Consider the following 288,358-nt stretch of genomic DNA (forward strand, 5'->3'; position numbering starts at 1 on the left):
AAAAATGTAGATAAGATCTTATTAGTAGGCAGACTAAATGCCTGGTCATTTCTAAAATGCATAAAATTGGAAACATAAAAACAGTGGCAGAAGTGCCTGTGAATGTGGCTCTGGGGTTACCACCTGGACACAGGCAGAGAGAGAGAGAGGACTGAGATGAAGTAGAATGAGGGCAGGGGGAAGGGACCTTTACCAGGGGATGGAAACATCACTAAACACACAGCAAGGTAAGGGAGGAAAAAGTGTAAAGGAGGGTGGTGAAGGAGGTGGAATGGGCCAGAAGTGCCCCACTCCCTTCCCATTCTAGGAGTCAGGTAAGGGATGCATTACAAACTCATATGGCCAGGCCTTAACATCAGTTGGGATAAGTCCTCTTGTATGAATGTGTCAAAGAGCAGATCCATCCAAAATTTTCCATTCTCAGCTAAGGAACTGTAAGGTAATAAGCTGTTTAGGCATACAGGTAAGCTGTAATTTTTACAATATGGTGCAAAAAATATTGATTAAAATCTTAACTAATATTAAAAAGATATGGAAAGATGGAAAACAGTTTTCTATATCATTAATAGGAAGAATAGAAATAATTAAAAGGAACATGTGTCCCACCATTAACTATATACTCAGTTAATTGCCCTTGAAAGTACCTGCATCTGTTTTTAAGCAGAGAAATTAAATGATATTTACCTTCATATTGCAATCTTAAAGACCAAGAAGGGCATGGTGCTATGGTGGAGTGGATGTCCCAGATTTCTATTTATATTATCTGGCTTTTCATATGAGGGTGTTTAAATATTGGATGTATGAAACTATTTTAAGGGACAAACCTACGTGGTTGAGAAGGGAAGAAAAGTTAGCTTCCAAGTTTGGGTCATTATACTCATTTCCATGTCTTAAGAGTTTACCTAAACCTCTGAAATTAAACATTGTATTGATCTCTTCATGGAGTGCATTGCAGAAAATTAAAGCCATAACATCTTTTGATTTAACAAGATCTCCCTTTATTGCTTTGTGGGGACAACCTCAATTGAAGTTTAAAGATAATAAAGGAATCTCAGATATCTGGGTGGGGGGGGTGAAGGATATAGCTATAATAAATTCCTTCATTAAGGATGGTAGTCTTGAAGCTATTACTTACTATGTGATGTTTCAGTTATGTAATGAACAGGGGATATTCTACAAAAAAAACTTTGTGCTTGGCTCAGTAAGAGATATGGGACTATATGGAATAATTTATCACATACAAATTTGGAAAGAAGTGTATTCAGGGATAAATTTCACTTTGTTGGTAATACATACAAATGGTTTAATAAAATATTATATCCAGCAGACTCATAGATTGTTAGGGACTAGAAGGGACCTCCCAAGATCATTGGGTCCAGCCCCCCTGCACTAGCCAGGAAAGAGAACTGGGGTCAAGTGACCCCAGCAAGGTGACTGTCCAGTCTCCTCTTGAAGATTTCCAGGGTAGGTGGTTGCACCACCTCTAGAGGGAATTTGTTCCACAATCTAGACACCCTGACTGTGAAGGAGTTTTTCTTAGAATTGATGTTAAAGATAAATGGGAAAAGGATTTACAGTAGGGGTCTGCGAAATGGGCCATATTTAATTCGGATTCAGCCTGAATCGGGGACAGTGATTTGATTCGTTGATTTGGATCACTGTCCCTAATTTGATTCAGCTGAATCCAAATCTGAAGATTGGATGTTGATTCAGAGAATCAGTGATTTGGCCATAGACACAGCTTTAAATGTTTTTTCTACATACCTTAAAGTACCAAGAATGGCTCACGAATGCTGCGATGCTGGGGTGGATGGAGCATCCCACAGGAGTGCAGGCCACCCCACCCCCCCACATGCTCAGCGGCACACCTGGAAGTGGACCAGGAGTAATTCTGATCCACTTCTTGGTCTACCGGGAAGCGTGTTGGGGGGCTCCCCCATGCCCCTCCGGCTCAGCGATCAGTCGCAGGTGCCCCCCCAGACTCAGAAGGCACCAGTCACTGAGCCAGGGGGTGTGGACCCCCACACACCCCCTGGTAGACCCGGAAGTGGACCAGAACTGCTTCTGGTCCACTTCTGGGTCTACTGCTGGGCACTCTGGGGGATTCCCCTTATCCCCCTGAACTCCTGTGGGACACTGCATCTGCCCCAGTATCACAGCATTCACAAGCTGCCTGGTAACTTGAGGTATGTAGAAAAAGATTTTAAGCTGCATCTATGTCCGAATCACCAAATCTTTCTGAATCTCTCTGAATCAATTCAGAGGGTTCCAATTCAATTCGGAGATATTAAAGGGTCTCCTGATTTGATTCAGATTTGGAGATTCAGCCACTGAATCAGGCCAAATCTCCGCCAGATCGAATCAGGGACCAAAGCTTCACACAGCCATAATTTACAGAAATTGTTAACAGTGGAGAAATGGGGTAGTTTCTAGAAATCACTTTGTAAAGCATCTAATTCATGCTTTTAGGATTTTTTTCAGAGCAAGATCTTAAATAGCCTTTCTGGGATCCAGAAAAACGTATTTAAAACAGGGCTAGCCTCAGATGGCTATTGCTGGAGATGTGGAAACCAGGTTGGGTCTCTTAGTCATGTTTTACTCTTTTGTTCTAAAATTACTAGCTTTTGGTTTTGCATGCATAAAGCACATTCTAAAATACTTAAAATTAACATGGTGCCATCACCAGATTTATGCATATTGAGGATTAGGGATTCATTACTATTGTATGTACCCATGAAAAGATGGCTAGCTATAATATATTTGGTTACTAAATAGTTAATTTGAAGGACATGGAAAACTCCCAGTGTACCTTCACTTACAGAATCATAGAAAATCAGGTTTGGAAGGGACCTCAGAAGGTCATCTAGTCCAACCCCCTGCTCAAACCAGGACAATTCCCAAATAGATCATTCCAGCCAGGGCTTTGTTGAGCCGGGCCTTAAAAACCTTGAAGGATGGGGATTCCACCACCTCTCTAGGTAAACCATTCCAGTGCTTCACTACCCTTCTAGTGGGAGTTTCTTCCTAATATCCAACCTAAATTTCCCTTTCTGCAACTTGAGACCATTGCTTCTAGTTCTGTCTTTGCCACCACTGGCTCCATCCTCTTTCATTCTCGGAATGGTTAAAAGAATTTGTGCATGTTGTATTATGGAACAGCTTGCATATGCAGATAGGCATAACTAGGCTCAGTATCAAGAAATATGGTGCAATATGAATCTTCTGTTAAGTTTATAAGTTGATTTGCTTGTGGTTTGATGTCCTTTAAGTGTATATGTATATTTGTTAGTTGGTTGCATATAATGTCAAGCTCTCCCCTTCCCATAGTCTCTATTAAATTTATAGAAGGTATGCTTAATTACCTATTTTGTAATGCTTTGGATTTGCTTTCTTATTTTATTTTACTTATTAGTTTATAGTTTATTGGTTTTGTTGGTTTTAAGTTATTGTTATAATATGAAAATTAATAAATATAATTACCAAAAAAATAGATGGATAGCTAGCTGACTCAATAATCACAAGTAAAGGGTAATTATTAATTGATTGACATCAGAATAGCAGGAAGTTTTGAGCTGAGCTCCAAAGTGTTCTGTGCCTGGTACTATTTAGCATGTGTATTAATGATTCTGGATGCCAGAATGGAGTTTCCTGATCAGCTTTACAGATTACATGTAAATGGGACGAATTACAAACTCCTTTGAGAGCAGAAGTAGAATAAAAAAAGTTAGATTGGAGAGTGGGACTAAAGACAAAAGAATAAAGTTTACTACAGAGAAATGTTGGGTGCTACACCTTCTAGACTCTACATTTTAAGGATGTGGAGAAGGGTCCAGAAGTAGGAAAAACAAAATGATAAAGGTGTTGGAAGGCAAACTATATGGGCAAAGATTGAGAGATAGGTCTATTTAGCTTGGAGAAAAGGAGATTTGACAGATGCCTTAAAGTGGGAGAACAATTGTTCTTCCTTGCTGCTGAAGGCAGGGCAGATGGCAATGGTTTTGATTTGCAGCAAAGTCAAATCTAGATTAGATCCAAGGATCAATTTACTTAGTGTTAGAATAATAAGTCAGTGAAACAGAAAGCACAGGAAAACTGCAGAACCCTGGATAAGTATTTGATACAGAGTTTGAGATTAGCTTTGTTTTACCAGATGACCCTTAAGGTCTCTCTCAACCATATGATTCCATGCTTGTATGAAAAGCCTTAAAACCCAAAGCATGCATGTTGTTTTGAACAAAACATTTTGTTTGACTTGAAATAATGTTTTAATTACGTGTTTCTCCCAAAAATCAAAACTATTTGTTTTGGGTTGACCTGAAACTTTTTTTTAAGTTTTGGTTTGTCCAGTGAACAAAAAACCACATTCGCAAAGCTAGTTATGATATATATGGGATCAAAAGAAAATTCTCTTCGCCATTAAATGATTACCATAATAGAAATATGCAGATAAAGCCATAAGAATGATCTGGTAAATCTGCCATGTGCCCAATGAGGTCCTCTTCCCTTCTAGAATAAAGCTAGCTCCTCATGATGAGTGGATTCACCAGTACCAACAGCCCTCTTTTTCTTTTAAGCATCATGTAGACTGAAATGAAGCTTTTTTTGCTTCTTACCACCAGGTCTGTAGGAGTGCTAATGCTCTGCTTATATATACCTCCTGTAATTAAGAAATATTTTGGAAAAGGGGCCAGAGAGAGTTGAAAGTTACTTCATAGTAAAAACAGAAAGATGTATCTTCTAAAGATGTAGATATTATGTTGTCCTTTAACAGAAAAAGTGCCATCTAAATCTCACTTTCTTCAAAAACTTCCTCGGTCGTCTCTCCAGTAGTGACTTCTCCTTCACTGCTGTCGGACATGCTAAATCTGGGGTTTCGGTGGACTGCAGGGCCTGGCTCTGGGTTAATATCTGCTCTTCTCTTTACCATCATCTGCTGTAGCTGCATACTGCAGGGCTCACTTATTTCTAGGTAAAACTGGTTGCTGGCCTGGTGCTGCTTCTTTGGCTTCTTTGAATATTTCCCTAGGTATTTGATGTTTTCCCCAAGGAAGTACTGCCAACAGCCAAAAGGATCAGCTAGCAGGAAGCGAGACCATTGCTTCTGGAGTTCTGCCTTCACCTGTTAGAAGAAGAAAACAACTTGATGCAAAGTATCTGTGCAGTGTCTTTCACACAGGTGATATGCTGCATTACATGGCCTCAGAGGTTTATACACAGAGGTGTTGTAGATAAAACAAGCTTTTCACCCTTTGGGCTAGGGACAGGCAATACAAAAAAGTGATCAGAAACTGGTTTAAGCCATTAACAGAACAGATGTTCATTGCACATAAACCAATTTGAAAGTGGCTGAAACTGGTTTGAGATAAACCTGGCTGAATGTAGACTTAACTGATTTGGGTCACACCAGTTTATGCAATCTCTGTCCCAGACACCTTGATGGTTTAAGATAAAACCAGATGCTCCCAGCATCCTGGCATGCTCTCTACGCTGGGCAGGGCGCTCTGCTCCACAGCAGGGCTGGCCCCTCCTCTGCTCCCTGGCTGCAGCTCTGGCACAGACTGTGTGCTGCTTTCTCCCCTCCCCTGCACCACGCCCTGCTACACAGGAATTCCCCCCTCCCCTCTGCCTTGCTGAGGGGGTGTCTGTGTATTAGATAGCAGATCACATGCCAGCTATAGTCCCTGCTGAATCAACAGGTAGAATCAACAGGTAGCTGGTAATGTCCTTCTGTTTTCTTAATGGGGTGATAAACACTGAGTTAGGGGTGATAAACACTGTTATCAATTCCCTACTGGGCTAAACAGAGTTTCCTGCGGTCTGGGCATGCCCCACCCCCCTCCCCTCAGCTCAGAGTTATGGGAGGGATGCTCTAGTGCCCCCCAGCTTCTAGCTTGAGCCACTGCAGGCATGTGCCTGCATTTCTGGGATGCCTGTACAGTTATAAACCAGTTCAGCCTAGCCAAGTTAGACTAACCTGCAAGGATTGAATCAGTTCAGGCTCAGGCTTTTGGAATATCTGTCCCTTAGCTCTAATCTTGCATGATCTCTTCTAGGGAGAGTGGAGGTCAGTCTCCAAGGCTAACTCTATCTTGCACTTTTTTGACTGGGCTGCAAACAAGTAAATATCAGTGACATAGATTTTGGGATGTAGCTGCCTATATGAAAGGAACTATGCAGAAATCTGTGCAGAAATCAAATAGGAAACTGAGCAGCTGTTAGACAAGAATAGCTACAGGGTCTGGGAGGCACAATCCTCAGCCCTCCAATTTCAATCCTGAGCTGACAGGCCCCAGGCCCACTGAGTTTATTACAATTTCTGTCATGAAAATGACTTTTTTTCAGTGATTTTCCTTGACAAAGAACCAGGAGGCCATGAGTTCCAGATAACTCCCAATATTAATAGTTCTCTGCATTTTGGAACTATGTTCCTGAGTGAGGCCTCTCCTGCAGGAAAGCATCAGCTGTCTGCCATATAGGATTAAAGGAAAGATTGTTCTAACCAATTCTGAGAATACCGGCAATCAAATTGTAACATACAATACAGCAGCCCCAAGTCTCATCCTCTTACTACATGATGTGAAGTTTCAAAATGTGGATAAATGTCAGTAGAATAAGGCTATGCTGTATATGTGCCCCACTCTGTTGACAAGGTAACTCTGTTGGCTCTCAAGTGGCTAGGCTGCCTGCTGATAAAAGCCCCTTTCCTATTTAAAAAAGCAGAGAAATGTGCTATGGGTGCAAAGGGCTGGGGCCAAGACATGCTGAGGATGATCCAGGAAGTGACTGTTACATTACATTACGTAATCTCCATTTTTCATGTTGTTCTTACAAAAATGTAGGGAATGACACAGAACACATGCTTAAAGGAAAGTTGTTATGGGTCTAAACTCAAGCTGTCTGAAGTAAGAAGCGCAAAGTTAAGTGTACCCAGGCATCCATCCCTTGCCTTAACTGGAAAAAGAGCATGTGATAATGTAACTAAAGACTGCATCATACTGCATATACATGAAGATATGGTCTTTGTTTGTAATGCTCACAGATAAGCATTCAAGCTGAATTTCTACACGTTTGGCTTCTGTTTCAGATTGCTTTAGAGAGCTTAAGCAAAAGTGGTGCACTTGTTTCAAAAAAATTAATGAAAGTTCAGTGAAAGTTACTTACAGGGCACATCTACACAAGTAGACTAATTAGCTCTACAGTAAATGTCTTGTATCTACACATGCGGCACTGTTAGGTTGCAGGAAACTAATAAACTTGGCAGCAGGGTAGTATTTGTAAATACAAGTACTATATCCTACTGTGGAGTTACTATACAACAATGCATATGTAGATGCTGACCTGGGCATCAGCAGGGGGCCACACTCCTACCTGCTACCTAGCCACATGGCTGCAGGAGCCTCATGGCCCAGCCAGCTCCTCTGCTGTGCAATGCAGCCACCCATTGCGTGGGTCTGAACCCCATACCCCTGCCAAAAGACTGCCTCCTAGACTCAAAGCCACACTACCAACAGTCAGAGCCCAGAGCTGGCCCTCATGCCCCCTGCCAGTGGGACTAGCACCTGGGCAGCTGCAGCCGGAGCCTGGAGCTCCCCCTGGCTGCTGCTGGCCCGGCCTAAACTGTTCCTCTCTGGCTCTATTTGTTGCTGTCCCAGGTGCATTTATAGACACTGAACCCAGGAGTTCACTGTGAAGCAAATTTCCCACAATTTATAAAGTCACAATAATGGCACATGCAGATGGGCCCACACTGGCATTCTTTTCCACTCCCGGTTATATAACTATCTTAATTCAGACATCACAGGGCATTTCTGGTACTTATATGTCCAGGGGTGTTCCATTGCTGGACAGGTAGCCCTGAGTGCCTGGATGGCTACATAGTTGCTTACATGCATATGCATGCAAAGATATATACTGCAAACTTAGACATCTGAAAATGGAGTGTCCCCTTCTTTTGCCCCATAGTAAGTGGCTAAGCACCTCATCATGGATGTTTGGAGTCTATGGGTGTTGGCCTCCTCACCCAAAGTTTGAAACAGGGTGTCTTTCACTTCCCAGCACAGGGCTCTGACTACTATACCACAGGTCAGCCATTTCCATCACTCCTTCTGAAGCTGAGTCAGCAATTGATTCACTGAAAAAATGGATGGAGGGCAGTGCACTGAGAGCAAGGGTCACAGCTAGAATCCAGGGTCCCTCCCTTCTAAATAAACAAGCACCTCACCAGCTCATATATTCCATGGCTTGTTCCTGTCTTGTTAGCCCCACTCTACTCTCTTGGCTGCCCAAAGGACCAGCTTGAAAAGGAGTGCCAGAGAAGGGGCTTAATAATGGATGACCTGTGTTGTTACAGTTTAAGTGCTGTACTGGAACATCAGGCACACCCAGGCTTAAATCCCTATGAGTGGGGGTCTAAAACCCAGGATCGCTGACATCCCAAGTGAATACCCTAGCTACCTGGGGGGATTGGTTTTTCTCTTTTCTGCATGAATATGTAGCTCTCGACATGTGCAAAGTGAGTCAGCCCTGGGCTCTGACTGATGGTGGCAGTGTGACCTGTGGAGCCTTTGCAGAAAGGCTCGCTAACCTAGTGAGGAGAGCTTTCAGCTAGATTCATGGGGATGGAGAACAAAGCCCTGAGGGAAGTGGGGAACCAGGAGAAAGCAGAAGCAGGAGGCAGCAACAAAGGAGGGTTCTTTCATCCTGAGAAAGTAGGTCAATTGGCTAGTCACTCAGGTGTCTGTATACAAATGCACAGAGCCTGGGAAACAAGCAGGAAGAATTGGAAGTCTTCGCATAGTCAAGGAACTATGACATAATTGGAATAACAGACTTTGTGGGATAGCTCGTATGACTGGAGCACTGTCATGGATAGGTACAAATTGTTTAGGAAGGATGAGAAAGGGTGAAGAGGAGGAGTTACGCTATGGGTATAAGAGCTGTATGATTGCTCAGAGCTCCAGTATGAAACTGGAGATAGTCCTGTTGGAAGTCTCTGGGTTAACATTAGAACGGAGAGCAACAAGGGCGATGTTGTGGTGGGTGCCTGCTACAGAACACCAGACAAGGAGGATGAGGTAGGTGAGGCTTACTTCAGACAAATAGTGGAAATTTCCAGATCACAGGCTCTGGTTCTCAAGGGGGACTTCAATCACCCTGACATCTTCTGGGAGGACAATACAGCATGCACAGGCAATCCAGAAAGTTTTTGGAGAGTATTGGAGACAACTTCCTGGTGCAAGTGCTGGAGAGACCAAGTAGGGGCCATGGTCTTCTTAATCTACTGATCACAAACAGGGAAGAATTCTTGGGGGATGTAGAAGTGGATGGCAGGTTGGGCAGTGTGACTATGAGATGATCAAGTTTAGGATCCTGACAAAAGACAGCAGCAGAGTATTGGACCCTGCACTTCAGAATAGCAGACTTTGGCTCCCTCAGAAAACTGTTGAGCAGGATGCCCTGAGAGGCCAGTCTGAGGGGCAAAGGTCTCCAGGAGAGCTGTTCATATTTTAAAGAAACCTTACTTAAGGCATGGGAACAAATCATCCCAATGTGCAGGAAGAATAGCAAATGTGGCAAGCAACCAGCTCTGCTTATCAGGGAGCTCTCCAGTGAGCTTAAACACAAAAAAGGAAGCTTATAAGAAGTGGACACTTGAACAAATACGTAGGACAGAGTATAAAAATATTGCTTGGGTATTCAGGGATGAAGTCAGGAAGGCCAATGTATAATTGGAGTTGCAGCTAGCAAGGGACATGAAGGGTTTCAACAAGTATGTTAGCAACAAGAGGAAGGTCAGGGAAAGTGTGGGTCCCTTACTGAATGGGGGATGCAACCTACTGATAAATGAAGAAAAGACTGAAGTACTCGATGCCTTTTTTACCTCAGTCTTCACAGGCGGGATCAGCTCCCAGACTACTGGCCCAGAAAGCACAGTTTGGGGAGAAGATGAGCAGCACTCAGAGGTGAAAGAACAGGTTAGGGGCTTTTTAGAAAAGCTGGATGTGTTCAAGTCCTTGGGCCCAGATGCAACGCATCCAAGGTTGCTGAGGGAGCTGGCTTATGTAATTGCAGAGCTATTGGCTATTCTCTATGAAATCTCTTGGTGACTGGGTGAGGTCCCAGATGGTTGGAAAAGGGCAAATATAGTGCCCATCTTTAAGAAAGGGAAGAAGGAGGAGCCAGGGAACTATGGACTGGTCAACCTTACCTCAGTCCCTGGAAAAATCATGGAGTAGGTCCTCAAGGAATCCATTTCTAAGCACTTGGAGAAGATACTGATTAGGAACAGGCAGCATGAATTCACCAAGGCCAACTCATGCCTGACCAACGTGACTGCCTTTTATGATGACGTAACTGGCTCTGTGGATGTGGGGAAAGCAGTGGATGTGATATACCTTGACTTGAGCAGGGCTTTTGATACAGTCTCCCACAGCATTCTTGCAAGCAATCTGAGGAAGTATGGGTTGGATGAATAGACTGTAAGGTGGATTGAAAGCTGGCTGGATTGTTGGGCTTAACGGGTAGTAACCAATGGCTCAATGTCTAGTTGGCAGCCCGTATCAAGTGGAGTGCCCCAGGGATCAGTCCTGGTGCCAGTTTTGTCAATATCTTTATTAATGATCTGGACATAGGATGGAGTGGACCCTCAGGAAGTTCACAGATGACAACAAGCTCAGGAGTGTAGTAGATGCACTGGAAGGTAGGGCTAGGATTTGGAGTGACCTAGACAGATTGGAGGATTTGGGCAAAAGAAATCTCATGAGGTTCAATAAGGACAAGTGAAAAGTCTTGCGCTTAGGGTGGAAGAATCCCATGCACTGCTACAGCCTGGGGACAGACTGGCTAAGCAACAGCTCTGCAGAGAAGGACCTGGGAGTTACAGTGGACCATAAGATGAATGTGAATCAGCAGTGTTGCCAAGAAGGCTAATAGCGTACTGGACTACAGTAGTATGAGCGTTGCCAGCAGATCGAGGAAAATGATTATTTTACTCTATTCTGCACTAGTGAGGCCATATTTGAAATACTGTGTCCAGTTAGAATCATAGAATCGTAGAACTGGACAGGACCTGTAAGATCATTAAGTCCGGTCCCCTGCCACAGGCAGGAAGTTATTGCGCTCAGATGAGCCCAACAAGGTGCATATCCAGCCTCCTCTTGAACACCTCCCAGGATGTTGACTATACCACTTCTTCTGGGAGTATGTTGCAGATTCTGGCGACCCTTACACAGAAGTTCTTCCTTGTATTTAGCCTTAATTTACCCTTTATAAGCTTATGTCCATTAGTCCTCATCCTTCCTTGAGGTGCCTTCTTGAAGAGTTGCTCGTCTGGATCTTGGTGTTCACTGAAATGTACTTGTAGGTGGCTATCAAGTCTCCCCTCAGCCTTCTCTTACTCCGACTGAACAGGCCCAGTTCCCGGAGTCTCTCCTCGTAGGGTCTACCTGCATGCCCTTGACTATGCAGGTGGCCCTTCTTTGTATCCTCTAGAGCTTATCCAAGTACGGTGCCCAGAACTGGACACAGTGCTCCAGCTGAGGCCTCACCAGTGCCAAATGGAAAGGCAGGAGCACTTCCCTGGATCTATCGGACCCACATCAACTGATGCACGCCAAAGTTCTATTTGCTTTCCTGGCAACCTCATCACACTGCTGGTTCATATTCATCTTCTGGTTGATCATAACCCCCCAGGTCTCATTCAGATACTGTGCCAGCCAGTGGACTACCCCATCATGTAGTTGTGATGAGGGTTCTTCCTACCCAGATGAGGGACTTGGCACTTATCCCTGTTAAAACTCATCTGCTTCCATTTCACCCATGAGTCCAGTCTGTCTAGGTCATCCTGGATCCTGACTCAATCCTCCAGTGTGCCCGTGTTTCCCCACAGCTTGGTATCATCTACAAACTTAATAATTGAGCTTTCCACCCCCTCATCCAAGTCATTCATGAATAGTTTAAAGAGCAAAGGTCCAAGCACCAATCCCTGGGGGACACCGCTGGCGACAGCCCTCCAGGATGAGTCCATCCCAACAATTACCATCTTCTGGGAGTGACCTCTAAGCCAATTGTCCACCACTTTACTGTAGACAAGTCAAGTCCAGCACCCTCAAGTTTGTTTGAGAGAATCTTGTGGGAAAACAGAATCAAAGGCTTTACTGAACTCTAAGTAAATTATGTCCACCTCGTGTCCCTTGTCCACATGGCTAGTTACCTGGTCATAGAAGGACACAAGGTTTGTTAGGCATGACCTACCCTTGACAAAGCTGTGCTGATTGCTTCTTAACATCGTCCATTTCCAGCTTGCAAATAATGGCCTCCTTAATACATTTTTCAAAGATGTTACCCAGGACCAACGTCAGACTGATCAGCCTATAGTTTGCAGGGTCATCCCTCTTCCCTTTCTTGAAGATGAGCACCACTTTGGCCTTCTTCCAGTCATCCAGGACCACTCCTGAGTTCCCTGACTCTTCAAATAGCTTGGCCAGTGGAGCTTCTATTAGCTCAACCAGTTCTTTCAGGACTCTTGGGTGCAGGTCATCAGGCCTAGCAGAGCTGAAGATATCCAAGTGCCGTAACAGATCCCTCACCTATTCAGGACTGATTTTGTGTAGTTTGCTGTCTTTCCCATGTTACCCAGGCCTCTGGTCAGGTGAACAGCTCCCATTTGATTTCAAGAATACTGATGTGAAGTATTCATTTAGGAGCTCAGCTTTTTCATGGGCATTGACCATGGGCTGCCCCTGAGCATTCAGTAGAGGTCCCACAGTGGTCCCTGACTTATTTTTCTTGCCTCCTGTGTATCTGTAAAAGGACTACTTATTGTCTTTTATTCTGGTTGCCAGCTTGATCTTCATGCCTGCTTTGATTTTTCTTGTCTTGTATCTGCAGACCCTGGTGATACAGGTATATTCCTCTCTGGTTGCCAAGTCATTCTTTCATTGTTTATATGCTTCTTTTTTCTTTTTCAAAAGCTCTCTAATATGCCTGTTGAGCCAAGCCAATTGGCTCCTTTCCTGTTTTTTGCCCACATGGGGATGGCCTTTTTTTGGGCTGTGAGAATTGCCTCCTTAAGGAAGCTCCACCATTCCTGAACTCCCAAGTCATCTGGTTGCTGGTTGCACAGGGCCTTTCCAACTAGCGTCTTCAGTTTGCCAAAATTTGCCTTTTTGAAGTCTAGGACTTCAGTTCTGCTGTCTGAGTTCCCAGTCTGAAGGTGGATGGTGAACCTAACCAGGTCATGATCTCTGTCTCTCAGAGTACCACCAATCTTTAGGTCACCTATGATGTCATCACCTTTGGCCAGCACTATATCCAGGGTAGCCTTACCCCTGGTAAGCCCTTGCACAACCTGTGTCAGAAACAGGTCATCTACTGTTGCCAAGAAGTTGGCTCACCTGCCGAAGGTAGCCGAATGATCCTCCCAACAGATGTCAGGGTCATTAAAGTCACCCATGACAATCATGTCTCTGGAGAATGCCTGATCACTCTCCTTTTCTTGCGAGGCAGGCCCGTAGTAGACTCTTACCATATCCCACCTTCTGTGGGGAGAGGGAGACCCTGGCGCACATGACATTCAAGTGTGCCAGACTGCAGCCCCTCTACCTCCACCTCTGGAACCTACTTCTGGGGTTCTGGATGAACTTTAACCCCTACTTTTTATTTTTATACACCCTATCGACAGCCCCACCAAGTCCTGGGACCTCCTGGTCAACCTCCTCCTGGCCCTGGCAAAGTGGGACCTGTACATGACCAGAAAGGAAGCTCTGGCTGGGAAGGTGCCCAGGGACTGTGGGGCGGCTTTCTTCTCACTGGTCCACACACGCCTCCAAGTGAAACACCAATGGGCAGAGTCCACCAGCTACTTGGATGCCTTTGAGGACTGGTGGAATTGACCAGAGGGGGGCCTCTACTCAGTGTCCCCCTCAGGAGCACTCATTTTTCATGTTTTGACCCTCACATCACTCCTATCCTGTTTTTGCCTTTGTTGTCCCAAGAATTTATTTGTCCCATTCATCCATTAGCCTCTATGAAAAGGAGCTATTAGTTAACTGGGTGGGCCTTAGAGCCCATGGTAATTGAATGGACAAATAGACAGGTCTCCCTCTCCTGATCCCCCTTGTATCCTGACCCATAGGGTCTCAAGAGACCCTTCTCTGCTGTCAAATTTCCCTGCAGGGAGAGGTACTGCTCTTTCACATAGAGGATCACACCACCTCCCTTCTTCGCAACCCAAGCCTTTCTGCAAAGCCTATAGCCCCCAATATTGCCTGCCCAATGATGTGTGTCATCTTACCAGGTCCATTGACCCAACCAGACTGAAATCCTCATCAACAAGGATGCCAGTTCCTCCTGTTTATTGGAATGCCAGAAGCATAGGAAACAGACACTTGAGCTCTCCCTTAGTTGCCTAGGGTTTTCTGATGTGCCACCTGTGTTGCAAGATATCAGTACCAATCTTGTTTCATAGTTTCATAGTTAGTAGGGTCGGAAGGGACCTGAGCAGATCATCAAGTCTGACCCCCTGCCATGGCAGGAAAGAGTACTGGGGTCAAAAGACCCCAGGAAGGTGATTGTCAAGCCTTGTCTTAAAGACCCCCAGGGTAGAAGCCAGCACCACTTCTCTTGGAAGTTGGTTTCAGATCCTAGCCACCCTGACAGTGAAGTAGTGCTTCCTGATGTCTAATCTGAATTTACCTTCTGCCTGCTTGTGACTGTTATTTCTAGTCACTCCTGGTAGTGCTCAGGGAGACAGGGACTCCCCCAGTGCCTGCTGGTCCCCTCTGACTAGTTTGTAATAGGCCGCTAGATCCTCCCTCAGCCTTCTCTTGTGGAGGCTGAACAGGTTCAGGTCCTGTAGCCTCTCCTGATAAGGCCTGCCCTGCTGCCCCCTGATCGTGTAAGTGGCCCTCCTCTGGACCCTCTCCATGTTGTCCACATCCCTCTTGAAGTGCGATGCCCAGAACTGGATGCAGTACTCCAGCTGCGGCCTGACCAGTGCCGCATAGAGGGGGAGTATTACCTCTATACTCCATTTCTTTAATGCCCTCCCATGTGTTGTTATGGCTAGTGGCTTTGTGAACCTTCTCCCTGGCCCCCAGATTTGCCTAGTTTAAAGTTCTCCTCAACAAGTCAGCAACTCTCATGGTGAGAGTTTTGGACCCCTACTTCAGAAAGGTTGTGGACAAATTGGAGAGAGTTCAGTGAAGGGCAACAAATATGGTTTGATGGCTGGGGCACATGGCTTCTGTGGAGTGGCTGAGGGAACTGGATTTTAATCTGCAGAAGAGAAGCCTGAGGGAGGATTTGATAGGAGCCTCCAGCTACCTGAAGGGGGATTCCAAAGAGGATGGAGCTAGACTGTTGTCAGTTGTGGCAGATGACAGAACAAGGAGCAATGGTCTCAAGTTGCAGCCAGGGAGTTTTAGGTTGGATTTTAGGAAAAACTCTCACTATGAGGGTGGTGAAGTACTGAAACAGGTTACCTAGAGATGTGGTAGAATCTCCATCCTTTGAGGTTTTTAAGGCCTGGCTAGACAAAGCCTTAACTGAGATGATCTAGTTGGGAATGGTACGGCTTTGAATAGGGGGTTGAACCAGATGACCTCCAGAGGTGCCTTCCAACCTTGATTTGCTATGATTCTATGAATGCACTCTGCAACAGAAGGCTCCTGGATGTATAAGTACCAGAAATTTCCTACATGTGGCTGTAGCAGATTTCTGTCTCAGGGCCTTTTCTGCAAAGCTTTTGCCGCTTCCCTGAGCATCCTCAGTTACCCTCAGTAGTAGCCAGTCTTTAAACCTTCTGGCTTTTGCTGTCTAGAGCACCTCTCAGCCTGCCCTAGTCATATACAGTCTTTCATCACACAAAGTAAGCGACCAAAAACCTTACTGCATTTGACCCGGTGTGACAGGAGGATGTCACAAGGCCAGTTGCAACATCAGTCTGCCCACCTGTGTAGGGCAGTCTGCCCTGTCTCACCTGCCACACCCTGATGTTTTAAAGAGGAAGTAATAATGTGGGAGGCTGTGCATTTTATGCCTCAATGCCTAAGGTGTTATACACAGCTCCGAACCTCCCTGTATACCATGTCCCATGCCTTGCAGATGGCATCCAAAGTACAAGTTCAGCCTCAGGCATCCTCCAATGTGCCTGGGCCTCCTGCCCTCTCACTAGGGCCTCCACTCATGCCCTTTCACTAGGGCTCCCACTTATGTTTTCTTATCATTGGGACCAACCCATGCACAGTCCTTCAGGCCACACACACCCTACTCTAAGTGCCCCTGTGAAGTCCTTCAAGCCCACCTATGTGGACCCTACTCTGTGCCATTATGTACAGCCCTTCAGACCACCCCTTCAAACCCTACTCTGTGTGGCCTACTATACCCTCTACATCCCCTCACTGGGGCCACTATTCCATCCCCTCACTGGGATCACTACTTGGTCCCCAAATACTGGGGCCATGGGTCTTACACTCCATGGAACTCAGGTTTCCATAGAAGTTCCTGGACCCTTCCTGTCCCTACTACTGGGTTACCCATCAGGTTGTGGGGTCTGAAGCTATAAGGCACCCCATACTCACCTTTCACTATGGGGGCAGCTGGTGTGGCATTTCCTGGGGATCACCCCACCACAAGCATCCCCACCACACCATCCTACCCCAGCAGGGTGTAGTTTTAGGTCATGCCCCAGGACCAGGAACCTCCTCCATCCCCATAGTTCCTGCCCTGCACCTCCAAGGTGTTATGTGAACAGCAGCTCCAGCTGGGCAATGTTCCCCCTTTGGCTGATGGCAACAACTGCTACCTCCACTGCTCAGGGTCTGCTCTTATCACTAGCAGCTGTGCCCTCTTCCCAATTAGGTGGCCTCCTACTGGCCATGTGACTCCTGATTGGCAGTGTAGTCACCTGCAGGCTGCTCTGCTGTCTGTTCTAGCCCTTAAAGTAGTAGGCATCAAAAGTACTCTGCCAGACCCTGGAATAGGTCTGATATGGCCTCCACTTTCCTTTTCCTTTTCATTCAAACATCCTCAGCTTCTCCTCCTCAAACCCCAGAGGTCTTCTGCCTCTGATGCATCACCTCCACATAAGCAGCTGGTTCTGCCTGCTGGGTTTTTTGCTTCCCAGTGAGCCATGCCCTCATTAACCTTCCCACAGCTGCAGCCCTTCAGTCTAATTAGCTGCCTTCCCTTATGGAGACAGGCCTCCCTGATACAATGGTCAAATCTAGGTGCTCAAATCAGCAGGAATGGAACAGAATGCCACCCTTAATCTTCTCTATAATAGAAGCAATTATTTTTAATATCATTATCATCATCATCGGCAACCATTGGCCTTGGGAGACCATGGACCATTGTGCCTTTGGTGGGTTACTGGGTACTACCACAGCTTCTTGAGTGGCTAAGTCTTATGCACAACAAGCAGACCCTCTGGCAAGCTGGAAATACAGACTTGATTGAGCTTACACTGGCATGCTGAGTACCTTTTTGTCTTGCTGCCTATGACACCTCTTCTCTAGTTCATCATTAACCCTCTCTATCTCAAAGCAATGTAAGCCTTGCTTCACAGCAGCTTTCCACTTCCAACAAAGCAATCGATATATTCATATATTTTTACATATAGGAGAATGCATTCAGGAATTCCTAAATAATTAATACTGGTATTACTTTTGTTATTTTCATTCTGCTTATTCCCACAAATATTTTGTACAAATCAACATGCAAAATGTCCTGGTGTATAATGCCTGTCTTACCTCTCCATTAGCAAAGCAATATAAAACTGCTACAAGGAACCCCTACAAGAGAAAGAAAATTAGAAAGAAAATTAGATAATGCAGAACATGTTTGTCATTGCAATGTTAACTTAGTTGTGATTATTATTAAAATTGCCAGTATACTACTCCAGGAAGACATACTCTGTTTCCTTAAAAAAAAAACCAACCCCCCCCCCAAAAAAAACCCTCATATACAATTAAGTCTGTTTTAACAGAATGCAAAAAGACCTAAGCATTAAATTTATTAAATATAATCTAATTAATAAAGGAATAGATTTTACTTAACAATATTGAAAATATTTTGGCAGAGAATGACGAGTAGCTAATCAGTTGGCTTTCTGTGTCTATGCAGTGGGGAAGTTTGTGCCTAAAGGAGGAAGGCATACAGTTAGAATCCAGATTCACCTCTTCTTGAGGGTAGCACCCACCTCAGTGAATCACAGCCCATCTAGCTTGCTTGCTTTCTCCTGTCCTCAAAACTCTTCACTCTTACTTGGATAATACTGGAATACTGAATAATACCTGACCTGTGCTGTTGCGATTAGAGCACCACAGTAGAACGTTTGAGAGAGGCAGGTTTAAACACCCTTTGGACATTGTGGGCCCAAACCTCAGGTACTGGCTTCCTAGAAAAGTATCCTAACCAGTCAGCTATTGAAACCAGAACTTGGGAGGGTCCTCTTCCTCTGTCCAACACTTACTAATTGTAGGTTTTGGTTTGCTGACATTTTCATATTATGAACTCCAGTGTGTGGCACATGCACAAGTGAGGCTGTGGTGGGCCAGTAGGGGGCGCTCCTGTGTTGAGCCGCCCACCTCCTGCACCCGACCACCTTTCAGACTCCAAATGCCTCCCTAGGGGCACCTTATGCTTGGCCGACCCCTCTCCCGGAGCACACTCGCTAGTCTGGGGGTAACATCGTCGCCACCACCCCGAGAAGGGACTGTCTTGGCCCTGTGTCCTCGGGGAAACACAGGCCTAATAGTCCGACAGGTACTTGGCCCAGTACAGGCACTTGGGGCACTTCCCCAAGTCAAGGGGGCAAAAAGTAAAGTCTCCCTTAGTCCACAGACCTAAGGGGTCTCTTAGGCATAATTTAGACCCACCCCTCAATAAGTCTCCCACACCAGTCAAAAAGGAGAACTTTATTGATTACAAGGGGTAGGGGAAACTAGGGTACAGGATTGAGCAATATCCTAAAAATCCTAAAGAGCAAACAGTGTGGCTGAGGTAGCCTTTTGATTACGCATCTGTGTTACTGCCAGCTAGATATCTAATCCGATTGACCAGCTTACTCACAAGCATCTTCCAGAGTTCTCCAGTTTCCCTTCTGGAGTCTTGGGGTGAGAGAGAGAGCTAGGTTCAGATGGTAAGGCTCCTCTGTCTCCCCTGCTTTGCTGCTGCTTCACCTCATGGCCGAAGAGAGCGAGACTCCTCCCCCCGCAACCTATATTGCCCCTGTGACCTCACTCACCTGGGCCAGTGGAGGTCAGCCCCAGTTGGCTATCAGCCAACCAATTTGAAATACATCACCTGTTACCAGGCAGATTCCAGCTCCCCAGGTAGATGCCCCTCACCCAGGTAACAGATGCCAGTCACGTAGGCAGAGGGAGCAGGTTTCCCCCCTCCCTCAGGAATGCAGCCAGTTCAGGTTACCTAAAGAGACAGGCTGAGGTGTGAATCCTCTGTGCTGGCCCATCTAATCACATAGTCACAGGGCAGAGATTTTGGGGAGAAACCAAGGTGGCTTTCTGCCACAGAGGCATCAGGGGGTATTGGGGGCCACGCCACCCAGATTTCTTTGCCAACACCAGGGGCAGGGCACAGGACTGCAACCTGGATCCAGGGCCCAGGAGCAGTGGGGGTGTTGGTGGCAACAGGATTTCTGATCCAAAAGCAGGGTGTGGGGCTGCAACACAGCTAGACCCAGCTGAAGCAGGGGCAGTTGTGACAGCAAGGAGTTGTGCCTCTCAGCACTTGCATGTGCCCATAGGCAACACACATGTTACTGCATCTCTGTACAACCAGTGAATAACCTACTATACATGCTCAGTTTCTATGCACTGTGTGCATGCATGCTTGCATGTCCAAACTTCCAACAAATAGAAGGGCTAGTAGGGCTGTGCTGAACAGTACTGTTCCATTTCGACTTCCATTTCAACATTTCAATGGGGCAGTGTTTTGTTTTGTGTTTTATTTAGTTTTGAAACCCCTGTTCCGTTTCATTTTGTTGAAACTGTTTTGCTGTTTTGACGCGGTTTCGATGTTTCATCCATAGTCTATAATGGGGAATCACACAGCTGCCTATAACTTTCTCATTTCTTGCCTGATTCAGATGAAAATTGCAAGGATGATATCCCCTTATGAGGTTATGAAGCCTGCCAAGTTTCAAGAAGGTAGGTGCAGGGGTTTCTGGGAAACTGCACCTCATGCAGTTGACAAGCAAAACTGGTGACAAGGCTAACACTGTGTGTGTGTATTAAGGTGCAATGGGGTGAAAAATGCAGGCATGCTAGGCCCTGCTGAGGCCATGGAGCCTGCCAGCTTTCAAGGAGATAGGTGCAAGGGTTTCTGGGAAACTGCACCTCAGGTTGCTGGCAAGCAAAACTCATGACATGGGTGACACTGTGTGTGTGTTAAGGCAGGCCCTCACTGGCACTGGGGCCTCAACATGACATGGTAGTGTGTCCCCATGAATTCTCCTCCACCCCTACAGCCTCAGTTCAGTCCACCAATTTAAATAACATCAGGTAAGCAGCTTAGTAAGCAGCACAGTAGCACTAGCAGCATCTCAGACAGCCAAACTGTCACAGCCTAAAGCCTTTCTTTCCTTTTCCTACAGGAGCTACTTCTCCAGCAGCTGCCAAAGAACTCTCCCTGCCCAGTGGACTGGTGATCCCTGCTGCCCTCCACTGCCCCACACTGCATGGGGGGCTCTTCCATGAGCCCCCAGAAGCCCTGAGGCTGCTGCAGCAGCAGGTGCATCTGGGGTTTTTGTTTGGCTTTTTTTAAAGGGCTGGGAGCTGGGGCAGGCGGGGTAGCCATGGGGGCAGGGCTGGGACAGCAGGTGCGGGTTGGGGGGCTCATGGCAGCATGGGGCAGTGGGGGGCATCAGGGATCTCTCCGCCTGGCAGCATCTGGTGAACAGGGGTTTTTTTAATAAACAAACAGGAGCTGGGGCAGGTGGAGCAGCCATGGGTGGGGGCTGGGAGAGCAGGCAGAGGTCAGGGGGCACTTGGAAGCGGCTTGAGGAGCAGGCAGGGGATGGGACCTGGCAGGGGTCCCCCCATGGTCCCCTCCCCACTCCTAAAGTTCCCCCTCCCCCCACCCCCTACTTACCAGCACAGAGTCTGGGTCCAGCTCCCTGCTGCAGCCAGTGGCGCTTCCTGAATTGCCAAAGCTCTCTGAACTGTTTCTGAATTAAATCAGAGAGCTTTGAATTGATTCAGACCTTTGAAATTGGTCCCCTAATTTGATCCAAATTTGATGATTCAGTCACTGAATCAGACCAAATCTCCTCCAAATCAAATCAGCGCTCAAGGCTTCTCACAGCCCTACTGAATAGTTACAGAAATATATCTTAGCAAGCTTTCAGGTTGAAAAACCCTTTGTCAGGCCGAGGAAGCACCTGCAGTTGGTGTGTGTGCTGTTCCTGGATAGAAGGAATAATAAAGAAGCCAGAGGCTGGCCTGGCATGCAATGCAGGCAAGAAAGCCAGTCAGTGAAAATGGAAATGGAGGTGTCAGGAGGTGAGGGACAGGCTGGGGTGCGGGGGGAGGGGAATGTAGCAGCACAAGTAAAAATGGAGAGGAACCTGGGGAGTCAGATGTCCTAGTGTGTCATAAATCCAATGTCTATATTGAGTCCATGAGTTTCTGTACCTAGGAGGCTGATGAAGTGAAGTTCATAGGCCCGCCTGTGAAAAGTGGTTTGTAAATTCAAACAAGCACCAAACCTTGCTAACAAAACCTCATCACCAGAAGCCAACTTCCTACAGCTCAAAACACAAAACCTGCCAACAATCTCCAGTACCCCCCCAAACTGCATACCAGAATCTATCAAAGACAACAATACCCAACTAACTGTGGGGGCACATTTCTCACAAAAAAACCCCACTCTGTCTCCAGTCTCTCGGGCTGGAACCTGAAAGGGAATTTACAAACCACTTTTCACAGCCAGGCCTATGGACTTCACTTCATCAGCCTCCTAGGTAGTAGGTACAGAAACTCATGGACTCAATATAGACAGTGGAATTCTGACACACTACAACCTGCTGGACATCTGACTCCCCGGCAATGCTCCATCCCTCTCCTCTCCCACCCCTGCCTGTCCCTTACCCCCTAATGCCTCCATTTCCATTTTCACTGACTGGATTTCTTTCATGTGGACCATACTCGACTGCAAGGAATCAAGCCATTTCCTGATGCCCTCCTTCAGCCATCTCACCAGTGCCTGCATATCTGGTGACAGTGGCTTGCCCCACCCAGGAATATTGATCCCCTGGAAGCTCTCCATTTGGCTCTGAAGTTCCCATACTATGGGGATCACCTGGCTAAGGAGGGCATCACCAGCGCTGAGCATCTCGGACAAGCTCAGCAAATGGGCGGATGAGAACCTGATGATATTTAACACCGAAAAATGCAATGTTCTCCACCTTGGGAGGAAAAACCTGTAGCATCCTTATAGGCTCGGCGGTGCTACGTTGGATAGCACTACAGAAGAAAGAGACTTGGGGGGTCATCATTGACCACAAGATGAACATGAGCCTGCAATGCGATGCTGCGGCTAGTAAAGCGACCAAAACGCTGGCTTGTATCCACAGATGCTTCTCGAGCAAATCCCGGGACGTCATTCTCCCCTTGTACTCAGCCTTGGTGAGGCTGCAGCTGGAGTACTGCATCCAGTTTTGGGCTCCACAATTCAAAAAGGTTATGGAGAAGCTTGAGAGAGTCCAGAGGAGAGCCACGTGCATGATCAGAGGTCAGGAAAACAGATCTTACAATGACAGGCTGAGAGCCATGGGACTCTTTAGCCTGGAAAAGCGTAGGCTCAGGGGTGATCTGATGGCCACCTATAAGTTTATCAGGGGTGACCACCAGGATCTGGGGGAACATTTGTTCACCAGAGCGCCCCAAGGGATGACGAGGTCGAACGGTCACAAACTCCTGCAAGACCGTTTCAGGCTGGAGATAAGGAAGAATTTCTTTACTGTCCGAGCCCCCAAGGTCTGGAACAGTCTGCCAGCGGAGGTGGTTCAAGCACCTACATTGAACACCTTCAAGAGTAAATTGGATGCTTATCTTGCTGGGATCCTATGACCCCAGCTGACTTCCTGCCCTTTGGGCAGGGGGCTGGACTCGATGATCTCCCGAGGTCCCTTCCAGCCCTAATGTCTATGAAATCTATGAAATCTATGAAACTTGTGTGCCACACAACGGATGCCAACAAAATTTTGCCAACAAAATTGGCATCATGGACCACCTTGACCATATTGGCCCCATTGTTGGTGACTGTGAACACATGGGTGAGCTTCGTCTGCCCAATGAGCCACCCCTGCACCAATCAGTGCATGGCTCCCAAGATCTCAGTTGTTGTGTGGGACCCATCCATCCCCTCAGCTTGAAGAAGAGCTCACCAACAGCCTGACTGGTTGTACCAGTGCCCTGTGAGGGAGAGGTAGGTGTTTTCTCCACCCCAGCTGCTCCAGATGTCCGAGGTGACGTGTAAGGCCACCTGTGGGCCCTGCCTTGCACAGCTCCTCCCTCAAGTACTCCCTACATGCCTCGTACAGGGAGGGCACCACTGTCCTGCTGAAGGTGGTGCATGTGGGCTCTTGTTAGGATGGGGCCACAAGTGCCATGAGCCTTCTTAAGCCTGGCCACTCAACTAAGGAGAAGGGCTGGCCATTGACAGCAAGCATCTCCCTAATCTTTGGGTGATCTCACTCACCCTTGCAATGCGCCCCCCTTTCTGTCCACCTTTCCCCCACTGTTCCAGGGTGGCCTGCCTCTGCTTTGGGGGGATGGGAGCTTTGGAGTGAGAGGGGGACTTCCCTTCGGGCACACTCCCACTGGTACCAGGCTGAGAAGGAGCAGGGGCTAAGGGGTGGTGCCTGCAGAGATGTATCAGCATCCACATGGTACTCACATTTTGTTCCCTTGTCCCAGCTGGTTTTGGCTCAGCAGTGCAGGCAGATAGTGTATGTGAGATCATCTGCCAGCTCAAAATGATCCCAGACCACACTACCCATTTGATTCTGGGGTGCAGGTGCATCTGTGGATGCTGCCTTTCCCCCTCCTCAGCAGGCAGAGGCACAGCAACAGGAAGAGCAGACTCAGTTGAGCCACTTGCCTCCACAACCTCTACCTCAGCCTCCTCTGACGTGCCTTCTGGGGAAGATCTGGCCCTAGGGGAAACTTGAAGGGTGTGTAGAGAACCTACTCAGCTGATTTCACCTCCTTCCCCAAAATTTCTCTTACTAGGACACTAGGATCCAGCTCCAGCTCTTCCTCTGGTACTGGAAGGCTTAGCATGGGAAGTGAAATGGGGGTGGAGGAGACTGTCATGCTGGTGCTGCTGCTTGTTGTCATGGTGGGGGTGTGGTTATGGCTGGTGCTCTTGAAGTGGATGCAGTCTCAAGCACAGGCAGTTGCACTGGCACTGCTCCTCTCTCCTTGCTGCTTGTAGAAGCCTCATCCCTGCTACTTGTAGACAAGAGGCTGTGTCCCATTGGGGGGGGGGGCACAGAACTTACAGCTCTCCCTCTACTCCCTCTTCCACCCCCCCCGAAGGCTTGCCAGCTGTCTTTCCACCATGCTTCATAGTATGTTTCATAGTGTCTTGCTTTTATACAAATATATAAATGTATCTGTGTTTCTATATAAATTCTGTAAGGTTTGTAGTCTATGCCACAAGGTGTAAGTGTACAGAAATAAAATATAAATGTATCTCCCTTCCTATAAAAATTAAATTCTATAGTGTAATATGCAATATAATTATAAAATTGAAAAGAATAAATCAATGAATATAATAATAAAATAAAAGCATCTAGAAGAAAGAAAAAAGTATTCTGGAATCCCTCTTGCTAGGCTAGTCTAGCAAGTAGGAAATCATTCAAATCAATGCTAGTAGTAGCCTTCATTGTCTAACGGTCCTGAGCTGCTGGAAGATAGCTCAGTAACTGTCAGATCCTAAGGTAGACAGCAGGCCAGTTCAAACAATGCTGCCTTTTATGCTCTTTATCCATCCCTCCCCCAGAGCGCTGGGATTGGAAGGGACCTCAGGGAAGGATCACAGTCACTAGCCAGCTACACAGTCAATGTCAGAGCAGTCCTTCCCCCCTCTTCCCCCTCCCTCTCCTTACTTTCTGTTTCCCTGCAGGCAAGCTCAGCTTGAGCTTCGAAATATAAAACGTTTTGAAACTTTCAAAATGTTTTGGCTACAATTGTTTCATTTCGAGGCTGTTTTGAAGCCCTTCATTTTGTTTTGATTTCGCTGTGTTGAGCTCAAAGCGAGTTGAAACTGCATTAAAACAAAACAGCCAGTGACATTTTACACGGCCCTAATGGCTACTCATGCGTAAGAGTCCCTTGTACCTTACTAGCTGAAAAGCTACTGGATAGTGCCGTTCTCTTTGAAAACATAATGAGGGAAAATCTTCCTCAGCAACTGACTACAGAAGGAAGCTCTACTTTGCTTTACCATTCACTTACAGTCTTTAAGCTTCATTTTCATTCAAAAGAGTTCATCTGCTTTAAAATTTTAGTAGTGATGGGGCTTCTCATGATGATAGCAACACTGGAATCTCATTATCTAGTGCCATGATTCTCAGCCAGGATGCCATAGCACCCAGGGGTGCCATGAGATCCTTTTAATGGTGCCATCAGTTACTGCACAATTATTAGCACTGTTAGATGTGCAAACATTTGCACATAATTCACAAGATAAACCCTACAATTCCAAATAGGGAGCTTCATTGTCCAAAACATTCTGACCTGTTGCAGTTTAAGTTCTTTTCAATAAAGGAATTGATCTATTATTTTCCTGTAGTAAAATAACAATTAAAGACTAAGAGCTGACATTTTCCAAGCAGTGCGTGAGTCAAAAAAATTCAAGAACCACTGGGCTAATGGATATACACTAGCTTGCTGTATTTAGATCTATGTACTGGTGCAACAGACTATGGTGCAGTTTATAATACATTGGGGTTAAAGTGTTTATGTTGCAGTAATGTTGCATACCTCAGTTTCTCTGACAGGATTTCACATGGGGAAAGAAGGGGTTAACTGAGTTTTGAGGCAGACCTGTGAGAACCTTCCTGAGTGCTTTATTAGTTGGGAAATGGCCATGAAGAGAACAATAGATTGATTTGCATATAAGTATAGATAATAGCAGGATTGAACTCCAGTCCCTAAAGAGACTCTTTGCTATTTCTGATGCCAAGGAGGGACTTCGAATCCTCAGTGCAAAGAGAGAGTCTTAAAAAAAACACTCCTAGGAAAAAAGAGAAAGCCTGAAAGAGAGGAGCCTAGAATCCTAAAGGTCTTGTTAGACCTTACACAGTAAACCAAACAAATGTTAATTGGCTTAGTATTGTTCTGCTTGTAATGTAAAGGCAAAAAACCTGGTCTGACTGTTCTTCACCTGCACACCTGTGACTTGCCACTAGAGTAGGGGTGGGCAATTATTCAAGCTGATGGGCCACTTAATGAGTTCTGGTGACCTGTCAAGGGCCACAACACTCTCTCTCTCTCTCTTGCTCGCTTTCTCTCTTTCTCCCACCATCCTTCCCTCCAAGGGCTGTGACCAGTGTGGAAGCCTAAACCCACCCACAGAGTTAGCACACCCCTAGAGACTGTGTAGGGCTCAGGGTTCTAAGCAACTACTCCTCTGGGGAATCTGTGACAGATTAGTGTGTTTGGAGCAAGCAGAACCAAATTATCTTTGACTCAGAATCTCCAACCGTACTTTTGGGCCCTTGATGCACTATCTAGAGTCCCTTCTGAAAGACTGGTACCAGTACTGCCCAGCCACCTCAGTAGCTCTTGCACATTCTTAGATTTCAATCAAAGCTGTGGACCCTCTGGATTTCTGTTTCCCTTTTGAGGTCTACCTGACAATGAAAATATAGTAGACATAAGACTTTGAAAAGGAATCTCTAAACCAATCACATTTTGTTCAGACAACCCCCGCCCCCCCCAAAAAAAAAATGCAGATCTATGGAAAACAAGAAACAACTGCCCATCCTCAAACTCTTGGTTGTGTCCTCACCACTCTGAGAACCACGTCTGGTTTTCTCTGATGTCCTTTCAGGACTCTAATTTCTTCTCTCTCTCCCAGCCTAGGCTTGTCTGCTGCTACTTCTTGTCTCTTCTTTCTCTAAAAATGACTAGCAAAATATAGCTTATTTTTATAAGTTTTCATATCCTCCTGCAAGTGACTTCATATGCCTTGTTAGGTGATCTATTACTTGCTTATACACCCCTGATTCCTCTCAATAATAGCTATCTTATTGTCTTAGGTCAAAGATACTTCAATTTTAATGGGAGACTCTCCATATAAAAAACTCTTGGTTACTTTAATTTGTTTTCCCAGGACAGGTTTACTCAGCTGTTCATTGTTCTTAAGGAGTTTTATATTCAGGAAGAGCTCAGTGTGACGAAGTCATCAGAAAAGCTAACTGCACTTTATCATGCATCAGCAGATGCATGACAAACAGAACCAAGGAGGTGATACTTCCCCTCTATTGGGCGCTGGTCAGACCGCAGTTGGAATACTGCATGCAATTTTGGGCGCCACACTTCAAGAGGGATGTGGATAACCTGGAGAGGGTCCAGAGAAGGGCCACTTGTATGGTTAAGGGCTTGCAGGCCAAGCCCTGTGAGGAGAGACTAAGGCACCTGGACCTCTTCAACCTCCGCAAGAGAAGGTTGAGAGGTGACCTTGTGGCTGCCTATAAATTCACTGTGCGGGCACAGAAGGGAATTGGTGAGGCTCTACTCACTAAGGCGCCCCTGGGGGTCACAAGAAATAATGGCCATAAGCTAGCAGAGAGCAGATTTAGACTGGACATTAGGAGGAACTTCTTCACAGTTAGAGTGGCCAAAATCTGGAATGGGCTCCCAAGGGAGGTAGTTCTCTCCCCTACCCTGGGGGTCTTCAAGAGAAGGTTGGATGGGCATCTGGCTAGGGTCATCTGAACCCAGCAGCTTCCTGTCTATGCAGGGTGTCAGACTTGATGATCTATTGAGGTCCCTTCCAACCCTAACATCTATGAATCTATGAATCTGGTGACAGGCCCAAAATATATGATGCAAGGGCACAGGGAGAGACATTGATCAGATTATAAGCAAGACTTTAAAACATGAAGTTGGAATTAAATGTTCCCAGGTTGCTTCAATGATAATACTTAGTTAAAATAAAAATCCAGAATTTAATATTCTTATTTGGGAGAATAGACAATCAATTGTTCCCTCTCTCTTGTAGATAATATTTGATGATAAAAGAGAGATTGAGATTCTTCATTTTAGCTTCATGGATAGTTTCTTACCCACTTCAGTTTCCCCTGCTGCTTTCACCCAACTACTATAAATAAACAACTATACCCCTCAACTCATTCCTCTCTTCTCTCTCTCTTCACACCCTCATAGAATTTCTCTCCTTTCTCAGCCAATGCCACAGAGGCAAGATGGGCAGAATAGGTGCTATTAGCCTTCACATACATAAACCGAAGTTTGAACTGAAGTGCCCAGAGGAGGACTGAGACACCTAATCCCTTTGTGGGTCTAGCCAACTGCTGCCAGGAGAGTGGGACATACAATGATAAATAGCAGTAGTATCACATGTGATGATAAGGAAAATGGGTGATCCTCAAAGTTTGTCAGTAGAGTTTCACTAAAATCAAGAGGGCTACGTTAATACATGCCAGCTAAAGAACAAGTCTGATATTTCTATACAAATACTGTTCATGTTCACTTTTAAATGCTTTTTTACCCTTCACTGCCTTAGCAGTTACTTTTAGAAGGAATACCACTCTAGTACGCCCTGCACTTCCTGCCAAAATGGCATAGGGAAGAGTAACAGCAAGAATCTCAGCTGAACATCACCAACACAGGGTTTACCCATCAAATAAATGCAAGGCTTCCTGGATGCACCATTTCTCTGAAGATTTTCATTTGATTGACTGTGTATTGGTTTGGCAGAGAGATGTCACGGACCTTAAGCACTAAATCCTATTTCATTTTTTACATGAATCAGTGGCATTTATGTAGTTACATAACTGTCACTTTTGGCACTTGGTCACACTTTGGATTCTATTTGTACCTGCATAGCTATGCTTGCTCCATACTTCCCTTCTGAACTGCTCAGTAGTCTGCACTATCCAAACACCTGGGTGAAGAGAAGTGTCCAGGTATGCATATTACACTGAATAAGCCCTGAAACTATAGGCACAAAAAAGCCTAACTAGCAACAGATGCCATATGAGGATTGCCCTCCCATCTTCTAGCCCAACATCCTAGTGATTTTGCACTTGCCTAGGGCGTCACACACCCAGATTTTACATCCCCCAACCCTGCATGAGTTAAGCCACTATTGCCACAAGTTTCAAAGGATAAATTTCTTTCAAACAAATGTATTAGGCAGAGGAAAAAATATTCAGAAAAATATTGCTTCTTGGGTCCTTTCTGAGCCTATATGAAACTAAGATATGGTGTGGGGTTTCAGTAGTACTGTTTATCTCAGATGTACACAATGTAAACAGCACTAAATTATTCTTACATGATTATTTTTAATCCATCATCAGACAATATATTTTCTGTGGGTAAAAATGCATGTTATGCAACACTAGGTCAAAATGACTGGATCTTTCCACTCTGAAGTGGAGATGTAAGTTGTGTTGTTAGAACTAAAGAAGAGCTGCATGTTAGAATTAAATTCACATTGTTTGAGTTAAACCTTCCAGCTGACATTCAAGAGGTAATTAGTGTTCTTTAACAAAAGTTTAACTTAATTTAAAATTAGTCCAGTGGTTAGAGCCTGAACAAAATTAACTGAGTCTAGTGTGGATGCTTTTCTCTAATTCTTTTACAAAATAATGTTTTAGTTAAAATGAGATTCTGTAGTAAATGTAGGTGAATCCTTCTAACTATTTTAGAGTTTTTTAAATGAAAAAGGTTTGTTAAATTGCAAAAGTCCTGAAAATTCTCTTAGATCTAACGAAACTGCCTTACTATATACCAGTAGGTAGCATAAAGTTGTCATAGAACCATAGAATCAATGAGTCAGAAGGGACCTAGACAGATCATCGAGTCCAACCCCCTGCCATGGGCAGGAATGACACTGGGGGTGGGAGGGGTCATAAGACCCCAGCCAGGTGCCTATCCTGTCTCCTCTTGAAGGTCTCCAGGGAAGGTGAGAGCACCACCTCTCTGGGAAGCCTAGTCCAGGCTCTGGCCACCCTTACAGTGAAGTAGTTCTTCCTAATATCTAACCCAAACCTATCCTCCCTCAGCTTGTGGCCATTGTTCCTGGTGACTCCAAGGGGGGCCCTGGTGAACAGACTTTCCCCGAGTCCCTGCTAAGGTTGTAGGCAGCCACAAGATCCCCCCTCAGTCTCCTCTTGCGGAGACTGAAGAGATTCCCTCAGCCTTTTCTCATAGGGCTGGCCACAGAGGCCCCCAACCATACGAGTAGCCTTCTCTGGACCCTCTCCAGGTTCTCCACATCCTTCTTGAAGAGCGGCACCCAGAACAGGACACAGTACTCCAGCTGCAGCCTGATCAGTGCCACATAGAGGGGGAGCAAGACCTCTTTGGACCTGTTAGTGATGCCCCTGTTGATGCATGACAGGGTGCGGTTGGCTCTGTCGATTGCTTCATCACATTGGCAACTCATATTCATCCTGGAGTCAATCCTGACTCCAAGATCCCTCTCTGCCTCTGTGCTGGTGAGAGGGTCAGCCCCTAACCTATAACCATAATGCTGGTTCCCTCTCCCCAGGTGCAGCACTCTGCACTTGTCCTTGTTGAACCAGATTCTGTCTGGTCTTGGAGTCTAGTTACATGTTACACTTAGATAATAAGAACACCTAAAATGTGCACACATCCATACATTAAAACTCATTAACTCACGTTAAATGCCCTCTGAGCATCTCAAAGTTATGCCAGTTCAGACAAGGGTGAACTAAACTCTGGGCTGTCCTACCTCACTCATGTTACAGTAACTTCAATCAGCTCCATGGAGATAAAACAAGCAATTTCTAGTCCTCCAGCATCCTAGGGTTCACTGCTCCCCATCTCTGTTCTCCCCTCTCCCTCCCTCCCAAAGCAGGGATAGCACCTAGGTGTCCTGGATCCTAGCCATGCCACAGCTAGCCAATCCTTTGATGGTATTAACCCTTAACATGTGACTGCTCACTGCATGTTCTGACTTTAAGCGTAAAGTTACACATTACACTTCTATTTACCAATCCAGTAAACAGATTGTTCATTTAAAGCCATTTAACATTGCTTAAAAATGTGACATCTATTCAATGCAAACATTAAGAATAAGGAAAGGCCAAATTAAGGAACACACATCTCTTATCGATGCCATTATGTCCACAAGGTCCAAGAAGCATTATAACTAAGTAATTTTACAAGGAATTCCCTTCTGCCTCTCACCAGACTTAAGTAGAAAAACCTTAATTACAATCATTACTGTAATGAATTAGTTAACTTATGTTACATTATGTTACATTTCACTATACCCATGACTTTTGGGGTGAAAATGAAGGCAAGAAAATGACGGCTGTGGATCTGTCCTACAGAAATAAACATTTGATCAATATGGAAAGTCAAGAAAGTAATACTGTGTATAGGGAGGCATGTAGATCTGCATGGCGGCTTTGTAGACCTCCTAGACTAAAACAGTTTGTAAACTCACTACTTCAAAGCTTCCTTAATACAGAGGTAAAGGAATTGGCAATGCCTGATACTGAATGCCAAGGGTACCTACACTTAAAACTTTGAAAACTAGGAAATAAAAACTTAAGGTGAAGCAAATATCTACAGAAAAACAATATCTGTACAGTACCTATCATTTTTCAAGATATATTGTTTGTATACATAGAAATAAAGGACTGGAAGAAGTCTCCTAGACTGTCAAATCCAGTCCCTGAGTTTACAGGCAACCAAAAGCAAGCTTCACAATTGCAACTTCATGTTAAACTACAAAGTACAATATCTGAACACCATGATCACCCTATAGCATGCCCCAAGTACAAGTGAGAGATACGAGGGCACAGCCAATGCCCTGCCCCTGCAGTGACAAGGAAGCAGTTGGTTAGTATATGCCCAGAAGACCCCCAAAAAAGGAGCTTCATAGTGGCTGCATCTACACAAGACATTTACTGTGGAGTTGCCTTAATTAGCTCCACAGTAAATCTCTCAACATCTACATGTGCAGTGCTATTAGGGCAGAGTAAACTAATTAACTCTGCTGCAGGTTAGTACCTAGGGATACTTCAGGCTAAAAGAAGCATGCAGAAATATTACTGTGGACAAAGCACCCCCAAGGTTCACAGGGTCTGTGTGCCCCAGGCTGCACAGAGCCCTGCCAGAGACCCAGTGCCTGGGTGGTGGCAGCCTTACCCCAGGTTTGCAAGTGTCCTCCAGGAAGCAGGACAGCTGGCTGCAGGCTCCCCAAGAGAGATTCCTGAAGCAAGGTTTTGGGCCTGGCACAGCAAGGCATAGTAGTGCCTTCTACTGTGCCTCCACAATACGCACTGGAGTTCATTGTTGTTCATTAATTGCACATGTAGTTGGATTCAGCCAGTGCTAATCTTATATAGGAGAAAAATCCATCCTCACCCCAAATCTGGTGATGGGTATGGTCCTGAGTAGAAGACGCACTAACTGGGAACCTTGAGTTTTCTATCCAGTATGAGCACCAGCACAACATGATCAAATATTGACCAATACACAATACTTCAGACAGCAAAACAAAAACAAACAAGCAGACACAAAATGATTCCCCACTCCTCCCTCTCCAAAAAAAAAACACTGGGTGCCAGTGGCATTGATGAAGGGGAAAAAAATCCTTCTTGGCCCTGCTACTGACCAGCAACATCTAAAATAAAGTTGTTTAATGATCTTTATTTCATAAAGAAAAGATTGCCATTCCCTTAACAATCTCTTTGGCATTTTCTTGAACTTGTTCCAGCTAAAGTTAATCTTTTCTGAACATTGCATGCAGTATTCTAAATGAGATCCTATCTATGCCCAGAAAACTGTTACCAATGCATTATTTTCTCTTCTATGTGTGCCCTGCTTAACTAAGACTCAGTTGTGACTCCTAGTCATCCTGCAATCAAGCAATATAGTCAGGTCCCTCTCTTCCTCATGTCTCCAGTCTATGCACATCTATCTTCTAGCTAAAGTCCTTGAATCCTTGTTATTGGCCTTTAAGTGCATGATTTTCCACTTCATATTGATAAACTACATTCCATTTCTAATGCTTCATTCCACAAGATTAACTAAAAAAATTTTCCTGTATAATAATATGGCTTCACTTCTGTACTCGCAATATCCCCAAGTTACTGCTGCCACCCACAATGTTCATGAGGACACTTCTATTTCTAGTACTAAGATTTCTGATAAAAAGGTTAAGCAGAATCAGTCCCAAGACAAATCCCTGAGGATAAAACTGGGAACTGCTTTCTGGATAGGCAACTCAACTTTCAGCATATTTCAGTGAAGTCTGTCTTTTAGTTAATTGCCCGTATCCACCTCACAGTTATAAAATCAAGCTCCATCTCCTCCGGTTTGGCCAATATCATATTCTTCTTTTGTATGACATTTTAGGATTACAGCATTCATAAATTAGTATCTAAATTTGATAACCATTTGACTGCTTCAGGGGTAGCTGCATGGATTGATTTTTGATCACCATTAAATGATCTAATTGGGCAATTGTACACAATGTGTTGCATCATCTGAAAAATCGCACTACAATCACAACCCAGACTCTCTTTGATTCTCCATTTATGGAGTAGGTGTCCACATTTTCTGGGAAGAGTCTGGATGCGATTTAGGGAGGACCTAATCTTTCTTGGTAGGTCAGATCCCAGCTGGTGGATTGTAGGGTTGCTGATGATGTATTTCTGTGGCCGGTTGGTATTTGCCCAGGCTTTCCTCCATTGTCCTTCAGTACTCTTGTTATCATTATAGAGCTTCTTGACATATTTCCAGAAAGGTTTTCTAGATTTGAGCCTATCCGGTGGTGGTGTGGTGATATCCTTGTTAATTGGGAGGTCTGGGTTACTGATGGCCTCATGGTATTCCCTCGTGCATGTGGCATCACAGTGGAATTGTGGGGAAGCAACATTCACTAGGACTGGAAGCTATGGCAATGGAGTATTTTTTAGCATTCCTGATATAATCCATATAGCTGCTTTAACTGTGTATCAACAATCTTTGTGTGCATGCTTTTGTTCCAGACTGGGAAGCAATATTCTGCTGCAGAGAAAACAAGTGCTAGAGTGGCCATTTGACGCATGGTTGCATTTGCTCCCTATGTTCTGGCCAGTTTATGTACAAAATTAGTTTGTGCTTTCACTTTTTTAGCAACATGCCATAGATGTTCATGAAAGGTGAGGCTCTGGTCAAGAGTTATGCCGAGATATTTTGGGAACTTCTCATGCTTAATGCCTTCTCCCAGAAAGTAATGGTGAATTTCTGGTCAGTATGGGTACTGTTTAGATGAAATGATGTGACGACAGTTTCTCAGATTTGGATGGAGTTTCCAACACATGAAATATTCTTCAAGTAACTCGAAGACTTTGCAAAGATCTGTCTGGACTTCACCCTGGGTCCTTCTTTGACTAGCAAGTACCAGGTCATTGTCATAGCCAAATTTCTGGCTGGTGGTGACAGGAAGATCGCTTATGTACACATTAAAAAGTGCTGGTGCAAGCACTGATCCTTGTGGGAAACTGTTATTTAGTAGATGAGTTCTGCTGACATTGACCCTGAGATGGACACGATATCACCAGTTAGACAGGAGTACTGATAAAAGGTAGAGATTCTACTAGTACCTGATGACCCTTGACACATTCAGCAGGAAATCATCTTGACACACAGTATCATAAGCTGCTGATAAATAGATGAAGGCTGCTCCTTTGATCTCTTTGCATTGGTACCTGGCTTCAATATACATAGTGAACACCAGCACTTGCTCACAAGTGCTGCATCCTGAGTGAAAGCCAGCATGTTCAACTGGTATAACCTTCTTGAAGATGGAAGGCATGTGAGCCAGTAGCATTTTTTCAAGCTTATACATTGTACAAAGCAGAGATATAGGACAGAAGTTGTGTGGCAGACATACCATATTTTTGGGCCTCTCCCATGACCTTCACTGGGGTAGTGGCCAGCCAATTACCAAAGCAGGGCCAAGCTTGCCCTGTCCCTTCCCAGGGCAGCTTTATACACACTCACACACATATACTGAGCTCCTAGCCCTCTGGTTTCCCCCTCAGTGGGGCTCCACACCCTCCCCCCCACTGGGACTGCCCCCTCCCTGGGGCTCTTCATGTCTCCCCCTTCACTGGGGCCACAGGGCTTCCCTTCCTGGTGGGGGCTCAGGTGGCCGTAGCCATGCCTGGCCCCCTTGTACCTACAGTGTTGGGAGGGCTAGGGATTAAGGTACCCCAAACTGCCTTTCACTGGGGTGGTAACTGGCCTGGTATTTTCTGGGGGCTCCCATGCCATTGCATGCCCCATCAGGCCACCCACTCCTGGCAGGGTGCAGGTTTAGGTCACGCCCAGGACTAGGAGCCTCCAAACCATCCCTTACAACTCCTGTCATTACCTCCAAGATGTTTCTGTAACAGCCTCTCAACCAGGTGATATTCCTGCCTGGCCTGCCAGCAGCAAACTGCTCTGTTTATATAGGTGGACAGAATTCTAAAATGGCCGCCATAATCAAGCACTTGCTGACTGTTTGGCTCAGCCCTTAAAATGGCAGGCACCAACAGTGTCCTGCTACAGAAATGTTTTCGGTGGACATTCTATCATTTACTGCCAAAGTTGAGCCCTTACTTGCTGTCTAGTCTGGTGATCAGTAGGGGTCTTTCCATCCAGCAGCGTTTTTCAGGTGATGGCATTTACAGATATATTTATGGTCTTATTTGTTGGTAGTGGTACTGCTCCTAGGTGTCTCAAGAGGCGCCAAGCTTTATGACTTGAGTCTGTGAAGTCTAATGACTCCATTGCTTTGGTCCATATTTGTCTTCTGGATTCACTTAGAGAGTTCAAGAGAGCTTTGCCACATTCCAGGTTTCCTGAGGCCAAGAATTCCTGGAACAGAGATTTGCTTTCTTCACTCCAACATACAGTATATTCCACCTGGCAGCTCCTGGGGATGTGTAATGGGGCTGGTTTGAGTACAACCTTGGTGAAGTACTCAAAATTTTCTGGTTTTGGTGGAATCTAAAAAACAGTGTGCTTGATATCCTCAGTAAAAATGTTCCCAATTAGCCTTTCTGAAGTTATATCATGGCATGGGAATGGATGTTATTGTTGGAATTTCAACTCCTATGTGTATCAGGACTGGCCTGTGCTGGCTGTTTGGGAAATTGTTTAATGCCATTCTTGAAGCACACAAAGGTTCACCTAAGCTATAACATGTGACAAAACATAAATCAAGGTTTGAATCCTTTCTCCACCATGTGAAGTGGAAAGTGTTTCAATCTTTAGCACCAAACAAAAGGAACAGGTTTTCTGTAATTGCCTGGTCAATGACCTGTTCTCTACAGTTTTTGTCAGTTGTGTAGCCCCAAGTTGTGTGATGGCTGTTAAAATCGCTGGCAAAAAACACTGGAAGTTAATGGTAGACAGCATGCTTGGAATCCATGTGGCATTTGGAGGTTTATATATATTTATCATGGACAGCTATAGGCGTATTGTTTTCCAGATTTGTTGTGGTGACTTCTTTAAGGGTGAATATTACATAAGTTGCTCTAGTCCATGTTTGGAATGTTGGTGCCTTGTGACTAGCAGAAATCCTGGGATCTTCATTTTTGAGGTTCTTGCATTGTTAATTATGTGGGCATCTTCAAACAGCAGCACATCAATCTTACCAAGTTTGAGGAGTCACACTGGGGCCTTGATAGGCCCTCCTTATTTACATGACACAAACATAGTGATGGTTCCATGTTGCAATAAGTTGGGCCCTGAAAAAGGTCTTTGGCATTGAAATCCTGATTGGGAAGTCCTTTACAGGCATTCAGTCATCGAGTTGATGACATTTGTTGTGCTTTAGCACCTAACAGGGAAGACCACGAAAAGGTTGTCATCTTCTTCCGCAATTTCTCATGAGGCATAGAATTATTACTTCTTTGCCTCTATCTCAGAAGTCTGCTATTATGTCAGAAAAAGGCTATTATATTCATCCTACCTGATCGTACCCTAATACATCAATATTTCATTTTGTCCCATTTTCCATTTTCTTTCACACCCATAACTACTGTATTTGCTCAAATCCAAGATGAGGTTTGTTCCCCATTTAACATGGAGAAAAAGGTCCCTTGTGTTAGATTCCAGAACAAGGCAGGGGGCAGGTGGTTGCTGCACCTCTGGCTCCAGTTCTGGCCCTAACCTGAATGCAGGATTGAAGGCAAAGCCACAGCCACCTACCCACTCGCTGCTTTTTCTCCCCATCCACACTGCCAGCCTCCTTGCAGCTGTCGCTTACTTTCAGTCACAGCTCTGGTTCCAGCCCCAGCCCTAGCCCCAGCTCTAGTTCTGATGTATTCCTGGTCCTCATTTTGATCCTGGGGCTGGGGCCTGGACAGGGGCCAGGGCCTAAGTTGGGGCAAGAGCTGCTGCTGCTGCTGCAACTACTGGTACCTGGCCGGAGTGGGGCCAGAGCCATGACTGAAGCTTAGCAACAGTGGAGGGGGCATCCAGCAGGGAATGAAAAGTGTGGGGGAGTGTAGTAAAAGGCTTGGTGCTCCTGCTACTTAAAGAGAAGGCAGAGTGCATGAGGAGCAGCCCACAGGTGTGGCAAGGAACAATTAGAGAGCCACCCAACCAGAAGGGGGATAGTATTGAAGCGTCTAACCCCAAGGCCTAAGATGGCCAGGTAGTCTAGCCCAGAGAGCCATGGAGAGAGGAGCTCATGAGCAGTAGGGTTCCTGGGTAACCTCTGAGCTGGGATAACCAACCCTGGAGGTTTGAGGAAGGGACTAAGAAGAAGAGAATGCCCCAACAGGCCTGAAAGTAAAGAGGCTGGGAATATGGAATACAGAGCGTAGGGCCCATACGGAGAGAGCTTCAGCCCAAAAGGGCCTGAGTAGACAGGGTCAGGGGCTATCGCACAGCAGGAGCAGAGTTGGAATGGTTGACACAGTGAAAGGGCTGGAGTCTCAAATGAGACTGAGAATGCAGGTCTGAACTGGGGGGCCCAGTCCCAGGAACTGAGGCTAGAGGTCAGGAAGGATGAGTGTAAGCAAGGCTGGAGAGCCCAGAGGTTAATAGCCCAGAAACGGCAAGTGTAAGCAAGGCCAGGGAGCCCAAATACGTCACTGGCTCAGGAGTGGGCCCAGCACCCAGAGATAGGCACCAAAGGCTGAGGAGGGCCACAGCTGGAGGCTGGCAGGGCTAGGGGAGCCCATAAGTCTCAACTAGCCTCAGAGTGGGGCCAAGGACTAGACCAGGGATGGGCAATTATTTGGGACTGTGGGCCACATAGGCAGTTCTGGGGAGCTGCTGCGGACCAGTCAGGACCCACCCCCCCCCCCAGCTCTTCCCCACCACTGCCAACAGTACACAGCCCCAACTTGCCCCCAACCCATCCCAGACTCACCTTGGCCAGAGCGGACCAGCCAGAACCCACACATATAGCCAGGAACCTGGCCCACCCTGCACCTGCTTCAGACTGCCTGCCTATGCTGAGCTGTGGCAGCAGCCAGGCAGAAGCTGGTACTTGACTGGGGAGGAAAGTGGCAACTCCTCCTCACCACTGCTGGGTCCTTCTTGCTCCCCAGATCCTGTGCCGGGACTGCCCTGTGGCTCCTTTCCACTGCCATCACTGCTACCACCACCAATGGGGCAGCGGTGGTAGTGCAGAGATGCTACAGGGCAGCCAAGGCATGGGCTCCAGGTGGCTGCAGCAAGAAGGGCTTGGTAATGGTGAGGGAGAAGGGCTGCTTTTCCCCCAAGCCCAATGGTAGCTTCTGTCCAGGCGCCACTGCTGCTGCCGCTGCTCAATGTGACTGGGCAAGTCTGGCACTGGCAGGGGGTGAGCCAGCTTATGGGGTGAGCTCATGGCATGGGCTAAGCCAGCAGTGCTCATAGGTTCTGGCTGGTCCAAAGCAGCAGCAGTGGCAACCAGAAGGAGCCACTGTTGCCTACTCTTTTATCCTTTGGTAAAAGGATTCTTCAAGAGGAAACAAAACAGAAATTTCTAAACTTTCTTCTAAGGAAGTAAGTCCTAAAGAAAGAGGCCATTCTACATTTCTCCATTTAAAATTTTCTGGCATTTAAATTTTTTTTCCCTCCTGAGAGTCAGTGCTAATTAGTCTGCTCATAGCACGTATGAATGCCGCTACACTGCTTCCAGTACAGAAGCTGGCTGGCACAGAGAAATACAACATATTTGTGGGTGTTGTCTGGCATGGTATGTTTGTTGATTAGCCATGCCTGCTCTGTGTGAGAAGGGACATGGGCAGATAAGGAATCAATTTTCCCACGTTAGTGCCTATGAAACTGCAGAACTTGAATAGGTTTTAATGAACTCATGAAGTATAGTTTCATAGTTTCATAGTAAGTAGGGTCAGAAAGGACCTGAGCAGATCATAAAGTCTGACCCCCTGCCATGGGCAGGAAAGAATGGTGGCTAGGTGGCTGTCTAGTTTCTTTTGAAGACCCCCAGGGTAGGAGTGAGCACCATTTCCCTTGGAAGTTGGTTCCAGATCCTAGCTGCCCTGACTGTGAAGTAGCGCCTCCTGATGTCTAGCCTAAATCTACTGTCGGTCAACTTATGGCCATTATTCCTCGTTACTCCTGGTAGCACTCGGGGGAACAGGGACTCTCTCCCTGGTAAGTTTGTAGACCGCCACCAGATCCCCTCTCAGCCTTCTCTTGTGGAGGCTGAACAGGTTCAGGTCCCGTAGCCTCTCCTCATAGGGTCTGCCTTGCTGCCCCCTGATCATGTGAGTGGCCCTCCTCTGGACCCTCTCCATGCTGGCCACATCCCTCCTGAAGTGTGGCACCCAGAACTGGATGCCCAGTCTGACCAGTGTTGCATAGCGGGGGAGGATCACCTCCTTGGACCTGCTTGTGATGCATCTGTGGATGCATGAGAAGATGCAGTTAGCCTTTCTGAGCATGTTCCCACATTGGTGGCCCATGTTCATTTTAGAATCAATAATGACACCAAGATCCTTTTCTGCCTCTGTGCTGACAAGAGGGGAGTTCCCCAGCCTGTAGGTATGCTGCTGGTTCTTCCTCCCCAGGTGCAGTACCTTGCACTTGTCAATAATAGTATTGTAAGCCAATAAAGACTAGAGTCCAATAATAAATTAAAACACTATATCTGATCTATTAAGGACCATCCTATTCCTATAGAAAAGATACTGCAATTGAGTACTTACATGAAAGGAGCTAATTGTTAATTGAATGAAGAGTCTTATGTGTCTTGAAAATCCTTCTACTTGTTCATCTGTGATAAAGCTAAAGACAATGTCATGGATCCCCAGCAATGGTATCAACACAAGAGTAGACCTTGCCAATCTGAAAAATAAAATGTTTGAATACTGGATTTTTCAAGAAGCTTGATGAGATGTTATTTCTTCAGCTTTGGAAAAATAACTAGAAAAGCAGCTTGCTCACAGGACAGAGCAAAATGCTAGGTACCAAAATTGAAGGGACTGCACATTCAATAAAAAGAAAATAAGTAAACAGTGACCCAAGGCAAACATGAAAGAAGTAAGACTGTATTCAGAGAAACAGCAAAAAAACTGCTGTAGCAGCAGGGATCAGGGCCTCTGTAGCAGCGGGGCAGTTGGGGGACAGCGGGGATCTCGACCCCCCACCTATCACCTGTGTGGCAGCTATCTCATGGCACAGGTGCAGTGCTGCTCTGCAGGGCACCGTGTGCCGTCTGGGAGCTAGAGCTACCGGGGCTGAGCAGTGCTGCGATCTGAATGACTGCTGGAGCCACCCCAGCTCCCGGACAGCATGCAGCACCCTGCCGAGCTGTGCTGCACCCACGTGATGCAACAGCTGCCGCACGGGTGCCAAGCAGGGAGGGGAAATCCCTGTTGCCCCCCCACTGCCCCATGCTGCATGGGGGGACTCTGCAATGTGCCCTCAGAGGCCCTGATCACCACGCTGCAGCTGGTGACTGTGGACATTTTTTTTTTTAAGTACCAGGAGGCTGTGCTGGGTGAGGGATGGGGCTGGCCAGGGCAGGCTTGGGGGATTCTCCCATGGCTCCCCCTGCTGGGGCAGAGACAGGCACAGTTGGGGGCAGTGGGGATCATTCCCCCTGCTTGGAACCCACACGGCAGCTGTCACATCACGCGGGTAAAGTGCAGCTCGGCAGGGCACCGCATGCTGTCTGGGATCTGAGGTTGCTCCACCTGTCACCTGGAGCCCAGTACCACTCAGCCCCATTGACCCCAGCTCCTAGACAGCATGCAGTGCCCTACTGAGCAGCGCTGCTCCCACACCATAGGGCAGCTGCCATGTGGGTGCCAGGTGGCGGGAGATGTTCCCTGCTGCCTCCCACTGCCCCATGTTGTGCTGGGGGCTCTGCCACAAGCCCTCAGAGGCCCTGATTGCCACTGCTGGAGCAGGTGGGTGTGGGCCTTTTTTTTTTTTAAGTGCCGAAAGGCTGGAGATGGTCAGGGGATGGCTCCAGGCAGGGCAGCCATGAGGGCTTCTCCCACAGCTCCCCCCATCCCAGGAGGGCAGGCACAGCCAGAGGAGCCGTGGGAGAAGCTGCAGCCACCCAGCTGTGCCTGCCTCTCCCTGGACAATCCAAATCTCTGAATCTCTCCGAATCTTTTCCAAATAAATTCAGAGGCTTCAGATTCGATTCAGACCTTTTAATGGGTCTCCCAATTCGATTCAGATTTGGAGATTTGGCTGCTGAATTGGGCCAAATCTCCTCCAAATTGAATTGGCGACCGAAGCTTTGCACAGCCCTAGTGCTCATGGCTCCTATTATTCATTTTCCTAGCACTTCCAAAAGTCAGAAGATCTTAACAAAAGTGTATTAAAAGATAGTCAGGTATATATACAAAGATATATACCTGTATATGTACAAATATATATATAACAAAGATATATACCTGTTACGTATATATGTTTGAAAATGTGACTGAAATCATTTTGGACATAGGGGAGGGCCCTCCACCTAACTACATGAACTTCACCTGCAGTCGCCCAATATCAACTTCACCTTCAGTCACCCAATACCACTTAGCATAACTACTTTTTCCCAGAATGCCCTTCACTTACTAAAGCACTCCTGCACCACAGCTGCTTGCTACCAAGACTGGAACTGGAAAAGTGGAGAAGGAGGTAGAGTGGGGGGCATGAGGGTGCTGCCTTCTCATTAGGCTGCAGCCAGGACTTATGCTTTCCTTGTCCAGCTATCCTTATGCTTACTGCTCTGAACATCTGTAGACAGGTGTCAGACAAAGGAGGCCTTTTAGACAGTATTTACAAGAGAAAACTTACAGTCATCTCTCTACACATTTTTACAGCAGTCAGTTCAATGGAGCCCTGAGAATGCTTGGGCTATCAGTACTAAAGCAATATAAATATTAAGGTATATAGACAACTATTAAAACAACATTGCTTGAGTTCATAAAATGATAGAATTATAGCTAATTGGGGTTGGAAGGCACTTCATGAGGTCATCTAGTCCTGCTCAGAGTAGGACGATCCCCAACTATCCCCAAGCAATAGCTAGGAAATACCATAAGTAACAGTGTCCTGATAACCTAACTTCATAGTTTCATAGTTGGTAGGGTCAGAAAGGACCTGAGCAGATCGTCAAATCCAACCCACTGCCATGGCAGGAAAGAGTACTGGGGTCAAACGACCCCAACAAGGTGATTATCTAGCCTCCTTTTGAAGACCCCCAGGGTAGGAACTAGCACCACTTCCCTTGGAAATTGGTTCCAAATCATAGACACCCTGACAGTGAAGTAGCGCCTCCTGATATCTAGCCTGAATCTACTCTCAGTCAGCTTATGGCCATTATTCCTTGTTACTCCCAGTAGTGCTCGGGGGAACGGGACTTTCCCATTGCTTGCTGGTCCCCCTTGGCAAGTTTATAGACAGCCACCAGATCCCCCCTTAGCCTTCTCTTGTGGAGGCTGAACAAGTTCAGGTCCCTTAGCCTCTCCTCGTAGGGCCTGCCCTGCTGTCCTCTGATCATGCGAATGGCCCTCCTTTGGACCCTCTCTATGCTTTTCACATCCCTCCTGCAGTGTGGCACCCAGAACTAGATGCAGTACTCCAGCAGTGGCCTGACCAGTGCCTCATAGAGGGGGAGGATCACCTCCTTGGACCTGCTCGAGATGCATCTGTGGATGCATGACAAGGTGCGGTTGGCCTTCCTGACTGCATCCCCACATTGGCGGCCCATGTTCATCTTGAAGTCTATAATGACACCAAGATCCTTTTCTGCCTCTGTGCTGACTAGAAGGGAGTTCCCCAGCCTGTAGGTATGCTGCTGGTACTTCCTCCCACTTGTCAGTATTGAATCCCACCCCTGTAACCTGTCTAGATCTAATTGCAGCCTGTCCCTCTCCTCCAGCCTGCCCACTTCTCCCCACATTTTAGAGTCATCCGCGAATTTGAACTAGGTGCTTTTCACCCCCTCGTCCAAGTCGCTGATGAAGACCGAGCCCTGGGGGACCCCACTACCCACATCACTGCACACATCCCTCCACAACGAAAACTTCATCTACCTTGTTTATATACACAAGGTGGTCATCAGCAAAACTGGTACTTTTAGAACTGTCCTTACAGAGTAACTGTTGATATATAGTTGTTATATAGACCAACCACTGATTAGAGGATGAAACTCAGATTTTGTCAGTAGGTTTCATAACCATGTTCTGAGGACAAAAAAGTGCTGGGTTTATGTTACAGTCACATGTTTTGTACATAAGTGCACTATAGTGGTTACAGATGGTCCTAAAAAAATCTGTCACTTATGCAGACAGCACTGGGAACACAGTAGTCTATCTTATTCCTGGTACCTGCCCCCACAGTGGTTCATGGCACCTGGAAGAAGCCCTGGGTCATGCTCTTTCACTTTCTGTAGATGGCATGTGTCTACTTTGTCTGCATGTTAGACTTGTGAGAGGCTGAAGTACATCAGCTGCACATGGAGCCTTCAGAGAATATTGCCAGTTTCTGGCAGACTTACACTGTGAAAACAGATTTATAACTTTAATCAAGCTAGATATTTTTTATGTGCATGGCAAACAGCAGATTTCTTACTCCAAGGTAGACTACCAGATCTCAATTCCCTGAATCAAAACATGCTGCAAAAATTAAGGGTTAAATCCAGATTGGTAAACTAGGCACATAGGCAGGATTTAGGCAGAAAACCTGACTAACACAAAGCATTCCAGAAAACTCCTGTTTCAGCAGCCACAAAATTACATAGATGACTTGATTGATTTGATGCCTTCATTCTGGATTGTAAATTTAATCATAAGTTTTGAGGTACGTGCAGAAATGCTTCAGTCTGGGCAGGTCGATGCTTAGTTTTTGTATACATTTTGTTGCTATCCAGAATGGAAGTGAAGTGGTAACCCCATAGCACCACAGTCATAGAAAATTGGGGTTGACAGGGACCTAAGAAGGTCATCTAGTCCACCCCTGCTAAACAGAGGACCAGACCCAACTAGATTATCCCAGCCAGTGCTTTGTCTAGCCGGGTCTTAAGAACCTGTAAGGATGGCAATTCCATAACCTCTCTGGCTAAACCTGTTCCAGTGTTTTACTACCCTCCTCATGAGAGAGGTTTTCCTAATATCTAACCTAAACTTCCCTTGCTGCTGCTTGAGACCATTGCTCCCTGTTCTGTCACCTGCCACCACTGAGAACAGTCTAGCTCCATCCTCTTTCAACCCCTCCTTCAGGTAGTTGAAGGCTGCTATTAAGTCCCCTCTCAGTCTCCTCTTCTCCAGACTAAATAAGTTGAGTTCCCTCAGCCTCTTCTCAGAAGTCATGTGCCCCAGACCCTAAACCATTTTCGTTGCCCTCCACTGAACTCTTTCTAATTTGCCCACATTGTTTCTGTAGTGGGGGGTGCCCAGTACTCCAGATGTGGCCTCACCAGTGGCAAATAGAGAGGAAGAATCACTTCCCTCACTCTGCTGGCAACACTCCTACGAATGCAACCCAGTATGCCATTAGCCTTCTTGGCAACAAGTTCACACTGTTGGCTTATATTCAGCTTATTGTCCACTGTAACCCCCAGGTCCTTTTCTGCAGAGCTGCTGCTTAGCCAGTCGGTCCCCAGCCTGTACTAGTGCATGGGACTGTTCTGTCCTAAGTGCAGGACTTTGCACTTGTCCTTACTGAAGTTCATGAGATTTATTGTAGTCCAATCCTCCCCCAATTTCTTAAAGTCTCTTTAATCCTAGTCCTACTCTTCACCATATCAACAACACTTCCAAGATTGGTGTAATTTGCAAATTTGCTGAGGGTGCACTTCATCCAATCTTCCAGGTCACTGATAAAGATATTAAACAAAATCAGCCCCAGGAACAACCCCTGGGACATTCCACTTGAGACTGGCTACCAACTAGACATCAATCTATTGATTACTACCCTCTGAGCCCAATAATGCAGCTCATTTTTATCCACCTTACAGTCCATTCATCCAACCTATACTTCCTTAACTTACTGGTGAGAATGTTGTGGGAAACCAGTGGCAAAAGCCTTGCTAAAGTTAAGGTATACCATGTACACTGCTACCAGAATCCACTGAGGCAGTCATCTCATCATAGAAGGCAATCAGATTGGTCAGGCATGACTTGCCCTTGGTGAATTCATGTTGACTGTTCCTGATCACCTTTTCCTCCAAATGCTTAAACAGATTCTGTGAGGATATGCTCTATGTTTTTTTCAAAGACTGAGTTGAGGCTGATTAGGCCTTAGTTCTCTGGATCCTCCTTCTTCCCTTGCTTAACAATAGGTACTATATTTCCCCTTTTCCAATCATCCAGGACCTCTCCCAATCACCACGAATTTTCAAAGATGATGCTCAGTGGATCCACAATCACATCAGCCAACTCCCTTAACACCCTTGGGTGCATTGTGCCCAGCCCCATGGACTTGTACATGTCCAGCTTTTCTAAATGGTCCTCTAACCTGTTCTTTTGTCACTGTTGTCTGCTGACCTCCTCAAACTGCTGCCAAGGGGTGTAGTTTGGGAGCTGACCTTCCTTTGAAAACTTAAGTAAAAAAAGGCATTGAGTATTTCAGTTTTTTCTGCATCAGCAGTCATTAGAATGCCTCCCCCATTCAGTAGGGGACCCACACTTCCCCTGCTCTTCCTCTTGTTGCTGAAATCCTTGTAGAAACCCTGCTTGTTACCCTTCATATCCCTTGCTAGCTATAATTCCAATTGTGCTTTGGCCTTCCTCATTTCATTTCTGCATGCCTGAGCATTGCTCTTATACTCCTCCCTAGTTGTTTGTCCAAGTTTCCTCTTCTTGTAAGCTTACTTTTTGTGTTTTAGCTCATTGAAGAATATATTGCTAAACCAAGCTGGTTTTCTGCCATACTCGCTAGTCTTCCTGCACATTGAGATGATTCATTCCTGCACCCTCAATAAGGTTTCTTTAAAGCACAACCAGCTCTCCTGAACTGCTTTCTCCCTTAGACTGGCCTTTCAGGGGATCCTTCCCATCAATTCCCTGAGGGAGTCCGAGTTTCTGATGTCCAGGGTCCTTACTCTGCTGCTCTCCTTCCTTCCTTTCCTCACAATCCTGAACTCAATCATTGCATGGTTTCTGCTGCCCAAGCTGCCATCCACTTCTACATCCCCTACCAATTCTTCTCTGTGAGCAGCAGATCAAGAAAGCATAGCTCCTAACTGGCTCCTCCAACACTTGCACCAGGAAGTTATTGCCAACACGCTTCAAAAACTTCATGGATTTCCTGTGCACTGCTGTATTGCCCTTCCAGCAGATATCAAGATGACTGAAATCCCCCATGAGAACCAGGGCCTCTGATCTTCAATTAGCAGCATAAATGTGCACCTACAGTACTGATTTCAATACAAAATGCAGCAACCATATATTATCACTCAAGGCCACAGCTGGAGGAGAAGAATGTGCCAGACATCTTTTACATAATATCCTAGTGGTTAAACACTCAGATAGTGGGAACACTGAATTATACCCCACCCCCAGCCTAAAGAGATTTAAACCCAGGTATTTCATATTCAAGCAGAATGCCCTCACTATCAGGTTATAGGGCTCCCTCCACTCTTCCTGGGACAGCTGGGTAAGAAGGCAGCAAAGATTCATAGGACAAGAAGGAGAGCAAGTGAGAGTGAGGCTAACTCTGTAGCCTTATATTGAAGGGACACAGGTGGAAGAGGTTTCAGTCCTTATATTCAGGATTATTTCCCATTTCTCTCCAGTGTCTGTATAATAGAAAATGCAAAAGTAATTGAGGAAGCAATGGCCAGAATGCAGGACTCGTATCTCCCAGCTGAGAGCACTAGAGCCAGCACTTAGCCTCCAGAGTCATGTGTGCATAATGGGTTTACTGCTGCTATTAACAAGGCAATGTTACACAGTGGAACTGTGTAACATACTCATAAACACTGAGTTTTCAGATGCTGCTGCTGATCTGCAAGGAATTCCCATCTGATAGACTATATTGCCCATCCTCCTTCTTTCCTCCTGTATTTGGGTATCTTGTCGGTGCTGTGCTGTATATGGAAGAATAGTTGGAATTACTTTTCCTGCCCTCTGCAAACGTAGGCTGAAGTATTCCCCAAATGCTCCTGTCTGGTATTCTGAGAGATAAATGGGAAGCAGCATCTCCCTGTCATTCTGCAATTCTTGGTGGAACTCCTTTCCACCAAGCTCAAGCAGAGAAGCTAGACCTCCACCTGGACCAAGAGGGGATGAAGAGGCTTCCAGCCATGTACCAGGACGATGGTAGCAGAATCAGCTGTGAGCCTCTACAGAATAGCAAAGGAAAGAATGAGCTGTGTGGATGAATTGTTGGGGAGTGAAACTACCTTGTATGGTGTGTGAAATTAGCTGGTTCATAAAAGGTAGGGGTGATCTGAATTTTGTGTGAATGGAAAGGGACAAAAATTCATTGGAGAGACTTGTAATTAAATGACATCCTGTTTTATGAAGTTTTGTTTCTGTTTTTTGCTCCTGTGTTGTATCTCATAAGTGAAGTAGTATATTACTTATCTTCTTAGATTGGAAATCATAAAAAATGCAGTGGGGGAATTCAGTAGGTGGTGCTCATCTCTTTGCATCTTTAAGGATTCCAAATGTCCGTATGTTATACTAACAGAAGTGAGTGGCTGATGAGAGACCCTTTCTTTTGAGTTAATAATAGACAAATCCTGAAATGTGGGATATAAATCCTGTAAGGGGTGATGCTTTTTTGAATGAGGTATAAAACTGACGTTCCACCCACTTATTATTAAAGAGTTAATGACAAGTAGAACAAAACAAAGAACATTGTAGTGGTATTCCAGGATAAGAAAGCACATTCGAACTCTACATTTTCCTTCAGTTGACAGGCTATTATTCTTTCCTTTTCCTGAGACACTTACAGTACATGCTTAGAAAAACTGTCCTATTTTACCTGTTTGTTAATTATGCATAATTATATATCCTGCAAAGCACAATGGGACATGTTTGAATGAAAAGTTCTAAGGAAGCAAAAAAGATTAGTAGGTCTTTCAAATTTATTACATACCTGTACTTGTAATCATGGAAGCTCATTTGCTGGGCTTTGAGTTTGGAAATTAACAACTTCAGAATTTTTAGAAAGATGCAGAAATTAACCTTAAAAGAAAATATATATTGATTAGTAACAAAAAAGTCACAATACCATTTATATAGAAATATATTTATGTATATATATTTATATAGAAATATATTTGAATATTTTATATGCATGCACACACCCATAAATGTATGTAAAACATGAAAAAACTAAACTAAAACAAATGAAGATTGCAAAGTTAAGTATTCTAAAGTTAGAAAATGAAATTTTCTATATGGCATCATCTTACTTTTGCTTGTCTATGTGTGTATTTTCATAGGAAAGTAGGAAAGTTGGGTTGAAAGAGATCTCACAAGATCATCTAGTCCAGCCTCCAAGATTGTGTTATGATACAAACTTCAATTACAAGATCAGATTTTGGTTTTAATGTAAAACACCTGCCTCATTCAGTGAGTGGGCAATTATTCTACAGTTCTTCTAGTCTTCTTTATTCAATATGTGATTCCCAGCCTAATTTAACTCATACAACACTAAGAGTGCACTGACTACAGCTTTATTCATATCCTCATCTATATTTCTATGCTACTTTCACATGGATATCTGGAGGATTCACAAACAATGACTGTATTTTCACAACAGCCTGGGAACATGAAGGAATTGTATTATCCCTGTTTTACGGATGGAAAATGGAGGTACAGGGAAATAAAGGCTAAAATGTCAAGTATTCACCAATTTTGAGCATTCAACCTGAGTCACTCATGCATCTACATTGTAAACTATACATAAGTGCCTAAAATAGCAACTACACAGCTAGAAAACTGCCATTTGGATGCATAAAATGAAATGTGATTCTGCCCTACATGCCTACCCAGGTGAAGTAGAAAACTGCCCTGTTCCCAGTCTCAATAGCTTGAAGAAAGCAGAAACTAGCCATATCTACATGAGATGCTGGCTGCACAGTAGCCTGAGGCTACTACGCAGTAGCGTTGCATGGCAACAACAGCAATGTGACACTACTGCACAGTAGTCTTAAGCTACTGTGCAGTAGCATCACAAAAAAGCCATTTGTTGGCACTACTGCACAGTAACTTGGGTTAAGTACTTGTATAAACTTGTTTATACAAATACTAAATGACTGCACAGTAACAACTGTACAGTGAGTGCCTCATGTAGATTTGGCCTCTAAGTCATACATCTTGGCAGCGAAGCAGAATTTACACAGAGTTACAGATGATGACGCCGGAACAGATTCAATACTACCTGAAGGATTTCCCAATTTTGAGGGGGAGAGAATACCAAAAAGCAAACTGCCTGTGTTTTAGGTACCTGTCAAAATAATACCTAAGCTACCTGTCAAGATCATAAGTCAGAATTATCCAAGAAAGTCAGTCGTATAGAAGGAACAGAAGAGGTCTCAGCACACTGACAAACATTTTAACTGCTTTAAAAGGGGAAGAGCAGCTGGTAGTGGGAGTTATATATTGATTGTTACAATGTAACTGTTATCCCAAAGCTCCTCTAATGTGATACAGATTTTAACACTGAGGGTACATACAGACATTCACGGAGGTTATGGGGAGGTTATATCATGTTAAAAATGGTCACCTGATTTAACTTAGTTCACTCAGGTGGGGACCTTACACTTAGGTCCCTAGTTAGGTGGTTCTAAGTGTGAACTCTACAAAAGTTCAGGACTGTTAGATCAGTTTAAAAATGGCCAACCAAATCTAAGTTAACTGTACATCAGAGGTAGTCTAACTTAGACTAGATCCAGTGAGATTGAGCTAACTGAACTTTTGTACAGTTCCCAGTGCAGTCCCAGGGCTGGTAAAACCCAGGTGCTGCCCCAGCCCCAGGGCTGCGCTTTTCCTACCTCCTGCCCCCTCCCCTGCAGGCACTGAGCGATTTTTAGGGCCTGGACATGCCCCTCCCCCCATAGACCAATGAGCCACCCCACCTCCAGAACCTGCCAAATGCCCTATCCCATGAGCCACTCCCAGTACCAGTTTTACTAGCATTTACCAGTACTTGGATCCAAGGAATTAAGTTGGAGTGGAGGGAGGGGCAGAGGGTATTGGATTAGGTCTGGTTCAATGAAGGAGGGGGGGTTGTTTGTCTGGGGGTGAGTTGTTGGGGGGGCTAAAAGTAGCCCCTGGTCATAGGTGGGGAGAAAGCCCCTGTCCCACCAAGCACCACAAGATCCCCTCCAACCCCCCTGATCCTGCCAAACTCTCTTGGACCCCACCAACCTCCTCCTGTGGGCCCTGTTTGCACCTCCCAGCAAATGTCTGGGTAGTTTAGGTCACCCATGACAATGACATCCCTCTACCTAACCACCTCCATAAGCTGAATGGAGAAATCCCGGTCCAGATCTTCCCCCTGGTTGGGTGGTCTCTAGTAGACACTCACAGTAAGGTCCCTTTCGCCATGGCCCCCTTGTAGTTTGACACAGTGTTTCTGCCTGACCCTCCTCTAACCCGAAGCTAATCCTTGATGATGTGAGTTGCTCTTTGACATAAGGCATGACCCCACACCGCCTCTCCTCTCTGTCCTGTCCCTTCTGTATAGGGTGTATCTCTGAATGCCCACCGCCCAGTCATGGGTAGGGTCCCACCAGGTTCCTGTGAGCCCTACTAAATCTGGATTCTTACTCACAGTCGGGAGGCACAGTTCTTCTTTCTTGCTCCCCATACTATGACCATTGGTGTAGAGGCACTTGAGGCCTCCTGAGGGCACACGCACCTCCCCCCTACTCCCAGGACTGTTGTGGCCCCCTAATCCCAGGATGTTGTTGCTTACTTGGGCATCCCTTTCTCTTGTCACCCTGCATCCTCAGCCTGATGGAAGGGTATTTGTCCAACTGTTTGAGTTTGTCTAATAAAAGATATCAGATTTACCCAAAGAACCTTATCTGCCTATGTCTTTAGACCAACTGGCTACAACCTATACAGCTTTAAAGATTTAGATTCTTTAGAAGCAAAAGATTAGAGACTTTCATTTTAAAGTTTTTACTAGAAAGAAAACAGCTCAACTATTGTTTCTGATCATATTTCATAAACTTTCATAGATTTCATAGACTTTAGGGGCTGGAAGGGAACCTCATGAGATGATCGAGTCCAGCCCCTCCACCATAGGCAGGACATCAGCAGGGATCAAGTGATCCCAGCAAGAAAGATATCCAGATGTTTTTTGAAGGAGTCCAGAGTAGGTGTTTGCACCACCTCTGGGGGAAATCTTTCAGGCCCTGGACACTCACACCATAAAGAACTTTTTTCTTATGTCTAGTCTAAATCAGCCTTCCTGGAGTTTATGGCCATTAGATCTTGTTATCCCTTGGGGAGCTATGGTGAACAGCTGTTCTCCCAGGTCCTGACATACCCCTCTTATATAATTGTAGGCTGCTACCAAGTACCCCCTGGGCCTTCTCTTTTCAAGACCCAAGAGTCCCAAATCCCTCAGCCTCTCATTGTATGGCCTGCCCTCCAGGCCTTGGATCATATGAGTGGCTCTCCACTGGACTCTCTCAAGCTTTTCCACCTCCCTCCTGCAGTGGGGGGCCCACAACTGGATGCAGTACTCCAGCTGCAGCCTCACCAAGGCCAAATAAAGTGGAAGGATGACATCCCTGGTTTTGCTTAAGATGCATCAGCAGAGTTTGGTTTGGTTTGCCAGCTACACTGTCACATTGGTGACTCATATTCATCTTGTGGTCAATCAGGACCCCCAAGTGTCTTTTGATCATGGTGCTAGTGAGCATAGCACTGCTGAGCTTGTAACTGTGTTGAGAGTTCTTCCTACCGAGGTGCAGCACCTTACACTTCTCAACATTGAAAGCCATCAGGTTTTGGTCAGCCCACCTTGAGAGCATGTCCAAGTTGGCCTATATCCCCAGCCTGTCCTGTGGTGTCACTGCCTTCCACCATAATTTGGTGTCATCTGTGAACTTTGCCAGTTCTCATCTGACTCCTGACTCCAGATCATTAATGAAGATGTTAAAGAGAACTGGCTCAAGTACCGAGCCCTGAGGGACTCCCTGATCCCCGAAGCTAGCCTGAGTTCAGTTTGTGCTTCAGCTTTTCTGGACCACTCCCTACAGGTGTGGACAAGTGCTGAGTAGTCCTCTTTGGTGATGCTTCCCATTTTCCAACTGGAATAGGCTTTTCTTTTAAGTTTAACGAGGTCCAACTGTTCCTTGTTCAGCCAAGGGAACTTCCTTGCTTGTTGATTACATTTCTTGTGAGATGGAATAGTTTTCCCCTGTGCCTCAAGGATTATGTATTTGAGAGATGACCATTCCTCATGTACCCCCTTATCTAGGGGGATATGGCCTCTAATTGCCTGATTTACCAAATCTTTGAGTTTGAAAAATTAGCCTTCCCTATGTTAAAGATTTTTGTTTTACTGAGGGATTTACCTGTTCTTCGGTGAACTGAGAAGGTGACCAAATCAAGGTCGCTGTCACCAAGGTTCCCCTCAATCCTCAGGTCACTCACCAGGTCCTCCCCTTTGGCCAGGTCAAGCAGTGCCTCTCCCCTAGTCGGCCCATAGACTTCCTGTGTTAGGTAGAGGTCACCAATGCAAGCAAGAAAGCTGCGCGACCTGTCAGATTTGGTCATGCGCTCACCCCAAGAGATGTCAGGGAAGTTGAGGTCCCCCATGACGATCACGCATCAAGAGCACAGGGCATCAACCACTTCCCTATTGAATTCCCAATCAAGTTCCTCCTCATGGTGGGGAGGTCTATAGCAGATTCCTACAACTATGTCACCCTCCCCATCCTCTCCCTGTATTTTGACCCAGAGGGTCTCAAGACACCCTTCCTGGTTAGAAAACACAATTTTTAGGGAAGTGAACTGATCCTTGACAGAGAATAACACCATCCCTCTTCCCAATATGGTCTCTCCTATACAAGGTATAACCCTTCAAAGGAACAGACCTATCATAGGCAGAGTCCCACAAGGTCTCCATTATCCCTACAAGGGCATAGTCATTTTCACATAAGAGAAGGGGCAGTTCCTCTTGTTCATTTCCCAAGCTCCTGGCGTTCATGTATAGGCAGATGAGTCTGGCATGAGAAGCTCTATGCTTCCCTATGGGGTGAGGCAGGATCTTTCCTCAGGCTGTCATCAGAATAGGTTCCCTTGGGCTGCCCAAGTTATTAGCATTGGCTGATATGACCTGGGCTAGAACTGTTAATAGACTGCCCATCTCCCAGAAGTCTTAGTTTAAAGCCCTGTCAAGAAGGTCAGCCATTCTGGCCGAAAAGAGATTCTTCCCCTTCCAGGTGAGGTGGAGGTCATCCCTTCCCAACAGTTCACTCTCTCCATATTAACCACCTCCTATTCTGTTCTATATCCATATTGTTCCACTTTGCTTTGATCAGTTCTTTATCTGTTCAGGGAAAGAATGGATCGCATGGTAAGGTACTCAGGTCTCAAACTGAGCTTGGCCACACTGGGTTAGTGGCACGCTTCTCTTAAGATTTCCAACTAACTCGCCAAAATCTCAGCTCTTATTCCTTACACACTACACTCCAGTCTTCATGTTTCTGGAGAAAAATTTTAAAGGTAAAATGAGCATATTTGGTGCAGTGAAACCTGTCTTCATCTGCAGAGAGTCTGAAACAAAAGTTCTGAGAATTGGGAAATGCCTATTTTATCTCAATAAGACATTAACTTAGAAGCCTAATAATAACCTGTTAAATGTGAACAATAAATTATTTATTAAATATTTCACTGGTATCAGAATACATAAAAAAGGAGACAGGGCCCCCCTCATGCTCCTGTGGGACGCTCCATCTGCCCCACCATTGCAGCATTCATGAGCTGTGCCTGGTACCTTGAAGAATTCATTGCTGAGCTAGCATTGCCAGCTGTATCTTACAGATAGGGAAAATGAGGCACATAGGAGGTCACAGAGCATTCCTTTCTAAAGCACATGCTGCTGAGGTTTCAGAAAACCATCTATTTTGAAAAGAAGGCAAATCCAGTGAAAAATATGAAGAGCACACACCAACTGCTGAAACTTCCTTAGCCTGACGAAGGGTTTTTGAACCTGAAAGTTTGCTTAATAATTGTTTTCCAACTATTTAAGTTGGTCTAATAAAATATATCAGATCCACACAAAAAACCTTGTCTGCCTGTATACTTAGGACAGCAATTGGAAACAATATATACAGGTTTCCCTCGCTTTATGCTGTACATGCATTCCTGGAAAATGGCGCATAACTCAAAATTCACATAAAGGGAACTCAATTACAATGTAACAAATATGGATACATTCCAAGACCTTGACTGTGGTGACCCCCAGACCCATTTCTACCACTTTTACAAGACAATTCTGGTACTCACAAACAGCAGACCCTACACACAAGCACAGAGCCCTATCATAATGGGGATGGCAACTACAGAAACATGTTTTGCAGACAATGAGCTAGGAGCCCAGATCCACACAGGAAACTCTATTTTGTTGTGCATCACTCCCACAATACACTGCACAAAGCAGCTGACTGCAGGCTTCCACCACACGGATCGCATAAGAGTGGATTTACCTCACATATAACTAATTATTGGCATAAAGAGGATCACCGTCAGCTGGGCCACCTACCTCTCCAGGTCAAATTAGGCCCACCGGGCTTATTGCTGCAGCCACTGGAGCCCCTGCAGTGGCAGTGCTATTGAAAATACATATATAAAAATATGTGATTTTTAACTCAACTTGTATGTGTATTAATATAAGATACACATGAAAATATGTAAGCAATACTTTAAAAGAATACATTGTTTTCAGGTTACTTCTTGGCCTCCCAACTATTTTTAACTAGTTCTATTTTTTAGCAAGTTCCACTAGAAGTTTTAGCTACTTTTTAGCAAGTTCTACTAGAAACATTTTTTTAAACTCTCATTTTACACCCAAGGCAGCAGCATTTCTCTCAGTGTCTGTCTGTAAGACAATACCATATCTGATCAACCCTAGCATTTCAAGGAATGTTCTAGATCTTAGCAAGCATTCAGATACCCCCTTTTGCAGACACATACCCCAAGTTGGGACACGGAAGCCCAATATGTACACCACAGGAAACCCCTACAAAGGAATTCCTGTGGTGTAAAATATACAAACAGGGCCACTTGTACGCATGATGAAATTGCCCTTTTTAGTGGTTTAATTGCCCATTTATAGTCATTTAAACATGTAACACATTACACATGCTGCGGCATATTGCAATTTAATTTTGTCACACTGTACACGTGCATCAGCGTATTGCAGTGTAAACGACTTTATTACATAGAAAACTAAAACACATCCCCATGTATTTTATTTTGCTACCTAACAAATTGCATCTTGGGCTTGGCGGATTTCCAGCATCCCATGCACCATCCCCACCATCTTCTCCAGCTGCCAGCACACCCAGACTCCCTCCTGCCACCTTCCTACAATGCACAGGGATAAGCCAGCCAAATCCTGGGCAGTCTCAGGAGACAGGAAGGCAGTAGGTTCAGTGCCTGGGGAGATGGAAGCCCCAGTGGTGTCAGGGAAGGGTTGGATCAGGCCAGGCGCTGCCTCCAAGCTTAGGCAACACTGGGCCCACTAGCAGCCCACCCTGGCAGCCCTGGGGGGAGCCACCACCATGGAGAGAAGGACTGGGCCCCCCCACAGCAGCTCAGGGGCCACCTGGCCTGCCAGCAGCTCACCTCCCCAGCCACAGGCAGGCTCTGCTGGGGGGGAACACACAGCGAGGGTCCCAATCTTTTTTTGTTCCCCTCACAGCCAGGGAGGATGATCTGCTGGCAGTGTCTGAGCTACAGAGGGCCTGGGTTCTTCCTTCTGTGGCAGTGGCATCCCCCAGGGCAACCCAGGTGGGTTGCTAGTAGACCATGTGCTGGCCCAGCTCAGAGCCAGCACCCAGCCCACTAGCAGCCCACCTGGGCAGCCCCAGGAGGCGCCACTGCAGTAGAGGGAAGGACTAGGCCCCCCCTAAAGCTTAGGGCCCTATGGCAGCTCATCCCCCGGCTGAGGAAAGGCTCGGTCAGAAAAAAAGATTGGGCCCCTCATCATTACCAACAGAGATGGAAACCCCTAAATTGAAAGAGTGGGTTTTTAATTGTCACAATTAAAAAACTACCAATTAAAAACCCACTGTTTCAGTTTAGGGGAACTAAACCCCTGTCACGTACACAAGTGGTCCAGGTATCCTCCAATTTATGGCATCACAAAATGTGAATGTCTTTTGTCACAACTTCTTTGAGTACCTGGAGCATGACATGAGGCTAATACATCTCTTTACTGGAAAATTGTGCCACCATAAACATTTTTAAGGTGACACAAGGGTAAAATCTTTTTGCACCCTTACATTAATGGAGTTATTCTTGATATAGAGAGTCAGGTTCATCATATTGATAATCTAACAGAAATGCTACTGTTTGATTCTTGCAGTCAGGTGTGCTACCTCCCTATTTCTCATCCAAGGGGGCAAGTTGTGGATTGCTCAAAATTGGTCAGCTGCATATCCCACCTTATCTCAGAATACTGCATATCCATGAAGCAGTTCAGGTTTTATCATAGCATTTTTTCCTTTAACTTTCTCAAGCTTTCCACTGACTTTCAGATTCCTGAGTACTTCCTCTTAGCAGTAACTAACCTCTGTGGCATTCTCCTCTCCTCTCTCCAAGTCTATTGATTCTCTCACCTCTTCTTGTTCCATATATTGTTGCTGGGTAATATGACTTGCTGATATGGGTTTAACTATCTCTTCTATGATGATTGTTGCTAATTGTTTTTCTTCATTCAGTTCCACATCTCCCCAGTTGTTTTAATGGGTTAACTGTCTCCTCAAACTCAACAGGGACGTCTATAACCGAAAATTACTGCACAGTATGAGCACATGTCTATTCGTGTACCCGTACTGCACAGTAATGATGGCAACATACGCTGACTTGGGTGTAAATTTGCTACCTGCATGATTCAGGTAGCAAATTTATGCCTAAGTAGTTACTATGCACTAAGGTACTTGTAGACAGCTTACTGCGCAGTAACCCTGTTTGTGTGGACTGATTTGGGATTAACTTTAGTCCCAAGTCAGTCCACACACAGAGTTACTTCACTGTAACACCTGCATGTATACACACCGATGTAAAAGCTGCTTACTACACAGTAAGTTACTATGCAATAAATGCATGTGTAGACACACCCAGCATGGCCAAAACTAAGCTCATAGCTTTTCTTTCCAAACCAATTCCACTATTTATGTCCTTCACTTGGGCTGAAACCAACATTTTCTTTGTCACCTTAATCTGTGCTTTAGTATTGAGCTTTGTTTGCTCCCTCTCTTTTTCTTCTTATCTGTCTTGACAGATAAGTCACTTGTTCATGATCCATTATTTTCCTTCATTGACTCCTGCAATTTCATCTTCTGATACCTTCTGTATATTTACCATACTCCACCCCAGTCTTCCCAAAACACTGCTAGCACAATCATCTCCTCACCTGCTGTTCTGACCAGGTCAGCTCTACCTTGGAGGTCAGAGTACCTAGGGGAGCAGTCAGAGTACCTTCAGGTTGATGCTTGTCATTGCTTTCAAGGCCCTTCCAGACTCAGCTGTAACAAAACTCTGTCTTTCTTTCTTATGGTTCCAGTTTAGAAGTATCCTTCATTTCTCCGTCCCATTCCAGGATCTATTCCTTTTTCCAGGGTTCCTTTCTAACTGTGGTCTATAGCACTTGTATGAACATACTAGTGGTGTGCACTGTGTTCTAGGATTTACTATATGGTACCTAGCTAGGTTTCACATGTTGCATGTATTTAGTAAACCTAGGTATTTTGATCCCAGTATACCCCTTCATCAGTCCTTCATGGTATATTTCTTGAATAAAGAGTAAGGGTAACAACTGGCAAGAAAGATAATATCTTAATGCAGTGGTATAGCAAAAAAAGGAAGTGACTGCAAAGTCTTAAGAAAAGCAGAAAGGAAACTACACTCTGCAACACAGGGAGCATGAGTAGCCTGATAATTTAGAGAAAATAGGTTACATGTGTCTAGCGTAAAAGACACAACAATCACATACATAGTACAGTGAAGCCCCTCTTCAAAAAAAAATCCATAGCTTTGCTGTGTGGCCATGTCTTCGGAGCCCTCATTGCTTTACAGATGGGAAAAAATTAGCTTCTTTTCCCCTCAGAACCCTGGTTGGCTATGGAGCAGTTAGGAGGCCCTACTCTAACTTCCAGTTGCTAGATGTCATCCAACTGGATGAAGAGATTTTGCTTGGAGAATGGATCAAAGCAGAAAGACAGTTAGACCTATGTAATACATAAATGACAAATTCTTCTTACTGAAACAGAAAACAGCATTGGTCCTCGGATGATCCACCAGATTCTCATGTGTTCATTTGTTGCCCAGCACCTCAAAAGTAATTTGAAATATAATGATATTAGAGTGATATAGACAAGTCTGAAAAATTAAGTTTCAACATCACAATGAAACATCAAATGGAATATGACAAAGTTTAACCTATTTAACTGTTAGTTATAAAAACTAATAAAATGAAGTTAAGACAAAATATTTACCAGTAATTTGTGGCAGTGTAGCTGCCCTATGCTGCAAGTTTCAATGAAAGCCATTTGCTTCAGGAGATACACAAGCACCCCTCACAACACCAAACATGAAGGGCATATATAAAAGACCGTTAGTCATATCACTCACATTATTTGGACCATATAGCAAAAGTCCCCCTCCTACACACACAGAAAGGATTTTGTCATCCCCATAACAAGAAAAATGAGTTTAAAATAACATCCTCTGGCTGCATGACAATCCCAGAAAGAAGTGCAGAACAAGACTTGATGTTGCAGGCAAAAAGCTGGTCTCTTGCACCACTAAAACCCAGCTGTGATATCCTTACTCTGTGGCATTCCTTTGGTGAGAATGCTGGTACATATGGGTGGGGATGGTTAGGTGGTAGGGATGAATGGTGATTATACAACAAACTGCACAAACCTGGGAATTGACTCCCCTCCCCTGCCTTCTTCCCACCCATCCTAAGAGAGTACAGGAGCTGGGAGAGAAGGGGCAGAGGTTGGGGAGGAGGCTGCAGAGATGGAGCGTCTCTCCTGGATGGATTCCAAATTGGAGCTTGATTTCCCACCCTCTGGACTCAACAGCTATTTTATTTCTGTGTGATGAAACACTCAGTCAATCAGAATTTACAGCATGGAATAATGAATCTATTGTGAAACATCAAAATTTTAAAAATATGTCAAAAAATTAAAAACAATTTGAAAAGCTGACATTCTGGAATTCCTGTCCTAAACTGAATTATAATGAAAGTGAATTTTAAAAGAAATCAATTCTTCTTCACAAAATATTTTGTTTACTTTGAAACAGCAATTGTGACAGAAAATGTTTTCATCTCAAAAAATATTGAGCACCTCTAGTGTAGAGAGAGGTAGTTAGCCCAGTTAGTCTGAAGTCAGTCAAAAGACAGGATAGCTATGCACATTTATAGACTAATTTAAACTGAAGGAAATCATAAGACAAAAAACCCTTTCAAACTCTGGAGTACAGGCAAGTAGAAGGAAAGCCCAGGAGGACCTGACAGAGCATAAACTAAAATGGATCCAAATTAAACAGAATGAGAAAATGATTAAAAGTATTAGTAGAAGGGAAAAAACAAGTTTAGAAGCAATTACACAGAAAAACAAGATAATCAGAATGGAGACACACATTTAAAACAGTTCTTTTAGAAAATCTTTGAAAATATTTATATTAAAGAAAAGAGCAAAGAATTTGTGTTTAAATATTATGATAATGCCAAATAGTATGAAAGGGTTATTGGCTGGGATTCTCAAAACAGCCTGATGGAGACATATATGAGCACCTGAATGCCTACACTGTAATCCACACTAACAGTTTCCTAAATCATTTAGACATGTAATTTAAACATACTTCACAAATTCATACACAGAAAAAGAGTATACTGAAAGCTGGCTACCCCAATAAATAACCAGTGACAAATGTGACAAATCTTGATTCTTAGGATTGTTTAGGGCAGTGTAAAACAGGCCCTGTTCAATTCGGATTCAGCCCAAATCAGGGACAGTGACTTGATCTGTTGATTTGGATCACTGTCCCCAATTCAATTCAGCCAAATCCAAATCTGACAATTCAATGCCGGTTCAGCGACTCAGCGATTCGGACACAGGCACAGCTTTAAAAGTTTTCTCTACATACCCTGAGGTAGCAGTGTGGCTGTGATCACTGCAGTGCTGGGGCAGATGGAGCATCCCACAGCAACACGGGGGCGCTCTCCAGCATGCTCGGCAGTGAACCCAGAAGTGGACCGGAAGTACTTCTGGGTCTGCCAGGGACTGCGCTGGGGCTCCCCCATGCCCCTCTGGCTTGGTGTTCAGCCACAGGAGGAACCTGGGTGCCCTCCTCAGACCCAGGAGGCCCCAGTCACTGAACTGGGGGGGCACAGGGGCTCCCCAGCACACTCCCTGGTGGACCAGGAAGTGGACTAGAAGTGGTTCTGGTCCACTTCCGGGTCTGCTGCTGAGCATGTGGGCCCCTCCCCCCCATGCTGCTGTGGGACACTGCATCTCCCCCAGCGCCACACTGTTCAGAACCTCTACTACCTAGAGGTATGTAGAAAAATAATTTAAAGCTGTATCTATGCCCAAATCGCCAAATCTTTCCAAATCTCTTTGAATCGATTCATAGGGTTCTGAATCGATTTGAAGAGATTAAAGGGTCCTCTGATTCAATTCGGGTTCAGAGATTTGGCCACCAATTCCACCCAAATCTCTGCCAAATTGAATCAGGAACCACAGCTCCGCACAGCCCTAACTGTTATCGACAAATGTGGCTTGAACATCTTTCTAGTGAAAAGTAGGGGTGTACCAAAATATCTGTTAGCTATTGGATCAGTACCAATAAAAGAAGAAATGACGTTATCCGCTATCGACTTTTTTTGGTCATGGTAGCCAATAATTACGGCCGTGTGCCCAGAGCACCCTGGTGAGTGTAGTCCAATCCCCACATCCCTCTGCCATCCCAAAGCTGTGGCAGACTACAGGTCCCAGCAAGCAGTGGGAGGTGGTGCCAGAAAGCAATCACAGGGCACTGTGCTCAGCAACAAAGGGACCATTACCAGCTTCCACTGCTGCTGCCATGGCAACACCACATGTGCAGCTGGATGTGGGGGAGAGGGGCTGAGTGCCAGGGTTGCTGTGGAGACATTGGACTGTGCATGGGTGGAGTAAGGTGCCACATGAGGGATATTCTGCTCTGCCAGGCACCAGGTGCCTTTGCAAAAGTGGCTACTCCATGGAGGCTGTGGGAGCTGAGACAGTGGTGTGCTCTGGAGCTCTAAACGTGTCTGGGACCACTGTCCACATGAAAATCTGTCCTGCCCACCCAGGGCAGCAGGACAGGCTGCACAGGGAGTGGGGCTGCGGGTAAGAGCCATGGGTGAGGGGGCAACATGCATGGGAATAATGTGGTCACCACCTATCTCATTGAGGGCCAGAGTAGGCAGGAGGCATGTGTACTATAAACTGAAAACAAACCAAAAAGTGTATTTATGTCAGTAGTTTAAAATGCCTTGAATTATTACTAATTCAATTATTAATTACTATTGTTTATCACATCAGCATTGGCTAATATTGCTGGTTAATCATCGGTTATCAGTATCAACCAAGAAAATCTTTATCAGTGCACCCCTATTCAAGAGTCTCTGTTCTGTCTGACCAAACAGACCCTCCTGACTCCTTCCAACCTGACCAAAACCTTAGCCTGTTTTTCTGATATGTTTTGAGCAATGTCCACTTCCAAACTGAAACTCAGCCTGCAAAACAACTTCTCTTTCCTCCAGCCCTGCTTTCCCTACTTTCTGTATCACAATCATCTTTCCTATCCCTCAGTTCAATCATTTTGAACATATCCCTGATATAAGCCCCCACTTTTGCCACACATCTAACCATGTCTAGAACTTATATTTTTCATACAACAAATCCAAGACTCAGCATTTGCTTCTGTCCACACAGACAAAACTGTTGTTTTAGCTCTGACTATGCCACACTCTGGCCTTGATGTCAACAATTCATCTCCCTCAAATCCAGGAGAGGCTCTATAGTAAGTAGATGGGGAAAAGACACCTGATAGTGGACAATTCTTTAAGCTGGTGGACAAAAGCCACCTGAGATCCAGTGGCTGGAAGCTGAAGCTAGACAAATATAGAGTAGGGAAAAGGTGAGAATTTCTAATCTGAGGACAATTAAACATCACACCAGTTTACAAAAGGATATGATGGATTCTCCCTCATTTTAAATCTTTACCTAAAGACTAGATACTTTTCTAAGATAAATTACAGCTGAAACTGAAGTTATTGAAGCATCGGAGTGTGAAATTCTCTGGTTTAAATTACACTAGAATAAATGACCTAATAATGTCTTCTAGCCTAAATCTATAAATCTTTGAAAAAATATTTCAAAATGTTGCTGCTAAAATCCTCTTCCTGCCCAATCATTTAAATAATATCACTTACATATCTTTAAATTCCATCACTGGCTTTCTGTCCTCCACTAAATGAAACATAGACCCTTCACAGTTTAGCCTTACCCTGTCAGACATCTAATCTCAAAGCCGATGCCAATCTCTGTTCCACCAATGATTGAAAACACCATAGCCTTATACTTCAAAAATCTTATTTAATAACTTCTTCAAGCTTTCCCCAACATGTGAGAAACATACTTCTGAGGACAGTATGATTTAAGGTCTAAAAAAAGGAAAGATTGGAGTTTGGTAGTTGTTCACACTACACGTGTATATTGGTCTAAAAAAACAGAGATGATGTTAGTCACAACCTGTGGACTTCTTATTTCCCTCAGAAATGCCAGATTTTTCTAAAGCACAGAATGGATAAAAACAACCCTAAACTGTTTGAATAACACTAGCTTAAAGCTGGCTTCACAAAAATAAAAAAGGCTCAGAGATGAAGTTTTCAAGCTCACCTAAGTTAAGGTAAAACTATTTTCTTGGAACACTTACTTGTAAGAGGGATAGATGGCGCACATGTGGCAAAATGGACGAGGTGCAGACTATGCTTTCTATAAATTATTGAATTATTGTGGTGTAGTATATCTGGCATAACTGTGGAATCACTCATTTTTTAAGGCTGACACAGTGCTTGCTGTATATTAACAATTTTATTTGTTATAACATGTGATGGTTTTGTAGTTCTTTCTTTAAGGATGAATTGAGTTTGTCCTTAAGGTATAAATTCACCTAGTTTGAAATGCATTAGAGAGGCAAGGATTTCTTAGGGTGATATCTTTCATTGGACCAACTATGTAGTAGAATAAGACACGGTTTTGAATGCAAGACATTCTTTGCCAGGTCACAAAAATATATGAGGGTATCCAGTATCATTCCCAAAGTTATTTACTTTTGGAGGCCAGAATACATTTTCCTGAAAGTTAACAAGTTAGACTTCAGTTTCTAAGTTAAAATTAATTTTAAAAATGAAAATTAACACATCCTGTCAAACCATTTTTGCTCCAAATTATTTTAGTAATTGAAAACACATATCCCTCAAGATTTTGAACTATAATAACATCTCATAGGGCCTTGTTACACTGTGAGCTCTACAAATGTTAATCAAAGGTTGGAGCAGTTACACTTCAGGCCAGCAGGGGTCTGGAGGACTGAAAGGTAAGAATCACCCCCTCTCCTTCCCATTCTGGGTTTCCCCCCCATTTCTCCCCTGCCCCCACCCCCAGGGTTCCCCCCTTGCTCCTCAGGGTTCCCTTGTGCACCCCCATGGACATTATTTACTTATGGCTGCCTGCATTGTTTGTCCCAGAGGAGCAGGCAGTGGAGGGCTACCTGCTTTCGTGGCCACCATTGCTGCTAGGCTGCTGCTCTTCTAGCCCAAGACCAGAAGCAGCAACTTTGGCCAGGTAAGTAGTTTAACGGTTCCCTGTCTGCTCCCCATGAACAGATAGCGCAAGCAGCCACAGGTGAGGGTGGCATGAGGCAATGAATGGGGATCTCAGGTGCTGGGAAGGGGGAGGCAGTGGGCCTGATCTCGACCAGCAGGGAAGGGGAACTGGTGGGATGTTTACACCAAGGTGTAGCATAGGATGACCACACCTTCAGCGTAACACAAGCTGGGTACTACAGATCAGAAATAATCCTGCCCTGGAGTGGTGTAACTTTGAGCTGTATCACACACGCTTAAAAGCAGTTTCAAGTGTTAATGTGTGGACAATCTGGGGTAAAGAGCTCCAGGAACCACCCAAAATTACCATGTAACGAGGCCTATATATTGGCCATATTGGAAGATTTTTTTTGACCAGTGATAATTTTTTGGTCATTATTTTTCATAAATGACCTTTTCCAAAATGGTTGCCATTTCCTATTGCTCCTAAAGGTACTAAAATGATGGATGGTCCTTTAAACAGCCTTTCTTAAAGAATGTTGTTGATTCTCATTGTACCCAGTGGGAGCAGAGTCAAAGTGCTCACAGGGCAGATGTTGATATCCTATGCTGTCAAAGATGTCCAGAAAAAAGTAATGAGTTTGCTCTATGTACTATAAAACAAGCACAAACCACATTAAAATAGGCAAAGTAGACAATACCATCTTAGTTTGGTAACCTACCCTGTATTCTCTAACTTTGCTTTGCATATTCCCCAGGGGGCCACAAAGAGAACTGGAACAACTAAAAGACAAGAAAAAGGTTAAATTAGTACCAGACTGCAAAATGCATCATACATAATACAGACATGCTACAGCTCTACACAATAATAAGAAATACAGCAATTCTCATCTTTTAAGGATCTTATGAAAAAATGACATACTGGGTGCATCTATACATGAAATTAAGGTGAAGCAATAAACTTTGGAGATGTTTGTGTCAGACTACGCCTAGGCATAGCATCTACACACGTGCCCAAGACAGGCCTGGGCTGCCAGGGGGCATGGGGAGGGTCAGCCCTAGGTGGCAATATTGGGCAGGAGAGGGGCTGACTGAGGCGCAAGAATACTGAATCAGCAGAGCTGTTTGGCTAGGTGGCAGCCAGCAATCTTGCTTCCACCTGGTCACCATTTACACATGCATTTCAGTGAAGTTAAATACTGTACCATAAGATAGTACTGTCCCCAATGCTTTACTGTAGTGATGCTTTACTGCAGAGCTAACTAGTACTCCACAGTAAAGTGCATGTGTAGATGCACCTACTGAGATTCAGCTTGCTTCTTCTTGTTCACACAAAGATAAATATAAGGAAACCTTACAAGCAGAGATGAGTCCCTAAATATACATGAAGATGTTTGCATATTGCTTGTTTTGATAGGAATCTAGAAGCTTCTAGCATCTAGAATGCAGTTTGGTTATCTACAAAGAGGCAGTGGCATCTTTCAGCTGGGCCATTGCCCAGCATACCCTTTTACCTGTTCTCACAATCTCACTCCAAACCTGAAAACACATTGTTAAGGCCCCTCCAGAATATTCCTCTCAGGTCACTCTCCTGACCCTGGTCTCAAGCATGCTTGAGCATTGCTGGTAGGCCTCCAGACAAGTCTCACTAGACCACTTCCAAGCATTGAGGATGGATGCGTGAGCCCTGCTTAGGAGTGATTCAGCTGGGATACATTGCTACTGCAGTGTAAATATTATCAGTAAGTGCTAGTAAAGGCCTCACAAACTATGTAATGGATTGGTATACATGCAAGCTTCAAAGGACAAGCTTAAGTCTTGGAAGTTGTTGGACAGCTGCGAATAAAACTCTTCACTGGGAATTAACAAACTTGGGTTTGAGTCCCAGTACTATCCACAACCTTCTGTGTCACTTGGTATAATCTAAGTCAGGGGTTGTCAAGCGGGGGTATGCATACCCCTGGCAGTACTTGGAAGGTGCTATGGTGTAAGCATGGGTGGGTGGGGATGGAGCACCACCTCTGGAGGCACAGTTTTATTTATGTTATAATCGGATTCAAGAATACTACATATGGACTATGACCCCACTGTGCTAGATGCTTTCTAAACACTGAGCAAAATATAGTCACTGCCATAGATTGTTTTGAGTTTAGGACAAGAGGCAACAGATGGATACAGACAGCAGGGATGAATACCTAAGAAGCAGTGACACAATACAGGTTAGTATGACAGGCAGTGATCTCAGTGCTCCAGTTGTTTAACCATTTTCAAAGTTTTTTACCCTTCAGATCCTGACACACATTCATGGCTTTAAGTCCACTCTAACAAAATTTGTCTTTGGGAATATTTATTGAGCTCCAATCACCATCACATCAAGGTGTGCTACTTTTCTGATGCCTGCATTCATCAGTCCTAGTGGTTCTAAATGCACAGGTTAATACAATCAGCAATTTTAAAAAGGAGGTATCATTGTACTCATTTAATCTGAAAATCCTATGCAACCTGATCCTGCATAGATCAAAATAACTAACAGCTGAACTATACCATTTCATTTAGAAATACATTAATTCTTATTTTAAAACTCCAGTGACAGTCTACCACAGGCCTCTGTAATACTGCAGTGGTAATTTCCCTCCCAGTTAGAAAGTATCATCTTCCTCCCAAATTGATGAAGAGGTGATTAAATTCATTCTCATGTAGCAGTTGATTACCATGCTGTTACAACCTTGCACTGTATTTTCAACATGAGCTCTACCTTCTTCAATTTAGAGTCACTCTATTTTTCTGTGTTCTAGACTAGATTTAAAAACCTTCTCGTATGAGATGTCTGCTCTGCATGAGTACCTAGAGATTGTGATCAGGTGTCCTGTTGAAATTCCCTTTTATAAATGGAAGGTACTGAATTCCTTCTAGTCTTTAATTTCAAGTTGTGTTTTCCAGAATTTATGCCATATTAGTACAAATTCTCTCCACTACGTGCATCTACATGTTCATTAATGCACCAGAGTTACTGCACATTCAGTTTAGTACTTGGTTAACCAAGTACTAAATCAATGTGCAGTAACTTGAGCTACTGTGCAGTAGTGCCAGTGAATGGGTTTTTAGTGATGCTTACTGTGCAGTAGCCTAATACTACTGTGCAGTAGCATATTAACACAGCACACATATTTTGCTCAGCACGCTACTGCACAAGGTTGTTAGGCTACTGTGCAATTATCATCTCCTGTAGATGCACCCATTGATTATAACAAATTATAAATCCTAGGGGCAAAAAAAGAGGCATACAGGCTGTGGAAGGAGGGGGTAACTACCAAGCCTGAGTATACCTACTTGGCCCTACTTGGCCTGCACTTGCAGGGAGGCATTCCGAAAGGCCAAAGCAGAAATGGAACTTAGACCGGCAATAAAAATTACAGATAACAAAACATCCTTCTTCAGGTATATAGGGAGTAAAAAGAAGGTGCAGGGTAACATAGGGCCCCTACAGGCAAAACTAGGGCAATTAGTGACAGATGCGGGGGGCAAGGCTGAGATCTTCAATGAATTTTTGGGCTCTGTATTCCTGAAGTCAGATCAGGATAAATTTCCCAACTGGACCATAGACAGGCTACCAACTGTAAGGGAAACCATCCCACCAACTGACTTAGTGAAGGGACACTTGGAGGAGCTAGATGTGTTTAAGTCAGCAGGCCCAGATGATCTTCATCTAAGGGTGCTGAAGGAATTGGCCAGTGTCATAGCAGAGCCACTAGCATGGCTGTGTGAGCACTCATGGTACTCAGGTCAGGTCCCAGAGGACTGGAAAAGGGCCAATGTGGTCCCTATTTTCAAGAAGGGGAGGAAGGGGGATCTGGGTAACTATAGAGCAGTTAGTCTCACCTCTATCTTTGGGAAAACCTTTGAAAAAAGTAAGCATCACATTTGTGGGAGTCCAGTGGGAAAAAAAATGCTGAAGGGGCAACCAGCACAGATTCATAGCAAGTAGATCCTGCCTGACTAACCTTGTTTCTTTTAATGACCATGTCATAAAATATTTTGATGCAGGAATTGAGGTAGATATCATCTACTTGGATTTTAAGAAAGCCTGTGATATGGTATCTCATCCTATTCTTGCAGATAAACTGAGTTGCTGTGATGTAGATGATTACATGGTCAGGTGAGTGGCAAATTGGCTTAGGGGCTGCACACAGAGAGTGGTGGTGGATGGGTCAGTATTAACCTGGAAAGATGTGGGCAGTTGAGTCCCACAAGGCTTGGTCCTTGGACCTGTGCTGTTCAATGTCTTCATCAGTAACTTGGATGAGGGCATGGAAAGCACTCTGTTCAAATATGCAGATGATACCAAGTTATGAGGTAAAGGTAACACACTAGAGGGTAGGGAACAAATCCAGGTGGATCTGGCCAGGTTGGAACAGAATAGGATGCAGTTCAACAAGGACAAGTGCAAGGTGCTGCACCTAGGGAGAAGGATACTTACTGGCTAGGGGGGGACCTTCTCAGCAGTAGAAAATGATCTCTGAGTCATTGTAGACACTAAGATGAACATGAGTCGCCAATGTGATGAAGCAATCAGTAAAGCTAACCACACTTTACCATGTATTAGCAGGTGCATGACAAACAGGTCCAAGGAAGTGATACTTCCCCTCTATGTGTCATTGGTTAGGCTGCAGTTGGAGTACTGCATCCAGTTTTGGGCACCACATTTCAAGGGGTATGTGGACATCCTTGAGAGGTTTCATAGGAGGGCCACTCACATAGTTAGGGGCCTGCAGGCAAAGCCCTACAAGAAGAGATTGAGGGCCCTGGATCTCTTCAGCCTCCACAAGAGAAGGCTGAGAGGTGATCTTGTGGCTGCCTATAAATTCATCAGGAGCCGGGGGGCAGCAAGGAATTGGAGATGCTCTGTTTACCAGAGCACCTCTTGGAGTGACTAGGAACAAAATGGCCAAAATGACGGAGGGCAGATTTAGGTTAGGCATCAGGAAGAACTTCTTTATGGTAAGGGTTGCCAGAATCTGGAATGGGCTTCCAAGGGAGGTGGTGCTCGCCCCTACCCTGGGGGTCTTTAAGAGGAGGCTAGACATGCACCTGGATGGGATCATCTGACCCCAGCACTCTTTCCTGCCCAGGGTAGGGGGTCAGACTCAATGATCTACTGAGGTCCCTTCCAATGCAAACATCTATGCATCTATGAAAAATCTAAGTTATGATGTATTTTGATTACAGGGATGGGAGGACACCAGAACTGCTGTAATGTTCTTTTGATGCACATGGTTATAAGAAAGTAGAGCTGAAAGGGACCTCAAGTCCTATTCTCTCCAATTTTTCTATATCCCTTTTAAAATGTGGGCTTTAGAACAGGAAACTATATCCATTGATGATCTCACTAATTCAGTATGCACAGGTAATTCAGTCTCCTGCCTCCAATTCCGTAGTCCCCTAATCAAGGATCATGTTTAGTTCTTTAGCTATAACATTACACCAAGAGTTCACATTCACTTGCTTTTCTACTGTGACATTTTTGTTCTTTTTAAGTTACTACTTTCTAGGACTGAATTCCACATCCTGGATTTATGATACTGTGATCTACGGTCTTTGTTTCTAGAGTTATGAGTCTCAATTTGGTTGTACTAAAGTATACACATTTTAATAGTAACTGCTTAAAAATAATTTTTAACTGTATTCTTATTTCTCATTCTGCTAAACATTGTCAACCACAAAATGTTACCAGAAATGCAAATTGTACCAGTTGCATCTCTGTAAATAATGCTGAGCTGTTTGCAATTAAAAAAGGATTCAGCAGCTTTCTTATTTATGGAAAAAGTATATCCTCCTAGATATGACAGAATTTACTTTTTCCTACTTTTATAAATAATTACGGTCCAATGTGATGTTTGCCATGATCCAGTTGAGCCTTCTGTGTAACACAGGCTATGAGTCTCTTCTGAATTCATTCTTGCATGAAATACCTGAGAACCTTTTTGAAAAAAACATTTAGTCTTAATCAAAACTTGCTTCCACAGCCTTTAGTAAGGTGTTACAGTCACTGGATACCTTTACTGCTAGATTGAATTGGTTTGTTTTCAACTTCCAACCATTGCTGGAATTGTTATCTGTTAAACTAAACTCTATTATTAAAGTTTTGTTCCCTCTATAGATCAAGTTGCCCTTTAACTTTCTGGTAAGACAAATGTTTGGCTCCTGGAATTTCTTATTATCTGACATATTTTCCAACGTTTAGTTATCCTTGAGGCTCTTTTCAGAACCCTTGCAACTTATAAACATCCTTCTTGAATTGTGGACTCTAAAATTGGACACAGTATTCTGGAAATAGTTGTACCAGTGCCAAATAGAGAAGTAATATAATCTTTCTACTCCTACTTGATATTCCTCTGACATCCAAGGATTATCTAATTCCTTTCAGCCACAGTGCTGTCCTGGGAGCTCAAGTTCAGTTGATTCTCCACCTTAACCCTCAAAACTTCCTTGGAGTCACTGCATCCTATAACAGTTTCCCACTGTCAAGGATGGCTTACATTCTACAGTTTTTGTACCTACACAATTTATTTTAAATTTGGCTTTACTGAAATACACGGACATTTAAGTGTTAAATTCATATAAAACCATAGAGTTAAGGCCAGAAGAAACAGTTATAGTAGTCTCCTCTGTTGTCCAGTATAACAAACCAGAGAATTACAACTAGAAGTTTCTGGATCAAGTTCATAATCTTCATTTATAGTCTTCAAGTGCCAGTACATTGTAAAAGTAATGACTAGACAGCCACTGAATAAGCTGCTGAATACTGACAATCAGAAAGCCTTGGTTTTCTCTTTGACTCTAGCAAGCAAATGTAGCATGATATTTAGGAATAGGATAGCCAAGGGAAATATACTTGACATACTCAATCTAAAAACCAACAGAAAAATGATTGTCATGGTGTGGATGGGCGTCTTTCATAGTAGACAGTGGGCCCAGATCCTATTTTGCCTCTCAGGTGATTAAGACTTTGCTGTTGGTTGCCCCAAACTGCTGTGTCTAGGCTCAGGAGAGTAATCCTATTCCCCCTCTGAGGTGCCTGTATCTCCTGCTCTTTTTACGTGTAGCCTTATCAATGTGTAGGCCAATTCTATTCAGCTGAGGGAGATATACATACCACATACCTTTCCCATTCTCTCAGGAGGCAGAGTTATGGATGGCCTTTCACTCTTCCATCATGTCAGGATCCAACTTGACCAGACCTGCTATAGGAAGACACCCTGTTCGGATGGAGTTCTTTCAGAGACACCTACCAATGTGCTTAATTGAGAAACAGTAGCATTTACTTAAGTGAATAAAGTGGGGAAAAATGTGTGCTGATGGTGCCTACCCCTTGCCCAACTGCTTAGTGGTTACAGCACTTTCCTGGAAAACAGAAAACTGGGATCCTAGGCCCACATCATCTGCTGAGAATTTGAGCCTACATTGCCTCCTTCCCAGAGAGTATCTTAGATACCAGACTAAAGATTGTACATCCCTCTCTCTTGTTGAAACTGGGCCACAGGGCACCTGAATGAAGGAGTCAAGCAGTCATGGCAGCAAGCAAAAGAAAATGCAGTTCTATGGCCCCCGGGCAGTGGGAGCTACCCTGGGAAGAAGCCCTGAATTTTGTCCACACTCCCAATACTTTTCCATTTTATTCAATGACTATCTAACATCAAATACATAAACAGTCCTGAACCCATGATTTCCCCTCCTAGTTAACTCCTCTAACTACCAGGATACACTTGCACTCCCTTCTGTTTGTATTCTGTGATGGGCAAGCTTTCACACCCAGTGCAAGCACTGGCCTGCCTCCTGTCTATGGGCCAGCCACCCACCTCACTCTCCTGCCATACCTTGATGATACCTGATTATGATGTTAATTAAGCTGGAGGCTTCCCAATTTGCACCCCAGTGTTTAGGGGGATCTCTGCAGCTCCTTGCCACCCCTATACTGTAGCCCAAGGCTCACAGATGGCATCTCAGGCAGCTAGACTCAACCAGACCCTTCACCCATTAACTGTGGTCCTCCCTCTGGGACCTTCAGCTCCCCATTAGTCTCTGGCCCTGTCTTAGGCCAGTTGGGACCCCAAGCCCTTTTGACCCCTTTCTACGTCTTGGCCCCAGCATGGACTAGTCGGGTACGTCGGGTCAGGTCTAAGCTGCATGCCTGCCTACAGGGTTCAGGGGTCCCCCATTCCTGGGTCAGGTGCTTTGCAAAGTGTGCCTGGCCCTGCAGGATCACTCACCGCAGCAGGCTCAGGCACTTAAAGAAGCTTACCTGGCCTTCCCTGCATTAAATAACCCAACTGAAGGTGGGGCTGAAGTTAAGGTGCCCCAACCCGCCTTCCACCATGGAGGTGCTCACTCTTGGCATCTAAATGGGGACTGCCACATCCCCCAGAAGCCCCACCAGGCCTTTCTGCTATGGCAGGGTTTAGTTTTAGGTCATGCCCAGGACAAATGAGGCCTCTAAGCGATCTCCATAGCCTCACCCTTACCTCCAAGGTGTTCCTGGCAGAGCTCAGCAGAGAGATGTTTCTCCTCTAGTGGCTGATCATGAATTGCCCTCAGCCCAGGGAAATGGGCCTTAAAATGGCTGCCCTAACCAGGCACTGTCCCTCTCTGGCCCAGTCCTTAATGTGGCAGGCACTACCAGTGCCCTGCCACATACTCCTTTAAGTCACCCTTCAACATGTGAAATGGAAGATTCTCCCACCCCGCCTAGCCTATAACTTGGTGACTAGGGCATTATCCTTGGAAATGTGGGTCCAAATACCCTTCGGGCAGGTTGGGGGGGCCCTAGACCTGAGGTCTTCCATTTTGTTGACAGGTGCTTAACAACTAGGACACTGGGCAAAATGTGAGTGGTGGTGCCACTACATTTCACTGCAGCCTCAAATACTTACTATATTTTCTCTTTCTTCATCTAGGATTTGGGGCTTTCCTCACATTCATAGAGCAACAGCAATGGGTGCAGGGATCAAGAGAAATTGATGGGATGGACTTTTCTGGGTGCTCGTTTGTGTTTAACTTCTTCACACATAAGATGTTGGCTCTGCAGTTGCTGGTATCCCCAGCTGTACCCTGCCCCAGGGGCCACAGCAGGTTGGCACATGAATTGTCTGGCTGCCATGTTCACCCACTGTGCCTACTGCCACCCCCCAATGGCCACTGCCTCCCTATAACACCCTCTTCCAGAGGTGAAAATGACCTCCTAAGAGCTAAAATTTGGTTGGCAATGTTTAATTATATGCACAAAGAGACATCTCTATTCACCATTGCATCAACACTCATCCCAAAGTCTGGTAAAGTGGATGTTCATGCACACCTACCACCAGGAGATTGGCATCTGTGTGACTAACTATCTCTGGCCATGGTGCCAGTGGGTGGTGAAGCCACTGCACCTCAACTGGAAGTGGTTCAGGCAGGATCTAGCCAGATATCACAAGGCAGGACACACTGCACTCACTGGCATCCAGGCATATCCTCAGGCATTTTCAGCATATCTTGATGCTCCCAAAAGCATGCTCCATGGCTATCTGGCAGCTGCCAAGCCAGTAGTTAAACAGCTTATTACAGGCAATCCAGGTAGCCAGTGAATGGTTTAATCAGCAAGGGTAGGTCCACAGTTAATAGCAGAGGTACAGTCATTTCCTCCACCTTGATGTTCGGTACACCAGGGACAAAATCTCTTCACCTCTGGGAGAACTGTGCTCCTAAAGATGTTGGCATTGTGCCACCTACCTGACCAGCCAGCACTTATGTGCATTAAATGACTTAAATGGCCCACAACTTCCTGCATCATTACCAAGTAGCCCTTGTGGTTGATGAAATTGCTACCATTATGCAGGGAGAAGGATGGTGACATGTCTGCCATTGATTAGGCTGACACAGGGAATTCCAGGCAAAGCTGTCCAGAACCTCCTGTGGGTCAGCAAGGTGTATGATTGAAGGGGCCATAAGCCATTGGATCACAAGATACCACCCACACTGCTTCACTCACTGTGGACTTCTCAACACTGAAGTTGTTTGCCACAGACTGGAGGCTGTTTGGGATAGCAAGATTCCATATTGTGATGGTGACATGCTTCTCAACAGACAAAGCAACCTTATCCCAGTAGTTTGCTACGAGAGGCATGGGGCCAACTCAGTTCAGATCTCCATGAAGGTCCCCTGGACATATGAAAGTTCTTGCATCACTGCTGGTCATCCAGGTGAGAACAACCAAATACATGAACCTCTCACCCACAAACTATCTTTCCACACTCACTATACAACTAGACGTTGCCTGTCCAGGCCTACTGGCATTGTCTTCTCTATGCAATCTTTCATGTAAGCTCATGATGCTGGCCCAACCAACTAACACTTGACCACTGCAAGACATACTGGGATAAGTGTTCTTACTGGCAGAAAAGTGGCAGTGTATTCAGCCACAGAGTGAACCCAGATTGGAAGAATGATGTATGCACATGATAATCCTGTGACTTTTAAGCTCTGAAATAAAAGAGGCACAACTGGCCCTGGGGTAAATGTGCCATCTATTTGGAGCCTTAGAAACCTTTCAGCCACCTACTTTGCCTGCTTGCTGAGCTTGGGTGTACAAGGAGTGCATAGGTAGGTCCATTTTCACAATGGTGGTTTTGGGTAGAGCAGGGATATGGAACAGATACAATCTTCCATGACTAGAAGCTGCCTAAGTGCCAATTCAGTGTCTTAGGGGTGGAATAGAATCTGAGCCACAGTATTTAGAAAACTTCACCACCTCTGGCAAAATAGAATTTCTGGTGCCACCTTAATATGATGCTATACCATACAATTATAACATGTAAACACAGGATTATTTTATGTAGGTAGAGATGTTTCTGGATAGTTGTCTCATAATGTGAATTATTCAGTAAAAAATATTTACAGTCACTGATATCATTTGAATACCTGACTGACATTTTGAAAATGTGGAAGCTGGGTTTTTTTGTATTGGAACATTGTTTCCTCTTAATACAAAAGAGGAAAGGTTACAGATTATTTTACCAATTTTAAATGTGTCAACTGCTGAGTCCTACCCGTTATGTTGCTATGAACTGGATCCTGATCACATGATCTAGTCTAGGTACCTTATCAGTATAAGGAAGCTGACAAACTGCAGAGCTAAGAAAATAATCCAGTCTTTTCTTTTTTTCATAACATATCAAAATCCATTTTATCATATCATATCTATCAAATAGAACATGACAAACCATGTATGTGAAATTTTTATTTACTTACCCCATCCAATCACAGTATATGTCTTTAGTAGTTGTTTGTCAGGAAGTACTGCAGTCACCAATAAGGTGTAGAGATATATTCCTTCTACTAAAAGCCAAAAATAATTTGCACCAACAAAATAATGCATGAAAAACTGTGTCGTCCTGCAACCGATTAAAATCTGCAGAAATGACATAATAAATTATTACATATTATATAACATTAAAAAATGAATGAAAAATCCTACAGTTATTATATGACTTTATCCTTCAAACTAGCATGTGGTTTTCATAACTAATTTAATTCCGTTAGACACCTTTCTAGAGTTTCACTATGTTATTAGCCTACAGTTTCCATGCATGTTGCCACCTGGATATGAGACAGAAGTTGACATTATATACCTAGATTTCCAAAAGGCCTTTGGTATAGTATCCCTTGATATTCTCATGGGAAAATTGGAGGATTGTGGACTTAACTGCTCAATGGTTACGTGGGTAGGAAAATGGCTGTGAGGTAGGACCCAGAGAGTTCTTAAGAATGGATCTATGTCATCCTGGCAAGAGATGGCCAGTGGTGTCCCTCAGGGGTCCATGCTTCATCCAGTGCTTTTCAACATCTTTATCAGTGATTTGGATGAAGGGGTGAGGAGCTCACTGGCCAAGTTTGTAAACAACATGAAGCTATGGGGGAGCATGGTCATGCTTGAAGATAGGCTGCAGATACAGGCAGACCTAGACAGGCTGGAGAGTTGGGCAGATTGGAACCAGATGAGGTTCAACATTGAGAAGTGTAAAGTGCTCCATCTCGGGATAAACAATCCCCAACATACAGGCTTGGTGGCACTAATTTCACTAGCACCACAACTGAATGAGACCTAAGGGTAATAATAGACCATAGCATGAACATGAGCTGTCAGAGCGATGCTGTAGCCAGCAGGGCAAACAATACTCTGGCATGCATCAACTGATGCATCTCATTTAAAATCAAGAAAGCAATTCTTCCACTTTACACAGGACTGGTGAGACCACAGCTGGAATACTGTGTCCAGTTATGTGCACCACACTTCAACAAGGACGTGGAAAACTTGAGAGAGTCCAGAGAAGAGCTACCCATATGATAAGAGACTTGCAAGGCAAGTCATACAAGAAAAGGCTGAGGGACTTGGGCCTCTTCATCCTAAAAAAAAGAAGGCTGAGAGGGGACTTGGTAGCAGCTTATCACTACATCAGGGGAATATATTAAGAGCATGGTGAACAATCGTTCACCAAGGCACCCTTGGGGAAAACCAAGAGTAAAAACTACAAACTCCTGGAAGACTGTTTCAGACTCAACTCTAGGGAAAACTGGTGTGTCCAGACTGTGGAATAAACTCCCTCCAGAGGTGGTGCAGTTACCTAACCTGGAAATATTCAAGAGGAGACTGGATGGTCACTTTCCTGGGGTTACCTGACCCCAGCTGTCTTTCCTGGATAGTCCAGGGGGGCTGGACCCAATGATCTTGTGAGGTCCCTTCCAGCCCCCTACAATCTGTGAATCTCTGAAAGTTCAAATTAGGGTCCTAGGTGTATGTAACTGAGCCTAGGTAGAAACTTGTGACACCACAAACAGCCCCAAACAGTAGGGCTGTGCGAAACAGCACCGTTTTCTTTTGACTTCAGTTTCACCATTTCGAATGGACAGTGTTTTGTTTCAACATTTAATTTCATTTTGTTTTGAAGCACTGCTCCATTTCATTTCATTGAAACTGTTTTACTGTTTCAACGCATTTCAACATTTAGCCCATAGTCTATAATGGGAAATCATGAAACTGCCTATAACTTTGTCAGTTATTGCCTGACTCAACTGAAAACATCAGGGATGGTAGCCCCTGCTGAAGCCACAAAGCCTATCAAGTTTCAAGGAGATAGGTGCAAAGGTTTCTGGGAAACTGCACCTCAATCTGCTGACAAGCAAAACTCATGTCACGTGTGTGTTAAGGCACAGTGGGGTGAAAAGTGCACCCATGATAGCTCCTGCTGAGGCCATGAATCCTACCAGGTTTCAAGGACATAGGTGCAGGCGTTTCTGGGAAACTGCACCTCAGGCTTCTGACAAGACGTGGGTGACAATCTGTGTGTGTTAAGATACACCAGGGTGAAAACTACAGGCGTGCTGGGCCCTGCGGAGTCCATGGACCCTGCCAGGTTTCAAGGAGGTAGGTGCAGGGGTTTCTAGGAAACTGCACCTCAAAGTCTTGAAAGCAAAACTCATTTCACTTGTAAGTGTAAAGGCACAGGGGAGTGATAACAGCAGGCATACTAGCCCCTGTAGAGGCCGCAAAGCGTGCCAAGTTTCAAGGAGACAGGTGCAGGGGTTTCTCAGAAATTGCACCTCAAGCTGTTGACAAGCAAAACTCATGCCATGTGTACGTGTTAAAGTGCATCAGGGTGAAAACAGCAGGTATGGTAACCCCTTCTGAGGTCATGAAGCCTACCAGGTTTTAAGGAGATAGGTGTAGCGGTTTCTGGGAAACCACCACAAGCCGCTGACAAGCAAAACTCATGATGTGTGATTTTTGTGTGTGTTAAAGCATGCCCTCACTAGCACTGGGGCCTCTACACAACATGGTTGTGTGCCCCAGTGAAGCCTGCTCCTTCCCTACAGCCACAGTCTGGTCCACCACTTTAAATAACAAGAGGTAAGTAAGCAGCACAGTAGCACTAGTACCTCAGGCAGCCAAACTGTCACAGAGCTTTTCTTTCCTTCCCTGAAGGAGCTTCTTCTCCAGCAGCTGCCAGCCCCAGCCCTGGTCCCTGCCAGCCCCAGCCCTGGGACTTAGATGTGCCCAGGGCCCTACCTCCTTCTGGTCAGCTGACCAGGGATAGGTGCTAGGGATGTAGGTTGTAGCTGTGTTGGTCTAAGGACACGGCACTGGCAGACAAAGTTCTTTGGGTCAATCTGGTGTTTTTTAGTAGACCAACTGAATAATTAGAGAACTATATCTTAGCAAGGTTTCATAGATTTCATAGACATTAGGGCTGGAAGGGACCTCGGGAGATCATCGAGTCCAGCCCCCTGCCCAAAGGGCAGGAAATCATAGGATCCCAGCAAGATAAGCATCCAATTTACTCTTGAAGGTGTTCAATGTAGGTGCTTGAACCACCTCCGCTGGCAGACTGTTCCAGACCTTGGGGGCTCGGACAGTAAAGAAATTCTTCCTTATGTCCAGCCTGAAACCGTCTTGCAGGAGTTTGTGACCGTTCGACCTCGTCATCCCTTGGGGCGGTCTGGTGAACAGACGTTCCCCCAGAACCTGGTGGTCACCCCTGATAAACTTATAGGTGGCCATCAGATCACCCCTGAGCCTGCGCTTTTCCAGGCTAAAGAGTCCCGTGGCTCTCAGCCTGTCATCGTAAGATCTGTTTTCCTGACCTCTGATCATGCGCGTGGCTCTCCTCTGGACTTTCTCAAGCTTCTCCACATCCTTTTTGAATTGTGGAGCCCAAAACTGGACGCAGTACTCCAGCTGCAGCCTCACCAAGGCCGAGTACAAGGGGAGAATGACGTCCCAGGATTTGCTCGAGAAGCATCTATGGATGCACGCCAGCATTTTGGTCGCTTTACTAGCCGCAGCATCGCATTGGAGGCTCATGTTCATCTTGTGGTCAATGATGACCCCCAAGTCTTTTTCTTCTGTAGTGCTATCCAACATAGCACTGCCGAGCCTATAAGGGTGCTGCAGGTTTTTCCTCCCAAGGTGGAGAACCTTGCATTTTTCGGTGTTAAACACCATGAGGTTTTCGTCTGCCCATTTGCTGAGCTTGTCCAGGTCAGCCTGGATCACCCACCTATCTTCTGGCGTGGATGCTTTGCCCCAAAGTTTGGTGTCATCGGCGAACTTGGCCAGTCCACTCCTGACTCCAATGTCCACATCGTTAATGAAGATGTTGAACAGTATGGTCCCAGGACAGAGCCTTAAGGGACCCCACTGGTTACAGGGCACCATGATGAGTGACTGCCATCAATCACAACCCTCTGGGTCCGACCACGAAGCCAATTTCCCAGCCAGCGGATCGTGGTGGAGCCAAGGCCACAACTGGCCAGTTTGGCCAAGAGGTGATCATGGGATACCAGATCAAAAGCTTTTTTGAAGTCAAGATATATGATATCAATCTCTTCTCCCTTGTCCAGGTGATAGGTCACCTGGTCATAGAAGGAAATGAGATTGGTCAAACAAGACCTACCCGCAACAAACCCGTGCTGGCTGTCCCTTAGAATGTTAGCCTGGGCCAGTCCCTCAAGGATGGCCTCCTTAATAAACTTTTCTAAGATCTTCCCCAGGATAGAAGTCAGGCTAATGGGCCTGTAGTTAGCCGGATCCACTCTCCTCCCTTTCTTGAAAATCGGCACCACATTGGCCTTCTTCCAGTCTTCGGGCACTACACCAGAGCGCCAGGAGTTTTCAAAGACCCGTGCCAGGGGCTGGGCTATGACGCTCGCCAGCTCCTTGAGTACCCTGGGGTGCAGGTTGTCAGGGCCAGCTGACTTGAAGGTATCTAGCCTCTCAAGGTGTTCCTTCACGAGGTCAGCATTGATGGAGGGTAGGGGATTCCCCTCACCCAGATTTCCCTGTCCCAAAGCAGGCATGGGCATCCCATGTGACTGATGAAAGACTGACGCAAAGTACCTATTTAATAGGTTGGCTTTTTCCTGGGCGTCAGTTGTCAGTTGCCCCATCTGGTTTAGCAGGGGTCCAACATCGCCCTTGCTTTTCCTCCGGCTCCCCACATATCTGAAAAGGGACTTTTTGTTGTCCTTGATGCCTGAAGCTAGTTGGAGTTCAGTTGCAGCCTTGGCTTTCCTGGTTTGGTCCCTGCAGGACCGGACCAGCGCGGAGTAATCCTCCTTGGAGGTGAATACCATCCTCCATCATTTGTAGGCTTTCCTTTTTAGCCACAGTAGGTCCTCTAGGTCTCTGGAGAGCCAGGGGGGCTGCTGTGCCTTCTTGCTGCCTTTCCTCCGTGTTGGAATAGATTTAACTTGTGCACTGAGGATCGCTTGCTTGAGAAGCAACCACTCTTCTTGAACTCCCATCTCCCTGGGGTCATGGTCCCTGGTTTGAAAAACCACTCATCAGGCTGAACACGCACCTGCAGTTTGTGTGTGTGCTGTTCCTGGATGGAAGGAATAGCAAAGAAGCCAGAGGCTGGCATGCAATGCAAGCAAGAAAACCAGTCAGTGAAAATGGAAATAGAGGCATCAGGAGGTGAGGGACAGGCTGGGGTAGGAGGAAGGGGGATGTAACAGTGCAGGTAAAAGTAAAAAAGCTTCTTTACTATTCCTTCCATCCAGAACCAGAAGACACATCAACTGCAGATGCTTCCTCAGCCTAACAAAGGGTTTTTCAAACTGAAAGCTGGCATCCCAGGCAGCTATGCTGAGCTCACCTGGAGCCTCACAACTCTACTGCAACCAGCAAACCTCAGGCCTGTCAAAGATGCAATGAGTCTGGGCTTTCCCCAGCCAAGACTGTATGCATGCACATGGTGGCTGGAGGTTATGGAGCCTCCTACCCACCTTTCACCAGATCCTCAGTCCTGGCATTTCCTGGGGCTGCCATATCGTTGTCAGTCCCACCAGGCCTCCCGACCATCACAGAGTGCAGTTTTAGTGGCCATGCCCAGGACCTAGAGTCTCCTCCTTCCCCACAGCCCCAGTCCATACCTCCAAGTTCATCCTGGCATGGGAGCTCAGCAGGGAAATGTTCTTCCCCTGCTGGCTGGTGATGCAGTGAGTGCTGCCTCCAGCTCTAAGAGCAGGGGGATTAAATGATTTTAAAAAATGAAAAAAGGAAATAGGTGTGGATGGAGTGAGGAGGGTGGCATTCACTCTATCTGCAGGTGGAGCTTAGGGAACCCCAGCAGGAGGAGGTTGACCTTCAGGAACACCAGCTGCTCCACCAAACCAGGATCCAAGCAGGTGTGGTGGGGTATCACTACATCACCAGCAAAGCTAAACAGCCTCTGACTTTAAACACTAGTCAGTGGACAGGTCAGGTGTTCTTGGGCAACAATGGCCAGATCAAGCCACATCTGGCTGTGGCTTGCCCAGTAGGACAAGGGGTCACACAGCAGCAGCTCCACGTCTTTGGCAAAATGGGCAGCCACCAAGGCCTGAGCGCTACCTGCCTGCTGGTGAGGTCTGGTAACTCTGAACCCCACCATGGAAGTCATACCCTTGGCCCACATTTAGCCCACATTGGCAGCACCTGTGGTGGAGGAGGAGACTGGCTGGTGGATGGTATGCTGGCACAGGACAGTGGATCCCCCTCTTCCCTGTCCCACCACCTCTGCCCTTCTGCATCCCTGACTTTCTTCACCAGCACCTCCTCCATCCACTCATCCAGGATTTTGCTGCCACATATGCTCATGCTCCCTTTCACCCTCAGGTTGCACATGGCAGCCAGCATGTGGACCATACTGGATTGCAAGGGATCAAGCCATTTCCTGATGTTCTTCTTCAGCCGCTTCACCAGTGTCTGCGTGTTTGGTGACAGCAGCTTGTTCCAGCAAGGAACATTGATCCTTGAACTTCTCCATTTGGTTCTGAAGTTTCCTCACTACAGGGATCACCTGGCTAAGAAGGGCATTGCCAGTGCTGAGGGTCTCGGTGACCTCGAGGAAGGGCTTGAGGACCATCAAGATCTAGGAGATGGTATTGCACTCAGCTCTGTTCAGGGCATCAGTGATCCCAATCTCCCTGAGCAAAGCCATCTTATGGATGGTCTTCTGTTGCTCCACCAGCCTCTCGAGCATCAGATGTGTAGAGATCCACCGAGCCTCCACATCCTGCATTATTTCATGCTCCAAGATGTTCAGCCCTACCCATTTGTCCTGCAGTATCTTGCCCCCTTTGATGCTCCGGTGGAAGTAGCCTGCCACCTTCCTGCATTTGGAAATGAGCTTGCTGATGGTGCTGGCACCATCACCAGCAGCCATGTCCCCCTCCACGACATCCCTGACAATGAGGTGCAAATTGTGTGCCACACAGAGGATGCCAACAAAGTTGCATCATGGACCGCCTTGATCATATTGACCATTATTGGTGAACATGAACTTGCGGGTGAGCTCGCCCTGCCCAATGAGCCACCCCTGCACCAAGTGGATCATGGCCCCCATGATCTCAGTTGCCGTGTGGGACTCATCCATCACCTTGGCTTGAAGGAGAGCCTGCCAACAGTGTGGCTGGTTGCACCAGCGCCCTGTAAGGGAGAGGTATGCATGGTCTCCACCCCAGCTGCTCCAGATGTCCGAGGTGAAGTGTAAGGCCAACTGTGGACCTGCCTTGCACAGCTCCTCCCTCAAGTACTCCATGCATGCCTCATACAGGGAGGGCACCACCGTCTTGCTGAAGCCTGAACCCTGAACCCTTGCTGCACAACTAAGGTGAAGGTCTGACCACCCACAGCAAGCATCTCCCTAGTCCTCTGGGTGATCTCACTCATTTTTGCATTGCGCCCCTTTCTGTCTGCCTTTCCCCCACTGTTTCAGGCTGGCCTGCCTCTGCTTTGGGAGGATGGGAGTTTTAGAGCGAGAGGGGAACTTCTTTTTGGGCATGCTCCCACTGGTGCCAGGCTGAGGAGGAGCAAGGGCAAAGGGGTGGTGCCTGCAGAAATGCATCAGCATCCCCATGGTGCTCATGTGTTTTGTTCCCTTGCCCTGACTGGTTTTGGCTTGGCAGTGCAGGCAGACAGCATATGTGGGATCATCAGCCAGTTCAAAATGATACCAGACCACATTATGTGCTTACTTCTGGGGTGCGGTTGCATCTGCAGATGCTGCCTTCCCCCCCCCCCCCGCCCCCCTCAGCAGGAAGAGGCACAGCAACCGGAGGAGCAAACTCAGCTAAGCCATTTTCCTCCACAACCTCTCTCTCAACCTCCTCTGAAGCGCCTTCTGGGGAAGGAGAGCTGGCTGTAGGGGAATTTGAGGGGTGTGGAGTACAAATTCAAATGATTCCTCCTCCTTCCCCAGAATTTCCCTTGCTAGGGCACTTAGATCCAGCTCCAGCTCTACCTCTGGCACTGGATGGCTTAGCATGCTGGAAAATCTGTGTTCTTTTATAATGTAATCTGATTTATGTAATATATGTAGATAAGATAATTGTATATATGTGTATTTATGTAATGTATGTATGTATTTATGTATTTATGTAAGAAAAAAATATAAATGTATGTTGCATGTGTTCCTGAATAAATTCTATATTATAATATGCAATATATGCTGTGCTTCACTGCACAGTAAATAGAATGCACACTGTAAGAAAAAGCACAGATTTCTTTTCTGGGGGAAAATAATCAAAATAGACTAACAAAAACAAAAAGAGAATTGGTGGGGAGGAATAAATTGAAAGGAATCAATGAATATAATAATAAAAGGATATAGAAAGCAAAAGGTATTGATAAATCCCACTTGCTAGGAACAGGCTAGCAAGTAGGAAATGATAGCCTTTTTTGTCTGACACTTCTGAGCTGCTGGAAGATACAATGTTGCATTTTATGTTGTTTTTCCATCCCTCCCCCAGAACACTAGGATTGGAAGCGACCTCAGGGATGGATTACAGTCACTGGCCAGCTACACAGTAAATATCAAAGTAGTCCTTCCCTCACTTCCCCCTCCCTCTCCTTACTTTCTGTTTACCTGCAAGCAAGCCCAGCTTTGAAACTTAAAACATTTTGAAACTTTCAAAATGTTTCCACTGCCTTGTTTCATTTTGAGCCTTTTCATTTTGATTTTGCTGTTTTGAGCTTGAAACAAGTCAAAACAACATTGAATTGAAATGAAACAGCTGGTGAAATTTCACAGAGCCATACCAAACAGCTCATTAAAATATGCCTTGGACTTCAAGATATCAGAAAAAGTATACAGGTGAGAGACAGTCCAATCCAGCTCAGTCCCTACTGTAAGTCAGGCATGTTCTGAGGATCCAGCTGCATCATTCCTAGAGTGCACTGCCCTTGTTTAACAGGTGGCTCCTAAAATCAAGTTGGGGATTTGACTGTAAGCTCATGATTATAGCTTATCTAATGTGTGGTAAAGCATCACTGCATGGCATTTACTGTGCATTAGGTTAGTCTAACATGCCATTTGCTAGTACTGGCAGAGACAAGTACTAGAAAATGGCGTGTTGTTTAATGCATCGTAGTGCACATCTAGATACTGACCAGGAACAATTTGCTCCCCGACAGCCCAGACAGCAGAGGGCCACAGCTGCTGCCTGGCTACACCCCAAGCTCCACGAAGCAGGGGGAGCTGTCGCAGGGTGAGGGACAACTCTCAGCCAAGCAGAGCTCAGGATTGCAGCCCCGCTCAACAGTGCTGGCTCGAGGTGATACCTTGGACCTGAACAGAAGCAGTGCCCTGATCTCTCTCCTTGCTTTGCTTGCAGGTGGTGGAGGCCAGGATGAACTTGCTAGATCAATCCATCATCAAGAAAGGTAAGGAGGCATCTGCTAACCCAGCAGACTTGGCCTCAGGCTCTGCTCTAGTCTTCAGGGCCAACTTTCAAGGAGTACCATCCCCTGCACCTCAGGGTCACTGTCTCCCAAGGCATTCAGCTGAAGAGAGGCAGTGGTGAGATGGGATCCCCCAGCCCACACCCCAGCTCCTGCCCAGTGCTGAGGGGAGGCGGCAGCTGAGCAGCACTGGAACTGTGGGGAGACCCATCAGCTGAGCACCGCCAGGACGTGGAGGAGACACGTCAGCTGAGTGCTGGAGACCAGGTGGAGATCTGTCAGCTGAGTAGCGCTGGGACTGTGATGAGGGGAGACATGTCAATGATCAGTGCCAGGACTAGGGGGAGATGCATCTCTCCCCAGTCCTAGCTCTGCTCAGCTCCAGCATCTCCCCCTGGTCCTAGCACTGCTCAGCTTCCACCACCCCCCAGCACTGGGCAGGAGCCTGGACATGGGCTTGGGGATCCCAGTGTGTCACTGCCCTCCCTCTGGCTGAGTGCCTTGGGAGGCAGAGCAACCCTGAGGTGCAGAGGATGGTACTTGTCAAGAGACAGCCATGGAAACCAGAGCAGGGCCCGAGGCCATTGAGCAGGTGGATGTCTCCTTACCTTTCTTAATGATGGACAGATCCAGCAAGTTCATCCTGGTCTCCTCCACTGCCTGCAAGCCAAGCAAAGAGAGAGATCAGAATGCTGCTGCCACTCAGGCATGGGGCATGATCCTAAGCTAGCACTGCTGATCCAGGCTGTGATCCTCAGCTCAACACAACTGGAAGCTATCCCCTGCTCTGAGACAGCCCACTCCCCCTCCCAGAGCTCACGCTTGACCTCCATACCCCATGCCAGCCCAGGGCTGGCACCCAGGGGATCCTGGAGTTCCCCTGGCTGCTACAGGGGAGCAGAGCAGGAAAGTGGGGCAGGACCAGCCCTGGACTGAACTCTCATCAAGAGCAAATTTGCTCCTGAAATGGGCACATGGTCAGAAACATGCCCAGGCAGTTTAATGCACCTGAATTTTCTGCACAGAAAATTCAGGTGTGTTAATTGCACATGTAGACACATTCTGTGGTTTTGTGAGAATTTTCATTTGGAAAGGTGTCTGAAGTCTCTAAAGAACTTGACACCACCTACCATTAAGGAGGAAATAATGCCAATTCTTGAATGAGGAAGCAAAAGCAAGTTATCAGAGGGTTTTCTGAGGGACTGTTTAGGAGGCACAGATGAGGAAGCAGTTACTGTGATGGACAGTAAAAAAGGCATGGTTTGTTTTCTGCCTGAAGACAGAAGATTTCATATACATGATATGGGAATCAATAACATTACTGAAATTAAAGATGGATAATCTTGAAGAACAGGTGCTCGTGTTATCTTCAAAAACCAGGTTCAGATAGCATGTGCACAGATTTAGCAAAAGAAGGAATTAGTAATGAAGGAACTGGAAAGGACAGAAAATAGAGAAGAGGATTAGCAATCCTTTTCTAAGTGAGGAAATGGAACCAGGAAGCATTTGATACATCCTGAAGCAGAAGCAGAAGTGCAGTCTTTGACAATCAGAAAGAACAGATCTAGAATTAATTAAGGACCTTTGTAAAGTATTGAAGTTAATTTTTAATTAAACTTAGAATACTGAGACTAGTAAAGCTCAGAACAGCAATAAACAGGATAACCCAAGTAACTATAACCTGATTAGTAAGATACCAGTCCTGGGCAAAATCGTGAATACCTGTGGTATGGGACTCAGTGGGCACGTCAACATGAGACGCTGACTGCGCAGTAGCTCATTACTACTTTGCAGGAGCATTGCATGGCAGGAAGTGTGATGCAATGCTAGCAGTAACTGTGCAGTAGTAACAAGCTATTGCATAGTCAGCCCCACCCAAAAGCCACTGGGCAATGCTATTGTACAGTAACTCCAGTTACTGCACAGTCATTTAATATTTGTTTATACAAGTAATAAATGACCGTGCAGTCATTGTCTTGTGTAGATGTGGCCAGTCAGTAAATAATTACAAAATGGTAATGTTTTTAATATCACTAGATGTTTTTTACAGAAAACAGGATTTGACAACTACATCTGATGTCTTTGAATGACTGTTTGATGCAGGTAATTTATTTTTTATCTTAAAATTGAAAAAGTACAGAAAAGAGGTGTCTGAAAGACTCAGTCTCTTGACAACTTGTCTTTCAGTGGGAGACTTGAAAACTCAATCTATTTCACCTATCAAAGAGATCATTAAGAAGTGATATGATCAGAACCTGAGGTGTCTATATGGAGAGATGATTTCTCATAATGGAGGGCTCTTTAATTTAGCAGATGAAAGTTTAATAAGATCCCAGGGCTAGACAAACTCAGACTGGAAATGAGAAAAAAAATACTGAGAGGTTATTAGCGGAACTGCTTGGGCAGGGACACAATAGATTCTTCACCACTAAATCAAAACTGGATGCCTGTTTAAGAGACCTTTTCTGTGAATAATAAAATAAGCTCAGTAGACCAGGTTATTTTTTAACAATAAAAACCCTGTTTATTTTATTTTGTCTGATGTTTTCATTTTCTCCATATTGACACTGCACTGCTGAATGCAAAAGTTGGAAAGGGAAAAGGGAAGTGCTGGATTCTGGCTAGGGGAAGGTAATTTGGGGACATAAGCTAAATATTTTCATTACAATTTTCTGCCAATAGGGTCTGAACAGAAACAGTTAAATATATGTTTTATTTATGTATTAAAGTCAGTACCTTGTTGGGCTATAAAAGGCAATTCATATCTCTCACAATATTTTTCAAGAAGAGAGCACCGCTGGAATTAACTGGTTACTCCCAGCTTTCGTGGTTTTGTGGCCAGTCTAACAGAATGCAATAGTTCCCTCTCTGTGCTCTTGCTAAGGGACTGAAGTACATCAAAATCTTCCAGAGATGCTTCATCCAATGTCTGCAATGTTCTTTTAATTTCTATTTGTTGATACTTTTCCTCAGATTGTTACTGAGGTTTCATGCAGGGATGTCACTGGGATAGCCTCCCATGTGTATTCTTTGTTTTATTCTCTTCTCCATCCTTATCACATGGAAATGCCTCTGATCATTCTCTAGAGGATACCTATGGTATGTTTTGTGTTTTCATGGAATCATAGAAAAGTAGGACTGGAAGGGACCTCTGAAAGTCATCTAGTCCAACATGCTGCCTGAGGCAGGATCTTTTCTATCCAAACCATCGCATGCAAATCCATGTCTAAACTATTCCTAAAACCACACATATGCTCCAAAGAGATCCAAGGAAATGGCAGAAGGCAACCACCCGTCCCTCCCCAAAGTACATACCAATCTGACCAAATTTAGCAATTGGTTTGACCCTGAGTGCAGGGGCAAGACCCTTTAGACAGGAACCTCTGGGTTTTAGTCCCAGAAGGAGCTGCTGTGGTCCATAAGAATCTCCTCTTGTATGTCTGCTCTGAGACTGGGTTTTCATAGCCTTCTTCAGCTGATCCAATTCACTTCACATCTCTCTCACTGTCTCCATTATTGTTTGCAAGGCTGAGGACTCTGGGGTTGGGGTGTGAGCTCCTGACTTTTCCTCCCTGGCATGCATGTATACCCTTGCCTCGGTACCCTGGCGACATAGGGCTACCAGTTTTCTCACCACTTCCATCTCAGTGGCTAGCTTTATGGCATCCTCCAGGCTATGGGACTTCCCCAACTGAAGCTGGACATGCTTCTCCCTGCTGAATGCATTGCTGATGAACTAATCACAGGCCAATATGTCCTGCACCTTAGGGGAAGGTCTTTACAGCTAATCATCTTTTGGAAATGCCAAACTCTTACACTGACTCTGTTGAAGTCTTCTTACAATTAAATAAAGCTGCACTGTCCCAGTTAGGACCTGCACTTGGTTCCAAAGCATTCCTGAGGATTCCTGTCAGGTGCTTATAATTCTGTTTGGCTTCACTGCTGAGCGCGCAGTAGACTTCCCCGACCTTCTCTGTGAGCAAAAGGCTCAGGAATTTTAGCTTAATGGCTTCATTCCACCCATTTAACCATGAACAATGCAGTGGTGGCAGGGGATCTCAGACCACCCACAGACGCCGCCAGTGATGTCAGTGGCAGGGTGGCAAGCAGCAACCGCCCGCAGGCACTGCTGACAGTGTCAGTGGCACCTTTTTGTAGGGGGGGCACCGCCACACTCCGGGGGTGCACATGTACCCTCGTGCACCCCCTATGCATCGCCCCTGTATTTAACTCAGCTGCCATTTCAAATTGCTCATCCCATTCTTGTTGCTCCCCGCTATAGGGTGCTGGATTGAATATGGGCCTTGAGACACTGGATGGGGTGGGGGTTCCCCCCCTGGAGGTACCTTCTCTTCTATGGTATTCATCTTCCCTTATCAAAATGGGGTGGGGGGGTTCTGCTCCCCCTGGGGGTATGTTCTCCTCCATGTTGTTCATTTTCCCTGATCAAATGCCCACAGAACAAACACAATCTATACACTCAATACAGCAGTTTGCCCTGTGCCTTAGGACCCATGACTACCAATTTCCATTTGCCTCACTCATGCAATAGCCTCTCCCCCACTTCAGAATCCCAACGCTACCACCATTTTGTGCCAACCCTGCAGGCCCAGACACTGGCACAAGAAACACAGGGGAGTTTCCAGTTTTATATAGAAAATCATAGGAGTTATAAGCCAACAGGCCAAAGGGAGGGAACAGGTAAAAGCTAAAGAAACATCAACACTGCAGCAACTTACACTCAGTACCTTAATTCCACCTACACACCACCTTCAATACTGCATTTGTCAGTATTGAACTTCATCCTGTTAGCTCCAGCCCAGCTTTCCAAACTGTCAAGATCCTTCTGAATTGCACTTCTGGCTTCCAGCATGTTTGCAACCCTTCCAAATTTTTGTCATCTGCAAATCTGTTCAAGAAAGTTTCTATGCCAGCATCCAAAAAATTAATAAAGACATTGAATAGCACTGGACTCAGGACGGACCCCTCTGAAACTCCACTTAAAACCTCCTGCCATTCCAACATGGTTCTGCTTATAATCATCCTTTGCTTGCAGCTATGTAGCCAGGTATGTCTCTACCTTGTAGTAGTTTTCTCCAATTTGTTTACGAGAAGATCATGTCAAACTGTCAAATTCTTTGCTAACATCCAGATATACTATATCAACTACATTCCCTTCATCCATCCTGCTGTAGACAGAGATCAAATTTGTTTGACATGATTTACTCATAGTAAATCCATGCTGAAGGCCTTTGTGATCACCCTTTCCTTCTCCAGATGCTTGCAAATGGACTTCTTTATGATATACTCTAGTAACTTCTCAGATTTCAAAGTAAGTCTAATTGGTTTATAATTCCCCAGGTGCTTTTGTTTGCCTTTTTTAAAGAGGAGCACTATGTTGACCCTTTCGAGTCCTCGGGTATCTTGCCTGTCTATTATGAATATAATTTATGGTAAAAGTTGACTTATACAGATTATTTTACTTCCTAAATTGAAATAAGCTATACTCACGTAAGTAGTTCTATGCTGGTGTATCTTTATCTACATACTGAGGTAGAAAATTTATATATAGGTAAGTATATATACAGAAGAAATATTTTATAATATAGATATTGATAAAATATTAAGGCAGCAAGAGGGCACAGCAGCCCCCCTGGCTCTCCAGGGATCTAGCAGATCTCCTGAGGCTAAAAAGAAAGGTCTACAAAGGAGGGAGGATGGGACTCAACTCCAAGGAGGATTATTCTGCACTGGTCCGGTCCTGCAGGGAGCAAACCAGGAAAGCCAAGGCTGAAACTGAACTCCAACTAGCTTCGAGCATCAAGGACAATAAAAAGTCCTTTTTCAGGTATGTGGGGAGCCAGAAGAAAAGCAAGGGCAACATTGGACCCCTGCTAAACCAGATGGGACAACTGACAACCGACGCCCAGGAAAAAGCCAACCTATTAAATAGGTACTTTGCATCTGTCTTTCATCAGTCCCATGGGACGCCCATGCCCACTACGGGACAGGGAGGTCCAGGTGAGGTAGATCCCCTGCCCTCCATCAATGCTGACCTCGTGAAGGAACACCTTGAGAGGCTAGATACCTTCAAGTCAGCCGGCCCTGATAATCTACACCCCAAGGTACTCAAGGAGCTGGCGAGCATCATAGTCCAGCCTCTGGCAGAGATCTTTGGAAACTCCTGGCGCTCTGGTGTAGTGCCCAAAGACTGGAAGAAGGCCAATGTGGTGCAGATCTTCAAGAAAGGGAGGAGAGTGGATCCGGCTAACTACAGGCCCATTAGCCTGACTTCTATCCTGGGGAAGATCTTAGAAAAGTTTATTAAGGAGGCCATCCTTGAGGGACTGGCCAATGCCAACATCCTAAGGGATAGCCAGCACGGGTTTGTTGCGGGTAGGTCTTGTTTGACCAATCTCATTTCCTTCTATGACCAGGTGACCTATCACCTGGACAAGGGAGAAGAGATTGATATCATATATCTTGACTTCAAAAAAGCCTTCGATCTGGTATCCCATGATCACCTCTTGGTGAAACTGGCCAATTGTGGCCTTGGGTCCTCCATGATCTGCTGGCTGGAGAACTGGCTCTGTGGCCAGACCCAGAGGGTGGTAATTGACAGAAGGCAATCATCACGGTGCCCTGTGACCAGTGCGGTCCCCCATGGCTCTGTCCTTGGACCCATATAGTTCAACATCTTCATTAATGATGTGGACATTTGGTGTCATCAGCCAAGTTCACCAATGACACCAAACTTTGGGGCAAAGCATCCACACCAGAAGACAGGAGGGCGATCCAGGCTGACCTGGACAGGATCAGCAAATGGGCGGACGAGAACCTGATGGTGTTTAACACCGAAAAATGCAAGGTTCCCCACCTTGGGAGGAAAAACCTGCAGCATCCTTATAGGCTTGTCAGTGTTATGCTGGCTAGCACTATGGAAGAAAGAGACTTCATAGATTTCATAGATTTCATAGACATTGGGGCTGGAAGGGACCCCAGAGGATCATCGAGTCCAGCCCCCTGTCCCAGGGGCGGGAAGTCAGCAGGGGTCATAGGATCCCAGCAAGATAATCATCCAAATGTGTCTTGAAGGTGTTCAATGTAGGTGCCTGAACCACCTCCGGTGGCAGTCTATTCTAAACCTTGGGGGCTCGGACAGTGAAGAAGTTCTTTCTTATGTCCAGCCTGAATCGGTCACAGTGGAGTTTGTGACCATTCGATCTTGTCATGCCTTGGGGTGCTCTGGTGAATAGACGTTCCCCCAGATCCTGATGAGCACACCTGATAAACTTATAGATGGCCACCAGATCACCCCTGAGCCTACGCTTTTCCAGGCTGAATAGCCCTATTGCACTCAGCCTCTCATCATAAGGTCTGTTTTCCTGACCTCTGATCATGTGTGTGGCTCTCCTCTGCACCCTCTCAAGTTTCTCCACATCCTTTTTGAATTGTGGAGCCCAAAACTGGATGCAGTACTCCAGCTGTGGCCTCACCAAGGCCGAGTACAGTGGGAGAATGATGTCCCAGGATCTGCTTGAGAAGCATCTATGGATACAAGCCAGTGTTTTGCTCACTTACTAGCCGCAGCGTTACATTGAAGGCTTATGTTCATCCAGTTGTTCTAGGAGCTGCTGTCTTTTGACTGGGAGATGTTGTTCCTTCAGGTTTCTAGATGTAACTGCTGGCTCTGCTTCCAGGGTCTGGGCTTATACACTCCTTTCCCAGCCCTCCTACAATCCAATGGCTGTCTGTGGTCATGTGACTGCCTAATTCGGCCTGAACTCACCTGCTGGCTACTCCATAGACTAACTGATGTTCTTAAAGTGTCAGGTGCAAACAGTGCACTGCCACATGGACACTGGGGAAGAGGAAGAAAATGCCAATTGCCTGTACTGCAATTTTTTTGATCCCCCTTCTTGCTAACATGGTGTTCAATAAAGAACAACTCAGTTTTATAAATACCATTCCTACACTTTACTAAAATCTGTGTGGTGGTGTACTGACCAGAGGTGCCTAGGTGTATAGTGATGAAGAGAAGGGGACTGCATAGACCCCTGCTTGTGGGTTCCCAGAATCTAGGTGCTCTGGGGCTCTCAGAGCTTTTGTGGCTTTTAAAGAACACTTTTCCCCAAGCAAGCCAGCAATTTATATCAACTCCTGGCACTGTACAGGGTTCACTGCATCACAGGCTGATTTGGAAGTAAAGGGGTGGCTAGTTGCTTGGGGGACACTACCTTGGCCCCTACTTCTCCATTCCTGGGGGCCTGGTGCTCTACTGCCTTAAGAAGTCTTTCCCTGGGAGGGGTACCTAGACCTCTGCTTCTGGGTTTTCAAGGAGCAGAGTATTCTGGGGATTGCCCAAAGTTTCTACCATTTTAAACAGCATTTTCCTCCAAGCTGCTTATCAATTCCATTCCATTAATAGAGTAACAAAACATTACCTCAGAATTGAAGTAGACTATCCATTCAGTTTCATTATTAGGTCTTTTTGAATAGATGTTGTAGAAAATGGCATCTTTAATAAGAATAGCTATGGCTCGCAATATAAATGAAGCAAATAAATTCATATGGATGTAGTTTCTAGTGCAATGAAGTTTTCTGTGGAAGTACAAAAGAGAAACATATCCATCTGTGAATCTTTGATTATTACCCTGATTAGAAATGATATACAATAAAATTGTATGCATAGATCAGAGGGAAGCTGGACTGGAAGGGACCTCAAGAGCTCATCCAGTCCAAACCCCTGCTCAAGGCAAGATCATCCCCAACTAAATCATCATAATTCAGTGTTTGTATAACCTTCTGTTTAAAGTTTCCATGCATGGATATCCCACCACCTCTTTGGCTTATACTGGGCATGTCTACACATCCATTTAAGTGTGATTAAATTTATGTGCTTTCAGTTAATGCATAGTAAGCAATTTTTGGCGGGTGTCTACACAGCAGTGACTTGATGCTAAATCTAGTGCCAAGTTCCTCCAGGCCTGCCATGTGCCCCTGTGGCCACTACAGGGAGCTCCAGCCTCCAGTTACATGTCTGCCAGCACTTAGCAGCCATGTTGAAGCCAGAGCCAGCTGCCAGCACTTGGCAGCCATCTTGGAAACACATCTCCCCACTCTGCTCCCTGGCCAGCCCTTTCCCTGCCCAGGAGCCATGCATATGCCAGCAGGGGACAGGGCACCAGGTGCAGGAAGCCCTGATCACCCCCCTCCTCCTGCACTCCCCACTCCAGCCCACCTGCCCCACTACCTACACACTCCCTACCCCCAGCCCAGCCCCAGCACCACTCTCAGGACACACGCATTGTTTTTAAAAAAACCTTTATTACCCTCACAACATCCGCCCTCATCCCTCCTCCCTCCCCCCTCAACACAGAGCCCTCTCACCCTCGCTCCCCAACACACAGAGCCACTTCCTCTCTCCCATCAACCAACAGAGCCCCTCCACCAGCCTCCCCACACCCCAACAATAAAAAACCTGCTTCCCAAAGTGAAAACTATTTACAATAGTTTCAGTCTCTATCTGAGTCCCAAAGTGGGAGGCTGTGGGATGGGGGCACCTATGGCTCAAATCCTGGGGACAGGTCCCCAGCACTCTGGCCTCAGTTTGTTCCCCTGTTGGTACAATTATGGCAGCAAGTGTAGTGGGTAGAGGGCTCCCTCTGAGGAGAAAGTGGCTGCTGGTCCTCTGGTGTGGGTACCTCCTGCTCTGCTGGGGGCTGTCCATAGCCAGCAGGGCTGGTGTGGGATCCTGTCCCCACTGCTGGCTGCTCTGGCTCTGTACCCACATGGAGCCCGGGTGAGCAGTGGGCCTGTGCCCAGGTGAGGAGGCTGGGTGGTAGGAGACTGAGGTCAGGGGCTAGGCAAGAGGCTCCAGTATGCAGGAAGCATTGGGGGATCTCCTCTCAGGGCCAGGCGGGGGCTCGCTGCAGGGTGGTGGGTGGGATCCTGCAGAGCCATGGATGGGGGCTAGGTAGTGTGGGGCATGGACACAACCACCAGGCCCAAGCGGTGTCCAGAGTCTATTAGTTGGCATCCATGGCCTCCACTGCCTAGGCCTGGAAGCCCAGCTGCTGCCAGAGCAGCTCAATGTGCTCTTACTCCTGGGCCTTCATCCATGGCCAGTGCTTCCATTGGGCCCAATCCTACACATCCTCCAAGGCAGCCTCCTGGTCAATGTCCTCTGCCCCCCAGGCCTGCTCCTGCACCTCCTGAACCTGCTTCTGTGCCTCCCACTCCACTATCATCACCACCAGCTGCTGGAGCAGGAGGTTCCAGTCTTGTATGCACTGCTGGCAAAGCCAGTGCATCTTTATGGCTCCAGCACTGGGTAGCAGCAGCCCAGAGGCCACATCTCTGCTGGGGCTGGTGGACTCTCCCCTGGATCCAGATGTTGGCCCTGCAGAGGCAAGAAACAGAAGCCTTTTGTGAGAGTTTGCAACATTTCAGAAATAAGATGTTCTGCACCAGGGGCTGTGCACTGCCCAGCCTCAGATGGGGGTTCAGCCATGCATGGGTGCCCATGGACCATGATAAGGTGGCAGGGCAGACCCAGGTGCAGGTGGCTTCTCTCCAAGCCCCCCATTCACCCTTGTTCCCCTGGGGTAGGTGGCCTTCTGGGTGCTGGCAGCACTTGCTGCCATGATTCCAGACCCTACTTCCCACCTCTCTCCCTGCAGGCCAACTGCTCTGTTGTGCTGCCGCCCAGCCCACAGTGCCCAGACTTGGGATGCCTGGGACTCCCAGAGAACTGGGGTGAGGGACTGGCCACATTCTCACCCTCCCTGCTGGGGACCTCTCCAGGGAAGTGTCCTGGGCCCAGCCCCTCCACCCCCATGTCACCTCTGTACCCCAAGCATATCCCTTCTGCATGTGCCCCAGGTGGTGTGCAAGGAGCTGTTTGTGCAGGCTGAGGGGTGCCCAAGCCACTATGCCCTGCTGATGATGATCTTCCCAGTGCCCTGGGCACACTTGCACTCCTTGTTTTAAACATGGAGCAATGAAAGTACAGGGAGCAAACCCGGGCTGCCCCACAACCTCTGCCAGCACCTGGAGGGCTACCTGTGGTAATGCTACACTTCCCTGCCCCCAGATCCTGAGGAGGACGTTGCCACTGGCATTGATCCCTTCCTTGGGGTGTGAAAGGTCCATGCCTACCCAGATGCAGGGACACAGGATGCTCAATACAGTTTTGAACTGTTTTCTGTCTCTGCATGCTGTGGGTGGGTGGGGAAAACCCAGGGCCAGGGAGAGTGTAGGCAGGGAGGGGGACAGGAGCTGGGGCCAGGGATGGGGCAGGGGCAGAGGCTGGAGCCAGGGTCAAAAGAAGGAGCAGGAGCAGGGTCAGGGACCAGGATGGGAGACAGGGGCAGGAGCGGGGACTGGGAGGGAGGGACAAGAGCAGGAATGGGGACTAGGAATGCTCTCCCTCCCCCAATGTGAGACTTACCATGTGTCAGGGGCTGGTGAGGCTGGCAGCTTGGCATGGGCCTCCCTGTCGGTGATGGTGTCTGGCTGTACCCAGTGTCCTTGGCCCACAGTCTGCAGTGGGCTGGCATCTAGCCAGGAGCCCCTTCTAGGGAGGGGCTGGTGCTGGCCGGTGGTGTCATGGCTAGCCGCTCCTCATGGCAGGGTCTGGAGGTGCATGGCTGGTGGGGCAGCTGCTGGCCAAGGCTCCCCAAGCTGCTAGCGGTGCAGCAGCTGGGGAGCTGGATAAGCAGGGTGCAGAACACATCAGGGCCCCTCCTGTAGAGAGGTGTCACCACGGGAGGGGTCAGAGTGGCGTGGGGGCTTGGCCAGGCTGCCCCAATGGTGAACACTGCAGGGTTATGGCCTGGGTCCTGGGGTGCCAAATGTTGTTCAGTTCCCACATAAAGGGCATGGTCTTGCGGGCATGACCAAACCAATGATTGTGGTCGGTCACAGCCACCCACTGTGCCCACAGGTGTTGATCTTTATGCAGCACTGCTGTGCCACCCAGGAGTGCCCTCACTAGTGCATCCTGCTTGACAGGGCCTCATAAATATGGGTGTTTGAGCACCCCCATGCACAAACTGCCTCTGGACCTCTGCACCCCCCGAGCGGGCCATGAGGTCTCCAACCTCCTCTTGGCTCCAGTTGTGGCCCTGTGAGGAAGACTTGGAAGTGTGCACATGGGTGGGGCCAGTTCTCAATGGGGAGAACAGGGAGAACATGGTGGTACATCTTGTGCTAGATAAGCCCCTGCACAGCTGTGCCTGTGTTGCACAATGGCCATCAGGGCCCAGCAGAGGGGCACAGCCAGGGTCTGGGAATAACATGGTACAGGCACTTCACCACAGTGTTTTCAAGGACAGGGGACAGTGCTGGAGGGTGAGCAGCAGCAGGGAGCAGGTGCTGGCCCTGCAGCCAGAGGCTTTGCAGCCTTGGGGAGATGTCAGGCAGGGGGAGCAGCAGGGTGCAGCCTCTTTCTAACACTCACCTGTAGCCAAGTAGGAACTCTGGCTAGCTCCAGTGTTCCAAGGTCCTGGTGTGTGTGCCTCAGGGCACAAAGTGGCTGGAGGCTTTTATGGCCTGTAGGTAGGGGCTGCTGAAGAGCATCCCAGACCCTTGGGCAGGACAGGCGCTCAGCTGGGAGAGCTGGGTGGCTAGGCAGACCCACCACTAAAGTTAGTGACTACATGTCTACATGTGTGCTAATGTGCTTTAACTAATCACACCTACACTTGATACCTGCATAAAAGGTGACCAGGTTGGTCTGACAGGACCTGCCCCTAATGAACCCATGTTGGTTGCCCCTGAGCATAATCTCCCCTGCTGGTCCCTCACAGATGTGCTCCTGGATAATTTTCTCAAAGAGATTCCCCAGGACTGAGATAAGACTAACGGGCCTATAGTTACCTGGGTCCTCCTTCATCCCTTTTTTGAAAATGGGGATCACATTGGCTTTTTTCAAGTCCTCTGGCACCTGGCCAGCACACCATGAGTACTCATAAAGCCATGCCAGGGGCCCTGCAAAGACCCCTGCCAATTCCCTCGGCACCCTGGGATGGAGATCATCTGGACCTGCTGATTTAAACACATCCAGCCCCACCAGAAGTTCCCTAACTAGGTCCTCCCTGACCCTCGGCCTGGTGGTGCCTCTCCTGAGTCCATCTGGAATCCCGGTGGGGGAGATGTCCTGCTCCCTGCTCAGAAAAATGGAGGCAAAGAATTTGTTAAAGAGCTCAGCTTTTTCATCTGGTGCAACCACCAGATTGCCAAGCGTGTCCTGCAGGGGCCCTACATTACCCAGTACCTTCTTTTTACTCCTTATGTATTTAAAAAAGGACTTCTTGTTATCTTTGATCCTGGTCACTAGTCATAGTCCCATCGCTGCCTTGGCCTTCCTAATAGCCCCCCTACAGTCTAGAGCAATGGAGCTATAATCCTCCTTAGTGATAGCCCCTCCCCTCCACCGGGTATATGCCTCCTTTTTAGCTTTCAGACGTTCCTGAATGCCTTTGGGGGCCATGGGGGCTTTTGAGCACTCTTGCCCCCTTTGATTCACATTGGGATTGTCACCCTTTGCGCTCAGAGGATCGTCTCCTTAAGGAACAACCACTCATCTTGGACTCCCAATTCCCCTACCCTCCAGGACCTCAGTGCCTCTCCTACTAATCTCCTTAACTCATTGAAATTGGCCCTCCTGAAGTCAAGGGCTACTGCCTTGTTGCAGGCCTTTGATATGTTGCGCTGGATAGTGAATTCCAGTAGGCAATGATCGCTATCACCCAGGTGGTCGAGCACCCACAGCCCCTCACAGGTCATCACCTGTGGCCAGGACCAGGGCCAGTAAGGCATTTCCCCTGGTGGGACTGTGCACCTCCTAGGTTAGATGGAGGTCCTGTATCTCAGCTAGGAATCTGCGTGAGTGCTCAGACCTGGCTGACTGCTCCTCCCAGCAGATGTCTGGGTAGTTTAGGTCACCCATGATGACCATATCCCTTCACTTAACTGCCTTCATGAGCTGACCTGAGAATTCCCAATGCCAGGGAACTTCATGGTGCCAGGGCAAGCTGCTGTGGGCAGCCTCTCAGACTTCTAACCGTATTTGTTGTTCTTTCCTGGACTCTTTCTAATCTTTCCTGAAATGCAGAGCCCAAAACTGAACACAGTACTCCAGGTCTGCCCATAGCAGTGCAAAATAGAGCAGATCACCTCCCTTGACTTCAAGGGATGATCCTGTTAAACCAACACAGTATGCTATTGACTTTTTTCACAGAAAGAGGACACTGTTGGCTCATATTCAACTTTTGGTCTACTGTAAGCCTAAGATCATTTTCTAGAGTACTGCAGCCTAGCCAGCTATTCCCCAGTCTCTATTATGTGCATTTAAGTGCAGGACTTTGCACTTGTCTTTGAGGAATTTAATTTGATTGATTTGATTGATTTTGGACCAACTGTCCAGTTTATCAAGGTCATTCTGAATCCTAACCTTATGCTCCAGAATGTTTGCAACTCCACACAACTTGGTATAATATGCTAAGTATGAACTTAACCCCATCCTCCAAATCATTAGTGGAGAAACTAAGCAACATCAGAAATGGGACAGACCCCTGGGAATCTCCACTCAATATTCATCCCAGCTGGACTCCAAGCCACTGACTGAGCACAATGATTCCATCAGTTATTTTGGACCATAGTACCTTACAGTACTTTCATTTAGTGTATACTTTCTTATCTCACTAATGAGACAGTTGTGGAAGACAGTGTCAAAACTCTATGTATAGCACATCCACTGCTCTCCCTTCATCCACAGAGCCTGTAATCTTGTCACGGAAAGAAATCAAGTTCTTCAGGTATGACTTACTCTTGATGAATCCATGTTAGCCATTCCTGATAACTCTGTTCACTTTCAGCTGTTTGAAATAGATTCCTTACTCCATGATGTTTGCCTTATGCTCATGACATGGAGCGAATTTGCTCCTGGTCAGCCCTGCCACTAGGGGCCCTGGGGCTAGGAGTTTCTCTTGGCCCAGTGCTGGGATGGCTCTATGCCAGCCCCAGCCCCAGTTCCAGGCCCTTAAAAGCCTGCAGGCACTGTGGAGCCATGTGCAGGCATCCTGTGGTCACATGTGGCCATTGCGTCCCTGTGCACAGGCTGCAGGCCAGCTCAGCCAGCCTGCCTGCACCCTGGCGCTGCTTGCTGGGACTGTAGTGCTGCACAGCTGCCAGGCTATGCTGTCCAGCCCCAGAGGCCTGCCAGCACCTGGGCCTAGCTGCAGCCAGCTCCTGGCCGCCAATACCAGCTGCATCTGGCGGCAGAAGACCCCCCCAGATGTCTGACTAGACCATGCAGCTGTCTCATACTGCCTCACTGCACAGCTTCCAGTCTTGCATTGTGCCCCTGCACTGGGTGCTCCAGGGAACTTCCCAGGCCTGGCAGCACCAAGACAGCTATGTGGAGACCCAGAAATCTATTGTGGGAGCCACACTGGCATCCTCCCTGGTGCCACACACTGTCTCCTGGGACCTCAAATGGTTGCTGGAGGAGACTGGGGGCCTCATAGCACTGTGGGGTGAGGCTGAGATGCTGAAGCAGTTCATGTGGGGTGGGCACTCCATTGCATATGTTTATGAGGGGTTGTCAGAACACATGTGGGAGCATAGGCATGAACAGTTGGCACGCCAGTGCCACATCAAGGTCAAGGCCTTGTAGGCAAAGTGGGTCACTCTGACCAACCACAACCATTGATCAGGGACTGCTGACAAGTATGCCCTTTATGCAGCAACTGGACACCATTCTCATGCCTCAGGATCCAGGCTGCAGCCATGCTGTGTACTACAGCAGGGGTGGCATGCCCAAACCTCTGATATGGCCTGGCACCCACAGTGACCCATCACTGGGGGAGGGCCCCTTGTGCTGCCAGCAGCCCATTCCACTGAGCTTCCCACCCCCAGCATCCTCCACCTCTGGGAGCCTTGGTCAGTGCCTGCCCCATCAGTTCATCAGCCTCAGACCCATCCACAAGGCCAAGCTGGCCATGTCACCACCAGCTGCCAGCGGCACCAGCTCCACCATGCAGGGGGCCCCTGCCCGGGCAGCCACACACTGTGCCTCTACAGCCAAGGACAGCATGGGAGCCCACTAATGTAGGCCAGATGGAGGTCACTGTGACAAGCCAGCAGGGCCAGCACTGTGGCTATCAGGAGCATGGGGTGCTGGCCATTGCTGCCAGGGACAGGGGCTGGAGCAGCCATAGCATGGGAAGGCAGAGGCTGTGGTTACAGAGCTACTGTGTGCTGCACTCACTCTGCATGCTGCTCATCACTGGAAAAGCAGCTGGCCAGGGAGCAGGGCTGCCTTTTAAAGATGGCCTCCAGCCACAGCCAGCTGTGGCCAGAGCCTCTATCTACCTCTGGTGGTGGCAGAGGCCCATTGCAGGGACCCAGGAAGTGGAAGTAGTTTGCTGCTTGGAGCAGCAAATCTGATCTTTCTTCCCTGCACATGTAGATGCCTGCCTGAGAACATTTGCTTTCAAGTATTTTACCTGAGAGTAAACTGATCCCAGATCAAATGCATGTGTAGACACACCCAATTACATTAAAAAGAATGTGCATGGTATTAAGTTGGAAAATGCAGTACATATTCTGTAATAGCATTGGTTTACACTAACCTGAGCAGAAGAAGTGTAAGTAGAGCTAATATGAGAGAGATGAGGGAAAAGTAATGTCCTACAGTGTACAATAGCTGTAGTGAGGATAGTAACATGTGTTCTTCTTCCTAATCATAAGAGCAAAAGAGAAAAACATATAAGCTATACATTTGGGGAGTCAGCATAGACTGGTGTCTTTTTAAAAATAAAATTAAAATATGTTATTGTGGATGTTTGGTTTTTAGTACATATATATATTTTTTTTTCCCCAGTTCCAAGATGGCAAACCCTCATCTCAAATGAATATTTCTGGAATGAAGGGAAGGACTTCCATTGGCAAAGGTCAGGTGTTAGGGGGTGTCATTTTCCTCATGCTCAAGGGAAATAAATCATACACCTGTAAAAGATGATTTGGGGTGGGGAGGTGGAATCCATAAGCTGGCTGGAAACTAAGAACCAAGGACTAAACATTGATATTGGGTTTACCATACATTACATTTTATTCAACTCCTGAATTCTTTCCACATGAGAAAGGTGAGAATGAGCCTCCTCCCTTTTGATAGGCCATGATGATGATGATGATTTGTCTTCATTCTTAATAATAAAAAAGGGCCTAAAGGGATTGTGTTGGGGGGTTGCTACAGACCTCCATCTTCAGTCCTAAAAATGGATAGGGAGCTCTATAAAGTCTTAAAAGAAATTAGTAATAGTAAAAATTATATAATTATGGGAGACTTTAATTTCCCTGATATAACTTGGATAACAAATGCCACCAATAATGACAGGTCACCAATATTTTTGAATGAGTTATCTGATAGATTTCTCTATCAAATGTTCACCCTACCAATGAGAGGCAATGATATTTTAGGTTTAGCATATCAAGCATCTTGAAGTAAACATTGGGTTAAGATGGTGTGGGTGCTAAGGCCGATGGCTGATAGCTTAAGGGTTGTAAATTTGAAGCCACAGTACAGGGTTGGGTAATTATTTTGGCTGCCAGGCCACATAAGAAGTTTTGGTGAGCTGTCAAGGGCCACTGCACACAAAATCTTTCAGAAGATATCATTTCAATAAATTATAGATAAAAACCAAATAAAATCTCTGCATGGGGCCACGCCCCATCTGCTCCCACCCAGCACAGCATGTGCTGTGCTTCTACTAGTACCTGCCCTGCTCCTGCCAAAGGCTCCACCCTAGCCCTGACCAATGTGCGCAGCTTCTTGGTGGGGCTGCCTTCCACCCACTTGACCACTTGGCTGCTCATCAGACTATGAGGGCAGAGTGGGTAGAAGGCAGCCTGGTGCTGGATTTGGAGCCCCATGTGCTGAGGCAGAAGCTGCCCAGCTGCAGCTTTCCTCCCACACACCGCTGCTTCCCTGAGCTACCTGCTGCTCAGAGTAGGCACAGCAGGGACAGGAAGAGGAAGAGGAGGAGCTGCTGGAGGTGTGGGGAGCCAAGCAGTACCCAACGGGCTGCAGCAGCTGCAGGAGCAACCCTTTCAGGAAACTTTGCATGCTGGCCTGGGCTGGAGGTATTTCTGGCACATGAGGGGTGGGTGTGGGCCACAAAGTGGTATGAGCTGCCTTAGATGGGGCTCAGCCCCATGCAGAGTGCTGTGGGGGCAGCCATGACCCAGTTGCAATCAATTGGTGGCCCAGATGTGGTCCACAGGCCATATTTTGCCCAACCCTGCCTGTCAGAATCCAATGAATCTGCGAATTCTGCTAAATACCTTGTTACAAGGACACAAAAAAGAAGAAAGGAAGTAAACAGATAATGGAACAAAGAACAGAACGTTATTTTATCCAAGGAAGGTCACATTAATATACCACTCAAATATGCTTCTATTACAGGATGACTCACTACATTGACAGACTTATGTGGTGGAATAAATCTTTCTAGATGTAAGCAAGGCTTTTGATAGTACCTAATGGGAATGGCTTATATAGAAAGTGAGCTATGAGACAGCAGAATGGTTACTTTTGGTGTTCCTCATGGATCAAGTCCTGGGATGAACAGCTGGTGTCAGCTGTTCCCGGGGCTGCTGCAACAGGAGCTGAGGTGAGTAGGAGGAAGCAGAGTCCCAGGCAGCATGGGGCACAGCACATCTTTTCCACACTCACCCTAGCCCCTGCTGCAGTGGCCCCAGGAGCAGCCAGCACCAGCTGCGGAGGGAACCATCGGTGGTTGCAGGGGCAGGGCATGCCTCTTGCTGCTCCGCAACTCCTGGGGTGGCTGGGGGGCTGGGCTGGACTCTTCCTGGGGGGCACATGCCCCTGGATCTGTACATGGGACAACAGCAGGCTGCCGCTGCAAGCTGGGGCCAGTGGTGGCACCAGGCTCTTCACGGCACTCGGGGCAGGTGGTGCCGAGTGCCGGAAAGAGCCTGGTGCTCCTGTCAGCCCCAGCCTGCTGATGGTTCCCTCCTCAGCTAGCACTGGCCACTCCCAGGGCCACTGCAGCAAGGACTACAGGTAAGTGCTGCTCTGTTCCCCCTGCTTTGCTCCCTTATGCAGCCCCAGGAGCAGCTCCCCTCCCCCTGCCTCTTCCCTAGTCCCAGCCTCACTCCCTTACTCCCTCCCTCACCACCATGGGAACCTATCCCTCTTTGTTACTTTATGAAGTGGGTTTGTTTTATGTGAATTCAATTTATGCACCATTCTCCAGGAACTCATGTACCACATAAATCAAGGGAAACCTGTACTGGGTCCATAGCCACCCTATGTGTTATATAGAGTTTAGTATTTGAAATCATCATGTTGAGGTTCAGAGGTAACATCTTCTCTGTACAGGTGGCACTTGGTCACCCAGTTAATTCCTAAATTACATAGGGATCCAATTCACGTGAAGAAATGATGAATGGAGAGGGAGGGTTCACCCCAAAACTGCCTACCATGCAGGAAGAGCATTGGTCTGGAAGGACAGAGCCTTTGGTTTTGGTCCCTGTTTTACCTAGTGCTTTCTCTCTTGGCCACACAATCACACTCGCTTGCTCTCCTTCCAACCCCATGACTTTTTCATTCTTAGGATTTTACAGTTCTTTCATTCTTAGGTAGGTGGTTCATCATCCTCTACACATCAAGCAGTTGCTAGCCATGGTTTTCCTCTGAGTAAGGATTTGAGCCTTTATGTAGCATCTAGGCACTTCCCAGGAAGATCTGAACCACAACAGAATGTAACTGAAGGCAAACACATCACTTGAACACTTCTGAGTATATTCACTGAGCCAAACTGAAGATGCACACAGAAATCTAGACACCTTCTGGCTTGGTGCACTTTGTAGAAATACAGTTGTTTTAAGTGACTGGATACATAAATGCCACGTAAGTGCCTCTTAAAGGAAAAAACAGTTTTGTCCCATAGATATTGAGGCCAGCAGTTATAATATTTGTTATTATATTTCCTTCTATTAAGAGATGTTAAGAGGAAAGTATAAAATACTTTGAACTGAACAAATAGTGCACTCTTCTCCCATCCTCAACTTCATGGTATTCATCACAATCATCCTATTTATCACAAGAAGCTGAGCTTGGATTAGATACCTGTTGTGCTCAGTTGAGGTACTGAACTTTCTTTACAGAACCATGCTATCTCTGTGCTTTGAATAATGAGTTGTCCTCAGTAGGTGAGTGCAAGTGCATACTATTCTTGGCATAAATGACAAGACATGCAGCTAGATTTCTATTAAATAGGAGGAAAAAGTACAGGCAATGTATGTACTGACTATAGCAGATCAGAAAGTTTGTTTTGTGAAGTAGGATCAGCTGCTACAAAGATAAGCAATGCTGATCTGAGTAATGCACTGCCAATAGATAGGGGGTTCCTGTGCTGTCGTGAAGTTCTGAGACACCACTGCATGTCATTATATTGTGAATTGTACAGCAACAACAAAAATGTTCACTATACAGAAGATCTCTGCAATCCTAATTAATAGGATTCTGAACAAAAGTGGTGGATTTATCTGTCATTTCCCCTCCATTTTGTACTTTTAATAACCAACCATGCGTGCAGCTGTTCACTAATGCTATTAAATTTAGAAATAGAGGGAGTGAACTTGGGTATTTGTTCCCTGGTGGGAAGACCAGAAAAGTTTTGTCTTGTATGTTCCTGAAGAATCTGGGGAATCTTCTGAGTCTGAGTTATTTGTTGGATGAGTTTCATTTTCTTACCATTTTAGTAGAATAAAGTCAGCAAAAGTGGATATCCCATGCCTAAAATGCAGATAACTTGCTAAAGACAAAACAGATTCCCCCAGGCTTAATCCTTTCTCTAAAACAGGACAGGTTTCTATACAATAACTTAAATAAAGTCAGAATATGCTCTATGAGTATTCAATGGAAACATCTGATCAATTTTTCAAGGAGGGATTAAAGAGATTAAAGTATTAAATCATAAAAGAAAACATCAAGCCTACTTTTTGTTTGAAGTGATTCTTCTCAAAGCATTCAGAACTATCGCGCCAAATATCTGTTGAGTTTTCTGTTGTTTGCCAAATTCCATGCTCTAAGCAGACTCTGTATACATTTCCTGCACTTCCTGAAAGTAAACAGAGGTTTAGCCTGAAAAGCCAAGATGGACATTTCATTTTTCATACATGTTTTACTGATGTCATCTTCTCAAGCATAGGTACGGAAACTCCACAGAAGTAAAAACCAAACAAAGAAAATGCTTCACTTTGGCCTTTCATGTTTCCATATAAAAAAATTATCAACATATTATTAACATCAAATTCCCAGAATTTCCTTCGTAAGCAACCATCAACCCTTTGGGATCATGGTGCGTGTAACAGTTCACCAGGACCTTTGACACCTACACCTTCACATGCGTATAGAGGAGTGGAGGCTGCCCAGGCCTTCCAACCCCCGCTCTAAACCACTGAGACAGAATCCAAAGTCCAGACTGAGTCTGGACATTCAGTGCCTTAATGGCTATAGTTATATACACCTGGCAGTCTAACCAGGGTCTCCCATGTGGCAGACAAGGATTTTACCACTGTACTGCAACAGCAGGTATATTCCAAACAAAAAGAAAGTGACTACATCATTTAAATTATTAATCAGTACACTTCCCATTAGATGGAGAAAACATATTTTAGGCTGTATATCATATCACAACTCAGGGGAAGAGGATGATCTAGGACAGTGAAAGCTAACCTTTTGGCAGGTGTGCCACAAATTAGCCACACTGTTCATGGATGCCACTCTGATCCTCTTCCCTTTGCATGATCTGCTGCTCCTCTTTCTGCTCCCTGCCTTGTGCTTCCTGCCCAATCTGCTGTTCTGCTTTCTATTTCCTGCCATATCTGCTGCTGCACTGCCTGCTCCCTCCCTGATCAGCTGTGTGTCAAGCACAGACGCTCCCCACGCCACAAGTTGGCTAACCCATATATAAAAGACCGGCTTTTTTACTTTATTATAGAAAATAGAAGCAAAATCCTGAGATGGTATCAGTTTGTATAGTGCTATTAATTTTAATAGGCAATACACCACTTTATACCAGTAATAATGTTCCTAGAATGTGTCTACATGTTCATTAATACACCATAATTACAGTGCATTAAGTTTAGTACCTATAATAACAGGTACTAACTTAATGCACTGTAATCAGAACTACTGCACAGTAGCTCCAGCTAATGCTTTTTTTGTGATGCTAATGCACAGTAGCTTGTTTCTACTGCACATTAGCGCAGTAGCATGGTTTTTGCCTGCTGCGCTAATGTGCAGTAGAATTAGTCTACGGTGCCTTTAGTGTCTCATGTAGACACAACCCTAGTGCTGTAAGGATGGAGTGCTGCTCCATGAGGATGCTGTTCCTAAATTATTTTCAAGTTAAATCATCAGAATAACCTCACAAGTCTACCGGGAAGTATCAACTGACTGTAACCCCTTGGTTTCATTTTAAACATTTCCATAAAAACTGTGAAAGAGCAGAGACAAGGAACATAAGTAGAACAGCTGCCTAATCTGTCTAGCTAGGGAAAAAGAAGGGATGTGGGAGGGAGGGGAAAGGGGAGATATAATGACAGCTACCTCGTCTGAGGAACAGGAGAAGATGAGTGGAACCCCTCCTAAACAGTAAACACAAATGTCACATCTTTTTAGTGTGTCGAATGTCGACTCTTAGGTGAGCCCTATTGGTTTGGGAGAGGGGAGGCAGAAAAGTATGACGGTAAAAGAAATCTGAAGGCAGGCAAAAAGTGTAATTTTTTTTTTAATCTCACAATTTTAGTGTCCGACTTCTCATGAGAGGCAATAAGAAACCCAGCCAATCAATTGAAATCCAGCCAGGGAGTTGCAATGGGGGTGTTTCAAACCCTCTAGTTCAAGCACTTCAGTATGTGATCCATCAGCGCATACAATGTTCTTCCCAACACAGTAGGTTGGTCTTAAGGGCCATAACTTAGACCCGTAGGCTGTAGCTCCTATTTAACACCCTGGAGCTTCTTGGCTCAAGGAAACTTCTAGGGCAGAAGTCAACAATCTACAGCCTGTGGGCTGAATCCAGTCTTCAGAGCTATTAGATTCAGCTTTGAACCCAGGGGGCTTCAGTAACATTTGGGCATGTAGGGCCTTGCTGTGTCAAGCACTGGATGACTGGGTGGCTGGGAGAAGTGGTGACAGCAGCCAGGTCCTAGCACCAGCCTTACTCAACCCAAGACAGGTTATTCCAGCCCACCACAAGAAAAACATTACTGGTCCCTGTTCTAAGGGAAGGATCAGTGTTACAACAGCACCGGAGATAGGGGTGGAGAAAAAGCAGTAGTTTGGGGTAGCTTTCTTAAAGGTCAGCACCATGAAAAAGTCATTCACACCCTGTAGTTTCTAATAAGACTGTGAAGCTGTGGTCCCTGATTCAATTCAGTGGAGATTTAGCCCAATTCAGTGGTTGAATCTCTGAATCTGAATCAAATCAGGGAACCCTTTAACCTCTCTGAATCGAATCTGAACCCTCCAAATCAATTCGGAGAAATTCAGAAATATTCAGCGATTCAGATATAGACACAGCTTTAAATGGTTTTTCTACATACCTCTAGGTAGCAGGCTGAATGCTGTCATGCTGGGGCAGATGGAGCATCCCCCAGTGTGCTCAGCAGTAGGGCTATGTGAAACAGCAGCATTCTGTTTCGACCGGTGTTTTGACATTTCAACAGAACAGCCTCCCATTTCTAATTTTGTTTCAAGTCAAAACAGCTGGTCCGTTCCACTCCATCAAAACAGGGTCAAAACAGCGAAACTGTTTCAATGTTTCACCCATAGGATATAATGGGGAAGGCCAAAACAGCCTATAACTTTGTCATTTTTGGCCTGATTTTGATGAAACTTGACGGAATGGTAGCCCTTTCTGAGGGCATGAAGCCTGCCAAGTTTCAAGGAGATAGGTGGAGGGGGGTTCTGGGGCCCTGCACCCCTAGCTGCTGACAGGCAAAACTCGTGACATGGGTGCTTGTGCAAATGCTGCCTCTCATCAGGCAGCAATGACTGAAGATCCTCCATCACTTGCCACCACAGACCTGGGGGTAATAATTGATCACAGTATGAACATGAGCTGGCAGTGCAATGCTGTAGCCAGCAAAGCCAACAATACCCTGGCATGCATCAATTGATGCATCTCCAATAAAACCATTGCAAAGAAGTGATTCTCCTGCTCTACTGAGCTCTACTCAGTATTGTGAGACCACAGCTGAAGTACTGCATCCAGTTCTGGGCTCCACACTTTAACAAGGATGTGGTAAAGCTTGAGAGAGTCCAGAGAAGGGACACCCATATGATCAGAGACTTGCACAGCAAGCCATATGAGGAAAGGCTGAAGGACCTGGGACTCTTCAGCCTGAAAAAGAGAAGGCTAAGAGGGGACTTGGTAGCAGTTTACAACTACATCAGAAGCGTACATCTAGGGTACAGCTGTTCACCAGGGCACCCTTGGGGAAAACTAGGAGTAATGGTCACAAACTCCTGGAAGATGGTTTCTGGCTCAACATGAGGAAAAACTATTTCACAACTAGGGTGTCCAGACTGTAACCATTACTCCAAGCTTCCTGCCCTCATTAGGGGTACCAGGCTACCATTCCTGCAAGTTTAATCCAAATCAGGCCAGAAATGACACAGCTATAGGCTGTTTCAACCTTCCCCATTATAGACCATGGGCAAAACTTCAAAACAGTGTTGAAATGGTGAAACGTTTTGATTTGCCTCATTTTCTTTTGAGGCTGTTTCAACTATATTTGTTTTGTTTTGATTTTCCTGTTTCGACCTTGAAACAAGTCAAAACAAAACTGGCAGAGAAATTTCGCACAACCTTACTCGGCAGTAGACCTGGAAATGGTCCAGAAGCACTTCCAGTCCACTTCTCAGCCTGCTGGGGAGAGCAAGCGGGGGGCCCCCACCACACCCTCCGGGCTTGGTGACTGGTGCCTCCTGGGTCTGGGGTCCCCCTGTGGCCGATCGCTGAGCTGGGGGGTCATGGGGCGGATCCGAAAGTGGACCAGAAGTACTTCCGATCCACTTCCAGGTTCACCACCAGGCACGTGAGGGGGCCCCCCATGCACTCTTTTGGGATGCTCCATCTGCCCCAGCATTGCAGCATTCATGAGCCACACCTGGTACCTCAAGGTATGTAGAAAAAAACATTTAAAGCTGTGGCTATGTCCAAATCACTGATTCTCTGAATCAGCATTGAATATTCAGATTTGGCCAAATTGAACTGGGGACAGTGATCCAAATCAATTAATCAAAAAACTGTCCCCGATTCAGGCTGAATCTGAATCAAATAGGGCCTATTTCTCACACTTCTAGTTACTGAGCTATTGCAAGCTAAAGATGGAAGAAAAAAATCCAATAGAAAATCAGTGATGATCTCTCTACATTCCTTGAAATGTGGTGCAGTATGCTGCCTTTTGCAGCTAGCTAGGAAAAAAGAAATACAAGATAGTCTGAAGCAATCCCCATAAAACAACAGCAGAACTACAGCTGACAACCCAAAGGGAGAATTCCCAGTATAAAGCTTTTGAAGAAGATAAATCATGTTACCATTTTCCAGCCATGGCAAATATGAAGGACAAGGAACAGATATAATTCCTGGAGGTGAATTAGGCCAGCAAACAAACCGATCAAATGTCCCATTACAATATATTCCTGAAGAGATAAACAAAAAACAAAAAACTGGTTAGTGTTTAGTAAAAATTATTCAGGCATTTAGCATCAGTAAGGGCTGTTATAGCTGATTCCAGGTGTCTGTTATGTGTAGAATTCAAGCCCTGCCTGTACAGTGGAGAATTTTTCTGGAAAGTAGTGACTCAGGAAAACATTTGCAAGACCTAATGGACAAGAAACTCAACATGAACTCCCAGTGCACTGCTCTAGCAAAAGGGGCTACTGCAATTCTTGGTTTCATAAACAGTGGAATGGTGATTGAGAAGGTAATTTTGCCTATGTTGGCACTGAAGAGAATGGAAATAAAACGCTGCCCCCAGTTCTGTTGTTCACATTTTAAAAGAGAAGGTGAAATGCTGAAAATGTTAAGAGGGCACATAGAAAACCACAAAAATAATTAAAGATCTGGAAAAAATGTTTTACAGGAGGGTTAAAGATTTCTGATAATTTAGTTAATAATATTTAAAAAATCAAAACTTGAGTTAATCATAGTGTATAAGCACCTTCTTGGGAAGGTAAAACATCATGTTAGCAGATTTGTTAGTTTATGCATAGAGCTTGGCTATAGTTTGCAACAAACAGTTTAATCTCAAAAATTCTTCTATAAACCAAGAAGACATCCCTTCCCCACATTTGCCCAGTGGTTAGGAGAGTAACTTAGAATAGTTCATAGTCAAATGCCACCTCTGCTTAAGGAAAAGATCTGCTGTAGAAGAAAACATCATAACCTCCTTGCCACAGGATATTCTTATTTGGGTTTCTTTCACACTCTCATTATAGAGATGTTCAGTTGGGTATACAATCTTTAAATATTCATTAGGCAAGCAAGCATGACTCCATAGTCTGATGCAGGGCTGTCCAACTGGTGGCCCACAATACACATGCAGCCCATGAGAGGGTTAATCTGCAGCCCCTGGGCTACCACTCCCCCCTTTTCTCTGGCTGCAACAGCAACAGGGGCTTCAGGATCTGGCTTCTGCTTCTTGTACCTGCCCCAGGGAGTGGGTTACCAAACAGAAGTTTGAGACATGGTGCAGCCGGGAGCCCACAACTGGTGAGCTGGAGCATGGACTACCTGCCCATGTGCACAGTGGAGCCATGTGAGGGAAGGGGAGCATCTGCCCACCTGTGCAGTGGAGGGAGATGGGAGAGACCTATGCATTGGTAACCCAAGTTCACTTGACTCCAACCCAAGCAGTATGAGGTCCATGTCAATGCAACCCACATGACTTAGAAGTTGGATAGCCCTGATCTGGTGTTTAAATTACTCTACTAAGAGATGAGATACTTTATATCAGTTGAGTGGTTTTACTTTTTATAACACATGGAAGCACAGAAGCCAAGTATGTAGGGGCCCAAGGGCCCTGGCCCCCTCAGGAAGAGGGCTGTCACCTAAAATGCGGAAAACCTTTCAAATGTCCATCATCATAGCTCCTCCCTCACCTTCTGCCAAAAATAAAAAGTTGGCGCTTGTACATGGAAGAGCACCGTAATCACCTATCTCTAGAGATATTCTTCTCTGACTTTGGGCCAACAAACATTTATGTATTTTATACAGAATGGAACAGGGTTAACAAGACCAATAAAGGTTTAACAGGACAAACTAAGTTAGCCCTTCCTCCCCTGCTCTTCACAGTTCCCTGTGGCATGGTGATTAGGGTACTTTGTTGACAGGCATTATGTGAGTGTGAGTTTACTAGGCTATTGGGCAAAAAAAAAGAGAGCTCCTCATTTATACTGTTTCTGAGAACGATGCTTGAGTCTGGGCTTTCAATTTGCTTGCTTTTCTTTTGTTAAAATGCCTGAAATGGAAATAGAGAGCCAGATTCTATTCCACTTCTGGGGCATGTTAAGTTGATTTAGACATCTTCCACTGTGTTCAAGTTCCTGAAAAACTGCTAATGCAAAAGCTGACAGTGTTTTCTTCATCCTTCCTTTTTTTCATGTGACCTCAATTTTAAGGGTAAGTAAGTGTTATAAAAGTAGATACATGAATGGATTTTCAAAACTTCAAGAGGGTGGATTAGAATTGTATTTAGATACTTAATTCCACTTGCATACCTATGAGGTGGAACAGAACTTGGCCCAAAAATCTGTTGCTTTAATGTAAATTGAAAGCTTTATTTAATCCAAAATGGTTTGGGGTTTGTTTTTTTTTTCATTTCAGTACCTTCCTGAAATACACATTTTTTTAAACAAACTGCCAGGAAAAATGCTGGGTTCTCTATCTCTTGATTTCTTCCTGTCATAATTGGGTACACTTATGAAAGACATATTTTTGTCAAGCCAAATTTTTGTTTCAGTGTTAAAAAATTATATGAATTATGCAGAATGACCTGGGCTATGTAGGAGATCAGACTATATGATAGTCCCTTCTGGTCCTAATAATTATGAAGCTATTTAATTCTAGACCTGGTAACAATGAAGAATATATTTCTAGGTTCCACATGACCACGGAGATCTGCCTTCTATTACTGGGCATTCCCATTCATAAGGGTGCCTATGCACAAGCATGGAGGCTGCTCTAATGTGCTGTAATTCCAGTGCATCAGAACAGATTTGAGTCTGCTGGAGCATGACCATTACCACTCTCCAGCAGCCTCCCATATCTCATGTATCAGCATCTGCATGCTTCAAAATGGTGGCCGGGGTGCTTTATCTATAGCTTGTTCAACAAGTGTTAGATAAAGCACCCCCACCACCATTTTGAAGCATGGGGATGCTGATACATGAGACATTCCAGGCACTTTAATTAGAGCAGCTCTTGGAGCCACACTAATTACAGCACTTCCCCCCACTCTCTTCCCAAAGCATTTGTATAAATGCCCTAAATGCCTAAATATCTTTGAGGATTTGAGCCTTGGTAACTGTAAGGCATACTCTGTTTGTATCTGGACATCTGCCAGCAACTATTACAGAGGCATTGCTATGCAGCTAGAAAACATGGAGATTTTGGGTTTCTGGGTGAACATCCTTTGAGCCCAGAGCTGATTTTGTCTGCCCCTGGTAACAAACATTGGGTGAATCCTACTTTACCTGGCTCTGACTTCATCTGCTTTTGGCTTAAATTGGGTAGAAGAAGCCAAGCAAGAATTTTTGAGCCACCAAAAGATCATAAAATCATAGAATCACAGGACGCCTATACACATGTCAGACATCTGCTCCAATGCATGGTACTGTGTTGGAGCAGACTCAATTAATCAAGTCTGCTGGAGCATGCTAATCAACAGGTGCCAGCAGCCTCTGCATCACATCTATTCAGCTTCTCCGTGCTTCAGAACAGTGATGGAGGTGCTTTAACCAAAGCTTGCCATATGCACAGTATGCTTAACCTGGCCTAACCTGCCCCCAGCCCCAAGGTAGGGGGCACTAGAGACAAAAAGCTTCACCTGCCACAGTCTGTCCCTCTGGATCCATGAGATGGTCTATGTGACCTATGTTGCGTAGCTCTTTGATGTGTTGATAAGGTAGAATTCCTTCCCTGGAGGGAAGAATTGTTGACCAGGTATAATTCCTACCCAGAGGGACAGACTTCCATCTCCAGCTCCCTCTGTACAAAAATGTTTATTTCCTACCTATGGGGACTTTTTACCATCTTGTACCATCTACACTTTTCCCAGAGCCATGTTAGCCTTCTTGTCAACAAGGGCACACTGCTGACTCAGATTCATCTTATTGTCTGTCATAACCCCTAGGTCTTTTTCTTCAGAGCTGCTACTTAGTCAATCAGTCCCCAGGCTGTAGCAATGCATGGGATTCTTCTGCCCTACGTGCAGGACTTTGCACTTGTCCTTGTTGAACCAAATGAGATTTCTTTTGGCCCAATCCTCCTTTTTGTCTAGGTCACTTTGAATGCTAGCCCTACCCTCCAGCATATCTACTATTCCCCCCAGCTTGGTGTCATCTGCAAACTAGTTGCCATCTTCCAAGCCATTGATGAAAATACTGAACAAAACCAGCCCTAGGACTGACCCCTGGAACACTCCATTTGGCACTGGCGGCCAACAGTAAAGGACTCACACTTTCCCTAATCTTCCTCTTACTGCTGACATATTTGTAGAAACCCTTCTTGTTATCTTTCATGCCCCTTACTAGCTGTAACTCCAGTTGGGCTCTGGTCTTCCTCATTTCATCTCTGCATGTCCAAGCAATATTCTTATACTCCCCCTAGTCATTTTTACAAGTTTCCACTTCTTGTAAGCTTTCTTATTGTGTTTTAGCTCACTGAAGAGTTCCCTGCTGAGCCAAGTTAGTATTCTGCCATATTTTCTAGACTTTCTGTGCATTGGGATGGTTCGTTCTTGCAACCTCAGTAAGGTTTCTTTAAGCTACAGCCAGCTCTCCTGGATTCCTTCCTCCACAGACTGGGCTCCCAGGGGATCCTACCCATCAGTTCCCTGCAGGAGTCAAAGTCTGCTTTTCTGAAGTCCAGGGTCCTTACTCTGCTGCTCTCCTTCCTTCCGTTCCTCAGGATCTTAAATTGAATTATCTCATGGTCACTGCTGCCCAAGTTGCCATTCACGTCTGCATTCCCCACCAATTTTTCCCTGATTGTGAGCAGCAGATCAGGAAGAGCACATCCCCTAGTTGATCTCTCTAACACTTGCACCACAAAGTTTGCACCTTTCCCACTGTAGGAAAGGTGGTGCCTACTAGTCTGCACTGGAACGTTTACATGACTATCAACTTTCATAAAGTGATTTTTCTAGGGACAGTTGTCAAAATATAATGGGTGTATGACAGCCAGAGCCAACATTCATGAGAGGTAAAAATGGACCTACAGTTTGTTCACCAGAGCACCCCAAGGGATGACGAGGTTGAACAGTCACAAACTCCTGCAAGACCGCTTCAGGCTGGACATGAGGAAGAATTTCTTTACTGTCCGAGCCCCCAAGGTCTGGAACAGTCTGCCAGCGGAGGTGGTTCAAGCACCTACATTGAACACCTTCAGGAGTAAATTGGATGCTTATCTTGCTGGGATCCTATGACCCCAGCTGACTTCCTGCCCTTTGGGCAGGGGGCTGGACTCGATGATCTCCCGAGGTCCTTCCAGCCCTAATGTCTATGAAATCTATGAAATCTATGAAATCTAGTCCTGGGCAACAAATAATGAAAGGGGAAAATAGGAGTGTATAGCTCAGAGGTGGGCAAAATATAGTCCTCAGGCTGCCAGGCACGTTCATCCAGCCCATGGTGCCCCCCAGTGAATTGTGCCCTGCCCAGCCTTTTCCTCGAGAGTGGGAGTGAGGCACCCACACCTGCCCCTAACATATCCTATTATACCTCGCTCCCACCCTCATGGGCTAGAGGCCAGTCCCACTAGCATGGGGTGGGGCTGCTGTTGCAGAATTCCCTGGGGTCCAGCTCCCCTTGAGCAGCAGGTAGGGAAGCTGGGGTGTGCATGGGGCTGCAGCTGGGCAGGAGTGTGTGCCTGGGGCTGGCTGCAGCACGGAGCCCACGTCCCTGGGCAGCAGTAGTGCAGAGCTTTGGTGGGCAGGGTGTGGGTGTGAGGGGAGAGGGGGCCCCCATGCTCCCCCCACCCCGTGGCATGCAGCCTCGGCAGGCAGTGGTGGCAGCTTCAGGAAGTGGGAGGGGGAGAGGAGTGAGCTCTGATCAGTGCTGCAGTGCAAGGAATTCAGCCCCCACTGGGCCATTTTTTCCCCAGTGCTCCCTGCACATGTGGGGTACAGGAGGGAAGCCCCAGGTATTGGAGTGGGCTGGGGCAGGGAAGTCATTTGGCTCCAGCACCTGGGACTACCCTCCTGTGCCCTACGAGTCTGGGAAGCACTGGGAAAACCAACGGCCTGGTGGGGGCTGCACTCTTTGCTGTGACATGCAGCACTGGCCAGAGCCGGGCACCAGCACTCCCACCTGCTGCTGCACCAAGGGGAGAGTGTGGGGGGGTCCCCACACACTTCCCACCCTCCCTCACACCCCACACACCACACACACATATACACACAGAGACACACAGATACATACCCACACGCCCCAGTGTTGCCTGTGTTGACTGCAGAAGAGGACAACGTGTTCCAGCCACACACCCACACCCCACAAACACCACACAACCCCTCAACATACCCTATGCCTCCCACACACACAGTCACACCCCCTCACAAACTCCCCCACACATACACCCACCCCCCAAACACCCCAACACCCCACCATACACACACCCCCACCATCTAGCCCACCATAAACACCCACACACACCTCCGCACAAAGTATAAAAGACTACAAATTTATTTCTATGTTATTATGCAACAACCTCAATATACAGTACAGTGACGAGGCTTGGAGAACATAACCCACGTATTTATGTTCTTCATCACTTAATTTTTAAATGAGCTGTTCAGCCTAATTAAAAAATTCCAGGCCGTGTCTGTTTTCTGTCACCCAAGGAAAGCCAAGTTTCAAGGAAGATAATACCTCATTGGCTGTAAAACAACATATAGTATACCCAAGTGTATTTATATAGACTCTAACAATTCTTCTGTGTTACCGCCGTCTAATTTTTACTTTCTATATTATTTTTAATGCTATCATTGTCAATGCATGGGGTGCACCCCCTGAGATTGCAGGTGCACGTCCACTCCCTGAGATTGGTGGTGCACCTCCAGAAATCGGCCACTACTGATGCTGCCAGCAGCACCTGTGGATGGTCATTGCTCACCACACACTCCCACCCACCACTGACACCACTGGTGGCATCTGTGGGTGATCACCATTGGCCACTGCCGAGGCTACCAGCGGCATCTGTGAGTGGTCGCCAATCTCTGGCTGGTGCTCATCACCCAGCTTCACCGCCAACACCACTGCAGCTACCTGTGGGAGCAATCCACTCACTGCCATCACACCCCCACCACTGCCATGGCCTGCAGGCGGTCACTGTGCGCCCCCCAGCCTCGGGAGGCACGTGGCATTCATGAATGCTATACTTCGAAAAAGAATTAAAACAGTTGTTATTATTATGAATTGTGCTTTTTACAACATATTTAATGGAAGACTTTCTTTGCAAGTTGTAGGTGCCCTGCAAATTGCAAATCATATATCCAAGGTGAATGAAAGTTGGGCAATCAAGGAGAGTCTTTACAAATAACATACAAACCAAAACCCAGAAAAGTACCTTTGCTACTACCTTTACTTCCAATAAGGCAACTGGTCCTCCTTGCTAACCTACACAGAGTTTGCTTACAACACAATACTGAGCACACCTATACAGGCCAAAGTCACTTCTGCATTAACTACCATTTCCACCCCCCCCATTTCATACATCCTTATCTACAGATTCTGTCAAACCAGCAACTCTGGAGTGGGTACAGCAAATCCATTACTCCCAGGAATAAATACTCACCTCTAAAAGACCAAAGAAGACTACAAGAAACAGGCTGACAGTTTTAAATCCTGCTGAAATATTTAGTGTCTCTTTAGGGTTTACCTTGAAACCTCCTTCTTACTCACTGTCCACTTATAGAAACAAGTGGTATAATCATAGGCTGCTACTAGAAAATGCCAAAGTTGGAAATGCAGGGACATACTACATTAGATATAAATGTTGTTCTTATAAATCCCACAGTGAACAGTCATAATTGGACCGTGAAAAAAAAAATAACTTCTTCAGCCTCCCATAGGTGTCCCAAATAACATTTAGTGGAATGTTAATGGCATTTAGCCCATGCCTCCCTTATAACAGATGCCTAGATTGATCAAAAGAAATTGCACGTAGTCTTATAAATGCCCCATAGACTGTGAAAGCACTATGTTCTACTGCTCTGAAGGCAGTGGCAGCATGGCTGGAGGCTGAGCTGCATCTGGAATGCTCCAATGATATGTTAGGACAGGGAGTACGTGCAAGGCTCTAGAACAGTGGTTTTCATCCTCTCTGGACTTGTGGCACTCCTCATTGGACTTGAGGCACAGCTACATAACTTGTGTGATTTGAGCAGCACCCCATTTCAAGACTAATTTATATATTACAGGGTTTACCTCCTTGCAAAGGGGGCAGACAGTCAGGGGGAGAGGGAAAAGGGGGGTGAAATCAGCCAGGCCAGGACAAACCTCAGTCTGTGCTTATCTGCTTAATTTATCTGCTTATCTCTTCACACCCTGTGGCATCCTTCAAAGGATGCCTGGTTGAGAATCACGGCTCTAGCATGGCTATCCCGGTATGTGGCATTCCCTGTGTGCTAAAATAGTCAGTGTCTCTGGTCTGCTTGCAAAATGGAACTGTACAGTCTAAGTCATATTGCTTATAACTCATCTGGCAGCAGGAGAAGTGTTTTTATACGTGACCAATAAAACTAATTTCCATGCTTCCAAGGCTAATCCCTTGTCACATTTTCAGCTATCTGCTGCAAGCAGCAGAGATGTGAGAGCTTCTCAAATAATGGTTGCATTTTTTTTAAATGGAAAGCATTAGGCAACCTAAATGTATGAGTCACTGCAAGCTATCCCTATAATTATTCTTCCTAAAAACTTTTGAGTCCTATCAATGCTTGATATAAAAATACTGGTTGAATAACAGAGTGGGGTACACCGAATTATTTATTCACTTTTCAGGGAAAAAAAACACTAAGTTATTTTTTCATGAAATATGACTAAACTCCTGAATTACTCTTTCCCCCATGCTTTGAACATGGCCAACTTCATGTGTAGATTGATTTCTAAATTTCTTCCCAGAAGTGCAACTGTCCAGCTGTAATAATGCAGTGGTGCTTAACTTATGTTCTACAGGCCAGATCCAGCCCACGGACCTGTCATCCAGCCTAGGCAGGGGGCTCCTCGGAGATCCAGAAATGTGGTGGCAGGGAAGCAGTGTAGCATTAAAATGCAGTTACTGCTCACCAACAGTCAAATTTCTGGACTCACGGAGAGCCAATGGACCAGATGGCATGGCCCCATGCACCAGATCAGGCTGACACACAGAGTCAGTTCACAGCCACATATGATGTGTGGAGCCACTCTGCAGGGTTGGTCTGCAGTCCAATTCAGTGTGTGGGGTCAGTTTGCATCCAGATCCAGTACAGGGGTTCAGTTTGTGGGATTGGTGTGTGGCCCAGTTTGGCACATGTGGTTAGTCTATGGACTTACCCTGTGCGCTAGATCCACTTCGCAGACTAGGCCCATGCTTCTCATCTAGTCTGCTGGGCTGGGTGAGTTCAACACCACTGTATTAGTAGGTACAGACAGAAATGCAGCTCCCAACTCTTAACTGGGAATGATTTTTGCAAAACAGTCTGAGTTACAAGGTTGCTCCAGAGTCCAAACTGAAGTTCACTGTCAGTCCCAGGGGGGAGGGGAATCTAGCTGCAGGTGGGCAGCTTGCAGCGTGGTTCCCAAACCAAAAGCAGGGCTCTCTGCCAGTGCTCCTGTTTTCAGAACATGGGAGGGGAAAGGCTGTGGAGGGAGCTTGTTCTTGGGGCTCCCTGGCTGGTGCTGGAGGGTGGGGTGGGTGAATTGGAGACCCATGCCCCTCTACCTAAAGAAGGCTCCAATACACCCATCCCACATGCTAAGGGGGTTGAAAAAAATCCAGACTGAACTCCCTCTGCTCCCTTTCCTTCCTCCTATTCTGAAAACAGTGGCAGGCTGGGAGCTCCCCAGACACAAGTTACAGAAAAGGCTACATTTTGAAGCTTCTTTATCTGATAGCTCATGCAATAAGGGGTCAGATTTTCACTTGATTGGTCATTTTTGAAGCTGTCTGCAACTGTGCACTTCTGTTTGATCACAAGTATAAACTGCTTTCTGTGGTCAGATCAGGCAAAAATTGTCACTTCTGTCTGCATGTCTATAAACCAGTTTAACCCTCAAGCATCCAGATATACAAACCTCCTGAATCATTTCAAAAGTGTACCTAGATAATGAAGTACTATTTTGAACTGGTTCTCTGTGACATGGTTCAGTTTTGTGTGTGGCCCCCAAGCCTTCTGTGGACTAACATCTCAGTTCATCCTCCAAGCATCCCACACTGTTCTGCTCCTTGCCTCCCCACCCTCACATAGCAACTTGCTGCTCTGGTATGAAGCCATAACTCTACTGCCCCAACCTCTAATAACTGTGCTTGATTGCAATCGCACTGTCCCTGGCTGGAGGCAGCTGTCTTCTGCTTTTTACAGATCTAGTTCATTTCCTTACATTGGTGTCAGTCCCCCAGCCAGCCTTGAGGTGCATCACAGACTTATTTGGAGTTTACTGCCACCAATGGAAGCAAACTGGACAACTCTTTAAAAGCTGTGGAGAGATTCCACCTGGAGCCCCCAACTCCCAGGCATACATAGAAGTAGGGGTTGAGGCAGTGCCACTCCCCTCACCCTCCACACAGCCACTCATCCACTCCCAAATCATCCTGGGATGCACCAAACCCTGGTCAGTTTCCAGGAACTGAAGTAAATTGATGAGTGCCTTGGTGGAAAGTGTTTTTAAATGCTGCAAAACCTCTGGCAACTCCAAAGAAAACAGCTTCTAGGAACCTAGAAGCAGGGGTCAAGGCAGAACCCCCACCCTACACACACACCTAAGCATTCCCAGTCAGAGCACCACCACACAAATTTTGGTAAAATGCAGGAACAGGTCTTCACTAAACTCCATGTTAGTGAGAAGAAGCAGCAGAAAACTGCAGTTGGGCAGAGTGATCACTACTGATTCCTGGTGGCGGTATGATGGTGCTACAATGCCTAAAAAATGGTGGTTCTACTTAGAAAACCTAGTATTGTATATGTGGACACCTCAGACCCAAGACAATTTGGAAGTGGTTTCCAATTGGTATGTGCATCTAAACATGCAATTAATGCAGACCAATAAGCTGAGGAGCTTAATGCTCCACAGTTTTATGCTCCCAGGCACACTGTTTGAATATGCACCCAGGAGCAAAATATTCCAAAGCAAAGTGCTCCGCAGTTTATTTGTGTGCACCACGTGGAGTCCTGTAGAAGCAGTTCAGGCTGGCAGAGGACCCAGGGGGTCAGCCTGCAAGCCCAGGGCTGCTCCACCTGGGCCCATGTGTTACAGCTGGGGCTGGTGGGGCCACAAGGTGCCTCACTGCGAGACTAGCTGGCAGGCGGCCCCTGCACTGAGGAACCCGGAGCCACAGCAAGTCAGGGAGCGGCACATGGAAACAGAGGAGCAGCTAACCCTGGGCTGCTCCCCCATCTCTGAGGGCTGTGGAGCCCCTGCATTGGTGTGCAGTATCCTTTGAGACAGGGAAGTAGCCAGCCCTGAGCTGGCTACTCCCGCATCTCCACGTGCTTCTCCACCCACAGCTAGCTGAGGCACAGGCTGCCTCAGGCCAGGAGCTCCACATTGCACAGAGACGAGGGAGCAGCCCTAGGCTGGCTTCTCCCCGGTTTCTATGTGCCACTGTGCACCTGGCCAGAGTGCAGTGTGCCTCAGCACAGTGCTGAAGCACCCTGTCCCCAAGCCAGATAGGGCAGCATCTACATGTACACTGCTGCACACAGAAAAATTCAGCAGCAGGGTGGTACTTGTACTTTACAAGACTACTGGGCTGCAGAGTTAATTAGCTTCACGCACCCTAATAGCAGCGCACGTGTAGATGGTGACACTTTATTATTCTGCTGCACAGTAAAGCGTTTCGTATAGATGCACTCAGTTACAGTCTTTGAACAGTTCAAGTGTTATGCCTGTCAATACCCTTGGAGTCGAAAAATCTAAGAGTTAAAATATAAGCCATGCAAAATGGCTTAACCAATTTCTATTTACATAATTACTATGGTTACTCTGACATGTTGTCCCATAGTGGTAGATTTCTTACCAGTTTCTACTGTAGTTTCTTGTAACATTTTCAAGCATTGTGTTTTGTACTTAAGCCAGTTAGTTGTTGTTTTCTCCAGCACAGAGGCTATGACCTGCACATAAAAAAATGAAAAAACTGAGTCTGAAATTTGTATTCTTCTAAGTTTAGTTTTCTGTTGCTTTAATAAATTAAATAATTTAACCTCAATTGAAGTATTTAACACTACTGATGAAATTTTGAGAGTTGTCAGTTTTTAACTGACCAAGAAAATATTGTTGCACCATTATTTTCTCTTTCCAAGCCACAATATTTATCCATTTGTATTCCTCCCCATGCTCCATGTGAAAACAAACCAAGAAGGTTTTAATTATCTGGAATCGGGCACTCTGAATATATTGTCTCAGCAGATCCGCTTTGTAGGAATCATATACTATGCATTGTGAGTCTTACCATTTTTTCACATAGTTGGCAATAAGATCAATCTGACTTTAACAATAATGTGCTTGTCTCAAGCAAGGTACTTGAAAAACTAGCAGTTTCATTCCGGTTTCATGTATTCATCTCCAGAGCCCGGGGCCCCTTCCAGGTGTGTTGGGCTCAGATAATTACACAAGGAGATAGATGTCCTGTTCCAAACCTCAGCCATACTCCTGCAGGCAGTAAAGCAACTCTGTCATCAGTGTATTTTAAACCAAGCTTTAAATGGAGTGTACGTGTAACCCCCTTGTACTAGAAAAGGGAACTTTCCAGAATGCTTCCATCTTGGGAAGGTTAGTAAGAACAAGCTCAGCAGCTACAGAATGCCTATGCAACGTACTTTTGGGAGCCTCATAGATTTCATATACATTAGGGTTGGAAGGGACCTCGGAAGTTCACCGAGTCCAGCCCCCTGCCCCAGGGACAGGAAGTCAGCTGGGGTCAAAGGATACCAAAATAAGCATCCAAACATTTCTTAAAAGGGTCCAGAGCAGGTGCTTGCACCACCTCTGAAGGGAGTCTATTCCAGGCCTGGGAGCTCAGACAGCAAAGAAGTTTTTCCTCAGTGGCGACAAGTAGGGGGTGTACAAGGGTGACCAGCTGGTGCACCTCCTGACCAGCTGCACTTGCCGCTTAGGCAATGGGTGGCGGGGCAGGCGGGAGTGTCGATGCTCTCTCCCACAAGCTGTGGCTGGGGAGGGGGAGCGCCTTAGCTCTCCCAGAACAGGCTGCAGCCACTTCTGAAAGCGGCCACAGTAATCGGTCACCTCGCAATTGGCTGCAGAGGTACCCCACACCCGATCAGTGGAATCGGCTGTAAGGGGACCTTCCCCCCAAATCACTGACTGGTCCCTGCGGGGACATGTGCCCCCCTGACTAAGATGGTAGTAGTTGCCCATGTTTTTCCTTATGTCCCGTCTAAAATGGTCTTGGAAGAGTTTGTGACCATTGGACCTTGTCATCCAATGGTGTGCTCTAGTGAACAGATGTTCCCCCAGATCCTGATGCACACCACATATAGGCTGCCACTAAGTCTCCCTAATCCTGCGCTTTTCCAGCCTGAAGAATCCCATGGCTCTCAGCCTCTCTTCATAAAGCCTGTTCTCTTGTCCTCTGATCATGAACATGGCTCTCCTCTGGACTCTCTCAAGCCTTTCCACATCCTTCTTGAATTGGGGAGCCCAGAATTGGATGCAGTACTCCAGCTGTGGCCTCACCAAGACTGAGTACAATGGAAGGATGACATCCTGAGATTTGCTTGAGAAGCAACTATGGATGCAAACCAGAGTTTTGTTCACTTTACCAGCTGCAACATCACATTGGTGGCTCATGTTCATCTTGTGGTCCATCATGACCCCCAAGTCCCTTTCAGCCATGGTGCTAGCGAGCGTAGCACTGCCAAACCTATAAGTGTGATGTGGGATTTTTTTTCCCTGAGGTGGAGTACCTTGCATTTTACCACATTGAATGCCATCAGGTTTTTATCTGCCCAGTTTCTAAGTCTATCAAGGTAAACCTGGATCACCGGCCTATCCTCAAGTGTAGACACTCTACCCCAAAGTTTGGTGTCATTGGCTAACTTGGCCAGTCCACCTCTGACACCAGTGTCCACATCGTTAATAAAGTTATTAAAGCGTACAGGTCCAAGGATGGAGCCTTAGGGGGACACCACTGATCACAGAGTGCCAAGATGATTCACTTTTGTCAACTACCACTCTCTGGGTCCAACCTTGAAGCCAATTCCCCAGCCATCAGATTCTGATTTAGACGAGGCAACAGTTGGCCAGTTTTTCCATGAGATGATCATGGGACTCCAGATCGAAGGCTTTTTTAAAGTCTAGATATATGACGTCAATCTCTTGCCCCTTGTCCAGGTGATATGTCACCTGGTCATAGAAGGAAATGAGATTGGTCAGGCAAGACCTATCCACAACAAACCCATGCTGGCTGTCCCTCAGGATGCTGCCATCAGCCAGCTTATCCAGAATGGTCTCTTTAATAATTTTTTCCAAAATCTTTCCAGGGATTGAGGTCGAGCTGATTGGCCTGTAGTTCCCCGGCTCTACTTTCCTCCCTTTCTTGAAGATAGGCACCACATTGGTCTTCTTCCAATCTTCAGGTACTTCACCTGAGTGCCACAAATTCTTGAATATCATTGCCAGTGGCTGGGCTATGATGTCTGACAGCTCCTTAAGTTCTCTGAGGTGCAAGCTATCAGGACCAGGTGACTTAAAGGTGTCCAGCCTCTCAAGGTGTTCCTTTACAAGGTCTACACCAATGCTGGGTATAAATTCACCCTCACTCTGGCCATCCCACATCATGTTAGGCAGGGCAGTCCCTTTGGGCTGGTGAAAAACTAACGCAAAGTACCTATTAAGCAGATTGGCTTTTTCCTGGGTGTCGGTTGACAGTTGTTCCATTTGGTTTAGCAGTTGCCCAATGTTGCCCTTGCTTTTCTTCTGACTCCCCACAGATCTGAAAAAAGACTTTTTATTGTCCTTGATATGTGTAGCCAGTTGGAGTTCAGTTGCAGCCTTGGCTTTCCTGGTTCACTCCCTACAGGTGCAGACCTGTGTGGAATGCTCCTCCTTAGTGTTGATTCCTGTCTTCCATCCTTTATAATCCTTTCTTTTCAGATGTAGAAGGCCCATAAATTCCCTTCCATCCCTTTGTCAAATCCACTGTTGCAAGTTTATACTTGAGTGACTATTACATAAGGAGCTTCATTTCTCTGGCCCTTGTCACTCCCACCCAGCTCCTGCAGCCTGGCTCCTGTGGCCACTTGGCTTTGTTAGACTGGTCTACAGAAGGATCTGGGCCCCTGGGGACTCCAGTTCCACAGCCTGGTCCCTGTTCTCATTGTTTCCTTTTTTTTTTGGTCTTTGCACAGGTGACTGAGGCTACCTCTACAGTTATAGCTCTTCCCTCTACCAGTAAATCCTAAGGGGATTGGCAAAATGTGGTACACCTCTGCACTGCAATACACCAGACTGGTTGTGGAGGGGTCCATCATCCTGTGCAAAGTTATACTGCAGTGCCAGCATGCATCTGGGGACACATTACAGTACATGTTTGAAACAGTAAAGTATGATATTATTAGTACATTGCACAATATTACCATGTGATGGGGAATTCCTCTGCCTCAGGAGCTGAATGTGGACACAGGGGTGCAGAAGCAGATGCAGATTTGAAATTGGTGCCTACACAGACATGAGTCAAGGTGAGCAGGACCAGGACAGGGGGAACTAACCTGTGTCACTCAGGGAGCCTGAGCTGAAGGAAAGTAAGGTAGAGAAGGGTATGCAGGCAACATGTAGAGGAACCGTGCAGGAGGACAGCAAGGATCAAGATGATCCAAAAAATGTTCAAGTAGCTCTTTGTACAGCACCCCAGTAGCATCTGGACATACTTCTTTCATACCAACTACACAAAATGGAAAAAATCTGATGCCTCCATAAGGGCTGATCTCAGGGTAGAAGGAAAGACTGCCTCCCACCTGTCCAAACAACTACCTACAAGTTGTTGGAAGTTGAAGGAAGGATGGAGGGAGAAGGAATAGGAAGGGAGTTGTGTAACGTGAAAGATTGTGGGGTGCATCTCTGGGACTATGTCTAGAGAACCTGTGGCTGTCTTCTGTGAATAAAGGTAATATCTTCCTGTAAGAGTAGGGGAGATCCTGTAACTTTCCCCCAGCTGTGACTATGTCAAGGCCTGTTCTCTGCCTCTATGCTATGCAGGAGATTTATGTAAGGCACCTGCCTTATCAGTTTTGCTGTTGAAGGTTCATCTCTGTAGGTCAGTCCCAGGGACATCTCTGATATCCATGGGGATAACCACAGAGACTGCCAAGTTCAGATGGGATGACATATGCCTGATAAAGGCTTTCTTGTCAAAGGTCCCCTGTGTCTTATGCATGCCCTGCTAGAGAAGCTTCTTGACTCACTGCCCCAAGACTCTTCTTTTGCCCCAAGACTCTGTCTCTGACCCCTGCCACCTGAGCTGCTGCTGTAGTTCTCCCTACAAGCAGTTGTGTTCATTCAGTAAGTGTGCAGCAGCATACCTCCTGGGAGTTCCCTTGTGTGCTGGGCCATAAAATTATTTATGGCTTACATCTCTGTTGAGACAAAGTCAGGGCATCACAACAGGCAGAGTGTTTCATAGTTTTATAGTAGCTAGGGCCAGGAGGGACCTGATCAGATCATCTAGCCTGACCCCCTGCCACAGGCAGGAATGAATGCTGGGTTCACAAGACCCCAGACAGGTGATCATCTAAGGTATTGCTCCCTCTCCTTCCTGTGCTCTGGGCCTGTTCTTCCATTTCATCAACAGTGCTCAGACTACCTTGCTAACAGCGGAGATTTGAAGCCATAGTCCTTTAAAGAGAGTCTGGAACTGGGAGATGTGCTTGAGAGGTGTGCCTCTGTATGCTTAGCTAATGTGTAACTATCAGAGGGCCTCTGTAACACAGATAAGGCTAACACAAGTAAGGTGAACTAGAATCATGTGAAGCAGTAGCTACAGAAGTGCCATTTTACACATCAGAAATAATCTCCTGCATGACTAGCAGCACATCTAGAGTTGGCAGTTTTCTTATATGAGGCTAGATGGATTCTTCTTCTGACATTGCACCTGGATGTTTTCATAAAGCAGTGGAGATAAGAGACTGCAGTGTGTGAACTACTGCAAATCTTTGTCTCTGCCTGAGCTATGTTTGTAAACTGCCTGTTGAGCCTTATCACTGTGAAAAGAATGACTGGTGAAGCATGTGTGCAGTCCTACTAGCCAGTTTCCCTCTCTCTTCTCCTGCCCTGCCTTTCTAGGGTATACTCATCCTGCATCTCCCCTTCCCTCCCAGAACCAACCTTGGGAGTGACTGAGCTGAAGCAGCATGTGTGGCTGCATGCAGCTTCCCATGTATGAGGCATGTGTGCAACAGAACTCCATGCAGCCTCTGGGACCTTCTAGTCCAGCGTGTCCTCCACAATCAGTCTGCTTTGGGCACATGGCTGCAAAGCCAGAGAAATATCCTGAAGCAGGCCAGGAAGATGGCTGCTGGGAGTAGGCAAGGGACAAAACAAAGGGCATGGAGATGGCTGTCAGGGCTTCTTCTTTGTGCAGGTCAAGAATGCAGTCTGGCATGGGTCCATTTTTCAGCACAGAAATTTGTTAATGGCAAGACAGGATAGTGTTCTAGCAGCAAGTCTTGAAGGACTTCTGCTGGTCCCAGGAGGATGGCAGCCCTGTTTCACTTCATCAAAGGAGAATGTGTTTTTCCACTCCTTGAGGCAAGCAATGGCAAGCGATAGCAGTTACTTCTCCTCTCTGCCCAGCAGCCCTTCTCTCTTCCTGGGCTCTACTTTGGCTGCTGCATGCAGGGTCACAAGCTGCTGCTACCAGCAGCTGGTATAACTCACCATCTTTTGAGCACTGGGGCAGTGCAGCTGTTGACTTGCACCAGGACATTTAGAGTCAGCTTTCTTACAATGGTGCTGTAGAGAGAATGGTGAGGTCTCCCCAGATGTGGCAGGGAAGTATTCAGGTGTCCTTTTGCTACAGGGTGGTCCATGGTGCAGGTGTCCTTATGCATTTTGTAGCAGTAACTCCTTGCATGTTTGTGAGACAGCCTGCTGTCTGCCTTGTCCAGCAGTATGCGGATGTCCCCCTGGAGCATCTCTTTCTCGGGGATGCTTTTTCTGAAGATGCTGACAATGCCTTGGGGAAGCCAATGGTGTAGCTGCCCTCTCAGTCATCTCCTGAGGTCATGCAAGTCACTATAGCAAGTGCTTATCCCAGGGGTGGTCACTCACCATGCCCTGATATTTATAATTTCTGATGAAAATCAGGCTACCCCAGAGCTTTCTAAGTCTGATCTTACTCTTAGAACCACAAGTGCTCATGATCCTTGCCTTAAGAGCTAATTTTGTGGGCTCCATCCTCCCCAGTACCCACCCCCAGGCCTTGCAAGTGATCTGCTAACATATGCCCTCATGGGCTATGGATTCCAAGCCCCAGCTCTTGTCCCTCCTGGGCTCTAGACCTCTGGATACTCTAGCCCTGCTGATGCACTGCCCTCTCTCTGGGCTCGGGCCCTTTGGCCCTACACTATGCCCTCTGGCAGGCCCCCAGGCCCCAGACATTTGTGCTGTAGTCCCCCTGGGGCACCAGACCCTCCTGTTCCCTCCCAAGCATCATATGTTCTCCCCAAGTACCTAGACCTTCCTGGGATCAAGCGCTCTCTCTCTCTCTCCCCTCTGATGCCAGGCCTATCTCTTCCAAGGCTTGGCTACTCCTCTCAAGTGCTGGGCCCCCATCCCTCTGCTCCCAGACCTATCTGTTGCAAAGCTAGGCTGTTCCAGGGCTTAGTGCTGCCTATCCCAGCTAGCAGTCATCACAGGAGTCCTGCTGCTAGGAGCTCCTCTCACAGTCACACTTGGGCATAGGCTGCCTGTGGACAGTAGAGCAGTACTCCTCCACCTACTTTTAATGTTTATGTTTCTGGATTGTGGAGCAATCATGACTATGCCACAACACAAATTTTTGTGTATTATTACAAAAATCAGGAAAACCCCAGTTCAGTCATCCCATTGATCTCAACTGCAGCAATACAACATGAGGAGCAGGACATGTTTCAAATAGGATAATCCCAGATACTCTTCATGGATGAACTCAGTTGTTTCACCTAGATGCAAATGGATCCTGGAATATTGGCTTCACATTCTCAAAGTGAAACACCCTGTTTAAATTATAAGGTGCTTCATTATGTACTGGCTGCAGCAATGATGGCTATAATCCAACAGAGGTGTCTGGGAAGAGTGCAGTGGGGAAGGAAGGCTGGCAGGTGAATCTTATCTGCCACAGTGCCAGCTAACTGAACTCTGGAAGGTGCAACTGCAGCATGGGCTCACTTCACACTGGCTTCAGCAGCCCCGTCCCCCCCCCCCCTCCCCTTTCTGATGCTGCCTCTAAATTGACAGCCAAGGCTGGTTCCCTGTTTGTCCACCCCTAGTTATCCTATGTAGCCCTATGTAGAATGTATTGTAGTAGTCCAACCAAGACATGAGAATGTTATGAATCACTATGACACATGATCTGCATGTGAGAGGAAAGGCTAAAGCCTCATGATGACTAAGCATCCACACCTGAGGAAAGGAGGGTGATCCAGACTCATGGAATGGGCAGATGAGAACTTCATGGTGTTCAACACTGAAAAATGCAAGGTTCTCCACCTTGGGAGGAAAAACCTGCACCATGCTTATAGGCTCAGCAGTGCTACGCTGGCTAGCACTACAGATGAAAGGGATTTGGGGGTCATGGTTGACCACAAGATGAACATGAGCCTTCAGTGTGATGTTTTGGATAGTAAAGTGAGCAAAACCCTGGCTTGCATCCATAAATGCTTCTCAGGCAGATCCTGGGACATCATTCTCCCATTGTACTCAGCCTTGGTGAGGCGGCAGCTGGAGTACTGTGTTCAGTTTTGGGATCTGCAATTCAGAAAGGATGTGGAGAAGCTTGAGAGGGTGCAGAGGAGAGCCACGCACATGATCAGAGGGCAGGAAAACAGACCTTATGATGACAGGCTGAGAGCAATGGGGCTATTCAGCCTGGAAAAGCGTAGGCTCAGGGGTGATCTGATGGCCACCTATAAGGTCATCAAGGGAGCTCATCAGGATCTGGGGGAACAACTGTTCACTAGAGCCCCTCCAAGGAATGACAAGATTGAACGGTCACAAACTCCACTGTGACCGGTTCAGGCTGGACATAAGAAAGAACTTCTTCACTGTCTGGGCCTCCAAGTTTTGGAGTAGACTGCCACTGGAGGCAGTTCAAGCACCCACTTCGAACGCCTTCAAAACACATTTGGATGCTTCTCTTGCTGGGATCCTATGATCCCTGCTGACTTTCTGCCCCTGGGGCAGGGGGCTGGACTCGATGATCCTCTGGGATCCCATCCAGCCCAAATGTCCTTGAAATCTATGAAGCAGTCATGCTTGTTGTCTCTATATAATCATTCACAAACAAGCAGGAACTTTAACAGCTCCCAAGTTGTCACATTCAGTTAAAAGTCATGAACCAGCATCTTCAACCAAGGGTTGATATAAACTTTGCCAACTCATCTCCTTACTTCCCTAACTCTCAAACTCTTCCTATACACATGTAAAACATTTGTTTAGAAGGTGTGGCAGACCTCAAAGAAATAATTCTTAATTTCTCAGAAATTAATAAATATGCTGAAGGACAGTCTCACATCCATGTATGTAGTATGGCATATGCATAACAGTACCTTATAATCGATACTGTCCAAGACTGCCTTGATATGTAATATCAGCATAGACACTTGGGGGCCAAATTCTATTCTATTCAATATAGTAGGCATTGAAATGGACTTCGGCACCTACCATATTTATTCAAATGTAAGCTGACCCTGAATATAAGATTACCTCCCAATAATTAGATGCTATATATGGAAAATTTACAAATGTATTATAATTTTCCAGGTGTAGAATCTAATTATAAGAGGTTTGCCTTGAATTTGTCTCCCTTCCACTGCTACAGCAAGGAAAAGAAATCTGGGGGGATTAAGTGGTCCCCCTGCCCTCTGCCCCCCCCCCCCCCCCACTTCTTCCCTCTATGGCCCCTTCCCCCGTTTACTGTCAGACCCTGCTCTCCCTGAGCATATTGAAGTGAGAGGCAAATTTGAAAACACTGACTTTGAAATAAACATGCCTACAGTAATTTGCATATAGGCAAATTACTAAGGGTATTCCTAGATTTATTTCATCCAGATTTGATAGATTTTACCATTCTTGAAACTGTGGCAAGTTTAAGCACAGATATTCTGTAAACACACTATTAAACAGCACTTTTGCATTTGCTTATATGTAGTATAAAGTATGTGTGACATTAGTCTAAAGCAGTGGTTTTCAATCTTTTTGTTTTATTTGTGCACCCCTAAAATATTTCAAATGCAGCTGCAGACCCATTTGGAAATTTCAAATGCAGATGCAGACTCCTCTGAATTGTAAATGTGGCTATTCACACACTTTTGATTCATCATAGTCATCTTTCACAGACCCCTTGGACACACAGATTTATGGACCACAGGTTGAAATCCCCTTGTTTAATACTAATGCCAAAAGGCTCATGATTTGCCATATAACTTATTGAGATGGCTCTCAGCGGAGTCAACATTGTTTCAAGCCATGGTGACCCCATAGCTCAGCGCTGCTCAGTATGTGTGTGTAATCCAGAGGCCCCCACAAAAGATCCATGTGCTAATTAGCCCGTCACCATGGCTTGAACTGGATGTCCTTGTCACAGGTCCTGGGATCCTCCAAAAATGTAAATGCAGATGAGGCACAGGGCAATCTGATCCAGCTCCACACTAATCATAGGTGATAGGCTGAGAGAGGTGACAAAGGGATCCCAGATGAACTCTTGGGGCTTTGTTTGGAGATGTTTATCAGGCATTAATGTCTAGTGAAGAAACAGGAATAATTGGAAATGGGAAAGAAAGACACAGCTCAGCTGTTGGAGTGAAGAAGTCAACATGTATGTAATAGAGAAGCTGACCATAGCTTGAAAAAAAGTTGGTACTGAGGGAACCATGCTCTTTAGGCTCTCATTCAGATGGGCGGCACTGACATAACCTTTGGGTAGATAACTATTAGTAGATTGCTTCTTGGCCTGCGCGCCAAGATCAGGATGATGGCCTGGTCTAGCTGTAAGGCTTAGGAAGGATTAGCAGTAGCTGGAGCAGCAATAGCAGCAATGGCAGCAGCAAGGTTTGGAATAGTGGCAAGGAAAGAAACAGGGCAGACTACATTGGTATAGGACAATGGGTGAGAGCCAAGAGAATGAAGCAGTTCTGCATAACAATCTCCATAAGACAAGGCTTTCATCTGGGCATAACTTTATTGGATTTCAGCAGGCTGACACTTCAGGGCATGCTGAAGGTTTGGGCTCTTGATATGAATTGCCTAATTCAGATGCTGAGCAACTTGGACTGGGATGTAATGTTTAGGGATGAGACAGCATACCAAAAACTCTGGGAGACTTGCAAGGAGTGTTAAAAAGACATTCTTCTGGCACATTTTGATTTTGGGGCTGTTAAGGACACCCGAAAAAGAGTACAGGCAGTCCTCCACTTACAATGTTTTGAGTTACAATATTTTGCACTTACAGTTATAAATTGACACCCTGTTTCAACTTTCTGATGTCAGTTTTGACTTTACAATGCTTGATCTGATGTGACACCACACCAAACTTACTTGGACAAATTTCCTTGGACAATTTCTTTAAGAAAGCAGACAAGACTCCAGAAAAACCTGCAGCCAAGACTCTTGAGAAGACTCCAGCCAAGAACCCTTCAAAAAGTCCAACCAAGAGCTCTTTAAAAAGTCCAGCAAAGTCACCTCAAAGAAGTGCCAGCTGGACTTGATGATCTTCCAAGGTCCCTTCCAGCCCTAATGTTTATGAAACTCCTTCCAAATCGATATGATTGCTATTTACAATATAAATACATTAATGTAGCTATATTACTCATCTATAATTGATTGAGTACAAAATTCTGGGGTATTTTTGCTGAAAATAGGGTACCATGTTATAAATGGGGGGTTTAGGAACCATTTCCCCCATTTATAACATTGTTGCTTAAGAGAAAATTGGTTCTGAGTTACAATGTTTTGACTTAAAACCCAGTTTTCAGGAACCAGTTGTGTCATAAGTCCGAGGACTGCCTGTAGTCACAATTCAAATGTATGCAGACTTTGTTGAAGAGAAGTGTAACAGGGCAAAGACAGCCTTGTTCCTTTGATGTTACAAAGTTGCAAGTAGGGGGGAGAGTCAGGTCAGGGACAGGGTAAAGTTAATTACTTAATAAACACAGTTGTGAAGGGGATCTCACTGGGGGTGAATGTTAACTGATTAGGAGCCAGCAGCTGCTTAAGTCCACAGCAAGGGGTTTTCCTTTGCCCCCTGGGGCACAGCATGGAGAGATTCAGCGGGGATGCCAGGAACAACAGACCCAGCTGTGGAGCAGTTTCCTGTAAGACCGGCTCACTGGATGTAGGTAACCACAGTGACCAGCAAAGCAAGGAGGTGAGGAAGAGAGGAGAAACTTACTGGCTGAGAGAAGATCCAATGGAAAAAGGATCTGCTGGTACTGGCAGGAAAGAGAAAAGAGAGTGGGACTGAAGTGGAGCTGACTGGCTTGGTGGAGTGGGCTGCACAGTGGTGAGGGCAGCTGGGGTTCTCCACAACCCGCGGGGAAGTTACTAATAAACCAATTTTCTTTTATCCTAATTTACTACATCCTCTTTCATTGGGGAATTAACTTCTTATTCTTCCATCATTCCGAAGTGTGGCAGGCGAGCCCCAGGGAGAGAGATTTCATTATTCATCCCCACCTGGCCACAAGAAGGATATAATATTTTGGTTATTGAGGCACTGCAGGAGAGTGGAGAACATGGACAAGGTCTGAGACCTAGATGGGGTATGGACTGGGGCCTTGAGACCCCAAATGTTACTCTAGGTGGGGTTCTCAAAATTTTTATGCTGCAGTCTGGCAAACCACGGCCCAGCCTGGCAAACTGCAGCCCAGCAGTCACAGCCAACCATGGCCAGAGTTTCCAGCCGGCAGACAGGTAAGGGTACCCCCTCCCCTGGATGGAGAGGTGGTGGGCCAAACCCTGCTCTGCCACAGGCCCTGCAGGAGAAACTGCAGCCTCTCTCCCTGTCTTTGGGGGGCCACGGTTTGCCAGCCCACAGCCACTTCCGGTCCAGCAGCCGACTGTGCTTGAGAACCCCTTCTCTAGGCAGACTCAGTAGAGGTAGGCAGGGTACAGCACCTGCCTCCAGGAATTGCCTTAGGACCCCAGAATGGACTAATGATTTACTACTGAGATCTGAAGTTATGTCTGAGGTACAAGGAGGGACATTTGGCAATGGCCTGCCCATATGGGATTTACATGGTGTGCAGAGAGAAGGGTCAGAAGGTGCGAGAGCATAGGAAGGAATGGAAGTGTAATTTTTGCAGAGAATCAGGTCATGTGTTTTGTGCTCGCCTTAGGTCATTCATAAATACAGTCAAAAGAAGACAAGGTGGGGAGACTACTACAGGGGAAGGTGGGCAGAGAGGCAGGGGGACCACAAGGAAGGCAGATGAGGCAGGGGAAAATAATAGGCCAGAGGGGAATGGATACATGGGGTCCATGGGGAAGAGATCTATGCTGGGGAGGGACAAAGGAGGAAATGAGGAGAAAGGGGATGGGAATGGAGAAGAAGAGATGACAGGAGGAATTAGAAGAGGGGAAGGGGGATTTAGAGAATGAATGGGGGGAAGGAAAGAAGAGATGGGTTGAGTGGAGTAAAGATGGAGTGAGGGAAAGGGACAGAGGGAAGTTGGGAGGGTGAAATAGGAGTAATATGAAAAGGGGGAACAGAAGTTGTAATGGTTAAGGAAAAGAGTAGGGATTGGGGGAAGAAAGGAGAAGAGCAGGAGGAAGAGGGCAGCCATATGGAATGGTCCAGAGGTGCAGGAAGTGGAAATGCACGTGGCAGGTGGTTGAGAGAAGGCAGGAACACAGGAGGGAAGAAAAGGAAACAGCCCTTCCACTCTGATCCACCCCTAGCTCCCAGGTTCTCTGGTTCCTTGGGGCCTGCAGATGGAAGCCAAAGCCTGCTGGAGTAGAGTTCTTAGAGGAAGTCAAATAAAAAGTTTTTTTCCCTGCAATGGATATAGTGATAGGAGTGGATGGAGGAGAAAGAAAGAGGAGAGGAGAAGAAAGAATCAGTCTCAAGTTTGGAATCACAAGTAGTCATGCCCAGATTTAGACCTCAGTGCATAGACCAGTTTTGGAGGGTGGGGGGCAATAAAATGGGATAAATAGGATCATAATACTAATATTGATTAATGTAAGGAGCATTTGCAGACATGTGAAATGGGTGGGGGTAGGCCAATATTTGAACCAGATACAGGTAGAAGTGACACACCTACAGGAATGTGGGATACTGAGACAGGGGGAGTATAACAACCTCATAGGAATAAGGAAGCATGGCACATCCCTGTGGTTAGCAAAAATGAGAACAGGGCAGCAAGCTGGGCAGTACTAATTAAAGATGCACACCTGTAACTAATAAGATATCAGGAGATGACTGGAGGAAGAATGATGCAGGTGATCACAGAGAAGGGAGGGAAAAGGTTTAGAATACTGAACATTTACACATCATCAGAGTGGGAGGCATGCTGCACCCTCTTGGAGGAACTGACAATCCTCCTACTGGGAGCACTGCCCCTAATATTGTTTGGAGCTTTTAACTGCATATTGGAGGTAAGGGATAGGATGGGGAGCAATGCCTCAGGATACTGGCAAGAATAGTAGTGGAGCATAAACTACAGGATACCCAAAAGGCTGTCAACAGCGTGGAGTTGAGAGTAGGCTAACTAGAATGGATGTAATGGGCCACTTAGGATCCTGCACAGTCTTCATTTTTGCATCTGTAGACTGGAAAATTCAAGTGGCAGAGAAAATACTGTTGTCTTCTCGGACCACCTGCTACTCAAAATGGTGTTGGAAGTGCTACCAGGCAGAGAGCAGTGGAAGTTAAATACAAAACTATTGGAAGAAGAACAAGTGTCTATATGATATAGGAGCCACTATGAAGAATGGGGAGCAGTGAAAGATGTATACAAGCAGAGTGAAATGATGATAAGAAGTCATTTTCAGAATGTGGGAAAAAGAAGGGCCTAGGAAAAATGGAAGAGGTTTACAAGACTGTAGTGGAGACTGCAGTATCTCCTATGACTGGCAGAGAAGGGATTCCCAGTGGCAGAGGAAACTAGAGACATAAAGAACCTATTGAAGGAGTGTTTTTGAGAGAAAGGACAGAGAAACATCTTTATTGCAAAGGCTGCCTGGTTGGAGGAAGAGGAATGATCTTCTTACTTTGCTTGGGAGAAAAGGAAAAAAAAGTATAAAGGCAGTGTAGAATGAGAGAGGAGTGCAGCTAGCAAAGGCAGAAGAAATACTAAGCACAGTGAAGGAATGTTGACAAAACTTATACTCCAGAAGAGCAAGGCACCAGGGAGACCCTGACTCCTTTTGGTGGAGGTAATGGCAAGCTTGGAGGAAAATGAGAAGTAGCAGTTGGAGAAGATGTAAACATTGGAAGAAAGATGGAAAGCAACCCAAATCTTCAAGACAGGAAAGGCCCCAGGGAATGATGGATTCCCGGCAGAATTTTACAAGAATTTGTGGGAAGTACTAAAGCCAGACCTATTCGTGTGTTCCAGAATTGTATGGAGAGGGAGTAACTGGGAGAGAGGTATGGATATAGGAATAATAACTCTATTGTACAAAGAAGGAGAACAGGAAAAACTGGAGAACTGGAAGCCAATAATCTTGTTGAAGCTAGACTATGAAATAATGGCCATGTTCTATGAAATAATGGCCAAGTTATTAGTTAATAGTTTAAGAAATGTCTTGGGAAAGGTGGTCCACAATTGCAAAGCCTCTGTTGGTAGAGAGGATCAGGACAGATCACATGATCAATAGTGTGCTGATCTCCAAAGAAAAGGACATGCAAGCAAAATGCATGTTGTACATGGACAACATTGATATTTTAGCAAGAGACAGTATATCCCTAGAATGGGCAATAAGACACACAAATAAATATGAAAAGGCTTCAAGGGTAAAACTAAACATACAAAAAAGTAAGTCCACTGGTAGTGGGCAAGATGGAAGGAATAGGAAAACTGGGGTTACAGGTCACAACAGACCAAATCAAGACATTGGGAGTGAATGTGGATGTGAGACTAACAAGTGACATGGCCTGGGAGAAAGTGAAAAAGAAGGTGAACGAAAAACTAGGGAGCAGGTACAACCACAAACCAGCAATGAGAGGACAGGTAAATTAATTAAGGTGGTGGTACTCCCTGTCATACTGTGTATAGGTGTGGTGTTCCCTCCATCATAGACCACCATATGTAGGATCCAACAGGAACTGATGGTGTTCTTTTGGAAAGCCAAAAGGGCAAGGCTTAGGAGAACAATATTATATGAGGAGCAATAGAAAGGAAGATGGCACTTCGCAGAAGTGTTTCTGTTTGTTTATGTGACATGTCAGTCTATGCTGCACAGGAGGGATAAAAGGGGGCTCCAAATGGGCTTGGTTTGTCTCCTACTATGCAGGGATATTATTGTGTGTATATAAAAGGGGCATTAGTTGTAGCCATGTTGGTCTAAGGACATAGGCAGACAAGGTTCTTTGAGTAAATCTGATATCTTGTATTAGACCAATTAAAATAGTTAGAAAAATACTCCCTTGCAAGCTGTTGGGTAAAACACCCTTCTTCAAGATGAAGAAGCATCTGCCATTGTTCTGTGCTCTTCCTGGATGGGATAGAATAGAATAGAAGCCAGAGGCCAGTATGCCAGAATGCCAGTCAATAAAAATGCAAATTGAGGCAGTCAATGGATGTGAAACAGGTTGGTGGAGAGAGGAACGTAGACTTGGTGATAAGATGTAGCTGGTAAATAGTATAGAGGCAAATAACCGCTTTACTAGTTACCAGCTACATTTTATCACCTGGTCTACACCCCCACCACCTGTTTCTTACCCTTTGATTGCCTCAATTTGCATTTTCACTGATTAGCATTCTTGCATACTGGGCTCTGGCTTCTATTCTATTCTATGCTATCCTATCCCATCCAGGAAGAGCACAGAACAATTGCAGATGCTTCCACAGCCTGAAAAAGGTTGTTTGTACCTGAAAGCTTTCAAAGAAGAATTTTTCCAAATATTTTAGTTGATAATGACAGATATCAGATTTACCCAAAGAACCTCATCTGCCTATGTATGTAAAAGGTCACTTTTACAGTCCTGGACCAGGATAATACCACCAATGTATGAGAAGACTGTAAAATTTGTAGGATGCAAACAACAGCCTCAACAGAGTTGGTGGACCATAAAAAAATCAAGGCCTGGGTCAAGGAAAAACAAGCTGTGTCCCCAGTAGAGGGGTTCATAGTGGAAGAAGACCAGTCAGCTTGGAAGGCTGTGTTTAACAAAAGCTTACAGAAGTAGCACTGAGATTTTGGTTGGCTGCTAGCACTTTGAATTGTACTGGTAGAGATGCTCCATTGCAGTTTGGGACTATGTAGAACAGCTGACTTCCTAAGACAAACATGTTACAGGGAAGAAAGTATATGTCATGTGATGTGGGAGTGTCAGTTCACCAGAATGGTCTGGGGGAAGGCAAAGAAACTCATACAGCAGCTAGGTGTTAAGAGTTAACTCACACTGGAAACGGTTTTGTGCAGTGTGGGCTGGGTCACAGAGGAAGGATGGAGGAAGAGTATGGAAAGCTGTAGTGAGGCAAGAAGCGTACTAGTTTTGCAGAAACTAAAACTCTCTGGAGAAGATATTTGTGTTAGGGCTTGAGCAAACTGTGGTGGTATTGCTCACGGGACACAAGAGAACTAGGTAAGGAGCAGGCAATAAGTTTATGAAAAAAGAGAAGAATGGAGATACCTAGTAGATCTAGGAAGATGAAAAGATGATGAGGCCTGAAAGGTTGTGGAGCTATAGCTGCAGGCCAGGGGTTAGCTAGAAAAAAGGCATGGTAGGGTCTAAGACAAGGCATATATGGGATAAGGGATCATATGCATTAATGGATGAGGTTGAAAGGCAACAGAGAATAATGCAGTATTAAGAAACAAAAGCTTCCAGACCCCTGGATTAATGGGAATTTGGGGAAGGAGGGAATCATTGGATAATATATAAATGTTCTATGTTTTTTGTTGGTATTATTTTATTGAAGTTTTGGAAACTGGTGGAAGCATGTTTTAAGTTTTGACACCTCATTGTTTCATTTTCTTCTCAGTTAATGCAGTTTTTGTAAGGTAATATAGGCTAATGAAAGCGTGTTTTAAGTTTCAACACTTTATTGTTTTGTTGGCCTGTAATTGATGTAAGGTTTGGGGGCGGGCTGTAATGTAAGCTGATGGAAGCCGGTTTTTTAAAAATTTTGATACTTTCATAATAATAATAAAGTTCCCATCAGCATGTTTGCCCAGTATGGGCCACGTGTTTTACAGTCATGCTCAATGTTGGTTATATTTAATCAACTTCATAACTAGTTTCCTTTAATGAACATATGCTTGCTTTTGGCAGTCATTTAATGATAGACATTGTATTTAAGGAGGTTTCCTTGTATGCAAATATAAGACTAGGGGAGAGCTTTTTTCCTCATGCTGACTGGGGGAAAAAAATCTCTTATGTTTGAATAAGTACTGTAAGTACCTGAGCACAGATCCCAAACCTCTGTCCTGGAAAAAAACAGGGAGAAGGGCCCTTAAGTGTTTTAGCTTAGTAGCCAGGGCATTCGCCCCAGAAGTAGAAAACCTAGGACATTTTAACACGTGCTTTAGGGGTGAGAGTGGAAGGGAGTGCTTTAATTAAAGCGGCTCCAAGAGCCACTCTGACTAAAGCACCTGCAGTGTTTCGTGTATCAGTGTCTCCGCACCTCATAATGGTAGCAGGGGCACTTTAACTAAAGCTCGTCAAACAAACTTTAGTTAAAGTGCCCCAACCATCATTCTGAAGCATGGGGACGCTGATACATGAGTCACAGAGGCTGACTGGAGTGCACTAATTAGCACACCCCAGCAGGCTCAATCTGTAATTACAGTGCAGCAGAGCAGCCTTTCCACATGTGTACAAGGTACCCTAGCTTCTAGTTCCATTCCCCCTAAAGGGAGTTTAAATGGGCACCCCTGCCCTCCAATTTGCCAGTGCAGTAGTATAACACCAGGCCACAGGTTGCTCCCCTTTCTAGCCATCCTCTTAAAGCTGAGCCATTGCACCTTGCATTTAAGATCCATTGGCTAGAGAGACATGGGGAAATTTCTGTCCTATTAGAAGCCAAGGTTTATGCTGGAACTCAGGTCCCTCACCATTCCAGAGGAACAGCTGTCTTATTGAACCACACACTCTCTAGCTCGCATTTTTTTCCCCTCTCTCCACATACCTCATTCTCTTGGGTGCCCAGGGAGGCAGCTTCAAAAGGAGGGATGAGGAGGTTCCTAAGTAATTCCTAACTCATGACTTGGTGGTTAAAATATTATGTGGTACTATGTGCTGGTTTAGCAAAATGCAAGAGTGCTAGAACCTGGGTCTCCTGCCTTCAGGACAAGTGTCCTAATCACTTAACTTTAGGGCTAAACCATGGCAAGGCCTTCCTCCCTCTCTGGTTTCTAACACCCACTCATCATAGTTTATCACAATTTTGTGATTTATTCTCATCCAGGACAGTTGCATATGGAGCCACATAACTGTGCAGCCAGAGCTCACTCTGCTGACGGTGTTTGGTAGCCGTGTGGATGATTACATATCCATACTGCATGTAGACTAGAATTGCAAACTGTGCTTAAGTATAAATCATGTCAGTTATTTGGCAGAATAACTGCCTTTTGTGCATGAAAAGTGGTTTGTGGTTCTGCTTTGATCATTATTTGTCTACTACCAAAAGGAAATCCTCCACCAATACAGAACAGCAGTGCCAAATCAAGGTTGGACTTCTGAATGCCAAGTGTCTGGGAAGCCAGAGGCATCGAAGTATTCCACTATCCCACTCAATATGTCCTTTTGTAGGGCCTTAACTAAAAATAAATGATTAGATGCTGGTTAATAATAATACAGAATGTCACAATCACATTTTTGGAAGATAGGCCAAACACAGTGTTCCTTTAGAGAATCAGAGCATCTGAAGAAAAGCCACGTTTCAGTTTTCTGGGAAATCTATTTTAATCTGGCTGAGTTGCATCCTTTTGAAATATTGCCCTTCATATTTGTGCTATGAACTTTGTCTGAGTTTTGGTAACATTGTCAACAGCTGACAGAGCTTCACAGAAATTGGACTTTGCCAAAATATAATATCCACTCCTGGCATGGTCAATAAATGCTTTGGGGGAAACACAGGATTTTTGGTCTTTTTCCCTTTTTCCATTAGAATGTGCCTTTTGTCAGAATTGGGAGGAGAGAAGTCCCCTCATACACTCTCCTTGAAGACAGATGAATATATTTCCCTATTTCCATCATAAATAAAGTAACTGTATTTATCCTACATGGCTGTGTGAATTGAGAGGGGAAGTCCCACAGCTATACACTTTTCTTTTATAGTCTGTCAAAAAAAAATAGAAGACCGATATGTTTTCTTGCTCTATTTGTAAATGAAAGTTAATAATACTTAGATGTTAAAGGGAGTGCTCATTCATACTTATCTTAGGACTTTAATATCTAAAGGCACATGTGTGCCCCCTTACCTGACCCGAGGCAGAGGAAGACACAGCAGCAGCGGAGCCAGCAGTGGGGGCAGCAGCAGGGGCAGCAATAGCTGATCCCCCAAAGGTAAGTGGGGCACAGCTGAGCCGGATCCAGAGGGGAAGCCCCCTGGATCCCTTTTAGTTGAGCAGGTAGGGAGCCATGCTCCCAAGCCACACCACATGAACAGAGAGTGCCAGTGTTTGCGCTGGCGTTTGTGCCAGCGGGCGGGCAGGAAAAGCCAGGAGGGAGACTCCTGCAAGGGTAAGGCAAAGGTACCACACTAAAATATAAACAGGCACCACCTACCCAGGGCTTGTCTGAGGCCTCCACCCAGACAGAGCCCATGGAGGGGCTGGCGTCCCCCTGCCCCCTGGTGTGCAAGGGTTGCCCAGCAGGGTCGGGTGGCAGGGATTGGGGGCCCCCACACCTGTCCTGCAGGTGCCCATCTTAGGGTCCTGGAGATGCAGATGAGGGAGCTCCAGGAGGAGGTTAGCAGGCTGAGGGGAATTGGGGAGGTGGAGGATGAAATTGATGGTTATTTCCTTTCCCTGCAGGGCCATGCACCCAAAGAAGAAGCACCTCGGGAGGTGCCCTCCACTGCAGAGTGGCAGATGGTCACCTCCAGAACCAGGGCTGCTCACAGCAAAGCAGTACCAGTTCCTCCAGTCTGGCTGGAGAACAGGTATGAGGCCCTGGCAACACTGCAGAAGAAAGGAGAGGAGGAAACCTCCAGAGAGGAGGTAACTCCACACTCTCCACACTCAGAACAGGCTGAAGGAGATAAGCAGACCCGGAGGAGAAAACATCAAGTGATCATCATAGGTGACTACATCCTAAGAAGTACAGAAGGTCCCATCTGTCACCAGGACCCCTCGACACATGAGGTCTACTGCCTGCCCAGAGCAAAGATTCAGGAAATGACAGGGATGATCCAGGCCTTAATCCAGCCCACTGGTTACTATCCCATGGTCCTAATCCATGTGGATACCAATGATGAGGCCAGGAGAACCCCTGATCACCTGATGGCGGACTACCATGCTCTGGGGGGCATGCTGAGGGAGATAGGGACACAGGTGGTATTCCCTTCTGCCCTAACAGTGAACGGACATGGAAGATGACATGAGACCTGCATCAGGAAGACCAACTGGTGGCTTCGGGAATGGTGTCTCAAGGCAGGCCTCAGCTTACTAGACAATAACCTGCACATCAGGGCAAGAGACATGCTCAGGTGGGATGGGCTTCACCTTTCCCCCAAAGGTAAGAGTGTGTTCTCTTCTAAGTTGGCGGATCTCCTCCAGCAGGCTTTAAACATTGGGAGAAGGGGAAGACGAGGGCGGAGGATGCCTTGGACTACTAATCCAAGCATCACCCACAAGAACAACCCAACCTAAACCAACAACAAGCGGTACAAATACCCAGGTAAACAACAGGACCAGGGCAGTACTGTGAGTAGAGGGCCAGTGCACACATCTTCAGGAGGCCTCAAATGTCTCTACACAAATGCTCATAGTATGGGGAACAAGCAGAAGGAACTTACCCTCCTGCTAGCTGACACCAACACAGACATAGTGGGGCTCACAAAAACATGGTGAGACCCAACGCACGACTGCGCAGTGAATATCAAGGGCTATAGGCTGTACAGGAGGGATAGGACGGGGGGAAAGGTGGGGGTGTGGTGCTCTACGTCAGGGAGGAATACATATCCTCAGCGAGTAGCACTGGGTCAGAGGAGGGGCACACTGAAGTGCTCTGGGTTAGAATACAAGGAAGTCAAGGGGAAAGAGACTTAACAGTGGGGGTCTATTACAGACCACCCAACTAAGGCGAAGAGCTAGATGGGGAATTCACCATTCAGCGCAAGGTGGCAAAGGCCTGCAGCAAGACAGCAACCCTGGACTTCAGGAGGGCGGACTTCAATGAGGTAAGGAGAATAGTCAGGGAGGCACTGAAGTCCCAGAGGGGAGAGGAGTTGGGGGTCCAAGAACAGTGGTCGTTCCTTAAGGAGACGATCCTCCAAGCCCAAAGAGAGGTAATCCCAATGCAGATCAAAGGGGGCAAGAGGGCGCAAAAGCCCCCATGGCTCACCAAAAGCACATGGGAATGTCTCCTGCCTAAAAGGGAGTCATATACCCAATGGAAGGGTAGGGTCATCACCAGGGAGGACTATACCACAGTTGCTTGGGGCTGCAGGGGGGCCGTCAGGAAGGGCAAGGCAGAGATGGAACTGGGACTAGCTACCCAGATCAAGGACAACAAGAAGTCCTGTTTTAAATACATAGTGGGTAAAAAGAAGATACCGGGTAACATAGGGCCTCTGCAGGACACTCTAGAAAATCTGGATGTCACACCAGACAGCAAAGCTAATCTATTTAACAATTTCTTTGCCTCCATTTTCCTGAGCAGGGACCGGACCAGCATCCCCACTGGGACCTCCATAGGCCCAAGTGGAGGCGAACCCAAACCTAGGGTCAGTGAGGATCTAGTCAGGGAACTTCTGGAGGGACTGGATGTATTTAAATCAACTGGTCCTGATGATCTCCACCCCAGAGTGCAGAGGGAATTGGCTGAGGTCATTGCGGGACCCCTGGCACGGCTTTACGAGCACTCGTGGTGCTCTGGTGTGGTGCCAGAGGACTGAAAAGGGCCAATATGGTTTACATTTTCAAAAAAAGGAAGAAGGAGGACCCAGTAAATTATAGGCCAGTTAGTCTTACCTTGATTCTGGGGAAGCTTTTTGAGAGAATTATAGCGCATGTCCATGAGGGGCCAGCAGGGGAGATTATGCTTAGGGGCAACCAATACGGGTTCATTCGAGGTAGGTCCTGTCAGACCAACCTGGTGGCCTTCTATGACCAGGTCACAAAATCCTTAGACACAGGGGTAGCAGTGCGCGTAGTCTTTCTTGACTTTAGGAAGGCCTTCGACATTGTCTCTCACCCCGTTCTCATTAAAAAACTAGGGGACTGTGGCATCGACACCTACACAGTCAAATGGGTCACTCACTGGCTGCAGGGCCACACCCAGAGAGTGGTGGTGGATGGGTCATTTTTGACCTGGAGGGATGTGGGCAGTGGGGTCCCCCAGGGCTCGGTCCTCAGGCCCGCATTGTTCAACATCTTCATCAAAGACTTGGACAAGGGGGCAAAAAGCACCCTGTTCAAATTCACAGATGACACTAAGATGGGGGGGGCACACTAGAAGGGAGGAATAGGCTGCAATCAGATCTAGACAGGTTACAGGGGTGGGCAGATTAGAACAGGATAGGTTTCAACACTGACAAGTGCAAGGTACTGTACCTGGGGAGAAAGAACCAGCAGCATACCTACAGGCTGGGGAACTCCCTTCTTGTCAGTTCACAAGCTGGCAGAGGGTAGATTTAGGCTAGATATCAGGAGACGCTACTTCACGGTCAGGGCAGCTAGGATCTGGGACCAACTTCCAAGAGAAGTGGTGCTGGCTCCTACCCTGGGGGTCTTGAAGAGGAGGATAGATGAACACCTTGCTGGGGTCATTTGCCCCCAGTACTCTTTCCTGCCATCTTCTTGATGATCTGTTCAGGTCCCTTCCAACCCTACAAACTATGAAACTATGAAACTATAAAGATGCTAAGTGTTTTTCAGTGCTATATGTGCATTGAGAGAAATATAGAATTTTAATGGTTTGTGTGGCTGAGATAATTTTAATGGTTTGTAGTGACAATTAAATAGAAAATAATTTTGATCTGGATATTAATGTTATCTAAAATTAATGTATCCTTGCTTTTTAGTATTTGTTTTCTGTGGAAATACTGTTTAATAGCCATAACTCTCAGTTAGATAAGGTTTTTTTTATGTGTATTTCATAAGTTTTTGTTCCAGAAAATTACTGAATATAATTGAGGGCACTGAAGAGAAGGCTGGTTGAGAGATTTGAGAGAGGGTCTAACAGGAAAGTCAACAGTGGCAGCAGAAGTCACGCAACACATGGATGACAGCTTTTCAGTAAACAGAAAAGCCGTTGGTAAATCTGTATATGAGTGAGGAGGCCAATCCAAGATCCTCATATCTGACTGCAAACATGGCAAATAGTTCCAGGAGGAAGGGAGTAGATCCTGGTGATGTCAGATTTCAACTCTTTCCATTTCTTTCTGTCATCTATCTGCCTCCATAATGAGATAAGGTTGCTTGAAATTATCGATGCCTTGCCATATATCACAACTCCATAGGGGACGATTAAGTGCTTGAGTCTTCCAGATATTGATCATGATATCTTATTTCTTCTGATTGGCCGACAGGAAAGCAAACATGCAGTACTGGACAAATATTTTCTTCACTCCTTTCACTTTTTGCTAAAACTAAATTTCTTGGCAACACAGATAGTTTTCAGTGTAGGATGGAGGAGACATGAGCTTTCTTTGCTAGGAAAATACAGTTTTAAACAGCATGGAGAAGACTCTCATCAGCTCTTCAATTTCCCTACCCCTACTGGCAGGCCAGCTCCTGGCTTGAGACTGTTAACCAGTCTCTACTCACTCTGCTTTTAAATCCCATGAAATGGAAGGACTGCTTATATCCGTTGCTTGATGGAATTGCAAGATAGGGAGAGTCTATTTACAAGAGCTATGAGAAAGGAATTTTTGTTTCCAAAACAAAAACTATCTTGACATCTCCCAAATGTGGGCCCCAAAATGCTGGCAATCAGGGGCAATATTTGGGACATTCACTGGTCACTGAACTTGATCTTAAGAGGTCAGGAAATAGTGATGATGTAATTGTAGGAAAGGCTGTTCAGTCTGACAGACTTTCTCTATGCAATGCACATGGAGGTTTAGGCACATAAGAATACCGGAAAAGCCAGTATTCTGAGTGGACAGCTATCTAACTTAGCCTGTAAGAATCGCAAAGAAATTGGGGGATCTGTATCCTGCTCCTCAAAGAAATGGCTGCCTAACTCTAAACCATAAGAAAGCATCTCTACCTCACTTCATTTGACATTCAAAGCCATAAACTCTCTCCTAGGTGTAGGTGACTGGATTGGGTTAGCGCTTTCTTACAAAATACAATTGGAGGCAGTGCCTCCAAGGATGGAGATTCCACAACCTCTCTGGGCTACCTCAGGAGAGGCCTCAGAAGACTGGAAGAGGGCCAATGTGGTACCTATTTTCAAGAAAGAAGCATCCAGGGAACTACAGGCCGATCAATTTGACCTCAATCCCTGGAAAAATCCTGGAAAAAATTATCAAAGAATCCATTATTGATAGGCTAACTGAAAGCAGTATTCTACATAACAGCCAACATGGCTTTGCTGCAGGCCAGTCATGCCTGGCTAACCTCATTTCCTTCCACGATCAGGTAACTCACCACCTGGATAAAGGAAATGAGGCTGATGTCGTATACTTGGATTTCAAAAAGACCTTTGACTTAGTCTCCCATGATGTCATCATGGTAAAGTTGGGAAAATGTGGCCTTGACTACTTTATGGTCTGGTGAATAGGTAACTGGCTCCAAGGTAGGACCCAGAGAATATTGATAGATGGAACTGAGTCAGCATGGCAGAAGGTGACCAGAGGCATCCCTTAGGGTTCAGTACTTGGACCAGTGTTCATCAATTATTTGGATTTTTCAACATGTTCATTAGCGATTTGGATTGGGTATTAAAAGCATACTGTCAAAGTTCATGGACAATACCAAATTATGGGGGAGTGCGATCATGCTTGAAGACAGGCTGGGGATAAAGGTTGACCTGGACAGGCTTGCAAAATGGACAGATCAAAACCTGATGATGTTTAACATGGAGAAATGTAAAATGCTCCATCTGGGGAGAAATAATCCGCAACACACTTACAGGATCAGCTGAAAGAGATCTGGGGGGGATCGTGATGGAAAACAAAGTGAACATGAGCCACCAATGTGATTCCGTAGCTGGCAGAGTGAACAAAACATTCGCATGCATCTACCAATGCATCTCAAGCAAGACTAAGGATGCCATCCACAAGCTCTATCCAGCCTTGGTGAGACCACAGCTGGAGTGCTGCATCCAGTTCCGGGCACTGCACTTCAGGAAGGATGTGGAGAAGCTTGAGAGAGTCCAAAGGAGGGCCACACACCTGATTAGAGGTCTGGAGAGCAGGGCATATGAGGAGAGGCTGAAAGACATGGGCCTGGACAAAACAAGACTTAGAGGGGACTTGGTGGAAGCCTATAAGTATACAAGGGGTATACATCAGGTTGGGGGAGCATCTGTTCACCAGAGCACCCCAGGGGAAGACAAGAATCAATGGCCACAAATTGCTTGAAGATCACTTCAGATTGGAAATAAGGAGAAACTTCTTTATGAAGTGAGTGCCTAGGGCCTGGAACAGACTCCCCTCAGAGGTAGTACAATCACCTACCCTGGAGATCTTTAAAAAACATGTTGATGCGCACCATGCTGGGGTCATCTGACCCCAGCAGTCTTTTGTGCCCAAGTACTGGTGGGCTGGACCAGATAACCTCATGAGGTCCCTTCCAGCCCCTAACATCTATGAATCTATGAACCTGTTCTAGTGTTTTTCTTCAAACAGCTACTGGAAGTTTCCCAGTCACAAGCCCTGGTTCTCCTGGAGGACTTCAATCACCCTGACATCTGGTGGGAGAGCAATACAGCAGTGTGCAGGCAAGCCAGGACATTTTTTGAAGAAAGTTGGGGACAACTTCCTGGTGCCAGTGCTGGAGTGGCAACTAGAGGCCGTACTGTTCTTGACTTGCTCCTCACAAACAGGGAAGAATTGCAGTGGTAGATTTACCCTGAAACAAACTGTGCATTGGCACGGGGCCCCCAACAATAGGGGGCCCCAAAATGCAGGACAAATCTGAAAATGACTGAACTTAATAAGCGTTCCAAGTCACGAAGCAGTCTGAGCTTTCTGCATGCTGCAAACTTCTTCTGTGAACTGTGCTCCAAATGTGGCTTTTTGAATTAGTCTAGCAAAGTATTTGCTTCGCCATTTTTTCTATGTCTCAAATTTTTTTTTCTTGGCTGGGTCATGAGCCGGGGGCCCCAAAATGAAGCTGTGTACAGGGTTCCACTAACTCTAAATCTACCACTGAAGAACTTGTGGGGAAAGTAGTAGTGGATGGCAACTTGGGCATCAGTGACCACAAGATGATTGAGTTCAGGATCTCGAGGAAAGGAAGGATGGAGAGCAACAGAGTAAGGACCCTGGATTTTAGAAAAGCAGACTTTGACTCAGGGAACTCAGGGATAGGATCCCCTGGGAAGCCAGTCTGAGGGAGAGAAGAGTCCAGGACAGCTGGCTATATTTTAAAGAAGCCTTACTGACAGTGCAGGAACAAACCATCCCAATGCACAAGAAGACTAGACAGTATGGCAGAAGACCAGCTTGGCTTAGCAAGGAACTATTCAGTAAACTAAGTCACAAAAAAGAAGCTTATAAGAAATGGAAACTTGGACAAGTAAATAGGGAAGACTATAAGAGCATTGCGTGAGCATGCAAGGATGAAGTCAGGAAGTCCAAAGCACAACTGGAGTTGCAGCTAACAAGGGATGTGAAGGGTAACAAGAAGGGCTTCTACAAGCAATGTTCCCTCTAAAAAGTAGTGGTCCATGAGCATGCCATTTCAGTCCCTCCTCCCCCTTTCGGCAAGGCACAGTCTGGTGGGAGCGGACAGTTTGGCCACCACCCTTGTCCGTGCTAACTGCTGCCCAGAGCAGTGCAGTGGAGTGCTGTGGGGCAGCCATGGGCTGGACACAATCAATCGATAGAATGCAGTGCTTCTTCTGGGCATGCACTGCACTTGGTGCAGGGGCACACCAAGATTAAAGTGCCGTTTTGGGGGGGGAGGGTTGACATCTGTAAGCAGCCAAAATGTTTTTTAACACTATGACTTCCTATGTGAAATCTCTAGATTTATTTTGTGAATATATTTGCAAACCCAACAATGATAACATTGTGTGGCACCTCACAGGATTCTTGAAAGGATCTCAAGAAACCCCAGGGTGCTGAAACAGCCTGGTTGAGGGTCACTGATCTACAGACTCCAGAAGTCTGTGCCACATCTAGAAAGATTGTTGGCCATCCATATAAATTGCAGATATCTTATTTTGGTTATTTTCCTGAGGAATAGCAGGAGTCCCTCAGAACTGCTTTGCTCCCCTGTATCACCTTGGGGAGTGAGGAGGCACATGTCATCAGGGCTGGGGACTGGAGCAGTTCCCCAGAGGCAGCAGAGTCCATGCCAGCCCCAGCCCCCAGCCCTGCCTTGCCTCACCTTGGGGAGGAGCCGCTGCCTACCCCATGTGAGGCTCTGCTGGCTCCAGGGAACGGCTCCGTGGGCTCTGGCAGCTCTGGGGAGCTGCTCTGCTCCCCAGACCTGATGCCATATGCCTCCCTGTTCCCTGGGCTGATGCCGGGGAGCACAGAAGTTCCTCAGAGTTGGCAGAGCCTGTGGAGCAGGTCCCCAAAACCGGCAGAGCCTGCGCCAGCCCCCATCCCCATCTCCATCCCCACACCTGCCTCGCCTCAGGGAGGAGCCGCTGCCTGCCCTGCTCTGCATAAGAAGTGTGGAGTGAGGAGCTTATCTTCGTTAAGTGTCCTACGCTGGCCCAGGTGCCTCTGCCACACTCCACACCCAGCTCCTCTCCAGGCGGGTGAACAGCCTTTAAAAGTTTGTGCACAACAAGATTTTTACTTGTGTGCAGCCATGCACACACTCACCTTAGAGAATGCTGTCTACAAGTATGTCGGTAGCAAGACGAGGATCAAGGAAAGTGTGGATCTCTTCCTGAGTGGGAGAGGCAATTTTGTGACAGAGGATGCAGAAAACTGAAGTGCTCAATGCCTTCTTTGCCTCAGTTTAACAGGTAAGGTGAGCTCCCACACTACAGCACCAAGCAGCATAGTTTGTGGAGGAGATGAGCAGCCCAATAGTGGTGAAAGAACAGGTTTGGGACGATTTAGAAATGTTTGACATATACAAGTCCATGGAGTCAGACGGGATGTACCTAGGGTGCTGATAGAGTTGCCTGGTGACATTGCAGAGCCACTGGTCATCATCTTTGAAAACTCATGGTGATTAGGAGAGGTCCTGGGTGACTGGAAAAGGGCAAACATAATGCCCATATTTAAGAAAGGGGAAAAGGAGGATCCAGGGAACTACAGACCAATCAGCCACACCTCAGCCCCTGGAAACACCATAGAGCAAATTCTCAAGGAATCCATTTCTAAGCATTTGGAGGAGATGAAGGTTATTAGGAACAGTGAGCATGGACCTGACCAACCTGCCTTCTATGACAAGGTGACTGGCTCTGTGGATGCAGTGGATGTGCTATACCTTGATTTTAGCAAGACTTTTGATACAGTCTCACACAACATTCTTGCAGGCAAGCTAAGGAAGTACGGGCTGGATGAATGGACTGTAAGGTGTATAGAAAACTAGCTGGAGCATTGGGCTCAGAGACCAGTAATCAATTGCTTGATGCTTTGTTGGCAGCCGGTATTAAGTGGACTGCTTCAAGGGTTGGTTCTGGAACTGGTTTTGTTCAATGTCTTCATCAGTGACCTGGAAAATGACATAGAGTGAACCCCCAGTGAGACTGAAGATGACACCAAGCTAGGGGGAGTAGTAGATACACTGGAGGGTAAGGCTAGGGTCCAGGGTGACCTACCCAAACTGGAGGACTGGTCCCAAGAAATCTCATGAAGTTCAACAAGGACAAGTTCAAAATCCTGCTCTTAGGATGGAATAATCCTGTGCATCAGTACAGGGTAGTGGCTGTGACTGGCTGGGCAGCCACTCTGCAGAAAAGGCCCTGGGGGTCACAGTGGACAATAAGCTGATTATGAGCCAACAACGTGCCCTTGTTGCAAAGAAGGCTAACGGCACACCTGGCTGCCTCAGTAGGAATGTTGACAGCAGGTCAAGGGAAGTGATTCTTCCCCTCTATTTAGCACTGGTGAGGCCACATCTGGACTACTGTGTTCAGTTTTGGCCCCCCTTTCCCCCATCAAAAAGTATGTGGAAAAATTGGAGAGGGTCCAGTGGAGGGCAACAAAAATGGTGAGGGGGCTGGGGGACATGGCTTCTGATGAAAGGCTGAGGGAACTGGGCATATTTAGTGTAGAAGAGGTGACTGAGAGGGGATTTACTAGGAGTCTTCAACTACCTGAAGCGGGGTTTCAAGGAGACTGAATCGAGACTGTTGTCAGTGGTGAAAGATGACAAAACAAGGAACAATGGTCTCAAGTTGGGAAGTTTAGGTAAGATACTAGGAATATTTTTCTTACTAGGAGGGTAGTAAAACACTGGAACAGGTTACCCAGAGAGGTGGTGGAAGCACCATCCTTGGAGGTTTTTAAGACCTGGATAAACAAAGCTTTGTCTGGGATTATCTAGTTGGGGGTGGTCCTGCCTTGAGCAGGGGGTTGGCCTAGATGTCCTCCTGAGGTCCCTTCGAACCCTAATTTTCTATGATTCTATGATTCTACCCTCCTCATGAGAAAGTTTTTCCTAATATCTAACCCAAATTTACCTTGCTGCAACTTGAAACCATTTTCCTTGTTCTGTCAGCTATCACCACTGAGAACAGTCTAGTTCCATCCTCTTTGAAACCACCCTTCAAGTAGTTGAAGGCTGCTATTAAATCCCCCATCAGTCTTCTCTTCTCCAGACTAAATAAGCGCAATTCCCTCAGTCTCTCCTCAGAAATCATGTGTCCCATCCCACAACCATTTTCAATGCCCTTCACTGGACTCTCCAATTTGTCCACATACTTTCTGTAGTGGGGGCCCAAAGCTGGACACAGTACTCCAAATGTGGTCTCACCAGTACTGAATAGAGTGGAAGAATCACTTCCTTCAATCTGCTGACAACACCCCTACTGATGCAGTAAGCCATTAGCCTTCTTTGCAACAAAGGCACACTGTTCACTTATATTTAGCTTACTGTCCACTGTGACCCCCATGTCCTTTCCTGAATTGTTGCTGCTTAGCCAGTCGGTTTCTGGCCTTTACTTGGTTTGTTCCATCCTGTGTGCAAGACTTTGCACTTGTCCTCATAAAACCTCATAACATTCCTTTTGGTCCAATCCACTAATTTGCCAAGGTTTCTCTGAATCCTACCCCTACCTTCCAGTGTATATACTACTCCTCACAGCTTGGTGTCATCTGCAAACATGCTGAGGGTGCACACCATCCCATCTTCCAAAATACTGAACAAAACCAGCCCCAGGACCAATCCATGGGGCACTCCACTTGACAGAAGCTGCCAACTGGGCATTGAAGTGTTGACTACTACCTTCTGAGCCCAATTATCCAGCCAATCTTCTATTGACTTTATAGTCTATTCATCCAATCCATACTTGCTTGTGAGAATGTTGTGGGACACCATATCCAAAGCCTTGCTAAAGTCAAGTTATATCATTTCCCCTGGTCTCCTCACATCCACAGAGCCAGTCATCTCATCATAGAAGGCAATCAGATTGGACAGGCATGATTTGCCCTTGGTGAATCCATGCTGACTGTTCTTAATCACCTTCTTCTCCTCCAAATGCTTGGAAATGGATTCCTTAAGGATCTGCTCCATGGTTTTTCCAGGGGCTGAGGTGTGGTTGATTGGTCTGTAGTTCCCTGGATCCTCCTTTTCCTCTTTCTTAAGTATGGGCACTATGTTTGCCCTTTTCCAATCACCTGGGACCTCTCCCATCCAGCCCCATGGATTCGTAAACGTCAAGCTTTTATAAATAGTCCCTAACTTGTTCTTTTGCCACTCATCTCCTCCCCAAACTGTGCTGCCAGGTGCAGTAGTTTGGGATATGTCCTTGCCTATGAAGACTGAGTACTTAAATGATTAAGACACTCATCAGGGAAGGTTGGAGGTAACTTAGATTCCTTTCCCTGTTTTTATGCCTATTTAAGTACTTTATATAAAGTGGAGCAACTACATCAGGGAAGACTGAGAGCCACCCCTGAATAACCTGCAACTTGGGAGTAGACCAGTGATTCTCAGCTGGGGTTCCATATACAATATTGTATACAATATTATACAATATTATTATTGTTTGGCGTGCAAATACCTACTCACAATTCACAAAATAAACCCAGATGAATGCACACATGGAGGGGCATGCATGTGGGGTATGGTGTGGGGCAAAATGCCCTGCTTTGGGGAAATGGCCATTTCCCCATTCCTCCAGATTCCAGGCATCCTGGAGGAGCAGGGGGACAACTAGAAGAGGAGATATGCTCTGACCCACAGCCAGGGCATTTCCCTGAAGGACTCAGACTCATGTCTGCTTTTCTTTGGTGTGTTTTGGGGCGGGGAGGGGAGCATTTTGTACCAGGAGTTCCTGATATCATATTTTGGCACCACACTGCAAATTTGCAGCATGACAAATGGTTGCACATGCACTGCATGCATTTTGCAGTACTTCAAAGTACTTCAAGGCACCACAAACTGAATTGGCAATGCATAGGGGGTGCACGCAGGTGCATGTGGACCCCCCTGAGATTAGCCATGCCCCCCGCCCTGAGAGAAGCACCAGCAGCACTACCTCCAGCAGCGGGGATTGGCTACTGGGGGTGGCAGAAGGGGAGGATAATGGGGCTCATGCCGTCAAATGCCGGGGCAACCTGGCCACAGGCTGCAGCAGCAGGGGGGAAGGGCATGCCAGGCTCACAGTCAGCTCAGCACAAGAGGCTGGTAGGTAAGGCTTCTTCTTCCTTTAATTTCCGGGCTGGGGAGAGGGAAGGGAGATCAAGACCTCCACAGTGCAGGAGGAAGCGGGGTAGGGGCTGGGCCAAATGATTCACTCCCACCCCTGCTGCGCTGTAGGGATTGTCCCACAACCCAGCCTGTCTGATGCCTCGTTCATGGAGAATAGGGCTCTGGCTGGGCCAGGTTGCAAGGCAATTGGAGCCCAGCAGCTTGTGCCACTGTGCACACTGCAGGGGAGCTGGGGAAGGGATGGCACATTTCCCCAACCCCTTGGCTCCAATGTGCTGTGGCCCTGGATGAGCCATTGGGCTCTGATTGCCCCATGACCCAGCCTGGTTGGGGCCCCATTCACAGTGCATGGGGCCCCAGCTAGGCCGGGTGGTGGGACAAGCGAAGCCCGCTGGCTCCTGCAGTGTCGTGGTGCTGGGAAGCCAAGGGTGGCACATAGTTCCCTCCCCTCCCCCCAGATCCTTGCACAGGGCAAGGGTGGGCTGCAGCTGTGAGGCAAGCTGGGCACTGACTGCTCCATGCCTTGCTGCACCCTCAGAAGTAGAGGTATGGGTACAAGTATTTTTAAGAAGAGGCAAGATTTTAATGTGGGCCTCTCAAAACCCCACTACATGTTTTAACCACCAACATAGGGCTGTCAAATTCGTCCTGTGCCCTGAGCCAGACATGGAACATGTGAATCCTTGCAAGCCAGATCCGCAGGACCAGTGGCTGCTGCAATGACTGCAGTTTTGGTGAAGGCAGCACCAGCAGGGAAAGAAGTGGAAGTGGTAGGACCAACAGTTGTGGAGGTGGTGGTGGAAGCGGGGCAAGCATTTGCTAAGCAGGTATAGGGTGAATGGTGTTAGGCTAAGCTTCCACAGGGTAAGTGGGACTGTCTCAGTACTATCCTTGCTCAAGCTCCCTGGCACTGGCAGTTATGTGTAAGACCCTGCATTCTGTGGCAGGCTGTCCCCTCACTAGCCTCATGCCCCAGATATGCCATGAGTCCCATGGGATGGATCTCCACAGGCCAGATCCAGCCCAAGGACTATATTTGACATCCCTGAACTAATAAAAGAACTTGGCAACCATGTGTGTTGCTGTGAGGCTGGTTGATATGCTCTGAGAATACCCACTGGATTGGTCGTCCCTGTAGAAATTGGTGAGGAAAACCTAGTCTGTGGATGCTGCTGGGGTTTTAGCATAAGCCAGCACTCGGCTGCTTTGTTCTGTTTCTGACATATCAGATAACAGATATTTGCACATTGAAGGAACTTTACTGTGAACTTAGATGTCTGAAGTCCAGGTGGCTCAAGGGTTAGGCAGCAGCCGATGATCCACATTTTGTACTTGAGACCAAATGCTAGCCCCTCTGTTAGCTACATAAATTAAATGGACTTAGGCACCAAACTGTGATTCTATGCCACCCTGCTTGAGTCCCTGGAAAACAGTCAGTGCAAGAAATGGGAGAGTCCTATTCTTCCTCACTGAGTTTTATGACTCAGTCTTAAGGGTAAGATGACAATTTGTTCTGAAAGTAGATGCATTAATGGATTGTCAGGATTTGGACAGGGTGGAATAGAATCACATTAGGTGTGTGAATTCACCTAGGCCATTTGTACATGCCATGGGGGTTTAATTCGGTATCATTCTCCCTAAATTGAAGTGATGGGTCTTTAAAAACACCGCTTCGGTTTATGGCAAAGTAAAGCCCTGTGGCGTGTGCCCAAGGGTCGGGCCCAATCCTTATCTGCCTCTCCAGCAGTGTGAGGGAGGGTGAGCTGCCGGCAGGTCGAGCAGTTCCTGAGCTGTGGGGAGCTGGTGCTTCCCTCTGCATCAGTGGCAACGCCCTCCAGGCAGCATCCACCCTCAGGCACCCGGCTTGGGAGGTCTGGGGGGGTACCACAGCTATGGTGGGAACCACTGGGTCAAGGCTCAGGCAGGCAGACAGGCTCCAGAGAGAGAAAAAAAAAAGGTCAGGCTTGCCACTTTTTTTTTTCCTTCAGTGGTTCCTGCATGCACAGGCTGCCTGTACAGCCCCTGAGCTACACAGGGCCCAGTGCTTCCCTCCACAGCAAACTAAACCATCTGGGAGATGTTTTAGTTTGCTGTGCCCTGAAGTCATTTAATGCGCATTATGCCACCAACATATGCAAACAGCCACACCATTAAAGTGCATTACACTGCCAACATGTGCAAACAGCTGCACCATTAAAGCGGTGCAAAAGGACATTAAGCCACTTTAAAGGCCAATTTTGTGCCATGTACAAACAGCCCTAGACACTGAAGAGATTAAATAGATTCTGACCCTGAATCTCTTAAAATGAAAGTTAATCACATAAATCTTTTTATAGTGTTAGTCTATAGTGAAGACAGAGTGCCTGTTTTTAAAAAATCAACCAAATCCATGTGCAAAATCCTGGTCTTAAGAATTTACCTCGTTTTAAACTGAAAATAAAAATAAAATAATACCACTTTTTTGGACTACAATGCTTCATGTTTTATTTGAGATGTGCTTTATTTGAGATGTGTAAAAAAATGGTTAGCCAGTCAACTGAATTCTTACAAGCTGCGGACAACAAAACTGAACTTTAGGGCTTCAGAACTGATCTAGATTTAAATATTTACTAACACTTGCAACCGTTCCTATAATGTATCTTTACTCAAGATTTTTGTATTTATGCATCTCTCTGGGGGATGTATATGTGGTAAGTTATAACTGTCACTTCTCCACTAACACATGGTTTACATTTACCTTATAAATACATCCAAGTGGTTGTTATTACTGAGAAATAAACGACAGCTGATTATACAAGACAGTGAAATTCTGACCCCTCCTGAGGTCAACGGGAGCTTTGCCATTGACTTCAGGGGTGCCAAAACTTCACCCCAGGTGTCCTTATGATCCAACATGTCTTATTTCATAGTGATGCTTGAATTCTAAGTGAATATAAACTCATTTCTTTGGTTAGAATTGTATGAATGCAATATCTTTTTCCTTCCAAAATGTTAAGTCTTGGTGTATTTGTTGACTTTAAACAAATAAAAAATTGTAGCAAGGCAAATTTAGGTTTGATATTAAGAAAAACTTTCTCACTAGGAGGGTAGTAAAGCACTGAAGGAGGTTACTCAGAGAGGTTGTGGAATCCCTGTATCTTCCTCCTCAGAGGTTTTTAAGACCTGGCTAGACAAAGCCTTGGCTGGGATGATCTAGTTGAAGATGGTCCTGCTTTGAGCATGGGGTTGGACTAGACGACCTCTTGAAGTCCCTTCCAACTCTAATTTTCTATGCTTCTATGAAAAACCCTTCCAAAACCCAGACATGCAAAAATATATGTTTCCTTAAAAGCAGGGTCAAATAAAGACACATAAGTAGAAACACATTGTATGTTTTGGTCAGTGATAAATCTGTAGTATTAATACAGGAGTTAATTTGTCTTTCTTTTCCCACAAATGAATGCTGCATTTCTAAGTTATTTTTATTCAGAGTGGAATTACACATACTATAAAATGTTATTAAATTGTTAAACATGTATCTGACTTACTAATGAACACAGTGATCTTTTTTCCAAAAGAAAAGAACTTTAAAAATAATTCTATGGAAACCATTGGAAAAGAAATCATTTAGACTCTTTAGTATTCCACATATAAATCTATATTAAGAATTTCAAATCTTTTACTTTATTTAGAAGGAGAGAAAGGGAATTAATTCAGCAGAGAAGCAGAAGAAAATAACATGAACACTGTGTATAATGTTACTGGACTTTTGTAAACAAGTTGAAGCTTTAAAATTTTGATATTAATATTTGGTGGTTAACAGAAATGCAAACTGAAATGTGCACCATTTATGACTTTCTAGAAGAAATCTGAATGGCATTCAAATCAATGCACTTTACTACTATATAGAAAACAGTTCTTCATATGACGCAGTGGGGAAAATGGGAGCAGAAAATAAGAGCGCAGTTCATAATTTTCCTGACATCTGGTATATAAATGTTAAGAGAGTTACTATAAGGGAAATATAAACAATTCATTCAACATAAAAATCATCATCAAAATAGGAGAATATGAATACATTATCTGGGTAAGAGATTGAAAATACAACGTGTTAAGGCTCATCAGTCAACAATATTCTTTTGAAATGTGTAATGAATTTAAATAAATGTGCCTTATTAACTAGCATGCAGGTTAAGAATATCCAAATGCTAAGTAAAAGGAAAATTTGTATCTTAGTACCAGTCATTAGTAATTAAATTATCTTACCTGTTTGACTAAAAACAGTACCAAAATAGGGCGAACTGATCCAGGAGATATTCTGGAACAGAATCTCATATTGGAGCAGAGACCAAAGTGTGTGGCAATGCTCATTTGTAGCAGACTTGTTTCCCAAAGTAAAAAGGAGTTCCTTACGTGGTGTCTAGGATAAAGCAAATTCCCGACTTCGTTCTGTAAAAAATATAATGTCTGATCTTTATAACTTCAGAGACTTTTACATGTAGGATCAAATTTAACTGTATGTAAATCTGCTAAACCACAGAGCTGCCAAAAACTGACTTCCTTTCATTTCTCTGCTTAAAGGGAGAGAGAAATTACTTTAAACTAACAAGCACGTCTGCTTTCTGTCATTTGTCCTTTAGCCAATGAGAAATTGTGGAAGTATTAAACATTAAGGGGCTGATCCTGTTCACATGGAATTTGATGGGAGTTTTGCCATTGACTTGGGTGAGAACAAAATGTTTGTCCCTTGTGCAAAAAAATCTCATTAAACTATTGAAATATACCATCAAGTAAATACCAAGAAAAACTCTGAGTGGAACACCTGCAAAATGAGGATGCAGGTTGGGTGGCAAAGGGCAGCTAAACAATCTGCCTGGGAAGAACAGGATTGTGACATGGACTGTGTGCCTGCCATGAAAGCAATGTTGCCAAACTTGCAATTTTATCTTGACCCTTGTGAAATTTGAAGTGTTTTTTTCAGCTTCAGCTGCAGGAGTTAAGAAACTGTTGTAGTGCTTTAACTTCATTTTTTTCAAAATTTTTGTAACAATTGTGGCTGTGAACAAAAGCCTGAAAACATGACCCAACTGTGTTACAAAGGCTCAGGAAGCTAGGAGAAATAAACAAAACCCCCTTGCCTGCTTCTACACTCAGCTGAGTCACAAGCCATGTACTACTGCCAAAACATGTAGTTATTCAACTACATTTATTCATGTAAAATGAAATAGGATTTAGCCCACTCTGTCTCCTGGGTATCTGGTATTTGATGCAAAATGGCTATTCCAATCAACACTCAATGTTATACTTACTAAATGTATTAATGACTGAACTAACAGTGTAATACAACTATGTCTAGTGGTCTACACAAAGAATTAGATCAGGAGTATCAAACTATTGGACTCCTGGACCAGATCCAGGCCACAGGGAATTCCAGTTCCAGCAGGAGGGTGAGCAGCAGCAGTATTAATTGCCACAGGTTTCTGAGCTGCAGAAACTAACATACCTATCGCTTGCTATCCCACCAACAATACATGCCCCCACTCCTCCCCCCCAACAATTCTCAGCCCCCTCAGGGAGTCCCACAGCCTGGATGTCATGACTCCGCAATCCAGATCCAGCCCACAGACTGTATTTTTAACAACCTCAATTTAGGTCATCTTGTGGAATGGAGACTGAGAAATGCAATGAATTTTACAGTATGAAGTGCAAAATCATGCACTTGATCTAATAATATGGATTCGTGTTATAACAAGGGATGTACAGACTGGAGACTTCTGAGGAAAAGATAGACCTGGGTGTGTTGGTTGATCATAAGATGACCATGAACAATCAGAATAAAAGTGAAAAAGTCTGTGAAAAGGTCCAGTAGAATGCTAGAGTGTATAAGGCAGGGTATACGTCGTAGAGGCAATGAGGTACTAGTACAAGGCAATGGTAAAACTCTTACATAGAATGCTATGTGTTGTCTTGGTCACCAGTGTTAAAAAAATGAACTAAAAATGGAATGAGTTTAAAGAAGGACCATTAATGTGATTAAAGGAATAGAAAACTGTTTTATGAAAGAAGATTAAGGAATTTGGCTCATTTAGTTTAGCAAAACAGAGACTAAGAAGCAATATGATCATTCTTTACAAGTTCATTTGTGGGGTAATATTAGAAAAGAAAATAGCTTTTCAGGCTCAAAAACAATAGAACTGAATGCCAACATACTGAGTATGAATAAATGTATATAGGAAATTAGAAGACAAGTCCTAACTATCAAAAGAGCAAAGTCTTGGAATAATCATCCCAGAAGAGCAGTGAGGGCAGAGGACCTGAATTACTTTAAGATTGAACAGAAAAAAATGTGGAAGGGATGGTATGGTAGAACAGGGAGTTTTGGCACACCAATCAGTGTGCCTGACTTGAAATCATATAACTGCAGCCTCCAGATTAGGGTACAAAAGTTTCTCTCTAGCACAGAAGACATCTGGAAATCCCATGCCTCAGGGCTTTGTTAGTCACCAGTTGGGACAAGGAAGGATGCTACTGGCTTCTGAAAGGAGGGAGTTGACCTTCCTATGAGGCATTGGCTACAGCTAATTCCCCGGTGGGGAGGAAGGGAAGGGGGGTAGTTGACTGAACTGTGATGCTGTTCCTGACAGTACTAGAAACCCACCGATCCCTAGTTGCAGGTTCTTATTTTTCTGCTCAAGGTCATACTAATCAGTAGCATAACTAGGGTAGGGCTAGTAGGGTACCCACCCCAGGCACTAACTATGAGGGGGCTCTAGGATACACACCTCACCAGGAGTCTGCTCTGGCTACCCAGCCATAGGAGCTGACAGTATAGCACCACACCAATCAGCATATCTGGGGGCAAGCAGAATGGTTCTACCCTTTTCTTCCCCCTGGGAGCCTTTGCAGCAGTAAGGAAAGCTCTGCACTGCCCCAGGCAAGCCACAGGAGCTGGGCAGTACAATGCTGCACCCAACAATGCATCTTGGGGGTAGGGCATGAGTGGGGTAAGCAGAATGGTGCTTCCTTTCCCCCTCCACTCCCACCAGGAACCTTTCCAGAGCAGACATAGCCCTGCTCCCAATATGCGTGTATGGTAAAAGGAGTGAATGGATCCGCTTTGAGGAAGCCCAGCCATGGGACAGATGACACTGCTGATGCTGAGCAGTGGCAACAGCAGCACCAACCCAAGCAGGTAAGACGTCTCTTCCTCTCACCCACACGGCTGCATGTTGTGTACCTTTTCCCCCCATCTACCATAGCTGGCATATCCTTGCTGTACCCCTCCCCTCCTCCTACACTGGGTCCTCAGTGGTCTCCCTAAGCCACTGATATTGATATCCAAATTTCAAATTAAGAAGGAATTCCCCCCTATGTCACAATGGCATGGATAATGATGGGGCCACGTCCAGATGAGCACAGCCATGTGGTACGTGGCACCACAGACCCATCTGCAGCAACACATACCACACATTCAGGCATTCAGGCCTTTCCTGCACTGCTACCTTACAGAAAAAAAGTAGGACAGCACATATGGGAACAGCATGAGCCACCCAAACTGGAGCCTATCCAGCCAGAGCCACGCTCCAGCTGCCAGCCAGGCTCCAAGCTGCAGGAGCAATGTGGCTGCAGCTTCCCCAGCCCTCAGGACACCATGTAAGGCTGCTGAGGCCAACAACTGTGCTGGTCCCAGCCTCCCCTACCCCACCGGGAGTAACTTACCACATGCCAGAGGGTGTATGGTATAGGCATTCCCCGGGGACAACTAGCAGTAGCACAAGGTGTCCCACTGTCAGTTGTCTCCAGGGAACCAAATGATTGTGTTCATCTGGATTTTTTTAAAATTATGTTTATTTTCTCAATAACATGGGGCATAGACTTTTTATACTGGTGACCCGTCAGGATTTTGAAATTAGGAACCCCACTCATCTGGAACATCACTCTAACCATTGTGCCACAGGTCAGCCATTATCCTGGCAATTTTTTGGTGCTCCTTTTTAAGCTGAGCTACTAATATAGCCACTGGAAAAATGGGTGGGGGAGCAGTGCAGGGGAAAGCATCTGTCTCACTAAGAGCAAGGGTTAGAAGCCTGTCTTACAGGTCAACTGACTCACACACTTAGGCTTGCTCTCTTCTTTCTGGCCCTAAGTATCTTCTGCACACCTCCCTCCTGTGGCTGCCCAAGGGGCCCACTTCAAAAGGGACATTGGGGAACTGTTGGATTAATGGCTGACCTGTGGGGTGGTAGCAAGCTCTGCTAGGAAATCAGAGAAACCCTGGTTCGAGCGTCCTTGGAGTAGGGGGATCCTAGGACCGCCAGGTATCAAAGTGAATGCTGTAGCTGCTGAGCTACTGGGGAGAAAGATAGGAAGTTTCTCTCCCATTTAGTTCCCTGTGCATATGCCCAGTTGGCGCACATACGTGGTTGTCCATTAACACAGGGCTTTGTGTCCAGGAACACTTGTGTGAAAGAAACATTTTTGGCATGTAGGCAACCATGTAACTGGACACTTATTACAATTCAAATGTAGCAAACCTGCTCCAACTTTAAACTTGGATGAAGCAGTGTTAAAGTTGAAGTTCTTTTGCTACATTTGCATCCTTTTCACTCATTCACACAAAACGATTAGAACAAACCTGCTACTGTCCTTTTGATACATGCCGCTTTTGAAAGGGTTCCAAATGTAAGTGTATCTAAACACTTTGGGCACTTGTACATGTCACAGGGGTTTAATCCCCAAGGGCACATGTACCCGTGACTGTTCAGTCGTGTACATGTGACAAAAAGTAATGAAAAATTGCTGTTTTTCTAGCATAAGGGCATCACAATGTATATGTGCATGATGTTTCTTTGCATCAAATTTTCTTGGAGCATGGCAACTTAGACCATCCCCTATGTATTTTAGTTTTACTGTGGCAAATTTATCTATGAAATTTAGTTTTATTGTGGCAAATCCACCACATGTACATGTTGCATACAGGTCAACCTGCCACTTTACGTGTTCTGGTGCCCCTTGCCCACCAGGTGCTGCTGCAATTCACTGGTACTTCCATGTAATTTACAGTTTAACTTGGCAGGTTTCTTGTGTAATGAATGCTTCATATAGCAGGTGTAGCTGCAGAACCCAACATGAATCAATCTTCAGCTGATGAATCAATCCTTCAATCTTAATAAGTTCATTAATTAAATTAAAAGTTCTTTTTTAAAATTAAACCAGTTTCTGTTACTCATCTTGAAATTTACATTTTGCTTGAACTATGCCAGGCATCCTGAAACACAACCCCCTCAATTTTTTATGGAAACTGCTCTGCAGGAAAATAATTGGCATTGCTCAGCAAAACACATTTCCAGTCTGGTGTCCACTGTGTACTGCTGGCATCAAGTTTGATGCTGCTGATTCCTGTCTAAATCATTGCTCCTGACACTGCCAGAACCTGGTCTCCCCCTCACTGTTTCCTGATCTCTATCCCAAAGCACCATTTTTTGCATGCATCTCCCTCAGTGCTGAAAATTGGATTTTGCTTAGTGACACAGATTCAGAAATGGTCCCCAATGTTGGGTTCCGCTAGGTACTACTGGCATCCAGTTCAATACTGCTGACCCGTGTCTTACTTGGTCTTTCTGACACTTAAAGACCTAGGCATCCCTCTAGCTGTTTCTTGATCTCACCTGTCCAGCCATATCTCAAGATTAAATTCCTAATACCAGATTTGCAATCTCTTCTAGCACCCCCTGCTTTTTACAGATGCCATCAACAGTAACATTATTGTCTGCTCATCATCAGAACCTCTATGCCCAAACCACAAATTACGGCTTTGTAAATTACTGTGTCTTACTTTGTACGTTCCCAAAAATTTTAAGTAGTCCCATTATCACAGTGACAGCTATGCCCCATGTGCCAACACTGAAATTCCATGCTGTCCTCCATGGGACATGCCTCATGGTTGAACCCCTCTCCCCCACCCCGCAGCACATATAAGACATTTCCCCCACCCCTTCAAGGGACAACCACATATCCTCAGCAGCTGACAGCCACAAGGCATTTGCCAATCTGTACATTGATTGTCAACACACAGAAACTTACAAGAATAAGACTTTATTTTCTTTATAAATTAATTTTATAGTCTAAAGTACCCATTCCCACCCCTTTTCAAAAATGTCCACTTCTCGCCTACTCTTCTGGGTCCCTTTTTCTGATGTGACTGTGGTTTTTCAGAGGAAGAGAGAAGAGATCAGGGTTTGTCCCTGTGACTGCCTGGCCTCAAACAGCCATTCATGTGCTGCCTTGGCACAGACGTCCTGAAGTTTCTTGTAAAACCTGAGGTAGATGTTTATCACCCAGGTGGACACCTCCAGGCTCACCTGCCACAACTTGGAATGTAATTTCAGTGGGGTGACATACCACCAGGGGCTCCTCAGCAGCAGGTAGTCCACTAGACAGCAAATCCGTAGGGCTCCACCTCCCCTACACCCCAGGCTCACACCAGCCTTCAGTGGGTCATTGGATCTTGTCAGCCATTCCTCCAATGCAGCTGTGCACTATCTAGCCCAAACCAGCACTCACCTGCCCTGAGCTGCCTCAAGCTGGGAACTGAAAGACCAAACAAAAAACAAAAAAAAAGGCAAAAAAAAAGAGAAGGACAGAAAGGAGATGCCCTGCCGGCACCTCTGTGCTGCTCTCCCTTCCCCTTAACTGGGACTTCTTCCTCGCTAGGGAACTTAGTCCCTTGGCATCATCTATCTGCCACACAACCCCTCCAAAATGGGGGGAAAGAAATGGAACAAAACAAAATTACGAGTTGGGGAGGGTCCTCCTGGTTTCCTCCCTGGCCCTACTGTTAGGATACGGAGGTGCCTCCTCATCACTTTCTCTAAGATCTCTTCATCTTCATCCCCACCAGTCCTTATCCCACACCCAGTACCTGGGAATGCTCTGGAAGTTGGCCAGTCATCTGGTCAGAAGTGGCTAAGGCTTCACTTCCTGGGCCAGTGCTCCCCTCATGCCGCTACATGTGGCTTGCGGAGTCACTCTCCCCTGACTTCATCTGAGGCGCTCCGCTTCCAGCACCTCGCTGTCGTTTCTGGTCTCGTCAACCGTTGTTTGAGCTGTGGGCTGCTGCCAAGCCTGCTACTGCCCTTCCAGGCTTATTCTTTTGCTGCTCACACCCATCTCCTCTGGTACAGAGAGCCTCCTCTGGCTTTCCTGCCTCCTGGGCACACCAGCCTCTGCCAGTGCAGAGAGCCTCCACCAGTGCTCCCTCCTCCCAAGCACACTGGTCGTTGATGCTGTAGAGAACCTATACTGGCTCTCTCTCCTTCTGGGTATGCCTGCTGTCACCAGCACTGAATGTCTCCATTGACTCTCTCCTCCTCTCTCCCCTTGCCTCTGCGGTGGTCCCTTTTATTCCCTCTGGTCTTCGATTGCCATTGACGTCACCAGCAGGTCTCAGCTGAATAAAAGTGCAGCGTACAACCCATGGGGGTTGCCTCCTTCACTCCAGCTGTGCTGTGGGCCCTGCTGCAGGTAAGCATTGTCCTTGTATTGTTTCTTTTCCTTTTGTGCATGGTCCCCGCCCTAGGAGCTCCCAGTGTGCGGTTCAGGGTTCCTTCACCTGATCACCCCCATGAAAGTCCCATACTCCCACTCTTCTCACTTCACCTTACAGCAGATTTCCTGAGCAATACATCCCCATCCTTCTGTAAAAATACCTACACACTGAGTGCCACTAGAAATACATCTCCAGGAGTCTGTGTGGCCATGTCAGCCATCAAACAATGCACAACTTGAGGGCAATTGTGAGAGAGATGTGTGTTAGCCTGACTTGTTCACACCTACCCTAAACTGTTCTTTCATCACTGCCTTCCCTTATTACCATATCCCCAATCCCCACCCTCCCCCATACAAAAATCTTATCACTGCTGATTTTCTTCCTCTGGCCCGTGCTCCAGTCCTCTCAGCTGATGATCACTGAGTTGTAATTTCTGTTCTTGAGGGAAGTGGGGGCTGGTAAAGCCACAACACAGTGGGTGTAAGAAACATGATCACAGTGGGTGGTGGGAGAATCACCCCTGGGGGCAGGGTGACAGCATCACCACCATTATCATTGGAATTTGGAAGATTGTAGGGATGAGCAGAACAAGAATTGGGGTAGGGACTGGTTTTTGCATGATTTAATGTGTCCTCTTGACACACCCTGACCTAGAAATCCCTCTCACTTTCTATTCCTCCTATTCTCTGTCAGCCAGCACCCTGTGTTTGCAAGCAGCTTCTCCATGGCTGAAAAATCGGGTTCACTCCATCTTAGATATTTGGACTCAGGCCCCAACTTTCGGCTCCACATGGTCCACCAAAGTGTACACTTGCATGTAAGCATGGCATGCAATAATGGGTCCAGCACACACTGCCAGACATCATGGCCACCCAGTACCCAGTGCTTGCAAGCAGGTCCCCCATTTCTGAGAAATGGGGTGCACTAAGTGTTAGACATTCATACTCGGTCTCTGACTTTTGATTCTGTGGGATCCCCCAAACTGTATAGTCTCCCATTGGAGAAGTATACCTTAAGTGCTCCCCCTGACACTGTCAAACTTTGCCATTCCTGTCAGTGTTCCTCACTCACTCGTCCAAAACTGCCCCATAAATGACCCCACCTCATTGTGGCACCAAAAATTGCTACTCCACTGTGCAACATGTCTGGTCTTGTAACTTTGCACAGACACTACAAGGGTAAGGGTGGGATTGGAACTTCCATGTGAGAGGTGACTTCAAGATCTATAAATTGCACCACTGCACTCTTGGGGGTATACCCATTAACCTAACAAGTCTGAGAAATGTGCAAGAAGAAGAGACTGAACACCACTGTGTAGGTCATGTTGTATGGGCCTTTGCTGAAATGAAGAGCCTTGTGCTTGTTTGGGGGCACTCTGAGATCATGCAACAGTTTGTAATCAGCCAGGGCCAACTAGCACATTTTCATCAATGTCACCCACAGAATGTCAGAGCATGGTCACAAGAGGAGCAAAGAACAGTGTTGTGTCAAGGCAGAAACCCTGCAGGCAAAGTTCCATTGTGATGTCACCAAGGCACAGCACCTGGGCACCCCTGTTCATCATGTGCTTCGTTACCAGTTCCTAAAGCCACTAATCGAGGTACTGGATTGATGCGAAATGTGATCCATTCAGGCCACCAGGGCATCCTTGCCTATGGCCAGTTCGACTGAGGGCAGCTGTCCAACCACATCTGCCACTCACACACAAGTCAGCAAATCCAGTTCAGATGATAGCAGAGGGGACAGGGGCAGGTCACTGAATACTTCTGAACAGCACAAGGAGAGACCAGGGACCTCCACCTCCACACAAGGTAGGCATAATCCCTGTGCAATGGTCAGTCAACTGTTAGCTATATTGACTTCTGAGATTGCAGTTGGCTGGGAGGCTTGGTGAGGGGGGAATTTTTTGTCTTTCCTTCCCCAGTTATGCCTATGTAGCCAACTTTTTAACAGACAGTCATGGACTGCTCCCTAACCCTTGCCAGGCAGAGTCTTATGCCTTTTGGGTAAAACCTCTGTTTGCTGACTTCAGGATTCAAGCAGTGCATCATTTGCCTAGCGCAAAATGTTCTTAAATTTGTGTTTTAACTTCATTTGTTTTACAAAGTGCTTTCTGTTGTTCATTTCCAGTTCCAGTTGCAACCCCACCCCAACCACTGTGAAGAAATCATCCTCAGTCTACCTCACTTCTGTACGGGGAAACCCAACCCACTCTGTCTCCTCTTCACACTGGTTGATTAGGCAACTGAGCCTAGTCTCCTAGTGGACTGGGCTGTATAAATTCTTTTGTCCTGAGTTTCCCATCACATGAGACCTGCTGGACCAGTTTTGTGACCCTGGTCTCTCTACCTGAGGATGCTGACAAAGTTTAAAAGGACTGGTCTGCATGCAATAGTGCCTGTTTCTGGTTGGGTTGGGACTTAGTGATGAGGTCACAAAGGTTATATGAGGGGTCACTCCATTTTGGAGAGGGCCAGTCGTCTTTGAGGCCCTGAAACTAACAATAAACCTCCAGAACTTCATCGGTCTCTGGATGAACATGTGAGTAACTTACCTGAAATGTAGCCAGTAATTTAGGATTAAGTGAACTAGATGCATATCAAAAGGGCCAACAAGCCCTTTTTGTTTTGCTCAAGTAGGTTTTCTTTCAATTTTCCATTTTTTTGGATTCCTTCCTCACTCTATCCCTCTTCAGTCAATAAAGCTATCTGTTATAGCACATCTTGCTGTAAATGCTTATGAGGGTGAGACTAGCCTTTAAATCCACCTTTGATCAGCTGGCTAAGGTGGACGAGGCTTTTTACTTTCCTTCCATAGAGAAGGCTACTTGTGAATGCTTCAGCCTAAAAGAAGCCCCCCAAAATACCACTATGGTCTAAGCCTCTGTCCAAGGTCTGCAGAGTCTGTGTACCCTGGGCTGCACAGAGCCCTAACCAAGACCGGAGCCCAGGTGGTGGTAGCAATTACCCAGGTTTGCAGGTCTGCTCCAGGAAGGAGGTCGGTCAATGTAAAAATGCCCAGGGGAGACACCAAAGCGGGGTTTTGGTCAGGCACAGTGAGGCAGGTGGCTCAGTGTAGTAGCACCCCCTACTGTCCCACCACACCCACTAAGGACTGTAAGGCAGACCAGCCAGGCACCTTATGTGAGAACAGACAGGCCTGTGAATAGGATTAACAAATGAAGGTACTGGATAAAAGAACTGGTCAGACAGGTCCCATGGTTGCTTGGCAGCATCCTGGGGTGATACACAAAAGCACCCGAAATGCCTCGAGGAGGCATAGAAAGAATTGTGAGGCGTGGCCGTTGCTCTCAGGTGTACTGCTTACAATCCTGGTGCTGGTGGTTGTAGGAACTGAGCCATCTGGCCCTCATGCACCTTCTCATGCAGTCTACAGCCATGGGTCTCACATGTTCAACCACTCACAACAGCGAGCTCTCAGTCAGGTTGTGATTAAAGACTGCCTAGCTCTTTCTAATAGTTTTTAATCAGGTTCTTAGCTTCCTGTTTCTTTTACAGTTGTGGCTGTTGGTTTTAGATTCCAGCAATAGCTTAATACCAGGGCTGTGCAAAACACCACAGTTTTGTTTTGACTTCGATTTTACTGTTTCATTGGACAGTGTTTAGTTTTGAGTTTTGTTTCATTTCAAAGCACTGTTCAGTTTCATTTTGTCAAAGCTGTTCAGCTGTTTCAACATTTCGCCCATAGGGTATAGTGGGGAATAATGAAACTGCCTATAAAACTTTGTCATTTCTTGCCTGATTCAAATGAAAACAGCAGGGAGGGTAGCCCCTGCTGAGCCCACAAAGCCTGTCAAGTTTCATAGAATCATAGGGCTGGAAGGGACCACAAAGGATCATCGGAGCCAGCCCCCTGCATGAGGAGGAAAGACATCTGGGGTCAGACGATCCCAGCCAGGTGACTGCCTAGTCCTCTCCTGACCTCTAGGGTAGGTGATTGCACCACCTCTGGAGGGAGCTTATTCCATAGTCTGGACACCCTAGTTGTAAAGAATTTTTTCCTAATGTTCAGCCTAAAACTATCTTCCAGGAGTTTGTGGCTGTTGTTTCTAGTTTTCCCCCAGGGCGCCTTGGTGAACAGTTGTTCACCAAGCCCCTGATGTACACCTCTGATATAGCAGTAAGCCACAATCAGGTCCCCTCTCAGCCTTCTTTTCTTTAGACTGAAGAGTCCAAGATCCCTCAGCCTCTCCTCATATGGCTTTCCATGCAAGTCCCTCATCGTATGGGTGGCCCTTAGCTGGACCCTCTCAAGCTTTAACATGTCCTTGTTGAAGTGAGGTGCCCAGAACTGGGCACAACGCTCCAGCTGCAGCTGCAGCTGCACCAATGTTGAGTAAAGTGAGAGAATCACTTCTTTGGATTTACTGGAGATTTACTGGAGATGCATTGATTAATGCATGCCAGAATTTTATTGGCCCTAGTGGCTACTGTGTCACATTACTAGCTCATATTCATGCTGGGGTCTATTGTTACCTCCAGATCCCTTTCATCTATAGTGCTGGTCAGGTTACCGATGCCCAGCCTGTAGGTATGCTGGGGGTTCTTCCTTCCCAAATGCAGCACTTTGCATTTCTCTATGTTGAAGCTAGCATGTCTAGGTCTGCTTGTATCTGCAGCCTATTTGCAGGTGTGTCCGCACAACCCCATATCGTGGTGTAGTCCACAAACTTGGCCAATTGGCTTTTCACCCACTCATCCAGGTCATTGATGAAGATATTGAACAGCACTGGGACAAGTACTGACCCCAGATATTGAACTGACTGGGCCAAGTTCTATAGGTACACCATTGCCCACAGCTCACCAGGACAGCACCAATTCATTCATTTGGACTCTCTGTGCCCTACCCTGCAAACAGTTTCACACCCACTTGATGGTCCTGCAGCTGAGCCCGCTTTCTTCCAATTGTCTGATCAGTACCTCATGGAATACCAGGTCAAAGTCTTTCTGAAAGTCGAGGTATATGATGTCAACAGCTTTTCTCTCATCCAGGTGATGAGTCACCTGATCATAGAAAGAAATGAGGTTGGTCAGCCAAGATCTGCCCACAACAAAACCATGCTGGCTGTCATTCAGTATCATGCCTTCTGCAAGTTTGTCACATATAGCCTCTTTGATTAGTGTTTCTAGAATTTTCCCTGGAATAGAAGTTAAGCTAATTGGCCTGTAGTTTTCCAGGTCTTCACGCTTTCCCTTCTTGAAGATGGGCACAACGTGGGCCCTCTTCCAGTCCTCTGGGATTTCTCCAGAGGCCCATGATTTTTGTAAGACCGTTACCAGGGCCTCTGCGATTATTTCTGCCAACTCTTGCAGCACTCTTGGGTGGAGTTCATCCAGTCCAGCTGATTTATATACTTCTAATATATTTAATTGATCATACACCAGTTCTATGGCAGTGGTGGGAATGGTGTCAATCCCACCCTCCTTGTTCTATACCCTACCTGACATGTTGTTCCCTTTGGTTTTGTGAAAGACCAAGACAAAGTAGTCATTTAGGAGCTCCATTTTTTCCTGAGTGGTAGTGACCAGGTATCCTGAGGCATTGAGCAATGGCCCCACACTCCCATAAGCTTTCCTTTTATTCCCTATGTAGCTAAAGAAGGACTTCTTGTTGTCCTTGATTCTTGTAGCTAGTTTTAGTTCAGTTTCTGCCTGAGCTTGCCTAATCTGTTTTCTACAAGTGTGGGCCATTGTCAGGTAGTTTTCCTTAAATGCTGTCCCAAGTTTTCATTGTTTGTACACCTCTTTCTTTTTCTGTAGGAGGGCTGCAACTTCTCTGCTTAGCCAAGGGGCTTTTTTGACCTTTCTGCTGCTTTTTCTCCATAAAAGAATGGATTTTCTCTGAGCCTTAAGAATTGTATCCTTAAGGAACGACCATTCTTCTCATGCTCGCTTTACCTGTGGTCCTTGGTCTCTCAGGGCATTCTCTGCTAGTGACCTGAGCTTATTAAAATTTGTGGTTTTAAAGTCTAAGACTTTGAGCTTGGTGTCTGTTTTGACAGCCTTGCAAAGGACTGTGACATAATGACTTCATGGTCACTATTGCCTAGGCTTCCCTCTATGTTTAAGTTGGTCACCAGGTCATCGCCTTTGGCCAGGACCAAGTCAAGAACTGCATTGCCTCTAGTTGGCCTGTGTACCTCCTGAGTCAAAAAAAGCTCTTCAGTGCTTTTCAGGAAGGATCGTGATTGACCCAAGCTGGCCAAGCACTCCTCCCAGGAGATGTCTGAGTAGTTGAAGTCACCCAAGACAACCATGTCCCATGCATGGGCAGCCTCCATTAGTTCATGGGCAAAGGCTAAATCAAGTTCCTCCCCTTGGTTAGGCAGCCTGGAGTACACACCTACAGACAGGTCTCTTTCGCCACACTTCCCCCAGAGCTTGACCCAGAGGGTTTCAAGCTGTTCTTCTTTGGGGCCAACATCAGCCTGTAGGGAGGTGTATTTCTCCTTGATATAGAGGGCAATACCCCCACATCTCTTCCCTACCCGATCCCTCTGTGAAGGACATAACCCTTTATGGCTTTGCTTCAGTCACGAGAGTAGTCCCACCAGGTCCCTGTGATCCCTACTAGATCGTAGTGCCCAGTGGAAAGCAGGAGGACTAGCTCCTCCTGCTTGTTCCCCATGCTTCTGGCATTGGGGTACAGGCACCTAAGTCCTTCTACTGAAGTCACTGGCTGCCTGTTGCATTGAAGGGGAGCTGTCTTCATAGCTCACGTAACAGTGGCTTGCTTGGTTTCATTGTCAATGGAGATTTCCTGTATATTAGTCCCCAGGTAGGCTCCAGTTAGTGTTTCCCCATCCCCCCTGAGATCTTAGTTTAAAGCCCTAAGAGATCAGCCATTCTGGCCAAGAAAAGGGACTTACCTTTCCATATGAGGTGGATGCTGTCTCTCCCTAGGAGTCTTCTGTCCTTTAAGTAGGAGCCGTGGTTGTAGAAGGAGATACATGCAGGTCATTCAAGGAGATACATGCAGGGGTTTCTGGAAAACTGCACCTCAAACTGTTCAGAACAAAACTCATGTCACTTGTAAGTCTGAAGCACGGGAGGTGAAAACATCAGGTATGGTAGCCCCTGCTGAGGCCACAAAGTCTACCATGTTTCAAGGAGATAGGTACAGGAGGTTCTGGGAAACTGCACCTCCAGCTGCTGACAAGCAAAACTCATGTCACGTATGTGTGTATAAAAGTGGAGTGGAGTGAAAACAGCAGGCATGGGAGCGCTTGCTGTGGCCAGAAAATCTGTCACGTTTCAAGGACATAGATGCAGGGGTTTCTGGGAAACTGCACCTCAAACTGTTTACAGCAAAACTCATGTCACTTGTAAGTGTGAAGGCACAGGGGAGTAAAAACAGCAGGTGTAGTAGCCTCTGCTGAGGCCACAAAGCCTACCAAAACTCAGGGAGATAGGTGCAGGAGGTTCTGGGAAACTCCACCTCCAGCTGCTGACAAGCAAAACTCATGTCACATGTGTGTATTAAGGTGCAGCAGGGTAAAAACATCAGGCATGGTAGCCCCTTCTGAGGCCATGAAGCCTGCCAGGTCTCAAGAGCAAAGGTGCAGGGGTTTCTGGGAAAATATACCTCAAACTGATGACAGGTAAAACTCATGATGTGTGATTTTGTGTGTGTGTGTTAAGGTATGCTTTCACTGGTGCTGAGGTCTCTACATGACATGGTAGTGTGCCTCAATGAGGTCTCCTCCTCCCCTACAGCCTCAGCTCTGTCCACCAGTTTAAATAACAGGTAAGTAAGCAGCACAGCAGCACTAGCACTCAGGAAGTGAACCTGTCACAGAGCCTTTCTTTCCTTTCCTGCAGGAGCTTCTAGGGATGTGGTTGTCACTGGGGACCTAAACTACCCTGACATCTGATGGGAGAAGCAGTCAGCCAAATCCATCCATTCTCATAGGTTCTTAACCTATGTGCAGGACCTTCACCTAATGCAGGACATATACGGTCCCACTAGGGGGGATGCCTTACTGGACTTGGTGTTGGCTCTGGGGAGGAACTGGTAGGGGAGCTGCAGATTCGTGGTCACCTTGGGGACTGTGACCACCAATCGATCGAATTCACTGTACGGCATAGGGTGGGTAAGATAACTAGTAGGGTGGAAGTGCTTGACTTTAGGAAGGCTAACTTCAGTGTGCTTAGGAGTCTAGTCAATGACGCACTGCAGGAGAAGAGTATTGGCAAGATGGGAGTCCAGGAAGGGTGGGCATTCCTAAAAGAAGCGATACTTTGGGCACACAGGAAGACAATCCCAGTACAAGAGAAAAGGGGGAAAGGAAACTTCCTTGGTTAAACAGGGAAATCCAGGGGAGCCTAAGGGCAAAAAAGAAGACATATAGGTGGGGGAAGCAGAGAGAAGCTACCAAAGAGGAGTATACTACTTGGCCCGCACTTGTAGGGAGGCAGTTAGAAAGGCCAAAGCAACTACAGAGCTGAGGCTGGCAATACAAAATAAAGACAACAAAAATTCTTTTTTTAGGTATGCACGGAGTAAAAGCAGGGTGCAGGGCTGCATAGGACCACTACTGAACAAGCAGGACCAATTAGTGACAGAAAGGCGGGGACAAGGCTGAGCTATTCAATGAGTTTTCTGCCTCAGTGTTCTTGAACAGGGCTCAAGATAAGTCTCCTAATGGGTTCTTAGATGGGCATCAGAGAGACACCAGCCTACCAACTGTCCATGATGACTTGGTGCAGAGTCACTTGGATGGACTGGATGTGTTCAAGTCAGCAGGCCTGGATGAGCTGCATCCAAGGGTACTGAAGGAATTGGCCGGTGTCATAGCAGAACCACTGGCACTGCTTTTTGAGCGTTCGTGGCACTTGGGTCAGGTCACGGAGGACTGAAAAAGGGCCAATATTGTCCCTGTTTTCAAGAAAGGGAGGAAGGAGGATCCGAGTAATTATAGTCCAGTCATTCTCACCTCCATCCTTGGAAAGGTCTTTGAAAAGATTATGAAGGACCATATTTATAGGAGTCCAGCAGGAAAAATAACGCAACAGGGAAACCAGCATGGATTCGTAGCAAGTAGATCATGCCTGACCAATCTGGTTTTGTTTTATGACAGGGTCACAAAATGCTTAGATGCAGGAGTAGAGGTGGATGTTGTTTTCTTGGACTTTAGCAAGGTATTCAATATGGTATCTCATCTCATTCTTATAAATAAATTAATAGGCTGTGACACAGATGTTTACACAGTCTGGTGAGTGGCAAATTTACTTAGCAGTGGTGGTATTAGATGAGTTGGTATTGACCTGGAAGGATGTGGGCTAATGGGGTCCCGCAAGGTTCAGTCATTGGACCTGTACTTTTCAATATCTTCATCAGTGACTTGGATGTGGGTGTGAAGTGTACTCTGTCCAAGTTTGTGGACAATACTAAATTGTGGGGTGAAGTGCACACTCCAGAGGGTAGGTAATGATCACAGGCAGACCTGGACAGGTTAGAAAAGTGGGCAGTACACAATAGGATGCAGTACAACAAGGACAAGTGTAGAGTGCTGCACCTAGGGTGCAAAAATATCCAGCATACTTACTGGCTGGGAAATGACCCTCTCACCAGCACAGAAGCAGAAAGGGATCTCGGAGTCATCAGTGTGATGAAATTATTGTCAAAGCTAACCGCACTTCATCATGCATCAGCAGATGCATGAGAAATAGGACCAAGGAGGCGATACTTCCCCTCTATGTGGCATTGGTCAGACCACAGTTGGAGTACTGCGTCCAGTTTTGGACTCCGTACTTCAAGAAGGATGTTGATAGACTTGAGAGGGTCCAGAGGAGGGCCACTCATATGGTTAGGGGTTTACAGGACAAGCCCTATGAGGGAAGACAGAGGGACCTGGACCTCTTCACCCTCTGCAAGAGAAGGCTGAGAGGTGATCTTGTGGCCACCTACAAATTCACTGGGGGAGCAGCAAGGAATTGGAGATGCTCTGTTCACCAGGGCTTCTCTTGGGGTAATAAAGAACAATGGTCACAAACTAACAGAGAGCAGATTTGGGCTAGATACCAGGAAAAACTTCTTCATGGAAAGGGTAACCAAAATTTGGAATGGGCTTCCAAGGGAGGTTATGCTCTCCTCTACCTTGGGGGCACCAAGCGCCCTGATGAAAAATACATAGGAGACACCAAGAAACAACTGCACACCAGAATGAGCACACACCACAAATCTATCAAAGACAAGAACACCACCTGTCTCCAGTCTCTCAGGCCTGATCCTCAAAGGGAATTTTCAGACCACTTTTCATAGATGAGCCTATGAACTGCACTTCATCAACCTCCTACAGGAACTCATGGACTCAATACAGACAGTAGAATTCTGAAATACTACAACCAGACATCTGACTCCCGAGGTACCTCTCCTCTCCACTTTTACCTGCACTGCTACATTCCCCTTCTCCCCCCACCCCCACCCCACACCAGCTTGTCCCTCACCCCCTGATCCCTCCATATCCATTTTCATTGACTGGCTTTCTTGCCTGCATTGCATGACAGCCTCTGGCTTCTTTACTATTCCTTCCATCCAGGAACAGCACACACAGCAACTGCAGGTGCTTCCTCGGCCTGACAAAGGGTTTTTCAACCCAAAAGCTGGCATCCCAGGCAGCTAATCTGAGCTAACCTGAAGCCTCACAACTCCACTGCAACTAGCGAGCCTCAGGCCTGTCAAAGACATGATGGGTCTGGGATTTTCCCAGCTAGGACTGTGTGGGTGCATGTGGTGGCTGGAGGTTATGGCATCTCATACCCGCCTTTCACCAGGGTGATCCTCAATTCTGGTATTTCCTGGGGCTGCCATGCTGCCAACACTCCCACCAGGCCTCCCAACCCTGGCAGAGTGCAGTTTTAGTGGTTATGCCCAGGACCTGGGGCCTCCTTCCCCATAACCGCACCCCATACCTCCAAGTTCATCCTGGCACGGGAGCTTAGCAGGGACATGGTCTTCTACTGCTGGCTGGTGATGCAGTGAGTGCCACCTCCAGCTCTGAAAGCAGGACATTAAATGGTTTTGAAAAAAGGAAAAAAGGAAAAAAGGAAAGAGGTGTGGTGGGGTGTCACTACATCACCAGCAATGCTGAATACTCTCTCACTTGGAACACTGGTCGGTGGACAAGACAGGTGTTCCCGGGCAGCCCTGACCAGATCTGGCCACATTTCACTGCAGCTTGCCCAGCAGGCCAAGGGGTCACACAGCAGCAGTTCCTTGTCCTCGGTGAGATAGGCAGCCAAAAAAGCCTGAGTACTACCTGCCTGATGGTGGGGTCTGGTGCCTCTAGACCCCACCATGGAAGCCATGCATATGGCTTACATCAGCAGCGCCTGTGGTGGAGGAGGAGATTGCTTGGTGGATGGCATGCTGGCATGGAACAGTGGATCCCCCTCTTCCACATCCCCCCACCTCCACCCTTCTGCCTCCCTGACTCTCTTTACCAAAGCACTGATTCAGGCTTTGGCTGCTGTATATGCTCCCCTTTACCCTCAGCTCACACATGGCACCCAGCACATGGACCGTACTGGACCACAAAGGATCAAGCTGTTTCTTGATGCCTTCCTTCAGCCACTTCACCAGTGCCTGCACGTCTGGTAACAGTGACTTCCACCAGCCAGGAACATTGATCTGCTGGAATTTCTCTATATTGTTCTGAAGTTCTCTCACTACAGGGATTACCTAGCTAAGGAGGGCATCACCAGTGCTGATGGCCTCAGTGGCCTTGAGGACCAGCAAGATCTGGGAGATGGTATCCCATTCAGCTCTGTTAAGGTGGCCACTCATCCCAATCTTCCTAAGCAATGCCATCTCATGGATGGCCTTCTGTTGATCCACCAGACTCTTGAGTTTCAGGTATATGGAGTTCCACCGAGTCTCTACATCCTGCATGATTTTGTGCTGTGGGATGTTCAGCTCTTCCTGTTTGTCCTTCAGCATATCGCCCCCCTTGAAGCTCCAGTGGAAATAGCCTGCCACCTTCCTGCATTTCAAAATGAACTTGCTGGTGGTGCTGGCACCATCACTGGCAGCCCTGCCCCCCTCCAAGGCATCCCTGACAATGAGGTGCAATTTATGTGCCACACAGCAAATGCCAACAGAGTTGTCAGTATGGACTGCCTTGACTATATTAGCCCCACTGTCGGTGACCATGAACCCATGGGTGAGCTCGCCCTGCCCAACAAGTCACCTCTGCACCAAGTGGGTCATGGCCCCCATGATTGCGGTTGCTGTGTAGGATTCATCCATCACCTCAGCTTGAAGGAATGCCAGCCAACGGCCTGACTGGTTGCACCAGTGCCCTGTGAGGGAGAGGTATGCATGATCTCCACCCCAGTTGCTCCAGATGTCTGAGGTGAAGTGTAAGGCCACCTGGGAACCTGCCTTGCACAGCTCCTCCCTCAAGTACTCCCTGCATGCCTCACACAAAGAAGGCACCACCATCCTGCTGAAGATGGTGTGTGCAGGCACTTGGCATGATGGGGCCGCGAGCACCATGAGCCCCCTGAACCCTGGCCACTCAGCTAAGTTGAAGGGATGGCCACCCACAGCAAGCATAACCCCAATGGTCTGGGTGATCTCGCTCTCCTTTGCAACATGCCCTGCTTTCTGTCTGCCTTTCCCTCACTGTTCCAGGGTGGTCTGCCTCTGCTTTGGGGGGACAGGGGCTTTGGAGCAAGAGGGGGACTTCTTTTTGGGCATGTTCCCACTGGTGCCAGGCTAAAGGAGAACAAGGGCAAGTGGGTGGTGCCTGCAGTGCTCATGTGTTTCATTCCCTTGCCTCAGCTGGTTTTGGCTTGGCAGTGCAGGCAGATAGTATATGTGGGATCATCTGCCAGCTCACAATGATCCCAAACCACACTACCCACTCACTTATGGAGTGCAGGTGTATGTGCGGATGCTACTTTTCCCCCCTCCTCAACAGGAAGAGGCACAGCAACAGGAGGAGCAAACTCAGCTAAGTCACTTGCCTCCACAAACTATACCTCAACCTCCTCCAAAGTGCCTTCTAGGGAAGGAGACCTGGCTGTAGAGGAAACTTGAGAGGTGTGGGGCACAAACTCAAATGATTCCTCCTCCTTCCCCAGAATTTCTCTTGCTAGGGCACTCAGATCCAGATCCAGCTCTTCCTCTGGCACTGGAAGGGCTCAGCATGGGAAATAAAATGGAGGTAGAAGAGACTGTGATGCTGGTGCTGCTGCTTGTTGTCATGGTGATGGGCAGGGGTCATGGCTGGTGCTCTTGGAGGGGATGCAGTCCCAGGCACAGGTAGTGGCAGTGGCACTGCTCCCCTCTTCTTGCTGCTTGTAGAACTGGAAGCCTCGTGCCTCTTTGTTGTAGGAAAGAGACTGCATCTCAGTTTGGGGATGGAACTTACAACTCTCCCTCTACCCCCTCTTCTGCCCCTTCCTGAAGGCTAGCTGGCTGCCTTTCCAGCACCCTTCACGGTGTGTTTCATAGTGTGTTTGCCTGGGTGTGGTGGAAAATCTGTGTGTTCTTCTGTAGTGTAATCTGATTTATGTAATATATAGGTAAGATAATTGTATGTATGTATATTTATGTAATGTATGTATGTATTTATGTAAGAAACAAAATATATAAATGTATGTAGTTTGTATTCCTGAATACATTCTATATTATAATATGCAAGATATGCTGTGCTTCCCTGCACAGTGAATGGAATGCACACTGTGAGAAAAGGCAGATTTCTTTTCTGAGGGAAAAGAATCAAAATTTCATAGATTTCATAGACATCAGGGCTGGAAGGGACCTCAGGAGATCATCGAGTCCAGACCCCTGCCCAAAGGGCAGGAAGTCAGCTGGGGTCATAGGATCCCAGCAAGATAAGCATCCAATTTACTCTTGAAGGTGTTCAATGTAGGTGCTTGAACCACCTCCGCTGGCAGACTGTTCCAGACCTTGGGGGCTCGGACAGTAAAGAAATTCTTCCTTATGTCCAGCCTGAAACAGTCTTGCAAGAGTTTGTGACCGTTTGAACTAGTCATCCCTTGGGGCGCTCTGGTGAACAAATGTTCCCCCAGAACCTGGTGGTCACCCCTGATAAACTTATAGGTGGCCATCAGATCACCCCTGAGCCTGCGCTTTTCCAGGCTAAAGAGCCCCATGGCTCTCAGCCTGTCATCGTAAGATCTGTTTTCCTGACCTCTGATCATGCGCGTGGCTCTCCTCTGGACTCTCTCAAGCTTCTCCACATCCTTTTTGAATTGTGGAGCCCAAAACTGGATGCAGTACTCCAGCTGCAGTGTCACCAAGGCCGAGTACAAGGGGAGAATGACGTCCCGGGATTTGCTTGAGAAGCATCTATGGATGCAAGCCAGCGTTTTGGTCGCTTCACTAGCCGCAGCATCGCATTGCAGGCTCATGTTCATCTTGTGGTCAATGATGACCCCCAAGTCTCTTTCTTCTGTAGTGCTAACCAACGTAGCACTGCCGAGCCTATAAGGGTGCTGCAGGTTTTTCCTCCCAAGGTGGAGAACCTTGCATTTTTCGGTGTTAAACACCATGAGGTTCTCGTCTGCCCATTTGCTGAGCTTGTCCAGGTCAGCCTGGATCACCCGCCTATCTTCTGGCGTGGATGCTTTGCCCCAAAGTTTGGTGTCATCGGCGAATTTGGCCAGTCCACTCCTGACTCCAATGTCCACATCATTAATGAAGATGTTGAACAGTATGGGTCCAAGGACAGAGCCTTGAGGGACCCCACTGGTCACAGGGCACCACGATGAGTGACTGCCATCAATTACAACCCTCTGGGTCCGACCATGGAGCCAATTTCCCAGCCAGCGGATTGTGGTGGAGCCAAGGCCACAACTGGCCAGTTTGGCCAAGAGGTGATCATGGGATACCAGATCAAAAGCTTTTTTGAAGTCAAGATATATGACATCAATTTCTTCTCCCTCGTCCAGGTGATAGGTCACCTGGTCGTAGAAGGAAATGAGATTGGTCAAACAAGACCTACCCGCAACAAACCTGTGCTGGCTGTCCCTTAGAATGTTAGCCTGGGCCAGTCCCTCAAGGATGGCCTCCTTAATAAACTTTTCTAAGATCTTCCCCAGGATAGAAGTCAGGCTAATGGGCCTGTAGTTAGCCGGATCCACTCTCGTCCTTTTCTTGAAGATCGGCACCACATTGGCCTTCTTCCAGTCTAACAAAAACAAAAAGAGAATTCTGGGGGTGGAATAAATTGAAAGTAATCAATGAATAAAATAATAAAATTAAAGGTTATCGAAAGCAAAAGGTATTGATGAATCCCACTTGCTAGGAACAGGCTAGGAAGTCAGAAATAATAGTCTTTGTTGTCTGACGCTGCTGAGCTGCTGGAAGACACAATGTTGCTTTTTATGCTGTTTTTCCATCCCTCCCCCAGAACACTGGGACTGGAAGGGACCTCAGGGAAGGATTGAAACTTTTGAAATGTTTCGACTGCCCTCATTTCATTTTGATTTCACTGTTTCAAGCTCAAAACAGGTCTAAACAGTGTCAAAACAAAACAGCCAGTGGAATTTCACACAGCCCAACTTAATACTAACATAGGACAGTTAAGAATGATGATTAATAATTAGAAAAATTACTTTTCTATTCCCCAGTTATATTACTGTTCTATGTAAATAAAGTTAAGTGTTGTCTTTCATGGATTTATAACTTCAAGTATGCTGACTTTGTTTAGGTAAGAGTTGATGTGTATTTTGCTTTGGTGGGAGATAGTTTTGTCTGTGGTTATACTACTGAACGATTGGGCTTTAAATGACACTTTCTGTCTGTCAAACTCATTTGTGATTGTTGCCCAGGGAAAGATATAAAGCTGCTTGCAGACCTGTTGAATGAGATTGGGGTAGTGCATAAGACAAAAGTACAAATGACACCACTAACTGTGTGTCCCTGTCTTAGAAGCTGAATCTAAATTAGGGTCCACTCCCTGGTGTATAGTTTCATAGTTTCTAGGGTCGGAAGGGACCTGAGCTGATCATCTAGTCCGACCCCCTGCCATGGCAGGAAAGAGTACTGGGGTCAAACGACCCCAGCAAGATGTTCATCTAACCTCCTCTTAAAAACCCCCAGGGTAGGAGCCTGCACCACTTCTCCTGGAAGTTGGTTCCAGATCCTAGCCACCCTGACGGTGAAGTAGTGCCTCCTGATATCTAACCTAAACCTACCCTCTGCCAGCTTGTGACCATTATTCCTGGTCACTCCTGGTGGTGCTCGGGGGAACAGTGACTCCCTCAATGCCTGCTGGTCCCCTCTGACTAGTTTGTAACAAGCCACAAGATCCCCCCTCAGCCTTCTCTTTTGGAGGCTGAACAGGTTCAGGTCCCGTAGCCTCTCCTCATAGGGCCTGCCCTGTTGTCCCCTGATCATGCGAGTGGCCCTCCTCTGGACCCTCTCCATGCTCTCGACATCCCTCTTGAAGTGCGGCGCCCAGAACTGGACACAATACTCCAGCTGCGGCCTGACCAGTGCCGCATAGAGGGGGAGGATCACCTCTTTGGACCTGCTTGAGATGCATCTGTGGATGCCTGACAAGGTTCGGATGGCCTTCCTAACTGCCTCTCCACACTGCCGGCCCATGTTCATCTTGGAGTCAATGATGACCCCAAGATCCTTTTCTGCCTCCGTGCTGACAAGAGGGGAGTTCCCCAACCTGTAGGTATGGTGCCGGTTGCTCCTCCTGAGGTGCATCACCTTGCACTTGTCTGTGTTGAAATCCATCCTATTCTCATCCGCCCACCCTTGTAACCTGTCTAGGTCTGACTGTAGCCTGTTGCATCCTTCCAGTGTGCCCATGTCCCCCCACATCTTAGTGTCATCAGCAAATTTGAACAGGGTGCTTTTTACCTCCTCGTCCAAGTCAGTGATGAAGATGTTGAACAGTGCGGGCCCAAGGACCAAGTCCTGGGGGACCCCACTGCCCACGTCCTTCCAGGTTGAGAAGGACCCATCCACTACCACCTGCTGGGTGTGGCCCTCCAGCCAGGTGGCGACCCATTTGACTGTGTGGGTGTCTACACCACAGCCCCCCAGTTTCTTAATGAGAACAGGATGAGAGACAGTGTCAAAAGCCTTCCGGAAGTCCAGGAAGACTACATCCACTGCTACCCCTGCATCTAATGATCTGGTGATCTGATCGTAAAAGGCCCCCAGGTTGGTCTGACAGGACCTGCCACTGATGAACCCATGTTGGTTGCCCCTAAGCATGCAGTCCCCTGCTGGCCCCTCCTGGATGTGTGCCAGCATAATTTTCTTGAACAGCTTGCCTAGGATTGAGGTAAGACTAACCAGCCTATAGTTTCCCGGGTCCTCCTTCCTGCCTTTTTTGAAGATGGGAGCATGTTGGCCCTCTTCCAGTCCTCTGGTACCTCACCAGAGCACCACGAGTGCTCGTAAAGTTGTGCCAGGGGACTTGCAATGACCTTGGCCAGTTCCTTTAGAACTCTAGGGTGGAGATCATCCGGGCCGGCTGACTTGAATATGTCCAACCCCTCCAGAAGCTCCCTAACTAAATCCTCACTAACCCGTGGCCCAGGTGTGCCTCCCCCGGGGTCTGAGGGGGGCCCAGCAGGGAGGTGGCTGTTCTGGTCCCTACTTAGGAAGACGGAGGCAAAGAAATCGTTAAACATGTTAGCTTTGCCGTCTGGTATGGTGACCAAGTTTCCCATCGCGTCCTGCAAGGGCCCCACATTACCTGGGACCTTCTTTTTACCCCCTACATATTTAAAAAAGGACTTCTTATTGTCCTTAATCTGGGAAGCTAGTCCCAGTTCCATCTCTGCCTTGGCCTTCCTAACTATCCCCCTACATCCCCGAGCATCTACAGAATAGTCTTCCCTGGTGATGACCCCTTCTTTCCATTGGGTGTAAGCCTCCTTTTTAACAAGGAGACATTCCCGGATGCTTTTGGTGAGCCACGGAGGCTTGTGTGCTCTCCTGCTCCCTTTGATCCTCATTGGGATTACCTCCTTTTGGGCTTGGAGGATCGTCTCCTTAAGGAGCGACCACTTTCCTTGGACACCTGGCTCCCCTCCCCTCTGGGACGTCAGCACTTCTCTAACTATCCTCCTTAGCTTGTTGAAGTCTGCCCTCCTAAAATCTAGGGCCGCTGCCTTACTGCATGCCTTTGCCACCTTGCGCTGGATGGTGAATTCCAGCAGGCGATGATCACTGTCACCCAGGTGGTTGAGCACCCACAGCCCCCTCACCAGGTCATCACCCATGGCCAGCACCAGGTCCAACAAGGCGTCTCCCCTGGTGGGGCTGTGCACCTCCTGGGTTAGATGGAGGTCCTGCACTCTGGCCAAGAACCTACGTGAGCGTTCAGACCTGGCTGACTGTTCTTCCCAGCAGATGTCCAGGAAATTCAGGTCCCCCATGAGTACCACATCCTTAGCTTTCACTACCTCTGTGAGCTGACCCAAGAATTCCTGGTCAAGCTCTTCTCCCTGGTTGGGAGGTCTGTAGTAGACTTCCACCGTTAAGTCCCTTTCCCCTCGACTACCTTGTACTCTAACCCAAAGCACTTCAGAGTGCCCCTCCCCTGACTCCTTACTAATTAACGAGGATGTGTATTCCTCCTTAATATAGAGTGCCACGCCCCCACCTCTCTTTCCTATCCTGTCCTCCTGCTTGTTGCCCATACTATGAGCGTTTGTGTAGAGGCATTTGAGGCCTTCTGTGGGTGTGTGTACTGACCCCCTAGTCCCAGCGTTACCCTGGTCCCGCTCTCTTACCTGTTTATTCGCTTCGCTCATTGGTCTGGGCTGGGCTGTAGTTGTGGGTGCTGTTTGGTCTGGCAGTCTGATGTTTCCTCCGCCCTCATCTTCCCCTTCCCCAACGAGCCTAGTTTAAAGCCCGCTGGAGGAGGTCTGCCAACCTAGAAGAGAACACATGCTTACCTTTAGGGGAAAGGTGGAGCCCATCCCATCTCAGCATGTCTCTCGTCATGATGTGCCGGTCGTGGCTGAGGAAGCCAAAGCCCTCCTCGAAGCACCATTCCTGTAGCCGCCAGGTGGTCTCCGTGATGCACGTTTCATGCCGTCTACCCCGTCTACTCACTGGCAGGATAGAAGAGAAAACCACCTGTGTGCCCATCTCCTTCAGCACACAGCCCAGAGCATGGTAATCCTCCATCAGGCGATCAGGGCTCCTCCTGGCCGCATCGTTAGTGCCCACATGGACTAGGACCATGGGGTAATAATCGGTGGGCTGGATTACGTTCTGGAGCATCCCTTTCACGTACTGAATCTTCGCTCCAGGTAGGCAGTATACCTCGCGTGCCGAGGGGTCCCGGCAATAGATGGGGCCCTCCGTACCTCTCAGGATGGTGTCACCAATGACGATCACACAACGTTTCTTCCTCCTGGCCTTCTTGCCTCCTTCATATGCCTGGTTGTGTGAAGCTGTGGGTATTGCCAGGCACCCCTGACACAGCAGTACCCCAAGGCCCTGCTGTCCCACCCCCACAGCCAGATGTTGGCCATGAGCAGAGAATACACAGAGGGCTTTGTGGAAGTTTATGCAGGATGCTCTAAAATTTGGGGGGCCACAGCTGTTCACTGCCGCAGCTCAGTGGAAAGCTGTTTGAGAAAAGTGGCCAGGAAGCATGGTAAGCTTTAAGAGGTGTCAGGGGTGGGAAAACACTGGACTATCCACCCCCCCCCCAATACAGAGTGTGGCCCTCAGCACACCTAGAGTTGCCCACTGAAAGCCTGGCCTCCTGGCCCTCCCAAGGGAGACAATAGACTTGCATGAAAGGCAGATGACCTGCCACCCTCTGTTTCTACAGGCTGACCAATCTAGAACAGATATGTGATAGCTAGAAAATGACATTTAGAGGTTTGTGTTTGAGAAAGCTCATAATATTGATAATGGCAATATATGTATATATTACCTAGAAACCAATTCCCAAGGGTGTCTAACACAACAAGGGCAAAAGATATACACATAACCTGGGAAATTTTGGGCATATAGCACTCTGTTCCATAATGTAAGATAAGGTGACACCAGCTCACAAGGCCCAAGAGAGTGGGGGCCTGATGTTCCGGTTTTGGAGGAACAGACCAAATAAGGAGAAAGCCCAGAAAGCCCAAATTAGGATGTGTGCATCTGCTAGGCTTGTAAAACAAGTAATATGCTGACAGAACAGAACATGGACAGTATGATGAGCACAGAGAGACCAATCAGCCATAGCCATGAATGAAGAGTCATCAGGAAGGGAAAAAAATTCAAAAGCAGAGACTTTAAAGTGACAGAGGTTTCCCCATCCTTGAAAAAGATTCCCTGACAAAAGGGTCTCTGAGAGGGGTCCCCAAGAGGGGAACCTAAGACCACATGGACAGAAGGGTCCCCATCCCCAAGAAGGGTCCTCAAGAGGGGAAGCCAAGGCACCAAGGATAGAGGGTATACCACCAGCACATCTTATCCATCCCACTGTGGGGGGAGGGGGAAGCTCAGCCTCCAACCTCCAGGCTGTTGACATTCAAGAGAGAACCTCAGAGTGAATCTTGCATCCTGGCCAGATCTATCTTGACTCTGATGACAGCCCTAGGATTGGTAGCCATAGAGTTGCTTCTATTATTTGTTTCTGTTATCACTCTGTATCAATAAATTGGCCTATTCTGAGCTGACAAAATGCAGAGTGGTTGTTATGGGAGACTCCCTCCTGAGGGAAACTGAAGGGGCAATCTGCCACCCTGACCCCTTAGCCCAGGAGGTCTACTACTTCCCAGGGGCCCACATCCAGGACATAGTGGAGAGGATCCCAAAGATTGTCTGGGCCTCTGACCATTACCCTATGCTCCTTATCCATGTGGGCACAAACAACACAGCTCGGAGCAATCCCAGCCATGTCATAAGAGACTATGGGGCTCTGGGAGTGTGGCTTAGGGGGTTGGGAGTGCAGGTGGTATTTTCCTTGCTCCTCCTGGTTGTTGGTCATGGGCTGAGGAGGGAGAGATGGATTTATGTAGTCAACCAAAGACTGAAGCACTGGTGTCATCGAGAAGGCTTCGGCTTCCATGATCACAGTTCACTCTTTGGTAAGAGAAGCAGTGGGCTGCTGGGAAGATATGGCCTCCACCTCACTCAGCTGGGGAGGAGGCTCTTCTCAGCCAGACTTGCTGACCTACTCAACTGAGCTTTAAAATGAGCCCGTTGAGGGAAGGGGTGACTACCACCACCCCAACCCCACTGGTCATATTTTGTAAACCCAGCAGACTAAGGCACTCTAGGGAACCCACCCCTACCCTAGCCCCAGAGCAATCCATAGGGAAGGTACGGGCCCCCAGTGAGATGCTTACATGCCTGTACACCAATGCCAGGAGCTTGGGGAACAAACAGGAGGAACTGATACTCCTGCTAAACAAAAAGGACTATGATCTCATATGGGTAATGAAGACCTGGTGGAACTCCACCTATGACTGAGCCACAGGTATAGATGGCTATACCTTGTACAGGAGAGATCATGTGGAAAAAAAGGGCTGAGGGGGTAGCTCTCTATGTCAAGGAAAGCTGTGCATTCATGCAAGCTGACATTGGCACCCAGGATGGATGATTGACGACTCTTTGGGTCAAAATCTGTGGCAAACAAGGCACAGGGGACACAATGATGGGCGTCTACTACAGACTTCAAGAGCTTGACCAGGAATTTGCCAGGGAGCTGGCTGAGGCTGCATGCTCCCAGTGCATGGTTGTCATGGGAGATTTTAATTACCCTGACATCTCATGGGAAGACCGCTCAGCCACATCCGAATGGTCACAAAGCTTCCTCATGTGCATGGATGAGCTCTATCTGACTCAAGAAGTCTATGGACCAATGAGAGGCAAAGAGCTGCTCAACCTGGTACTGGCAACAGAGAATGACTTAATTAGTGACCTGATGATTGAAGGGAAGCTGGGAGACAGTGACCATGAGCTGATCACCCTCACCATCCACCATAAAGCTGGCAGGTCAGTCAGCAAAGCACAAGTCCTCAACTTCAGGAAATCTGACTTTGACAAGCTCAGGCGGCTTGTTGGCAAGGCCCTAAGGGACCACAACCCAAAGGGGAGGGGTTTTCAGGAAGAGTGGTTGCTCCTCAAGGGAGTGATCCTGGAAGCCCAAGCAATGTCTATCCTGTCTCAGAGGAAAGGCAGCAAAAGGGCACAGCTTCCCCCTTGGCTGTGCAGGGAATTGAGAATGGATGCCCAGGAAAAAGCCACCCTGCTTAACAGGTATTTTGCATTGTTTTTTCACCAGTCCCAAGGGACAGCCCTGGTCGGTACAGGATGGGACAGCCAGGGTGAGGGAGAACTGTTACCCCTTCATCAATGTTGACTATGTGAAGGAACACCTTGAGAGGCTAGACACCTTCAAGTCAGCTGGCCCAGACAGCTTACACTACAGGGTACTTAAGGAGCTGGCGAGCATCATAGCTCCGACACTGGCATGGAACTTCAAGAATTCCTGGCACTCAGGTGAATTCCCTGAAGATTGGAAGAAGGCCAATGTGATGCCTATCTTCAAGAAAGGGAGAAAAGTAGATCCAGGGAACTACTGACCCATCAGCCTGACCTCTATCCTGTGGAAGATCTTGGAAAAATCATCAAAGAGAACATTCTTGACAAACTGGCTGAAGGCAACATCCTGAGGGATAGCCAGCATGAGTTTGTTGTGGGTAGGTCTTGCCTGACCAATCTCATCTCCTTCTATGACCAGGTGACATATCACCTGGACAAGGGAGAAGAGATTGACATAATATATCTTGATTTTAAAAAAGCTTTCAATATGGTATCCCTTGATCATCTCATAGAAAACCTGGCCAACTGTGGGCTTGGCTATATCACAATCTGATGGCTGGGGAATTGGGTCTGAAGTCAGATCCAGAGAGTGGTAGTTGACGGAAGTCAATCATTGTGGTATGCCATAACCAGTGGGGTCCCCCAAGGCTCTGTCCATGTGCCTATTCTTTTCAACATCTTCATTAATGATGTGGACATTGGTATCAAAAGCAGACTAGCCAAACTTTGGGTCAAAACAGACTGACACCAAACTTTGGGGTAAAGCATCCACACCTGAGGACAGGGTGGTGATCCAGGCTGACCTTGACAGGCTTGGAAAATGGGCAAATGAAAACCTGATGGCCTTCAACACCAAAAAATGCAAGGTACTTCACTTTGGGAAGAAAAACCCACAGCATGCTTATAGGCTTGGCAGTGCTACACTTGCTAGCACCACAGCCAAAAGGGACTTGGGTGTCATGATTGACCACAAGATGAATATAAGCCACCAATGTGATCTTGCAGCCGGCAAAGTGAGCAAAACTCTGGCTTGCATCCATAGATGCTTCTATAGAAAATCCCAGGATGTCATCCTCCTGCTGTACTCGGCCTTGGTGAGGCCACAGCTGGAGTACTGCATCTAATTCTGGGCTCCACAATTCAAAAAGGATGTGGAGAAGCTTGAGAGAGTCCAGAGGAGAGCCATGCATGTGATCAGAGGGCAGGAAAACAGGCCTTATGATAAGAGGCTGAAAACTATGGGACTCTTCAGCCTGGAAAAGTGCAGGCTCGGGGGGACCTGGTGGCTGCCTATAAGTATACAAGGGACGTACACCAGGATCTGGGGGAATGCTTGATCCCCAGAGCACCCCATGGGATGACAAGGTCAAACAAACTCCTCCAAGACCATTTCAGGCTGGACATAAGGAAGAATTTCTTTACTGTCTGAGCCCCCAAGGCCTGGAACAGACTGCCACCAGAGGTGATGCAAGCACCTACTCTGGATTCCTTTAAAAGTCAATTGGACATTTATCTTGCTGGGATCCTGTGACCCCAGCTGACTTCCTGCCCCTGGGGCAGAGGGCTGGACTCAATGATCTTCTGAAGTCCCTTCCAGCCTTAATGTCTATGAAAGCTATGAAATCTGTTATTGAAGGGAAGGGTTGTGGTCAGTCTGATGGTTTGGGTCTGCCTGGAACAAGGCATCTGAAGGAGGCGGCAGAGAGCCAGTGTTGGAGCCACTCAGAGTGCAGCCCTGGCTCTAAGTACAGCCCTGGCTAGTGGATCTCCACTGCCTCCCACCGCCAGGCTCAGCTCCATGGGGTTGCGGAGCCTCCTGCCATGAGGTTGTGCTCACCAGGGCTGTGTTCTGAGTGGCTCTGCCACTGGCTCTCATGCCACCTCCCACCACCAGGCTGAGCTCCATGGTGCTGGCAGAGCCACTTAGAGCACAGCCCTGGCTCCAAACACAGCCCTGAAGAGCACAGCCCAGTGGCTGGAGGCTGGAAGGAGGCAGTGGACAGCCAGTGGCAGAGCCACTTGGAGCACAGCCCTGGCTCCAAGTGCAGCCCTGGCCAGTGGCACTCCATGACTTCCTGCCACCAGGCTCAACTCCATGGGCTGAGGAGCCTCCTGCTGCCAGGCTGTGCTCACCAGGGCTGTGCTCCAAGCAGCTCTGCCACTGGCTTTCCTGCCACCTCCTGCTGCCAGGCTGAGCTCCATGGAGCTGGTGGATCCACTTGGAGTGCAGCCATGGCGAGTACAGCCTGGCAGCTGGAGGCTCCACAGCCCCATGGAGCTGAGCCTGGTGGTGGCAGGTGGCAGCAGCAGGGCCAGCCCATCCATGCCTGCGAAACCTGCAGCTACAGGGGACCCTGCATCTAAGGGGCCCTGGGTGGCTGGCATCCTCCCCAGCAGGGAAGTGAAAAACAAAGTTATAAACTCCACAACCATTTTCGCTGCCAAGTTTAAATCTGCGGCTTTTACATTTGTTTCCCTGGCAGCTGGAAGCAGGACCCCTCCTCCACCAATGCGTCTGGGGGAGGGCAGGGGGCAAGACTGGGGTCTTGTCTGAAGAGCCCTGCCATGCCTGTGGACCAGGTGGCTCCCTGTGGGGGAGGGGGCTGAGGTAGGCTGGGAGAGCCCTGCCTTACCTGCTCCCTGCCACGCCCAGCCCAGCCCAGATCTGTATCTGCCGGGCTGCACATGAGTGTAACAGTCGGTGGGGAGAGTGAGACTGACCCACGGGCAGCAGTGCAGAGTGGGGGAAGAGGGCAGAGGGCTGTGTGAGAGAGAGACAGCAAGAGAGAGAGAGCTTTTACTAAAGCAACTAAATAGTTAGAAACATTTTTCTTAGCAAGCTCCTGGGCTTAAAAGCCCTTTGTCAGGCTGGGGAAGCATCTGCAGTTGCTTTTCCTGGATGAAATGAGTAAAGAGTAAAGAAGCCAGAGGCTGGGCTGCAGCCAGAAAGGAAGTCAGTGAAGATGTAAATTGAAGAGCCAGTGGGTGAGCGGCAGGCTGGGGGATGGGGGGATGGAAAGGGAGATGAATGTAGCAGGGAAAAGTGGAGAGGTATATGTGGAGTCAGATGTTAGGCAGCTTATAGTGTGTCATAAATCCAATGTCTATGTTTAGTCCAGGGATGTACTTAGTAGCTGTGTCTTTGAGAATTGTGCTGAGTTGCTCTTTTGTACATAAATTAGGTAAAATTCCTTTCCTGGAAGTGTCAGATGGCAAGTGGGGAGGTAAAAAAATCTTTCTTGTTATTCTGAAATGGAGTTCAAAATCCAAAATCAGCTAAAATTCAGCATCTTCCATGTTTCAGGGATGTACTTGGTAGCCGTGTTGGTCTGAGACGAGAAGAAATACATAAATGTAGAACTCTTGGTTCCAAAATGATACCTTTTATTAGACCAACTGAGAAATCACAAGTCAAAGCTGGACACAGGGGGACAGCTTTCCATCTCCAGCTCCCTTTGTACAAAAATGAAGTTTATTTTCTATGTATGGGAACTTTTTACCATCTATACTTTTCTCAGAGCCTGATGAAGGGTCTTTGAGCCCAAAAGCTTTCAAAAGGACAATTTTCTTGTGATTTCCCAGTTGGTCTAATAAAAAGTATAATTTTGGAACCAAGAGTTCTAGATTTTTGTATTTCTTCTGTTTAGTCCATGATTTTCTATATCCAGGAGATCAATGAAGTGAAGTTCATAGGCTTATCTGTGAAAAGTCTTTTGTGAATTCCCTTTGAGGATGAATAATTGGAGAGACAGTGGTTTTCTTGTGGGAAATGTGCCGCCACCACTACTTAGGTATTGTGGTTTTTAAAAGATTTACAGCATGCATTCATTCTGGTGAGCAGTTGTTGTTTGGTCTCTCCTATGTATTTTCCATCAGGGCATTTGGTGCACTGAATGAAATATATTACATTACTGGAGGAGCAAGTATAAGATCCAGGAATGTTGATGGTTCTGTTGTCAGGTGTTGTAATCATGGGGATGGTGGAAATGTGTTGGCAGGTCTTACAGTTTTTGTCCCAGCATGATCTGGATCCATTCAGTGCGCTTTGGGCTATAGGAAGTTTGCTTCTGGTGATGGGGCTGGCAAAGTTTAATGCATGTTTAAAGGATAGGATTGGTGGATCTGGGAAGAGCTCTTTAAGAACCGGGTCTCCTTCTGGTATGGGTTGCAATTGTTTGAGGATTTTTCATATAGGTTCTAAAAAGGAGGTGTTGGTGCTGGAGTACTCAAGAGTAATCAGATGGAGGGGTGATGATTGCTGAATTTCTGATGAAACTTAATCAGAGATTGCAGGTTTTTAGTCCAAATGATGAAGATGTCATCGATATATCTTAAGTATAGCAAGGGCTTGATGGTGCAGACTTTGAGGAATTCTAAAAAGCCCCCCATGGCTCATAAAAGGTTAGCATACTGTAGGGCCATTTAGTGCCCATAGCTGTGCCCATGGTCTGGAGGAAGTGTTGGTTATTAAAAGTGAAATTGTTGTGTGTGAGGATGAAGTGTATACTTTCAGTAATATCTTTGGGTCTGTACTCAGAGTTGTCATCTTGCTCTTGTAGGTATGTAAGGCAGGCTTAGATGTCATCCTGGTGTGGGATGTTGGTATATAAGCTGATAACATCCATGGTAGCTAGGAGGGTGTTGCTGAGAAGGTGGTCTATGTTTCTAAGTTTTCGTAGAAAGTCTATAGTGTCCTGGACATAAAATTCATTCTTTTGATAACAAGCGGTTTAGGGATTGATTCCATGAAATCCACTGACTCTCACCCACTGATTCTCTCACCCACCAACTCCTCAATTTACACTTTCATTGACTGTCTTGCATGCAGACCAGCCTCTGGCTTCTTTACTATTTGCTCCATCCAGGAAGAGCACACACCAACTTCAGATTCTTCATCAGCCTGATCAAGGGCTTTAAACCCCAAAGCTTGCTAGAAAAAAGTTTCCAACTATTTATTTGATCTAATAAAAGATATCAGATTTACCCAAGGAATATTATCTGCCACGTGTATGTGTACTTTGGCTGTAGCAGCGGAGGGGAACAGGGAGAAGTGGTGGACATGTGCCACCCAGCCTGGGAGGGTCTACTCAGCCTCCCATGCCAGCACTAGGAGGGTAGGGAAAGGGGCCCCTCCCTTGCTCCAAAGCCCGGGTCCCATGCGGGGAGGGGGCCTCCAATTTTCTGCTTGCCCAGGGCCCCAGTACACCTTAATCTACCTCTGCACTCACCACCACCCCCCAACCACCAATGCCTCCTTTGTGTCAGGGGCCCCAAAACTATGCCTTGCAAGGGGCCCCAAAAAATTGTGAGCTGGCCCTGGGTGGTGGAGAGTCAGTGGTGGAGCCACTCAGAGCACAGCTCTGGCTCCAAGAACAGCCCTGGCCAGTTGCTCTCCCCCACCTCCTGCTACCACACTCAGTTCTGTGGGGCTGGCAGAGCTTCTCGGAGTGCAGCCTGGTGGCAAGTGGTGGGGAGAGCCAGGGCTGTGCTCTGAGCAGTTCCACCAGTGCCACAGAGCTCAACCTGCCCTCCCATCACTGCCACAGAGTGCCAGAAAGAGCCCAGTACTGCCCCTGCTGCAGCCCCAGGAGTGGTAGACACCACCTGTGTGCAGCCACTGTGATGCATTGTGCCCTGAACCCCCTGGCCAGTGGCAGCAGCAGTCTTCCTGGTGCTAGGTGTGGGGTGCACCCAGCACCAGTGCCAGGTGGCGGCAGCGACATCTTCCTGTCACCCCGCATGCAGATCCTGGGGCCCACACCCCTGGGAGGAGTCTAGCACAGACCCACAGTCCTGAGGTTGTGGGGCCCCAGATCTATCCACAGGATAACAGCAGGCTGCTGCTGCCAGCAAGTAATACGAGTTTTGCTTTCAACTGTTTGAGGTGCAGTTTCACAAGAACCCCTGGACCTATCTATCTCCTTGAAACTTTGCAGGCTTCACGCCGTCAGAAGGGGCTACCATCCCTGCAACTATCATCTGAATCAGGCAAGAAATTATAAAGTTATAGGCATTTTCATGATTCTCCATTATAACCTATGGGTGAAATGTCAAAAAGCATTGAAACAGTGAAACAGTTTTGATTAAATGAAATGGAACAGTGCTTCAAAATGAAAAGAAATGATGAAATGAAACACTGTCCCTTCAAACTGTTGAAACAGAAGTCAAAATGAAATGGTGCTGCTTTGCACAGCCCTAGTCATCTTCCTGTGGATGAGACATCTAATAAGTACCACTAGTCACAGCTAAAAAACAAATGAGATTGCAATATCCCTTCCTGTCCCCCCACCCCCTTCCCTTCACCCATTGTCCAAACTCTTCAATTTGTTTTCCTATATGGAAGATAAATGCATTTATTATATATTGCTAGTAACTAATAAGAACCTAGCATCCCCCTCCCCCTCCCCCCATACCAAACAGTTTTCTTTGGGATAATAAGAAAGTCAGTTAGGCTCTGGAGCGGTGAGAGATGCGCGGGTGAAGCCCGCTCCACCTCCGCTCCCCTGAAGCCCCCCAGACACTCCTCAGCAGCCGCAGAGCCCCCTGCCGACCCCCAGCACAGCCGGAGGTAAGCGGGCTCATGGTGGGAAGGGGTTAACTCCTCGCTCCCTGGGAGGAGGCCGCTGCCTGGTGCCGGGCCAGGTCAAACCCCCGCCCAGGTCTCTACTTGGCCCAGCCCCCCAGGGAGCCCCACGACCGGAGCCACGCGAACAGGCTGCGTAAACAGGCACTCAAGTTAGCGTGGAGTTCGCGCAGGAGACGGCGCGGGAGGGCACGAGACCCTGCCTGCGACCCCCCCCATAGTAGTCAGCCCCAGCCATAGCCAGCCTACCAGAGGCATGACACGGATGGGCACGCGCCGCACCCCGAGGATCCCCTCAGGCTCTGCGGCCCCCCCTTTGGGCACCTCAGAGACGGCCACCCAGACGGAGCCCATGGCTCCAGGCTCCACGCAGACGGAGCCCCTGGCTCTTGGCTGCAGGGGCTGCCTGTCCCTTTTTCAGGCTCTGGGGCCTGGGAGCATGGCCACCTCCCCTTGCAGGGTCTGCTCCCTACTGGGGTCTCTGGCGTGCCAGCTGGAGGAGCTCCAGGCCACAGTCCAGAGACTGCGTGCCATCAGGGACTGCGAGCAGGAGATAGACTCCTACTGCCAGGCCCTTCTCCCCCGGGAGCCGCAGGGGAGAGCACCGTCTCCCTCCAGGACTAAGGAGGACTCTGGGACCTCCCGCTCTGCCCAGTCAGGGGCATGGACCAAGGTGGTCAAGGGCCTGAAGGCCCGCCGCACCAAGGCCCCTCCCTTGCCAGAGCTTAGCAACAGGTTCGCACCTCTTGCAGCCCCAGCAGAGCCTGCTCAGTTGCCAGCTCCCACAGGCAACCAAGGCTCAACCATAGCTACTGGCCCCGCTCTCCCCAAGTCAAAGCGAAAGGTGTTTGTTGTGGGAGACTCCATCCTGCGGGGCACTGAGGGGGCAATCTGCTGCCCCGACCCCTTAGCCCGGAAAGTCTGCTGCTTCCCGGGGGCCCGCATCCGAGACATTGCGGAGAGGATCCCACAGCTCCTCCGGCCCACAGACCACTACCCCATGCTCCTTATTCACATGGGCACCAATGACATGGCTCAGAGGACCCCCAGCCAGGTCATGAGGCGCTACAGGGAGTTGGGAGCGGGGCTTAGGGGTCTGGGAGCTCAGGTGGTGTTTTCGTCGATCCTCCCAGTCTCGGGCTATGGGCTGAGGAGGGAGAGGAGGATCCACCCAGTAAACCAAAGACTGCGGAGCTGGTGTCATCGGGAAGGCTTTGGCTTCCATGACCACAGCCCGCTCTTCGGCAAGAGAGGCAGTGAGCTCCTGGGAAGAGATGGCCTCCACCTCTCTCCCCTGGGGAGGAGGCTCTTCTCTGCTAGGCTGGCTGACCTGCTCCACCGGGCTTTAAACTAAGCCCGCTGGGGAATGGGGGGACTACTGCCACTGCTGGCCCGCTGAGCGACCCTTGCAAAGCCAGCAGACCAAGGCACTCAAGGGAGCCCACCCCTGCCCCAGCCCTGGCAGAATCTCTGGGCAAGGCAAGAGCCCCCCAAGGGGACACTTGCCTGCCTGTACACTAATGCCAGGAGCCTGGGCAACAAGCAGGAGGAGCTCATCCTCCTGCTCAGTGCAAATAATTATGAGGTCATTGGGATAAGGGAGACCTGGTGGGACTCCACCCATGACTGGACCACGGGTATAGAGGGCTATACCCTGTACAGGAGGGATCGTGTTGACAAAAGGGGTGGGGGTGTAGCATTCTATGTGAAGGAAAGCTACATGTCTCTGCAAGCTGATGTTGGTGACCAGCATGGACAGCTAGAGACCCTCTGGGTAAAAATTTGTGGGGAATACGGCACAGGGGACACAACAGTGGGAGTCTACTACAGACCTCCCACTCAAAGTCCTGAGCTTGACCAGGAGCTCACCAGGGAACTGACTGAGGCCGCTTGCTCCAGGACCTTGGTTGTCATGGGTGACTTCAATTACCCGGACATCTCATGGGAAGATCACTCAGCAAAATCCGAGTGGTCGCAAAGCTTTCTCTCCTGCATGGATGACCTCTACCTGACTCAAGAAGTCTATGGGCTAACGAGAGGCAAAGCGCTGCTCGACCTGGTACTGGCTATGGGGGACGACCTAATCGGTGACCTAGTGATCAATGGGAAGCTGGGTGACAGCGACCACGAGCTGATCACCTTCACCATCCACCGTAAAGCTGGCAAGTCAGTCAGCAACACAGAAGTCCTTGACTTCAGAAAAGCCGACTTTGACAAGATCAAGAGGCTTGTCGGTCAGGCCCTCAGGGACCATGACCCCGGGGAGATGGGAGTTCAAGAAGAGTGGTTGCTTCTCAAGGAAGCGATCCTCAATGCACAAGCTAAATCTATTCCAACACAGAGAAAAGGCAGCAAGAAGGCACAGCAGCCCCCCTGGCTCTCCAGGGACCTAGCGGACCTCCTGCGGCTAAAAAGGAAAGCCTACAAAGGATGGAGGACGGGATTCACCTCCAAGGAGGATTATTCTGCGCTGGTCCAGTCCTTCAGGGAGCAAACCAGGAAAGCCAAGGCTGCAACTGAACTCCAACTAGCTTCAAGCATCAAGAACAATAAAAAGGTCTTTTTCAGATATGTGGGGAGCCGGAGGAAAGCAAGGGCAATGTTGGACCCCTGCTAAACCAGATGGGGCAACTGACAACTGATGCCCAGGAAAAAGCCAACCTATTAAATAGGTACTTTGCGTCAGCCTTTCATCAGTCCCATGGGATGCCCATGCCTGCTCCCCTACCCCCTACCCTCCCCTACCCTCCATACATGCTGACCTCATGAAGGAACACCTTGAGAGGCTGGATACCTTCAAGTCAGCCGGCCCTGATAATCTACACCCCAGGGTACTCAAGGAGCTGGCGAGCATCATAGCCCAGCCCCTGGCACGGGTCTTTGAAAACTCCTGGAGCTCTGGTGTAGTGCCCGAAGACTGGAAGAAGGCCAATGTGGTGCCGATCTTCAAGAAAAGGACGAGAGTGGATCCGGCTAACTACAGGCCCATTAGCATGACTTCTATCCTGGGGAAGATCTTAGAAAAGTTTATTAAGGAGGCCATCCTTGAGGGACTGGCCCAGGCTAACATTCTAAGGGATAGCCAGCACGGGTTTGTTGCGGGTAGGTCTTGTTTGACCAATCTCATTTCCTTCTATGACCAGGTGACCTATCACCTGGATGAGGGAGAAGAAATTGATGTCATATATCTTGACTTCAAAAAAGCTTTTGATCAGGTATCCCATGATCATCTCTTGGCCAAACTGGCCAGTAGTGGCCTTGGCTCCACCACAATCCGCTGGCTGGGAAATTGGCTCCATGGTCGGACCCAGAGGGTTGTAATTGATGGCAGTCACTCATCGTGGTGCCCTGTGACCAGTGGGGTCCCTCAAGGCTCTGTCCTTGGACCCATACTGTTCAACATCTTCATTAATGATGTGGACATTGGAGTCAGGAGTGGACTGGCCAAGTTCGCCGATGACACCAAACTTTGGGGCAAAGCATCCACACCAGAAGATAGGCGGGTGATCCAGGCTGACCTGGACAAGCTCAGCAAATGGGCAGACGAGAACCTCATGGTGTTTAACACCGAAAAATGCAAGGTTCTCCACCTTGGGAGGAAAAACCTGCAGCACCCTTATAGGCTCGGCAGTGCTACGTTGGTTAGCACTACAGAAGAAAGAGACTTGGGGGTCATCATTGACCACAAGATGAACATGAGCCTGCAATGTGATGCTGCGGCTAGTGAAGCGACCAAAACACTGGCTTGCATCCATAGATGCTTCTCAAGCAAATCCCGGGATGTCATTCTCCCCTTGTACTCAGCCTTGGTGACACTGCAGCTGGAGTACTGCGTCCAGTTTTGGGCTCCACAATTCAAAAAGGATGTGGAGAAGCTTGAGAGAGTCCAGAGGAGAGCCACACGCATGATCAGAGGTCAGGAAAACAGACCTTACGATGATAGGCTGAAAGACATGGGACTCTTTAGCCTGGAAAAGTGTAGGCTCAGGAGTGATCTGATGGCCACCTATAAGTTTATCAAGGGTGACCACCAGGATCTGGGGGAACGTTTGTTCACCAGAGCGCCCCAAGGGATGATGAGGTCGAACGGTCACAAACTCCTGCAAGACCATTTCAGGCTGGACATAAGGAAGAATTTCTTTACTGTCCGAGCCCCCAAGGTCTGGAACAGTCTGCCAGCAGAGGTGGTTCAAGCACCTACAGTGAACACCTTCAAGCGTAAATTAGATGCTTATCTTGCTGGGATCCTATGACCCCAGCTGACTTCCTGCCCTTTGGGCAGGGGGCTGGACTCAATGATCTCCCGAGGTCCCTTCCAGCCCTAATGTCTATCAAATCAATGAAATCTATGAAATGATTAAGGCTTTAAACTAGGCTCATTTGGGGGTGGGGAGGAAGAGGACCAACAGAGCCACGGAACACCAAAACAGGAGACACCCTCAAGAACAGCCAGCCAAGACAGGCGATGACCACAAGAAATACCCAGGTAAGAGACAGGGGCCTGGATAGTCCTGGGATTGCGGGGGAGGCACATACACCCTCAGGAGGCCTTAAATGCCTCTACACTAATGCTCGTAGTATGGGAAACAAGCAGAAGAAACTTGCTCTCCTGTTAGCCAACAGAAACCTAGACATAGTGGGGCTCACTGAAACTTGGTGGAATCCAATGCATGACTGGGTGGTAAACATCAAGGGCTGTATAGGCAGGATAGAATAGGGAGGAAAAGTTGGGGTGTGGTGCTCCATGTCAAAGAGTAATACACATCCTCAGCAAACAGCACTGGGTCTGAGGTAGGGCAGGCTGAGATGCTCTGGGTCAGAATACAAGGGGGTCATGGGGAAAGGGACCTAACGGTGGGGGTCTACTACAAGCCACCTAACCAGGCTGAAGAACTGGACCGGGAATTCTCTGGTCAGCTCGCAGAGGCAGTCAAGTCAAGGGAGGTGGTCATCATGGGTGACCTAAACTATCCAGACATCTGTTGGGAAGAGTGGTCAGACCTGGCTGACTGCTCATGTAGGTTCCTAGCTGAATTACAGGACCTCCATCTAACCTAGGAGGTGCATGGTCCCACCAGGGGAAATGCCTTGTTGGACCTGGTTCTGGCCACAGGCGATGACCTGTTGAGGGGACTGCAGGTGCTCAACCACCTGGGCAATCATCGCCTACTGGAATCCACCATCCAGCGCAGGGTATCAAAGGCCTGAAGCAAGGCAGCAGCCCTGGACTTCAGAAGGGCGGTTTTCAATGAGGTAAGGAGACTAGTCAGGGAGGCACTGAGGTCCTGGAGGGGAGGGGATTTGGGAGTCCAAAAGGAATGGTCATTTCTCAAGGAGACGATCCTCCAAGCCCAAAGGGTGACAATTCCCACACAGATCAAAGGGGGCAACACCACTAAAAAGCCCCCCATGGCTCACCAAAAGCATCCAGGAATGTCTCAGAGCCAAAAAGGAGGTGTACACCCAATGGAAGGGAGGGGCCATCATCAAGGAGGATTATACTTCCATTGCTCGGGATTGTAGGGGGGGCTAAGGCAGAGATGGAACTGAGACTAGTGATCTAAATTAAGGATAACAAGAAGACCCAACAAGGGTCAAAGGGAGCAGGAGGGCACATAAACCCCCATGGCTCACTAAGAGCATCCGGGAATGTCTCCTTGCTAAAAGGGAGGCATATACCCAATGGAGAGATGGGGTCATCGCCAAGAAGGACTATGTTATAGTCGCCCGAGGATGTAGGGGGGCAGTCAGGAGGGCCAAGGCAGAGTTGGAGATAGGACTAGCTTCCCGGATTAAGGACAATAAGAAGTCCTTCTTCAAATACATAGGGGGTAAAAAGAGGGTCCCGGGTAATGTGGGGCCCCTGCAGGACACGATGGGCAACTTAGTCATCACGCCAGATGACAAAGCTAACATATTTAACGATTTCTTTGCCTCTGTCTTCCTAAGTAGGGACCAGTTCAGCCACCTCCCTGCTGGGCCCCCCTCGGGCCCCGAGAGAGACACGCCTGGGCCAAGGGTTAGCGAGGAGTTAGTTAGGGTACTTCTGGAGAGGCTGGACATGTTCAAGTCCGCTGGTCCGGACGATCTTCACCCTAGGGTTCTACAGGAACTGGCTGAGGTCATTGCGGGACCCCTGGCACGGCTCTATGAGCACTCGTGGTGCTCTGGCGAGGTGCCGGAGGACTGGAAGAGGGCCAATGTGGTCCCTATATTCAAAAAGGGAAAAAAAGAGGACCCGGGAAATTACAGGCCAGTTAGTCTTACCTCAATCCCGGGTAAGCTCTTTGAAAAAATTATCCTGGCACACATCCAGGAGGGCCTTGCGGGGGAATGCATGCTCAGGGGCAACCAACATGGGTTTATCAGTGGCAGGTCTTGTCAGACCAACCTGGTGGCCTTTTACGATCAGGTCACCAAATCATTAGACGCAGGGGTTGCTGTGGATGTAGTCTTTTTGGACTTCCGGAAGGCTTTCGACACTGTCTCTCACCCTGTCCTCATCAAAAAGCTGGGAGACTGTGGTGTCGATGCCCACACGGTCAAATGGGTCGCCAACTGGTTGGAGGGCCGCACCCAGAGGGTGGTAGTGGATGGGTTCTTCTCGACCTGGAAGGATGTGGGCAGTGGGGTTCCACAGGGCTCGGTCCTCGGGCCTGCACTGTTCAACATCTTCATCAGTGACTTGGATGAGGGGGTAGAAAGCACCCTGTTCAAGTTTGCTGATGACACTAAGATGTGGGGGGATGTGGGTGCACTAGAAGGGTGCAATAGGCTACAAGCTGACCTTGACAGGTTGCAATGGTGGGCGGATGAGAATAGGATGGGGTTTAACACTGATAAGTGCAAGGTGTTGCACATGGGGAGGAAGAACCGGCACCACACTTACAGGTTGGGGAACTCCCCTCTTGCCAGCACGGAGACGGAAAAGGATCTTGGAGTCGTCATTGACTCCACGATGAACATGGGCCGGCAGTGTGGGGAGGCAGTCAAGAAGGCCAATCGTACCCTGTCATGCATCCACAGATGCATCTCGAGCAGGTCCAGGGAGGTGATCCTCCCCCTCTATGTGGCACTGGTCAGGCCGCAGCTGGAGTACTGCGTCCAGTTCTGGGCGCCACACTTCAAGAGGGACGTGGACAATATGGAAAGAGTTCAGAGGAGGGCCACTCGTACGATCAGGGGTCAGCAGGGCAGGCCTTATGAGGAGAGGCTACGGGACCTGAACCTGTTTAGCCTCCACAAGAGAAGGTTAAGGGGGGACCTTGTGGCCTGCTACAAACTGGTCAGGGGGGATCAGCAGGTATTGGGGGAGTCCCTGTTCCCCCGTGCGCTGCCAGGAGTGACCAGGAATAACGGTCACAAACTGGCGGAGGGTAAGTTTAGATTAGATATTAGGAGGCGCTACTTCACAGTCAGGGTGGCTAGGGCCTGGAACCAGCTTCCAGGGGAAGTGGTGCAGGCTCCTAGCCTGGGGATTTTTAAAAGGAAGTTAGATGAGCACCTTGCCGGGGTCATCTGACCCCGGTGCTCTTTCCTGCTAAGGCAGGGGGTCGGACTAGATGATCTACCTAGGTCCCTTCCGACTCTAGCTACTATGAAACTACTATGAAACTATAAGACCTTTTTAAATACATAGGGGGTAAAAAGAAGGTACCACGTAACATGGGGCCTCTGCAGGACATGCTTGGTAATCTGGTTATCTGGTGGTAATACCAGGTGACAAATCTTTGTCTTTAACAGTTTCTTTTCTTCCATTTTTCTAATCAGGGACAAAGACACCCCCCCTCCCCAGGAATCCAGACAGACCCAGGGGAGCCACAGCCTGGCCCAGGGTCAGTGAGGACCTTGTCAAGGAACTTCTGGAGGGACTAGATACGTTCAAATCAGCAGGTCCCAATGATCTCCACCTCAGAGTGCTGAGGGAACTGGCAGAGGTCATTGCAGGACCCCTGGCAAAGCTTTATGAACACTTGTGATGCTCTGGAGAGGTGTCAGAGGACTGGAAAAGGGCCAATGTGGTCCTCATTTTCAAACAAGGGAGGAAAGAGGACCCAGGAAATGATAGGCCCATTAGTCTTATCTCAGTCCTGGGGAAGCTCTTTGAGAAAATTATCCAGGAGCACATCTACAGGGGACCAGCAGGGGAAATTAGGCTTAGAGGCAATCAACATGGGTTCATTAGAGGCAGGTCCTGTCAAACCAACCTGGTTCCTTTCTATGACCAGATCACAAAAGCCTGGAACACAGGTGTCGTGGTGGACGTAATCTTTCTGAACTTTAGGAAGGCCTTCGACCCAGAGCGTGGTGGTAGATGGGTCATCTTTGACCTGGAGGGACATGAGCAGTGGGGATCCCCAGGGCTTGGTCCTCAGGCCCCCACTGTTCAATATCTTCATCGGCAACTTGGACAAGGGGGTGAAAAATACCTTGTTCAAATTCACAGAGGACACAAAGATGTGGGGAGTGTGGTGGGTGAGTAGGGGGGTGCTCCTGCATTGAGCCACCCACCTCCCTGCGCCCGACCACCTTCCAGGCTCCAAGTGCCTCCCTAGGGGTGCCTCATGTCCCCTTCCTGGAGCACACTTGCTAGCCTAGGGGAAACATAAGCTGCCACAACCCCAAGAAGGGACTCTCTCGGCCCTGTGTCCTCGGGGAAACACAGGCCTAATAGTCCTACGGGTACCTGACCCAATACAGGCACTTGGGACACTTCCCCAAATCAGGGGCCAAAAAGGAAAGTCTCCCTTAGTCTGCAGACCTAAGGGGCCTCTTAGGCATAATTTAGACCCATCCCTCAATAAATCTCCTACACTGGTCACAAAGAACTTTATTGATTAAAGGAGTAGGGCAAAAACAGGGTACAAGATAGAGCAATATCATAGAAATCCCATAGAGCAAAACAGTCTGGCTGAGGTAGCCTTTTGATCACTCATCTGAGTTACTGCCACCTATATATCTAGCCAAATCTTGAGTAGCTGACTCACAAGCATCATCCAGATGCTGTTGGAGAGTCCCTCTGAAGACAGGCCATTCCCAGCTCATGAGCTATGGGGGAGAGAGCCAGTTTCAGATGGTAAACTCCTCTCTAAATCTGAGTCCCCCACATGGCTGCTGCCCCCTCCTCCTGGGCAGTCTTAACTTATATAGCCCCTGTGACCTCATTCACCTGGTCCAATGGAGGCCAGCACCTATTGGCTGTCAGCCAACCAATTTGAAATACATCACCAGTTGCTGGGCAGACTCTAGTCCACCAGGTAGAAGCCCCTCACCCAGGTAGCTTTTACCAGTCACTTAGGCAGAGGGAGCAGGTTTCCCCCCTCCATCAGGAATGTAGTCAGCTCAGGTTACCTAAAGAGATAGAGTAAAGGTGTGTCTCCTCTGCTGTGCCCATCCTAATCAAATTGTCACAGCACAGAAATTTTGGGGAGAAACAAATGTGGCTTCCTGCCACAGGGAGAAGTGAGCATGCTAGAAGGGAGGGACAGGCCACAGCTAGATCTGGACAGGTTACAGAGGTGGGCAGATGAGAATAGGATGGGTTTCAATATGGACTAGTGCAAGGTATTGCAGCTGGGTAGGAAAAACCAGCAACATACCTACAGGCTAGAAAACTCTTGTCAGCACAGAGACAGAAAAGGATCTTGGAGTCACTACTGATTCCAAGATGAACATGAGCCACCAATGTGGGGACATGGTCAGGAAGGCCAACCACACCTTGTCGTGCATCCACAGATGCATCATGAGGAGGTCCAAGGCAGTGATCCTCCCCCTCTATGCGACATTGGTCAGGCCACAGTTGGAGTACTACATCCAGTTCTGGGCGCCGCGCTTCAGGAGGGATGTGGATATCATCCATAGGGTCCAGAGGAGGGCCACTCGCATGATCAGGGGGCAACAGGGCAGGCCCTATGAGGAGAGACTATAGGACCTGAACCTGTTCAGCCTCCACAAAAGAAGGCTGAGAGGAGATCTGATGGCTGTCTACAAACTTGACAAGGGGGACCAGAAGGAAATGGGAGAATCCCTGTTCCCCCAAGCACTACTGGGTATTACAAGGAATAACAGCCATAAGCTGACTGAGAGTAGATTCAGGCTAGACATTAGGAGGCACTACTTCACAGTCAGGGTGGCAAGGCTGGAACCAACTTCCTAGGGAAGTTGTGCTCGCCCCCACCCTGGGGATCTTCAAAAGGAGGCTAGACAATCACCTAGCTGGGGTCATTTGACCCCAGCATCCTTTCCTGCCGATGGCAGGGGGTTGGACTTGATGACCTGCTTAGGTCCCTTCTGACCCTACCAACTGTGAAACTTTGAAACTAAGTACAGGCTAGGATCCTGTGGCAGGGCACTGTGTGTGCCTGCCACTTTAAGGGCCTGGAGCTGGCAGCCACCAGGTGCCTAATGAGGGCAGCCATTTTAGATTCAGGGCTGCCCATATGGACAAAGCAGTTCTGCTGCTGGAGGTTAAGCAACAACATTACCTGGCTGGAAGGGCTGCTGGTATCATTTGGAGGTAAGGGAGGAGCTGTAGAAAAAAGATAGGAGGCTCCTGGTCCTGACCTAAAGCTGCACCCTGCTGGGAGTGGGTGGCCTGGTGGGGCTCCCAGTGGCATGGGAGCCCCCAGGAAATGCAAGGCCAGTAACTACCCCGTGAAAGATGGGTTAGGGTGCCTTAACCCCTATCCCCCACAACCAGGTGGGTTACCCCTTGTTTTGGAGGGCCCAGAGGGTAGACCCTCTGAGGAAGAAAGGGGCCATAGACTCAGGCCTGTCTGAGTGTCCTCTGACTGGCCCATGCTGGGGCCAGGGCTGGAGGGGTCGAAGGGCTAGGGGCCCACTGCAAGGGGCACCCAAGAGCTGAGGGCCTGGGGTCCTGACTTGCCTGGAGGTGGGCCAGTACTAAATGAGCTGAAGGTCTTGGCGTGGGGACCACACTCGAAGGGGAACCAGATCAGGGAGCTATGCTGCCTGGTATGACAGCGGAAGAGGCCACCTGAGGAAAAGGAATCCAGAGGAAGAAGAACTTGGACACTGTTCTGCTGAAGGCAGAAACAGCAAAAGACCTGATCCTTTTTTTCTGTAATGCCTGCCCGCCTCTTCCACAGCTGGGTTGGAGTATGTAGCATGAACTGAACTAATGTAGCTGATGTTAACATAGAGTGTAATAATAGTGAAATATAACGATGTTAGTCTTGTCCTGTAAGCACCTTGAAAACTCCATTTTGTATCCTTCTGCTTGACATAAGTGAATGAACTCTGCATAGTCTTTATGTATGAGTGTGTGTAAAAGGGTGAATGGTGAGAGAATGACGTAGAGACAGGAGAAGACTTAACTGTTGATGTAAGCTACAAGTTACCAGATGTGTAAATTACCAGCCAATAACTAACAAACAAATGGACAAAGAATCCCTTTGAAGCTCAAGGGTACAAAGGAGATAAGGGAAGAAGAAATGCTGCCATGTGGGCAGCAAAAACACTCTAAGGCTAAGATAAGCTGAAGACCAAAAGAAAAACTACAAAAAAAGAAGCTGAGTATAGAAAAACCCCAAAGCACTGAAACAAAGGATGCCAATCCCTGTAAAAGAACACTTTGAAAATGCTAAGTTGGGTGAGTCTCTTTCTCTACTGCTGTTTCATCGGAGCACAGATGCATCTGTTCACCCCACTTCAGCTGTTATCTTTAAATCTGCTATCTTCAAATCATCATCATCTACTCAATAAGCCCGGGTTGGCCACCCTAGGCTGATATTGAGCAACTATTGTTGTTAACTATATCTGCTGTATGTGTGGATGAAATGGTTGTTGGGGGGGGACTGTAATAATTTGTATGTGTTTTGTATGAATGGTGTGCCTGAACCTCTGTCTAACTCCATGTGATCAATAAACACAGCACCTTGTCTTATCCCCCTTTATAAAGTCTCACTCATGATTTGAGCGACTGGCAATTTGAGCATCGGGGGTGAGGGGGCTGACAGCTGCACTGCTGCAAATTGCAACAATGCAAAGTAAACTACATCCAGATGTAATGTAGTTTGCAATGATGCAAAGTCATTTAAAGGCCCCAAAACTGGTGCACATGTAATTTGTGTGGCTTAATGGCATCACACATTACATTTTCATTTCATGTACACTGTGACAACTGTCATGTGTACAAGCACCCCTAGGTGGCCAGAAAAAACTAGAAGGGTCTCTTTGTCCTGCAATGCCAAGCTGAGCAACACCTAAGGTGCTGCCCCTCTCATCCTGACCAAACTGGAGAGCCATGCTCTATCTAGGCATGCTTTGAATCCACTTCTGGCTCATCTACTAGCTGGCAGACAATGGCAAAGGCCTGTTACCTTATCCTGGAGACTGGGGAGTAAGGGAGAATGGGGGTAATGTTGCCAAGATACCCTGTTTTCTGTGTGGTACTGGTGTATGCTGCATGAAATTGACCCTGAACTCTGTTTCAAAAAGTTTTCACCCGCTACCGACCATTATGATGTATTGCTGTTGAGGTTTTTTAACATGGGGAGGGCCTTAGTCTCCTGTTAAGTGTTGTCTCCTATTACTATCTCCCTCCCCCCTCACCTCCCCTTCATCCCTGTCTTCTGCATCAACTAAGATAGCTAGTGCTGACAAATAAAATAGCACCTTGGCTAATCATTCTTTCTTTCTCCCTGCTGCATGGGCAATCTCTCTCTCTCTTCCCACAATTGGGGGTGTGGCATGGTTTGGAAGGAGTCCATGACTCCTGGCTGGGGTAGGCTGAGGTACTTTTTCAGCACTTTCTGACCAAAGATTGGCAGGGCAAGGGGTGAGGTGGATGGGTTCTCATGGAAAGCTCTGACAGATGAGAAGCAGTCTTACAAACAATAGCAGGTGAGGAGTTCTGAGAGTTCCACAGTTTCACTATGTCACCTTGTTTACTCTGGCTTACATGACTGCCTAGCCAGTGACTCCGGAGAGGTGTGAGTAGGAGTGCCCCAAGCAAGGGGTGGGCAGCTAAGAAGTGGTGTTCACTCCTGAGGGGCAGGCCCAACCAATCAGTAGTGATGTGAGAGTGTTGAGATGGTGCCCAAAAATATGTTGCCACCCAACACAGCAGGGGTGACTGGTGCCTCCTGAATCTGGGGGGAACACAATTTGTGGGTGGGCCCAGGGTGAACCAAAAACCCCATATCCACTCCTATACTTCTGTGCTGTGGCTTAGTGCCCTGCCATGCCGCTGGCCTGTGCAGCAAAAAAAACTACTTGATTTTTCAGGGGTGACTCGGGGGGGCACATGCCCCACCATATCTCCCGTACCAGTTGCCTGTGCAACACAGCCTCTCTCAAAAGCAACTGAAGAGGGGCAGAATATGGGACCAGGGGTAGGAGAGTAATCTTTTTTCCTGTGTCTGATAGTACAGAGAAATGGGACATTTAAGGGGTTAACATGCCCCATTAAGGGGCAAAGCTATAGAGAGCTAACCTGCCCATTGGTGAATAACTTGACAACTGTCACTTAAATCCAAAAATAACACTCTGAAAAGGGCAGAAGAACTTTCCAGAAAATTTCCCATTGTCCCCCCCCCCCCCCTCGAAAGAATTGCAATTTAATCACTCCCCTAAAAGGCACAATTTTTCTGAAATGGTTACAAAGAGGAAGGTATTAATCTCCCTTATGACAGCTCCATGGAGACATGCCAAGCCCCACACCAGAGGGTCATAAAATGGCCTTTTATCACTTTGTATCACAAATGCTCAAGACGTGGCCCCCCCACCCACTGTCTGTAAGTCTCTCTCTTCTCTTGGCCAGTATTCTGCTCCCCCACAAGCAGTTTGTAACAGGAAGTCCGTCATACCCCCAGGATGCATGTTTGGGACAACACTTGTCCATGTTAAGTGACAATATAGGATCCCATGCCACCCAGAAAATCTAGTAATGCCAGGGATCTGCATTTAAATATAGGACAGAAAAACACCAGTACTGTCCCTATGCTTAAGTGGTTTAACTTAACAGATGGTCTGTGCTGCACCTCCTGGCAATTCAGTCTTGCATTCTGGGAGGAAGAAGTTTGGCTTGTCATGGGTGGCTTTGTTGGATACTTGACAGTAGGGATGAGAGGACAGTCAGCATGAGTGGCGGGAGAACAATCAATAGGAGTGCAGTGGGGATAGTTGACCATGAGCATGACAGAGTAGTGGGGCATTATGTTGAAGGGCTGTTCCGCTATGAAGTCAAGGAGATGGTCAGTCAGGACATTTAACAATTTCTGTAGATGGTTATGGCTAAAAAATGGTATTTAGGGGTTTGCTTTTTGGAACTAGCTTATAGGTAAAGTAAATATGCATCAGAGCAATGGTCCAGGGCAACAGTAAGCGTTAGCTGATTTCTAAAATCGTGTTTGTGACAGAAGTTTCCTCCAAGGCCCACTGTGTCTGATACAGGCAAGCAGTAAGCAGGCACACAGGCTTGGAAACTGAAGACCTGTACCACAGTATTCCATTACAGAGATAAGGCACTCTGCCATTGTGCTCAGGTCACAGTTCCCAACAGCAGGGCCCTTAACATTTCTGGCTTTGGGGACCAGACCAGATTAGAACACTGGAAAAGCCCAAATTAGTCTGTGTGCATGTGATGGGTTTGTGAAACAAAGGAATATGCTGACAGGACAGAATGTGGACAGTATGACAACCACAGAGAGACCAATCAACAAAGCCCAGAGATGAATAGTCATCAAAGAAGAGAGAGGAAAAAAACCTGAGGGATTTCAGAGCAGCAAAGGGTCCCTGACAGAGGAACCTAAGGCCACCATGGACACGGGGCATATCACCAGTCCATATCACCCACCCCACTGGCCTTGGCCTCCAACCTCCAGGCTGCTGACATCTGACATTCAAGAAAGAACCTCAGGGTGAAGCTTGCATACTAGCGAGATGTACCTTCCCTCTGATAACAGCTCTAGGACTGGTAGATATACAGTTGTTTGCATTATACCTATCTGCTATTGCTGTGCATCAGTAAACTTTGCCTATTATTGAATAGAGAGGGTGTAGTCTGTCTGAGGGCTTGGGTCCACCCAGAACAAGGTATCTGGGTCATAAATCCAGTGCCAACAGATGGCATTATAGCTGTCCTATTTGGATGGCTGGTAAACCATGCGGGTCAGCCTTCCTGAACAGAAAGCAATGAAGTAGCGGGGGGAGTCTATCCAGGCTTCCCCCACCAGAATCTGTGACAGATCCTCATATAAGGTGCAAGAGACTAATACTGATTGATGTTATAGCCCTTCTTATACCATGCCTTCAGTGCTTTGGCCTTGGCATACCATTGGTGCCAGTTTCACTTGCACCCCCAAGCAGCCATTTCAGAAGCAATCCCCTCATAGCCAGCCTGGTTGTAGTGACTCACCCTGAGTGAACATTGGGTGTTCTCATTGCTGTAGATGACAAGGACCTCTGCCTGCCTCCAGTTAGTTTTCCAATTCATGGGCTCAGCAGAGGATGGTGGTGTTGATATTTTGGGTTCAGAGTCCTGTTGACACACCTGAGAGAGTCCTCAACACTGTTCTATTGCAAGGGAGGCAAAGTCCATGTGGTGGCTGTCCAGAAAAGGAGGGTGCAGTATGCCTTCACACCTGACTATTAACAGATAGAACAGTGGGGGGGACTGGAAAGCAAAGCAAGGTTGAAAGCCAGGGGACCCACCAAACCCCATATTGTGCTTAACTGAAGGGTGCAGTGCTGAGGTGTTTTAAAGTTGTTCCCATGTTTTCTGAGGTCATATTTTAGGTGGCTTTATCTCTTTTGAAGCACTTCCTGGACCACATAAGTTTTTATCCTCACTTTCTTACATATTTTAAAAGCATTTGGAGCAATCCAAATGTTCTGTCTACTCATACACTAATTTCCTATTCTTGCAAAGGCAGGGTAAAGGCACTGACCTTGTCTCTTAAGCTTTTACTTGCAATATGTTATAAGATATTTGTGGTGTTCTAGATATTTGTTCCTTGCAACTGTAAATAAGGGTTCAGAATAGCAGTTCTGAGGATTCTTTAATTAACAATAGCCTGTGAACCCAAGAGACTGGACTCAATGACCCAGAAGCTACTTTCAGTCCTGTATTCCTATATCTAGCACAGAAATATTTTGGGAAATTTAAAAAACCAACAAATAATTTACATTTGGAAGTGTTGAATTAATACACTTGCATTTAAAAATGCCAAAACAAAACATTTCACTATTTCTGAAGCTATCTTTAATGTTTTCATTCTGCAGTATGATTTCAACCTTTTTTGTTACTAATTTAAAATGAATTTTTTTTAAATATTGCAATTTTCTATAGGAGAGAAATTTCAGTATCCTCTCAGATTTATTATCTTAGTTTTGTATTTAAAAGAAAGATTCAAAAAAAAGAATTTTTAAACATAACTTTATATCCTCATTTAGTCTCATCAAATTTTGTACCTAACTACAAACTTAGAAGGATTTTCCCCTTACAGTTCAAGAATATAACAGAACAAACTCTCACTCTCCTAGCCAGTGCAAGTCCTCCTGTGTGTGTCTGTAGGCTTCTCAGGCCTTGTCTACAGAGTTTTTTCAAGAAAAGTGGAGTTCTTTTGACAGAAAGTTGCATGTATTGCATTCATAATATTTTCTTACGGGGATGAAATCCCAACCTTCTGTTTTTTGAGTAGCACCACCTCCCCGACCAATGTAAATCCTCTACTGCCACTGTGTGGACAATCCTTCAGTTCTATTGAACATATCACTCCTTCAGCAGTAGTCCCACAATGCCTCATGTGGATCTTATCATCAGTTCATTCCTTATCTGGCAGACAATGTTCGTTAGGTCAATCTGATATCTTTTATTAGACCAACTCAAATAGTTGGAAAAATTCTACTAAGCAAGATTTCAGGCACAGACACCCTTCATCAGGCTGAGGAAGCATCTTTAGATGGCCCATACTCTTTCTGGATGGAGTGGCAAAGCAGCCAAAGCCAGCATGTATGCAAAAAATCCAGTCAGTTAAAATGTAAAATTAGGTACTTAATGGGGCGGGGGGTGAATGTATCTGTAGTCAAAGGATAAGACACAGGAGGGTGTGGGGGAAGGGAATGAGAATAGCTGGTAAAAAGTGGAGGGTTTACCTGGGGAGTCAGATATTAGGCAAGTTATAATGAGTCATGAATCCAATGTCTATATTTAGTCCGTGATTTTTTTTTATCTAGTAGACAGATGAATTGAAGTTCATAGGCTCATCTGTGAAAGGTATTTTATAAATTCCCTTTGAGGATTAAAACTGAGAGATTGGAGAGAGAGTGGTGTTCCTGTGAGAAATGTGCCCCAACAGGTAAGTGGGTATTCTTGACTTTCATAGATTTTTGGTGTGCATTCATTCTCGTGCACAGTTGTTGTTTGGTTTCTCCTACATATTTTCCATTGGGGCATTTGGTGCACGGATGAGATATATTACATATCTGGAGGTGCAGGTGTAAGATCCAGGAATGTTGATGGTTCTGCTGTTGGGTGTAGTAATCATGGGAGTGGTGGAGATGTGTTGGCAGGTTTTACATTTCTTGTCCCGGCATGATCTGGATCCATTCAGTGTGCTTTAGGCTGTAGGAAGCTTGCTTCTGGTGATGGGGCTGGCAAGGTTCAGTGCATGTTTAAAGGATAGGATGGGTGGTCCTGGGAAGATATCTTTAAGAATTGGATCTTCTTCTAGTATGTGCTGCAATTTTTTTGAGGATTTTATGTATAGGTTCCAGGGAGGGATGATATGTCATAACCAATAATTTGCAATTCATAGAGGTTTTTCTTCTATACTGCATCAATTCTTGATATTGTATCTGGGTGGCTCTTTCAAAAGTGTGGTCTCTCTCTCTGGAGGAGTATCCTTGTTGAGTGAAGGCCCTTTTGAGATTTGTGAGGTGATGATTACAAGCATCCTCCTCAGCACAAATTTGGTGGTACTGGAGGGCTTGGATGTATATTACAGCTTTCTTGGTGTGTTTAGGGTGATTGCTGGATCTCCGCAGATATTTGGGCTGTGTGAAACAGCACCATTCCAACTCGATTTGTTTCAACGATTCAGTGAGACAGTGTTTTGTTTCGAGTTTCATTTCATTTTGAAAGCACTGTTCCATTTAGTTTCATCGAAACTGTTTTCCTGTTTCAACACTGTTTCAATGTTTCACCCATAGATTATTATAGGGAAACATAAAATGCAGCACACAGGCAGGTTGGGGGCTTGCCTGTACCCCCAGGAGGGCTGTGGGGGCTGTGCTGGAGTCTACCCAGGGGTGCAGGCCCTCAATCTTCCTGCCAAATAAGAGAAACTGGGTGCTGCCACCTGGGACCAGCACCAGGAATATTGCTTCTGGCATCGGTCCCAGGTGGCAGCACCCACTCCTCTCACCCAGCAGGCAGATGAGGGGCTCACCCACAGCCCCAGGAGGGCTGCGGGGGCTGTGCAGGAGTCCCCCTGGGGATGGTCCCTTAATCTGCCTGCCAAATGACAGACCAGCACTGGGCACAGCCTGTACTTTGGGGAGCCCCGGAGAGCCGGGCGGAGTGGCCGTGGTGACTCTGCCACCACTGATGCCAGCTTTACATCTGGCCACTTGCTACTGCCCCACCACCACCATCACCACAACCAATGGCAGAGGTGGCAGCAGTTTCTTTGCAACCAGGGTGGGCAGGGGCAGGTCCCTGAATGAGCTGATTTGCCCCAGCCCCATACCAGAGCTGGCTTGAAGAGAGTGCAGGGCCCGGGACAGATCAGCTCATGTGAGGACTCTCCCACCCTAATTCTGTGTACCCTGGATGCAAAAAAGCCACCACCACTGATGGCACTGGCGGGCTGGAGGTAGTGAGCAGCCAGATGGGAAGCCGGCAGCAGCAGTAGCACAGAGTAACCACAGCCACTCCACCCAGCTCCCCGGTGGCCCCCAAAGTGTGGGGCCTGGGGCAGTCACCCTGATTCACCACACCCCAGGCATGGTTCTGTCTGCCACTGGCCCCAGGCAGCAGCACACAGTTCCTATCAGCCAGCAGGCAGATTCAGGGCCCACCACCACCCCTGGGAGGGCTACAGGGGCTGTACCAGAGTCCTCCCAGGGGTGTGTTCCCCTGATCTGCCTGCTGGGTGACAGGATCTCGGTGCTGCTACTTGGGGCCAGCGAAAAACAGAGCCATCCCTGGGGTGGGGCAAATTGAGGCAGGTAGCACCAATCTTCCCAGTTCTGGCTGCAGGCCCAGCTCTGGTCTGTCATCTGGCAGGAGGATTGGGGTCCCACAAGTCCCAGGAGGACTCAGCACAGCTTCTGCAGCCCTCCTGGGGGTGCAGGTGAGCCCCTGATCTGCCCACTGAATGAGAGGAGTGGATGCTGCTGCCTGGGACTGGCAGCAGCAGCAATCTTCCTGGCATTGGTCCCAGCAGCACCCAACTTCTCTCATATGGCAGGCAGATCGGGGGCCTGCACCCCCAGGAGGACTTGGGGGCATCAACAGGGGCATCACTAACAGGTCCAGAGAGGTCTTGCTGCCCCTCTATGCAGCACTGGTCAGGCCGCAGCTGGAGTACTGTGTCCAGTTCTGGGCACCACACTTCAAGAAGGACATGGAGAACCTGGAGAGGGTCCAGAGGAGGCCACTCATATGGTTGAGGGCCTCCGTGGCTAGCCCTATAAGGAGAAGCTGAGGGACCTGAATCTCTTCAGTCTCCGCAAGAGGAGACTGAGGGGGATCTTGTGGCTGCCTACAACCTTATCAGGGCCCACCAGCAGGGACTCAGGGAAAGTCTGTTCACCAGGGCCCCCCTTGGAGTCACCAGGAACAATGGCCACAAGCTGAGGGAGGATAGGTTTAGGTTAGATATTAGGAAGAACTACTTCACTGTAAGGGTGGCCAGAGCCTGGACTAGGCTTCCCAGAGAGGTGGTGCTCTCACCTTCCCTGGAGTTTTTCAAGAGGAGACAGGATAGGCACCTGGCTGGGGTCTTATGACCCCTGCCACCCCCAGTGCTCCTTCCCACCCATGGCAGGGGGTTGGACTAGATGATCTGTCCAGGTCCCTTCTGACTCATTGATTCTATGATTCCAGCACAGCTCCCACAGCCCTCCCAGGGGTGCAGGCAAGCCCCCGATCTCCTAGCCACATGACAGGAGGTGGGTGCAGCCAGCTAGGACTAGCACTGAAGCCAGTTAGCCTGGCTTCAAAATCCTTTGAAACATTTCAAAACTTTTGGCATGTTTTGAGTTCCCTTGTTTCATTTTGAAGCTGTTTCAAAGGCTTTTTTTTCCATTTTGATTTCACTGTTTCAAGCTGGAAATGCATTGAAACAGCTTCAAAATGCTGGGTGAATTTTTGCACAGCCCTAACAGATATGTATGTTGGTCCATGGGTTTTTTGTATATAGTAGTCTGTATTGTACCGTTGTAGATAGTGACCATCATAAAGTATCTATAAAGTGAATGTCCAGAAACGGCACACACACAAACTGCAGGTGCTTCCTCAGCCTGATGAAGGGTTTTTCAACCCAAAAGCTGAAATCCCAGGCAGCTAAGCTGAGCTCACCTGGAACTTCACAACTCTGCTGCAACCAGCAAGCCTCAGGCCTGTCTAAGATGTTACGGGTCTGGGCTTTCCCCCACCAGGACTGCATGCATGTGGTGGCTGAAGGTTATAAAGCACCTTCTACCCACCTTTCACCAGGGAGGTCCTCAGTCCTGGCATTTCTTGAGGGCTGCCATGCAGCAGCAGTCCCACCGGGTCTCCCAACCCTGGCAGAGTGCAGTTTTAGTGGTCATGTCCAGGGCCTGGGGCCGCCTCCTTCCCCATAACCCCTTCCCATCCTCCAAATTCATCCTGGAAGCTCTGAGACTAGGGCACTAAATGGTTGTGAAACCCAAGGGCAAAAAAGAAGAACGTGTGGACATAGTGAGGAGGGTGAAACTCACTCCATCTGCATGTGGAGCTTAGGGAACCCCAGGAGCAAGAGGTTCACCTTCAGGAACACCAGCTGCTCCACCAAACCAGGATACAAGGAGGTGTGGTGAGGTGTCACTACATCACCAGCAATGCTGAACACTCTCTTGCTTGGAACACTGGTCAGTGGACAGGAGAAGTGTTTCCGGGCAGCTGTGGCCAGATCCAGCCACATCTGGCTGCGGCTTGTCCAGTAGGTCAAGGGGTCGCACAGCAGCAGCAACATGTCCTAGGTGAGCTAGGCAGCCACCAAGGCCTGAGCGCTACCTGCCTGATGGTGGGGTCTGGTGCCTCTGGACCTCACCATGGAAGCCATGCCCTTGCCCCATATTGGCAGCACCTGTGGTGGAGGAGGAGACTGACGGACTGACTGGTGGATGGCGTCCTGGTATGGGACGGTGGATCCCCATCTTCCACGTCCCCCCACCTGTGGCCTTCTGCCTCCCTCACTCTGTTTGCCAGCACTTCTGTCCAATCATCCAGGATTCTGCTGCTGCAGACACTCCCCTTTGATGCCAACAAAGTTAGCATCATGGACCACCTTGACCATATTGGCCCCATTTTCAGTGACCATGATCTCCGTTGACATGTAGGACTCATCCATCACCTCGGCTTGAAGGAGAACCTACTGATGGCCTGACTGGTTGCACCAGTGCCCTCTGAGGGAGAGGTAGGCGTGATTTCCACCCCGGCTGCTCCAGATGTCCAAGGTGAAGTTCAAGGCCACCAGTGGACCTGCTTTGTGCATCTCCCCCCTCAAGAACTCCCTGAATGCCTCATACAGGGAGGGCACCACTGTCCTGCTGAAGGTGGTGTGTACAGGCATTTGGTATGATGGGGCCACAAGCGCCATATCTCCTATTGACTCTTCTGGGACGTAGCCCAATGAACTATATGGTAAATCATGAGCCTTTTGGCTTTCAATTAATATCTGTACTCTCTATGACTAAGTACAAATAGTCTGTACAAGTGCTGCTTAAAAGTGTGTTTATGGAGTTCCTGTTTTTCTGGGCTAAAACAGTTTTAAAAAGGCAAAATACATCACTTCTGGGTGACCTTAAGTCTCTGGGCACCCTATGCAAATTGCTATAGCTATATTCATTTCAACGTCAGTTTTTTCAAATTTGTTCCTCGCTTCCATGTGCTTAGGGAGAGCAGGGTCTGAAAGTAATGAGGGAGGAAGGGGCTCCAGAGGGAAGAAGTTGGGGTGGGGGCAGAGGGCAAAGGTCCATAACATTCCCATCAAGTGTAAGTGGTGGGAAAAATTCATTAAGGAATCTATATGCAATAGGCTTGCAGAAAGTAGGATTCTGAATGATAGCCAGCATGGCTTCATTGTGGGCAGGTCTTGTCTTACCAACTTCATCTCCTTTTACGATCAGGTGACTCATCACCTGGAGAAGAGACAGAAGATTGCCACTGTATACCTTGACTTCAAAAACTTTCTATCTAGTCTCCCAAGATGTTCTCAAGAAAATTGGAAGACTGTGGGCTTAATCGTGAGACAGTCAGGTGAGTAGGAAACTGGCTGGGGGTAGGACCCAGAGAGTTCTAACAAACAGATCTGTGTCATCTTGGTGGGAAGTGGCCAGTGGTGTCCCTCGGGGGTTGGTGCTTGGTCCTGTGCTTTTCAACATCTTCATCAATGATTTGAATGTGGGGGTGAAGAGCTCACTGGCCAAGTTTGCAAATGATACCAAGTTATGGGGAAGTATGGTCACACTTGGAGTCAGGCTGAAGATACAGGCGGACCTAGACAGGCTTGCAAGCTGGGCGGACCAGAACCAGATGAAGTTCAACATCAAGAAATGTGAAGTGCTCCACCTGGGGATGAACAGTCCCCTTCACACCTACAGGCCTAGAAAGGCCAACCTGACCAGCACTACAAATGAAGGGGACCTGGGGGTAATGGGGTAATAGGACCTGGGTAATGGGTAATACCCCATTGTGGTAATTACCCATGGGTAATGGGATCTGGGGGTAATGAAGATGTGTCATGACTTTTGGAGTCAGAAGATGAACGTGATTTCCATGGAGACAAAAGATGCATTCCCAGAAATAGCTGGGCTTTTCTCAGGTGGTGGGCATACCACAACAAGGGATGAATTGGGACATCTTAGTGAATCTATCACCACTAGGGTCAAGGTATGGTTTGAGGAGTGGGAAAGGTTGGTGATGAAATCTAGGCATATTGTAGCCTAAGGCCAAGAAAGAGTGGGTAGGAGTTGCAGGCACCCAAAGAGCTTGGCTTGATGGGTCTTGGTATTGGAGCAAGCTTCATAGGAATTGATATATGATCTAATGTCCAAATGCATCTTTAGCCACCACAAATTGCAAGTAAGTAATCTCTCCATCTTAACATTGCCAAAATGACATGCCACTAGAGTCCCTTGATCAATTTGAGCACTTCTAAAATACATAGTTGTGCCCCAATGCCAAAGGATGCCTGCTTCAAGTAAAAATACCTGGTCAAAGTGAAGTCCTAAATTCAGCAAGGTTGAAAAGTCTATCTGGGCTTTTTCAATATATCTTCTCTGAAGAAGAATGAAAATAAATATTGTAATATAGGTATTGTGCATTATTTCCCTTTCCAAAGGCAGAGAAGAATTTTGGACTTCATTGGTGCTTAAGGCTAAACACGGAGAAACCGTAAGACTTTGCTTAATACTGTAGCATGAGAAATTTGTGATTGAGTCCAGGGAATCCTATCAAAGAAGGGTTCAGGAAGTATGGGGTACTGCTTACTTGTTTCTTTGTTTGGTTTGGTAGCTGGTCGTTTAGTTTGGTTTTGGGTTAGTGTGATACTAAAAGAACATTTGCCTATGGAGGGAGATATATTTGCTGTTTATCATCACAGTATTCTAACACCTTACTAGCATTAGTGCCTTCATAACCCAAGAATACCCTCATGAGAAATATTATTTCATTTCACTCTGGAGAAACTGAGACCCAGAGGAAACCAAGGTGCAGAAGGTCTAGTTCTGCCTGCTGCCCACCTCCCAGCCATGCACACACATTTGTGCCAGTACAAGCTTACTGTAATCTTTTTCCACTTAGTACACTAAAGGCATATCTACACGGGACTTGTTAATGGGCCTTAACCCAATTTACAGCTCAGTAAGGACACACTTCTACACGTGCGGTAATGTAGTAAAAATGGCTAATTGTGACTAAATTGGATACCTGCAAATGCAGGTATCCAATTTTAGTCACGATTAGTTAATGTGCAGTGATGCATGTGTGGAAGAAATCAAACTTCGCGTTGTGGTTGAATCAGAACTGAGAGAGCCAGCTTTTCTTTATTTAAGGCTATACTGTGATCACAGGGAGAATTCCAGACAGCAAGGGGAATCACCCTTGTCTGTTTCAAAGGATTTCTCAGACTCTCTAAGGTTACAAGCGTATTTATACTAAAGACAGAGAAAGAGATAAAAAATACACCTTGGAGAAACAAAACAATAGTAAATTACACAGAAACTTAGGTCATTTACTTAAACAACTATCTATGCATAGGGCTATCCCAAGGCATACAGGAATACTCAGGGCAAGATATCAAGATAACCCAAGGAATGCAGGAATGCGGATTCCTTATCTCAGAACATTTGAATTAAGCAGTATCAGTACTTCTGGTCTTTGTCTGTTTTTCTAGTCAAGTAAGCCAATTACTTCTACATTCCCTAATTATTTTTTTTTTAAAGTTAGATATTTATAGCCATTAGCTTTTCAACTTCTAGTTTTTCTTTCTTTTTACTTTCTGCTATTTCAACATACAAATTATATACCTCATTTCTGGTTGATGGTCTATTCTTCATTGGCTTAGTAGCATGGTTTATGCAACATTGTATTATCATAAACACTAGGTATACTCCAATAAAAACAACAAACAATATCAACAAACTATGAATGACTGTAGAGCCTAAGGAACTGAAAATAGAGCTAAACCAAGAATTCAAATTCCAGTTATCTGACTTATGCAATTTAGCTGCTTCTTTTTTTTAATATGTTTACTTAAATCCTGGATTTCTTTTGAATTATCGGGAATATAAGTACAGCATTCTTTACCTATTAAAGCATTCTTTACCTATTAAAGCTGGCTAGTATATAATCTAAATCAAGTCGGTTTTGCAATGTTATTTGCCTTATTTCCTTCATTTCTGTATTTATTTTATCAAAACTATCAGCAGTAGTATTAGCAACCTTTTCCAGAGATGCTGCAACTTTCTTTATCTTGGACATAGCTAAGCCTGCGCCACAGCTGGGGAACATTATACTTCAAAATCTTTGATTTTCTGTAATTCCACGAACATTGCGAATTCTCCCTTTAGGTAAAAGAGATTTCATAGTAAAAGCAGGATACGCTGTGGAGACCTAGCATGTTCCTCTCCAACTAGAGGGAAGATTTTTATAGGCCTTAGCTCCACATACAAAATAGTAACCAGCTAATGCAGTATAACCACGTGTATTACAGCGTGGGGACATCATCCATTGCGAATAATAGCCTGAAAATTGACCTGCAGGGGAGTAGTTAGATATTCAGGAATTATTAGTAAACCAAGCACCATTTATTTTAAATTCTACTTCACACTTACTGACTCCTACTGCAACACGAGATCCATTACAGGTCCAACAGAACTTTCCAGGGGTGGCATAAGCTAATCGTACATATTCAGACCGGCTGCAACTTACATTCTGCCAAGTTTCATTCCCATGAAAATTTGAATAGGAAGGGGCTAACATTTGAGTTGCATTCAAGGGTACCGGTATCATGGGTATTCCTCTAGTAGAATAGATAGGGACATGACTACATATCCAACAATGAGAGACATTTAAATCTATTCCAATTTGATTAACTAAAGACAAGAACACATTTTCATGAAATGATCTTTGTTGGTGCAGAAGTGTAGTTTGGTTTACAGAGTTTCTTGTAACTGATGAGTCACGTTCATATAAGATGGCCCGAAAAGAAATACTGAGAACTATCCAAATCACGACTAACCAACTCCACCTCGGGAACCAGGAACTAGGTGGAGGCCTTTTTCCTGTCCCGAAGGGCATAGTGGTGTCGTTGGGGCACATCCTCTTCACCAGTAGGTGCTTGGCTCACTACTGGCCTTGAGCTCTCCTGCTAGCAGGCACTAGGCTCTCTACCAGTCTGTGGAGACTGATTACAAGATTGATATGGAGGAGACTCTAGGTCTAATGGGGCTGATGTTTTCTTACTGTGTGAAGCATGGATCCATGTCTGGAGTCCTTGACACTTTATTGCAGTGTTGGTGGTCAGGAGTACCTGGAATGGGCCTTTCCAGCAAGGTTCCAGCGATGACTTTCTTTGATGGATTTTTACATGGACTCAATCTCTAGGCAGGATACAATGGCACGGCTCACCTGGTTCTTTGGGGAAAGCTGCCTGTACCGGTGAATGAAAAGCCTTAACATACTTCATTAGTGCTTTACAATTGTCTAGAATGGTATCATCAAGTGAATGTATATCACAAAAGTGGGAAGCAACAGGTGGCAAGGCGGAGAGCCTCATGGGTCTTCCCATTAGAATTTCATGTGGACTAAGCCCAGTCTTTCGGTTGGCAGTAGATCTCATACTCATAAGGGCTATGGGAAGTGCATCTGGCCATTTTAGGTAAGTCTCAGCACAAATTTTGGCCAGTTTATTTTTCAGAATGCCATTTTGGCTTTCCACTTGGCCTGAGGCCTGTGGATGGTATAGGCAATGAAAGTTCTGTTGGATCTGCAGGACTTTTCAGACTTCTTTCATTATCTGTCCAGTAAAATGAGTTCCTCTATCAGAGTTTAGGGATAAAGGAATACCAAACCTTGGAATAAAATCTCCGAGCAACTTTTTGCTTACAGTTATGGTGTCAGCTTTTGCACATGGGTAGGCTTCTAAACATACATACAATAACAAGAACATATTCATAAGAACAACATTCTTGCATTTGAATAAAATCTAATTGTAAATTTACAAACAGTCCCCAAGGTGGGGGATGTGCTGCCTTCTTTGTTTTTACAGGCTTTAAGGAGGTAGATGCCAAGAGCAAATCATCAACATATTGCACAAGCATAGAATTTTCTTTTAAATATTATGTCATCTAGATCTTTCTTCAGAACTTGAGAAAAAAGAGAAGGGGATTCAGTATAGCCCTGGGGCAATCACGTCTAGGTATACTGAAGTCCTTGATAGGTAAATGCAAAGAGAAACTGGCTATCAGGGTGTATTGGAATAGAAAAAAATGCAGAACACAAGTCAACAATAGTAAAATAACAAGCTTTAGGGGGAATGCAGGCCAAGATAGTAGCTGGATTTGATACAACAGGAAAAGTAGGTAAAACTGGAGAATTTACTGCACGAAGGTCTTGTACAAAGCAATAGGTATTCTTTCCAGGTTTTTACAGGAAGAATAGGCATATTACTAGGGCTCTTAGTTTGGGACAATGATACCTTGCTTTAAAAGGGCAGTTATAACAGGGCGTATCCCTTCTTCGGCTTCTGGACATAAAGGGTATTGAGCAACTTTGGGTAAAGGCTTAGCTGGGTTTAATCTAATTTTTACAGGCTGGGCAGTATGGATTTGTCCAACTTCATTAGCATGCTGGGACCAGTGAAACAGAGGGACAACTTTTATGATTTCTTCTTGCAACACAGAAAGATCAGGGAACTCAGGTTCAGGAGGTGAGGTAGCTAAAGCGGCAAGTACTGCTATCTCGTTATCACAAGGGACATCTAAATAAATACCATAAGGAGAGCAATAGATAGTACAGCCGAGTTTACAAAGCAAATCTCTGCCTAACAAATTAACGGGAGAACAAGGACTAAGGAGAAAGGCATGTTGATCAGAAACAGGACCAAGAGAAACATGTAATGGTTGGGAAACAGGATGAGGAACTATTTGATTTGAAATTCCCACAGCATTTACAACAGCAGAGGAGAGGGGAGTTGTGGAAAATTCTTCAGCTCGAAGAGTAGAGCAGCTTGCACCGGTGTCTACTCTACATTTTGTAGAGATCCCATTTATCACGCAGGAAACAAAGGAATCATCTTGATTAAGTGGGAGAAGCGGGGCTGTGATGATGTTACTATTTCACAGGCTGGCCTAACAGGAGGCTCCCTGATTTGGGACAGAGAATTGAGTGAGAGGAGGTGGTGGAGGTTTAAACATCATCCCCGGCTGGCCAAGCCGGTGAGGACATTGAGCCTTCCAGTGTCCTGGTTGGCCACAATAATGACAACTATCATTATTTTGGGACTGAAATCCTCCTTGTCCCATCCCATGACCATGTCCCCTGCCTCTGAACTGTCCTCGATTGGAAACCTCGGCTTCTGCCCCTGTCTAAAGTCTGTAATTGCAATGACATTAGCTTAGTTTCCGTGGATTCCTTTTTCTTTTCCTGGCAGGTTTGTACAATGATTTGCAATGGTGACTAGTTCTGCAAGTGGCTTAGTCTGCCAACCTACAGCAATTGTGCACAGTTGTTCCTGGACTTTAGAAAGAAGTCTGTGGACAAAAGCAGAAGCAACTGCTTCTGGGGCAGTTTCAGCTGCATTTTCAATACCAGAATGTCTTTCAAATACTAGTTTCAAGTGGTCCATGTTGTCTGCTGGGGATTCTCCTTTATTTTGTTTACAGTTATGTATTTTGGCCCAGTCAGTTTTCCAGGGGCAAATTTTAAGCACCGCCTCAAGGAGGCATCTTCAGGCATCTGCTAAGTGATCTCCAATTCCGGGGTCTTGAGTAGGCCAAGTAGCCTGTGCAATGAGGCGGTTGCAGACCTCAGAGGGCAGAACACTTCTCATTAATTGGTTCAAATCTGCTCATGTTGGATCATAACAATGCATTAGTTTCCAATTCATCTTTAAATTTCTGCGGCTCCTCTCTGATGTTGGGAAATTGTTTAACAAAGTTTAGGAGATCTCCTGGGGTCCAGGGGACAGGGACTGTGATTGTAGTTTCCCCATTTGGACCTTGCCCTGGAAGTTGGCGTAAAGGCATAAGCTGAGCCTTCTTAGATTTTAAAGAAGGGGCTGGACCATACTGGGTACCAGACCTTAAACAAGAGAAGGGAGTTGAGATTTCAGGAGACAGACGCCATGTCTTCGGTGGGTGTGGGCATGCCCCAGGGGCAGGTGACGGTTGTTGAGTGATAGTTTCCTGGTGAGGTGGGCTAATCCTGCTGGAAGAGTCTGTCTGGTTACTTTGGACTTCTTCAGGTTCAGATTGTGTCTGGAACTGATATGGGGGTGGCACATTAAGAAAATCAGTTATATCTCCTGCAGATTCATTCTCAGTTATTTGTGGATAAAGTTGTTTTGGTGCTGATGGTACTGTTGATGGGGGGCCCCCTTTTGGTGCACCTTTCTGTTTAATTCCTTTATCTGAGATTTCAGTTTCTCTTGGGAGTCTTTAAGACTCCGAACTTGAGATTTTTTTTCCCCTATTTTATTTATTTATTTTATTCTGACATCTTTTGGAAGCTTCTTTGTATTAATTAAAAAAAAAATGTGTCCCACTGAGTCTGTGGTATATTACTGCTTCTTAACTCAATGTCTCTGTGGGGATGAACAATTTTACTTAAATCAAATGTTCCCTCCAGGGGAAACTGCCAGCTAAAATCATCTCTGGTATACCAGTTCCATTTGTCTAGAAACTTACAACTTTTATGGCCATAGTGTGCGTACATGTACAATGCTGGAGTCCCTTTTGGCAGAGCTGGTATGTCTTTTAGACTCTCCGCTCCCTGTATCTTTAAACTCAATTCACACAGGTCTTTCATACAGGAATGGCTTATTCAGGGTGTCCGGTCAGGTTGTGAGATTTGCTAGTAGCACAGAGATGCTGTGGCTAATGTCCAAAGACAAGACTCCACCTCAATAACAGCACACAATGCAGTTACTCACGGTTAGACACGGCTCATTTATGAGGGTGGGGAAAGGGTAAACCTGTCCACTGGGTCACGAGGTTCCAGTTGGGCCCCCTTGCATTCAAAACTGCCCTTCCGGACAGCCTTGGGGCGGCTGAACCCAACCTTAGTCTCAGACCTGGTCTGTGGCTCATATTTCTCAATTCATACTCTCAATTCACACAAGAGAATTTCTGCGTTGAGGCACGAGGTTCAAGAGCATTTCTTCAGTCTCAGCCTTGGTCAACGCTTATCATGGAAAAACATTCACACTCTAAGAGTTTCCACCTTGCACCCTTGCTTTCGAAGAGCACACAGAACAAATCTGTTGTCTTCGGGGCGGCTGCGCAAGGTTTCTACTTCTTCTGGCCTCAGAAAGACCTCACAGTTCTTTACAGAACTGAACTCAATTCATACAGGGAAATACTTTCAATGACAACAGCAACACAGAGTCTTGACTCTTAACCTTGACTCTTAACCTTTCTACTTACAGTTAATACTTGCACAGTGGGTCTGACAGTTCTGGCAGCAAAAGTTTGGATAAAGCAGGCCTCAAGTAGTGAATCAGGAAGACACAGAAACAGCCTCTCACTGAAAAGCCCCAATAGAGATTTCAAAAGGTCTCTTACCTTGGTTTGGTGCCAGGGCTTCAGTGAAGAGATGTCTGTGTCCCAACTGATCACTCTGGGCGTCTCTATCCGAGTCACAGCACCAAATTGTGGAAGAAATCAAACTTCGCGTTGTGGTTGAATCAGAACTGAGAGAGCCAGCTTTTCTTTATTTAAGGCTATACTGTGATCACAGGGAGAATTCCAGACAGCAAGGGGAATCACCCTTGTCTGTTTCAAAGGATTTCTCAGACTCTCTAAGGTTACAAGCGTATTTATACTAAAGACAGAGAAAGAGATAAAAAATACACCTTGGAGAAACAAAACAATAGTAAATTACACAGAAACTTAGGTCATTTACTTAAACAACTATCTATGCATAGGGCTATCCCAAGGCATACAGGAATACTCAGGGCAAGATATCAAGATAACCCAAGGAATGCAGGAATGCAGATTCCTTATCTCAGAACATTTGAATTAAGCAGTATCAGTACTTCTGGTCTTTGTCTGTTTTTCTAGTCAAGTAAGCCAATTACTTCTACACATGTGTAGATGCAACCCGGCACTAGCTTTAGTGCTGGGTCTGCCCTGCCACTAGGGGGACCAGACTGAGCCCAGCCCCAGAGCTCCTGGCTGGGACCATTGCCTGGACAAGGTCTGGGCTGTTCTCTAGCAGCCCTAGCTGCAGGCTATAAAAGCCTGAAGCCATTTTGTGCCTTGGGGCACACTGCACAGAAGCCTGGTAGCTTCTATGCAATCTGCAGGGCCACAGTAGGCCTTGTGTCCCCCTGGCCTGAACACAGGCTGCCTCTTCCTGGCCTGTCCCCTCTCCAGAGCTGCTGCTTGACCACAGGTGAGCATTGCGAAGGGCTGCAGCTTGCTGTGTCCTCATGCTGTTCCCCCCGCCCAGCAGGGTTTCCTGTCTTTTCAGGTACTGTGATGAAGTGTCTCTGCTGTGTGGCACCCAGTCCCTGGCCATGCCCCTGCATTGGGCACTACTAGCAGGTGTCCAGGGCTGGTATCACAGAGACGGCCATGCAGGGGCTCAGAGAGTCAGCACAGGGCATATCATGTTCTCACCATCCTCCCTATCAAGCCCTGGCCTCAGGTTCTCACCCTCATGTGCATGTCCATGCCAGCCACCTAAGCCCCAAACTGGACCCAGAGGAGGTTGGCAACCTTGTGGTGCTCTGGGGAGATGCCAAAGTGCTGTGGCAGTTTGCATAGAGTGGACACTTGAACGCCCACCTTTATGAGGCCCTGTTGAATGGCATGCAGGAGTGAGGGCACTCTCTGTCAGCAAAGTGGTGCCGCATTAAGTTCAAGACCTTGCAGGCACAGTGCATGGCTGTGATTGATATAGGCAGATTAAGACATGGGCCAGCTGGGTCCAGGCCCAGGGGCCCTGCTTGCAGCTCTCTCCTCATCAGCAGGAAAGTGAAAACTCAGGTTTTAAACTCAATGCAGTTTTTGTCTCCACACTGGCGGGCAACAAGCAGCAGGGCTGCCAGGGCCCCTCAGCCAATCAGCAGCATGGATACAAAAACAGTGCCAAGTTTAAAACCAGGCCCAGTGGGGATGTGGGCTCTGAGTCACTGCCACCCAGTGCTGGAGCCATAAGGATGTGCTGGCTGCATCCCTGCACCATCAGGGTGTGCTGCTCCAGTAGCTAGTAGCAGTGGCAGAAGAGCAGGTGTGAGAGCAGTCCTGTCAGGAGAAGGACATCACCCAGGAGCCCAACTAGGATGAAGCGCAGGACCAGGCACAGCAAGAGCACTGGGCCCAGATGGACGGCCTGGAGCAGCAGCATGTTGAGCTGCTCCAGCAGCAGGTGGCCCTCCAGGCCCAGGCAATGGAGTCTGAGGACACCAACCACTGGATACTGAACACCCTCCTGGGCCTGATGGTCACACCACCACTGCCCAGCCCCCACCCATGGCCCTGCAGGGCCCCTGGGTCCCACCCACCACCAGGCAACAGGCCCTGTCCTGGGCCTGGGTAGAGGTCCTCCAGCACCTCCTGCCCACCACAGCCCCTGGTCCAGACTCTGCCCCAGCCCTGCTGCCACCCACCTGAGGCTGGACCCACCACTTTTCCCTGTACCACACACCTGACGACAGGGACACTGGGGCTGCACTGGAGCAGCCAGAGGGGGAGCCACCTGCCCTCAGGAAGTGCCATCCCAGGTGACTGCAGCATAAGGCCACCACCTGCTGGGGCTGCCACAGCCCCTGGACACGTGAAGGAATGGCCCAAGGCTGGGGTGTTAGACACTTGGCCCTGGGCTCTGCGCCTTAGGCCCCAGCACCCCATGGCCCCCACTCTGGGACATAAAAACAGAGACATTGCAAATAGCTTTGATATTGAAAGGAGGTGTTTTATTGTTGATGGATGGGGAAGAAGCAGGGAAGAAGCTGTTTGTTGGGGAGGGAGGGTAGAGGGATGGGGGTAGGTGTTGTTAGGAAAATAAAAGGTTGTTTTGTTTTGAACGTATGTGTCCTGTGGGTGGTGCTGCCTCCATGGTACTCCACATGGGGCCAACCCCCACATACTCCCACCAAAGTAGCCCACACCATGCTCCTGCCCACGCCTGCTGACTGGAGCCCTGCCCAGGACGCACAACTTCCAGCAGGGCTGTGCCCAGTGCTGCTCTTCTCTCCTCACTTCCAGCAGGAGCTGCCTGGATGAAGCTTACCCCCACCCACCTGCCCAGAGCAAAGCACCCAGCCAGCTGCATCTGCCTTGAGAACAGCCCTGCTGGAAGCTGCATGTTGTGGCTGGAGCCTGGCATGACAGGGTTGTTCTGTTCCCCTCACTTCCAGCTGTGATTCCTCCTTCTGCTCCTGCCCCTGCTGTGCCACTCTAGGTCGGGGGAGAGGGAGGAAGCTGAAGCTGGGTGAGAAGTTTCTGCTGGAGGTGGGGAAAGCAAAGCAGCACCCAGCTGGCTGAAGCTGCATGAGAAACAGCCCAGCCAGAAGATGTACACTGGCTGAGGCTGGAGCTGGGGCTGGGGCCAGGCCAGCGGGCATGGGCAGGAGTGCCAAGGGGTGCCCCAGGTGGGGCTTGGTTCCATGCAGAGAACTTCAGAGGCAGCTGCCAACTGCACAGTAGAGGGTCACAACGCTATGCCAGTGCCACTGGGGAGGGGCACAACTCCCCATCACTCCCCTTGCTGCTGCTGGGAGTTGGGTCCCATCAGGCTGCAGCCCCATGACCTGTTGTTGGCACAGAAATTGTAGTGCTGTCACCACCCCCACTGCTGCTGGGCCTTGGCCTCAGCCCCATGCCCTGCACCCCACTGTCAGCGCAGAAATCTGGGTGAGGGGGGAACATGTGCCCCCTCTCCCAAGGCTCCCCTGACATGTTGCCAATGCACAGATCCCCCCACACCCACAGGGCAGGGAGCAGATTGCAGCTCAGCCTGGAACCCCAGCCCTGATCTATCATGGCCCCATGATCCCAGCCTCACCTATGTTTCCTGCTCCTGAACACTGCTCCCAACCTGCCCAAAGCCCCATGGGGAGTTTTAGTGAGTTGTGCGGGGTGGGAGGGAAGCTGCTGTTGCAGCATGTGATAACTTATCAAAACTCCCTATGTGACCCTTGGGACAAAATAATTGCCTGCCCTTGAATTATGACCACTCATCTCTCCTTCCTTGCTTTTGGAGGTCTAGACAAATGGGAGGCAGGCACTGAAAATCACAGTCTTGTAATAGAAAGGGAAGAATGAATCTGATGGGGAATGTGTAAAGAGGGCAAAATAAGCTGTTGAGGGGGTCTGAAGTCAGATTATTTCCAACCATAATAGGACCATTGAATATATATATATATATATATATATATATATATATATAAAAATGAATCTCCATCCCATCCAACTTCTCTCTATGATCTCCTCTTCCCAACCCCTCTTTCATTTTTGTGACCACCCCACTTCTACTCCCCAACAAAACACTATCCAACACATTAAAATAGTTGCTATGGAGATAGTAACATACAGGAAGCCTATCCTATTTCTATCTGTGTTGAGGCATCAGGCCCTTCCCCTAACCACTGTTCTACCTAGTGAGATTCAGCTATCTTATTTTGTGCAGATCTCAGCACAGTGGGATACTAGGTGCTGCTGTAATACAAAAAAGAGTAACAGTTAATGTTATTCACTGAGCCTGACAGAGGTGCAGTCCCTAAAGGCAACTTGTTCATACCAACTCTCTGAACCATCTGGCAGCAGATTCTAGCTTGTCTTCCTAAAGTAGAAGCAAAAAAAGCCACTTCTATTTGAAACAGACTTTATCGAAGTCATGAGCAGATGGAAAGCAGTAAACAAAATCATTTCTGCTCTTCCACTTTCTGCTTGTCCTTAGTACCAGAAGCAACAATGGCAAAAAACAATGCTGGGAAGAAAATACGAATATAAACAGCAGTTTTAGGAATGGGGTTCGCCATAAACACTTCCTGCTTCTTTCTGCTCACTGTGCACAGAACTTCTTCTGCAACTTCCATGGGGTGCACACCATATGCCAGCTTTCTGAAAAAGACTGCAAATGAAATGAGGAGTACGACAGTGATGCAGCACGGAGTCAGGAAGAAGAGTAGGTACATGGAGAAGACATTTGCAGTGATGGGGCAACAGGTAGACCATCTGTAAAATTAGTGCTGAGAAACATTGCAACCCGCAAGAAGCAAGGAATCCACCCCCCACTCCACACAAGTGTCATGTCTCCTTCCCTTCATCTGTACTTCATTTTAAAACTTAAACCCCATCTACTTTCCTTTCTTGCCCTCTACCACAAAATCTTTATGTGGCTTGGAAAGTCTACAGAGACTCCAAACACTGAACAAGCCTTCAACACTCCTAAGAACCTGAAGAAATTCCCAGACAAGACAGAATAGAACACACATACCCAGGTCGATTCACTCTTCTTTCCACCTTAAAGAAAATGATGGCTACAGAATTTTAAAAAATAAAGGAAAACCCCCTTAGTGACCAGGAGACTGGCCGTGAAGTTAAAGTATCCAGGAAGTACATTGTGGCCACGTACTACCTGCTGAACATGCACTCCCACCTCAGAAAATAAAGATACCCAAGCAATGTTTGGTCTGGTTTCTATCCTAGACATGAAGGGCTTGGTTCTCATGCCTGTTGCACTAGGTGTAGTATCATCTGAATTCTGCGAAGTCAGTGAATTTATTCCTGATTTTAAAATAAAGATTAGGATTGTGTCATACAAATTTTTTGCATCGTTTAGAATATAATTTTTATATACCATATTGTTAGTAGCAACATGTAGCCTTTCCCCACTGCCAAAATAGCTTCCAGGTGCCTGTCACTTTAAAGGCATCCCTGTGGTGTCAGGTGCAGCAGTAATAGTCAGACTCAGTACATATTTTCACTGGAAGTTAGGCCTCTAAAAGTTTAGAAAGGATTTGCAATCAGTGGGCACTGGAGAGCAGCATTCTTTTAAAACTTTCACTGCCAGCCAGATCCAAACTGGCCTTGTAGGTAGGTGGCTCCAGTTAGGTATTGAAATATCTAAAATTTAGGTGCCTTACTCCAGGAAGGTAACACAACTTGATGGTGTTACATACCTAAGGCACCTATACATGTGACCAATGCCTGCTCCTATGCATTCTAATTAGAACATACCAGAGCAGTTTGATTAATCAAGTATGCTGGAGCACTCTAATTAAAACACTCCAGCAGCCTGGGTGTCATGTGTATTGAGTGTCTCCATGTTTCAAAATGGCAGTGGGAGCACTTTAACTAAAGTTTGTCAAATGAGTTTTAGTTAATGTACCTGCCATTTTGAAGAGCAGGAAAGTCACTCCAATTAAAATACCGCCCCCCACACACTTACTCCTCGGCATATGTAAAGATGCCCCTAGGCTCCTTACACAGTGTGGGGAAACCTAGACACCTCCCCAGGGCAATCTAGAATTCCTGCTCTACCTTAGATGGAGAGCTTTCAGTTGTAAATGAGCTGGGCTAGATTCCAGCTGAAGTCTTATAGAGAAAAAGTTATATTGTACCCTAGAAGTACCCTGAAGAAGATAGTGCCCTAACAAATACCAACACACCTTGAAAAATGGGCTGCAGACTGGAAAATTCAATTTATTTAATCAAATTCTGACAGTTATGGCACACTGAGAGAGTCTGGCCCTCTCTGGTCAATGGCAAGATTTCCTCCACATTGGACAAGATGCTACTGCACAGTGGTTACTGAGCATTTATTTAGTCCTTGTATAATCAAGTACTAAATAAAAATGCAGTAACTGGAGTTACTGTGCAGTAGTGCCAGCAAATGGCTTTTTAGTGATGCTACTCCCCTGTAGCCTAACAATACTGTGCAGTTGAGTATTAACACAGTTTGTGCTGTGACACACTACTATGCCATATTATTCAGCTACTGCTCAGTTAGCAGTAGCTGGTGTAGACACACCCACCTTATGAAATTTCCTTTAAGAATACCCTATAATACATGCCCTTCCCCAGCTGACTCTTGATGGTGAAGCTCCGATTAACAATACAAACAATTCAAATACAACATGAAAGCTCAAATTAACGCATCATCTAAATTAAATTATAAAACACATTTCGCTATATACTTTCCACAAATAATTCTGAGCTCTCATGCTAATTTACATATATTTTCACACAAATGGGTAATTAATCTAGTTTGTAAGCTCAGCACTGAGGCCCAAAGCACAGACTGCTATCTTTTCAAGAGCAGTTTGGACAGTCACTTGGCTGGGATGGTTTAGTCAGGGATGATCCTGTCTTTAGTAGGAAACTGGACTAGGTGACCTTGTGCAGTCCCTTCCAGTCCTACTTCCTTATTATCCTATGATCATTTCTTTTCTAGCAATAATTCCTACGGAAAGCATGATATTACCCTTCATGACAAATTGTTCACAGGGAGAGACACACCTTTAATATTGTTCACAGGGAGAGACACACCTTTAATATTGGACCACACAATTATTTGTTAGCTAGTACTCAAATGTTTAGGTGTCAGGCTTTTTTGGTTTTCAGGGCAGAGAATGGTCTGTTAGAGTGGAAACAGACATCACCTTTCATCACCTGTGTACTTCCATAAAAATACTAATGGTGGCACAAAGACCAAACAAACAAATGTCCACGCAACTTGCAATGCCACAAATGCTCAAAATTTGTGGCCATGACAAAGATGGTATCATTTTGTGCCCCTATTTAGCAGCAGACATCTGTTTGCTTTATAGCACAAGAGTGCAGGCAGCCTGGAGCTGCCTCTGCTCTCCAGCTGCTCTGGAAAGGTGTTTAGGGGGCTTAAGGGTCCTTCTCTTGCACACCTGTGGTCGCCAGAACCAGAGGGGTTACTATCATGAGCAATAAATATATGCCCTTGGAGACATCCAGGCAATTGTTTAGCAGTTAAGATTAGCTAATGCAAAGTTTACAACTTTGCAACCTGCAAGTGGAATTTGTCTGTCACAATTTAACCAAAGTGTTGAATCTAACTGTTTGCACTGATCATGGGCCCCAAAAATAAGCAACTACAAAATTAGCTGATCTAACAGGTTTTTTAAAGGTCAGCCATAACAAGATTTGACCACCTAATATAATTAGCACGTTCCTCGGAATCCAAGCAATAAAAAACTAAGGGGTTGAGCTTGGGCAGGTAATGCTAATTTCAAACCTCAAAGTAATGTGGTGTAATTTGCTTATTGGGTGAACCCCAGTTTGGGCGGTAACCTTTCATGATAATTTCTAACACCTTTTGATCCCATAAGGTAACAGCTATAGGGAAGATTGTGAGTGGCTCTAAAGCAAACAGATTAGCATAAGATAAGACATAAAGGAACGTGCATGTCAAGTGACCAGTTAGAAGGACAGGATAGAAGGACCATTGCTGTACCAAGCCTGGACCCTGGACTCCCAGTGTGAGTAAGGACCAGATCCTGACCAAAGGACCTTCCCGGTGACCCCTTGGACAACATTGATTGGGGACGCCTGACTTCACTGGAACAACTTGGTGTGCACCTGGCATAGAGAGACTGCTAATAAGTTGCCAACCCCATGTGGGAACTCTTTGTCATTCTGTCTATCCGTTGTTATCATTCACTATTAGCTCTTTATTACTGTACTATCTGTTTGTCGCTTTAACCTTTCTGTTAACTGTTGTATGCTAAGCTATAAGTAAATTTGCCTTTACTTCACTCCCGACTTGCCTCCTTGATCCCGAACCTAGCAGCCTAATGGCTGATACACTCACAGCGCCTAGCTGGCCTGTGACACACACCCCAGGAATTCCCACACAGCTCAGACTCCTCAAGCCTCCAGAGAACCTGCCTGGCTTACCCCTCTTTCAGAGCTGTGTCCCTGGGCAATCTTGGGGCATGTCTCCATAAGCCAGAAAAGCTGGGGTTTCTCCACTTAGAGAGACATGCCCCCAGAATCTCTGTGGTGCATCTCTCTAAGTGTCGAAACCTTGACTTTGCCCACTTCTGGAGATGTGCCCTGGAAGGTCCAGGACATGTCTTTGTAAGAGAGGAAAGATTGGCAAGTGTTCCCAGGGCTCACAGTGTCTGATCCTGTGAGGAAATTCCTGGGTCCCTCAAGCTCTGGAAAGACACATCACCCCTTGTCCTGAAGCATCAATGGGCAAGACAATAAATGACCTGTGTTTCACCCAGTGAAGGGGATCAGCTACGCTGGGACATATCTCAGCACAACTGATCCACTTCATTTGGCAATGTCTATTTCTAGCCCTAGAGAGACACCACAGCCAAATGATCCTGTTGAGTTATCTGTAGATAAGAGAAGATCCAAAAATCCTCTCTAAAGAGCCCAGATATTACAAAGGGATAGAGAGGTACATTGATTTAGTGTGAAATACACAAGGAAATAATTTGGTTTTCTTCCTTCTGACATTCAGTGTAGAAAAGTGGATGAGTTATAAGCCTGTCATATTAAAGATTACAGTGCTAGCCTCCCTCTGTCTGAAAGACTGGCTTCTCATGTATCATGGATGCACTGTGTGAGAGAACTGTAAGAGCAACAGCAGGGATAGACAGGGCACACTGCGGTGATGGCAGAAGCAACAATGGGGGACTGTTTTTGATAGGACTCCTGCATACATCTCCAGAACCTTCCCCTGTCCAATGTTTTCCCCACTTCCTCATCCCTACCCCTACTGCTGTCCCACAAGGTTTGCCTCTAACTGAGCTGTTGTTTAATTTCAATTAATGTGCTACTTAGGTATTCATAAATCTAAATACATGAAAATGGAAAGCACATCTCCACTGTCACTAACTCTCACAATGTTATAATGAATATTTCATATTTTCTCAACACTGTAAGGACATATCATAGGCCTTGGTATTAGTGCCTGCATCTTGTAGATATCCTCCATTATATAAATATCAGAACTGTATGTTGCTGCTATAAATGTGTAACTAAATAACATAAATTCTGGATTAAGTTTCAGAAGTGTACCTAAAGCAGGAGGCCCCAAAGTCCTGTTTCTGAGTGACTGTAAAATGAACCATTGCAGACTTGACACAAAGCCAAGGAAAGAAGGTAATTAATATATCCATTAGAGCACTAGTTCAATCCAGTTCCAAGAGTTTCAGTGGAACAAATATATATTCAAATATATTCAATCAAAGCGTAGAAAGATTCATATCAGTAATTATTATATATCTGTGATTGTATACCTGAGGAGGTTGGGAAATGTATTGGTTGGCACATTGCTTGTCACATTTATTTTCCCACATATCATTGTCCCTGCTCTGTTTTCCAACTCTCCCATGCTGATCATATTAATTCTACAATGTTTCTTGTCCTTTGCTCTCATCACTTGCTCCTCCCTTTTACAACTATTGCCCATCATCTTACCTCTCCTCTGATTGCTATCATTTCTACTCCTCTCCCCTCCCCCTGCCATTCATCCCACCCCAACTATATCATTGTTCTACACCCTCATTATCACTCCTTTCCTTTTTGAACCTTACATTTCCAAATTGAGGCCTCCCAGTTGCCAGGTTCTGGCTGAATGTGGTACGATCGGATGAACGTTGGACTCACAGTACTGATGCAAACATCAAATTCTTCCACTTCTGCTCTAAGACAATCAAAGAACCCCTGAGCAGCATGCTTAGAAGCAGCATCTAAAATAAAAACAGGAGAGAGTGACATAAAATACAAAAAAACACTATTTTGTCCGGTCCTTCATGCTCCTTCTTTGCATCTCAACCTAAATATGGTACAGATTTCGAGAGAGAGGAAAGGAACCCACAGCTACCAGTATAACAGATAAATTCTTTAGCTGGGGACAGACAAACTGGCAGATCATGCAGAGTATGTTACAAAAGGGATTATTATAACTCCCTAGCTATGGCTGAGATTAGCATTGCACTTAAAGCAGCATTGCAACATATGAAGAATTCAGTATTTCCTTCACATAATTCATGGGTCTTACTCTATAGCTGCGTCCAAACAAGGCACTGACTGTACAGTCATTACTGTGCAGTCATTTAGTACTTGCATATACATATCATAAATTACAGAGCAGTAACCATAATTACTGCACAGTATCATTGCTGAACAGTTTTTAGGTGATGCTGACTCCTTAATAGCTTGTTACTACTGTGCAGTAGCATCACATCACACTTTGTGCCACACAACACTACTATACAGTAGGGCTGTGTGAAATGCCTGGGTTTCATTTTGCTTTTGGATTCAGCGTTTCGGAGGGACAGTGTTTTGTTTCAGTGTTTCATAGGGCTCTCCAAAATGGCTGTGTTTCATTTCATTTTGGATTTGGTGTTTTGGAGGGACAGTGATTCATTTTGGTGTTTCGAATCACTGTCCCATTTTCTTTTGGCCAACACTGTTTTGGAGCTGTTTCGGAGTTTCGACAGTATTTGGGTGTAAGCCCAGTGGTGGCCCCATAGTTGTCTGCAGCAATCAAACCACAGGTAGGGTAACTGGCAGCTTTCAGCCACTGCAGAGATGCTACCACAAGGAAGCAAGGTGCTCAGTTCCAGCAGCTCCAACAGGCTTCCCAATAAGCAACAGACTGCAACAGGTTAAGCTCTTCTGGTCTGCGGCAATCAAATTGTATCAAATCCCAACCCCCCAAAGAGACTGAAGGCTGACCCTCTGTGGCAATCAAAAAGGCAAGCAACAGAGTAGGTTCCTGAGCAATCAGCATGACCTAAGCACAAAGCTCAGAGACTCCATCCGATGACAATCATCTGCAGAATAAGGGACAGGACTGAGTCCCCTCTGGGGCAGTCAGTGGCAGAGGGTCAGCAGCACAGGAAGCTCCCAGGGGTCATTGCTCTAAAACCCTGCTCCAGAGAACTAGCTGGGCACCGCACATGCCTCGCGGCTTGCCAATCCTGCTCTGAGTGCCAGCCTGCGCCCCGAGCTCCTGGGGACCCTCGTCCTGGTGCTCTGCTGCTCCTCAGGATCCCAATGCCTTGCCTGCTGCTGTCCCACTTCCCCTTGGAAGGTAAGGGGTTTCCTCAACTCACTGGCCCAACTCCCTGCTCCAGATAAGGATGCCGCCTGCGCTCCTGGCCACTGCTTCTTCTCAGCAGTGGAGTGGGGGGTCAACTGCCACCCCTAGCCTTTGGGATGCACAGCATGTCCAGCACATTGCAATGGGGCCTTGGGGAACCAGCTGTCTGCCCCAAGCCCTGTCTGCTGCTCCCTCTCTGCTGCAGGGCTGCAGGAATGGCCAGCTGCCACCGCCTTCTTCTCCCGGGGCCTTCAAGGTTCTTCAGAGGGGTCTCTCTGCTCCCTCTGCTGCGTCAACTGACCCCAGCTCTTCTTAGGTCTCCTGCATCATTCCCTGGAGTCACTGTCAGCAGCCCCACATGCCAGTTCGGCTGCTGCTTTTATCCTCTCTGGCAGTCCCTCCCTGGCTTGCAAACCAGCCAACCAGGGCTCAGGATGACTGGCCCCCCATTCCAACCACCCCCCTTCTATGTGAATGAGGGGACTGAAAACCCCTTCTTTCAGTTGGCTCCCCTGCTCCACCCTTGGGGCCACTCAGAGTTCGCCAGCACTGTTTCTAGCCCAGGGTAAGTATCTCAAGCCAATCTGGTGAGCACAGATTAGCAGTCTGTTACATGGGGAATCACAAAACTGCCTATATCTTTGTCATTTCTTTCCTGATTCAGATTAAACATGCAAGGATGCTAGCCCCTTTTGAGCCATTAAGTCTGCCAGCTTTCAAGGAGATAGGTGCAGGGGTTCCTGGACCTCAAACTGCTGAGAAACAAAACTCATGACATGTGACTTTGTGTGTGTGTTAAGGTGCAGTGGGGTGAAAACTGCAGGGATGGTAGCCCCTTCTGAGGCCTTGAAGTCTGCCAGGTTTCAAGGAAAAAGGTGCCGGGATTTCTAGGAAACTGCATCACAAACTGCAAACAAGCAAAACTTGTGACATATGTGGCTTTGTATGTGTAAGATGCAGCTGGGTGAAAACTGCAGGGATTGTAGCCCCTGTTCTCACCCTCACAACTCCACTGCAACCAGTAAGCCTCAGGCCTCTCAAAGATCTTAAAGGTCTGGGCTTCCCCCAGCCATGACTGGGTGGTGGCTGAAAGTTATCAGGTGTCTCTTGCTCCTACCCACCTTTCATCAAGGAGGTTCACAGTCTTGGCATTTCCTGGGGCTGCTGTGCCACAAGCAGTCCCACCCAGGCCTCCCTACCCTGGCAGGGTACAGTTTTAGGTCACACCCAGGATGATGTGGGCCTCCTCTTCCTCATATAGCCACAGCCCTTATACCTCTAAGTTCTTCCTTGTACAGGAGTTCAGCAGGAAGATGTTCTTCCCCTGCTGGCTGGTGAGAAACTAAACGGCCACCTCCAGCTCTGAGAGTGGGACATTAAATGGCCGCCCTCATTAGCACCTGTCCTGCCACATACATAGCCCCTCATGCAGGCATGAGGGAGGCCTGCCAGGTTTCAGGCAGAGTGGTGCAGGGGTTTCTGTGAAGCTGCACCTCAAACTGCTGAAAGCAAAAGTCGTGTAACTTGTGTGTGTTAAGCAGTGTAGGTTGTAGCCATGTTGATGTCAGGCTACAAAAGCATCTAGTTGGGGTGTGTGTGCTCTTCCTGGATGGAAGGAATAGTAAAGAAGCCAGAGGCTAGCATGCAATGCAGGCAAGAAAGCCAGTCAGTGAAAATAAAATTGAAGCATCATGGGGTGAGAGGCAAGGTGGGGGGGCAAGGGGGGATGTAGCAGGTAAAAGTGGAGAGGTACCTTCTGCAACCTGGGGAGTCAGATGTCAGGCAGGTTATAGTGTGTCATTAATCCAATGTCTATATTGAATCCATGAGTTTCTGTATCTAGGAGGTTGATGAAGTGAAGTTCATAGACCTGTCTGTAAAAAGTGGTTTGTAAATTCAAACAAGAACTGAACCTTGCTAACTTCATCACCAGAAGCCAAATTCCTGCAGCCCAAAACACACAAGATGGATCCAGAGCATACCATGACAAGAAATGCAAAACCTGCCAACATATCTCCAGTACCCCCACAAACTGCACACCAGAATCTATCAACGACAAGAATACCCAACTACCTGTGGGGAAACATTTCTCACAAGAAAACTGCTCTGTCTCCAGTCTCTCAGTCCTGATCCTCAAAGGGAATTTACAAACCACTTTTCACAGATGGGCCTATGAACTTCACTTGATCAACCTCCTAAATACAGAAACTCATGAACTCAATATAGACTTTGGATTTATGACACACTACAACCTGCCTGACATCTGACTCCCCATGTTACAGCAGTGTTACATTTTCACTGACTAGCTTTGTTGCCTGCCTTGCATGCCAGCCTCTGGCTTCTTTACTATTCCTTCCATCCAGAAACAGCACACATACATCAACTAGATGCTTCCTCAGCCTGACAAAGTATTTTAAACCCAAGACCCCATGCCTTGCAGAAGGCATCCCAGGCAGCTAAGCTCACCTGGAGCCTCACAACTCCGCTGCAACTAGCAAGCATCTGGCCTCTCAAAGATCTTACAGGTCTGGGCTTTCCCCAGTCAGGACTGTGCATGCATGTGATAGCTGGAGGTTACAAGGTGCCTCCTACCCACATTTCACAGGGGGACAGCCTCAGTTCAGGCATTTCCTGGGGCTGCCACACCACCAGCAGGCCCACCAGGCCTCCCAACACTGGCAGGGTGCAGCTTTAGGTCATGCCCAGGACCTGGGGCCTCCTTTTTCCCCATAGCCCCTGTCCATACCTCCAAGTTTGTTCTGGCATGGGAACTCAGAAGGGACATGTTCTTCCCCTTCTGGCTGGTGATGCAGTGAGTGCTGCTTACAGCTCATAAATGATTTAAAAAAATAAAGAAATAGGTATGGATGGAGTGAGGAGGGTGGCACTCACCCCATCTGTATTTGGAGCTTGGAGAACCCCAGCAGCAGAAGATTCACCTTCAGGAACACCAGCTGCTCCATCAAACCAGGATCCAAGCAGGTGCAGTGGGGTCTCAAACATCCCCAGCATTGCTGAGCACCCTCTTGCTTGGAACACTGGTCAGTGGACAGGACAGGTGTCCCCAGGGAACCATAGCCAGATCCTGCCACATCTGGCTGCAGGTGGCCCAGTAGACCAAGGGGTCACAGTCCAGTGGCTCCACACCATCACTGAGATTAGTAGTCACTGAGGCTTTGATGCTACCTGCCCAGTGCTGGGGTCTGGTGCATCTGCACCCCACCACTGAAGCCATGCCCTTGGCCCACATTGACAGTGCCTGTCATGGAGGAGACTGGCTACTGCTGGGAGTGCTGGCATGAGAATGTGGATCCCCCTCTTCCATATCCCTCACCTGTGCCCTTCCGCCTCTTGGACTCTGTTCATCAGCACCTCCATCCAGTGATCCAGGGTTTTGCTGGCTCACATGCGCCTCTTCACCCTCAGGTTGCACATGGCCGCCAGCACGTGGACCATACTGGACTTCAACAGATCCAGCCATTTCTTGATGGCTCCCCTAGCTGCTTCACCAGTGCTTGCACCTCTGGTGACAGAGGCTTGCCCCAGCCAGGAACATTGATCCCCTGGAATGTCTCCATTTGATTCTCAAGTTCTCTCACTATGGGGATCACCTAGCTAAGGAGGTCATTGCCAGTGCTGATGATCTCAGTGTTCTCAAGGAATGGCTTGAGGATCACCAAGACCTGGGAGATGATATCCCACCCCACTTTGTTAAGGGGGAACAACTAAGTTGGCATCACAGACAGCTTTGACCATTGCCCCATTGTCGGTGACCATGAACCCATAGTTGATCTCACTCAACCCAACAAGCCACCCCTGCACCATGCGCTTCATGGCCCCCATGATCTCCGTTGCCGTGTGGGACTCATCCATCACCTCAGCTTGAAGGAGCGCCCACTGATGGCCTAACTGATGGCACCAGTGCCCTGTGAGGGAGCGGCAGGCATGATCTCCACCCCGGCTGCTCCAGATGTCTGAGGTGAAGTGCAAGGCCACCTGAGGACCTGCCTTGCACAGCTCCTCCCTCAAGTACTTCCTACATGCCTCATAAAGGGAGGGCACCACCATCCTGCTGAAGGTGGTGCATACAGGAACTTGGTAGGATGGGGCCATGAGTGCCATGAGCTGCCTGAGCCCTGGCTGCTCAACTAGGGAGAAGGGCTGTCCATCCAGGCTGTCCACCCTGATGCTCTGGGTGACCTTACTCGCTTTTGCAATGCACCCTAGTGTGTGCCCACCTTTCCCCCACTGTTCCAGAGTGGCCTACCTCTGCTTTGGGGGGACAGAGGCTCTGGAGCAAGAGGGGGACTTCTTTTTGGGCATGTTCCCACTGGTGCCAGGCAGAGGAGGAGGAAGGGCAAGGGGGTGGTGACTGTGGAAATGTATCAGCATCCCCTTGGTGCTGTAGTTTTTCCCCTCCTTGTCCTGGCTGGTCTTACACTGGCAGTGCAGGCAGACAGCATACCTGAGATCATCTGCCAGCTCAAAATGGTCCCATACCACACTACCCCCTCACTTGTGGGGTACAGGTGTGGCTCCTGTCTGATCCCCCTCCTCAGCAGGCAGAGGCATAAGAATAGGAGTGGACTCGGCTGAGCCACTTGCCTCCACAACCTCGATCTCAACCTCCTCCTTTGAACTGCCTTTTGGGCAAAGAGACCTGGCTCTAGGGGAGCTTGGAGTGAAGTGAAGCACAAACTTAGATTCCTCCTTGGTCCCCAGTATTTCTTTTGGTAGGGTACTCAGGTCCCCTACTTCGAGATCCAGATCCTCCTCTGGCACTGGAAGGTTCAGGCTGGGAACTGAAATGGGGGTGGAGGAAGTTGTCATGCTGGTGCTGTTTGTCATGCTGGTGGTGCTGGGGGTTATTATTATTGCTGGTGTTATTGGAGGGGGTGCAGATTCAGGCACTGGTCCCACCTCCTTGCTGCCACCAGCACCAGACGCCTCATGCCTGCTAGTGCATCTAAGTTGTGGGAAGGAGGGAGGAACTTACAGTTCTCCCTCTTCCCTCTCTCCCTCCCCAGCCAGAAGACCTGGCACTTGCTTTCCCAGCACACTTCGTATTTTGTGTGCTGGAAAAAAATATTTGTACAGTGTGTGTGTAATAAATGTATGTGCATTGAATGCTTTCCCAGCAAAGCACTGCTTTCTTTTTGTTTGTTGGGGAAAAAATAAGAACAAACAACTGGATTTTGGGGGAAGGGTAGGCAAGGGTAAATAGGAAAGAATTAATGGCAATGGCTACAACTTGGTAGCAAGGCACTACCAAACTGTAAGCCAAGCTTCCAGATGCTTCTCTCTGCTGCTGCTCCAGGCACTCACAGATACAGCTGCAAAATGGCATAGAGCAATTCACAAACAGTCTTTTTATGGTGCTTCTCTGTCCCTCTCCCAGAGCACTGGTATTGGAAGGGACCTCATTGTCACTGGCCAGCTACAGATGTTAATATCAGAGCAGTCCTTCCCCTCTGCCCCAACCCCTTCTCCTCTCTCTTAGTTTCTCTTTTCCTGAAAACCCACCTCTGAAACAGCTCAAAACAGATCCAAAACAGCTCCGAAACATCTGAAATGTTTCAGAAATATCCAAATCATTTCAGAAAATTTCTGAAACATTTCAGATGGCCTGTTTCATTTTGGAGCTGTTTCAGAGCCTTGCGTTTCATTTTGCATGTGGTGTTTTGACCATCAAAACGTCCGAATCCAAAATGAAATGGCCGCAAAGATTTTGTACAGCCCTACTGCACAATAGTAACAAGTTACTGCACAATCAGCATCTTGTCTAAACACGGCCTGTGGGTATGTCTGCTCTATGGCAGCAGCATAACCTGGCAGGGATACCTCTCAATCCTGCCCCACTCACAAACTGCAAACCCAGAAATGTGCTGATGAAGTTTCTTGGAGGACATCCCTCTGAAGCCTCTCTCATGAGCTCTATTTCCAGCATGCTCAAGATTAGCTGCTTCGGAAGGTCCCTGGAACAGACTGACAGATGTATTTCTGGATTTGGAGCATAAAAGCAAGAGCAAGTGAGTGAGGTTATTTGCTAATTTTAAAATAGATACATTTCCAGTCAAGCCAACTGGTTTTATACCTTGCCTCTGGTTTTTTGGTATAAAAGAGTTTCTTGGTTTGACTGTTTGTTGATGATGACAACAGTTCCTTCTGACAATTCAGGGGAAAAGTGTGGCACTAAACTAGCTACTCTTTTGCAGCTTAGCCCAGATATAGCATATAGATGATTTTTTCAGCCCAACTTAAAACATGTAATGATTTAATATAGTCATCTTATAACTATAGTACACACTTCAGGATATTCATTTTAACTTGTAATAACTTACAAGCTGCACGAAATGGGATTCCTATTTTTCCTTGAATATTATTTACCAGGACAATTTGGCCAGTTCTTCTTGAGATCATGTTTGGAAGAAGGGCTGGGAAAAAAGGAAAAAGAAACAAATAAAAATAAATTAAGGTGATCTTATCTATTTAGCTTATCAAAGAGATGGTTAAAGAGATTATTTGAACACAGTCTGTTTGAACATACATGGGGAATAAATCTTTGTTAATGGGCTTTCTAATCTAGCAGGCAACAGTATCACAAAATTCAATGGCTAAAAGTTGATGCATGCCCCCACCCAGGTGGCACTTGCCTGCAGGCACCCTGCTTGGGCAGTCCCAGGAGGCACTGCAGCCACGGAGGGAAAGGCCAGGCCTCCAAGCAGCTCAGGCAGACAGTCAGGCATGCTCTCCACTTTTCTTGGGCAGAGCCTGATTTCCTGGGCTGCTGCCAAGCTGCCTGCAAAGCTTTCTGCAGAGCCGCGGAGCTGCATGGAGTCTGATGCTTCACTCCATGGTTGTAGGGGTAGTGAATTAAAACTCCTCAGAGTTTTAGTTTGCTGTGCCCCAAGTCATTTAAGGTGCATTATGCTGCCAAAGGGGGTAAAAAGAAGGTCCCGGGTAATGTGGGGCCCTTGCAAGATGCGTTGGGAAACTTGGTTGTCACACCAGACGGCAAAGCTAACATGTTTAATGATTTCTTTGCCTCCGTCTTCCTAAGTAGGGACCAGAACAGCCACCTCCCTGCTGGACCCCCCTCAGACCCCGGGAGAGGCACACCTGGGCCACGGGTTAGCAAGGATTTAGTTAGGGAGCTTCTGAAGGGGTTGGACATGTTCAAGTCAGCCGGCCCGGATGATCTCCACCCTAGAGTTCTAAAGGAACTGGCCAAGGTCATTGCAAGTCCCCTGGCACAGCTTTATGATCACTCGTGGTGCTCTGGTGAGGTACCGGAGGACTGGAAGAGGGCCAACGTGGTCCCCATCTTCAAAAAAGGCAGGAAGGAGGACCCGGGAGACTATAGGCCGGTTAGTTTTACCTCAATCCTAGGCAAGCTGTTCAAGAAAATTATGCTGGCACACATCCAGGAGGGGCCAGCAGGGGACTGCATGCTTAGGGGCAACCGACACGGGTTCATCAGTGGCAGGTCCTGTCAGACCAACCTGGTGGCCTTTTACGATCAGATCACCAGATCATTAGATGCAGGGGTAGCAGTGGATGTAGTCTTCCTGGACTTCTGGAAGGCTTTTGACACTGTCTCTCACCCCGTTCTCATTAAGAAACTGGGGAGCTGTGGTGTAGACACCCACACAGTCAAATGGGTCGCCACCTGGCTGGAGGGCCGTACCCAGAGGGTGGTGGTGGATGGGTCCTTCTCAACCTGGAAGGACGTGGGCAGTGGGGTCCCCCAGGACTTGGTCCTTGGGCCCGCACTGTTCAACATCTTCATCACTGACTTGGACGAGGAGGTAAAAAGCACCCTGTTCAAATTTGCTGATGACACTAAGATGTGGGGGGACATGGGCACACTGGAAGGATGCAACAGGCTACAGTCAGACCTAGACAGGTTACAAGGGTGGGCGGACGAGAATAGGATGGATTTCAACACAGACAAGTGCAAGGTGATGCACCTCGGGAGGAGCAACCGGCACCATACCTACAGGTTGGGGAACTCCCCTCTTGTCAGCACGGAGGTGGAAAAGGATCTTGGGGTCATCATTGACTCCAAGATGAACATGGGCCGGCAGTGTGGGGATGCAGTCAGGAAGGCCAACTGCACCTTGTCATGGATCCACAGATGCATCTCAAGCAGGTCCAAAGAGGTGATCCTCCCCCTCTATGCGGCACTGGTGAGGCCACAGTTGGAGTACTGCGTCCAGTTCTGGGCGCCACACTTCAAGAGGGATGTGGACAGCATGGAGAGGGTCAAGAGGAGGGCCACTCATATGATCAGGGGACAACAGGGCAGGCCCTATGAGGAGAGGCTACGGGACCTGAACCTGTTCAGTCTCCAAAAGAGAAGGCTGAGGGGGGATCTTGTGGCCTGTTATAAACTAGTCAGGGGGGACCAGCAGGCACTGGAGGAGTCTCTGTTCCCCCGAGCACCGCCAGGAGTGACCAGGAATAATGGTCACAAGCTGGCAGAGGGTAGGTTTAGGTTAGATATCAGGAGGCGCTACTTCATGGTCAGGGCGGCTAGGATCTGGAACCAACTTCCAAGAGAAGTGGTGCAGGCTCCTACGCTGGGGGTTTTTAAGAGGAGGTTAGATGAACATCTTGCTGGGGTTGTTTGACCCCAGTATTCTTTCCTGCCATGGCAGGGGGTCAGACTAGATGATCTGCTCAGGTCCCTTCCGACCCTAGAAACTATGAAACTATGAAATTTCCTACAGTGGTTGGAATTAATCCACAATACCACCACCATTAATGCAGCACAAAAGCATTTAGCCCAGTTTAAAGAGTCACGCACACACGCCCCTCGTTTTGTCTACACATGGCCTATGATGCTGTTTTTTCATGTAGGTGAGTTTGACAAAAGCTTCCAAGCAGATACTATTGATGAATAAAGTTATATTAATTTTTTCATCTCTTATACCCCAAAAATGGCATTGGAAGTGCAAACTACCTCAGGCAACAGTGTTAAGCTGACCTTCAAAACCCAAACTTGAGGGGCAAAAGCTGTCTCATGGGCCATTCAGTACTTGTTCAATAGGTCCTGTACATGAATGCACATACACATGCTCTGTTACACACAAACACTCTTGCAATTCAGTTATATGTCTGATGGTGTCTATGCTAGAGCAGAAGAAAATTGGATAGTGTTGCCCCTGCCCCCCAATAAATTTTAAAAAGTTACAAGAAAAAGTGAAGTGAGAATTGTTTATGGTATCTTTTATTGGATCATCTATGTGTTTGGGAGAGCTTTTGAACAAGCTTTGAAATATCAAGTCAGGTCAAAAGAGAGGCACACACACAGGCTAAGCTAAATATCATAGAAAAGCATTCATGTAAATGTAAACAGTTTTCTTGAAGGAGTGGAGGGAGTCTGTAAGTTAGAAATAAAAAGGTGTTATAGGGAGCTATTATGAACAAAAATGAAGACGGTCCAGTAAAACAAAGATCAAAAAATATCATTGCCTCTCATATATTTCCTGGACCATCACAATTACACCAACACTCCAAATGAAAGTGAATAATTCAAGGCAGTGGAGAGCAGCTGGGCTTGCTCCCAGAGGAGACACATGGGTTAATGCCTATTGTGCCCCCAGTAGCCAAAGATCCAGACCCAGATTTCACATACCCCCCCAGCATAGAACCAGGAGGTAAGTGTACCAGGCCAGGTGAGGCGGTGCAAATGCAGGGGGTGCTTAGAGGGTGCTGCGTGAGAGAGTGTGTATGTGTTTGAGTGCATGCATGCATGTGGGGCCATGCCAGGCAGGATGCGCCGGCTGAGGGGAGCCCAGGAGGGGAACACCTCCACCCCCATCTGGGAGCTGGCAAGGATCCTGAGGCCAGAGGCCCAAAGAGGAGCATCTGGGACCAGGTAGGGGCATGAACTCACTCTCAACCATGGCTTTGATCTGTCATGACTACAGACATCCCAGCACCACTGAGATCTCTACCCAGACAGAGCCTAGATGGAGCTCCTGGCCCCAGACTGCAAGGGTTGCCTGGCACAGCTGCTGGAAGATGGGCAAGGGAGCACTCCCTAGAAGAGTCTTTGGAGGGCCGGGTGTGGGAGCTAAAGGAGGAGGTATGCCAGCTATGCACCATCAGAGCTAGGATGGCTCTTCATTGATGGCTACTGCCAGGTCCTTCTCCAGGAGAAGGAAGAAGAGAAGGAGACAGAGATGGTGGCCAGCAAGGAGGCGGTTTACAAAGACCCACCTGAAGTTACCTGGAAGACGGTCACCACACACTCCAGGAAATGCAGGGCCATTTCTGCTCCTCCCCTGGCCCTGCACAACAGGTACACTCCCCTCCCCATGCCTGTGGAGGCTCCAATGGTGACGCTGGAGGAGAAGGAAGGTAAGCACCATGCTGCCACCACCAGGTAGACACAAGGTCAGGGGAGGACTCCATCCAGCGGGGCACTGAGTCCCCTCGGCTGTCCCAACGCCCTAGGTCTCCCTAGGGCCTGAATCCAAGATGTTGCAGAAAGGATCCCCAGGCTTGTCCAGTCCTCCAACTATTACCCCATGCTCCTCATCCATGTGGGAACAAATGACATGGCCAGGAGTGATCTGGACTGGGTCATCAGTGACTACAGAGTTCTGGGGGCTGGACTCAAGGGGTTGGGGGCTCAGGTAGTCTTCTCCTCTGTGCTCCTTGTTGCAGGCCATGGTCCTAGGAGGGAACAATGCATCAAGGAAGTGAACTAATGTCTCCAACAATTGTGCCACCAAAAGGGCTTTGGTTTCCTAGATCATGTTTGGAAGAAGGGCTGTGAAAAAAGGAAAAAGAAACAAATAAAAATGAGTGTCTTACCAACCTCATCTCCTTTTATGATCAGGTAACCTGCCACCTAGATGAGAGGAGGTTGACATTATATATCTCAACTTCCAAAAAGCTTTTGATCTGGTCTCCCACGATGTTCTCATAAGAAAATTGGAAGACTGTAGACTTAACTGTGAGACAGTCAGGTGGGTAGGAAACTGGCTGTGGGGCAGGACCTAGAGAGTTCTAATGAATGGTTCTGTGTTATCTTGGTGGGAAGTGGCCGGCGTTGTCCCTCGGGGTCGGTGCTTGGTCCAGTGCTATTCAGCATCTTCATCAACTATTTGGATGTGGGGATGAAGAGCTCACTGGCCAAGTTTACAGACAACACCAAGTTATAAGAAGTGTGATCACGCTTGAAGGTAGGCTGCAGATACAGGTGGACCTAGACAGGCTTGCAAGTTGGACGACCAGAACCAGATGAAGTTCAACATCAAGAAATGTAAAGTGCTCCACCTGGGGATGAACAATCCCCTACAAACCTACAGGCTTGGCAATGCCAACCAGACCAGCACTACAAAGGGACCTGGGGGTAATAATTGACCACAGTATGAATATGAGCCGGCAGTGTGACACTGTAGCTGGCTGGGCCAACAATCCCCTGGCATGCATCAACCAATGCACTAATTCAGGAAGAATGGGGTGCTGTGGGAGAGTTTTGGACTCCACATTTGAAAATGGATATGGAGAAGTTAGAGAGGATCCAGAGGTGGAAGACAAAGATGATGAAGGACTTGGAGGGCAGGTCATACAAGGAGAGGATGAAGGAGCTAGGCATATTCTCCTTACAGAAAAGGTGCTTAGAAGGAAACATGACATAAGTCTTCAAATACTTGAAAGGCTGCCATAAAAAAGAGGGGAAAAACCTCTTGTCTCTTGCTGCAGAGAACAGAATGTGAACCAATGGCTTGAAATTGCAGCAAAATAGATGAAGTTTTGATATCAGGAAAAACTTTGTCACAGATAAAACAGTGCACCAGTGGAATAAACTGTCTAGGGAAGTTGTGGATGCTCTATCACTGGAAGTGGTGAAGAAGAGAGTAGACAGCTACTGATCAGGCATAATATAGGTTTATGCCTATGTTCTTTTGTGACTATTTTTATGTGTCTTGGCTTTGCAGGTTGTCACATGGGGCCAGGAGAGAATTCACACGCAGACACACACACAACCCGCTGCCCACCTGCCCCCACCACTACATGAACCAAGGTTTTTGTTGTTTTGTTTTGTTTTGTTTTTTTATCAAAGCTTTCCTCAGAGTCTGGGCATTTTGACTGAGGTGTGCCAATGCTCCTGCTGGGACTTAAGCCCTGAGGTTCCTGTCTAGAGGGTCTTGCCCCTCCACGCAGGATCAGACTGATTGCCATATTTGGGGTCAAAAAGGTATGCTACCCCATGGTCAGGTTAGTACAAACTGTGGGTGTTTTTGCCTTCCTTTGCAGCTAGGGAATGGCCCTCTTCCTGGGATCTCTTGAGCAGATATTAACAACCTTTGCAGCAGTAGGACATTGTCCAATGTGGTCCATTGCCCCCCTGATTTACCTGTGGCAGGTTAGGGTGTTATGTCTTGTGTTGTGTCAAGGTTGATTTTGTAGTTTTGCTAAGCAGTTAGACAATGTTGGGAGTTGGATTGCATAACCTCTGGAGGTCCCTTCCAGCCCTACTGCCCTATGATTCTGTCATTCAGACAAGACCGGTGGTGGTGATGATGAGTAGTCTAATTGACTTTTGGGGATTGGGAAACCTGGCATTGACAGGGTTCATCCTCCTCTTGTTACTCAGTTTCACAGCCTTGGGGTACTCCTAAATCCTCTACTGCAGCTGGATCTGCAAGCGATAGCAGTGGGTAAGAGTGCCTTTCAGCAACTCCATCTGGTGAGAAGGCCAATGATGGAAGGGTGTTGCAACACTTTCTTTGACATTCAGATCTGGCCATCATCATCCATGCCCTTGTAAAATCAAGGCAAGACTATTGCAATGCGCTCTGTATAAGGCTGTCCTTGAAGATTGTCTGGAATCTGCAGCTGGTAGAGAATGCAGTTGCCCTACAGGGATCGATTGCCAGGAAGACTTAATGTCACAAACACATGCTCCAGAATCAGCACTGGCTACAACTTTCTTTGTGAAATAGAAAGTACTGGTTTTGACCTATAAAGCCCTAATGGCCTGGGTCCTAAGGGACTGCCTTGTATCTTATGCCCCACTGTGATCCCTAAGGTCAGCTGAGAGCAACCTCCTGCAAGTGCCATTGAAGTCCACATGGCAAAACAGTGTGGGAGATTGTTCTCAGCAGTCATTCCTCAGTTAAAGAACTTCCCCCCTCTTGAGTCCCACTAGAGCCTGAGTCTGGAGATCTTTCAGAAGCCCTGTAAACCTTCCTATTTGGGCAGGTGTTTAGGAAACAAACTTAGACTTCGATGTTTTTTCAGAGGGGGCTGGGGGAAGGGGGAAGTTCTGTTTTGTTAATACTTTCATTGCCTTTTAAGTTCTTTTGTTCTTCTGTTCATTCTCCTGTTTTATAAATTATTTTGTTTTCTGAAGCTAGGGACAAATATTCAAAAAGTCTGAGCCTAAATTGATTTAATATTTGCAGGTTAGTCTAACCTGGCTAGGCTGAACCAGTTTGAAACCAGATAGACATTCTCTCTGGACTGAGGAAATTCAGGCACATGCCTGCAGTGGCTCAGGCTAGACGGCAGGAGGTGCTAGAGAAGCCCTCCCTTCCCTTTTGCAGGGAGCTGAGCTGAGGGGGGTGTAGCCAGGCCCCAGCAGGACTCTCTCATTAGGGATGTCTGCCTGCACAGTCCCAGGCTTTTCCCTACCATCTGCTCAAGGGGTGGAAGCGTTGAAAGCCCCAAGCCCCAGGCTAGCACTCTGAGGCAAGGGGTGGGGGGTAAAGTGCATTCATCGGTTGATGATACGATGTTTTTCAATTTCCCTCCCTGTTTCACCATACTGCCTGCAGCAAACTGACAGGAAAGCAAGTCAGCCAGAGGTGTGGGGGGGGCACTGTAACAGTCTTTATCATCTGATTAGCAAAACAGTAACCTCTCTCCACAATACTTCAAACTTCTTAAACAGCTTACTGTCTGACCTGTTGATTAGCTCCAAAAGCCCTAAGCGGTCACTGTTCTGTCAGCCTATCCCAGTGAAATTGAAGAAGGACACACACACCTCTCGGCATTAGCTAGCATACCACATGCTGGCCACAGTCCCTACTGTAGCAGAGAGGAGAAAGAGATCTTTTCTTAAGCAGCAAATGGTGATAGGGGAGTAGAGGGGGGCATGGGGAAGCCAGCAGGCCATGCTGTGCCTGCAAGTCTATGCCAAGCTCCTGCCAGAGAGCAGAGCAGAGAGCCCTGCCCAGCCCAGAGAGCATGCTGGGATGCTGGGGGACTCTGATTTTACTTAAACCAGTGAGGGGTCTAGGACAGACATGGCATAAACCAGTTTGAGCAAATCAGTTAAGTCTGATACTACATTCAACAAGGTTTATCTCAAACCAGTTTCAGCCATTTTCAAACTGGTTTATGTGCACTGAACATCTAGTTTAAACCAGTTTCTGATCACTTAAACCAGTGTAGGTGTAATGTCTGTCCCTAACCCTATTGTAACCTGCCTGTAGCTTGTTGGGAAGTGTGACATATAAACCAAATGAATGAATAATAGTTTTCTGTTTGTCTGCATGCCTTCCCTAAAAACTGATGCCTTTGCTGTAAACTAAACAATCACATGCCAACAGAGGTCACTGCAACACTGCTGTTTTAGAAAATATCTTCTAACAGGCAACTGCTTCCTGGTTAACTAACAATCCTGTTCCCATATTTCAGGAACCTGAATCTCATTTGTATCCATTTAACTTTATTGATTTCAAAAGAGATGTTCATGTGCACTATTAGAGCCGAAAGTAAAACACAACTCAGTGTAACACATGAAAACAATGATTTCAATATGAATTTTTAAGCACAACCTTCAGAAGCAGAAAAAAAGTACCTTTAGTTAGTGTTATAGGTCCAAAATAGTTGGCATCCATAATCTTTTTATCCAGCTCCAAGGAAACACTCTGCACTGCTCCTTTCACTTTCAGACTGGCATTGTTGATCAGTATATCCACACAACCATAGCAGTCCAAGATTTCTTTAGCTACATCTTGGATGCAGTTTATATCTGAGATATCCAGAAGTACCAGCTTTGGTGTAAATGTCTGTGAAAAGGGAGCTACTTTATTATTTCACAAATATACAGTCATATAGCAAAAGAATGTGTTTCTGAATAAACTATTTCCAAGTGTATTTGCCATTTCATGTAAAGAAAATGCTTCCACCATTGCAAGAATCTGGGGTTTTTTTCTGCCAATTTCAGAGGAATTGACACAGTATTGCTAATTGTCATGATTTTATCATGGCTCTGACAATATCTCATGCATCTGTTAAGGCCCCAGTCTCTGGATCCAGGTGACTATAAGAAAACCTCTGCTTCCACTTTTATAATAGTTCAAATTCTAGACATTGGTTTTATGGGAAGAAAAACAGGCTGCCAACTAGACATTGAGCCATTGATTACTATCCTCTCAGCCCAATGATACAGCCAGGTTTCTATCCACTTTACAATCCATTCATCCAACCCGTACTTCTCTAGCTTGCTTGTGAAAATGTTGTGGGAGAGCATATCAAAAGCCTTGTTTAAATCAAGATATATCATGTCCACATCCACACAGCCAGACATCTCATCATAGAAGACAATCAAGTTGGTCAGGCATGACTTGCCCTTAGTGAATCAATGCTGATTGTTCCTAATCACCTTCTTATAATCATGTAAAATAAAATACGGCACAGTAACTCTTCCCTGGGAGCACATCTACATGTGCTCCCTGTTGGCAGCAGATTTACTCCCAAAGGGAGCAGCCCAGTACAGGGCTGCTATCTTATTTAAAAACTAAAGGATATGGAGCAGTGCAGTATGGAGATATATAGCAGAGTGATTATTTTTCTGAATCAGCATTACATTAACATCCTGCACAGGGACACCACAACCTTCTTTTACTAATCATTTTTTTTCTTTTTAAAGACCTAGAAAAAAAAAATCACATTTTTTTATTTATGTATTCCAAGCCAAATTAGCCAAAACAAATTCCAAATCCAAGAGTCAGTCCCAAACTATAAGTGGCCCTACTACTGACAAACATCCTTCACCCCCATCTGGGGCTTCAAATGTTTCCAAAACCTTTGGCAGGCATCCTACTTGCAGGCCCAAGCCCAGAGGTTTGGAGTTCGGATGCCCCTGAGTTCTGCTTGCCCTCACCCATAAGGCCACAGGAACAAGCTGTGACAGAAAGCCACCTCTGTTTCTCCCCAAAAACTCTGCTCTGTGACAATTTGGTTAAGATAGGCCCTGCAGAGGGTACACACCTTACCCTATCTCTTCAGGTAACCTGAGCTGGACACATTCCTGAGGGAGGGGGGAAACCTGCTCCCTCTGCCTATGTGACTGGCATCACATACTTTGATGCCTGGGTGAGGGCCTTGGGCTCCCTGGGGAGCTAGGAACTGCCAGTCTGCCCAGCAACTAGTGATGTATTTCAAATTGATTGGCTGACAGCCAATGGGTGCTGGCCTCCATTGGACCAGGTAAATGAGGTCATAAGGGCTATATAAGTTAAGGACTGCCCAGGAGGAGTGGGGCAGCAGCCATGGGGAAGACTCAGAGAAAGAAAAGAGCTGGACCATCAGAACTTGCTCTCTTTCTCCAAACTCATGATCAAGGAACTGCCTGCCTCCAGAGGGAATCTCCACGTACGTCTGAATGATACATGTGAATAAGCTACCTGAGCTTACTGCTAACTAGATATATAGCTTGCAGTAACTCAGATGCATGATCAAAGGCTACCCAGCCATGCCAGTTTGCTCTATGGGATTTCTCTGATATTGCTCTACCGTGTATCCTAGTCTAACCCTACCCCTTGTAACCAATAAAGTTCTCCTTTGTACCTAGCGTGGGAGACTTATTGGGAGTGGGTCTAGATTATGCCTTGGAGTCCCCTTGGTTCAGCTGACTAAGGGAGACCACTACTTGTGCTTGACTGAGGGAAGCATCCTAAATTCTTGAAGTGAATCAAGTACCCTCGAGGGCTACTAGGCCTGTGTTTCCCAGGGTGCGCAGAGCCAGAATCAAGCCCATCCCTGGGTGGTGGCAGTGTTACCCCCGAGGCTAGCGGGCGTGCTCCAGGAAGGGAGTCGGCCAGACACGAGGTGCCACCAGGGAGGCACTCGGAACCTGGAAGGTGGTCAGGCGCAGTGAGGTGGGTGGCTCAACTCAGGAGTGGCTACTGGCCTGCCACACAAGCTAGGGAGGAGTCGCCCTTTTCCATAAAGTGGGTATAAAGCCAAGACCTTCCCACTTCAGTGGCTATGTGAGAGGTTTACTATACATTACCTTGGCAGGTACTATATCCCTGTGTCAGGAGAGCAGTCTTCCCTGGGTGTGACTAGAAAAGCTGCCTCATGTAAACCAGCATTAATACCCCAAAAATAATTTTTTTCTACTTAAGAGTGCACTGCAGTTGTAGAGGTGTGTGATCTGGTCCTCACTCACTCACTGGTGACTTGTGAAGAGCAATGTGGAATATGTGAGGGGAAGGCTAAGTTGCATAATTTGTTTGCATGGTCACTGTGTATGCAAAATATGTATGCAAATAAGTCTTCTTGTTTGTATTGTATTGCTCACCATGGCTTTACAGTGAGTAATTGAGAACTGGGTCAAAATCAAAAAACAATTACATTTATTTAATAGTATTCTTCTCATAAGTATTTAGGTAAAGGGAAGTGAGGTAAATAAGACTTCTCAGGCTTCTAGGCAGGTGCCTTGTTTACCTACGCACTAACTTGGTCCAGGTGCAGGAAAGATATGGCTTCTACAGTTATGTGAAACTCAGTTACAGTATAAGATCTGGGTCTAACTTTGTCCCTTTATCTGTTGTTATTTCAGGGGTTGTCAGCTAGGGGTATGAGTACCCCTGGATGTACATGGACTGAGCCTAGGGGGTATGCCCAGGTAGGTGGGGACAGTGCCCTGCTACTTTCCAAGACCAGAGCAAGGGGAGTGGCACCTCTCTGTTGTATGTGGAAGCTTGCCCATGGTGGCTGCCACCACCACACCCCAGCCAGATGAGCTTTCCTGCCCCAGCTCTGCTCCTGGGATGTAGCAGTGCTCCATCCCCACCCGCCTGTTCATGAACAGTCCCTACCTCCCTGCTCCATGTCCAGCCATGCACTAGCCCCCAACCCACCCCTGCTTGGCATTTGGCCACACACTACCCCGCTCCACCTGGCCCCTCCCTCCTCTCGGTGTCCAGCCACCAGGGGTACTTAGACTAAAAAAGTTTGAAAATCCCTGGGTTATTTTATTAAATTGGAGTAGAATTTAGGAGTTAAGCACTACAGCTAAAACTAGGATTTTAGTTGCATTTTTTGGCCTAATTTCTAAAGAGGGAATACACCAAAGCTGTGTTGGTGATGCCCTGAAGGCTCAATTGGCCTCTTATGTCCCTGGCAGATCTTTAAAAATTTTCCTTACAGAATGATACTCTTGTCATATACAAAGCATGAGAAGGAAATACTTACCACACTAGGGTCTGCTACACTGATTAGAGCATCATGCAAGGCCTCTAGTTTCTCCCATTTCTTGCCACATAACACTAGCCTGGCTCCTCCAGTATGAAACACTCGAGAGCATTCTGGAAAATAAAAGTAGCAATAACTAATAACCATAACAGCAAGTCAATTATATTAATTTCACTTTAAAATAAATTATTGTTGTTATTAATACAACTGATTTGTCAAGCTTCTTGAATATTTGAAAAGGCAACCTATATAACAGAATGCAGAAAGAATAAATATTTCTACAATATTAAAACTGGTAAAATGGTTCAGTACAGCCTTGGAACCTAATCACTCTTTTAAAAAGCATGAAACCATTTAATTGTGAAACAGGTAATGTCATACTCAGTGACATAATTGTTTCATGTACTATGGTTATTATTATTGTTACCAGCAACCTGCTTACTCTTCAAAGCAAACAAAAATCATACTTAACAGCAATTAAATTTGTAGCAGTACATTTTCCATCCACATCCTTAGTGAATGGAAATAAGAAATTACAGGAATTTTTGTTTCTACCCTCATTATTGTGTACATTATTATCAATAAAACACTCCAACAGTCACTGATACATTTCTAAGAGTAAACTCCTTAAACTCTCACTCCAAGGCAACATCTTGAGCTTTTACTAGTATATCAGTTATATCAACAGATCATCACATTCATTGGCAACACGTAGGGAGTGCACGTGGGTGTATGAGCACCCCATGAGATTGGCTGTGCCCCCCCTGTGACAGGAGTCTCGTTTTTGGAGTCTCTCCACGCGTGAAGCTCCGGACTCCTGCAATGGGCCCACCGCCCACCTATTCTCGCCTGCCACATCTTGATCTTGCTTATAAGTGAAGAATGATGAAACTTAGCGGGAAGCTGCCCATTTGTACACGCCCCGATGGCAGGGGGCGCTGTCTGTGGCTCCTTTTCCTCCCCTGCACCGCAGCCCAAGCCTCGCAGATGGTGCTGGAATGCTCTCACTAGGGCCATGGTACTAGGTCCCGGCCCTTTGCTTGCCCTCAGGGCTCTTCGACGCCCCTTCTCACTCCCGGGGTCCCTCACTGCCCCCTCACTGCCCTCAGTGCCGAGGCTCTTCACTGCCCCCTAACTCCGGGTTTCCTCGTGCCCCCTAGTCGGGGCTCTCTGCTGCCCCCTAATTCAGGGGCTGGGCCAACGTGCCCCCCAAACAAAGCTGTGCCCTCTTTGGCACCATTGGCTGTGCCCTCTGGGCACCAGGAACCCCCCAGATTACTGGGGAGCTCCCATGAGGCCTCCTCACACCCCTACAGCCTCACCCGGTCCTCCGGTATAACCATAAGCAAACAAAAGAATCAGCCCGCTGGCTACAACATAACCCAAAAGCCTACCGGCTTATAACCCAAGCTCATAAATCCTGCTCCACTCCACGTGAGCTCTACCTTACCTCCATCAGAGTTCCCTTGCCCCTGCATCATTGCAGCCCGTCTGGGTAGTCAGGCTCCGGCCATTGCCCCGGGCTGCTCAGCTCGCCCACAGAGCTCCCACTCCTGTGGCTGCCGGAGGGGAACTGACCTCCTGGCCTTCTGCCTGGGCTTAAGAAGGGCTGAGCTCCACCCCTTCCTGGCTCCAGGCTTCCCCGGTCGCCCTAGCAACCTGCACTGGCACAGTCTTAGAGACTGGCAGTTGTGCTTCCTCTTTTCTGCGGCTAGGGGCCTCTCCTGAGCCTTTTCTCCTCTCAGTCGCAGGACACCTAAGAGCCCTGCGACACCCACTAAGCTTGGCTTCTGCTGACACTGCCAGTGGTGTCTGTGTGTGGTCACCAATTGCCATCCCCACCCCCACCCACCCCCACTCTGCTGCCCACACTGCCAGCAGCATTCCATGAATTTGAGAACTCATTCATCTTGTTGAGCTGATTCACCATGTGTAGAGCTACAACTGAGACAAATAAGGACTTTGAGATTTATCAAAAAAGGGAAACAAAAAAAGTGAAAACTGTCTCAGATTCACCCAAAACCAAGTTACTTCTGAGAGTTCACTGTGTAGTATGCATGAATATTTTCCCAAATTGTGGTATTGAATCTCTTAATCATCCCAGCAGGGTGTTTACCCTTATGGTGTTTAGTCTCTTAATCATCTCAGCAGGCTAGAAAGGCAACTCTAGGTGTGGAAGCACCCTGGGAGTGTATCTCAAGGGCATACCTCGGCTGCATCCAGGGCCAGGGTCTTCTCACTACAGCATTCAGAGAAAAATAGAAACAAGGGTATTTTTTTAACTCTTATTATTCTCTGTATCTTTCTTTTCCTACAAAATTCCATAAAATTCCAATGGCACTCAAAGTCTATATACTGCAATTTGGTTTTTTTGTCATTTCAGTGATTGAAAGATCACCCATGGGAGATGTTTTTCACTGACCTCATTTCCATTTCTGACATCGTAGTCTGAATGTGTTTGTAGACCAAATGGAAGGCTACAAAACACTTTCAGAAGATAGGCCTGGGCAGAGGCACTTTTACCTTCCTTTGATTCCTGGTCCATCCCAAAGTTCAAAACCAACTGCCTGGCAATGGCAACAGCATTTTTAGTCAGGCAGTGCTGAGGGAGTCAATTAACTTCATGGTTCATTATATTCTACCTGAACCAAACTAAACACTTCATTCCACAGTTGTTAATGACTCTCTCTTCTTTTTAATTGTCTTGATGATGGTCATTGGCATCTCTAGCAAGGCATATAAGAAAATGGGACTGACACTTAGCATCCAGAAGACTAAGGTCCTCTACCAACAAGCTCCTAATGAACAGTCCCCAGCTCCAGTAATCCATATTTACCACAAAACTCTAGAGAATGTTCAGTATTTCCTGTACCTCAGAAGCCATCTCTAGCAGAAGGCTGACATCAAATAAGAAATCCAACATTGCCTCAAATGTGCAAGTGCAGCCTTTGGATGCCTGGAGAAATGGGTGTTCAAAGATTGAGACATCAGATCCATATCCAAGCTCATTGTTTATCAAGCAGTTGTCATCCCCACCTTGCTTTATGGAGCTGAGACATGGGCAATGTACAGGAGACATCTAAAGTTTTTGGGGAAGTACCATCAACACTGTCCACAGAAGATCCTCTCAATCCAGTGGAAAGATTGGGAGTCTGATTCCAGACTCCCAAAGCAAGTTTTATTCTCCCAGCACAGCCACGGCATACACTCAAGATGAGGGCAGAGAAAGCTCTTCAGGGATGATGGATAAGGCCAACTTAAAAAAAATGCAACATCAATATCAACTCATGGGAGACTATCACCCAAATGGAGGAGGAGTCTGCCACAAAGTCAGTACTTTGAAACCTCACAACAGCAGCATATGAAAATGCGGGAGCTACAGAAACAGCATGCCACAGACCAAATCAAGAATCTAGCGCTACCCACCCCATACAGAAACACATGTCCAAGCTGCAGTAGAATCTGCTGATCCCAGATAGACCTCATCAGCCATCTTTGGACGTACAAACAAAAGAGTCATGGAAGACAATCATCCTCAACTGCAAGGGATTGCCAAAGAAAAAGATTCTAATGAAGTTATACTTGTTTTGGCTTCAATATGGCCCTACACCCTTACCATATTAGTAAAGCTTCTAGTTCAACTGGAGAAAAATATGTGTTGTTTCATATGTGATGATGCACCTCACCATCTGTATCTCTCCCCCACCCTTTCAAAATTCTAGGTCTGTCCTGGGAACAAAAATCCATAACTTTATGAAACACTAAACACAATGGAATAAACAGGAATGATGATGATTTCATGATTCATTATCCTCTTACTAGTGTCTCTTTTAACCTCTCAGTTCCACAGGTAATAGCAATCTTTCTCCTTTCTGAGTGGTCTTATTCTTCCAAATAGCTGGGTCACGTATTCAGCTAAACTTCTCTTGCTTTGAAGTGTCTTTTGATAATTTCTATTTGCTCCTAGTTCTGTTTGCTCCTCCCACCTCTTTTAAGGGTCTGTTTTCTTTTGCATGTGGAGTTAAACAGAAGCCATTGTTTTATCTGGTATTTAAATTATGCTGTACCCATTTCTTTTCCAGAGCTGAAGGCCCAAATGATTGCCTAACTTCTCTCCCAGATATACAGTTGGTCCAATAACACATATTACAAAAACCTTGTTTCTCACATATTTCATATGGAAGTTCATAGCTACATCAACATTCCTGCCCTGCTGTAAGTTTTATGACCATAGCAACTCAATAGAGTATTGCAATTATCATGCTTCTGATCCACTTCCAGGTCCGCTACTAAGCACGCTGGGGACCCCCCCCCCGTCACACTCCCATGGGACGCTCCATCTGCCCCACCATCTCAGTGTTCAAGAGCCACCAGGTACCTTGAGGTATGTAGAAAAAACATATATAGCTGTGTATGTCCAAATCATTGAATCTCTCCAAACTGAATCAGAGGCTTCCAATTCAATTTAGAGACATTAATGGGTCTCCTGATTCAATTCAGGTTCAAAGATTTAGCTGTCAAATTTGGCCAAATCTCCTCCAAACCGAATCAGTGACCAAAGCTTCACACAGCCCTAGTTACCAGCCATCAGGGCACAGTTTTCATTAGGATCATCTTCAACAGCATTGCTTTGCTCCTGATAAAAAAGACCACTTTCTGTTTTCCAGGTCTTCCTCTGGGAGTGATCTCACTATTCTTCTTAGTAATAATCCCTTAATTAGATAAACCTGGGTTTTTTTCTTGATATTTATATCATAGTCTTGTCTTTTTTTCCACTCTCATTCTGCTGTCTGCTGATCCTATAATTTGTTCTCCCTTGATCTCTTTTCTATTCTTCTTGGATTCTGCTCCCCAGACACTTGTCTTTAGGCCTCTGCAAATAGGGAAGTATTCAATTCAAATTTGGAATTGGAGGACCGTGATTTGATTTGGTGATGAGGATCACAGTCCCAAATCAATTCGGCTGAATAGGCCTTGGAAGATTTGATGCTGATTTGGAAAGATTTGGTGATTAGGCCATAGATTATAATGGGGAATCACTGTAATGCCTATAACTTTGTCATTTTCTGGCAGATTTCAATGAAAACAGCAGGGATGGTAGCCCCTTCTGAGGGCACAAAGCCTGCCAGGTATCAGGGAGATAGCTGCAGGGAAACTGCACCTCCAACTGCTGAAAGCCAAACTCATGTCACTTGTGTGTGTTAAGGCAAATTTGGATGAAAACAGCAGGGATGGTAGCCTGTAACAGGAGGCCTCCCTGGTGCCAGTTGGATCTCCACCCACCCACCTGTTTCTGGGCCAACTGTCCACCCCTCTTTTGCTCAGGCAGAAACAGCTTATAAAAGGGACAGAAAGGCTGCAGACAGAGGCTTATATGCTGTTTCTACGTCCTTCCCCCAGAGCACTGCGATTGGAAGGGGACTCAGGGAAAGATCACAGTCACTGACAGCTACAGATGTCAGCCTTTCTCCCCCTCCTTTCTCCCCCTCCCTCTTCTCAGTTTCTGTTCCCCTGGAAGACTGCCTTCCTAATCTCCAAATCTTTTTCCAAAGCTTTTCTGAATCGATTTGAAGGCTCTGAATCAATTCAGAGGGTTTTTTTGGTCTCCTGATTTGATTCACATTCAGTGATTCGACCTCTGAATCGGGCCAAATCTTCTCAAAATCAAATGGTTGACCGAAGCTTTGCACACCCCTACTTGTCTTCTACCTTCCTCTGTCCTGCACTGTCTGCACATCTTTTATGCCTCCCACCCTGTAATTGTACCCATTTCTCTTGTTCATTTCTCACCAACTTAACCAATTTAAGGGAGCCAGGAGCAGCGGGGAGAGGAGGGATCTAGGCACACGTGTGTCCCGCACACACATGTGCCTCCTTACCGGACCCAGAGCAGAGGCAAACGCAGCAGCAGTGGGGGCAGCAGCAGCTGAACCCCCTAAGGTAAGTGGGGCAGAGGGACCGACGCAGCTGAGCCGGATCGGGAGGGGAAGCCCCCCAGATCCCTCTTAACTGAGCTGGTAGGGAGCCCGGCGAACAAAGCATGCAAACAGAGCACACAAACAGGCACGTTCTGTAAGAGCACGCCAGCGTTTGTGTTGGCGTTCACGCTGGCAGGCGAGCAGGAAGGGCCAGGAGGGAGACTCTTGCTAGCATGGGGCGAAGGCACCGCACTCAGCCAGAAACAGGCAGCAACTCCTAAGATGGTGTCGACACGGAGTGCTTCCAGGGCCCCTGCCCGGGGGGCGCAGCCTTCCCGGGGCTTGTCTGAGGCCTCCACCCAGACAGAGCCCATGGGGGGGATGGCGTCCCCTCACCCCCTGGCCTGCGGGAGTTGCCCAGCAAGTCCTGGGGGGGCAGGGATTGGGGACACCCACACCTGTCCTGCAGGCGCCTGCCTTAGGACCCTGGAGGCACAGGTGAGGGAGCTCCAGGAGGAGGTTAGCAGGCTGAGGGAAATCAGGCAGGCAGAGGAAGAACTTGACAGCTATTTTCTTTCCCTGCAGGGTTATGCACCCAAGGAAGAAGCACCTCGGGAAGTGCCTTCCACTGCAGAGTAACAGACGGTCACCTCCAGAACCAGGGCTACTCGTAACACAGCAGTACCAGTTCCTCCAGTCCGGCTGGAGAACAGGTATAAGGCCCTGGCAACTCTGGAGGAGAAGAAAGGAGACGAGGAAACCAGGGAGGAGAACTCCATGCTCTCCACGTCCCAAGCAGGCCGAAGGAGATAAGCAGGCCAGGAGGAGAAAGTGTTGCGTGATCGTCATAGGCGACTCCATCCTGAGAGGTGCAGAGGGCCCATCTGTTGCCAGGACCCCTTGACACACGAGGTCTACTGCCTTCCTGGATCAAAGATTCAGGACATGAAGGGGATGATCCAAGCCATGATCCAGCCCACCGATTACTACCCCATGGTCCTAATCCATGTGGGTACTAATGATGTGGCCAGGAGAAGCCCTGATTTCCTGATGGTGGACTACCATGCTCTGGGGTCTGTGCTAAAGGAGATAGGCACACAACTGGTTTTCTCTTCTATCCTACCAGTGAGTAGACGTGGAAGACAGCATGCAACGTGCATCATGGAAACCAACTGTCGGCTTCAGGAATGGTGTCTTGAGGCGGGCTTTGGCTTCCTCGACAATGACCGGCACATCACAACAATGGACATGCTCAGATGGGATGGGCTCCACCTTTCCCCTAAAGGTAAGCATGTGTTTTCCTCTAGGTTGGCAGACCTCCTCTGGTGGGCTTTAAACTAGGCTTGTTGGGGGAAGGGGAAGACAAGGGTGGAAGAATCATCAGACTGCCAGACTGAGCAACACTCACAAGTACAGCCCAGCCTAGACCAACGAGCAAAACATATACACAGGTAAGTGGCAGGGGCCAAAGTAATGCAAATGCCTCTACACAAATGCTCATAGTATGGGAAACAAGCAGGAGGAACTCACCCTCCTGCTAGCTGACAATAACCTGGACATAGTGGGGATCACTGAAATGTGGTGGGACTCAACGCATGACTGGGTGGTGAATGTCAAAGGCTATAGGCTGTATAGCAGGGACAGGATAGGAAGGAAAGGTGGGGGCATGGCACTATATATAAAGGAGGAATACCCATCCTCGTCAATTAACAAAGAATTAGAGGAGGGGCACTCTGAAGTGCTTTGGGTTAGAATACAAGGCAGTCGAGGGGAAAGAGACTTAACGGTGGGGTCTACTACAGACCTCCCAACCAAGGGGAAGAGCCAGACCGGGAATTCATAAGTCAGCTTACGGAAGTAGTGAAGTCAAAGGATGTGGTAGTCATGGGGGACCTGAACTTCCCGGACATCTGGTAGGAAGAGCAGTCAGCCAGATCTGACCGATCATGTAGGTTCTTACCCAGAATGCAGGACCTCCATCTAACCCAGGAGGTGCACAGCCCCACCAGGGGAGTCACCTAGTTGAACCTGGTGCTGGCCACAGGAGATGACCTGGTGAGGGGGCTGTGGGTGCTCGACCACCTGGGCGACAGTGATCATCGCCTGCTGCAATTCACCATCCAGCGCAAGGTGGCAAAGGCCTGCAGCAAGGCAGCAGCCCTAGATTTCAGGAGGGCGGACTTCAATGAGCTAAGGAGAATAGTCGGGGAAGCACTGAGGTCCCAGAGGGGAGGGGAGGGGAGCCAGGTGTCCAAGAAGAGTGGTCACTCCTTAAGGAGACAATACTCCAAGCCCAAAGGGAGGTAATCCCAACGAGGATCAAAGGGAGCAGGAAGGCACACAAGCCCCCATGGCTCACGAAAAGCATCCAGGAATGTCTCCTAGCAAAAAGGGAGGCGTACACCCAACGGAAAAGAGGGGCCATCACCAGGGATGACTATACTGTGGTTTCTCGGGGATGTAGGGGGGCAGTCAGGAAGGCCAAGGCGGAGATGGAACTGGGACTAGCTTTCTGGATTAGGGAAAACAAGAAGTCCTTTTTTAAATACATAGGGGGTAAAAAGAAGTTTCCGGGTAATGTGGGGCCCCTGCAGGACACATTAGGAAATTTGGTTGTCACACCAGATGACAAAGCCAACATATTTAACAATTTCTTTGCCTCCATTTTCCTAAGCAGGGACTGGAACAGTCACCCCCCTGCTGGGCCCCCCTCAGGCCCCGGGGAGGCACACCTAGGCCAAGGGTTAGTGAGGAACTAGTTAAGGAACTTCTGGCGCGACTGGATGTGTTTAAATCAGCTGGTCTGGATGATCTCCACCCTAGAGTACTGAGGGAATTGGCTGAGGTCATTGCAGGACCCCTGGCACGGCTTTATGAGCACTCGTGATGCTCTGGTGTGGTGCCAGAGGACTGGAAGAGGGCCAACATGGTTCCCATCTTCAAAAAGGGGAAGAAGGAGGACCCGGAAAACTATAGACCAATTAGTCTTACCTCGATCCTGGGCAAGCTTTTTGAGAAAATTATTCTGGCACTTATCCACGAGGGGCCAGCAAGGGAGATCATGCTTAGGGGCAACCAATACAGGTTCATTAGCAGCAGGTCCTGTCAGACCAACCTGGTGGCCTTCTATGATCAGATCACCAGATCATTAGATGCAGGGGTAGCAGTGGACATAGTCTTCCTGGACTTTCGGAAGACCTTCGACCCCATCTCTCACCGTGTTCTCATTAAGAAACTGGGGGACTGTGGTGTTGACACCCACACAATCAATTGGGTCGCCAACTGGCTGGAGGGCCGCACCCAGATAGTCGTAGTGGATGGGTCATTTTCGACCTGGAGGAATGTGGGCAGTGGGGTTCCGCAGCGCTCGGTCCTCAGGCCCGCACTGTTCAACATCTTCATCACTGACTTGGACAAGGGGGTAAAAAGCACCCTGTCCAAATTTGCTGATGACACTAAGATGTGGGGGGATGTGGGCATGCTAGACGGGAGGAATAGGCTGCAATCAGACCTAGACAGGTTACAGGGGTGGGTGGATGAGAATAGGATGGGATTCAACACTGACAAGTGCAAAGTGATGCATCTGGGGAGGAACAACCAGCACCATACCTACAGGCTGGGGAACTCCCTTCTTGTCAGTACAGAGGCAGAAAAGGATCTTGGAGTCATCATTGATGCCAAGATGAACATGGGCCGACAGTGTGGGGATGCAGTCAGGAAGGCCAACTGCACCTTGTCATGCATCCACAGATGCATCTCAAGCAGGTCCAAGGAAGTGATACTCCCTCTCTATGCGGCACTGGTCAGGCTTCAGCTGGAGTACTGTGTCCAGTCCTGTGCGCTGCACTTCAAGAGGGATGTGGGCAACATGGGGAGGGTCCAGAGGAGAGCCACTCGCATGATCAGGGGGCAGCAGGGCAGCCCTTATCACGAGAGGGTATGGGATCTGAGCTGGTTCAGCCTCCACAAGAGAAGGCTGAGGGGGGATCTAGTGGCCTGTTACAAACTAGTCAGAGGGGACCAGCAGGCACTGGGGAAGTCCCTGTTCCCCTGAGCACTGCCAGGAGTGACCAGGAATGTCACAAACGGTCACAAGCTGGCAGAGGGTAGATTTAGGCTAGATATCAGGAGGCGCTACTTCACAGTCAGGGCGGCTAGGGTCTGGAACCAGCTTCCAAGAGAAGTGGTGCTGGCTCCTACCTTGGGGGTCTTTAAGAGGAGGCTGGATGTCCACCTTGCTGGGGTCGTTTGATCCCAGTACTCTTTCCTGCCATGGCAGGGGGTCAGACTAGATGATCTACTCAGGTCCCTTTCGACCCTAGAAACTATGAAACTATAATTCCTCAATTCTGTTTCACCTTTTATCCTTCTCTACTTTGCTCTACTATCCTTCTCTCTGATATAGCAGGTAAAATGTATTACTGTTCTAGAAAAGAGGTACTTTGGTCCCCTCTCAAGGAGGTCATTTCTAATAAGTGTAATTTCTTTTCAAGTCTCTCGACAGAGAGACATGCAGAGGAGCTGATATTTACTGTTTGTGTTTCATTATGGGTTGTTTTTATTATTTCCTTTAATGATAAGATAGTCATAATTAACAGCTGTGATTATTTTGCTTGTCATTAGTCATGCTATCCCTTGAGACTGGGCAAAGAAACCTACATGACTAAAATTGTGGGAGTCATGTCTATGAATTGGTATTGACAGAAATAATTATTAAGATGTTGTCCTCACTCTTTCTTATTTTCCTTAACTATAAATTCTTAATCACTTTAAGATAAATTATCTGATGTTCAACAATTCCAGAAGGTGGAATAGGAGTATCCCTTCCCCTTGTCTCATAACTCAAGAACAAAGGGACAGTCTGCAAAACTGAAAGGTGTAAAATTAAAAAAACAATAAAAATAAATCTGTTTTCACACATGTAATAAGGCTATACAGAAGTGTAGCAAAACCCACAGTTTTTCTTTTTTATTTAAAAATACATTCCCTCCCCTTCCCCAACCATTTCTGACTTTCTCAACATCCTCTCTATCCCTTATAAGTGATTACAAGTATTTCATAGACATTAGGGCTGGAAGGGATCTCGGGAGATCATCGAGTCCAGCCCCCTGCCCAAAGGGCAGGAAGTCAGCTGGGGTCATAGGATCCCAAAGTAGTACTAGGTAAGCTAAGTTGTTATACTCCCACATAGTAATAAGCCCCTTTTTATAATGTAAATAGTCTTCTATTATGTTTGTATTGATTTTTATTGCTTTATATTGTATTATATTACTTTCCTATTATTTTTGTATTAATTGTTACTGTTTTATATTGAATTTATGTGATTTAGGCCTACATCTGTAAAGTAATGTTAAGCCTCCACCTTGTGCTTCCTGATGGTGTAACCTATGACTCATACCTTCCCCTCCTATGTAAATTGATTCCTGAATGAATGGGAATGAATGAGGGTGCTTGAGAGACAATGGCAGTAGGTCTAAAAATAGGTCCCTCTGAATGACAAATCCATCAACTCAACGACCCAATCATCACCCTGCATTGACCCTTCCTGGCTCAAGATTTGGAAGACAAAGACTGTTGCTGAAACCAGCCAACTCACCATAACAGACACCTGAAACTGCATGTCGTCACCTGGAATGCACTTGCTCAGTACACCAGGGGCTGCTCCCTGCCACTAGGGTCATAGAAGGGGGCAGTGAAGAGAGACCCAGTGGGACACCCTCTTCATCTGCACCAGCATCACACCACCCCATCTATCCACTCAGAGGCCCTGCCAGCAACCCCCGCCCCCCGGACAACACCTGCTGGATGAAGACCCCAACTGGCCATCAAGGACCCCCTTCCAGCCTGGATAGGTAGCTATCACCCCCACCCTCTCTTCAACCAAGGACTTGGACTTTGTTTCTCTTCCCTACCCGGACTCCAACCCTTCCACTGAGTCTTTTTCTCCTGCTACCATTATGAGTGTGTGTGTATGTGAGTGTAGAAACCAATAATTTCATGGGGCTGTGTAATGTAGTGCCTGTTTAATAAACCTGTTATTTTGAAACCCCAAGTTGGGTTTTTGTCTGTTGTCTGACTGTTTCCTCCATGCCACCACATATCTGCCCCCCGATCTCCCAGCTTTCTGCCTCATTTTCCATCCCCAATCTCCCATACAGAAGTATGGCCAGGTGGTGCCATGTCCAGGGTATTTGTGACATTGTGGCTGGCTGCCTTGGTGCCCATCTTAGTGGTGTGACTAGCTGGTGTTGTGGCTGTGGCTATCTTTGCACAACACTCCCTACACAGGCAGCACCCAGCACTGCTTCTCTGGTTGCCCTCCCTTAGTTATACTACTGAGGTGGTAGCATTCTTTACCACTGGAAGTCAGTGAGGCAAAATTTAATAAGATTCAGAGAAGAATTGGACAGTCATCTGGAATATCCAGATGTGTCAGAGTGACTGCTAACAAAGTTTTAGAAGTGAAATAAAACCTCCTCCTTAAATAAAACAAATCTCCAAGTACTAGAGACTAGAATGAGATTTAAAGATGGCTTGTGTAATGGAGGCTGGCAGGCATGGCCAGCTTTAGCAAGTCAAGGGCCAGGCAAGTGTCCTCAAGGAGGGGTGGCCACATACTGATGTTCTGCCACTCCAGGTGTGGCTGGAGCTGCTCCAGGAAGTCCCATAAGGTGGCCTGGGTCATCCAGAATGCCTTCAGCCACTGATCATCATCCTAGGTGTGCTGGGCAATGTGCAGCCACCAGTCCTGGCTGGCCCAGCATGTCCAGAGGTGGCAGGGCTGGAGGCCTAGGATGGCAAGGGCAGCCCTAGTGGTGGTATCCAAGAGCCAGTTATCAGCATTCCTACTGAAGTTTGGCCAACAGGACAGGATCCAGGCAGCAGCTGCGCAGTGGTGGTGGCCCTGGGATGGCATTGTGTGGCTAGGCAGGGAGTCACTGTGCATAAGGGAGCCAGGAAGGCTCAGGTATCCATTGGTCAGCCAGAAGTCAGTTCAATGAGCCAGCAGGGCCAGGGCAGTGGCCAGCAGGAGCCTGAGGCATTGCTTGTCACTGCCAAGGGAAGGGGCTGGTGTAGCCATAGTGCAGGGATGCAGAGCGGGTGAGGAGAGAGCTGCTGCATGTTCTCCTTGTGCTCTGCATGCTGCTTCTGGCCAGGGAGTGGCTGTTCAGGAAGCAGAGAGTAGCTCTGGCTTTTCAAGAATGTGCTGGCAGCTGCAGCTGGAGCCTGGAGCTTCCCCAGTGGCAGCAGGGGACAATATCAGGGCTGCAGGAAGTATGGTGCTAAGAGCAGCAAATCTGCTGCCAAGTTTCTGCATGAGTAGACACCTGCCCAGAAGTGTTTACTCACAAGTAAACTGATCCTGGATCAAATGCATGTGTAGACATGCCCACTGCACAGTAACTTGTTCTAATCTCAAGTAAATTTGCTACCTGTAGATAGAAGTAGTAAATTTACTTGGGAGTAATTACCACAGTACAGCACATCTAGACAGCCACCTAGGAGCAAATTTTTCCCTGTTTTGGGCAGTACCCAGCCAGCTCCGGACTGTACATGCAGACTTCCCCATGCAGCCTGGGGATGGCTTGGAACTATCCACCAGTAGATGAGGGCAGGGGGCTCGGACCTGCCCCTGTGGCAAGCAGCCCTCCAGGGGCAGGAAGCAGTGGCAATACATAGGGGGTGCATGGAAGTGCAGGTGCACCTCTGAGAGTGCTGGTGCACCCCCTGACAGCCAGTATTCTCCACTTAGATGACGGGCAGGGGGAGCAGACAGGGGCCCTGGTGCCCCCTCCAAGAACACTGGCCAGGGAGTAGGCGTGCCAAGAGAAGCATCGCTGGCCCTTCTTGGCATGCCCCTGGCCCTTCCAGGTGCACCACTGGCACTTCTGGGTCAGTGCAAGCGGTGACGGGAGGACCCCCGCCAGTCACTGACTGGCCACTGGGGGGGGCAAATGACCCCCCGCCTCCCGAATCAGAAGGCACCAGTCACCCATGGCAGGGAGCAATGTCCCAACCCTGGTGCTACCTGCCAGCCCCTGAGCTAGCACCAAGAAGCCTAGAGCTCCCCATGGTGGCAGAAGGGGTCTATTCCAGGACTCCAGGAAACAGGAGCAGTTTGCTGCCTAGCAGCAAATCTGCTCCTGCTTCCCTGCACATGCAAATGCCTGCCCAGGAGCATTCATCCATGAGTAGTTTACTTGCAATAAACTGCTCCCAGATCTAATGCACATGTAGACACACCCAAAAAGTATTATCCATGTCACTTCAAGGAAAGTGTCAAGCATCTAATTAATGCAAAGGACAGTATTTTCAACAGCATAACCACAGAAGAGTTCACTGAACTTAACCATTAAGATCTGTATTGTTTTTTCTCTGGCTTTGCTGTATAACAGAAGAATTGGACATTCACCTGGAATATCCAGATGTGTCAGAGTGACTACCAACAAAATCTTACAAGTGAAATAAAACCTCCTGCTTAAATAAAGGAAACCTCCAAGTATTAGAGTGAGTTCTAAAGATGGTTCATGTAGTGGAGGCTGGCAGGCCAGCTTGAGCAGGTCATGGGCCAGGCAGGCGTCCTCAAGGAGGTGTGACCACATACTGATGTTCTGCCTACTGTCCCACTGCCTACTGAACCATGTTTTGAACTGGGAGCATCTACAGCGATGTAGCATCAGTGAGCACGAAATGTGATGCCGATGTTACTGCGCAATAGTTCATTGCTATTGCACCATAGCATCAGAAATGACCTGTGCATCACAGTAGCAGCAGTTGCTGTGCAGTGATTTTATACTTGCTTAAGCAAATATGAAATGACCTCACAGTAACAACTGTGCAGCCTGGTACACTTGTAAACACATCCTGTGTTCTGTATTAATGACTAGTGTGAATAAAATTACAAATAAATCTCAGCAATACTTTGTTATTCTTATCTCCCTCTACATTGCAAAAGGCAGGTCAGGATTTTGTGACATGGGATTTGATGAAGTCACTTGAGGAGCAGGGATGGTAGTGGAGATACAATCTGTGGGGGCAGGGTTGTTTGATTGGGTTGTGTGCCCCACTGGTTTTGCCTGAGGTGCATGCCAAACTTTCTGAAAGCGAGTTCTGTGAATACTTGTCAAATATGGTTTTGCCTGGGGTGCATGACAAACTTTCTGAATACCTGTCAAATATATGGTCACATATGCTATTTTGTTTCAGGTCTTCATGGAAATGCAGACACAAATCCAAGATGCCAGATACTAGTAAGATCAGGGGTAAGGTAATGTTGTCCTCAATTCCATTCCCTCTCTCATGATGAAAACATTAAAACTTGATGTTTTTCACCACACAGATAAGAAAACTTCTCTGAAGACCATTCAATTTCAAACTTTCTTCCTTTGTGTCAGAAAGGGAAAAAAGAAAAGAAAACAGTGTAAAGCCTTTTTTTAGAAACAAGCCTAAATCAATTTAAAAAAAAACAAACCAAAAAAAATCAGTGTGTTCTTGATAATAAAATTTTCATTTGGAAGGTATGTTCCCTGCTTTGTATGTGATACGGGGATGAATGAGTGAAAGGGAGAAGTTCCCCTATTGTCAGAATGGTTCATTCCTTCTGAACTTGGGTGCGATGTACATCAAAGAAATTTTAAGAGGTTACCTGTATTTTTAAAGATGCTATGAAGTCAAGGTAATGATAACTAAACAGTTGAAAAGGAAACTGAAGTACTGCATGAGTATAACCTGTAATACTTACTGTCCACTGCATCATGCATGGGAGATGTACCTGTGTCATTGCAAAGCTGAGCCATGGAGTCATAGGGTTGGGAGGGAGCTCAAAGGTGATCTGGTCTAAACCTCTGTAGGAATACCACTCATAAACCATCTCTTACCAGTGCTTACCCAGCCTTCTTTTGCAAACCGCCAATGAAGGAAATTCGCCAACTTCCCTGGACACAGTGGACACATCCAGATAAGCACACACATGCCTCTTGCAGTAAGATTTCATAGACATTAGGGCTGGAAGGCACCTTGGAAGATCATCAAGTCCAGCCCCCTGCCCAAAGGGCAGGAAGTCAGCTGGGGTCATAGGATTCCAGCAAGATAAGCATCCAATTTACTCTTGAAGGTGTTCAATGTAGGTGCTTGAACCACCTCTGATGGCAGGCTGTTACAGACCTTGAGGGCTCAGACAGTAAAGAAATTCTTCCTTATGTCCAGCCTGAAATGGTCTTGTAGTAGTTTATGACAGTTCAACCTCGTCATCCCTTGGGGTGCTCTGATGAACAAACGTTCCCCCAGACACTGGCGGTCACCCCTGATAAACTTATAGGTGGCCATCAGATCACCCCCAAGCCTGTGCTTTTCCAGGCTAAAGAGCCCCATGGCTCTCAGGCTGTCGTTGTAAGCTCTGTTTTCCTGACCCCTGATCATGTGTGTGGCTCTTCTCTGGACTCTCTCAAGCTTCTCCACATCCTTTTTGAATTGTGGAGCCCAAAACTGGATGCAGTACTCCAGCTGCGGCCTCACCAAGGCCGACTACAAGGGGAGAATGACGTCTCAGGATTTGCTTGAGAAGCATCTATGGATGCAAGCCAGTGTTTTGCTCACTTTAGTAGCCACAGCATCGCATTGGAGGCTCATGTTCATCCTGTGGTCAATGATGACCCCCAAGTCTCTTTCTTCCGTAGTGCTAGCGAGTGTAGCACTGCCAAGCCTATAAGGATGCTGCAGGTTTTTCTTCCCAAGGTGAAGAACCTTGCATTTTCCAGTATTAAACACCATCAGGTTCTCATTCACCCATCTGCTGAGCCTGTCCAGGTCAGCCTGGATCACCCGCCTGTCTTCTGGTGTGGATGCTTTGCCCCAGAGTTTGGTGTCATCGGCGAACTTGGCCAGTCCACTTCTGACTCCAATGTCCACAACATTAATGAAGATGTTGAACAATAAGGGTCCAAGAACAGAGCCTTGGGGGACCCCACTGGTCACAGGACACCATGATGATTGACTTACATCAATTACTACCCTCGGGGTCTGACCACAGAGCCAATTTTCCAGCCAGTGGATCGTGGTGGACCCAAGGCCACAGTTGGCCAGTTTTGCAACGAGGTGATCATGGGATACCAGATGGAAGGCTTTTTTGAAGTCAAGATATATGACATCAATCTCTTCTCCCTTGTCCAGGCGATAGGTCACTTGGTCATAGAAGAAAATGAGATTGGTCAAGCAAAACCTACCTGCAACAAACCTGTGCTGATTATCCCTTAGGATGTTGGCGTTGGCCAGTCCATTAAGGATGGCCTCTTTAATAAACTTTTCTAAGATCTTCCCCAGGATAGAAGTCAGGCTGATAAGCCTACAGTTAGTTGGAAACACTTTCCTCCCTTTCTTGAAGATAGGCACCACGTTGGCCTTCTTTCAGTCTTCAGGCACTACACCGGAGCGCCAGGAGTTTTCAAAGATACGTGCCAGAGGCTGGCCTATGATGCTTGCCAACTCCTGGAGTACCCTGGGGTGTAGATTGTCAGGGCAGGCTGACTTGAAGGTATCCAGCCGCTCAAGGTGTTCCTTCATGAGGTCAGCATTAACGGAGGGCAGGGGATCTCCCTCACCCAGACCTCCCTGTCCGGTAGCAGGCATGGACATCCCATGGGACTGATGAAAGACCGACGCAAAGTACACATTTAATAGTTTGTCTTTTTCCTGGGCGTCCGTTGTCAGTTGCCCCATCTGGTTCAGCAGGGGTCCAATGTTGCCCTTGCTTTTCCTCCAGCTCCCCACATATCTGAAAAATGACTTTTTATTGTCCTTGATGCTCGAAGCTAGTTGGAGTTCAGTTGCAGCCTTGGCTTTCCTGGTTTGCTCCCTCCAGGACCAGACCAGTACAGAATGATCCTCCTTGGAGGTGAAACCCAACCTCCATCCTTTTTAGGCCTTTCTTTTTAGCCTCAGGAGGTCTGCTAGGTCCCTGGAGAGCCAGGGGGGCTGCTGTGTCCTCTTGCTGCCTTTCCTCTGAGATGAAATAGACTTAGCTTGTGCATTGAGGATCGCTCCCTTGAGGAGCAACCACTCTTCTTGAACTCTCCTCTCCCTGGTGTCATGGTCCCTTAAGGCCTTACTGACCAGCCACCTGAGCTTGTTAAATTTGGCTTTTCTGAAGTCAAGGACTTCTGTGTTGCTGACTGACTTGCCAGCTTTATGGAGGATGGTGAAGGTGATCAGCTCGTGGTCACTGTCACCCAGCTTCCCATCAATCACTAGGTCGCTGATTAGGTCATCCCCAGGAGCCAGTACCAGGTCAAGCAGCGCTTTGCCTCTCGTTGGCCCATAGACTTCTTGAGTCAGGTAGAGGTCATCCATGCACAAGAGTAAGCTTTGTGATTGCTCAGATTTTGCTGAGCTCCCATGAGATGTCCGGATAATTGAAGTTACCCATGACAACCATGGTCCTGGAGCATGCTAAGAGGCATGCTAAGAATAAAAAAATGTTCCCCAAGCTGCATTTTTTCAGTAAGGGCCCTAATTTTGATACCTGGGTTTCCTCACCAAACTGCAAAGCTCCCATTCAAAAGTGTATGCTAGTGGGGCAGGCTGGGGCAGGTCAGGCCATGCCCATTCTCCATGAGGGTGAGGCAGCAATGCACAATTGTGGGGCTGTGCCAACAGTGGGCCATGACCACCCTGATGACCTGGCTGGCTGCTGCTGCCAGCACAAGGGGCTGTGAAATTCGGCGTGGGGAGGGCATGTGGCAGCCCCCCTCTGCAAATCCCCACACACACCCCACATACCCCACTTCCCCCCAGAGACCCCTGCCACTCCCCACACCCCCCACATCCCCTCCCCACACACACCTCACACCCACAAACCACACTAGAAACCACACAGCCCCTGACCCCCAGTCCCAGTGCTTACCTGGGACAGCACCTGGGGCTGGGTCACACTGCAGCCTTATTCTGCTCCTGTTTGCCCTGCACACTAATGCGGTATGCTGGGGCAGCAGGAGCACCATAGAGACACTGTGGACAGAGCATTTCTGGAGGACCCAGGCTTCACTTACCTTGGGGCACATTGTGGAACCATGCCCTGTGCTGCTTTTTTACAGGTGGGATTTTTTTATACATATACCTAGAAATCCAGGTATCAAATTTAGAGCCCGCAGTGAAAATATGCAGTGTGGGAAACATTTTTTTTTGTTTTTAGTATGCGTGTTGTGGCATCTGAAACTGATTTGAGACACCATAACAGGCACATGCATGCTTGTCTGGACATGCCCAGTGGAAACGTTCAGACAAACATGCACATGTTTTTTCCCAGGGACAAATAGCAGTTGCACAGGAGCTCTGGCATGGAGACAATTGCCCCAGATGGAGGCAACAACTGGGCTGGCACCAGCAGCTTTACCTGGGATCCTGGGAGCCTTCTAGGGCTGCAGTGGCAACAATTTGGGCACACAGAGCCTGGCTAGCAGCTGGAATGTGACTCTGGCCAGCCAGTCTCATTTCAGGCAGCGCACACTGCTGCCCTGTGCACCATGTTTCCTTTTTTCAGCACACTGTTTTTATACCAGGATTTCCCAGTGTCTAAATTTGGCTCTAGACTGCAAATATGCAGCATGGAGAACCAAAAATGTTCAAAGTGCATTTTGCAGTACCGCAAAAGCACTTTCACACTTGCGTGGATATGCCCAGTAGGGACATTTTTCTGGTATCCAATACAAACCTTCTGGTACTTTGGTGCAATTTAAAACCATTGCCTTGCATCCTGACATTTACAGCAGGGAAGAAAAGTTATTCTCCTGCCTCTTTATAGAAGGCTTTCGGATTGAAAAATTATGTCTGTCCTTAGTTGCCTTTTTTCCAAGTAAAAGATGCCTAGTATTTCATTAGGTCTCAGTTTTGCAATGTTGTCCTGTTGAAATCAGTGAGACTTCATTGGCCTTAAACCAAAACAACATTTTCAGGGTCAAAGCCTGAAAACCCTAGAGTATTACAGATCATGTAATTTATGACATCTATTTATACTGACTTGCTGGCACCCAATAGCAACTGTACATGTAACTAAATCTCACAGTAACTGCACACTAAAAATAACTCCATTTTCATTTTCATCTGGAACTACTTTTTCCTTTGAGATAAACAAATAAATAAAAATGTTTCCCTTACAAGTCAGCTGTATTTCCTATGAGTGACAATAAAAGAGGTACATTGTAAAATAATAGTATTTACTTCTAATTACGATATATCCCTTTTTTTCTGGTTCATGTAGGTTAGCATTCTATAAAAGGTAACAAATGTATGCTTGTTCACTTGTCTTCAGCCTATGCTTGAAAAAATTATTCTTTTACTCCCTATATTCTGTGAGGGGGAAAAAAACAGCTTACTTACCCTTGCCCAATCCAGAGATGGCATCAGTAATCACAACCACTTTGTTTTTCACAGCTGATTTTGACATTAATTGAATAACTGCTCGATAAATATAAATAATTCCACTGATCCCAAAAAGAAGTAAAGGTAGAACAAGCACAGCAAGGACTCCCATCTTTGGGTGAAAGAAAATAAAACAGATTAGGGTTCCTATCTAAATCAGCATCTCTTCCCATTTGTCAGTCCATTTTTTAAAATTAACCATTTTCTGTATATATAGAAATAAAAAGAGGTGAGCATTGTCTTTCTTACCAGCCACCACAATAGTTAACCTTATTTTCTGCAGTTCCACTGACAAGTTTAGCTTGGAAAACAATAGTTTAATTCAGAGCATTTTTTATTAGATAGATTTTTTTGCCCCGCTCACAATTTTATATTATAGCCAAGACATTTTTCATCTTCATCTTGAGTCTTCTGTTTTAGGATCAGTCTAATATAGTTATAGTATATAGTTCAATTTAACCAAAAGGGTGCAAAATGATATAGCATTAGTTTCCGATGTATTTTTCTATCATCGTGAAACCAGATAAATAGGTAATGATTGTTATTATCAGATTAAGAATATAAAAATACAAACATTTTATATATTACAGAAATATTGAGAAAGGAATCACTTACTATGAGTATGAAGAAATGAGGAGCAGACAAGGTACTTTTTCCAACCAACTATTGTATACTAGAAGCTTATAGTTTTAATATTTTTTGTAAAGCGGTTTATGTGCTGAGGTCACTTGTCCTCCATGTGAATGGCTATGTATAGATATCAGCTGCATCAGAGGTTTTTTAAAAGTAAATATAGTATCTACAATGTGACATGCTTGACCTATTTAGTTTGGCAGTGCTGGGAGTCCTTTTAGAGCTCATAGCATGGTTCTAGTTCTAGTCAAAAAAGATATCAGTTTAGTCCTGCCTTTGTGCCAAAATGTAAATATATTCCCTGGATCATGTTGACTACTTGTTGTAGGCCTCCTGTTGACATTATGCATAAAAACTGCTTGTACAAACCCAATTCCAAAAGGAAGATTCTGGAGGGAGACTCAGATAATGTCTGAGCTGCAGCTTACAGTTTGAACCTTATGCTAGGTGTGACGCCTCTGTTGGTACTGTAAGTATTCCCCCACTCCCTTGGCCAGGCCCCTGCCTCACCTGCCATGTCTTGATGGGTCCATTACTGGAAGGAAGGGTTCAGTGGTGTTTCTACCAGCCTGGGGATGGTAATACTCATGGGGTTGATGTGGGTGATCCTGGGGCTCTTCCCCTGCTACACCCCAGTCCACTCGCCAACTGTGAAGGCCATTGCATCCCCGCTCCAACTCTTGGCTCTGTGCTCTTATAGCCTCTCAGTGGGCCACCGCTCTGCTGATCATCATGTGTGCTGCAGGCTTACAGGGGCTGCCTGCCACTCACCCCTAATACTTGGCCTGGCTTTGGCCCTGTGCTGGGCCTGGGCCTGCCAAGCCCTCCACATGCTCATTGATGGCTGTGCCCTTCCAGGACCACCGGGCAATGTCCAATCCCCACACCCCTTACCAGGGAGCTCTGCACTGGGGAGTCCTGCCTGGCCCCCTAATGATGTCCCCACTCACTCCACGTGGGACTGGGTCACAGGGAAGGGGAAAAAATCTGCACTACCGGGTTGCAGCCCAGTGAGCATGGAGTCCTGCCTCCTCACTTCCCCCCACCACCACATCTGGCTTCTGCTAGGGGTTTTAAATCTCCCACTGCACCTGCTGTGGCTGATGTCATCAGCCAGCTGCCACCCAGTTTGATTGACAGCCACCTGAAAAGCCGGCACAGCACTGGCTCAAACAGCTTCATCCCTGTCTCTGCCTCCCCCCCAGGTAAGTTCTCTGTGGTGCTGGGGTCCCTGGGTCCCCCATTGGGAGTGTCAGGACCACACCCCAGTGCTTCCAGTCTTGACAGTGGCTCCAACTGCCATACTAGGGAATTGGAGAAATACAAGTAGGGAGGGACAGGCAAAACCTGGGTCTTCCACTTTCTGGGTGACTGCCATAACCACTATATTCCTGGGGTAACATATGAGAAGGCCCTCTTCCATCTAACACTGACTAGTCACAGGCTACCTTGCAGGTTTCCTGATGTTGACAGATATGCTTTCCATGACTCAGGAGATTTGCAGTTTGGTAAGAGTACATGGTATGTTCTAGGTGTTGGGGTCCATGGGGAAGATGGGTGTACAGAATGAGGAACTGATCCAGGACCCTAAAGATTGTGGACTGACTGAAACCTGTGGTCTGGGCAGTATCCCTCTTAAATGATCCTGAGACCAGATGGCAAGGGTAGTCCTTGCCAGAGATCAAGAGGGCAAAACTGGTGTACAGTGGCACCTCAGGTTGCCTTGCATCATATCACAAATGTCTGCCATAAGCAGGTACTGCTGGACACATATTTGATTACTCAGTCCTTTGTAGGTGTGGTGGGGCTGGTAGAGGCTGAGCCTTCATCTGGGCAGAACATTGCCAATGGAGGAAAAAACTCATGGTGCACAGCAGCATGTCATTTTTCACTCTTCAGCCAACCCCACCTACTTCTACAATTTTATCAATGCCCCAGCCACCCATTGCCACCTTTAGGTTTTCTTCCTGACTTCCCTGTCTGGCTAGCTACACTGCTCCCTCCACTGCCCCCTTACCCCCTCAACACACCTGGCTGCCTATTTCAGCTGCCCCATGGCCCCTTAAAACTCCCTCTCATCCCAATTTTCCTATCCTGCCCCAGTCCCTACAATTATCCTCCCATTCCTTTAGTTCTCTGTTCTCACTGGGTTGCATTCTATTCTTTTCTGGTTGCCTTAGTTGCCATTTTTTGAAAAGTTGGACATATACAAATCAATGGGGCCAGACACAATGCATCTGAGGGTGCTGAGGGAGCTATTTGATATGATTGCAGAGCCACTGGCCATTATCTTTGAAAACTCATGACAAATGGAGGAGGTCCCAGATGACTGGAAAAGAGCAAAGATAGTGATCGTCTTTAAGAAAGGAAAGAAGGAGAATCCAGGGAACTATGAACTGGTCAGTCTTACCTCAGTCACTGGAAAAATCATGGAGCAGCTCCTCAAGGAATCTATTTCTAAGCACTTGGAGGAGAAGAAGATGATTAGGAACAGTCAGTATAGATTCACCAAGGGCAAGTCATGCCTAACCAACCTGATTGCCTTCTATGATGAGATAACTGGCTCTGTGGATATGGGGAAAGCAGTGCACATGATATACCTTGACTTTAGCAAGGCATTTGATACTGACTGTCACAGCATTCTTGCAAGCTAGCTTGAGGAAGTATAGGTTGCATGAATGGACTGTAGTATGGACAGAAAACTGGCTGGATTGTCAAGCTCAAAGGGTAGTAATCAATGGCTCAATGTTTAATCGGCATCTGGTATCAAGTGGAGTGCCCTCGGGGTCAGTCCTGGGGCTGAGTTTTGTTCAATATCTTCATTAACAATCAGGAAGTTGGGATGGACTGCATCCTCAGCAAGGTCATGGATGACACCAAGCTGGGGGATGTAGTAGACATGCTGTAGGGTAGGACTAGGATCCAGAGTGGCCTAGACAAATTAGAGAATTGAGCCAAAACAAATCTCATGAGATTCAGCAAAGACAAGTGCAAAGTCCTGTAGTTAGGACAAAAGAATCCCATGCACTTCTACAGCCTGGTGACTGATTAGCTAAGCAGCAGCTCTGTAGGAAATGAGCTGTTGGTCACAGTAGACAATAAGATGGATATGAGTCAGCATTTTGCCTTTGTTCCCAAGAAGGTTAACAATATACTGAGCTGCGTTAGTAGGGACATTGCTAGCAGATCAAGGCAAGTAATTATTCTGCTCTGTTCTGCACTAATAAGGCCACATCTGGGGTATTGTGTCCAGTTATGGCCCTCCCACTATAGAAAGGATATGGACAAGTTGGAGAGAGTCCAGCAGAGGGCAACAAAAATGGTTAGGGGGCTGGAGCACATGACTTCTGAGGAGAGGCTGAGGGAACTGGGTTTATTTAGTCCACAGAAAAAAAGACTGAGAGGGGATTTGATAGCAACCTTTAAGTATCTGAAGGGTGGTTCTAAAGAGGATGGAGCTAGACTTTTCTCAGCAGTGACAGATGCAATGGTCTCAAGTTACAGCAAGGGAAGTTTAGGTTCAACATTAGGAAAAACTTTCTCACGACAAGGGTGGTGAAGGATTGGTACGTGTTACCTAAAGGGGTGATGGAATCTCCATCCTTGGAGGTTTTTAAGGCCCGGCACAACAAAGCCTTGGCTAGAATCATCTAGTTGGGGATGTTCCTGCTTGGAGCAGGGGGTTAGACTAGATGACCTCCTAAGGTCCCTTCCAACCCTAATTTTCTATTATTCTATGATGAGTTTTTATCCATCTGTGAGAGATTTGGGCACTTTTGGAATTCTCTTCCTGGACACGTATGAATGATTATATCATCAAGCACAGACAGGGAGCAACAAGTTATGAGTGAGTGGTTGGGTGGATGGTTTCCTACGTTCTCCCCTAAATAACCAGGGGGCTTGAGCACTTGCCTGGGAAGACAGAGACCTGGGATCTAGATCTCTTTCACCCAGAGAAGGTTTTTCACTAACTGCCCAGGCACAGCACCCTAAGTACCATACCACAGGTCAGCCATTATCCAAGCCCTTCCACAGAATTCTTTATGAAGCTGAGACAATAACACACTTATTAGAAAAAAATGAATACGGGGAGAAAGGGGGTAGCTCTTGCCATACTATGGACAAGGACCACTGCTAGAACTACCAATACCCTCCCTTGCAATCCAGCAGCCACCTCACTGAGCCAGAAACCCTCTGGCTTCTTCCTGGCCCCTCAAATCTCCCACACACTGGATTTCCTTTTGCCTCTTTTTTGTCACATTGTGGTTCCCAGGCTTCTTTCAGTAGCCCTTCTTGGTCCTCATTTTTCAGTATTTTTCAGAATGTACTGTGTCCAGCACATAGTTCATGGGACCTAATTTGAAGCCCTCTTATTCAGGTCATATGGATGATGTCCAAAGATGTCCAATGATGTCCTTTCTAATCTTCAGCAGACAGAGCCCATCTCTGGAAAGCAATTCTCGTCCCAGGAATATCAACCCATTGTTGAAGAATCCAAGCCCTTTACATCATCACCACCTTTTGAGCCACATGTTTATTTCCATGATGTGACTGTCCCAGTCTGGAACTTTACCTTTAATGGGGAGGATCAACGTGAACACAACCTGTGCTCCAAAACCCTTTTATCCTCCTGCCAAGAGCCTCACAGTCTCTTCTGATATGTTCAGGATAATTCCTAACAGTATCACTGATGCCCATGAGAATAAACAGGAAGGGATAGTGGTCTACAATATCAAAAAGAAAGAAATCATAAAGAATAATACTTCCTCTTAACAACAGGACAATTCAAACAATGAATAAATAAGAATGGAACCCAGTGAAGTGCCACTTAAAATGAGATACTGCAAATTTAAAACAACTTTCTTAAACTGTTCTATCCCCATTATTTAAATCACTTGGCATATAATGTAAAATCTATAAATATATGTCACTATATGTCAAATATGCAACAATAAAAATGAAACAAAAACTGGAAACTAAAAACATGTTGTGCTAAAATTCTTTGGTTGTATTTTTTTTATTTTTTCTGGATACTCCAGATCAGTTCTAAACTTCCCAGTGTCTTCAAACCCTTGGCTGCCTATACACATGCTCAGGAAGGAGAGAAAGGGAACATTTTAATTACGGTGGTTACTAGAGATCCACTTTAATTAAAATGGCTCACTGTCATATGTATTAAGCTCCCACACATTTAAAAATGTTTGTGGGACACCTTAAACCTCATTCAACAAGGTTTAGACAAAGCACTCCAGAAGCCATTTTTAAACCTGGGGGGCTTATGCATGTGATGGTGAGGCCATGCTGGAGAACTATTAGTTATTATTTTTGACGACTTGTGGAGGTTGGCTGAAGCTCCAGATAAATGGAAAAGAGCAATATAGTGACTGTCTTTAGAAAGAGAAGAAGGAGGAGCTAGATAGTTATACACCAGTCAGTCTAACCTCAATATCTAGAAAGAGCATGGAGCATATCCTCAAAGAATCTATTTTGAAGCATCTACAAAAGAACATGTTGATTAGGAACAGCCAGAACAGCTTCATCAAGAGCAAGTCATGCCAGTAGGGGTGTGTAAAATGGCCCTTTTCAATTTGGATTTAGCCTGAATCAGGGACAGTGATTCAATTCGGTGATTCAGATCATTGTCCCCAGTGTAATTTGGGCAAATCTGAATCTGAAGATTCAATGCTGATTCAGAGAATCAATGATTCAGCCATAGACACAGCTTTAAATGTTTCTTTCTACATACTTGAGGTATCATGTGTGGCTCATGAACCCTGTGATGCTGCAGCAGATAGAGTGTCCCACAGGAGTGTGTGTGGGGGTGGGGCAGCACATGCTTGGCAGTGAATGTGGAAGTGGACAGGAATTACTTCTGATCCACTTCCAGGTCCACCCAGGAGTACTCTCGGGGGCCACTTCCAGGTCTGCTGCTGAATGCGCTGGGGGAGCCCCCTCATGCTCCTGTGGGACATTCCATCCACCCCAGCATCGCAGCATTCACAAGCCACCCGCTACCTTGAAGTATGTAGAACAAGCATTTAAAGCTGTGTCATGTCCAAATCACCAAATCTTTCTGAATCTCTCCAAATTGATTCAGAGGGTTCTGATTCAATTCGGAGAGATTAAAGGGTCTCCTGATTTGATTTGGATTTGGAGATTTGGCCACTGAATCAAGTTGGGTTCCACAATTGACTGTCATGGGTCTGATACTGTTGATATCTTCATTAATGATTTGAAGCGTGGGACCAAGAGCACGCTTAGCAAATTTGCAGATGACACCAAGCTATATGGAGTTGTAAACATCTGGGTGGGTAGGATTAGGATTCAAAATATCCTTTATAAACTAACTAAATGGCCCAAAATTAAACAAATGAAATTCAGTAAGGACCTGTGCAAGGTCCTGCACTTAGGAGGAAGCACTCATATGTATTAGGGCTGTGCAAAGCCTCAGTCCCTGATACGATTCGGCGGAGATTTAGCCCAATTCAGTGGCTGAATCTCTAAATCTGAACTGAATCAGAGGACCTTTTAATCTCTCCAAATTGAATTGGAACCCCATGAATCAATCTGGAGAGATTCAGAAAGATTCAGCTATTTGGACATAGAAGCAGCTTTAAATGTTTTTTCTACATACCTCCAGGTAGCAGGGGCTCATGAATGCTGCAGTGCTGGGGTACATGGAGTGTACCACAGGTGTGTGGGGAGCTCCCCAGCACACTCAGCAGCAGACCCAGAACTGGACCAGAAGTACTTCTGGTCTACTTCTAGGTCCACCAGGGAGAGCACGGAGGGCCCCCTGTGCCCCCCAGCTCTGCGACTGGTGCCTCTTGGGTCTGGGGGGGTACCTGGGGTCCCAACACAGCCAACTGCCAAGCCAGGGGGACACAGGGGGGGACCCCCAGCATATGCTCCCCAGCAGCATGCTCCCCAGCAGACCCAGAAGTGGTATGTAGAAAAAAATATTTAAAGTTGTGTCTACATCCGAATCACTGATTCTCCAAATCAGCATCGAATCTTCAGATTCAGATTCGCCTGAATTGAATTTGGGACAGTGATCCAAATCAAGTAATCAAATAACTGTCCCCAATTTGGGCCAAATCCGAACTGAGTAGGTCCCATTTTGAACACTCCTAATATGTATAAATACAGGCTGTGGCAGTACTGCAGATAATGACCTGGAGGTTAGAGTGAATTACAAACTGAATACAAGACAACATTGTGCTCTTGTTGCAAAAAAAAAAAAAAAAAAGCCAATTGTATGTTGGGCTCTATTAACAAAAGTGTCACTTGCAAGTTAAGGGAAGTGATTCTTCTGTTCTGTTTGGCACTAGTCAGCAGAGGAGTAGCATGCAAACAAGGCATGCAGATAGGGGCAGAACTCTTTCACCTTTCCCTGTGAGGCAGCACACAGAGAAGCAGCAGGCAGCAGGTGTGGGCAGTGAACCATGGACTGCAAGGCATTCTGGGATCTGTAGGTCCCTAGAATGGCAGCAGAGTTAGTTGCTACTGGGGGAAATTTTCATACTGAATCTCCTGCTTGGAAGGGGAAAAATTTAATGTTATGACCTCATAGATGTCAGAGGTCAACCCCCTGCTTCTAGGCCTGGATTTCAGTATGCTATGGGGCAGTTCCCAGGATTTTGAGGGAGTCTGAGACTGCTAGGGAATGGACTCTTCTTGACCTAGAGACCAACTAGGGAATGGACTCTTCTTGACTTACTGCTCACAAGCAAGGGAAAATTGGTAGGGAATGTAGTAGTGGATGGCAACTTGGGCAGCAGTGACAACAAGATGATCGAGTTCAGGATCCTGTCAAAAGGAAGAAAGGAGAGCAGCAGAGTTCAGAAAAGCAGACCTTGACTCCCTCAGGGAACTGATGGGCAGGATTCCCTGGGAGGCCAGTCTGAGGAGGAAAGGAGTCCAGGAGAGCTGGCTGTGTTGTAAAGAAACCTTACTGAAGGCATGGGAACAAAACATCCCAACAGGCAAGAATAACAGCAAATATAGTAGGCGACCAGCTTAACTTAGCAAAGAACTCTTTGGTGAACTCAGACACAAAAAGGAAGCTTACAAGAAGTGGAGGCTTGGACAGATGGCTAGGGAGGAATATAAGAATATTGCTTGGGCATGAAGGGGTGAAATCAGGACAGTCAAAGTGCACCTGGAATCACAGCTAGCAAGGGATATGAGGGGGAACAAGAAGGGTTTGTACACATATGTTAGGCAACAAGAGGAAAGTCAGGGAAAAGGTGGGTCCCTTACTGAATGGCAACCTAGTGACAGGTGATGAAAAAAAGGCTGAAGTACTCAATGCCTTTTTTACCTTGGTCTTCACTGGCAAGATCAGCTCCCAGACTATTGCATCAGGCAGCACAGTTTGGGGAGAAGGTCAGCAGCCCTCAGTGGTGAAAAAACAGGTTAGGGACTGTTTAGAGAAGCTGGATGTGTACATGTTCCTGGGGTCACATGCAATGTATCTGGGAGTGCTGATGGAGCTGACTGATGTGATTACAGAACTGCTGGCCATTCTCTTTGAAAACTCATGGCAACCAGGGGAGGTCCCAGATGATTGGAAAAGGACAAAAACAGGGCTCATCTTTAAGAAAGGGAAAGAGGATCTAGGGAGCTACAGACCAGTAAGTCTCACCTCAGTCCCTGGAAAAAATCATGGAGCAAATCCTCAAAGAATCCATTTCTAAGCATTTGAAGGGGGAAAAAAGTGATCATGATCAGTCAGCATGAATTCACCAAGGGCAAGTCACACCTGACCAAACTGGTTGCCTTCTATGATGAGCTGACTGGCTCGGTGAATGTGGAGAAAGCAGTGGATGTAATATACCTTGACTTTAACAAGTCTTTTGATACAGTCTCCTACAACATTATTGCAAGCAAGCCAAGGAAGTGTGGGATGGATGAATGGACTGTAAGGTGGATAGATAGCTGAATGGATCATTGGGCTCAATGGGTAGCAATCAAGGACTTAAGGTCTGGTTAGCAGCCAGTATCAAGTGGAGTGCCCCAGAGGTCAGTCCTGGAGATGGTTTTGTTCAATACCTTTATTAACAATCTGGAAGATAAGATAGATTGCACCCTCAGCAAATTTGTGGATGACACCAAGTGAGGGGGCACATAGATACACTGGAGGGTAGGGCTAGGATTCAGAGTGATCTAGACAAATTGGAGGATTGGGCCAAAAGTAATCTCATGAGGTTCAACAAAGACAAGTGCAAAGTCCTGCACTTGGGACAGAAGAATCCCATGCACTGCTAGAGGCTTGGGACCTGCTGACTAAGCAGAAGCCCTGCAGAAAATGACCCATGAGTTACAGTGGACAATAAGCTGAATATGAGTCAACAGCATGCTTCCCTTGTTGTACTGGGCTTGATTAGTCAGAGAATTGCCAGCAGAAGAGAGGAAGTAGTTATTTTGCTCTATTCTGCACTGGTTAGGCCACTTTTGGAGTACTGTGGCGTTTCCTCCCTCCCCACCCACCCCCTCTTCACCTCTCCATAGAAAAGTTGTGGACAAGTTCAAAACAGTCCAACGGGGAGCAACAAAAATGGCTAGGAGTCTGGGGTACGTGACTTAGGAGATGCTGAGGGAACTGGGATTATTTATTCTGCAGAAGAGAAGACTAATGGGGTATTTGATAACAGCCTTTAACTACCAAAAGGGTGGTTCCAAAGAGGATGGAGATAGACTGTTCACAGTGGTGACAGATGATAGAACAAAGAGAGCAATGGTCTCAAGTTGAAGCAAGGGAAGTTTAAGTTCAATATTAAGATAACAATCTGGGGACCATGTTGATATCCTGGACAGAAGAGCTAGGATTCAGAGTGACCTAGACAAATTGGGGATTAGGCCTTTCTCAAAAGGAGGGTGGTGAAGCACTGGAACAGGTTCCCTACAAAGATGGTAGAATCTCCATCCTCAGAGGTTTTTAAGACCCAGCTAGACAAAGCTTTGGCTGGGATGATCTAGATATTGTATTAGAACAATGGTCCAGGGAAATGGCAAGGGTTAATTGATTTCTAAAAGCCTGTTTGTGACAAAGTTCCCTTCAAGCCCAAGTGTCTGAAACCAGCAGACACACAGGCTGGGAAATTGAAGACATGTGCCACACCGTTCCATAACAGAGATAAGGGACTCTGCCACATTAACCAGGTCATCGTGCCCAGTTGCAGAGCCCCTGGAACTTCCAGTTTTAGGGAACAGGTGAAATTAGGAGGTGTGGTAAAAGCCCGAATTAGGGTGTGTCCATGTGATGGGTTTGTGAAACAAAGAAATATGCTGACAGGATAGAAAGTGGACAGCATTATGACCACAGATAAACCAATTAAAAATGCCCAGAAGTGAAGAGTTAGCAGAGGGAGGGAAAGAATACAAAAGGAAGAATTTCAGAGCAGCAAAAGGTCCCCAAGAAGGAAACCCAAGGCCACCATGGACAGAGGACATACCACCAGCCCATCTCACCCACCCCACTCGGGGAGAAGGGGCCTCAGCCCTTGACCTTCAGGCTGCTGACATCTGACATTCAAGAAAGAACCTCAGGGTGAAGCTCATGCACTGGCCAGGTGTACCTTCCCTCTGTGCAGCTCTAGGACTGATAGATATAGAATTGTTTGCACTATTCTTATCTTCTATCACTGCGTATCAATAAAATGTGCCTATTGTGGATGGAGACATTGTGGTTGGTCTGAGGGTTTGGGTCTGCCTGAAACAAGGTATCTGGGTCACAAATCCAGTGTCAACAGCAGCAAGGAAAGTTTAGGTTAGATATTAGAAAAATCTTTCTCATGAAGAGGGCAATAAAGTACTGGAATAGGTTACCCAAATAGGCTGTGGAATCTCCATCCTTGGAGGTTTTTAAGACCTGGCTAGACAAAGCCTTGGCTGGAATGATCTAGTTGGAGATGGGCCTGCTTTGAGCAGGGGGTTGGACTAGATGACCTCCTGAGGTCCCTTCCAACCCTAATCGTCTATGATTATATAATTTATTATGAACCAAAAAGTCAGGAAGAAGAGGTGGATGAGGCACTCT

The 288,358-nt window shown here is 46.9% G+C and overlaps 2 protein-coding genes and 1 long non-coding RNA gene across 4 annotated transcripts; all 3 read right to left on the minus strand.

Annotated features, from left to right (window-relative positions):
* Positions 1–4,783: 4,783 nt before the first annotated feature.
* Positions 4,784–159,853, minus strand: GLP2R (glucagon like peptide 2 receptor). Its single transcript, XM_090060273.1, has 13 exons — positions 159,746–159,853; positions 123,015–123,108; positions 111,119–111,223; positions 106,507–106,628; positions 102,114–102,220; positions 93,918–94,074; positions 76,002–76,161; positions 65,441–65,501; positions 59,113–59,182; positions 48,753–48,841; positions 40,406–40,544; positions 17,751–17,792; positions 4,784–5,119 (listed from the first exon to the last, which is right to left on the minus strand). The coding sequence occupies exons 1-13, from the start codon at positions 159,848–159,850 to the stop codon at positions 4,784–4,786; spliced, it is 1,587 nt and encodes a 528-aa protein (XP_089916399.1). The 5' UTR covers positions 159,851–159,853.
* A 9,245-nt stretch (positions 159,854–169,098) lies between these two features.
* Positions 169,099–182,519, minus strand: LOC149858449 (uncharacterized). The gene is made up of 3 exons (XR_016443828.1): positions 182,026–182,519; positions 173,917–174,052; positions 169,099–172,051 (listed from the first exon to the last, which is right to left on the minus strand). It is a non-coding gene; the product is annotated as an uncharacterized LOC149858449 (long non-coding RNA).
* Positions 182,520–228,751: 46,232 nt separating this feature from the next.
* On the minus strand, positions 228,752–277,458 carry DHRS7C (dehydrogenase/reductase 7C). Of its 2 annotated transcripts, XM_090060512.1 has the most exons (7): positions 277,300–277,458; positions 276,643–276,796; positions 256,355–256,467; positions 252,729–252,939; positions 244,243–244,335; positions 236,388–236,543; positions 228,752–230,932 (listed from the first exon to the last, which is right to left on the minus strand). In XM_090060512.1, exons 2-7 carry the CDS (start codon positions 276,794–276,796, stop codon positions 230,724–230,726), a joined length of 936 nt encoding a protein of 311 aa, XP_089916638.1. In that variant the 5' UTR covers positions 277,300–277,458; the 3' UTR covers positions 228,752–230,723. The 2 variants fall into 2 exon arrangements, with proteins under 2 accessions (XP_089916638.1, XP_089916639.1); XM_090060513.1 differs by lacking the exon at positions 244,243–244,335.
* Between the last annotated feature and the right edge of the window lie 10,900 nt (positions 277,459–288,358).

Source organism: Crocodylus siamensis, chromosome 8, assembly GCF_052110815.1.
Source record: "Crocodylus siamensis isolate JL-2025a chromosome 8, ASM5211081v1, whole genome shotgun sequence".
Taxonomy (NCBI): domain Eukaryota; kingdom Metazoa; phylum Chordata; order Crocodylia; family Crocodylidae; genus Crocodylus; species Crocodylus siamensis.

Coding starts and splice junctions, on each gene's coding strand:
- GLP2R (XM_090060273.1), bottom strand. CDS start 159,850: ATGAGCATTGCCACACACTTTGGTCTCTGCTCCAATATGAGATTCTGT. Junction 111,224..123,014: donor AGAAACTACAGTAGAAACTG/GTAAGAAATCTA, acceptor TTATCTCTTCAG/GAATATATTGTAATGGGACA. Junction 76,162..93,917: donor TAGTCTACTTCAATTCTGAG/GTAATGTTTTGT, acceptor TCATTTCTGCAG/ATTTTAATCGGTTGCAGGAC.
- DHRS7C (XM_090060512.1), bottom strand. CDS start 276,796: ATGGGAGTCCTTGCTGTGCTTGTTCTACCTTTACTTCTTTTTGGGATC. Junction 244,336..252,728: donor ACCTATAACACTAACTAAAG/GTACTTTTTTTC, acceptor CTTTTTTCCCAG/CCCTTCTTCCAAACATGATC. Junction 230,933..236,387: donor GGAGGCCTCAATTTGGAAAT/GTAAGGTTCAAA, acceptor TTTCATTTGCAG/TCTTTTTCAGAAAGCTGGCA.